General features: G+C 42.5%; 1 protein-coding gene across 2 annotated transcripts; it reads left to right on the forward strand.

Annotated features, from left to right (window-relative positions):
* The first annotated feature begins 67,546 nt into the window (after window positions 1-67,546).
* tusc3 (tumor suppressor candidate 3) lies at window positions 67,547-204,300 on the forward strand. Of its 2 annotated transcripts, XM_034686903.1 has the most exons (11): window positions 67,547-67,708; window positions 119,240-119,409; window positions 130,316-130,433; window positions 140,340-140,480; window positions 145,582-145,722; window positions 146,646-146,735; window positions 176,523-176,586; window positions 182,093-182,167; window positions 197,774-197,864; window positions 204,020-204,042; window positions 204,092-204,300. In XM_034686903.1, the coding sequence occupies exons 1-10, from the start codon at window positions 67,604-67,606 to the stop codon at window positions 204,033-204,035; spliced, it is 1,011 nt and encodes a 336-aa protein (XP_034542794.1). In that variant the 5' UTR covers window positions 67,547-67,603; the 3' UTR covers window positions 204,036-204,042; window positions 204,092-204,300. The 2 variants fall into 2 exon arrangements, with proteins under 2 accessions (XP_034542794.1, XP_034542793.1); XM_034686902.1 differs by having other exon boundaries at window positions 204,020-204,300.
* Window positions 204,301-288,358: the final 84,058 nt, after the last annotated feature.

Below are 288,358 nucleotides of genomic sequence, written 5' to 3' on the forward strand. Positions count from 1 at the left end.
AGGTGAATGCTGTGAGAAAAAACAGAAGATCTGCCGATTAAATAAAAGCATCTACTCTTCTCCAAAACACAATCAGTGTTTTGATGGAGTTTAGAGAGCGATTTGATGAGCTTAGTCTGCCACTCTTGCTCTAGAAAAGTTAGGCTTCACTTGGATGAAGACCGTCGCCTCACTGTCCCAGGGAGCAACTTTTGGGTGAACGTTTTTAATGCCTGATATCATCATCCAGCAACTGTCCCAAAGATTCACCAGCTTAAATGGAACTGGGAACATGTTTGAGTCAATTCGCCCCAACACACTGCTGCAAGCACGAGATGAGGAGTTACACAGAGCTGCCTGCCGCAGCTCAGTGAGCGCTCATTCTCCAAGTTAAAACTAACTAAGAACCCCTTGATGAGCACGATGGGACAGGAGAGACTGAGTGGACATGTCATGTTATTTATTGAGAGCGACAGATCAAAGAAAATGGACATACAGTGCATCGTGGACAAGTCCGCGGAGCTTAAGGCTCGTCCAAACAGTGGTGAGTAGGCCGAGTACTTCATATAGATTTTTTGTTTGTATGTGAAGATGTGGGCCGCTGTGCCAATTATACTAAACTGTATATCTGTTGATACAGTGGACTACTGTGGTCTCATTATATGAAAAAGTTAAAGTGGGTGTCAGAATGATGCGGTCGCTATCCGTGGTGCTGAACTGCTTTGAATTTGTGTTGTTTTATTATTATTATTTGTTATCTTGGTTTGATTGACTAAAACATGTAGTAATGCTTGTAAGCCCAGCTGTTGCGGGCATGTTGTAAAGCGATGTTATGATGAGCTTTACAGTGACCGCAGCCATGTGTGCGTAATGCTGTGCTAGTTTGCACCTTCCTTTCAAACGTGCTAAATATAGACGCAAATACAGCGTGCGCTATCTGCTTCAGGTTTGATAAATCACATTGCGTGTGCTAAATGTTTACATTTGCATCTCCTCCTCCCAGTATTTTGCGTGTTCTGATGATCTACATGTATTCTGCATATTCATGAAGGCAAACACGCTAAATGATTTGCGAGTGCTATTTTGCTCATTTGACAGACGCAATCCTCGGTGCTCCCGGTTAGTACGTCAGCTTTGCGCGCGCTATCAAGTTAGCACTTGTTTTTATACACGCAAACCTTTAGTAGATCGGGCCCTAAGAGGGACCACTCGGTTTTATTCTTTGCACAAACTTCTCCATCCATCCAAGGTATGTCCTTGATTCCACTCATGTTTATCATTGTCCAAGATAGAGAAGTTTTTAAGGACTTTTAAGACCATCCCCATAAATCCTACAAACTAAAGTGGATGAAACTGGATGTAACCCAAAGTCCCAACATTTTAGACAAATGAAACCAAAATTGGCTGCCAGAATGAATACTACCTTATTAGTATTTTGATGCAGAGCCTCCACTTCTAAGAGCTTCCATTATTACAACTCTGTTCCTAAAAGCAATCATTATTGTGTCTCCAATCAGGTCAGAAGGACATGCGGTCAAATTCTGTGGTTATCAGTGATTGTTCTGTGGTTTCACTGTGAGTGTTTGCCCCTTAAAAAAATACATCCTGCTACATTTAGAGACTCTATAAGTGCATTTCCAGACGACGCACAACCCTGTTATTTTTCCTCCCTCATTCTAAATCTCATTTTGGCATGTTTTCAGTGCAGTAATGCGCTTTGACTTCTGTGCTATTCACATTATGCAAGCTCCAAAAGTGACTCTAATGTCAAGCTTGTAAATAAAGACTTTGCTTCTGGCCTCGTTCTGTGCTGAGAGATCAACCCAGAAGCCTTACCACACAGCAAAAATATTCACAGTATTTACTTGGCGGTCATAAAATAAGCCGATTCAGTGTTGCCAAAAGCCCCGAAAACATCTGATCCTGCAGTTCCTCCAGTAATAAAAACCTGTGAAATTGCTACCCATTGCACCTCTGCATAAGGCAGCTGTCAGCAACCCAACTAACTCTAATCATCAGTATCAGGAATGCAATATTGTCATAGAGCTGCGTTAATAATTAAACATATTGGGAAGCATTAGATGGGATCAGCTCCTGTGATGCTGACGGAAGTGCAATAAGTAATCATGATGAGTTCTGACTGCTGAACCGTGCACTTAACCAAACAATGAGATGATCAGCAGAAAGGCTGAAGAGAAACAGGAGGGGACGTTGTTTCTTTCTTAACATTGTGCACAACAGCTGCTAACTGTTCATGAAGACGGTGTAATCTTTATTGACAAATGAAAGACAGAAAACGAGGAATCATGCACCTAAAGAGAAAAGGATGCCATCATTACTGAGCGTGATTTTAAAGTACCGTTTACATCAACCAGCTGAGTGTGATCCGGCTTTGTGAACCATGAGAATGAGTAATCACTTAAGGCAAAACAGAATCTGTATTGTTGACTCTGAAGCCTCTCCGGTCACATTAGGAAGACAGATGTGCTCATTGATGTGTCAAACAAGTGTTATTAGATCAGTAGGATCCCCATCAGGCATCATGAAAAATAAATACCAAGCAATTAAGAAGGGCTGAAAAAACAACGGCTCCGTGTCACTGCAACATATCTGCGGCTTCACAGCAGCTAGCAAGGCTTGTGTTCGTCTTAGAGAGACAGATAGTCACGCTCTGTGAACAATCAAATAAAATCAATGTGAGATAAAATAAATTACCCATTCTGTTTAAGAAGAACTACAGCAGCCAAACAGCAACGCTCCCTTTGCTGGAGAGCCTCCTTTGCATGTTTGAAACAAAAAAAAATGCTCATGCTTGTTCAACAATTGTGCACAATTATACAAAAAATGAAAAGCAATCAGCTTTTGTTTTTTGTAAATCATCATTTTTTCAAGCTGATGTATTAAGTGGTGTTGCAAATGTCTATTAGTCACACAAAGCAAGATTGCTATCCTGCTCAGTGAACAGTGAAGCTCAGCTAAGCAGAATCGCAGCAAAGGAAAGAGTCAGTTCTTTCATGTTATGGTCCTGCAGACTGATTAGCCTTTAGCTGAGATCCTGTCTTTTATCAAAGGCTGTTATGACTCATGAGAGAAACGTAGGGAGATGTTAGTGTGACGTCATCATCATCGGACAACTTTTCCAAGACTGAGGTGGTGAAAAAAGAGACACGGAACCGGCGTACGATTAACTTGTAGATCATGTTTGATCCATTTCTGCATGTGACTGTGGAGACTGAACATCCAGGTCCTATGTTCCAGGCTTTAGCACATCACTGTTAGGCTTGGCCACAGCAAACAGAGTCTGTATCATCATGCAAAGAAAAAGAAAGACAGAATTGATCAGGCCCCAAAAAAATCTTAAGGACTGTGTCGTCTGCATATGGAGGTAGTTTGGATGTACTGGAATCCTCACCTTAACATGCAGACTGAAACAAAGGAGAGTACTGTTTCTTCTGTTTCCAATGACTCAGCATGAGTCAGCACTGTTTGTATAAAGCATGACCGCAATTGTTTCTAAACCCTACCCTATTGATTTTTTCTCCTGTAACTATAGCAGCAACATTTTCAAGTCGGATCTAAGTACATCTTTTAATCCACAACACAAATGTTACTGAAACCCATCCATGACATTTATCAGCCTGGATTTTATCAAACCTGAAAGAGGGGTTTCATTTCCTACACATTAATATCTTAACTAACTAATTAATGTGTCTTACAGTGTGGTGTTTATGTATTTAAGCAAACCTATCAGAAGTCAGAAGGGCATTTATGTTAATCCTGAATGATCTTGTTTCATGCTTGCTTTATTTGAATTCAGTTTATTGTTCAAACTTTATTGAATACTGCTTCAATATGCATATGCAAACATCTGTTTACATTACGTAAGGGTGAACCATCACATCCTTCACATTACCAAGCTTGCATTAAACTCTAGGTAAGTCCCACGGTTAATTTAGCACCAATGAAGACTCACAGAAAAAGCATACTTTGGCGTTTAGAGTCCAAATCAGACGTCTCACAGACTTGAGGCTGCAACCGTTTAATTTGGAGGACGTGTGAACATGCATGCACGCTTACATTTCTTGTTCTCGTTTCAATCTGTCAAGGTGTAGCGAGTTATAAGCCACACAAGGATCCTTAATGTGGTCCAGATTTCCCCTCAGAGTGCTCAAGAGCCAAACAATCTTCCCCAACTTTTCATTCTCATAGATGAATCTGTGACTATTGGGAAAGATTGCACCACGATGTTGATTTCAAACCTGCAAATGGGCAATCATGGCTGCAGCTGGAGGTTTTTTTTAAGTATTTTGCTCTTAACATGATGTCCTGTTAGTGAACACACAGGAGGGGGGTTTAGTCATGGCGCTGACAAGAGTGTGCGTCATTTCTAAAAAAAATAGGAAGTGGCAAACGGATCAGTTTATCACTCATCCCTAATGTAGCATGTTAAGACTGTCTTCACAATGGCCTCATTTGTTTGTAGTAATTACACCAAGGTATCATAGTTAATCAGATGATGTGATGTTCATGAATGCTTTGGAAAATCTGGTGAATGCTCCCCGCGGAGCTTCGTTTCTGGCATCCTCAATACATTACGGATAATTCGCTTTGCTCTCCCAGGGTGCCGAGGCATTCTGCAGACATGGGCTCCAAAGCTGGCTGTGCATTAGTACATGTGATTCCCTGTATTGACGAATACAGAGAAAAATGACGTGCATGCATCCTTGACAACATCATTACAGGATTATTTCTGTCACTGCTCATAATGTCGTTACAAAGGTAAGTGAGTAAACAATTAGTATCATATACTCTGCACTTTATATGTCAACAGAAAGCACATGACGAGTGGAAATAGGTTGGCAACCTCTGCTTTTCCAGCAACCTCTTCAGAGAGAGAAGAAGCACCAAGAGGACCAGAAAATGGACAGGTGGACTAAGAAACCAGACACAGACTGAAGGACCCTCAACTCAATGCAACTTTATATATAGAGCACCTTTCATACGGACAAGCATGCAGCCAATGGTGCTTCATAACAGAACACAGAGAGAGATATGATAACAGCAGCAAGGTAAAACGGCAAAGGATGGTGGTATAAGAGAATACTGAAGAACTATCTTTACTGAGATGTTTTCAAGTTTGTTTCTTACTTGCATTCAGGGGAAACATTTTAAGAGCAAAAATAATTTGGAGTACCTTTTAAGAATATTGTTATTAAAGAAAAATATGCAGCACTTTAGCAATTATTTCAGATATCAGAGAAAGGTTGACCGCCATCTCTCTGTTCTTATTTATAAATGTGCATGGTACGCCTTCATTTGAGTATTTAATCATTGATGGATTGAGTCTTTCTTCCATTTCCATGCCTTATCTATTTGCTCTACCGGGCTGTTAGCTGTAACATGGGGCCACAAACATTGACGTAGCTTCTTGACGTCACCTGGAGGCATTTTGAAACCTGATGATGGTGGTCGCCATATTGGAAATGCTGACTCAACCTAACTATTGAGCAATCTAGAAACAGGCAAAGAGATGGAACTGAGGCAGGACCTGAGCCTCCTGGCAAAACTACACAGCTGTGCCCTGAATTCTGCAAACTTAAGTGTAACATTTGACTTTTATATCATCTTAAAGGATGGATATAACCCCATGTAATGTGTGCAAATACTTTAATTAGCAACACTGACCAAAACACATTTCTAACCAGGATGTAGATATGTTTAATTCTTCTGTAAAGTTGGGGAATTTAACATGGAACCTAATGGAGATTCTTGGCTTTGCAGCCAGCCTCAGGTGGACACTCAAGGTACTGCAGTTTTCACACTTCTGCATTGACATTATTATTATTAAATCCCAGATTTCTGTTTGCTTGTCTCATGTAGTGTTACCATATTCTTCTTTGCATGTAGGAATGTATGCATGTATGCACCTTAAAAAAGGAGTGCAGACTTTACTTGGTGCACACATCGCTTCTTTGACTGAATCATTCGGATAGAAACATCAGATAACTCTCAGGCCAGTTCTGGGGTCACATGCAGCCCCCCTCCTTCTAATCTCATCTCCTCCTCCTCCCATCTCCTGTCTTCGCCCTTCATCACCTCCCTCCTCATTTACTTTAATGAAAGGACAGCGGAAAAGGCAGAAATCTTGGATGGCCTTTGATGTACTTGGCCGGGTCTGGCATCCTCCTCTCAGAGTAAAAACGAAAGAGGAGGAGAGGGGGGGGTTGGAAACAGGAGGGAGGGGACCAATCTGTCTCTGGACTCTTTCTTCAGAGTGGTCAAGCTTTAAGATTCAGTCCATCCCCCTGACTCTCTCTGTCTCTCTTTCTCTGTGTCTCGTCTCCCTCTGTTTTTGCTCTTGTTCAGCTACACTCTCATCCAGGCGCTGTAATCAATAGAAGAGTTCTTACTGGAGATCTTATTGATCTTCTGAGACTCACTCTGCTCATCAATAGAAACAATGATCACGAGGAGAGAGGGAGAAGGAGAAGGAGAGTGTGAGGCAGAAAAGAGGCATCCTTAACTCCTCATGTTTCTATCGGAAAATCTGTCCTTGGTTTTGTAAATTAGCTTAAGAACAACTTAATGCCTGCGCTGCCCGATGTGACATTTAAAAGCTCTTATGACTGACAACGATACTCCACAAAGGAGAGGAGGGAACTTTCTAATTGGTGAGGACAGTCAGAAGCAAATATAGCTCACACACTGAGAGTCCCTGACACTGGACTAACAGAGAGGCGTAGAAGACCACCAAAGATCCCCGTGACACTGAGGCAGGGAAGGAAACCAAGAGAAGAGAACTGTCATGCTATCCCAAATCATCAGCAAACATATGATGAATTAAATGCTCGTCATGTTTATTGTTCAGATCAGTGTATCAGGATGACAGAGGCAATAAAGACGAGACACACAAGGGACCCTACACAATGGTGACAGTTTTTACATCTGTCTCAGTGCTACATGTAAACGGACGGATGTGCAGACATCTTCGCTGATCAGATGGTTTTTGTATTGCTCCGTATACATGTCTCTCTTTGGTATGATACTAAAATCATGGCCCCAACTTCTGGCTTGAAAACATATAGATAAAATCCGGATGATAGCTTTCAAACGTGCAGCTCACCCTGAAAAATATCTGGAAGCTTTCAGGATTTATGTGCTTATTCAACCCAGCTTTTCTTTGCCAACAAAGGTTCTAAAATTAAAACAGCTGCAATAATCCCACGCCTTCAAAACTGTTCCTTTTGACTATATAACGTATACTTTGTGACTTCTTAATGTGCTTTAAGCTAAAAGCACTTCCACCGTATCTTTACCAGGACAAGCAGACCTGTGGATCTGTTCTGTAAGCAGCGTGTTTGAGATTAAATTCACTGCACACTATTTCCTTAACATATTGAGACGTCATTGGCTTGTAGACATCCTTCAATCCATCATCTTTACCGCTTGTCCTGTTCAGGGTCACAGGGAGGCTGGAGCCTATCCCAGCTGTCATTGGGCGAGAGGCGGGGTACACATACGGGAAACTTAGAGTGACCAATCAACCTGACGAGCATGTCTTTGGACTTTGGGAGGAAGCTGGGAGAGCCTACGTGTGCAGGGAGAGAACATGCAGGAAGACACGTAGTCAGTGGTCACTGCACCACAAGCAGCCTGGTTGTTGAAACCATAAATCCTAGCCCTCATCAACCACCCTAAAGTAGACTTATTATGTTGCAACATCTTCTTGTTTTTTAACCAGAAAAGGAAAGAAATCAGCAAATGTATCATCCTGCTCAAATATTCAACACCAATAGCTCTTTAAGCTCTGCAGACATTTTTAGCAGGAATCATAAACAAAGCTCTGATTTTATTTTTGACAGCCTGGAAGCATTACGTAACAAACAATCCACAATAATGGTTTATAATTGGCAGTTGTGTGGAACATGGTATGCCCTCTTCTAGGGCTACAACTGCTGCATTGCCCTGAATAAGTCAGCAGCACTGATCATCCCTAGCGGAGCTGCTATAGACGGGTGTGTTATACATCTACTACTAGCTTTAGTTTGATCCACCAAGGAGCAGTGAGAAAAGAGGGCTTCAAAGAAGATGAAATGAAAACATTTAAATTTTTATTAGAGGCTCTTAAAAAGAAGTATCATTAAAAAGTAAAGGAAAGCAGCACTGGATGAAAACGGATGAAATCCAAACAGAGCAGACCTCGAGCAGAGATAGGTTTGGGCAGCGTGTTTACTCTAGTGCTGCTTCAGAACCAGGAGAGGTGTGCTCAAACTGTGCTTGCTCCTCCAACCCGCCACTCACTTTGCATCTGTCTACTGCTCAGTCCCTCCTGGACAACAAAAAAAAACACACACACACACACACACAGGAATACACACTAACACACACGTATGCACAGAAGAACACGCTTATAAGGGAGAGTTTAACCATGAGTACTTTTTCTACTCTCTGGTGGAGACAGAGATAGAAAGCACACATCAATACTCAGAGTCAAGGTGATGAGTGCCACATCACACACAAACATCCACACAAGCTTGTGCGCACACACACACACACACACACGCACACACACAGCGGATCTGTTGACAGTGTAGCAAGCTGTCACCAGCAGACTGTAAATAATAGGCTGGAGATGAAACTGTTTGCGAACAAAAAAAAACACACATCTTTGAGTGTATGTGTGTGTGTGCGTGTGCTCCTGTGTGTGTGTGTGTTTGTGTGCAGTGCGTTTGAATACCCTGTAGAGGCTGAGGCATTTGCCCAGTCCAGTGCTCTTTCTTCCAGTCTGGCAGGCAGACAAGGGGCAGTGAAAGAGATAAGTTGAAAGCAGAAGTTCCTGCAGTCAGCGCGCGGGCAGGATATGGTCTGATTGAGATAGACACTGACTGATTGCTGCGTGGACTCAGCTCACATCATCAGCTCTGTTTCTGCCTCCACCAGGTCTGGGGTCAACTCCATCAATTTAAAATGGAAATCGATTTAAAGTGCAACCAGGAACCGATTACACTTGTTAATACACGGCGTGATTCTGTGTATGACTGTTGCGAGACATCAGGTGTTTGAGTTTGTACTGTCACTTTAAATTGATTCTGCTGCTGTGATAGGTGTTGCTGTCTGATGCACAATAAATATCATAGTAACAGTTCGGCGGTGAGATAATTCATGTTAGTTAAACTGCACAGTGTGCAGGCTGTGGTTGTAGGAGGGGACCCTGACAGCGTGGGAGCATGACAGCGTGATGCACATCTGGCTTCACACCATCGAATTCGTACTTCCTTATTATTTACAATACATTTTCAAAAGAACTAGTTCTTCTTCTGTTGCGTAAAGACTGACTGAAACATGTCTAGCCTTTAGTAAACATGGCTCATGATGTTGTTTTATAATGCTGGGTCAATAATTCCCCTGGTAAAGAAGTCAGCACAATAAAAATCTGGAGAAAGAGTACAAACCAGCAACAGTTTGGGTGTTTCCAACAATGCATCCATTGCACTCAAAGCACTTTTACATCACATGTCACATTCACCCATTCACACACTGACCGCACAGCCACCAAGGGCAGTTAGGGGGTCAAGTGTCTGGCCTAAGGACACTTTGGCATGTGGTCAGCGGGATCTGGGATCTAACCCCAGATCTTGGGGGCGGCAGTAGCTCAGTACATACGGCCCTGGCTTGGGTTGCTGCTTCGAGTCCCAGCATGGACAAAGTTTGGCAAGTGGACTGGTGGCTGCAGAGGTGCTGGTTCACTTGCCTGGGCACTGCCGAAGTGCACTTGAGCAAGGCACCGAACCCCCAACTGCTCGGGGTGCACTGGTTGACGGCAGTATCCTCACTCTGACATCTCTCCCAAGTGCATGTCCACTGCATGTTGCATGTCCACTGCATGTTTGTGTGCATGATTGTATGTATATATACACCAAAAAACTGTGCCTGTAGCATGACGAAAAAAACAACACGAGTGAAAAAATTGAATTTCACTAATAAAGTCCGTTTCTTTCTTCTCTCTTCTTTGGGATTGAGAGCAACTCTACCAAAGAGCCACAGCCGCGCCATGATGATGTAATCTGATGCACAAAGCTGATGTGATTGGTCATGGAGGTTGTGTTCCTCCATTAGAAGAAATGATTTTGCATGTTGCGTCCTCCTTTTCTTTTTCTTTCTCTTCACTATCATCACATGAAACTATCTCTGTGTTGATAAAAACCTGTTGGCTGAGAATTCAATTTTCTTTCACGCACATTCGACTACTGATGTGTCTTTGTTCACCTGTGATTTGTTTACCTTTACTCGAGTTATATCACAACCCCCACAAGACTCTAAGGCAGGATGGTTAAGCTCAATGTTAGTGATGTTTTCTAGGTTTCGGATTATGCAGATCCAGGCCATGGTTTGATCCAGATCCATACTTGTTCCACAGCTCTTTGAATATGAAATGCATTGTTTAAATTCAGGATTTTAGTTGTTTGATGAATCTAGGGTTACACCTCACTCTGCTTTTTACTCTGGAGCCTTATTAGAATCACCTTCCCAAACTTGTAGAACTCACATTGATTCACACTTTTTTACTGATATGAAATAAGACCACACAAAACAACCCTGATGATTTCTGATTTCTCCCTCAACACATTGAGTGAGGTGAGTTGCCATTTTCTATTCATCGTCTCTAAACACTGCTGCATTTAATGGAGCGCCGCCTGCAAGCTAGTTCAGGCAGACAACTCGAGCTGCGCTCAGTCATACTGACACGTCATCATCCTCCCTATCAGCTGATCTCAACATCCTCATTTGGCGGTCTATTTAAGCTGCATGTCTCCCTGTCTCTGCCTCTGCTTTGCAAGTGCTCCTGCTGTCCTGCTCAGTGCTGTGTGCAAACTTTGTACCCACCTCCTCCCCGGCATCCACCTGCGGGCTCCGAGGGGGGTTAGTCCTATCTCATTGCTCCTAAATGTATGCATTTAACTAATATATGCTGAGTAATGAGGTTCGGAGCCCATACGCCAAACACAATACTGTATTCTGCAATAAACTTTATCTTAAGTGAACGTGAGTTGTCGTACTGAACTGAGGTTTACTTCATGCTTCCTTTTAGGTTGTCAATTTCAATGTAGCCAACATCTTTGAGGGTGTCTAATTTGCTTTTCCCACACATTTCCTTGTTTTTATTATCTTCAAAGCCCCACCTACATGCAGGTATCTGTTACATGCAAACAGCCACTATAATGCAGTGAGTGACACTTCCAGACGACCACAGAAACCACACCAGAATCTGATCCTGCACTTCCAGAATCTACATCTTTATGATGCATCTATGAAGCAAGGTTAGACCTCCAGAGGTTGGAGCGTTGTTTCTAGTGGTCTGTTCTTTACAGCAGCAGTCTGCTATCATGAAATAACAGACATCAGTATGCTGTAACCGACCAATAAGAATAGCACATTCAACACACCGGTGTAATAAATAATGAAAGAGGATGAAGAATGCACTCTCTTCCTGGGTTTCTCTACTACAGTAGCCACCGAGAATTTAAAAATAGATAAATAACATAAAAATACATTGCAGCACTGAAAACGGGGTTTGATTGACAGCTGATGGCAAAAATGTACCAACCCGAGCAGACCTGCAACACTGTCTTCATTTCTTATTTCTCTCTTCCTTCTCCTCCACCTCTCCTCCTTATCCCAAAAAAAAAAACATATGTGAGCGTGAGTGTGTGGGAGGAGGGCCCTGCTTCTATTTTTCACAGGGATGTGGCACAGGGAGTGTAAACCAGGCCAGAGAGTGGGAGAGATAGAGAAAGATGGAAGATGGAGAGAGATAGCAATGAGGGACCCAAGGAGCTTAGCAAGAAGTTGGGAGCAGAGAAACTTTAGCCAAGCTTTGTAGCATGCTTCCACTGATCCCCGAGTCCTGTGAAGTGTTCCCTCTGTAGAGCAACGACTTCCTTCTGTACAGAGAGACATCATTTTAACGAGAGGAGGATCCACTTCATTATCATTCAGAGCCATTTCCCTCCTTATTGCCCCTGAAATAGCACCGCCCTGACAGCGTCGAGTCAATTTTCACAAACAAATTGATCCTTTCTGTCATCAAATGCTTGAAATTAGCTTGACAACAGGGAGGAGAAGGAGACAGGGTTATTGCTTGGTGACTGTTTTCTGTGTCAGAGCAGGACAAGAGGCAGAGCAGGATAAACCACAGCAGCTGGAGACAAAGCCATGCTGACAAGCAGTTTTACAGCTAATTAAAAAGAAAGCATTTGATTATAAATGGACTCACCTCAGCTGAAGGAGTCTGAATTAATGTGTCATCTCAAACAGCTTTTTCTAACCAAAGTCCTGAGTCAGCAGCAGCCGAGTTACACACTTTCCCTTGTGCCCTTTTTTTTGTTCCGTCACACCCCAAACTCCGCCGTCTTATTCAGGTGAGGGCCGGAGAGGATGCAGCGCTGCCACGTCGGCTCTCGCTCCCTAATGAACGTCAAGTTGGGACACTTTTTTCGGTGTCAGTGCAAAGTAGTTCAGCACATCAAAATGAATAATATCTTTCTAAGCATTTGTTTTAAACATGCATGTCCTACTTCCAAATTAGCAGCAGAGAGGCAGATTTCTCAGTATGAGGTCCAGGATGTTCCAGAAAGGGTCCAATCACATCTGCCTCTCATCGTACCTGCTTCACAGACAACTTTTTTAACTGCCTGCATGTCACTGATAAGATTCGTCTGACATGTGTTACACACAGTTTCACAAATAACTACAGGTCCATCGTTTGAAATGAAATCTGCTTCTGCGTTTGAAAGATTTTGTCGACAGGAGTTAAAACTTTTTAAATGATGTGATACTGTTGTGTTGTGTTCTGTGATGTTCAATAAACATAAACCCTAATAAGCCCTCTGCGTGTGTCAGGTGTCGTGTAAACAACAAATGAAAGAGTGACTGGCACGTGAGACTGAGGTCATTTTAAGTGTACCGTGCAAAGTGAATCACGGCATGTCGCTCTACATTTCATATTGGACCTGGGCTCCCTGCAACCTTACTTGAAACCGCCAGTAACCAATCTTGGTGTCATAATGGACGGTGATTTTAAATTAGATAAACTGATCGATTCTGTCGTCTGATCTTGTTTTTACCATTTGAGGCTTTGATCTATTATTAATGATTTTGAGAAAGTGGTACCTGCTTTTATTTCAACTGGACTACAGTAACACACTTTATGATGCCGTTAACGAGGCCTCCCTGTCACGCCTACAGCTAGTTCAAAATGCTGCTGCTCGGCTTTTAACTGGCACCTGTAGACGAGAGCACATCACCCCCATCCTGCCTCCCTCCACTGGTTCCCTGTTTGTTTTAAGATTCATTTTAAAGGTGACATATCACGCTTTTTTCATCAATACATATTGGTCTAAGAGGTCCCCAAAACATGTCTTTAAAGTTTATGCTCAAAAAAACACTTTGAAATCAGATTTTGGTCTGCCTGAAAAACCCTCTTCTTCAGTCCTCCTCAGAACACTCTGTTTTCTCTCTGACCACGCCCCCTCGGGAAGTGGATGTGCCTCGGCTCTCCAGCACGTTGATCTAATGTTTACATGTTGGCTGAATATACACGGCTGCTCAGAGATCGCGTTACTTCAACCCTCTGAATCTGATCCTGAATCTGATCCTGACGGAGAGGCGCCTGCAGCAGGACCTTTCTGAAGGATTGGTCACAGATTCAGTGTTTCTTGTTGTTTTATTTATCAGTATGTAGACGTGTGTCTTGGTACACAGCTACGAACATGTAGCTATGTGGCTATGCTAACTAGCGCTAGCACTTATCCATGATAAATAAAAATCATCCACTAGATCTTCAAATCTGCAGACGTGGGGAGTAAAACCAACCTTTGTGTTTATTAAGACAGCCTACAACTAGCATGCCTCCCTCCTAAGCTCCTTGTTAGCACACATTTGTGCAGGTAATGAAAAACGGAGGGGGGATTCAGTATTATTTTATACAGTCTATGGGCTGAACAAGCTCCGAGCTCTGACTCCGTGACAGACCGGATATTGTTGTTACGTAACAAAAACACTGAAGTCTGAAACGGCTCGTTTCACACACATTTACAGAAAGGTGGAGAAATCAGAACAGGGGCAGAATGGATTTTTTTCATTCTCGGGGGGTTTGTAGACATGCCAGGGAAACATATTTCAGGTAAAGAACCATTAAAAAGTCCATTTTGCATGATATGTCACCTTTAAGATTTGATTGTTTGTTTTTAAATCTTTAAATGGTGTACATCACCAACCTCCTGCAAAGCTACACTCCTGCATGGTCTTTAAGATCCACAGGACAGAAGCTTCTAAGAGCAGGCTGAAAACCAGGGGTGGCCGTGACTTCTCGGTAGTGGCCCCCAAACTGAGGAACGAGCTGCCCCTGATGTTAGACTGTCCCCAACATTACAGACTTTTAAATCCTGTCTTAAAACATATCTTTACTCCTTGGCTTATAACCCAGCGTGAAGGTGTGTGGTCTCTGTCTCTGTCTGTTCTTTTATTGGATTTTTTGATTTGCTCTTACAGTGTTTTTAATGTATTTATTATTTGCTTTTTTAAAGTGTTTTATTATGATTCTTTTATTTTATTCTATTTTATTTTCTGACAGCGTTTCGTGTTCTGTGTGTCTCACTGTACAGCACTTTGTTATACTTGATTGTTTTTTTAAAATGTGTTATATAAATAAAGTGGATTGGATTGGACATATTGCAAGTCGGGCGGTGCGCAATCTGGGCGTAACATGAATCAAAGCCAATCAGTGTGTCTGCTCTCATTCGCTTTAAGAGCCAGGTGCGCCTGCAGGCAGGAACATTATTATTTACAGAGCTCAACCTTTCCCACTTAAATAGATCAGACTGAGCCAGCACACCTCACCTCTCTCCTTCTACCGTGCCCCTAAAGATGCAGAAGACTCAAACAGGTCATCGCATGGGTTATAGGAAAGGATGAATTGATGTTATATCTACTAAAATAATTCCAGTGCCAACAGATACAACAAGCGACTTAATGAATATGGAATAAATAAATAAATAAAACACATTTCAAAAAAATGAATAATAATAATAATAATAATAATAATAATAATCCAAACATGTCAAAATGAACCAAAATCCCATGTATTCCCTAAAATGTGATTATTTCAAAATCCCAATAACTTGAAAGAAGTCCATTTGGGTAGACTCGTAAAATTGTGGTATGTCCATTCATGGTCCACAGGTCCTCACAGGTGTAAGAGTAATATAATATATAAACATAAACTTTACACAGTGTGTACACTACCAGTTAAAAGTTTGGAAACACCTTCTCATTCAAGGGTTTGTATTTATTGTAATGATTGTAAACACTGTAGATTAATACTGAAGACATCCAAACTATGAAAGAACATATATGGAATTATTGAATGAACAAAAAAGTGTTAAAAAAATGCAGAATCTGTTTTATATTTTAGATTCTGTAAAGTAGCCCCCTTTTTCCTTCATGACAGCTTTGCACACTCTTGGTATTCTCTCAGTCTGCTTCATGAAGTGGTCTCCTGGAATGGTTTCTAATGAACATGAGCCTTGTCAAGAGTTCATTTGTAGAATGACTTGCCTTGTTAATGTGTTTGAAACCATCAGTTGTGTTGTTCAGAGGTAGTGTTAGCACACAATGGATAGCCCTATTTGACTACTGTTGTAATCCAGATTATGGCAAAACCAGATTATTTCATAGTTTTGATGTCTTCAGTATTAATCTACAATGTTGAAAATAATTAAGATAAATAAAAACCATTGAATGAGAAGATGTGTCCAAACTTTTGACTGGTAGTGTATATAATGTATGTGTGGGAAAAGAGACTGCAGTTTTCTCAGGGCTTGCCGCCAGTGTCTGCTGATTCAGCACCATGGACAGAGCCAGCAGTTACAGCTGGAGAGAGAGTATATTTTCAGAGCTGTGAGGCTTCATTTTATTTCAATCTTTCTCAGTTTCAAAGCAATCTCCATTTACAGATCTGTATAAAAATACAGTGTAGTGATTTTTTACTGCCAGAAGGGTTTGGGTAGTTGGAAAAATACAGTGGAGTAGCACTTCAGTGGAGTTTGGCTGTATGTAAAGAGACCATGTGGATTCATCTTTACACACAGTTACCTCAAACTAAGAGTAAAGGCAGCTTCTCATTAGTGCTCATCTCAACTTAGCCTGGCTTCTTGGCTTGTGAGGCAGACTGTATGGAAAAAGGAAGTATTTGCCATGCATTTTTCATGGCTCCACTGTTTACACTGAAAACCTCTACATGTTGCCCTCACAGGCTGAGTTGTTGACACCAACTGCTGAGGTTCTAAGATACATATTTTGCTGCTTGTTGCAGTCAACAAGGTTTCATCTTGTAACAACATTTGATGCAACTCATTCGTTCAAAAGCACACTCACAAAAAGCATTTACGCCTCGAGCTGCAGAAGCTAGTAGCTTATTAGCTGGCCCAGAGACATCACACACTATATGTTGTCAACACTAACTCTCTAAAAAGAAAGATAAAGGGCTCCTCCTGAAACTTTGAGTCTGACTTGAGCATTTTATGTACCAACTATTAGCTTACCAGCAGTCAGAGAAGCAGAGAAGTAGTAATGCAGCTTTTGGCAGGGTGTATGATGTGCAGCCAGCGAGCGAGGCTTAGAAAATCTTTAATGTACTCAATGAAGCAGTTTGTGGTCCAACACAGAAATACAAATATGTCAAAAACACATCAGACAAGCAAAGAAAGCATTCAAAATAATCCAGAGCCTCTCAGTATGTGCAGCATTTCAAAAGCAAGCCAATATTTGGATACTAACAACTACACTGGGCGAACTGTGCTTCCTTGTATACCCCTATAATCCACATCCCTCAGTCCACATAACTCTCCTAAATCCTTGTTTTTCTTGGTTTGTTCTGGTCCTGGGTTATCTTTACCTGACACCAGAAAAAGAGTGGCTGAAACTCCCCTGAAAGTCAGTTGGATGTATGCCCTCAAATATAAAATACTTAAAATAATATGATGCCACCACCCCATGCGCACAAACACATAAATGCGCACACACGCACAATCCCACACAGACTGGTGCATAAACACATGTCACGTGACATTTTTCAAGTCTTCTATTTAACACAGATGGTGGAAGTTTCAGCTGAGGGTGAAAAAACAAGCCTGCCATCAAACACAATCATGGATCTAGAATTACGCGCTGCGCAACTGAGCCAGTGACAGGGCCTGCATACACGCATCAAGCTGTACATCTCATTTTTGCTCAGGTAGGTTCATCTTCATTTTTATCATGATATTAATGAGCAACACACAGGAATAAGTCGGCCTCCAGGAATTCAAACATGTGCTTCAACCACTAAATGCATTGAATTTACACACCGCAGCCAGAAAAACACACCAGCAAATGTCTTTATAAAACAATCTGACTGTTGTTATGGTTGACTGGGGAGGCATGGGTGTTCTTGAAGAACTTGGACACACACGGGGATGATCACGAGTGTCCTTGGCAAAGCCCGATTCCTCAACAGACATCCCGGACAGGTCCCCTTCCTGGTGTTCCTCAGGCTTTTCTTAATCCAGGTCTGTGAAAATCACCTTCAGCTCCATAAGACAGCACCTGTATGAGCCTTACTTGGATCACCATCTCTCTCTTTTGCTGTTCTCACTGAGAGTCAACACGTGGATGTTTATTGTGATACACACTGTTGCCAAAGTAGGGAAAGTGGCGTTCAAACTAGGAAGTGAGTGTACATGAGGTCAAAGGTGTCATGCGTGCAGCGCATTTGGCTGAAAATGATCACCTGATTCAGCTTTTTTTTCAGAAAAACAAAAAGGTATTTAATTGCTGTCGACTCAAATGTAAATATAAAGGACTTACATGTAAAGATATTAAAATTGTAGTTAAGCCACGCATTTATTGAGGGTGCTATGTTGAAAACAGTTCCAGCTTGGGCACACCTACGCCCCTCCCTGGCTCCACCCATGTGCAGCTGGTACAGGTCAGTTGCTTCTCCTTGCATTCCACTTCTTCACTATATTTCCCAATTCTGCTAACAAGATAAGAGGCTTGCAGATACACAAGACGACAGGTACTCCTGCATTCTTTGTTTCAATGTTTCTGCTTGATTTGTGACTCTTGTCAAGAAACGCTTCAATCCCTGGACCCCAAAGGCAAAGAAAGGCGTGTGAGACCTGGAGCTGTTTGCATACAGGGTTGAAATATACTGGATTTTAAAAACAGACAAAGAAAAGGATGCAGCTCTCTCACTTCAGCTCTCTGGATAACTTATAGCAAAAGATGTCCCTATAGAAATTAAATCATTTTTCAATTAATCAAATATGTATTGAACAACTTGTCACTTTAAGAGGCAGTTTTCCTCCTGTTGCATGCTGGGTAAAGTCATTAATTCGCAAACATCGCTTGGGGCTTATTGGAATTAAAAGGCAAAAGCAGGTCCGTCCCCGAGGAGCGAAACGAGGCAGAAGAGAAGGAGAAGAGGAGCGAGATGAAAGGGTAGAGAGCTTGTGTGCATGTGCTTGTGATCATGCATGTGTTGAAGATGTGAGTCAGATTGTCAGTGTTGAGTTAAACAATCATTTTCATGGTCTCGTGAAGAGAGGGATAGGAAGGGAAAAGATGGAGGAGAGCAGAAGGTGGGGGCTGCTGGAGGAGAGAAAGTGCCTCCGGCTAATCTTTGAATCTCCTTCTGACAAAAACAAAAAGAGTGACATGCAAGTGTGTGAGTGCACGGGATGTGTTTGTGTGTACGTGCAGAGGACGTGTTTGTGAGAGTCATCTGTGATTTGGGTTGTCATGTTTTATCAGGACATTTCGTCTGATCAAACATCAGTTTTTTCACTTTTTGCTCAAAAGTTTTTTGACTGGAGGACGGCAGCAGAGGGAACGAGCCCAGGGGAGGAGGAGAGGAAACAACAGGAAGAGAACAGAGGGGATGAAACAAGTGAACAACAAAGAGGGGGATCCAAAAACACAAACCTGTTTACATAAACTTTATGGTAGCATCAATATTTATCAAACATGAGTGTCTGTATCTTTCATTCTGACTGTTCCTCTCTATTAAATACTTCATTCTGATTGGTCAAAGCAACGCCAGGGACAATCTGATCACATGAAAAGTCTTCACCTGTTGACCATGTGGCAAAACTTCAGGTATCCATAGTTAAAAAAACATAGAGGCTGTCTTTAATATTACTCTCACTTTATTTGGAGAACACCAACTTTAGATTCATGGAGGAAAACAGCACAGACCTTTGTAAGGGATGTTAAAAAAAAACAGAAGGAAATCAGATAAACCTTCATTCAACAGTTGGATTGAGGGAATTGAGGCCATCATGAGGTCCTCACTTTTCTTTTTTTGTAATCTGAAAATTCATGTTTTTTGTTATGTCTATCAATGTAAAGGAGAATTAGTTATTCTATTCATGTATTTATGTATTAGTGGGTAGCGCTGTTGCCTCACAGCTAGAAGGTTCCTGGTTTGAATCCCCGGCCGGGCGGGTGCCTTTCTATGTGGAGTTTGCATGTTCCCCCCGTGCGTGCATGGGTTGTCTCCGGGTTCTCCGGCTTCCTCCCACAGTCCAAAAACATGCCCAGGTTGATTGATCATTCTAAATTGCCCCGTAGGTGTGAGTGTGTGCATGAATGGTTGTCTGTCTCTCTGTGTTAGCCCTGTGATAGGTTGGCGACCTGTCCAGGGTGTACCCTGCCTTCCGCCCGAAGCCAGCTGGGATAGGCTCCAGCCCCCCGTGACCCCTAACGGGATAAGCGGTCAAGATAATGGATGTATTTATGTATTTATTTCTTGCATTATTTTTATTTTTGATTTCAGCTATTATGTTTCCTGCTTTGACTTGTATTATTATTAGTAGTAGTAGTAGCAGTAGTAGTAGTACTATTTATTCATGTATTATTTTATTTATCTATTTATTTATTTTTATTATTTAATTATTTATTTATCTATTTATTTATTCTATTATTTCATTATTTATATTTTTATTTTATTTTTATTTTTTTAAAGGTGACATATTACACTTTTTCATCAATATATATTGGTCTTAGAGGTCCCCAAAACGTCTTTAAAGTTTTGCTCAAAAAAACACTTTGAAATCAGATTCTGGTCTGCCTGAAAAGCCCTCTTCTTCAGTCCTCCTCAGAACAGTCTGTTTTCTCTCTGACCACGCCCCCTCAGGAGGTGGCTGTTGCCTCGGCTCTCCAGCACGTTGATCGAATGTTCACATGTTGGCTGAATATACACGGCTGCTCAGAGATCGCGTTACTTCAACCCTCTGAATCTGATCCAGAATCTGATCCTGACGGAGAGGCGCCTGCAGCAGGACCTTTCTGAACGATTGGTCACAGATTTAGTGTTTCTTGTTGTTTAATTTGTCAGTATGTAGACGTGTGTCAGCTACGACATGTAGCTATGTGGCTATGCTAACTTGCGCTAGCACTTATCCATGATAAATAGAAATCATCCACTAGATCTTCAAATCTGCAGACGTGGGGAGTAAAACCGACCTTTGTGTTTATTAAGACAGCCTACAACTAGCATGCCTCCCTCCTAAGCTCCTTGTTAGCACACATGTGTGCAGGTAATGAAAAACGGAGGAGGGGTTGAGTTGTATTTTATACAGTCTATGGGCTGAACAAGCTCCAAGCTCTGACTCCGTGACAGACCGGATGTCGTTGTGACGTAACAAAAACACTGAAGTCTGAAACGGCTCGTTTCACACACATTTACAGAAAGGTGGAGAAATCAGAACAGGGGCAGAATGGATTCTTTTCATTTTCAGGGGGGTTTGTAGACATGCCAGGGACACATATTTCAGGTAGAGAACCATTAAAAAGTCCATTTTGCATGATATGTCACCTTTAATATCTTTTTTCATTCTTGTCAATAAGATTGTGGTTGGTGGGTTAAATGAGTGGTTTGGTGGATGAAGGGAATAAATGTTGTTGTTTGTCAAATAAAAAACTACAAATAAAGAATTTCTAAAAACAGAAGGAGCAGAGTGAAAGAGACAACAGCCAAATTGAAGAAATCACCAACAGAAGAAGCCTTTATGCAGACGATGCTGTTATCTCTGTATCAATTGAGAATGCCAACAGGTCACCACAGCCCTTTTGGTTTTATTGTCTGGCCTCTGACTGAGTTTATAATCACAAGGACACACATCAGGGGCCCCTGGACTCGGCCCTGAGAAGAAGTCAACCTTGGCTGTTAATCTCACACAGAAATCAGACCCTGTCACCTCGATCAGAGTCTCATCCATCGCCTCCTGATCATCACTTCTCTTCATACTGCGTCAACTAACTTCAAGAAAACAATGAGCTGAAAGTGTCAGAGGTGACACTTGAGTGTTACCTGTCAGGGTACTTTGTCCGATGATGATTAGGCGTTAAGACAGACTGCCGAACATGTTACTCATGAGAGCATTTTTATTTTTCCAAGCCTCAGTCCAGAGTCTGAAAAGAGAGACACATTCTGAGGGGTTAATAGAAAAATGTGAAACAGTAGCTCGTGTCGAGGCAGCAGGCTTTTATTCTTGATTTCATTATCGACCTCTACCTTGCCCGGCTTTAGAGCCGTATAACATCATTATCTGTACACAGACCAATAACCTATTTTCCTTCTTGTGGGAGCATTCTTGACGTATTTGAAGGACAAAAGAAATGCCATAATGATCCTGCTCGACACAAACACACCTTCGAGAGCTTCAGACGGATAAAAAGCCCCGTCACAAATAGTCTGCTGCAAGAATTCAGTGGTCAGACTGCTCAGCCATTTAATGAAGAACAGACAGAGATGAGAAGAGGGACATCTTTTTTCACTTTCCAACATTTCTTACAAAATTCTTCCTCTGCTTGACAGCCGTCCGATGAAGCTATAGAACCCAACTGAGGAGGCAGAAAAGTAGAAAATGTCTTTTTGTCGGTGGGCAGCCATGACAGATTGGTAATGCACAGAAATAGACTCCCGCCTTCGAAAGAGAGAAGGAGAGAGAGAGAGAAATGGAGGACAAGCTTCTGAGAAGGGAAGGAGAGAGAGATGGAAGATGGCGAGGGGCGATGAAGACAGTGATTTAGAGGGAGGAAAATAGATTTACAGAATGGCAAGTGGCCATGAGAGGAGCGAGTGGGGATGGAAGAGAGATAAGTAAAGGAGGGATAGAAGAATTGTGGAATGAGGGAGGGGAGTGATTTACAGATGGAGTGCAGGTTTGAGAGGAGAAAAAGTGAAAGGTGAGAGAGAGAGATTCAAATGTGGGAGGAAAAGCAAAATAAAGGAAGGATGGCGGAAAGATGGAGAACAACCATGCACTGCTGACATATTGATCCGTGTAGTGACCACCCGCCCACGCTTGCCTAAAGCCCCCAGCATGGATTACTGCTACAGACCTCAAACCACATAGGTCAGCGCTCACACTGCACACACACACACACACACACACATACAATGACACATACACGAACGCACATCTAGACTTATAGACACTGAGTCAAAAAACCACAACAGCACTTCTAACCACCGCAGCGTTGACAGGAAATATGTTAGATATACTTGTTTGGGTAGTTCAATCCAAGCAAGAGCCACACACATACACACACACATACACACACACACACACACACACAGAGATTCCTGGGGGCAGTGTGGGACACCATTCTTTGTGTTCATTGATCCAGAGCAAGAAAAGTCAGACCACTCAAGCTGTGACAGAATCTTGGCTCACACACACTTTTACCTTCACATACACACCCACACTTTTTGTCACATCTGTGTGTATACGTGTGTGTGTGTGTGTGTGTAGGGAGAGGGGGTTGGGCGGTGGTGGGAAGATAAATGGACAGCAGGGAGGCAGTAAGGTGTTGGAAGGGAGGAATGAGGACGAGATTAGTTGGAAAAGGAGGCAATAGAAGAGAGAGAGAGAGAGAGAGAGAGGGAGGGAAAAGTCACAGGGTCGAGCCAGACGGGAGGCAGGCACAGAAAAAAACAACAAGCTAAGGATGGAGGGAGTGATGGATGTGAGGTGGAGAGCAGGAAAGGAAGGACAAGTAAATGAGAGAAAAGAAAGAGGGAGAAGCTTGCTGACATATTTACAGGAGGAGACAAAATCGTCTGTCTCATCTAAACGCGTGCTTGATTAAAGTGGGACCTTCTGCGTGTGCCCATGTGTGTGTGTGTGTGTGCGATCTAAGCAGACAGCAATCCCTGCTCAAGGCCAAACCTATATAGATCATATCCCAATCATCATATTATTGCCTTCGAGGGAAGAGCGAGGGATATACGAACACAACAGTTTAACAGCCTCTCTCGCTCTGTTCTTCGAGCACACACACTCTTTCTTCTCTCCTCCACAAATCCTCCAATTTACTTCCCAAATACTTTCCATCCATTCCCAAATCTGCCTCTCACTTCTCCTCACTTTGCATCTTTGCTTTTATATCGCTGACGTTCCCTCTCCTTTTATCGCCCACTTTGAATCTTCACTTTTTTTAAAACAATCCCCTCAAACATTTGAACTCGAATTCAACTCGTTCTCCCAGACATTTGCAAGAACTACAATAACAACAACCGGTGACTGTGGGTGGTGCTGCAGAAAGGAGCCTCAGCTGGTGGAGACATGATCCTCGGAGGGTGGGTGGCGAACGGGCGAGAAAAACAAGGGAATTGGTCCCACGTTTGATTCTGACAGGAGTGTTAAATGAAATATTCAAAACGACTTCAAAGCGAGAGAGGGGGGATGCAGAGGGCACTCAGAGTTTCAATGGAATACTTTTCCAACATTTGTTTACAATTTCTAACACTTTATCGTACTATTCTAATCTATTTTATCAAACTTTTTTCAGTGGGCTGGTGGTTAGAAATGCATTCCCCCTCATCGTCAGGGAACATGTTGTGTGGTTGTGGTGGTGAAAATGGGAAAAGAGGACACTTGAGGTCTGGTAGTCCACAAAAAATATATTGTGCTCATTTCACTTTTCCCAATTTCACTCTCTACTTTATCCCTAGTAACTTTGCAAGATTTACAATTTTAAAAGAACTCCTCATTCTTGGCTTGGGGACCGAAGGGTCGCCGGTTCGAGTCCCAGTATGGACGAAGTTTGGCAAGTGGACTGGTGGCTGGAGAGGTGCTGGTTCACTGCCGAGGTGCCCTTGAGCAAGGCTCTGGTTGACGGCAGTATCCTCACTCTGACATCTCTCCCTAAGCATGTTCACTGCATGTGTGTGCATTTGTATGTATATACCAAAAAAACTGTATGTGTAGCATGTCCAAAAATAGCATGAGTGAAAAAATTGAATTTCCCCCCTGGGGATCAATAAAGTACCTTTCTTTCTTTATTTTTCATAAAACAATGCAACTTCTTCATTTGATGTGTTGTCGTAAGTAAATGATGTTCAATCCATCAAAGAGTCAAACATAGTGAGGTCCAACTTATGAGATATGACCTACTTAGTTTACTGGTGGACTCTGCCCAGAAGCCTGCAAAGGGACGACCGTGGTGTTAAAGCAACACGAATAACAAGCTGACTTAGTGATGTCACAAAACCTCCAGGGTAGAAAAAACTGTGTGAAACCTGACGTTTAGAGCGACCTGCAGACCGAGCCCTGACGTCTGAGGGATCACTCAGACGTACGCTAACATACCGATTTGAAACTTTGCACCTGTTTGTTATCGTGTATCCGAACACATGTCCTTGGGATAGACACAAGCTCGGTGAACAAGTGGAGCCAATTGTTCAGGCTTTTGTTGGAGAAAAGCACAATACACAGATAGCAGCTTCCATTTCTTCAGCACTAGTGACAAATTAATGTGGCTGATTCTCTGCTCCCGTCCTCCTGACCTTTGGCTCTTTAACATTTCGCTCCTCTCCTGCGATGTAATGTCATCCTATTGGATTCTGTATATTTAATTATCTGCCTCTTCTCCCTCTCGTCCTGCTCTTCTGCACAGTTCTAATTTGGGCTTTATTCTAAATCCAGTTCTTAAGAATGTTATTGGTTTTGTATGAATGAGGAAACATACCGTCCAAGAGAATAATGCCGGGGTTAGAGCTATGAAGCAGACTGTTGAATTTCATTTTTTTAATTTATTTAACCTTTATTGTGGTGACGTTCCATGTTTCACAGCTCAGGCTTCACTCAGCAGCAGAAGTGTCCCTGCTCTTTCTTTGTGTCTCTTTGTGTCCAGTGGATTATAGTCCCATACAAACACTGAGCAGATGCATCGAATAAATCAATGACCGGACGAGCAAGAATTTTCTTCAGTTAAACAAAGAAAAAACTGAAATGATTGTTTTTGGAGCCAAGGAGGAAAGGTTAAAGGTCACTGCTCAGCTCCAATCTGCAACGATGAAATGTACAAACTAAGACAGAAACCTTGGTGTAGTCTTAGACTCAGACCTTAATTTCAGCTGCCACATTAAGACAATTACAAAGTCAGCCTACTATCACCTTAAGAATATATCAAGGATTAAAGGACTTATGTCTCAGCAGGATGCAGAAAAACTCCTCCATGCATTTATCTTTAGCAGACTAGACTACTGTAACGGGGTCTTTACAGGACTCCCCCAGCTCATACAGAATGCTGCTGCTCGAGTCCTAACAAGGACCAGAAAAGTAGACCACATCACTCCAGTTCTTAGATCTCTACACTGGCTTCCTGTCTGTCAGAGAATAGACTTTAAAATCCTGCTGATGGTTTATAAAGCACTGAATGGTTTAGGCCCAAAATACATTGCTGATCTGCTGCTACTGTATGAACCATCTCGACCTCTGAGGTCATCAGGTACTGGTCTGCTTTCAGTCCCTAGAGTCAGAAGGAAACATGGTGAAGCAGCGTTTAGTCATTATGCACCACATATCTGGAACACACTCCCTGAAAGCTGCAGGTCTGCTCCAACTCTCACCTCTTTAAATCAAATATTAAGACCTTTTTATTTGCCAGTGCCTTCCTATCTTAGTTTATTTTAACTCACTTTAAATGCAAATTATAATTTTATTTTTAACATATTTCTAATTATACTTTTCTTTTCTGGTTTATCATATTTGTCATTTTAATTGTGTTCTTTTTTGCTTGTCTGAATGTTTCCAATGCTTTTAATGTTTTAATGTAAAGCACATTGAGTTCAGCCCTTGTGTATGAAATGTGCTCTTTGTACACAAACACAATGCTTTAAAAGCAGTCGGTTAGCTCTATATAAAAGTTGGCCTCTGAGGAAAATCATCCTCAGTCTAAAAGTGCACTGGCCCTTACAAAACTCCCTCCCTCTCTCCCTGCTATTCTCTCTCTCGCTCTCGCCCCCTCTGGTGAGACCGGCTGTCTCATAGCAACAGGATGACACTGTTCCTGACTGCCTGACCACCTCCACACACACACACACACACACACACACACACACACACACACACACAAACTGTTAAACGCATATATACATACATTGGCACATCCATATACTTAATGTCAATCCCACAGGAATTCAAACCACGACACAGTTTGCAGGCAGCGTTCCCATGGTGCATGCACTGCTTCTCTGCTTCACCTACACCTTCCTCTTCTCTGTCTTCATCCTCGCTTCTACAAACCAAGTGTCTTTACAGGTGCATGAGTAGTGTTTGGTCACATTCATACTAAAAGGAAGAACAACGTACTGCATCTGAGTCAATCACCATTATAATGACCTCTGCTTGTGTTAGAGGAGTATGTTTCCATGTGTCAGTTTACAGTCTTTGTATCGTCTGTAGTTGTTTTATAGCCGAGACATACCGTCTGGACCAGTAGCTATTTCATTAGCATCCAAATGTGCTAGTTAACCACTATACTGGAGCCAATCAAGGAACTGCAGCTTCTGACACATTCCTCATTGGTTTAATTTCTCAGCATATTGAAAGTTATGTAATCAGGATAAAATATTTCATATCAGCCGATATCGATAATTATCATGATAGATATCAAATCATTATTCCATTTAAATTTAAAGTCAGATTTTTTCTCCTGAGTGAAAGTTGAAGAAACCAGACAGTTTGTTAGTTTGTATCTGGATGTAGTTTTCTGATGAACTTCTTGAATCCATCAAATCTGACGGTGCTAACAGGAAGCAGGTCTTTAATGGAAGATGAGATTTTTGTGAAGTTTTAGTTTGTAGATTATTGTTTTTCTCACATTAAAGTTATATTAATTTGATTTACATTTACAACAAATATATGTCAAATTGTGTTCTGTGTATCAGTTTAGTTAGGTATTGTTTGAGTTGTGCTCTCCCCTTTAAGATTACTAAGTGTTACAGGCAGAGTGATGTTGTTTCCCACAGTGCAGTGAATGCATCACTGTTATTCAGTGTTCAGTTGTCCTACGGTCGCAGTGGACATTAAACGTGTCAGAAATAAACAGCAGAAGTTGGCTGTTTCCGAAACGGCTTGCTACATACTACTTACTATTGTAGTAGGCAGTAGGTATTGCCTACTACATACTGCGTTTGAATTTAGTATGTAGTATGACTGTTCTGTTCGATCTGTCATGCAGCATGCTGAGCCAGACGTCGCTGGATTTCTAGAATGCTTATTTAGAATCTATTTATGATTTAAAAAGTTAGGAAGTGGTTTATATGTAATTTGATAACTTTCACAGCACCCAAAAATGGATTCCCCCCGTCAAAAAATAAGGAAAAAGAAAAAGCAGAACGAGCGCTGTGCATTATGGGAAACAGTACGTGAGGCAGACTGGTCCTGATGCATGCTGAGATATTTTCCCGAATCAGTAGACATCCGGGGAGTTTTGGTTTACTGCAGATTTTGCTCTTGTTCACATACTACTTACTACATACTGAATTTTGGACAAATCAGTACGTACTGCTAGTATAGTAGGTGGTTTCGGAAACAGCCGTTGTCTCTGTGCTCTTCCTTTACCCACATCCTGAAATAAGTAAAGTGGCAACTAGCGTTTAAGGCTCATTAGTGCCCCCTCCATTTAAAGGTGCTGTGAGGAACTTTTGTTTTGTATCAATTCTGGCGCCCCCCCTGTGGACAAAGTGATACCTCTTATCTCTTGTCCTATACATGCAAAAGTAGTGTTTTCAACAAAAGCCTCATCCTGTTGTGTTCAAACGTCAACTTTATCAGGCAATGTGATTATTTTCCATGAAAACAGTCAAAGAAAGGCTGTTTCTGAAGCAAGATATCCATCATCTGGTCTGACACCTACCCCCCCAGGGCGGTTTCAGGCATTAAAAATTACAACAGAGAAGGTGTCAGTGTTGCTGCTGATGGACTTGTTTGCTAATGAAGGTCATAAAGAGGCATCAGTATCATTTTCAGTCTGTTTCTCAACCAGTTCAAAACTCCTCACAGGGCCTTTAAGTGGCCGGGGGGTTTACTTATATCAAATTTTTATCAAACATTTTTTATATCTATATGGAGAAATATTATATCATGATAATTACCGTTAGCAAATTATCGCCCAGCACTATCTCAGCATACTTAGAAACAGTGTGTATGTCTCTTAATTTACAATGTGTGTCATGTAGGGATGTAACGGTATTGTAAATATCGCGGTATTTCGGTATCAAAACTCTCACAATAATACTGTGGCGTGTGACTGTATCAAACAGGAACTCGGAGTACTCCCGCTAATGTAGTTTTTTTCTGGCGCCATTGAGTGGGCCGGTCTGAGAAGCAAACATCATCTCCCATGATCCCCTGCGCAGTTCAGGAAGAGATGGCGGAAAGCACAGAGGGGGACGCATTTTGGTTTTGCAGGAAACAAAAACGATCGAGGAGAAAACATGACGGACATGCAAAAAAAAAAAAAATGTTTGCAGACACTGCCAGACCGCGATTGTCTACAAGTCAGGGAATACAAGTAATATGAGAACACACCTGATGAATCATCACCCTGCAGCCGTTTTCACTGGTGGACAATGAGGGATTTAAAAGAGATTGTTTTTTTATTTGCTTGTTACTTGAAACACTGGATGTGCCTGCACTGCTCATTGCACTTGAAAAGACCTGTTGGTAGTAGGGCTGTCAACGAATAGTCTAAATTCGAATATAAAAAAAAAAACGGAGATTCAATTGTGAAAATTAATATTCGACTGTGGAAAAAAAACACATCAGCGGCTGCTTTGCGAGTGGGCGCACTGCATGACGGGTCAGGGACAGATCACAGGAGTCACACATGCACAGCATGAAGCAGACTGCAGAGAGAAATCTTTCCATCCCTGGATCCTCAGAGCGCTCTGAACACATCTTTTCCACCGTTGGGAGTATAGTGAATAAAAAGAGATCGGGCCTCTTCACATGTGGACTGTCTGATCGGCACTGGCCTCTTCACATGTGGACTGTCTGATCGGCACTGGCCTCTTCACATGTGGACTGTCTGATCGGCACTGGCCTCTTCACATGTGGACTGTCTGATCGGCACTGTCTTCTTCACATGTGGACTGTCTTGTGTTTTTGACAAATAACCTGTCCGGCCTAAGACCCTACATTGACAGTGGACTAAAAGAGCCCAACAATCAGTGACACTGGGATAAAATGCAGTTTTTCCTCTTTTTTTTATACAAGCGCCAAGAATGTAAGTGGACTACTATTTCGTTTTTAACTTCAATTAATGTTAATAATATTTGCTTGAATCACTGAATGAAGCCTGCCTATATTAGGGACAAGAGTCAGGACCTTTAAGTGCTCGCACAAGTCTTGTTCAGCACTCACTGAGAGGGGAGGGGGGCGAGCGAGTGAGAGGTCTACAGTCTTAAAGGTGTTACGGTACAGACCATTAGGTCATTTACTTGTTTTGTAATGTGAAGGTATGTTTTAGGCATGTTATATCTTAAATAAAAATACATATACAAGTAGTCATGTCTCCTTGTATTAGTTTGTCCACCTGTTATTAACATAATGCACAAATATGGATATTCAAATGGTTCGAACCTCTGGGTTTTTTAGAGCGAATATTCAAACGTCATTTTGGAGCAATTTTGACAGCCCTAGTTGGTAGTAATAAATCTTGTTGTAGTAAGACATAAAGTGACACAACCAGAATCACAAGTTCCCCTTCAGCCCATACGAAGAGGGCAGAGCTGCAGCGTCCTGCTTTTACTTTGTATTGAGAGACAGCCCCCCCCTCCTCTATTGTCCCAGACACATCCAGTCTCGGCCTCTACAGGACGAGTAAAGCATACCAAAGCGATGAATGCCCCTGAGAAGTTAAAAAAAAAAAAAAAAGAAGAAGAAGAAGAAGAAGAGAGAAACCTCTTTGGGCTTTTTCAAAGAAGCCACTTCTTTCTTCTGGCATCACTTTCAAATGGAAGGAAGACGGTAAAGACATTGTCTACTCGTTCAAATTACAAAGGTTGTATGCATACTGTCCTTGAAAGGGATCTGGCTCAAGTGTAGGCGTGCAAACACACACACACACACACACACACACAAACACACATACACACTTAGAGGCACACAAACATCAAACCCATCCAACGCAGACGCTCTCTGCACTCTTTTTCATGTCTGAGGAAAAATCGATAGAGACAAAAAGTGTATGCAAGAGGAGAAAAGGATAGGAGGAACGAAAGGAGGTAAGAAAGGAGGAATGAAAAAGGCACCCTTCCACAAAGAGAATAGCAGAGTATCTATTACACATCAAAGCCATTTCACCCTCCTGTTTTTTCAAACTTCACCCTGTTTACTTCCAATGAAGAGAAAGTGGCAATGAAAGGAATGAAAGAGGGGGATAATGTGGCGGAGAGGTCACGGTGGGAAGGGAGAGACAACATGGTGGCACTTTCAACTCAAATTGATTATGTCGCTTGCATTGAAAGATATAGACTCAAACACGTGGTGGGAAGCTATAAGGGCACGCACACATAACACACATAACACACATAACACACATAACACAACCTCAATGAGAGGAAAGGTTGGCTTTTTAAAAATGTTGGATTTTGTTGTGAGAATTAAAACTCAAACTCAGACCAGCTGAGCAAACACTGAGTGATGGACTCTGGACTGAAGCTTTACCTCCTGCCAAAGTGTTCTTTCTTGGTTCAGTCCTTTTGCAATCATTAGCCCTCTGGAGTACATTATAATGAGGAGAATATGGAGAATGAAAGAGACACCAAAGGCACAAAGCCATGCTTGTTTTGGAGAGATATTAGTCAAATTTCCTGAGAGCTTTTCTGCAAAGGTATTTTTCCATACCGCACACGCTTTCTATGCACACCTGCCCCTCGGCTTGTCAGCACAATCACTTTTCTTTCCATCTCAACCTGCAACAAAAAGTATTGTTCAGCTGTTGACGGTTGGCTTGTTATTCCAAGTGGCTGTCATCTGCCACTGAGAGGGGAAAAACCGCCTCGTTACAGTGCTTTCGTTGTAAAGAAGTCAGGGTGACTTTGGGACAGAAAGGTAGGCTGCCGTGCCGTGCCGAACGCTCGAGGATGATGGTGGAGATTTGATTTGAGAACGCCCGAGGTCTTTACAAGTTCAACGTTGTTTGCAGTGTGCAGGGGGAGGATGGAATGTGTAGGAGGGATGGGAAAAGCTCAAACAGAACAAACAACTAACATCAAACCGTAGATGCAGGCGTATGCCCCACAAATCCACAGACGCACTCTAACTCACGTACACACTCTGCACCGGCAAATACAAGCAGAGCATCAAACGCAGGTATAAGGGCGAGATCAAGAGAATCTGCACGCGAAAAATCAACAACTCAATTTCAAAACAAATTTCTTTCATGTCAGGAAGAAAAGGGAATTTATTTTCCCACAATGCACTAGTTTCAATCCCAAGAATGAAAGGCCCTCGAGATATCCATCTTCTTTTGTGGTACGAACAATATGCAGCGCCGTTTCAGAGCGGACAAGTGCAAAAGCAACGAGCTGGAGCAACAGCACACGGATCAAACTCTGGAGCTGTGAGCTTCTGTGTTGGTTTTTAAAAAACTGCGCCGTACCCTCGGGCTCTCTTTAGGAGAGATTAATCCTCCACCTTCCTCTAACACTTCACACACACTTACTCTGCACACAATGACACAATGGGAGCAGTGATTGCATCCCCACAGCAGACATGGACGCTGCTGCTTTGGGTCGTGGTGGGTCCAGAGTATGAAGCATTCATTGGGGATGATTTTAATCATCTGTCATTGGACCAAAAGGGTGGAATTGTGTTTCTGATAAATTGTAAGTGCATACATTTTACCTTTACTGTCCTCTAAAGACTCATGACACTATCACTCTGTTAAGCCCTATGCAGCAGCAATTCCAAACCTTGATTCCTTTGGTGTGTGCCACCCTGTATCTCTCTCCTTTTCTCCTCTCTTACAGTCCAATTCAAGCAAAAAGGGCCAAAAATAATCATCTTAAATAGAAGGAAAAAAGCTGCTGCAAAGCTGTTGTAGCAAAAGATAACAAGTTGTTGGATTCGCCTTAGTTTGACACAGAATTATTTGTTGTTTGCATGAGCAGAGAGGCGATATGAAACTCAAACCAAAGACATGTTAATCCTTGTTAAGTCAAAGTGGAGCCACCCAAACCTTGTTTCCTTTGAAGCTCCGGAGAGGGACTTTAAGGTTGCATCAAGAGCAATTCCAAACATTATTATCATTTCATTGTCTAACATGCAACTTCCAACAAATGCTTGCAAAGACGAATGTAAATAAAAGCAGTTTGATGCTACTTACCCCAATAAATATTTACAGAAATTAAAATAACTGCATGGCAAGAATCAATCCTCCCCATAGGAAAATAAATTTAGAGAGGAGATCTCGAAAGTGTTTCATGTATGTCTCCTAGACAACAATGAGATCTGTTTGAAAGCAAAATGAGACTATAGCTTATGTCTCCTGTTTCTCATTCTTGCCTCCAGAAAAAAAGTTTCAAAAAGTCTCAGCTTAGTCTCCCTTTCAGTTCAAAAGGAGATCTGGTCCAAATCTGAAATGATTCTCAGGTATTTCTCAAGTGTTGTGACTCCTTTTGAGCTCAGGTGGGGAAATCAGGGAGCTCTCTCAATCTAACCTCATCCCTTTGTTTTTGTCAGACTCAGTTTTTGTGTCTCAAGTTGAGCTCAGATGGAGCAAAGAAAGAGCCTGAGCTCATCTTTTCATGAACATTTATAGTGCCCTGCAAAATTAAGACTTCAATCTAATTGTCCACAAACTTACAATTCTCATTAAAACATTTGAACCACTGCAAGATCAGCTATTTAGATGTGAAGTGATCTCTTCTTTGACTTCACAATATGGTCCTTCCTTTACAAGTCTGTTTGGAACAAAACAACTTCACAAAGATTTAGTGGATTTGAGAGAAACTGCAAAAGATAGAGATTTCATCCCAGGTATGACAGACCATTTATTTAAAATATGGGCTGACCAGATTTAGCCAGATTATTACAACTAAAGGGGTGGATTATATTGGGCGCTGGTGGCCTAGCGGTCTAAGCGCCCCACATACAGAGGCTACAGTCCTCGTCGCAGGGATCGCCTGTTCGATTCCCAGCCGGTTGACCATTTCCTGCATGTCTTCCCCCGCTCACTACTCCCCACATATCCTGTCTCTCTTCAGCTGCCTGTCAAATAAAGGCAAAAAGGCCAAAAATGTATTTTAAAAAAGAGAATAAAATTAGCCATTAATGAGATCTCTCATTTAAGTCTGAAATAAGACTCATGGTCATGAGTCATGGTCTCAACTATTTCTCCTTGTGAATTTTAATGAGAAACCAATGAGAACAATTTGAAACTTGAATGAGGCTGAAGTGGGAATCTCAATTTTGTCTCCGGAGACTTAGAAGAGAAATCCTTGAGCAGTAAAAATTTTCCTCTGGGTCTCTCTGGTGGTCCGGTTTGCTTTTGTAGCTCATAAACCTGCATTAGCATCAACATTAGCACCAGTCTGTTTCATTACAAGCTGCACTCTCTTCACAGGAGCTTCACTATCATAAATGTTGACCAAACCATAACTACAGCAGTGTCCACATTCAAGAGGTGCTTACACAACCTTTACCTGATGGTCTTTGACTCATTGGATCTGAGTGCAGTTTTAATTTGGTCGGACTAGAAATGGGCGTGAAATTTAACCAGCAAAAATAGCTTTCAGTAATAGGGATAGGGAGCCAATCAAGGGCTTTAATTTGGGGGGAACCCATGTGGAAACTGAGGAAAAAAGCCACAGCTCTGTATCCCATTCTGGCCTCCCATAAATGTGCAAGCTGGGCAAACCTTGAAAGTAATTGAACTCTACTGGAGTATCACCATCTCATTTAATTCTATACCTCAATTCTACCACACTTCAGATCCAAATACTATATTTGACTCTTCTTTATCAGCTGACAGACATTGTTTTGGGGCTGTAAGGGCTGTCGCAATACACCCATATTGAGGAGAAATACGTCTCAGTTTGGTCTGTAGTGTGGTTCTTTTTCCAGGTTTTCCATGAATATCAGGGTAATATTTTTAGCCTTTGGGCCACAACAATCACAAGGTGAAAATCTGACATCCTGACACCTCTATTTATGCTCATAGCTGGAAATACCTCAACCAACATGCACGGTAAAATGTTTCTTACACATTAAAGGAACTAAAACCAATAGTAAATGTCGGAGGATGTGTTTCAAATATAATTTCCATGTTTGTGCATTTTTATGTTGTCGGACGTTTCAATCCATCCCCAACATGCCTTGATGTAATAAGCAGATAATCTCTCTGGACACATTTTGGAACAAATGTTGAACACGGTGTGAGCACAGCCACTCAGTGTGCTCTCAAACTGCGAAGAGATGTGATGCCTGACCACCTCTGTGGGTGGTCACATCCCAGCCAGGAGTGCGTGCACTCGGCACTCTGTGTTCTCATTTGTGAGAATCCTGCCTTGTGGGTAGCAACCTCGCTCTGAAGTCCTCCAGCCTCTAACTGAAGAATTGCGGCATGATCTGTTCCCATCAGTCATCACTTCTTTCCCTCATCCTCAGTGAGCAAAGTGTGGCGGTGCTCATTATTTCTGTTGCCTCCTTCAGTATAGAGCAATAAAACTTGACTCTGCCCATTTCAAATCAGGATGTAATCCAGGCATCCATCTCCCACTTCTCTGCCACACACCTGCCGCGTTTGTTACAGCTCATTCCTGCAAGAAGCAACCAAAGTATGAAGTCTGATTGCAGTGCAGAAACACAGAAAGGGGCTAATAAATACCAGCTGCTAATGCAAAGGTAATGATCAGAGCGTGGTATCAAAATAAGACATGTGGAAGCAGAAAAAGAGGGCATGAAACAAGACACAACACATGTTTTTGTTCTATGTGGAATCAAGTCTAAATCCTGCAACCAGCCCTGCAAGACTTCTGAAAGGATTGGCTCCAATTTTAACAGATTTGTAGTTCAAAAAACTTCAGACTTTTATTTTGTAACTCTCAAACTCTGTCTTCTCATCTGCATTATCTAACCTCTCTCCACGCCACGATTACCTCCTTCTCTCCCTCCTTTTCACCCCTCTCTCCTCCCCTCTCTGTCCTCTGTCTCTTGCTGCATTATCATCACTCTCCATCTGTGGCTCTCTGAGGCGAGACACAGCACCTCTGTCCTCCTCTCCATCACTCCATCTCTCTCTATCCTTCACTCTCTCGCTCCGAAATTACAGGGACAGGCAGCAACAAGGACCTTGCCAGTTCTGTCTTATTTCTATTACACCTTCTTTCCTCCTCTTCCTCTTCCTCATGGCTTTCTGTCTCTGCGCTCACATTTTTTTTTATTCTTTGAGTTTAAAGGTGACATATTATGCTCTTTTTCATCAAAATATATTGGTCTAAGAGGTCCCCAAAACATGTCTTTAAAGTTTATGCTCAAAAAAACACTTTGAAATCAGATTTTGGCATGCCTGTAAACCCCTCCTTTTCAGCCCTGCTCAGAACACTCTGTTTTCTCTCTGACCACGCCCCCTCAGGAAGTGGATGTGGCCTTGGCTCTCCAGCACGTTGATCTAATGTTTACATGTTGACTGAATATACACGGCTGCTCACAGACCCGCGTTACTTCAACCCTCTGAATCTGATCCAGAATCTGATCCTGACGGAGAGGCGCCTGCAGCAGGACCTTTCTGAAGGATTGGTCACAGATTTAGTGTTTCTTGTTGTTTTATTTGTCAGTATGTTGACGTGTGTCTTGGTACACAGCTACGAACATGTAGCTATGTAGCTATGCTAACTAGCGCTAGCACTTTTCCATGAAAAATAAAAATCATCCACTAGATCTTCAATTCTGCAGACGTGTGGAGTAAAACCAACCTTTGTGTTTATTAAGACAGCCTACAACTAGCATGCCTCCCTCCTAAGCTCCTTGTTAGCACACATGTGTGCAGGTAATGAAAAACGGAGGAGGGGTTGAGTTGTATTTTATACAGTCTATGGGCTGAACAAGCTCCGAGCTCTGACTCCGTTACAGACCGGATGTCGTTGTGACGTAACAAAAACACTGAAGTCTGAAACGGCTGGTTTCAGCACACATTTACAGAAAGGTGTAGAAATCAGAACAGGGGCAGAATGGATTCTTTTCATTTTTGGGGGGTTTGTAGACATGCCAGGGACACATATTTCAGGTAGAGAACCATTAAAAAGTCAATTTTGCATGATATGTCACCTTTAATAATCCCTCACCTGCGTCTCATTTATGACTCAAAAGGATCATTATTCGTCATGAATGCAAACAGAAATGCTTTGAGATCAACCTTCTCTCTTTTAACCAAATCACCAGTGCATCTGAGACAAGCATCAAGCTGCACACTTATCAGAATGGCCTGACCGGATATGAGTTAATGCTGAGGCAGGATATGATGTGTTCAAAGTCATTTTTGCAGGACAGGAAAATTGGACGGAAAGTGACATCTGTGTTCCAGCGAAGGAAAGAGAAATCTAATATTATAGTCTACACAGGAGGCAAATTCCTCTGTCAGGTGTGAATGTAATCCCGCTGAATTTAAGGAGCGGGGCGATGTGGAGAGCATCTTAATGGGAGCTCAAATGTTTTTCAATCCTCTCTAAGTCTGTTTTAAGTCTCTGCTCTAAATTCAAACAGTGAAATACCAAGAATCATTTCAAGAGTAAGAAAACAAACAAATATTTGTTGACTTAACCATCACATAAATCTTTTAAACATGGAAAAACACACACATTAGTATGCCTCACATTCGTCTTTCAAAGTAAAGATTCTGAGCTTTGCTGCTCTTGCAACAGTTGGATTATCTAGCAAAAATGTTTGCTCTATGTGTTCAAAGAGAGGTTTTCTAATGGCCTGTAATTTAGAATCTGCAAAGACAAGTTTTCCACTTTCCCCTCGTCACACACATCTCTCCTCTCCTCCCTCCGTCTGGCCCCCCTCCACGTTCACCAGAGCCTATTTCATGCCCCTGAAATCCGCCGCCTGGCGCCGGTCGCCTCTCTGGCATATAGCTCCACTCATCCCTCTCCATATTGCTCCATCGTTCCGCTCCATCCATCCCTCCATCTCTCCTCTCTTCCTCCTCCTCCTCCTCTCCTTGCCACTCTTGCTTCATTTGGCTCATGATGAGGTGTCACCGCTCTGCCCTTGAGTGGGCGAGGATCCCCTCTGACAAAAAGTGTTTGTGTGTGTGTGTCAGCGTGTGGATGTTGGGATGTGTGTAATGAGATTGCCTGTCCCTGTGTGTGTGTGCGCTCGTTGTGTATGTGTGTGGCCCCTGCTTGGTCGGTAGAAGTGACAGACATCAGGATTGTGCTGTCACAGCAGGAGAAGAGATGATTTACTTGTCAGTGGAGGCAGATGGAGCGCACAGATAAATGCACTGTGCTGCTGCTGCTGCTGCGAGGATATCGTAAAGATGCCTGGCCGTCCTGCTGGGACATATACCGCACTGTGCAGGTAAAAGAGCCATTGATGTAGGCGGGGTAAGGGCACATGTTGTCTACCTGTGGAGTCCATGTTTGTTACAAATCATGACTCACTGCATGTCATCCTCCTGTCTCTGTGGTATTACTCACTGTTTCTCACTCTTCATCCCAGAGAAGAGGACCGTCTATGGACCCTGCGCAGCGATGCATGGCTGAAAGGACTTATTGCTTGATGTCAAATAAAGCTGCAGTATCCGTAGGAAGAAACAGAGCATAGGCACCCATGGTAACATCAGCATGAGTGTTTGCAGGTGAATGTTGCTCCAGGTGGGATAAGAAAAGATAAACACACTGCAAAAAACTCAGATCTTACTGAGTGTGTTTGCATCCATAGGGCCTGATCTACTAAGATCCCAAATAAGGGATGTGCAAACAAAAAAATTGCACATGCTATTAATGGGAGTGTTGCAGGTGATCTGCTATGACTGCGTGAGGAGATATGGCATGGCTCCTTTTTGTGACTGGCTCCAAATCAGCCCTTTGGTCATCCAGCAGCTCAAAAATTGCATTGCTGGATATATGATATGTCTCTACTATTTTTATTTCTGACAGTCCAAATATGTTGACCAGTGCACGGAGGATTCTTCTTCTCACCACAGTGACCACAGCCATGTGTGCATAATGCTATGCCAGTTTGCACCTGCCTTTCAAACATGCTAAATATAGACACAAAAACACCGCTCGCTATCTGCTTCAGGTTTGATAGATCACATTGCGTGTGCTAAATGATTACATTTGCATCTCCTCCTCCCAGTATTTTGCGCGTTCCGATAATGCATGTATTCTGCATAAATGCTAAATGGATTGCGCGTGCTATTTTGCTCATTTGACAGACGCAATCCTCAGTGCACCCGGTTAGCACAGCAGCTTTGCGCACGTTATCAAGTTTGCACGTGTTTTTATACATGCAAACCTTTAGTAGATCAGGTCCTTAGGCCTCAAACTATCTCTGCTCTTAATATGAGCCACTCTGACTGGACGACTCCAGATATAAATCTTGTTTCAAGACATTACTCAACAAAATTGGGGATTGAGTCGACTGCAATAAGTTAAAAATGCCCATTTATGCAACAAACTCAAGTTTCTTCGTGAAACAAATATTGTATCTTGTTATCAAGTCAATTCAAGAAGATTTTACCTGCTACATTGGCAGACATTTTTACTCATTACAATCAATGAAGCCCTTATTTTTTACCTGAGCTACAAAGGAAGGTTCAATATTAATAGCCGAACAGGTCATGTACTCCTCAAAGCCATGGGTGGAGGGTGGAGTCACATGTTACTTCATAAACTGTACAAATAAACACGACACATTCCCAAAAACTGACTCAACAATTCCTTACAAAGCCAATACAGCAACAGTTTCTACAAGCATTTCCTTTCCTGTATTGCTGCATTTACTAATAAGAGATACCCAAAATGCATTTGTATAATATAGACATCTGCTGTGGATTTTCAAAATAAAATACAAGTTGAAAAAGAACCATGGTCTGCAGTCCTACAGACAACACAGATGTGCTTCTCTACAATCTTGGTAGGACAATTTAAGTGTTTAATTTCTGTTTCTGTCCTTGGTACTGCCACGGTTCTTTCACCATTTGTAGTTTATTTGTATTTACACTGTTACTTCCTGTAAAGCTAAAACCTCAAGTAAACTTTGTATAAGACAACTTGTAGACATAAGTGTCATTTCTAAGTGTTAGAGGGTTATGACCTGGGAATTGTGATCTAGGAAGGAGCATGAAAAACGTAGAGTACAGCCGAATGAGAATATGAAACAGCTCCAATGTGAGGACCCCTCCTTCTTTTATTATCTTCTGCTTCTGCCTTTCTTTAGAGGCCTCTACGTGAGGAAGTACAAGTTCTTTAACACAGCTCGGTTGCTTTTTTTAAATCAATGCAGAGTGAAAAGGAGATTCATTGACATGCATGATTTTACGTCATGCATCAAAAGTCTCTAAGGGAATGAAACGGGAGTTCAGTGAATCTTCTGCAGAGTTAAGTCAGATTCTAGATGCTGTTTCCAGGCGTTTCTTCCTTCCTGGTCTCCAGCTGAGAGAAGGAAGACACTGTTAAAGACAGAACGTCAGCACATGTCTTTAAACCTAAACCCGACTGGAGCACTGAAGTGACATTAAACAGTGCAGCCTGAGAGTGCAGAGCACGCTCCTTCAAATATCCAGCTCCTGATGAATTATCCTAAACCTTATATTTCTGTTACACCTATCAGAGGCTGCGGAGTGTGTCCAACTCTTTCTGTCTGCTTTTCCGGACACGTCCAGCTGTGATGAAAATTCTAGTTATTACAATGAGGTAATTTCAACATGAGAGTGCAGCTGAGGAAAATAATATAATTATCTGTGTGTCAAATTAAATCACGACGGATTCATTCTGCCCTTAAAATGAAAGCTGCACGTTTGGTCTGACCTGGACTCAACTGGAATAAAGCGTGTTAAGTGACTGGATGTAGCAGGCGATGCAGAGTCAGAGCATAACTCAAACTTGTCCAGAGAAGGCTACATCCCATTTCTCCTTCTGTGCTGCAGAATGAAGAGAACTGCACTGACCCGGACTTCTCTAGACCAGACTGTCTCGTCCTGCTTGGTGACAAGGTTAATTATCACGAGTCCAAACACTCCTCCCACATAGTATTTCCATCTGACTGTGATCTTGAGTTCATGGGATGAGAGGCAGCAGCGAGCGGCGGCGGTTTAGGAGGTGACAAACAGAACAAGATGGCGCCTCGACAGACGAATATTAGCCTGTCATTCTTGTTTTCCTTCCTCGGTCTTAGTAAATGATTGGACCACGTGTTAGCTGGTCTGCTGCAGGTGTAATGGATGTTATCATGAGGTTTTACAAGTTACGGCACATGTGCAAGTAGTAGAAAGAGGACTGAAGACGCTGAAGTCTGTGCAGATCGATGCACATCTTTATCCAAGGTTTTCAGGAGAATATTTGGGGGCTATTTTGGAGTTTAAAGGTGATGCAACATTATTATATCTTCAGTTTGAGTTATTAGACAGTGATAAATAAGACAGCAGAAATGCCCCTGCAGCTGAAAACATTGATTTCCATACATACCAGCGCTAAAACCGCTAAATCAGCCGAACTAGCCAAAATAAAGAGGCCTTGATTTGTTTAACCGTCATAAACAAAAGTAGTCATTAGCCTGTCAAAGCAGCGTCAGGTAATAATTACCAGGTCATGATTACCTTGTCTTAGCAGCCTAATTTCATTTCATATTATAATGCTGTTGACAAATGGAGGCACGTTGCAATAATCTCCATATGATCACGGCAATTTAGGGGGAATCAAACGACCAAGATTAATAATAGATGTGAGTCCCTGTTTAGCGCAGCGCTGCACATCAGTCTATTAACTTGTCATTGCTGGACAGGGGGGGACATCGCCTGTGGCAAGTGCTCGTAATGACAAATGTAAATGTGCCTTCATGGTGGAATACACCTCTTATTAAAGTCTAATGCGCCATGTGTCGTGATCAGGCCGGTGGCGGGGATTTAGGATGCAGATCAAATAGAGCTGGATCATTTCAATCTCATGGTCAGGGATAAAGTGATCACACTGGAGGAAAGGAAGGAAGACATGTGATAATGAATACCAAAGTGTCACATTTCAATCTCTGGTCAGCAGAAATGTTTGATAACGTCAGAGATTAAAAGTAAATATAGATTAGTTGATGTATGAGTGATTCATGCTGCATGTCAGTGTGAGTGCAGCTGATATGAGCTTTACTAGATTGTCAATGCCAGTTTCAGAGCGCAAGATCACACCAGGGCCGAGCCATCAACCAGTTTGACATATCAAGGGTGACTGCTGCTATGAGCCTTGATTACAAGAGCACTAACATTGAAATCTCACTGTCCCAGTTTCCCAGAGGAGACCGCCTGAAACAGCACGGAAATACTCTGGGCAATTAATCAAGTTTCAGTTACAACTTCAGCTTCCCCTGATCATGAAAACAAGATCATCAAGATTACATGATCACGGTGCCGTCTGCTGCATGATGTCCTCACCAGGAGCTTGGATCTACAGGATTTGGGAGTGCAAAGAAGATGCCAGAAACTACTGTTGCACAAAGTAATTAGTGATGGTTGGATGAAAACAGTGGTCCGTTGATAGACAGCTGCTCCCCCTGTTCACTGCACACCTGCCCAAATGTCAAAGGGGAAGGAAAGCAAGCTGAAGCACAAGTGATCCAGACTGATGTGGCATCTCTGGCCAGTGAATCCTGTATGCAATCATGTGAAAAACATTTGCTTTGGTCATAAAAGGTCAGTGTAAAAACTATTTTTTAAATATGTGCGGGGTAGGACCGTCAGACTTGCAGGGATTTCATATTTTATGCACTAGTCTCCTTCGCAAAGATTAAGGCCTTTACAGTATCAAGAGAGTGAGGGCCTTGAGAAGATGCAAGAATATATACATAATAAAACTTTTCTTTTCAGCTAAAGAAGTAGCATGACTTATCTCTGAAGCTACAGCTCAGTCGAACATCAACTTCCCTGCAAGTTGCTGAATAATGAAGCTTAGGGGATCGAGAATCATCACCAAAGAACAGCAGGTATTTATCAGAATATACACTTGAGGTCAAAATTATTAGCCCCCAGGAATTCTGGAACATTTTCCTTAAATCCTGCCCAATGTTTGAATCATTGATAAAACTTGATATAAGCAAACATTCACCAGTGTTCTTTAGTAGCTTTGGTACATTTTGGAATGTAAAATACATTTTTAGGATAGCTTTATATCAAATATGGTGAAAAATGGGGTGGTCAAAATTATTAGCCCACATGTGAATTTTTGCTTTTAAAACACACCTGAGCAGTCAGTTTGTTTCCTAACAACACCTGTCGGTCAATTAACTCCCTTACAACACCTGAGCATCCAATCAGCATTGAGATTTACTTAAGGGACTCCAAACAGGGCACCAGAACACGTTATTGAGAGAGACTACTCATACTAACCATGCCAAAGACAATGGAAATCAGTCTTCAGCTCAGAAAGAAGATAATGGAGGCTCATAATAAGCGGGAGGCTATACTGTAATTTCCAGGTGTTTTACAGTGTCTAGAATAGCTGTATGTTGCATCATTGCAAAGTACAAGGAGACAAACTCTGTTGGAAACAAACCTAGGCGTGGTAGAAAACACAAGATTTCATGAACTTTGGAGAGGAAAGTAGTCGAAGATGTCAGCAAGAAGCCCCGGACATCTGCCAAGATGATTGTTGTTGACCTGACCTCCTCTGGAGTTGATGTTTGAAGGAGCACAGTTGTGAGGGATCTTCATCGTAGTGGGCTTCAGGACCATCGTCCCAGAAGAACCCCTTTACTTAAAGAGTGGTACATCAGAGTCAAGCTGAGGTTTGCCCGTGAACATTTGAAAGGCAAAGATGAGTTTTGGAAGTCCATCCTTTGGTCTGATGGAACTTTTTGGGCATATGGATGTTGTTCATGTTTGGCCAAGAAAGGGAGAGTCCTTCAACCCTTAGAACAGGGTCCTCAGAATTAAACATGGTGGAGGGAGCATCGTACTGTGGGGCTGTTTTGCAGCCTCAGGCACAGGAAATCTTGTTCTGGTGCATGGCATCATGAAAAAACAAAGTTATGTTGACATTTTGAGGGATAATATGAAGAACTCTGCTCTTAGTCTAGGCTTTGGTCGGCGCTTGGTCTTCCAACAAGACAATGATCCAAAGCTTACGTCAAAATTGGTCAAACAGTTCTTAAAGGACACCAAAACCAAGGTCCTGGAGTGGCCTGCACAGAGCCCAGATCTAAATCCTGTGGAGAATCTGTGGCGGGTGCTCAAAGTGAATGTCCATGCTCAGAACCATGTATTTTGGACCAGCTGGAACAATTTGCATTGGAAAAATGGGCCAAAATCCCTCCAGAGACATGTGCCAACCTTGTAAAGAACTATTTGAAGAGGTTGTTGTCAGGTGTGACTCAGAACGGGCGCACTATTGACTACTTAGGGCCAGGGGGCTAATCATTTTGGACATGCCATTTTTACCTTTTCTTGTTTTAATTCATTGCATCAATAAAATATCCAAGTCCAACATAGTGAACATTTGTCTTTGTTATTTTGGAAACACATAAACTATAAACACTTAATTTTAATGGTCATTTTCATGGAGAAATCAAGGGTTTTATCTGATTTCACAAGGGGGGCTAATAATTTTGACCTCAAGTGTATAGATTTAATCGCATCGCCCTGAGACATCATGATGGCATGGATTCTTCTTTGAGGTCATAAGCCTCGTGAGTTTCATCTCAATAAGGTGTCTTGTAAAGTATCAAAAGCTTGCACATCTTGTAAGTGAGCAGTAAGTAACAGCATCATCTGCATAAAAATGAACATTAGCAATGAGGAGATTAAAGCTGCTGCAGGATGAACTTTAAATATCAGCCGTGCAAAGACTGAACCCCGAGGTACGCCATGTAATAGTTCACCTCATCAAGAGGTGATGCCTTCAGCTTGCACACGCACACTGGGATCTGTTTGTTAAGTAATACTCATTGTTCTTTCAATAAAACACAATGTAGTTTCATAATCGTATAGTCATCAGAGACCTTTCTACATAGGTCTCTATAAAATTGCACCACCAGTTGGACTAATCTATCACCCCTCCACTGAAACAGTTTGATATGATGTTGAAACGTGTGTGATAGAATATATTATCCAAACAGCTTTTGGATTAATTGCTGCTGAAACTTGGTACAGACTTTTATAGCACCTTCAGGATCACTCTGGAGATTCCCTGACTACCACTGCCCTAAATTCAGGTCATAAATCTGAGAGTTTAGTGCTTGCTCTATGACAAAATACCTGCTAACCTGATGTAATTCACACACTGGTATGCTACATTAGCATTTAGCCCAGAGCCCAGCTGGGCCTCATGCAGCTGAGGACGGCTGCAGACTCTCAGTCTTGCAGGAGATTTCTTGAGGAGGAATATTGACAGCTAACTATGTAGAAAGATGTCTTAACAAGCAGCCATGTGCAGCACTTCCTCTCATGATCAAATAAACCAACATGTGGGAATATTAACAAGACTAATAATACCATGTACACTCCGGCTGGATTTAATCAGAATAACTTATTTGTTGGACGGTCTAAATGGCAGCACTGTGCTGTATTTGAACTTACCGGGGGGTACTGTGTGATCTCAGTAATGGGCACCCAGCCCTGAATACCACAGAATAAAGGAGAGAGATCTGGTGTTGCTGAGCCGTGCTTTCTCCGAGCACACTGAGAGCTTGTAGTTTATACTTTCAGATTTGTATTCATTCAGTTATTCTCTGCTGCACCATGCTGTGCAGGAGGACTGTAAATGGACTATAGAAACTTGCCGACCACAGCGAAAATCATATAGCTGGAGTCCAGATTCATGCACAAATGACGTGTTGCAATGATAGAGTTGGTTAGCTGGTTAATAGTAATAAGAATACGAAGGCTGAGTTCAATCCAGCATGCATCAGACATTGTATTGGTGTAAAAACATCTTAATGGAGTTGTACTTATTTCTCACTCACTGGAACATGGGTGTCACAAAATGTTAAATAGCTGCCTGTGCTCACAGATTCAAATACAGCCTGAACTGGAAATGCTTGCTTGCAGAATGCAACTCAATCCAACAGCAGAAACAGTCTGAGCTAATTCAGATAACTGGGAAAACCATCAAGTGAAAATAAAGCAAATGAACGAGTAACATGCTCTGCAGCACTGGGTGTAATGTACAGACTCCACTTTGCTGCAGAGAGAGTATAGTGCTGTTTGATTTGCATTTGAATGACTGTACATATGCAAACACACGCAGACGTCAGCTCTAGGGAAACATATATTTGTTCCCGATCACACGTACACTGAGCTTCAAACTACACTGCAGTGAGGCTGCAACAGTGTGTCCAAACATGGAGCAGACCACAGGCTTCCTCATGTCACGGTCCAGCAAACATGGGAAATCATCAACAGTCACACATGCACACTAAGTCGCCCTGAGGCGCACAGGGGGGAGGCAGAATGGCAGGTGCTGAGGTGAAGCATCACTCACTGTTAAGACTGGAAAAATGTGCGTGTTAGTGTGTGTGTGTGTGCGTCCTGCCATGAGTGGTGGTCTGGGACCAGGGTGCAGTAAATACCCCCAAGGCAAACATGTGTTATTGGTTGTTCTTGTATATGTGTGGATGCAGAGCATTATATGTTAATGTTTCAACACACGTCTCTCCCCATAAGCTATTCTTAGCGGTAAGTGATGGTTTTCGCGGCAGTGTGAGTGTGCCTGTGTGTGCTTTGGTGTGTAATTTTTACAGCTGTACAGTCATTTGGACCCTGGAGCCTCCCAAGGGCCAAGTTCAACACCATCATGTTTTCTCTCGGCTTACAAAAAAAGATCCCCACTCTGCAGTTCACTCTGCCTTCACCTCCCCAGGTACACATCTACTGCGGGCCAAAGCATCCTCGCACACACCTTGCCTGTCTATAATTTCTTCCCTGAGGTTTTGAGAAGGATGCTATGTCAGTAATTGTGGCTCAGAGGAGGCTGCATGTGTCCCTGAAACACCTTGAATGCTTAAATAAATTCTACTCTCCTTGTACTCATTCCTCACCGTGTAATTCCATTCAGTGTGTTTAGCTTTACAACACCGCTTACTTACAGCAGCCTCACTGGCAGCATTCACTGGGTTCTGTGAAACACTGGCCTGGCACTGCCAGTCATTCTTGGACATAATTACATTTGCCCTGCTCAGCCTGCAGCTTATTAACCTCTCAGTTTGACCCCAAAAAATCTTTTGGATGTTGTTTTTCAAATTGCATTTTGGTCTGTTTTTCAACATTCAAACTGCTCCAATGGGACATTTAACAGCACCCACCTGGTCCATAATCCGTCCTACTAAGACTTGTGGTAGAGCTAAGATGCTACCCCTTAATAGATTCCGACTGTCATAAATTGAAAACCCCTGAGTGGGATTCTATCAGATTAATATGCATGCTGTTTCAGTGTTTTGAGGCTTAACCAAGCAGCACATTCTTGTGTTGAAAAAACAAAGTGGAAGCACAAAAAATGGCAGTCTTAAGTGCCCACTTTGGTCTCTTAAAGCCAAGAAAGCCATAATTGAGCCAATATTTAAATCCCCATTTATACAGCAGAATGAAACATCTTTGAATCATGCCTCTTTGCCAGCTTCTTGGTTAGCCTGAAGTTAGTAAAGTCAGACATATGTTTGCCATCCTCAGGCTCAATGTGTCAGAAAGACTCCATCCATGCTCTACAGCCTACAGGCTCTACCAGCTGATGCAAGATAAGGTGTATGTGCTGCATGTGTGGAGCTTTGATGCACAATCTATGGATTATTCAGACCTCAAGGACAACACCCAACTTGAGCCTCAGGTGCTGACAGAAAAATACAGTCTAGGTGTTTGAAAATGCAAACCAATGCATGCATGGAAACACAGCTCTCTCTCTCTCTCTCTCTCTCTCTCTCTCTCTCTCTCTCTCTCTCTCTCTCTCTCTCTCTCTCACTATGCAAACACACCTAGGGGGGCATTTTTTTCTGGAGTAAATAGTGGCTAAACTAATTAAACATGTGCACACTCAGTTGTGGGGGAAACAACGCAAAATGTAGATAGCACAAATAAAAGATTCAGAACACTCCCAAACGCACGCACTCACAGACTCACATTCAATATGTGGCCCAAGGCAAGATCCAAGAAATGAATTCCATGGATTCACACGGCCGGGAAAAACAAAGGAATAATGAAAGGGCTCGCTGTGAGACTGCATTAATTGTTACTCTTGTATTGACTGACAAGTGGATGGAAGTTAATTAACTCTGCTTTTTATCCAGCCTTTGAATATAATTGACAAAAAGCAGGCGGAAACGTTGTGTGTGTGCTTTTTATGTAGGCTCGTGCACTAGAGACCATCACAAGCCTTTACATGCTGTCTGGAACATTTTGTGACATACCTACCTCACCAGCCAGGGACTGACTCTGCTGCCAGGGTCAGGCATTGTCCCTTTATATTGTAGACATATGTAGTGCATGATGCACGAGTAAAAATGATGCACGAGAAAATGTAGATGAAATACACGGGCGATGAGTGGGGATCTCAGAAGTGCTGTAAATGCAAGAACTACAATGCTGCCGAGCGGACCAATCACAGGGCTTTGATTCTACGGGTAGTTACATAGACCTCTGCGTAGGTACAGGAGCTGCGCGGACCTCCAGCGTAGGCTATGCCGTCTATTCGATGCAGAAGTATAAATCAGTCTTTAAGACGCTGCATCAACACGTGTCTTCATATATGTTTTGATACCTTTGTTGTAATTCTTATTGGAGGGATCTGGCTTCTTCCCCGCTTTCAGTCTTAGAGCCAAGCCAAGAAAAACACTACCCCACAGTCGTTTCTGCAGAGAACACAGAGAAGAAATTGATCTCAAAGTTTTCATCTCACTCCCACTGAGGAAGCAAATAAGAGTGTTTCCCAAAATGTGGGTATATGTTTCTAACATGGGGAGCTGCACAGCTGGCTCAGTTTACCTTCTTTCACTTCATTACAGGTAGTGGTGGGGAGCTCACAGTGACATGGAGGCACACACAAACACACACACACACACACAACACATGCACACAACACACAACACACACACTGACTAAATACTGAGTTAACCTTCAGAAGGCCAACAGGAGCCCGCTAGCTATTAGACCTTTAAACAAAGCTAGATGACATGCACATACACACACACACACACACACACACACACACACACACACACACACACACACACACACAGGAAGTGTTAAAAGAAGGAAATTTAAACTTTGTTGCTCTCATCAAATGAAAGCACACTCCCACCTGCCTGCACGCACACGCACACACACTCACTCACACTCTCACACACACACACACACACACACACACAGACACTTCAGGTAATGAAAGTAGCCTTTCTGCAAGGAACACCTAATCACCTGTAAAATTGCCTGATGTGGACAAAACAGGTGACTGACTACTGGACTTGGCAACTTATCTTGCGCGCTGAGTGTGTGTGAATGTGTGTGTGTGGGGGGAGGGGGGTTGGGGGTGGTAAAATGGTTGAGAAAGTAAGGTAAAATATGAGAAAGCTGGAAGGAAAGTTGAAGGCTCCCCAGCCGGCCTTGCTTTCCCTGTAAGAACATCGAGTCCGTCCAGCTCATGTGAAAGTTTAAAAAATATTTCAGGACTGCACAGAAAGTCCTTAGCTTCTATAAAATCAAAGTCCAGGCTGTTCTGCAGCTGTCCAGGAGGTATGATCAACATGATTAAATATTCTAAGTGTTTCCTCGCACTACTCCCTCAGCATAATAAACACCGAATGTTTTATTTGCATATGTTCACTCAGCTCTCTTTGAATCGTCTCATTGCAAGGTTGAACCGTGCAGGAATCTGGACAGGGATGCACTTGTGCATAACAAATATTCGTCTTTCAGGGTTTCACATTCCTCCCACAAGTCGTATCAACACTTGGAGTAGAAGAAATGTGAAGTTTTTGAAGTTTTACTTTGTAGAAGAGAAGTCTGACGTATTTAAGTTGCATTAAATAATATAAATGGAGAGGTACGTTAGCTGAGAGCTGAGGGCTGTGTGTAGCTTAGGAATAATGTTATTCCATGCAAATGAGATGAGTTTTACTGTTTGACATCTTTATAGAGAAAGCCTACGATCGTGTACCACGGGGGCTCTTGTGGGGGGTACTGCGGGAGTATGGGGTTCAGGGGCCGCTACTGCGAGCTATCCGATCCCTGTACGACCAAAGTGAGAGTTGTGTCCGCATACTTGGCACAAAGTCGGACGCGTTCTCGGTGCGTGTTGGACTCCGCCAGGGTTGCCCTTTGTCACCGGTCCTGTTTGTAATCTTTATGGACAGGATCTCAAGGCGCAGCCGGGGGGAGGAGGGTCTCCAGTTCGGGGAGCTTGGAATCTCATCTCTGCTTTTTGCAGACGATGTGGTTCTGTTGGCTTCCTCCAGCGGGGACCTCCAGAGGGCATTGGGGCGGTTTGCAGCTGAGTGCGAAGCGGCCGGGATGAGAGTTAGCACCTCCAAGTCTGAGGCCATGGTTCTCTGCCGGAAAACGGTGGATTGCTCTCTCTCGGTGGGGAGTGAGACTTTGCGCCAAGTGGGGGAGTTTAAGTATCTCGGGGTCTTGTTCGCGAGTGGGGGTAAAATGGAGCGTGAGATCCACAGGCGGATTGGTGCGGCGTCAGCAGTGATGCGGACGTTGTATCGGACCATTGTGGTGAAGAGGGAGCTGAGCCGGAAGGTAAAGCTTTCGATTTACCAGTCGGTCTACGTTCCAACCCTCACCTATGGTCATGAGCTGTGGGTCATGACCGAAAGGATAGGATCGCGGATACAAGCGGCTGAAATGAGTTTCCTGCGAAGGGTGTCTGGGCTCGGCCTTAGAGATAGGGTCAGGAGCTCGGACATCCGGAGGGAGCTCGGAGTAGAGCCGCTGCTCCTCCGCGTCGAAAGGAGTCAGCTGAGGTGGTTCGGGCATCTGATAAGGATGCCTCCCGGACGCCTCCCTTTAGAGGTGTTCCGGGCACGTCCAACTGGGAGAAGGTAGACCCAGAACGCGGTGGAGGGATTATATCTCCCGCCTGGTCTGGGAACACCTCGGGATTCCCCAGGAGGAGCTGGAAAGTGTCGCCGGGGAGAGGGATGTCTGGGTCAATTTGCTTGGACTGCTACCCCCGCGACCCGACCCGGGATAAGCGGAAGAAAATGGATGGATGGATGGATGGATGGATGGATGGACATCTTTATATTGCAGACATCAGCTAACAGTGCAGGTTAGCTATGAACAACTCATGTCAGAATAAAATGTAGGCCACCACAAGGGCTAAAAATAAAACTGTAATTACAATACAAGTTTTTCAAAATGTATTTGCATGATAGTGATACTATTAAGATGTTACATCCAAGGTTTGTGCCTATGGTTAAGCTCACAGTTGCTTGCATTCACGGTATGTTAATATGAAAACGGTGCTTCCATCTCTCATCGTGAGAAGTGAAGACAAAACACTGCCTCGATGAGCACTGACGTTTTATGTTGGTGGAGAAAAGGCGTGTGCAGAAACGATCCAGCCTGTGGAGGAGTGGAACTGATGTCACGCCACGACCGCCAATGGAAACACCAATTTAGGTAACGCTCAAATGTTAAAAAAAAACCCTGGTTATGGAAAGTTCAGTGACTCTTCTTCTGCAGTTCTTCCTCTACTCTGCTATTTTGGTAAAAAAAAAAGATGAGCCTGTCAGTCACATCATCACATCTCTTCTTTTACCATCAAATACCTAAACTTCTCTGCAAAATACACACCTGCACAGAATCGGCATGATAAAAACTTTGAGATAATGCTTATTTTTGCTTATTTTTGATGTTCTAGTTTGACGAGGAAGCACGCTTTAAGACCTTCACTGCAGCCAGACACCAGGGGGCGCTCTAAAAATGTTGCCTCCACTCAGTTTTGCTGTTGTGCTGTCCATGATTTTATTCAGTCTATGGTTGCAACCTGTGAACACATAGCTGTAGAAGCCCCCCCCCCCTCTTAGGGCCTTGTTATTCCCTCAGTATACCTCATTCATCACAGCCTATCTGCCATGTTTTTATAAATAGGGTGAGCATGCATGCAGATGTTTCAGAGGGCTCCAGTGTACCAAGAATAAGCTCTTTTTTGGCGCCCGCTCTTCAATTTGTGCAGCTGTTACTCTGGCAGCCTCAACAAACTTCGCTGTCACCAAAATATAATGTATTTCCCCCTACAGCCCATTAAGTCATCAGTTCACGCATGGTTTATACTTGTGCTCATAATATAATTTCACTGAAGTGCTGCCTGCAAATACGCAGATGAGGGATCGTGCGCTCCTGAAGGTTAGAGAGGCAGGCCTGGGGTGGGCTGGGGTGAGGTGGGGGGCTGGCTGGCTGGCTTAAATGAATGAGTAATGGTCTCCCGTCCCTCAGCAGCTACTGTTGAAGTGCCCTTGGAAGAGGCACTGAACCCCCCAATTGCTCCAATTGAGCTGCTCAGTGGCCAGAAATGCAAAACTGTGGCTGCTACTGGGTGGTTACCAAATGGGGTTGTGTGAATGAGTGCAACCAAGGTGGGAGAGCAGCCACCATGCAAATGCTGGTTCGCTCTGGCCCAAGCTTGTACCATAAGTTGGTTTACTTTGCCAGCCACTTTGGCAGGTAACTAACCATCATTTGGAGGCTAACTTGATTCTGAAAATCCAGTTGGCTCGTGAATCACTGACAGAATCTGATTAATATGTTTGAGAAGCAGCCACATGATCAGCCAGACATCCATAAAAAAGGGTCTTATTCTGAATTTGGACCTTTAATTTCAGCTGGCTGGAAAATAATAGAAGACACTGACAGGTTGAACACAACTCTTTGTATTCTTCTGTCATGGGATTATAATGCCATTCAATGTGTTCTCACCTGTTTATATTGGAGTTAGATTATATTTTCATCAAGCATTATTTGTATTTTCCAATACCTGTTCCTGTTACAAGTCAAGAGCCTTCTGATCTGGAGGGTCAAACTCAATCTGACTGCCTTTATTGTACTGCATATAATTTATTGTGCAGCTATTACTAAAGATCAATAGCACTTAAACTGCTCCATTGATATTGAAACCTGCACTGATTTACAAGCAGATAGGTCTTTGGTCAAATCCAGACTCACACACACACTGACACACACACACACACGCCACTTGTACATTTGATATAATGCTGCGACTTCCCAGTGTCCCTATGTTGTCCTTGATCGTTGTTCATTTCTTGCAATTGCTCTTTGAAGTACACACTCACATACACACACACCACTGAAAAAGCAGGCTTTTATTAGATTAGATTTTTGTGTCTGTGTGTGTGTGTTTGTCTCCAGTTTACTTTTAAAGTTTTAAAGGCCAGCTGGCTTGAAAAACCCATACACACTTAAAAGCAAACATAGCTATGCTCGAAAGGACACTGTATTGATTTACATTCATTCAAAAATACATATAAAGATGTGTTGTTAGGAAGGATTTATGCATACAAGTCAAATAAAACATGCACATGCATACACACAAACACACATATGAGCACACGCTTTGTGACCTTCACTACAAATAATGCCAATAGCAGGAGATTGAGAATGTGTGTGTGTGTGTGTGTGTGTGTGTGTGTGTGTGTAGGTTTGTGTGCCAACTACCACTGCACTAGGACTCAGGGACTGTCAGCACTGCCAAGGATATGACACAAGCTCTGAAAAAAACAACTAGCAGATGGATGGATAGATAGACCGGGGGGGGCGGATAGAAATCCTTTAAACCCAATGGGCAGAGCAGACTACGAACACTACCAGGACTCAGGCTTGATTGGTGACCACCTGATGCCATCACCCTGCAGGGGGTGATGTGGAAGACCTGGGGTGCACAGATGGAGATGTCGCAGTCATGCTAATAACTTAATTATTAACATGTAGACATTTAGGGCCTGTTTCCACTGCCAGGGTTTTTTTTCAAGCACAAAATATCCAGTGAAGCCTTTTCAGAGCTCAAAGTGCAAAACCACAGGCTTCATAAATCATGGATGTAATCTCAGTGATGTCACCCAAACATTTGAAGCCCAACAATAGCGCTCACTCTATTGGAAACCTAATGTTTGGTTAACCTAGCAATGAGGCAGAGTTAGCCTCCTAACTAACACCCCTTATTTTCACTAAATATGCCAAACTCATCACCTTAGTATCTTCAAATTGAATAAGTTATACAAGAATTCAACCCCTGTATATTAGTAGATGGAAGGTGACATGCTATCAGACCAAAACCATTTAAATAACAGGCTGTAGACATTTTAATTCAACTCTGAAGATGGATATTAAACATAACGTGTTCCTGTGGATTTTTGGAGCTTTGCAGTTTTTGGCATTCCCACATTGGTTTCAATTTTCAACATTTGAGGTTGTCGCTTGGGGAAAACGCTCTCAGCATTGCCTGTTTTGGCTCTCACATGAAACTAGTTTAACTGTTGGAACACAGCTGCATGTGTCGTTGTCACTTCTCCCTCAATGACCACCCAAAACCAACCAGAGGAGGCTAGACTTCTGATACCAGCTTTGTCAGCAACAGTAGCGGTGTGGAAACCAACCACAGTGTTTTTTGAGAGGTGCAATATCCGGGTCTGAGCTGCTGCTAATGCTAGTACTCATTTCCTTTTCAATGTGTTTAACCAAATGCAAATATTACGCATACAGAGCTGTGTAAAAACAAGCTTAATGTTCATGCACAAAGGACCATATAGCAATAGTAAGCACTGGTGAGGAGCGCTCAGAAATCAGGGTGCAAAAAAAGCCCTTCATGGACAACAGGACATTAATGTTCAGTCAATCTTCAGACTATTACTTTGTGTTAAAGACCATATGCACAGGATGTCAGAGAATAATATTACTGTTGTTTATTTGCCTTGAGAGCATCATGGGTTTTCACTTGTTACCTCACCTGTAAAGATTCCCTCTGCTCAGGAGGTTTATTCCTGTGTTCACTTGGTCAAAGTAAATTAAGAAAACATATTCATATTCGTGTTCAGGCACCTTTATTTACTCTTAAAACCTTCATTTAAAAGGTCTGAGGAGGTTTATTCTGTATGCATTGAACATTGCCAGAGCTCAGTCTCTGAATCTCTGCAACAGAGCCTGCACCTGCAAAGTCAATCTTGTCCACAGTCAGAGAGGCTGTGACAAGAGAGAGCAGGGTTGAAAATTCTGCCTACTTCATGTGTCCATGGCTTTATTTGAAAGAGGAGTTCTGGAAACATCAGAGATATAACATCCTAGCGAGCAAAATTACCATGAACGCTGCATTGTTAAATAGAACATCAGTTTTAGCTCACTATGTATTATTCAGGCAGTGTTGTACTAAGTGTTAGATCTTCCCTCTCTATACATTGCCTTTAAGCTGTGCATATTACACTCTGTATGCAACAAATACATCTTAATTCACCTTGAGGGAATGGACTTTCTGCCAAAAGCACATTGTACCAAACAGAACGTCAGAAAGGAGCAGACCGTTCCTTCAGCGCCGCTCACACACACCACAGCTCTGCAGGTCAAGTTCCCTGGCCAACAGTTAAGGTCATTTTTAAACCAGAATGTCAATTTCCATCTTGATGACGACCAGCCAGCTGAGTCAAAGTCAATTTGGAGCACTGCGTCAGGGCAGTATCGAAGTCCCGTTCTCAGAAATGTGATCACATAAAATGCTACTTGAAATGTCAAACCCTCGGGGGATCTCATCGATTTGCTGATTTATCCAATCACTGGTTATCAGTAACAGCCGCAGCATGCAGAAAGTGGACATTTCCACTCGTGATTCCTTTCTGCTTTACTGTCACTGATGAAGACTCAGAAAGTATTACATTAGACTTTCAGTAGATGAGCGTTTTGGCATTTCTTTGCTCATGATATCATCCAAATATCCACATCACCTGTTGTATTCCTAAACAAGGGGCGTATCTTCCTGTAGATGATCTGTCACTTCAAATTCCAGTCATAATAACAATAATATTCATACAGGTAATATTCACAACTCCAACCCTGCAACACAAATGTTTCTTTGACTTTTAAACTTTTGGGGATCTTTCCAGCTGCTTCTTGTATTTGAAATACAGATTATTTCGTCCCATTAGCATGACACACACACACACAATTTCATATATTAGATTTGACCTGAATATACAGTTGCTTGTCTCACTAGTATTACTGGTGATATGGGAGCTTGCAGGACACCACAATATGTTCCTTGGACTTCCTCATTTCAGCAAACACAAAACATCAACATAATTCAGGCCACATGGACATACACATTAACAGACTGTATGTAGGTTGTGGCGGTGCTGATGGGAGGGATGCAGAGCTGCACAGGAGCGACCTATACCCACCACCGTCCACACACACCACGCACACGATGGCACGTAGCCGCCAACGCGCACGGGTCGACGGGCACAAGCGCACAGGTAGAATATTCATTTTGAATTCCTTCAGGTTGGATTCGTGCAGATTTCACCTGTATGCAAATCAGCAGACACACATTAGCCCCACTGGAACCGGGGAGTGATTGTGAAGTGAGAATAATTTGAGAGGAGGGGGAGACGGAGTGAAGCGTGATAACCGGACAGCGTCGCCATCTCCTCCTCCTCCTCCTCCTCCTCCTCCCTGCTCACAGACCCTCTGCACAGAGATGCCGCCCCGTCGGGCCAATCCGTCCCGTCTATCGAGCATCCCACAGGCAGGCACCCACAACAGCTCACTGCAACAACTCTCTGTGCAAGGAAAGCATATTGAAATTCACCCCACGCACCAAACTGAAACACACACACACACACACCTCCTCTCTCTCTCTCTCTCTCTCTCTCTCTCTCTCTCTCTCTTGCTCTTTTTATCCCCAAACCAGCAGAGGAAGAGTGTGGAGGACCTGAGCAAGTGAGAAACAGAGAGAAATAAGAAGAGGTGTTGGGTGGTTTCGTAACAACCAAAAGCTGGATCCCAAAAATAACAGGTCGTTTACTGCAGCATCCAGATGTCACTCCAAAGCCATAAGGTCACCCATCTATCCAAGACAGCCACCCGGTCCCCCCATCAAGCCACCAAGCATAGCGGCTCTTTACCCCTCACCATCAGTCACCCTGCAGCGGATTAATCCAACCAGCCACCCCGTGATAACAGTCATCCGACCTGCCACCCATCATACTCAGTCACCCTACAGGCCACCCAGTCATCTATTCATCAATCCACCCACCCAGGCCATCGGAGCATCACAACTCTCTTCCCCGGGAGCGAGAGCGCGCCACCGGGCTTGCGAGCGTCTTACCTTGAGCGCTTCAATATCCAAAGACGTCGACCGGTCCATGATAGAGGAGTGAAGTGCTGCAAATCTGTCACGAAATAGAATAGAAGTCCCACCGGCGAAAAATGATGAGAGGGGTTAAAAACCGGAGACCAGAAAAAGTTGGAATGCTCTCTAGAGTCCCAAACTCTGCTGCAACATCCCCTGGATTACCGCTGGGATTAGGTGCTCACTATTCCACCGCGACAGGTTCTCTCAGTTTCATTCCACCCGGTGGGTCGCTTGGTAAAACCGGGACTCCATGCCGTGAAGCTCCCCCCCACCACCTCCTCCGGTCCCCGGTTAGTCAGTGCAGAGGATGGATGATAACACACAGAGACAGAGAGAAGAAGCCGTGCGTAATGTCTCAGGCTGCGGCTTTTGCGCACTTGACGATCCGGTGTATCTTTTTAAAATTTGGGTGTTACATCTGAACAAGAATATTACCCCACACTGCAAGAATGAAGCCGGAATTCAGGACTCCCCTGTCAGTCTGTCAGCCGTTATATCCCGTTGAATCCCGTTAAATGTGAGAGTGATGTTGTGTCTGCTCGCGCAGCAACTGGAGGAGAAGGAGTCCGGAACAGACGGATGATATTCTGCCTTGCCTGGGCGACTTCCATGCGGCAAACCGCCAGAGATATCAGCTCTCCCTGGAAGAAATGCGAAAGCGAGAGAGAGAGAGAGAGGGGAGAGAGATAGGGAGGGAGAGAAAGAGGGAGAGAGAGAGAGAGAGAGAGAGTCCTGGTGGGAGAAATGCTGAAGAGAGAAGATCAGGAGAGCTGCGGGAGTTGGGACGAGAGGGAGAGAAGGATGCAAGGTTTATGCTGTATATTATTCCAATCACTGACGCACCGCGCGGGTGTATGCGTGCGTGCGTGCGTGTGCGTGTGTGTGTGTGTGTGTGTGTGTGTGTGTGTGTGTTTGTGACAGACAGAGTGGAGAGACAGAGAGGAGAGGGAAAGGCTCTCTCTAATCAAGTAGATGAATCGAAAATGCTGCTTTGCCACTGCAGACAAGAGAGAGATTTAAATGCAGAGACTATAAGAGGCTGTTGCAGAAAGTCTGGGGTGGCTGCCTGTGTGTGTGTGTGTGTGTGTGTGTGTGTGTGTGTGTGTGTGTGTGTGTGTGTGTGTGTGTCTGGGAGTGTTTGTCTACACCAACAGAAGGTGGAAGCACTAAACCGTATGTCTCTATGTAAATATTGTGGACATACTGTGACTCAGGGGAAAGAACAATAGGCAGAGAGATGATATCATTTACATTATGTTTCCCTTCTTTCTTTCTTTCTTTCTTTCTTTCTTTCTTTCTTTCTTTCTTTCTTTCTTTCTCTCTTTCTAGTGGTGCAAATTGTCCTCATCCCTCTCCTGCATAATAAGGTGTCGCCGCCTGCCGACCACCAGAGCTTTTTATTATCTGTCACACACCTTTTAAATAAGGAGAGGAACAGTGGAGTGGAGAGGAGAGGAAAGGAGGAGGGATAGAGGAGAGGGAGGGGAGAGTTATCCATCTGTATCCAGTCTTTCTCTATTGGTGCAACATTTACAGCAAATTCCTCTCCTTTAACCTTTTTTTTTTTAAGATCAAATGTTGCAGAATTTAGAATATTTTGAATCACGAATGAAAGTCAGGACGACTTTTGGTAAAAACATGCCAATTAAAATGTGTCCAAATGTAAACATCTCCTGTTTTCAGCTGTTGCACTTCACTAAATCAAATCTATACGACAGTGCTCCTCACCTGTTGGATGCAACGTCTGCAGCCAGGACAGATCTGCTGAATAATAATGATCAGTTTTATGTAAACCTGCATAAAAACCGTTGAATGTTTCCAATATTCAAACAAAAGAGTAGCACTAAAAATGTGTTCCAGACGTCCTCAGAGATGACTCCACGCCTGGTTGCAAGTTAAATTCAGCTGTGACTCAAAGCTTCTATTGATCATGTTATTGTGATGTCCTCCAGTCCTCACATTAAGTCTGCCTCTGTTTCATTTGATGGATTTGCCTTTGTAAGTGGGAGCCATACACAGTATAGAAAAGTGGAAGTATAGCGGCTGTGACTGAAACCCATCCTGTGAGCATCTCCATGGTGAACATTTTGCCCGTGGCTCTCTTGTGCTTTCCTAGCAACAAGTGATCATATCAGGGTAAGAGAGAGAAGAACTCAGGAGTTATGTGCAATGTCTTTGGCGATTAAACTCCATTGTGATGTCTTTGCATGTGAAATAGGAATGAGGCTCAAAGCAGGACAGGCTACCCCTCGATGGAGGTGGATGCAAAAAGAGGATGCAGGATGAGCTGTGGAGCCAGAAGGGGAATGGAAGTGACCAGAGTGGAGGAGTGTCACAGAAGTCCAATTGAAACAACTGAAAGCAGAAGAGAGAGGGAACAGATTTTAGGAGCAGATAGACAGGGTGCAACAGGAACGAATGACGACTGAGAGAACAAAGGAATGCATGAGTATGAAACAATCATCCTGCTTGAGCTGTAGATCATGCCCGTCCAACTTTAAATCAGCATTGTAGTTGCACCTCTCTCCTCACCATTGATGGACAGAGTACACATCTTCATCCAACGAGTCAGAGTGTAAATACTCCTGCTCAAATATTACTCCAACACAAGTTTCTCAGTCAAAAAATGACCTGAAATAAAGTACTGGAGTGCTTGCTTTTAAAAAATACTTCAGCATTTTAATGACTTTTTGAAAATGCATGCAAAAATTCATTGGTGCACATTCTGCTTTGTTTATTTATAAATCATTATTTACACTTTTTACACTCTATTTCTGCACATTAACAGATTTACAGCTCCAGAATTATCAGAAAAGTAGCTATAGCAGTTTTCTTTATTTTATGAAGCACATCTCATGACAGGTAAGCTCAGTGTGTCATGTTTTGTTCTGTTCTTTGTTTCTTTTAGTGAGTTTTGGTTATTCTTGTCCCTGTTCAGATGTTTTTAGTTTCTGTGTCTTTGTTTCATGTGTTGATTTCCCCTTGTGTTATATGCTCTTCTTTTATTGTATACTCTCATGTCTGTGTATTCCTTGTCTGTGTTTTTGTCTAGTGCTCCCTGTTTTATTTTGTAGAATCTCTGTGTGTTAAGTCTAGTTTTACTTCCTGTGATTTCCCTCCTTTCAGAATCAGAATCAGCTTTATTGACTAGGTATGCTTGAACACACTAGGAATTTGACTTAGGTAAACTGTGCTCTCTTTGTATGAGGCATAAGAATAAGACAAACAAATAAAAATAAACTACAAATAATAACATTAACATTAGCTATAAATACAAAAGAACAACAAATAGGCTTGACTAATATGTACAGGCTAAAATAATATGATAAAGTGCAGCGGTGAGTAGCAGAGGTAGTTTTACATTATAAAATAGTAGTTAAATAATACAAAAAATAGAAATATGGAATTCTGCTTGGAGAATTGTTGCATTGTATATCTACATGTATATTTACAGAGAGTATTTATCTGACAGGTCTGACACTGTTATGGTTTAGTGTTCATCAGAGTGACAGCCTGGGGGAAGAAACTGTTCTTATGGCGGGTTGTTTTGGCGCACAGTGATCTGTAGCGCCTGCCGGAGGGGAGGAGTTTGAAGAATTTGTGTCCACGGTGTGAGGGGTCAGCGGTGATGCTACCTGCCCGTTTCCTGGACCAGGACCGTTACAAGTCCTGGATGGGGTACAGGTCGACACCGATGATTTTTTCTGCAGTCCTTATAGTCCGTTGCAGTCTGTGTTTGTCTAGTTTGGTTGCAGATCCAAACCAGACAGTGATGGAGGTGCACAGAACAGACTGGATGATGGAGGTGTAGAACATGATCAGCAGCTCCTGGGGCAGGTTGAACTTCCTGAGCTGACGCAGGAAGGTCATCCTCTGCTGGGCCTTTTTTCTGATTGTGTCTATGTGGGAGGTCCACCTCAGGTCCTGGGAGATAGTGGATCCCAGGAACCTGAAAGAGTCCACAGTAGACACAGTTCTGTTCAGGATGGTGAGGAGGGGGAGTGGAGGGGGGCTTCTCCTGAAGTCCACTGTCATCTCCACAGTCTTGAGCGGGTTCAGCTCCAGATGGTTCTGACTACACCAGAGAGCCAGCTGTTCCACCTCCTGTCTGTAAGCAGACTCGTCTCCGTCCTGGATGAGACCGATGACGGTGGTGTCGTCTGCGAACTTCAGGAGTTTCACCGAGGGGTCCCCTGAGGTGCAGTCATTGGTGTAGAGGGAGAAGAGCAGTGGGGAGAGAACACATCCCTGTGGGGCGCCAGTGCTGATGGTCCGGGTGCTGGATTTGGTGCTCCCCAGCCTCACCTGCTGTCTCCTGTCAGTCAGGAAGTTGGTGATCCACTGACAGATGGAGGCCGGCACTGTGAGCTGGGTGAGTTTCAGGTGCAGGATGTCCTTGTGATTGTCCTCACCTGTGTCTGGTTACACGTTATCCAGCGTGTGTGTGTGGTCTCTGTGTTTCCTCCCTTCTGTGTCGGTTCATTGTGATGTGTCATGTCAAGTCTTACCCTGTGTTCCTGTGCTTTTTGTTGGAAGTAAGTTTTGTTTTATCTCTGTTTTAGTTTATTAAATCCTTTTTATTTTTTTGAATCTGCATTTCTGGTCCCGCACCTTTTGTTTTCGTCTCCGAATGGTGACAGAAAACATAGAAAAACTATAAATAACAGTTGCTTACAGTTTCCAGATCAAAAAAGCATGCACACAATGAACATGTTTGAGACACAGCATACAAAAATAAAACATATAATGCATGAGGAAAATAAAAAACAAAAGCATTGCCGCACATGCAAATCACTCTAACATGATCATAGAGTAACTAAAGACCCCATCATCGGACTTTGATCTGACTCTGGGTACGGTCAAAAGACTTCCACCTGACAACCTCAGGGGCCGGGTGTGTAAGCAGGTCAGAAACAAACTGAGGAGCTTAACTGGTGAGCGCTTTGTGGGCTAATTATAGGATTTAAAGTGATTCTGTATTGAGGAAATCAAATGTTTTGAGAACCAGGGTGCTATGTTCAGATTTTCTCCCCTGGCTGCTGCGCTCTGAACTACAGCTCCAGCTGTCCTGCAGGTCGTTTGTATAGTCCTGCGTACAGGGCGTTGGTTAAACCTGGTTGAAATGAATGCATGGACTAATTCGATGTTTTTTTAAATGGTAAAATGCTGCCATTGTTAGACTGTTGGTCTGATTTTTAAAGTAAGGACAACCAGCAATACAAAGATATTATTTTACACCACGATGATGAATTTTGCATCAATCAGTGATCCATATATGTGCAGAATTTTGCAGTGTGATCTGTATGGATCAACCGTTGCATTGCACCAAAGATGCACCTGATGGTGAGCTGTCAGTCACAGGAACCGTACATTACATAGTAAGAAACATTCTGACTCAGGTACTCAGGTGATAAATCATGCGAACAGTCAGAGCTTTTTCTCTGCGATTCAGGCACTTCAGCATCTGCTTCACTTTTCACAGAGCATACATCTACGGCTCATGTAGCACGGTATATAGGCTCACAAATGCATTCAAACACTTGTGTTGTACAGAGCTCACATTCCTCATGATCATTACATATCTATAAGGGAACACACATACACATGCGCGCGCACACACACACACATGCGTACACACACACACATGCGTACGTACACACACACACGCGCGTCTATTGAATAGCTCAGTAGAGAGCACAGAGGAACATTTGTTGAGGGAGTCGGTCAGAGATAACGAACATCATATTAATGAATCCTCACTCTTTCTCTTGTGCTCCTTCTCCTCTGTACGTCTCATTCTCTTCTTCACTGCTTCCCTCACTCTTTCAAGAACATCTCTCTCTTCCTCCCTCCTCTCTCACTTCCTTTGTGAAATCCCTCTTTACCCAAACATCTTCCTCCTTTTTCCCCCCTTTGATGTTTCACCTCTCTCTCTCTCTCTCTCTCTCTCTCTCTCTCTATTGCTCTCTTTGGCTATTTTCTGCTCCCCTGTAACTCAGGGACCTCCTCCTCCTCCTCCTCCTCCTCCCCAAACCCCTCTCTCTTTCTTTTCCATAAACTTTGCGCTGTCGGGCAATTAATCATTTTTTCCCCAGGACTCGTTATTTTTTTTTTTACAAAGGAGCAGCTGATATCGGGTATGGACAGCCAGTCCTGTGCCAGCTGGAAATGACATCACCCACCTCTCCCCTCCTCTCCTCTCCTCTCCTCCCTGCCTCTCTCTGTTTTTCAGAACACCATAAACAGTTTTTCTGTCCTTTCATGCTGCCTCACATTTCCTTGACTCTGCTTGCAAAGAAAAGTAAATGCACTAAATCCCTTTCAGTTAGCACTCTGTGTTTGTAGCCGTTACTGTTTCCCAAAAACAAAGAACAGCTAAAAGCCTGAACTTAATGGCATTTCCTTTACAAAAACCCACTTCAGTTTATCACATTTAAAAACCACTTCCAATGGGTATTATTCAGAAAGGCAAATCTTAACATTTAACAATTCCTCTCTTAACTCGGAGCTGCTTCCTTACTAAGATTTTGTGCTGTACTTATTTTTATCCTCTGGTTCCCTGCTTTAGTGTGTATTTTTACCTGCCCCATTACTCCAAAGAGCCATGCAGCTGTGCACTGCGCAGCAACTGACTTAACAAGCTTCTTTGTCTCTCTGCTCGCTCGCCCTCTTACAAACCTCCTCTCGACTGTGATCAGATAGGAGCTTTATTCCTCTGCTCCGATGCAAAGTGCAGCTGTTTGCTTCCCGAGATGCAGAAAGGGAGCAAAAGGACAGACGGCTATTGCTGTGCAGCACTTGATACGACATGAAAGTTTAATACCAAACATTGTGACTGTGGTCAGTTGAGGGATACTCTACAAATCTTTATGTAAGTTTGGGTGCTGGTCTAGCTCAGCAGTTGAAGCGTGCGCCTAGTATACAGAGGCTGCAGTCCAATCACACACAGCACTGTGGCTGTGGTTGTGATCTCGACCTCGGTCCCCGACTCTCTCCTCCTCACATTTCCTGTCTCTCTCCAGCTGTCCGTCCTACCTAATTAAAGCAAAGATGGACCCAAAAATAACAAAAGAAAATCTTTATTTGACTCAGGATTTTGTTTTGAAATGCTCTCTACATCTCAGCTTAGAGGGGAAAATATTTTGTGAATTTATTTTAGAAGAATAGAAACACAGCAACAAATGTAAAGCAGCAGCAGAGCCTGTATGGAGGCTGGACTGGGTGCTTGAAAGGTGCCTTGAGCAAGGTTTCGAACCACCCTTCACTGTTATTCCTCTATTCATGCATGTTTATAGGAGCCTGATTGTGCATGCGTGTGTGTATTGCATGATCAATAACAGCATGAAAAGAAAGCAAGTTCCCCTCAGGATTAATGTACTTCTTCTTCTTCTTCTTCTTCTTCTTCTTCTTCTTCTTCTTCTTCTTCTTCTTCTTCTTCTTCTATGCCCCTCAAAGTAATTTGAGTTAAACACAGGGTACTTGTGCTCAATGAAGAAACCCACCCTACTACGCCCTCTACTGATGAGTTTAGTAGCCTTCCACATGGCTCCTGATGTCCCCCAAAGCCTGAGATAGAAAGGACAGATAGAGTGGGCAGAGAGAGCCAGCACATCACTGGGTTTATCACGTGCGCTCCTCCCTTCACTGATGTTTCCTTTAGTTATGCCCACAACACCTCAGAGAGATTAAACAGTTAGCTCCAACTCCCTGGAGCCACACCCTTCCAGCAGATCACCAACTTAATTACACAACCCATAGAGCATCGCCACACTCAGCGGACCCAGGCTTCGTACATGCAATCTCCAGGCAGTGACAACACTGATACTACCTACCCTCACACGTGACCTCTAGTGACCCCCCCCCCCCCCCCCCCACCAACCAAAACAAAGCAAAAAGAAGAGTCTGAAGCAAGATGTTAGAAGACAGAGGAGGTAGAGCTGGGACAAGGAGCTAAAGCCAGGAATCAGCTCCGCCGTTAAGGCTGCATGCTCTACCTCCCTCTACTCACTTCTTATTTTTTCTGAGCGATGAAAGGAGAGAAGACAGAGAAGGAAACAAAAAAGGCTATATTTTATTTTTGGCTCCCAGCTTATATTATTCATCCAGATACACTTACTTGTTTGGAATTAATCTGCATCACTTTCAAAATGTTGAAAGAAACACTGTGGTTCCTGCTACTTCATGGCATTTTGTTTCTGGTTTGTGAGTCTTTTGTGATAGTAAACTGATCAAGTCTGGATTTTATAGAAAAAACATGCATTTTAATTAACTAATTCCTTTTTCATATGCATATTTAGTGCATTGATCAAATAATCTGCATGTTTCCCAGTAAATTATTTTCTCTTATGGATAGGTCTCCACTAAGCAGCTGTCCCTTTGATAAAATGTTCACCAGATGCAATCTTCGGTACAGTTGATTAACTTTGTGACCTTTACATTCAGTTCTCAAAAAGTTCAGAAACTTCATTCCTGAGTAATGACCGTGCTTTGACAATTTTCAACACATCAGTTCAATTGAAATTCTGCAACAATCCCAGCGAGTCTGGGAACGTTTCCATGATTGAGCTGCTCTAGACAATGAACCATGGTTTAACAAGGCTGCAACACGTGGTGATTGTTTCACGCTGCATTGGCTTTAATATTCCAACATGCTTTCATTTCGGAAGTGTGTCTGTGTGCACGCATATGTGTGTGAGTGTGTGAGAGACAAACACAAAGAGAGGGAGAGAAAGAGGATTTCAGTTAAATCCTCTTCCTTTTTCAAACACAAATAATCACTTCGTTTATCACTCCCTAATTTATGATTTTTGAGTTCATTTCGGTATTTATTAATTTGTCATCAAGTTTCGCTCCAAGAGTATCGCTCTCATTACCGTTAAGCACACGATTTTAGAGTATTGGTTTCTTCCTGCAGGTCATTAGACCTTGCACAAGCCACTTATGCATCTATTTCTACCTCCCCTTCTCCTCCTCTCACTGCCTGCTTTCCATAACATATCAGCATGCATATTACACATTTCCCCTGATATCTACCGCAGTGTTCAATTCGATTGATTTCAAAGCTAGTGTTTGTTTTCATACCAGCTGCTTAGGTAATAAAATTAATGTTCCTGCACTTGGGGGATTGCTCTGCACTTCAGTCTTCTTGCTTTCTTGTATTTTACTTCAACAAAAATGATATCCAAAGCTTGTTCATCCAGAGTCAGACTTTCTGAGAGGTGTGGCTCACTTATTTAATTAAAAAATTCAATGTTTGATGCTTTTTAAATGTAATATGTACAGATCCATCAGTGCACTTGAAACACTTTTTTATCCCCTGAAAGCAAAATAACGTGACTAAGAGCTGAATCCTCCATAAAGGGTGTTCTCCCTTGCCAACAATCCAGCAAACAGACAGAAAGCTCTTTGAACCACAGTGAGTGAATGCAATGTAGCAAACTAGATTAGGCGCCACTTCCTCGCTGCTGCCTTCAGGTCAGATCCGGAGAAATTACACCAAATAACTGCAAAAGTCGAGAACCATGTCCAATGAAATGCAATTCAGTGCAATTTCTTATGTATTATAGATGATATTCGCAGCTCTAAAGGACATTTCTGCTGAGAATGTGTAAAAGATATAAGTAATAAGTGGTGATGCATTGTACTGCAGTAAGTTTTAGCCATGAATCTTGTAGAAAGTATTTTATTTTTTAATATGATCGCATGGTACGGGCACTTGGATGTCAAATGTAGAGGTACATTGACTAGAGTGGTTAATACAGCCAGCAAGATTAGATTATAGGGCAACAACTGGTTCCACACAGTGATAGAGATGCACAGATTAGTAGGAAGAAGGCCCTGAACATCACAGGTGACCCGTCCCATCCTTTGCGCTACCATGTTGAACTGCTCCCATCAGGTCGGCGTTTTAGACTGCCCCGAGCCACAAAGAATGTTTACAAGAACTCTTTTGTTCCAAGAGCAATTCAATTATTCAATTCTTAGATTGCAAAATCAAACCTAACTTTTTAATTTTAGCAAGCTCTTAAAATAACAAACTGTAGCATCCCCCCTCATTTACAGGGGCTTTCCTAATTTTTATGACCTCAATTGTAGGATGTATATATGTATGTATGTATATATACATATATATGTTTTATATTTTATATTGGCTCCTTTAAGGAATTCTGCAGGCCATCAGCGTTTAGGAAGAACCCCAAGCGCTCTCTCTGTTCTTGTCTACAAATGTTGTATTGTCTGTTTGTCTGTGTGAAGCTGAGGGCAATTTTCCACATTGTGGACAAATAAAGTTATAATCTAATTTCAGGTGCAATATCAGGAGAAACAATAGTCTGCACGGCTCTGACTGTGAGACCTTTTTTTTTTTTTTACAGAAGATAAAAGGAAGTGTGGAGACTGCACAATCAGAATTATATAGTAGTAAGAATGATCTCTCTCTCAATACACCGTTCAGACCAATCAGTATGCCACGTTGGAGTATTAAGCAGTATTTTATGATTTAATAGCTTAATGGTGACGGCCAGGCCATAACTGGGACGTCTTTAGTAGCTTTAATGAACAGCATTACGTCTCCATGTGATAAAACAGCACGTACGTACATTTCCTTCCAAAAACTACAAAACCCACAGGCGTCCGCGCGTGAAAGCTCTCGTCGCTGATTGGTCGACACAGAATCCAATCCCCTGCCGGAGACGTGTCTCACAGCCGAAGCATCCTTCCGTCATGGCGTCTGTTTGGGCTAAATCCATCGCTAACCTGCCGGTCCTGTCTGTTCTCTGCCTCCTGCTGCTATGTCTGCCGCCGGGTGGAGGACAAAAGAAGAAGGAGGTAATGCTTGTTTCCTCTAAATCTGTTGTTTGGTGGTGTGTGTTTGTGTCGCCTCAACGGGAGAGTGCAAAATGAACCTGCAGCCGGTGTTAAGCTAGCGACTGTTGGTGAAAGGAGACAGGAAGTGGGTCTGGAAGACTAACTGTTTTGGGGGTCTACAAGCTCCAGGAAATTAACTATCATTCTGAGAATTATTGTGAACTCTTACCTGCTTTAGGGGTTTCCTTTTTGGTAAAGAGCTTTGAGAGTTATCGCTTTCTGTTAGCGTTACGTCGCCTGACTTCCTAGCTTACCTTCACCAAGCTTGTGTTGCTTTAATGCAGCCCGAACTGCTTTATTCAGAGAGTTTGTGTGACCGCGGAGTATTATCAAAATGATCTCCCTTAAAACACACCTATATCTTCTTACGTTTACTGTTCACAATGAGAAAATATCCGTGCGTTCTCTGCGAAGAGGTTTTATTTTGGTAGTACTGAGCACCAGAAGTGGTAGTATTTCCGGTAGCTTTACAGACGATGCTACAGACAATAACTGTAATATACATTTTTATGCTAGCTGCGGTTCCTGGTTGTAGTTTATAACACCACCCCTGAGTTTCTATCTGTGCAGTGTAGGAGATTGTACTGTGGTTATTTCATTCAGATGAAATCAGGCCAGTTTCGGATGAGACGGAAGTGACAGGAAGCTGCGGTGTGTGTCTGCTCCATCTGTCAGTGAGCAGAAATGACTGTTTGCATCCGCCTCGAGCTGACCGAGGTGACTTTAAAGCTCATAAATATAGATTACTGTTTGTGCAAGTTGTTTCATTTTTCGTTTTACACATCGCACCTCTTTAATCCACTGATGTGAAACAGGGTTAAATTTAGTAAGTGCAATTTGCTGTTTTTTAAAGTCTCACAAAGGACCATTATCTCATTTAACCCATCTGCAGTTTTTTACTCTGTATTATTCATGTTACATATTTTATAACATCAGTCTAGCTCATTGTAGAACAGATATATTTGCACAATTATCTTCATGATCTGTCTTTTTCTACCTCCACTGGCATCTATGAACATCATCCCAAATCTACTACTACAATCAGGCAGTTAGAATAACAATGGGAGGTGTGTTTTTGGCATCATTTAGTCACAGTCTTTAACACAGTGTTGAGAGCATCACCTGAATTAATAATGATCCAATTAAATAATCCATAAATCAAGTGAGAATAAGATATTTTTAAAAATACTATGCAAAACAAGAACACTGCACTTTGTAAAATCAGACTGGATGACAATCATCACTAGATGATTAGGTTTTTGGGTTAGGGTTGTCTTGATTTTCCAAAGGTGTAAATATTAATATCATATAACCTGGTTCCAGACATCTTGATAAGGCCTCATGCTTGCTTCTGGATTTTCTTCCTGGAGTCCTCTGATAGAAACCAGGACCCTGTGTGGTGTTTGATGGCATGAGATGGTGAGGAATTAAGACACAAACAACTGCACATGGATGATTAGACACCTGGATGCTGTAGAGATTATTTAGAGGATGCAGGTTTCTCATGTTCTGTCTTTTAACATGTTTGAAATCACATCAAACCTTGTAATACAAACCTGGTTAGGGCTCCAAACTGAGATACAAATGAGTATGTAAATATAACCAACCTGTTTGACTGGGTAAAGCACCTTCTGACCAATGGTTTTATCACACAGTCCTGCTTGTTTGAGGTGAAGCCAGCTGGTGCTGACATACTGAGCATGTGCAGAAGCTACCTGGCTGCAGGATTGACTAACCAAAACACACATTTAACTTTGTTGGGTCCAGTTCAGCGCAGATCAAATTCTTGTGTTGGTTTGAAGCTGACACGTACCACCACGGAGCGTTCAATGACTCTTGTTCCTCTTCTTCTTTTGATTTTAAACGTATATTTTCTGAGCATTTTCGCCTTTAATGGACAGGTCAGCTGAAGAGAGACAGGAAACATGGGGAGCAGACAGAGGGAGAGGAGATGCAGAGGTTGAAATCGAACCAGCGACCTATGCGACTTGAGCGGTAGCCTCTGAATATGGGGCATGCTTAGATCCCTAGACCAAGAGCTCCCCACTAATCTTCTTTGCTAATCCGGTAGATAACACTGCAGGAGCCTACATCATCTTTTTTAAATGAGTAATTCAAACTAAACTTCTCAGACAAATGAGCCCTTGGACATAATTTAACATTATAAGAAGTACAATGACAGATATCATGCTTGAGAATAATATATCTGACATGTATTTTAATCATAGACTGTATAAAATATGGACGTAGTATCTGTGACGTCACCCGTCTGTTCCTGAGCGCTGTTTGGAAGCCAATCGACGGCGGCAGCCATATTGGAACCAGGCAAAGTGTGACGTAAAGGGGCGGAGTTTGAGCCTCCTAGCCAACAGCTATGTGTTCCCGTCCTGGAGTCCAGTCAGTCATGTCCTTATTTGGGCAAAAACTTGTAATCTTAATATTTTCTGAACTGTTGCATTAGAAAAAAATTCACCTCCCGTACAGTGTGTGCCATCAGAGAGATTAGCTTCGTAGAGCCAAGCCGTTTTTTGAACCAGGCTGTAAACATGTTTATTAATGCTGCAAAGATCGTCTTTTTCCCATTCATGTCTATGTGGTTCCCGGTGTTTCTGCAGCCAGCCTCAAGCGGATTCTCCATGTATTGCAGTTTATAACACTTCTGCATGGGCTTCATAGTTTGAGACCGAAGGTTGCTGCTTGATTTTAATCTTATAGTTTGACCCACATTCCATCTGTTAACAGGAGTGAGGTGGAGTTTATGGCTTATTCTGCAACCAGTCAGTAGAGGGAGCTCTGAATCTTTTGGCTTCACAGTCAGTGAAATCTCATGCCGTCCATTTCTACACACAGTCTGTGGTTGGCACAGTCCAAGAAGAAGGTTGGCCTCTTTTTGCCTTCACTTTTGATGAGCTGTCATGCCATCCATCTTTTTACTCGATGTCTTTTTTTTACTCAAACATTCATTTTTACAGTCACTTATCCTCCCTTACATAACTGCTGTTCAACCTTTCCACTAAGGGACAGTCTGCTGACATCGGTGCTTATTTTCAGAAACACCTTGTTTCACTTTCACTAAATGACACCAGGGAGTTATCCGTTATAGCCACAGTCTGCTGTTTGGCTTTTACCGGCTCAAGGACACTTCCACATTATCTAATGAGTGACAGAAGGAGCACTTCTCCATCACATACTCGGCTGCAGAGTATCCAGCTGTTGAGCTACTTCTCTGGCACCAACACTTCCTCTCAACTTTCCGGCTCTGTATTCTGTCCGTGGGTTTATCACTTTGGTCCGTTCTGCCTGAAAGACTGTGGCTCTGTAGCGAGCAGCGCACACACTTACAGATACTTAAGCCACAGGAGAGATATTGAGGGGTTATAATGTGAGAAATGCATCCTCCCAGTTGCCCGCCTGGGGCTACCCAGAAGAGGCGGAGGAAGATCTTATTTGGGCTGAAAATGGACAAAACGGTGAAGCAGCATTTGGCATTCATCTCACCAACTTTCACTCACTGCCCTTCATAGCACCTCAAACTTTGGCTCCTTTGTAAACTTTGCAACATTCAAATCTGTCTTAAATTCATTTGCAAATCATAAGTCGGGAGGATTAATTGTGCAGTAGTTTTTTTTCTCTTGTCACGTTTGGTTATTTTGATGTTGTTTCCTGTTTTGATTTTCTTCTCTAGCTTCTTTTTTAGAATGCTACTTCTCATTTTATAAACTGTAGCCTATCTGACTTTTATAAACTCTGACTTTGCTTTCTATTTTGGTTCATAATTTAACACCAACTTACTCTCATGCAAGAAGATAGTGGTTCATTTAACAGTGTCTGCATGTGCGTTTAAAGCCTTCCATTAGCTTTGAGGTTATATATCTTTTTTTGAGGCTGTTTTAATTTAATACAAAACCACTTTTTCATGTTTATCCTCAATTCTATGTAATAAATGAAACTGAAATGAGAGAAAAACACTGTAGGGAATGTAATGAAAACTTTAAAAGAGTGGACAGACTTAAACTTAAGTCTTACCCGGGACTTCCACCAGATCTGCTGTGGTCCGGCTCCGTGCTCTCTCTTCCGTCAACACCCACTGGTTGTGTTTTCAGAACGCAGCACGGAGCAGGACCTCCAGACAGCTGGAGTCATGTGACCAAGGTTTTCCCTCTATAAGACAAGATAAGTTAAGATAATCCTTTATACGTCCCATCCATCCATCCATCCATCCATCCATCCATCCATCCATCCATCCATCCATCCATCCATCCATCCATCCATTATATTGACCGCTTATCCCATTAGGGGTCACGGGAGGCTGGAGCCTATCCCAGCTGGCTTCTGGCAGAAGGCAGGGTACACCCTGGACAGGTCGCCAACCCATCACAGGGCGAACACAGAGAGACAGACAAACATTCATGCACACACTCAAACCTACAGGCACCTACGAGTGATCAATCAACCTGAGCATGTTTTTGGATTGTGGGAGGAAGCCGGAGTACCTGGAGAGAACCCATGCATGCACGGGGAGAACATGCAAACTCCACACAGAAAGGCACCCACCCGGCCAGGGATTCGAACCAGGAACCTTCTAGCTGTGAGGCAACAGCGCTACCCACTGCATCACCGTGCAGCCCACAACAGGGAAATTGATGGAGTTACAGCAGCAAACTGTCCATCAGAGACGACAGCTTGGCCATAATTCTCCTGTCAGCCACCACCTCCACAGGGTCCAGGACTGAGCTGGCCTTTACCTGTTAGTTCAGTCTTGCTCTCCCGTATCCTGTCCGCCCACAGCAGGTGAAATCCTTCCAATGTGGCGTTCGTGTCCGGTGTTAGCTCTGTTAGCATGATGCTACCGGAATGCTACCTGGAAGGACAGGTCCATGTTGTCTTTTCTTAGCTTGCACCTCAGCACCATCAAGGTCCTAGCCTCCTTCTCCTCAGCTCACAGGGAACATCGGGCCTAGCATGGTTTAGCATCGACATGCTACGGGCAGCTAACAGCTGATCTCGTATGTATATAATGTTTCCATGGATACACGCAGGATCTCAGGACACACACAGGAACAAAAATAGTAAAAACACCACTGCAAATGTAGCCAGTTTGGTGTCTATGGCCAACATATGAGTCATTAAAAGTCATGACAGGCTCCAAATACAAAGAGAACTAAACAGACATGTTAGCTTGTGTGTTTGGCTGTCCCATCAGTGTTTGTGTTTCATTTTGCGTGTTTGCAGTGGCTGGTCACTGATGAACCGGATAATTTACCCAAAAGCAGGTGATTTTTCGTGAGCAGATGCATGCTGGTATCTGATTGGTGCATTAATTTGCATTTTACCCTTTACTGGAGGTACCATTATCAACATGGGCTTCGACTTAAGTCTGTGCATGTGCATTTATTAGTTCGTCAACGGCTAAAGTCAGAGTCTGAACCTTTACTCATCACTCTCCTTTACCTCCTTGTATTAAGAGAAAATCTGTCTTTGAGTTATTCAAACTCTAGAAAGTAAAATATTGTGTTAAAAAGCAAAGCTAATTTCCCTTTTCTAAAGTTCCCTGTCCTTGTAAGGCTTATCAAGATGGAGAGAGGGGTGGGTGGAGCATTAAGATAAAAATAGAGTCTGATAGGGAATAGGAGAAGTTAAGGAGAAAGTTAAGCAGAGAGATTGTCACAGACAGAGGGGGGGAGAAAGAAAGAAATTAAGAGGGAATAAAAAAAGAAGTTAGGGCAGCTGTGGTGGACCCCTGCCTTTTTAAATCAGGCTATATGCCCCTCAGGGAGGGTAAGAAATAGTCATGGAGAGAGAAAGAATATTTATATCCCTTCAATACTGCCTCGTTCATCACCCCAGCTCTGCTAGATATTATATCCAGCTTGTGTTGTGTTTCTGTCTTAAGGCTGACTACAGCACAAAGAAAGAACCAATGTAAGCACTTCCTGCACCGAGGCACACGGAGTCCGGGGAGGGAAAGACGGGGAAAAAGTCCAGGGCAGCGAGTCTGTGGCATGGAGAATTATATATCAAGAGAGTTATATATCTACAGAGAGAGGGAGATTGCAAAGTATCGGGCCTGCTACCACACCCAGGGACCGGTCTAATAAGTGGATCGGAATAATAAGAGCTTGCTACCTCTGCACACAGAGGTGCAATAAACTACTGGGCAGAGCCTTCAGGGCATAACCTGAGCCACTTGCTGAGTTTAGACCGGGGCTTATGAAGCTAAACACTGTGTAAGCACTATTGACTCTGGGTTTTCTGTCTGACCTGCTCATTGGAGAATAAAGCATAGCTCAAGGTTTACACATTCTGCACAAGGTCCTTAGGTTTTATGGTACAGATAGGGGTGTGCATAAAAGGTTTGTAAGTTTGATGTGGTCGTTTCATCTGATTCCTAAGGAGAAACAAAAAAAAGAGTTGGGGACAAAAACAACAACTGTACTCTACACTCCAACTGGTCAACACCTATGACTTTCACAGGTTTGTTGTTCTCTATCAAACTGCTATTTACTATCATACGAGACTCGTTATAGGCTTGGGTTTTCCACAGACAGATGGACAGCTGTGTTATTTTCCAACATGGCTGAATTTCATGTAGATTATTGATTCTTGCAACATGCTTCCTCTTTAAAACAAGTGCTTGGTTTGTGCTCCCAGTGGGACTGACACATGAGATGTTGCCCTTGGGTAAGTGCGGAATAATATATTGTTGGACCGTTGCATCTGCACATCTGTAATGGTCACATTCAAGGATGTGCAGGGTCCTGTTAGCAATGTTAACATAGAGTCCCACAGTGCACATAAAGTGTAGTGTTTAAACTTAAGTCTTACACCAGGTCCATGTTCGATCCGCTGCGGTCCGGCTCCGTGCTCTCTAGTCCATCAACACCCATCAGTTACATTTTCAGAAAGCAGCACAGAGCAGGACCGCCAGACAGCCGGAGTCATGTGACCGAGGTTTTCTAGCGGTAATCACTGATTGAAGGATTCTCCTCCTCCTCTCCTCATCCATGTTGTCTTTCTGGTCCTCTGAAAACCTCTGACCTGTTGACTCCAGGCCTGGCTCCGCTCATCATGACTTTGGTTTGTTGTTGTAGTTAAGTGAAATACGATCTGGTGATAACACAGAGTGTTTTATTCTGAAAATTAACTGGATGTTTTCATTTTGTTTTGGTGAAACCTGACTTCCTGTCCCGCTCCATCTGCTCTGTTGAGATTGATGCGTTGTGCTCCAGCATCCGGCAAAAATAGAAGTCTTGTGTATCTGATCCAGAGGACTCCAACCTGCCGGATCAGAGACGCAGCCGGAACGCAACGGAGTGGATCCAGTGGAAGTTAACACATTGACTAGAATAAAAATAGATAAATAAGATTCACTAGAATCGAAACCGGTGCTGTGACGGATCTGAGACGGACTGGACATGGAATTTGACCATAAGCAAACAAACACATTCACAGATGCTTACATTCTTATGATGACGATATTTGGTTTGAATTTGCTCAAAAAGGTGTAGGGAAAGCTTTGACTTTAACTTGATATTTCTAAACAAATCTTAAAATTAATCATCCAACTACCATTTAGTTAGCTTTAATATCATGATTATCATTATTTCCAAAGAATAACAAACCTTCTTTAATTTGTGATTGCACAATAACAAAAGCATGCAGCTTGTGCTTATTTTTTAAACTTGAAAATCCTGAATGCATCGCTGCATACCGAGCAAAACGCAACCCGCCAGCCTTCATGTTACCTTTTAACAAAAAGCAGCTGTCTTGACGTTCATGGAGTCCAATCTAAACACAGATACGTCTACATGTTTTCTTCAACATACAAATGAAAATATACATATTTCTTGTGATATAATGGAAGATCAACACCTTTTAAAGTGCTAAAACAAAACGTGTGACCAGCCTTGCAGCTTCTCCTTGCTGTAGTCTGTTGGGGTTAGCGTCAGTACACGGTTTTAAGTGACTTTACAAGTTTAAAGCCGATGAGACAGAAGAGGGGAGGTGAAAAAGAGTGAAAGAGAAGGGGAGAAATTGCAATGGGGGAAAAAAAGCAACCAGGTCTGACACGAAATGGCATTTAACATTTATCCTGACTGCAGCTTTATGCTAAACTGCTTCAGTTCATGATGTTATATTACCTTATTGCTCTGCCTGCGTGTGTGTGTGTGCACACATCTGTGTGTGTTAATATCTTACTTTGGGGCCATAAATAACCTGTCAGTTAGACAGGCAAGCTTAGACCGAATTGTAATTCCTAATAAATCTCAAGGCAGCCCAGTGGAGGGGGGTGAGCTCTTTTCTAACTTTGTTTCTTTTAGTGCTTTCTACCTTATTAACCAACAAAGCCTAGAGGTTAGAGATGTAGGCCCCTCCACCTCCACCTCCACCACCTCAGCCATCTCCTGCTGCATCTATAATAACACTCACAGATTGAAAACATCAGTGTGTGATTGTATTTGACTGAGAAAATGAGAAAAAGAGGGAGAACCAGAGAGATGATTTGAGATTCCCTGGATGAATAAATGTTTTCAGAAAGCTGTATTAGCTCTGTTCGATTATTTCTAAGTGGGGATGTGATGTTACGTCATGAGACAGTTCTGAACCACACAAAGGATGATTCCACTCGTTGAGATGAAAAAGGAATCCTGATACCTTTCTCAAACAGCAGAGGGCGCCACCTGCTTTTGAATTCTCTTGTTTAAAGTCTTTCATATCAGAATAAGGCCGTACAGACATGGCGGTTACAGGTGAAGATTTAGCAGCAGGTGTCCCCCAATACTTTGAAGACTCCCATCCACTATCAATAAACAAGAGGACGGTCTCTCTCTCAAAATAAAAGCACCACAAATATGTTTCTATCAGTCAATCTCTACTCTAAACCTTCTAAACAAACTCCATTACTTCACTTTTAAAAAATACTAGCCCACCACATCGAATGTATCTCATCATATAAGATCACATCATACCATGATTCAGTGTACTGTTAAATCCCTGTTTCCAGGTGAAGCGTCACCTTGCAAGGATTCTCTCTGGCCACGAGAATATGGTCCTCAAATCCATCCAGACCTACGAGAGGAAGACACTTTCTCTGCTTCCATTACCCTTGTCTACAGTAAACGTTTCATGACAAGTGTTTTCAATAAGGCATGTCTTATGACAGCCTCTCTGTCATGGAGAGAAACACACAAACACACACACAAACATACACACGCACACACAAACTTTAAAAGGCTTTAGCTCTGTGCAGAGTGTTAACAGGCTTTCTGCCAGTGAAGCAGAAAGACTAAGAGTTTAATAAGAGAGAATCATCAGATATCTGTGACAGACAACACACACACACACACACACACACACACACACACACACACACACACACACACACACACACACACACAGTACACAGCATTAGGAAAAGCTCCACCATAAGGCTTTCAATCTAACAACCTGGTACATCGTCAGGAGTGTGTGTGCATATGTTAAAATCTGTGCTCGTCCACTTGTGTCTGTGTCTGTGTGTAGCAGTGTGTGCTTATCTGAGTTTGTGTGTGTGGCCTGTGAACCGTCACAGCAACACAGGTCTGTCTGGGAGGATAAGAGTGAGACGTCTTATCAGCCACGAGCCAGACAGACACACAAAACACACATCCTCAGACACATTCCTGCACACACACGGTGGGATTATATGCCACCTCATATTGGCTGTACGGTGAGGCCTGTCGTTGGAAGGATGGAGGGGGGGCGGGGGCAGAGGAGAGGAAAGAGGGGAAGGGAGGTGAGGCATGGGGGACAAGAGGGGAAAAGTTGAGAGATGAAGTGAAATTGGAAAAAGGGTTTAGGGAGAAGAGAAGAAAGAGGGGAGCAAAGGCGGCAGTAGTGACGCACACCAGACGCAAATGAAATTCTGGCGAGTGCATTACATTAAAGCGAATTGAGCGACGCGAATGACATTATTTCTTGACCAGTTCAACACGCTACTCCCTGCATTCGCTTATTCGCAAGAGTTGAAATATCTGATCTTCAGCGAATCATTCGCTCCTCGATGAGCCAATCAGCATGGAGATCCTCTGGTGACGTAGGATATGAAGAACGGACCGGCTAACATTCACTGATCTGGGAACTGAAGTAATAACTGATAGCGTCTGTGTTTGTTTTGAATCAAGAATAAACAGGAGCTTGCTTGGAGGACTGTGAGCGAGGAGGTCGGATTATCTTGTAAATTATGAAAACTAAATTCTGTCACACGATTCCAGCTATTGGTAGCATTAGCAAGCTAGCACTGCCCCAATTAGCATCACTAATTTGGTTTCAGCAGATGTGTGTCTAACATGAGTCTGGTCCTGCTGGAGGTTTCTGCCTGTTAAAGGAAGTTTGTCCTTGCCACTGTAACTTGCTAAATGCTGCAAAGTGCTCTGCTCATGGTGGATTAAGATGAGATCAGACTGAGTCCTGTCTGTACATGGGACTGGATCCTATCCGGTCTTGATGTTGGGTCCTTATTAATAATAGAACATGGAGTACAGTCTAGACCTGTTCTGTTTGGAAAGAGTCTGAGGAGAACATTTGTTCTGATTTGGTGCTGTACAAATAAAGATAGATTGATAGATTGATAGATTGGTTGATCACTAGCCTCTCGCGTACGGGCGAAAGGAGTGAGTTATTCGCACGAATCAAGCGAGTAAACAAAGAACATTCTTGCATTCAAATTTGCACAAATCAAGCAAAATAATTATTTCCTTCACGCCTGGCTTGAACACGACATAAGAGTGATGTAGAGGAAGAATGATCAGGAAGAAGTATGATAAAAAATTAGCAAGACTGGTGACCAAGGTCTCAGCATTCATAGTCTGGATACAACTTGGGATATCCGGATGTCCTCACGTCAACTATCAGATTGGAGCAGATCCGGGATTTTTTTTTAAAAGTGGTGTGGTGATCTGCATTTGAGCCAGTTATCTCAACCTTATCATTTAGCTCCAAAGAAATGTGGAAATTCAGTTAATTACTGGTGTTAGATCATGCTGCCCACACATGGTCTGATATACCTAAACAGGAGCCTATGGGTATGCACTAGTGGTGCAACGGATCATCATTGATCCGTGATCCGTACGGATGCCTCTCCACGGTTCGGCACGGACGTGGTCCGCGGATCGGTTGATGAAAAAAGTTGCGCGTGTTCACGTGATGACCGCATGTTCAATCCACACTCACTCGTCAAGCGCAGCGGTAGTCGTGGCAAGTGAAGGAGCAGAGGAACTTGAAAACCCTCCTGCATCTGTTCTGTCACATGTATTGGAGCATTTTGGTTTCCCTGTGAAATACAGTGAATGCTGAATGTGCTTGAGCCACGTTATGAAATTCAGTCGCGCACCCACTAGACCAGAGGCCGTCAATACGCGGCCCGCGGCCGCCTATTTGTGGCCCCCGAACTGTTATTCCTTCACTCTGTGTTTTGGTCGGGTCACCTCGTGTTTACCGGGACTTGTCTCCATGTCAACGATACGCAGACAGGCTGTTAATGGGTCACTTAGAATTCAATGCTGCGAGTGAAATCTTTAACTTTCACTTTGGTTTATGGAGCAGTTCACATATTGGCACTTTGCCAGCTGTAGGACCCTAGAATGCACGAAAACGGTGTGTTCCAAGTTTGCAGCTCAAAGAAAAGTGGACGGAGAAAATCAACGATTGAAAGAAGAATGGAGTTAACCTTTTGAAGTTCCTCTGCTCCTTCACTTGCCATGCCATAAAATGCAGTGAATGAGGTAGGACTGGGACCACAGATAGGGTGCTTTGCACAAGCTGTACATTTTGAGTTGAATCTTGTTTTTATTTTATTGGCAAAAGTTTAAAAGTGTTTTACAAAATAAATGGAGGGACAAAGTTGTGTTTGTCTTTTTTTTTTTTTTTTTTTTTTGATCCGAAAAATGATCCGATCCGTGACTCAAAACCGTGATCCGATCCGAACCGTGAGTTTTTTGATCCGTTGCACCCCTAGTATGCACTAATGGATGGATGTCCAAGTGAAGGGGCTGCCATCAGACGGGGGCCCCAAGCAGTTGGGGGTTTGGTGCTGTGCACATTGGGCACATCTGCAGTGCCCAGGAATTGAACAAGCAACTTTCTAGCAACCAGTCCAATTACCAAACTTGGTCCGCACCCGGCCTTGGATCGGCAACCCTCTGGTTCCAAAGCCAAGTCCCTACAGACAGAGCAACTTGTCATCCTGCAAATGGTTCATGAAATACTATGTCCTAATGTCCCTCCAGATTTTCACTCTTCATTCATGATCAATTCAAGAACTCAGGGAAAGGTAACAACTTCCTGAATGAAAACAGACTCATGGTGTGAGACAGTCATTGCTTGGTGATTAAGCAGATTTATTACCTGTTGATGAGTGAGCAGGAAGTTGTGTGCACAAAGTGACATGGAAAGGTAATACCCGAGTGAGTGACTGACAGGGTAATTGGCAGTTCGGTTCGGCGATGATTGAGTGAATGAGTGACGGCATTAATAACTGAATGGCATATTAAGTAAGTAACTGACTACATGATTGAGTAAACGCCTCCATGGCTAATTCAGCAAAAGAGAAGAAGACATTTTAGAAGGAGCAAAGTGCCCATACATCCGGAGAATGCCACAGAGAAATTAATGTTCACAACAACGGGGGAAATACACCCTTCAATCCTCTCAGATTGAAACAGGGCTGGCCCTAAAATTAGCCTCAGAAATGTCAGGGAAATGGCAAAAGAGCAAAGAGGGAAGGGAAGACGGAAGAAGAGAGAGCAAAGGAAGGACCTGATATAAGAAAAAAGGAGGGAACAACGTAAAAGAACAGAGAGAATTCCTTTTATGACACCACATAAATATAGAAATGTCGAAGGCGGGCGCGGAGAAGAGAAGCTGAAGTAAAGAGACACAGGGGAGGTGACATGGGAGGGGAAAGGGGATGGAGAGCGGGAGATGAAAATCCTTTTGCCACCCAGAAAATTTGTTACCGAGGTGTTGGAAAGGGGTGGAGGAAGAGGAGGGGGAGAAGGAGGAATAACAGTGGAGGAAAATGACTTGGGAACGCAGGCCATCAGTCATAAGGAAAGCAGGCCTGACACTGCCGCATCAATAATTCAGATGACTATGGCTAATGAGCGAGATCCAAACAAATCACCCCTGAATTCACGGAGAGAACATTGAAACATTTCACTGCACAAAATATGGCGGCATTATGGCTGCCTCTCAGCTGCAGTTTGGTCTGCGCTGGCAGTTCCAAAGGAGAAGGAAGTTGGATTTAATATTCATCTCCCTTGGACCCTTGAAACGGTCACATTTATTTTTATAGGCGGGAAAAGGGACGAGGAGAATCAACCGAGACGGAGCGATGGCACACATCCATAAAAGATGACAACCAAAGGAAAGTTTCATTTGACAAAAGACAAAATAAAGGCAGAAATAAACATAGGCTGGGTTAAGGGTGGCGGAAAGCAATGAAAAAGGAGGAAGATTGAAGGACATGCTCAGATTTTGAAGCCCAGGTCAAACAGTTTGCATTGCTTTGGACGGATGACTGTTACTCACACACTCACAGCAAACAACTTCCTTCTTTCCAACTACAACTGGCAACCAACAAAACCTTCTGCACATTCTCACAACTCAAAGACAGGAACTCACTGATACAGAGTGTGTGTTAGGATGTTTTTAAGCGCTTGTTTGTCTGGTGACCATGCTATCAGTACACCAACCAACGTGCAGACGGCTTGTATTATGCACCAAAGGCAAAAAGGCACTCAACATGTTATAAATGAAAAGAATCCGCCTAGAGTCTGGGTTGTTGTGTTGAAATATAAGAGCTATCAGTGTTAAGGTACTCACTTCTGATGAGAACTCATCCAGCAGACAGCATCCTGATGAAGTTGAGCATCTTTTAATGGGCCTCCCGGAGAACAAGACCGGGAAAAAGCTATTAAGTGAAGATCAGAGAGCTGCTGTTTGGGCTTTTCCTAAATTTTCATTAAACCAGCTTTAATCTGTTGAAAGTTGGAAGAGGTCAAAAGGAATTCAAAGTCTCTTGGACTTATTCTCACGCTTTCAGTGGTGGAAAAACTCATGGCAGAGTTTATCTGTCTTCTTGGACCCATAGGGCTGCAAGATACTGAAAAAACAAGATACAGCAATATTTTCCTTATACTAGATGAATTCAGGGTGTTTTTGTTTACTAGTGAACATCCATCCATCCATCCATCCATCCATTTTCTTCCGCTTATCCGGGGTCGGGTCGCAGGGGTAGCAGTCCAAGCAAATTGACCCAGACATCCCTCTCCCCGGCGACACTTTCCAGCTCCTCCTGGGGAATCCCGAGGCGTTCCCAGACCGCGTTCTGGGTCAGTACTAATGAACAACAAATCTTAAATCAAAAGTCTAGGCTCTGTCTTTCCACTGGATCCATATCCGGTCCGTCTCCAATCGCCACAGCACCGTATCTGATCAATCTCAACAGAGCAGATGGAGCGGGACAGGAAGTCAGGTTTCACCAAAACAAAATGAAAACATCCGGTTAATTTTCAGAATAAAACACTCTGTGTTATCACCAGATCGTATTTCACTTAACTACAACAACAAACCGTCATGATGAGCGGAGCCAGGCCTGGAGTCAACAGGTCAGAGGTTTTCAGAGGACCAGAAAGACAACATGGATGAGGAGAGGAGGAGGAGAATCCTTGATTCAGGGTTTACCGCGGGGAAACCTCGGTCACATGACTCCAGCTGCCCGGAGGTCCTGCGCCGTGCTGTGTTCGGAAAAACGCAACTGGTGGGTGTTGACCATAGACTGTAAATAAAAATGGACAGCGTTGCTCCGCCTCTTCCCGTTGTACAGTTCTGAAGCCAAAAAATCCCTCTCCTGGGCGCCGCCATTGTGCAGCCAGAGCCTGTGAAGCCTTTGTAATAAGCTCCGCCCTACAGCGTAACGTCACAAGACGCTGTGTGTCCTTTGAAGTTTCACTCTACGGCGGCTGTGAATCAAAGGAAACCAGGAAGTAAAACCCCGTTTTTTAAACTCTGATAACTAACGAAAAATAAACTTTTCAGAAAAAAGAGGCCTTGGACACAAAACAGTCAAATACTAACTACATATCACCACAGCATACGGATGTGAGAAACATTCGTACCACGTCAATCAATCAATCAATCTTTATTTGTATAGCGCCAAATCACAACAAACGTTATCTCAAGATGCTTTTACAAACATAGGAGGTCTAGACCACACTATGTCAAATTATGAACAGAGACCCAACACCAAGACAGGATAAGACTCAGTCTGACCCCACCTTAATCCATCATGAGCATTGCACATCGCAGTATTTAGCTAGTTACAGTGGAGAGGAAAAACTTCCTTTTAACAGACAGAAACCTCGAGCAGGACCAGACTCATGTTAGACAGCCATCATGCCTCGACTGAGTTGGGTCTGGAAAGACAGATAGAGGGGAGTAAGAGAGAGAGGTGATAGTGATTAGACGAGTAGTAGAAGCTGTTGGCGCTGGAGTCCAGCACGTCCGTATCAGCTTGAGTCCAGATCGTCCACAGCAGGAGGACGTCTACGGCAGCTCAGAGGAATCTACGAGACAATGGAGCTCAGGGACTCCAGAAAGGTCTATGGTTAGTAACTTTAATGGGACAGGCAGAGTTAAAGTAAGTGATGAAGGGGTTGGGGGGAAGAAGGTGAGCTAGGATCCCAGTGTCAGTGTGCCAGTTCCCCCGGCAGTCTAGGCCTATAGCAGCATGACAAAAGCTGGTCCAAGCCTGATCCAGCTTAACTATAAGCTTTATCAAAAAGGAAAGTTTTAAGTCTACTCTTAAAAGTGGAGAGGGTGTCTGCCTCCCGGACCCTGACTGGTAGATGATTCCAAAGGAGAGGGGCCTGATAACTGAAGGTTTTACCTCCCATACTACTTTTAGAGATTTTAGGTACAACTAGCAAGCCTGCATGTTGGGAGCGTAGAGTTCTAGAGGGGTAATAGGGCACTATGAGCTCTTTAAGATACGAGGGTGCCTGATTTTTAAGGGCTTTGTATTTATTTTTTAAAGTTTGACTGCTCCCCCATTCAAATGAATGACCTATACTGCAGCCAGCCACCAGGGGGCAGTCACACTGCTGAAAGCCTCACCACCAGGGCCGTATCTGGCACGCTTGGTGTTGACGGCAAGAGAGCACAGAGCCGGACCGCAGCGGATCGAACATGGATCTGGTGGAAGTCCCGGGTTAGACTATGGCACAGCTAGCTTCATGCCAAATGATAAATGAATGTGAGTCTTATACATCCTGTTTAAACAACCTTGCACTCCTCCAACATTGTCAAGAACGAGAAGCATGCATTAGCATAGATGTCTAAAGCTAATCTGTGAAGTCAGAGTGAGCCGGCGAGTATTTGCAGGAGGTAATAAGTTGCGTGCATGTTATTTTCTACAGTCGAGAAAGTACTGTGGTATGTTGCACTTACACAGAACAAATCCACTACAGTGTCGTGAAGAAGATTTACACGTTCATACTAAACGCTGCAATGGCGTAATAATGTCCAAGTGTGTGATTTCCCATTGTATTACAGCGCTGCAGTGCGATATACATGGCGTGTAGCGGGAGCTCTACATCCAGAAACTTAGACATGAAAACACACACACACACACACACAATGCTGTTCTGCCCTCACATCTATGACGATGCCTCTATTACTACCTCTAAAGGTGAATCAGAGGCAGAACGACTTACCCCTCCATTATGCTTCTGTTGGTATGTGCACATTGTGGACGAGCCATCCCAGGAGATTTCAGGGCCTACATGTTCTGCGACTGTCCTGAGTTACAGTGCAGACACAGTTGCCATGTTGTCTTTGAAACTCCTTCCACATAACCAGCAGTTTCAAACTGTTCCTTCAGTAAGGATAAGTATGAAGCTTTAGCTCCAGCATGTCTGTCAAACCTGCACTTCACTATAAACGGAAACAGACTTTCTGTCTTTGAGCAAGAGGACTCTATTTATCGTGGAATTACAGAAACAAGACTTGGATGTATGGTTTGATAAAAAGCAGAGCAAAGGCAGTTTAAATAGAAACACTTTGAATTCCTCGGGTTGACAACCTCCCCGCTGGAATTAGTTCTAATAAACACATTACCCAGGAGCATGAGAGGAGGCTCTCTGAACTAGGGCTGACAGTTCACGTCTTTAATGAGGAGCTTGATTTGTGATGATTGTTGCAACCCTTGTTTCAACCAAGCAACCGGTGGTCACTCCTCTTCCCAGCTGTTCACATTATTGACCAGCCAATTAGTCTCACCAGCCGAGCTCGGAGCACGGTGTGATTAGTGCAACTAGCTCATCAGCTCCCATGTGAGCCTGACACCACTTTGCAGTTGGCGGTGAGACAGCTGTAGCTTGCTGGGGCTAGGAGAAGTTACATTACTGCTATCACAGCCCATAAGGCTGCAGTCAGAGTAGTTGGATGGAGGTATGCACTTTTTCACGGCAATAAAACAAGAAGGGTTTGGATAGCAGCCTCTCTCGGGTGGCTTTATTACCAGCTCAGTGTGAAATGAGCTCTGTAGTTTGGTATGCCAGCTCGGTGAGATTCAGACCTGTGAAATGCCAGCGTCATTGTCTGTGGTCGTCGGTATGTTTGCATGTTGTACATAATATAAAGGTTAACACACATTTGACTAAATCCAGAGTCTTCACATCACACTCCATCTGAAGTTTACCTCTCATCGGAAATAACTTAATCTTTGTCAACCCTACTGTTCCCTCTAAACGGCACACCACTCACACTTGTTTGCCAGCATATTTGACGGAGATGAAATTCTATTTTAAGGCGACAGCGTGCGTAATCAGTGTGTTTTTTTTTAACCAGCAGTAATACTCTCTCTGTGGAGAAGAGAAAGCTCAGCTCTGTGAGTCACTGGACTAATGGAGCACTTTGTTTGAGTCAAAGCTTTAGACATGCTTTAGGTTCTAATAAAAAACACACTGTATAAGCAATGACGCTCAGTTCACTCATATATTTATTGCTTTGAAATAGAAACTGCAGAGTAAACAGACTAAATTATAAAAGACCAATCAATCAGTCTTTATTTATAAAGCGCCAAATCACAACAAATGTTCTCCTCAGACTCTTTCCAAACAGAGCAGGTCTAGACCGTCCTCTATGTTCTATTATTAACAACCCAAGATCCAACATCAAGACAGGATAAGACTCAGTCCCCTCTTACAGACAGGACTCAGTCTGATCTCATCTTAATCCACCATGAGCAGAGCACTTTGCAGCATTTAGCAAGTTACAGTGGCAAGGACAAACTTCCTTTAACAGGCAGAAACCTCCAGCAGGACCAGACTCATGTTAGACACACATCTGCTGAGACCGTGTTGGAGAGAGGAATAGAGGGAGATGAAGAGAGAGAGAGATGATAGTGAGGAGACGGATAGTAGTAGTTGTAGCAGCTGGAGTCTGGCACGTCCACAGCAGCAGAGATCCAGAGGAACCTACGAGACAAGGGAGCTCAGGGACTCCAGAAAGGTCTATGGTTTGTAACTTTAATGGGACAGGAAGAGCTAAAGTAAGAGACAGGTAGAGAGAGGAGAGAGAGAGGGAAAGACAGGTTTCCAGTGTGTCAGTCTAAGCCTATAGCAGCATAACTAAGAGCTGTTCCAAGCCTGATCCAGCTCTAACTATAAGCTTTATCAAAAAGGAAAGTTTGAAGCCTACTCTTAAAAGTAGAGAGGGTGTCTGCCTCCTGGACCCTGACTGGTAGATGATTCCAAAGGAGAGGGGTCTGATAACTGAAGGCTCTACCTCCCATACTACTTTAAGAGACTTTAGGTACGACGAGCAGGCCTGCATGTTGGGAGCGTAGTGTTCTAGAGGGGTAATAGGGAACTATGAGCTCTTTAAGATACGATGGTGCACTTTTGGGATCTACTGTGAACATCTGAAAAGAGTGCTGTGTCCTGTGACCAATATACTCTTCCCCAGAAGATGGAGCTCAAAGAGGCAAGCGTCTTTTTGGATACAAAGGGAGGCGAGCCAGTCCTCTTTCATCACATCACACATGAACTTGATGACATTATACAGAAGTTAAAATTGTTTCAGGCTTTGAAGTCACCTGGGATATAATTCTGTTTCAAAGGTAAGGGGGTGACTCGTGTTTGCTTCCTTTCAGAATAAAATCAGATATTTGTGATATTTTTTCGAGATATATTTGAATATCTAATCAGGAGAATCAAAAGCTGCTATCCTCTCCTGTCTAATAGGTCTAATGAGACCGAGCGCTCACCTAAGCAGACGTGAATAACAAATGTGAAGGGCTTATGAGGCTAATTAGGAGCGAATTAAGCTCCCCTGTTCTTAGGCACCAATACTTGTGTTAGCTTCCAAAGGCTAATGAGGTAGCATACTAGGCCAATTACAGCTGCATTTCTAATATCCTTTTATATGCATTGTGCGCTTGGCCTTGACGTTGACCATTAAAAAGGATCACTGTAGGCAGGTTGGCACGGTCTGCATGCAGGACAGGTGCATAAAGTTAAAAGATTAAGAGAGAGGGAGTGAGAGAGGGGGTAAATTGAGAGCTAAAGGTCACACACAGCACACCTGGGAAGTGGAAAAGAAGAAGGTAACAGACCTGGTGGACTGACTGACTCAGGACTCCAAGACCTTTAGCGAGTCCTAACCCCTCACTTCAACGTTTTCTGGACTGTGCTTTAAACATAAGCCAGCAGTTTCCACCTTTGTACTTCTCGGCCTCGTCGTCTCAGCTTAAAGTTTCTGTTTTTTAACACCAATTATTTTTGTAACAGCACTGTAGGCAGCAGAGTGAACCCAGGTCAATCCATGCACTGGAACAAGGCGCAGCTTTGGACGGTATAGACTCTGTTGAGCTTTCACTTTGATTGGATAACCCAGCTCAGCAGTTGGGGCGGAAATCTATTGAGGCCAAAAAGGCAGAGGATTGGAAAGTGTTTGCTTTTTGTGAAATGTATATTTTTAATAAAGCAGAGCTCCCGTATATGAAATGTGCCTTTGGTTAGAGACCTGTGAAATAGCGTCACGTTAGCAGCTGTGTGCAGAGTGTATGAAGAGGGCAGGGTGTGTCGCTTTCTCATAAAACTGGTAGATATTGTTCCGCCTGATATCTCTCCAGCCGCTTTTCAAATCACTATATCTGATTTTTGAAAGTTTAAAGTTGTATTTGAACCCCTCTCCCCTTCACATTAACACCCTTTGGTGATCAGGCTTGTGAGAAGCTTGTGAAGCATGACTAGAATTTAAAGGTGACATATCACGCTTTTTTCATCAATATATATTGGTCTAAGAGGTCCCCAAAACATGTCTTTAAAGTTTATGCTCAAAAAAACACTTTGAAATCAGATTTTGGTCTGCCTGAAAAACCCTCTTCTTCAGTCCTCCTCAGAACAGTCTGTTTTCCCTCTGACCACGCCCCCTCAGGAAGTGGATGTGGTCTCGGCTCTCCGGCACGTTGATCTAATGTTTACATGTTGGCTGAATATACACGGCTGCTCAGAGATCACGTTACTTCAACCCTCTGAATCTGATCCAGAATCTGATCCTGACAGAGAGGCGCCTGCAGCAGGACCTTTCTGAAGGATTGGTCACAGATTTAGTGTTTCTTGTTGTTTTATTTATCAGTATGTCGACGTGTGTCTTGGGACACAGCTACGAACATGTAGCTATGTGGCTATGCTAACTAGCGCTAGCACTTATCCATGATAAATAAAAATCATCCACTAGATCTTCAAATCTGCAGACGTGGGGAGTAAAACCGACCTCTACCAGGAAGGCAGCAGGACCTTTCTGAACCATTGGTCACAGATTCTGTGTTTCTTGTTGTTTAATTTGTCAGTATGTCGACGTCTGTCTTGGCACACAGCTACAGCTATGAAGAAGTAGCTATGTGGCTATGCTAATTAGCGCTAGCACTTATTCATGACAAATAAAAATCATCCACTAGATCTTCAAATCTGCAGACGTGGGGAGTCAAACCGACCTTTGTGTTTATTAAGACAGCCTACAACTAGCATGCCTCCCTCCTAAGCTCCTTGTTAGCACACGTGTGTGCAGGTAATGAAAAACAGAGGAGGGGTTGAGTTGTATTTTATACAGTCTATGGGCTGAACAAGCTCCGAGCTCTGACTCCGTGACAGACCGGATATTGTTGTTACTTAACAAAAACACTGAAGTCTGAAACGGCTGGTTTCACACACATTTACAGAAAGGTGGAGAAATCAGAACAGGGGCAGAATGGATTTTTTTCATTTTCGGGGGGTTTGTAGACATGCCAGGGAAACATATTTCAGGTAGAGAACCATTAAAAAGTCCATTTTGCATGATATGTCACCTTTAAATCAATGTAATAACAAAAGCCTATCTTTAGCTCTGAGGGTAAACTTACCTTGTTACGTGGCTGTTGCTGGAGATTAGTTACTGAACAGACAAAGTATTTAAGTGTAATAAGATCAGATATTCAGTGTGTGTTACATTGCTTCAAAACTCATTTCAGTCATCCCTCCAGAGAGAAATAACAAATTTTCAGTCATCTCTCAAATTTCAGCTCTGCAGAATCAAATGTCTTTATTGAGTTATATCTTATTGGGAAATGGAAATGGAAAGTGTATTACCAGGGAAACTGCTGCAAGATTTCTTCTAATTTTTAGAAGAAACTGTGCTTTCTGAAATATTGGATTTGGAGAAAAGGTGAAGGCTAGCTAGGCGGCTTTTCCCTCTTTCATATTTCACTCACATTCTTCCGTCAGTGTCTCCATTCAAAGCTCTTAGTGTGAAGGTTTTGAATGCTATGTTTCTTTAAAGTTGAGGCTTGCTTCTTCAACCCATGACTATTTTACAGGGATGCACCATACATTGATCTGGTTAATTATTGGCTGACCATTAATGTTAACATGTGTCCATTACAGAGAAGAGGGTAAAAAATGGGGTCATCCAAAGCTATAAGGATTTTTCAAAAGAGGATAACACAATTGAGACTTTTAATGTGCCGCAAGTGTTGCAAGAACAGAACAGAAGTCTTGCACAATGAACCTTATTAGTCGCCTGTTGAAGACATACAATCAGCAGTAGCCTCAGCTAGCATGCACTCAAAAATCTTGAGTGCTGTAGAGCTGATTCGACAAGCATAGAGAACTGCAAAAAGTTTACCAAAGACGTCCTAAAAGCTGAATTTACAGCACTGGATCCATCCATCCATCCATCTTCCTCCGCTTATCCTGATCTGGGTAGGGAGGGCAGCAGTCTCAGCATGGAAGCCCAGACACTCCTCTCCCTGTCCACTTCCACCAGCTCTTCTGGGAGGATACCGAGGCGTTCCCAGGTGAGCTGAGAGATATAATCTCGCCAGCGTGTCCTGGGTCTTCTCCCTGGCCTCCTCCCAGACGGACATCCCAGAAACACCTCCCCAGGGAGACGTAAGGGAGGCATCCTGACCAGATGCCCGAACCACCTCATCTGGCTCCTCTCGATGCGGAGGAGCAGCAGCTCGACTTTGAGTCTGAACTCCTGACCCTATCTCTAAGGCTGAGCCCAGACACCCTGCGGAGAAAGCTCATTTCGGCCGCTTGTATTCGCCATCTTGTTCTTTCCATCACTACCCACAGCTCGTGACCATGGGTGAGGGTTGGAACGTAGATTGACCGGTAAATTGAGAGCTTTGCCTTCACGCTCACCACGACAGACCGGTACAGCATCCGCATCACTACAGACGCTGCCCCAATCCGTCTATCAATCTCACGCTCCCTCTTCCCCTCACTCGTGAACAAGACCCCAAGATACTTAAACTCCTCCACTTTGGACAAAGCCTCACCTCCAACCTGAAGTGGGCGAGCCACCCTTCTCTGACTGAGCCCCATGGCCTCAGACTTGGAGGTGCTGATCCTCATCCCTGCTGCTTCACACTCTTGACACCTTTTTCTGAGCTATTGGCGTGTTTCAAACGCCGTGGTAATATCCTGATTCAGCTTTACTTTGCAGACGTATTTCCTCGATGATGTGATATCCGCTCACATTCATAGTGTGAGCCACAACAACAAAGTTTGACGATAGACAAACGGACCTCTAATGACCAGGGGATGAAGACTTTACCATGAAAAGGGCATCATTGCATGCACATGAGGACACTATATGTTACACTATCAAGCTACACACTACATCCAAGCCTCCTTCGTCTCATTCCCAACCTTCAAACACACACCCACACAAGCAAACACTCAGCTCGTCCTCTGATATCCTTTGACTGCAGTCCTTGAATGCTTTTTCTTTTTAATGAGACTTCCGACGGATTAAGAATGAAATGACTGGACTGAAGACTGTATCTCTCTCTCCTTTCTCTCTGCAGTGTTTGATTATCAAACCTTGAGACTACCCACAGCTGACCCACGCTACCAAAAATCTCTTAGTGAGATGAATGAAGAATCAGCCTCCTTCTGAATCATTGGATCACATGGATGTTTGAAGCTGAGTGGGTACACACACATCTGCTGTGAGATTGTGACCCGAAACACGTCTAATCTTTGGTGTGATTTTCTTAACTCTCAGAGAAACTTCTGCCCGGGAGCGGCGACTTGATAAAAGTTTATTTGTAATTTTAGCTCACCTCCAGTGAAAGAGGAAGAGTGAGCTGAAGTAAAGATAATAAGGCGCAGGGAGACTTGATGGTACCATGTCCCCTACATCGGAACAGATTAGCCATGTGTCGGGAAGATGAAGGGGCCCTCGTATCCACTTTGTGTTCCTTTCAAATTCAAGTGAATGGCTCTTCACTGCAACCGACACATCTGTAGGGCTCCATTTGTGTCCCTTTCCTTTCTTTCTTTTTTTTAAGTTTTCCCCTGCTCAGTTTATCCTTCTTTGTGAAGGTGGTTGAGATTGCTTTGTTCCTTCCTCTAACTTCGGGCAGAAAAGGATATCATTCGCGATGCCGTGAGTGCTTTTCCAAGTAGTTCTTAACTATGATGGAAACCATGCTCTTTAGAGTTAACTAACAACCTCAAAGAGAGTTTCATCGCTCAGTCTGGTTCTGCTCCAGGCTGAGGTTGGTTTAAAGGACGTTTGTACAACCGACGACTATTTTATAATCGACTGATCACCGATTATTGAAACCATCAATTCACTAATTGAATACTGGTTTTCCTGGAGGAAGAAAGAGAAATGAGAGGAAGAGAAACAGGAAGTGTTTTAGGGTAAAGATGATAAGATGAGGGACTGGAATGTAAAACTCACTGTGACTCTAACTTTGAACGGTCAAGTTGAATGTCACAGTGGATGTTTCAAAGAAACGTTGAACAAGTTCCAGTTTTCAGATCTTGTCGGCAGCTCTTTTCTTTGCAGCAATGCTGGTGAAACGCTCCCAGATTTTAGTGGTTCTACGACGCGATGGTGTTGCATCAGCTGCTGCTGGTTGCTGTTTTGCACAAGCCTCACTCAGTAGAGACAGAAAGCATGCGAGAAGTCTCATCCCAGACTTCCATCAGATCCGTGTCCGCTCCGTGATCCACTGCTGTCCTGCCGGACAGCTGGAGTGATGTGACCGAGGTTTTCCTGTGGTAATCACTGAATCAAGGATTCTCCTCCTCCTCTCCTCATCCATGTTGTCTTTCTGGTCCTCTGAAAACCTCTGACCTGTTGACTCCAGGCCTGGCTCCGCTCATCATGACGGTTTGTTGTTGTAGTTAAAGGTGACATATCACACTTTTTTCATCAATATATATTGGTCTAAGAGGTCCCCAAAACATGTCTTTAAAGTTTATGCTCAAAAAAACACTTTGAAATCAGATTTTGGCATGCCTGAAAAACTCTCTTCTTCAGTCCTCCTCAGAACACTCTGTTTTCTCTCTGACCACGCCCCCTCAGGAAGTGGATGTGCCTCGGCTCTCCGGCACGTCGATCTAATGTTTACATGTTGGCTGAATATACACGGCTGCTCAGAGATCACGTTACTTCAACCCTCTGAATCTGATCCAGAATCTGATCCTGACGGAGAGGCGCCTGTAGCAGGACCTTTCTGAAGGATTGGTCATAGATTTAGTGTTTCTTGTTGTTTTATTTATCAGTATGTCGACGTGTGTCTTGGTACACAGCTACGAACATATAGCCATGTGGCTATGCTAACTAGCGCTAGCACTTATCCATGACAAATAAAAATAATCCACTAGATCTTCAAATCTGCAGACGTGGGGAGTAAAACCGACCTCTGCCAGAAAGGCAGCGGGACCTTTTCTGAAGGATTGGTCACAGATTTAGTGTTTCTTGTTGTTTTATTTGTCAGTATGTCGACGTGTGTCTTGGTACACAGCTACAGCTACAACATGTAGCTATGTAGCTATGCTAACTAGCGCTAGCACTTATCCATGATAAATAAAAATCATCCACTAGATCTTCAAATCTGCAGACGTGGGGAGTAAAACCGACCTTTGTGTTTATTAAGACAGCCTACAACTAGCATGCCTCCCTCCTAAGCTCCTTGTTAGCACACATTTGTGCAGGTAATGAAAAACGGGGGAGGGATTCAGTATTATTTTATACAGTCTATGGGCTGAACAAGCTCCGAGCTCTGACTCCGTGACAGACCGGATATTGTTGTGACGTAACAAAAACACGAAAGTCTGAAACGGCTCGTTTCACACACATTTACAGAAAGGTGGAGAAATCAGAACAGGGGCAGAATGGATTTTTTTCATTCTCGGGGGGTTTGTAGACATGCCAGGGAAACATATTTCAGGTAGAGAACCATTAAAAAGTCAATTTTGCGCAATATGTCACCCTTAAGTGAAATACGATCTGGTGATAACACAGAGTGTTTTATTCTGAAAATTAACAGGATGTTTTCATTTTGTTTTGGTGAAACCTGACTTCCTGTCCTGCTCCATCTACTCTGTTGAGATTGATGCGTCGTGCTCCGGCATCCGGAAAAAATAGAAGTCTTGTGTATCTGATCCGGAGGACTCCGACCTGCCGGATCAGAGACGCAGCCGGAATGCATCGGAGTGGATCCAGTGGAAGCTAACACATTGACTAGAATAGAAACCTATCAGATCCGGTGCTGTGACGAATCAGAGACGGACTGGACATGCATGAAAACAGGAGCGATGAATTCAACGACTAATCCTGATTGATACATTTTGTCTGCAACTAATTTTATCATTGTTTTTTGTGGACTTAATCTAGAAAGTTGTTGCACCCATGTTCAGGGGATAATAATAAACATACAGGGACCAGGAACTCTCTTCTGCTCTCAGTCTGTTTGCAGACTTTGAGTGACACGTTACTTTTCTGTCTTTTGCTGAAGTGACCTTTTCTGTACCAGCACAATGTGGACTTAAGAAATCAAAAACACCAAAATTAACCACTTTGGGTGCCTCAGAGTTCATTTTTGTTGCTATCAAAACACACACTTTTATTGGTATTGTATCAAAGTTCAAAGTGTTTGTATCATGACATCTCTACCATCAGTACACTTTCCTTTTAGCCCCCTGACAGAACTTTGAAGCATCAAAGTTGTGGCTCTATAACTCCTGTCTTTGCCCTACCGTGCACAGATTCTGTGTGAAGCCCCCCGGAGGAATTTGAATAACTTTTTCAAATCCTTTGCTGCACCTTTTCTATTAAATTTTTACCTGATGTTTCCTGCCCTAAGCTGACACCCCCTCCCCCCAAAGGCACGTAAATCCTACAGGAAACTAATTTACACACAGATTTGTTTTGCCTTGCATTCTGACAGATAATCATGCGCCTTCTTTATAACATGCTTTCGGCTACTAAAAAGAAAAAATTGCAGAATGATTTGGTTTGTTTATTTGTTTGGGGATCATTGCAGAAATGTGATTGTGATGCTGGTCTGTTTTTTGTTGCCAAGAAAAACACTATGCAACATAACTGAGGCGTCAGACACACTGGGTGGTGTTTTATGTTGATCAGTCCTCTCTTTTCAAGGAATCAGGACATTCATGCATTCATAAACACATTTAAAATCAGTGCTTTCAATGGGCTGAGATCCTCTGAGTGCCATCCTTCTGATTGTTGCTTTGCACCTTCCGGGGCCTAGAGTGTAAACAAAACACGAATCCAAGGTAAATATGATGCTCATCATAAATCAAGTACAAGGCATGAACAGAAACCCCCAATTTACGCAGGATGCGCCGCGGTGCGTTACGGCTGGGCAGTTGAGTATGCTGCATAAGTATAAAGTTTAGTTTTTGCAGGTTTAGATGAGTTTAATATGAATAATTCTACTCTATTTTGTTGTCCTGTTACCTTCTGACACAGTGATCATCTGAAAGTCCTGTTGTAGTCGACCTGGATCACAGATATGTGGCTGTTTGTAGCTTACATCCATACTATACATCATAGTGCATGCCCTGCTCGAGTGGCTGCTTGTTGCAGCAGCTCTCTCTTTGTTGTTCTTTGTTCATATCTGTTTAGTTCTCTTTGTATTTGGAGCCTGTCATGTTTTTTAACGACTCATTTGTTAGCCATAGACACCAAACTGTCTACGTTTGCAGTGGTGTTTTTGCTATTTTTGTTCCTGTCTGTGTTCGGAGATCCTGCGTGTATCCATGGTAACATTGTTTGCATACGAGATCAGCTGTTAGCAGCCCGTAGCATGTTGATGCTAAAGGATGCTAGGCCCGATGTTCCCTGCGAGCTGAGGAGAAGGAGGCAAGGACGACGTACTGGTACTGAGGTGCAAGCTAAGAAAAGACGACATGGACCTGTCCTTCCACCCACCGTTATGGGGAATGTAAGATCTATCTACGATAAGGTGGACGAGCTAACCCAGCACCAGAGTAGCATCATGCTAACAGAGCTAACACCAGACACGAATGCCACATTGGAAGGATTTCACCTGCTGTGGGCGGACAGCATACAGGAGAGCAAGACTGAACACACTGGTGAAGAAGGCCAGCTCAGTCCTGGACCCTGTGGAGGTGGTGGCTGACAGGACGATTATGGTCAATCTGTCGTCTCTGATGAACATTTCTTTTTTAGATATATATTCTGATAGATTAGATATATATTGACATACAGTGGTCTAGACCTCCTATGTTTGTAAAAGCGTCTTGAGATAACGTTTGTTGTGATTTGGCGCTATACAAATAAAGATTGATTGATTGATTGATTGATTGATTGATAATCGATGAATATCTCTGATCTATACGATCCTTTAAACCAGCCATTCTCAACCCTGGGGTCCCGACCCCAATGGGGGTCGCGAGATGATTTCTGGGGGTCGCCAAATAATTTTCGAAAAATATATCTAATATTATATTACAGAATTTCAGTCAGGGAGCCAAATTAAATTTAAATTGGAATTTAAATTATTAAATTGGAGCCATAGTTTTATTTACAACTAATTAAGGGAGTGCAATAAGAACTCAAAGTATATTTTTCAGTTGTTTTTTCAGTATACCTGCACCGTTTTTCTGTTTCAGCACCGCGGACAGCGCTCATTATCCATTCTCACTGGCAATGCATGCGTGATTGGGTGGGGGGGGGGTCGCGGACACCAGTGCATGTTAAATTGGGGGTCGCGACTCAAAAAGGTTGAGAACCGCTGCAAACAATCAGGAGTCCGTATATGATGTGTTATTTTGAAATTGGCGGATATTGCATGCGATCACCCTGCCTGACTTCCTGTCCAGGTCGTTCTTTTCTGTGCAGATTGACGCGTGCTTGGCGCAGGCTCTGTCCAAATAGACTCGAAGCTTATCTCTGGCTAGGGATGGGTACCTTTCACATTTGAACCGATACAGTACCGCTACCTGGTACCTGGGAATCTGTACCGGTACTCAACGGTACTAATTTTCTGTACTTTTGTGTGTTTATGTGGTAATAAATATCAATTTGTTTAACAATAAAATCTCAACATTTTAAAATTTAACATAATTATTTCATTCAACATGAAATGAACAGAAACAGGATTATATAGGTGATTAGATATATAAGCTGACACGTGTTCGTGGCGTCCCATTGCTCTTTCAGGAGTTTATCAATGAACACATGTGAGCGCCTGCAGACGGGGAAAAGTCAGTTCTCCGTCTCTTTATATAACAGGACACATGTCTTACTTGTTGGGCATTCACACACACAGGAGCGGTTATAAACAGGGCAGGTAGTCGGAGCGAAATAAACTTTTTGAAGTGGTTTGATTGAAAAGGCTCCTGAATTAAAGACAACAGGGGTTCAGCAGTAAGTGGATTGGTCACAGGCAGTGTGTCCGCACCTCACAGATATCAAAGTTATTGCAGGCTTAGCCGTGAATGTCATACAATCACTGAGGGTACCAGTGTTATTTCTGCCTTTTAGTTCATTCCCAACCTCCGTCTATATCATAAACTGTGACCGCTGTTCCTTCTTCTGTCCATCTCTCCTGTTTTTTCATTCTTTTTTCCTTTGTCTATTTATTTTTTCTTGCCCCGGTGATTTTTCCTCATCCCTTCATATCTCCTCATCCCATCTTTTTCATTTACTTTCCCCTCCTTCTTCCATCCCTCCATCTCTGGGCTTTATTGCAGGGAGCGGTACAGTGACCATGTGCTCCCGAGTGCCTGGATAGGCTCCCTATTGTTCCACAGTGGGGCTGGCCCCTTGCCCTGTGTGTCCATACCCAAGTTTTATTGGGATGCCTTTATAACGAAATCAAAAAGGCGCAGATGCCCCATAAACCCAGTTGGAGCTTCCTGCTTCCCTGGAGAAATTATATCTGCTCGGACAGGAGGAAGAAAAATACAGGAGGAAGAAGGGGTGAGAGAGGTCAAGCTGAGTGAATAAACACAGTTAGCCTCTGCGTTCTCCTCCGTTCTGTGACTGATAAAATATGAAGAGTGAGAATAAACTGAGCTCACTCATTTGTTGATGCTTCAGATGACTTTCTTTTCATCATAGAATGTTGGCAACAGATTTCTTTATTAATAAACTGTGTTGAGCAATTATTGTGTCACTGGTGGAACAATTAGAAACCTGGTGGAGGTGGAGCCAGGTCGTTCCTTTTCACCGTTCTTCTGTCATCACTGAGAAAGCTTTTTTCTCCTTTTGTGGATCAGCCAATCACAGATTTTGAAAAAAATTGTCATACCTGGCAACTCCACACTAGAGGTGCTTATCTACCACAGGAACTTTCCCCAGGAACTAGGGACCTTTTGAGGGACTGTGCACTTTTCGACAGCAGGAACCAGTGTCTAAATCTCCCCTTTAGAAGTTCTTGCTTAGGGGGTAGCACTTTTGGGGGCGGGGCCTGCGATGCTGAACGTTTCTGATTGGTAGAGTCCCCTCAGTGTTTTTATTTCCCCCTCCGTCCACTAATAACATCACACACACATGTGATTCACTTGGTTTAATACCTCCTGAACAGCGGTCTTCTCTGAGCCTGATAGTGTGAATGCGTCTCTGTCAGCTCCCGGTGTTCCAGTCTGAAGAGTGACCCTGTAAACTGGAGACCTTCAGCTGAACGTGCCAGTGTTTGTGGAGTTTACACAGCTGTTGAAACACAGAAGGAGTCCTTGCGGTTGTCTCCTACCGAGTGTTGATTCAATGAATCCATTTGCAGTGCCACCAAACATCGATCAGAAACAGCACAAGAGTAATCTCCTCCATGCTAACAGGCTAACTGTATTGTCACTCATGTGGATGCCGTCCTGTCTCTCTCCTTCTATGGTTTCATTTTTGTGTTGTATGGCCTTCATCTTTGTCTTACTGCCCTCTACTGGTCTATCAGTGTAGTGTGATCGCTTATATTTTTCCGGATGTCACTGGCCTGATTTGCAAAATCTCCACAGGACAAGCCACAGTTGAAATGCAGCCAGCAATGGGACACAAGAACCATTTAGTTCCTGGAACTTCTGTTCCAAAAGCACTTTATATTTAGTTATAGCACAGCTCCTCGCATTTTGGACGAGGTTTAGCCCTGGTTTCAGCTCAGGTTTCTAAAACAAATAATTCAGATAAGAACAATGATGCATTACTCACTAAAGGTTACAGTTCAGACACTGTGAAGGAGTTAAGGCACCATGTCATGTGATCTCACAGAAGAAAATGCAAAAAAAAGCTCAAGTCTCTTTGTAAGAGGACGATGGATCATGCAGAACTTCCAGGCAGCTTAAAGCTGGGGTTGGTAGTCTTGGAAAACTAGCATGAATTTGAATGTAGCATGTCTTCAGGACTCCGTCTAACCCCTCCCCTCCTCCATCGGAGCTCCTCCAAAACGACGCCCCCCCCCCCCCGCTCACATGCACGAGCGCCGCTGACTTGCGACCATATGATGGAGACTGATTCAAAACTGGTCCTCACCAAAACATTCTCATAGTGAAAGTTAAAAACACAAACAAACATGGCTGCTGTTAGCACTCACAACTGTCATGCTAGCATTATCCAGTTGTACTGGTGACACGATATCAGGAGAAAAGTTATAACACATATATAATACTGTAACAGCTCTACTGTTTGTTAAACGTGTTCAGTGTAGATGCTCTTAATTCCTACAGTGTTGACAGTCAGTGAAGGCATCAGGAGAGGTGTAGAGTGTGTGAGCTGGAGAGAGGAGAGACAAGGGGAGAAGTTCTTCATTCATTCAAACATTGATTGTTGTTTTGTTGGTTGGCGTGATCACGGCCGACAGTGACCGGTTATTAAAGGTCAACATGTTCATGAATCGGCTCGTCATCCCTACAGCGTCCGGACGGACGCTACAGTACATCTACATTTTCTGTAGGACTTACTGAATGTCATTAATTCTTCTGCTTGTCAAAGCCCCGTGGTGAGAGCTTTTTAGACTCTGATCCGGACTACAGTCCTGAGCAAAGCACCTCATCGGGTCAGAGGGAACAGGCCCTAATTAGAGTCAGGGGAAGGAGAGGCAGGGGACGGGGACTCAGAGTGCAGGCTGGGGAAATGTACGCACAGGAGGCGGGCAGAACGTCAAGACGGGATTTGAATGGTTTAAAATTTTGGGACCCAAAAAAGTCTGATTGGTTGGTGTTTTTCCAGGTTTACTCCGGCTGTAGATAGCAGCTTTTCTTACCTCTTTTTTAAGAACACATTATGTATTGATTACCATCAGGACATAAAGATCATTTTAACCAGTGTAACAAAAAGTGGATCTAAATCTGACTACCAACCCCAGCTTTAAGTCCAGGTTGATTCATTAAAACCTTTTAGCATCCTGCAGCCAGAGGACAACATTTAAGACCACGACTACATGCTACTGTAGTGAGTCTCTGCAATGAGGAAAAACAGAAGCAGAAGGCTGTGAGGTGAAGGGAACAGGTACAGTCTCTCTAAAGTCTTGTGGAAGAAGAGAAACTGTAACTCGACCTCGTTCCCCAGACATTTCCTCACTAGTGTAGAGCACTCGCCGCGCTTCAGCTGCTAGAACACTGACCTTTTATTCAACCCCATCTCTGTTAAGTTCCCTTCAGTGCCGGCAATTTAAAGTCTCAATTCAGTCCAGGTCTGGATTGATTAACTGTTAACCTGTGATGTTATCCCGGAGAGAATCCAATACAGCCATCTGCACCTGAGGCGTGTTGTGATTTCTCATTTTAACATACTAGCTTTAAAAAAAAAAAGCATTCTTAAATCTCCACCTCGCTGACATTTAAACCATCTGTACGAGTTTAAAAGTTAACTTGATTAAACCCGCAGACACCCGAATCCAACACAGACAGAAGCCTCAGACAGGCGCCTTAAGGAGACAGAAGATTTAAAATGTCACAGCCTGCAAGGTTTAGAGAGACGCTGTAATCTGTACGCTAAAAAAAAACAACAGAGGCAGACGTATCTTTAGATATTCTGTAAGCATCAGAGACGCAGCAGCTCGTGCTAATGGAAGATACATCTGAAGTCAAATCACTGGAGGATGATGGAGAGGGAGAAGTGTGTACAAAGGAAGTGGATAATGCTTTTATTTCAAATAATTGTTATTGGGCTGATAAGCTGACAAATCCCCGAACGCTGACAAGTCACAGTATTTCTGTAAATCGTAGATTACGGGCTGACAAACACGGAGCTGGGACTCTAAAAAGCAGCAGCAGTGACAGGATGACTGACTCACACACACTATCAGAGTGTGACGGCGTACGTGTTTACATCACGCACATGTTCACGTCTTCCCTTTCTTCACCAGACTTCACTTATCTCCTCCGACGGTCCGCTGGCAGGCGAGGGAATCGAAGGAGAAGTCGTGTTTGTGTTTCAAATCTCGCTCACTCGTCAATCTTCATCACTGCTGTCCGTCATCATCTCTCTCCCCTCTCTCTGCAGAGTCTGTTTGCTGCTTTCAGTCCTTTCTCTGCTCACCACATACTGTACTTTCTTTATTTACTTTCCCTTCAGGTTCTTCACTCCAAAAATCCAAATTCTGACCAAGGTTACTATAGTTTGGCATTTTTAGTTCCTTTTGACTTTTTGTTTTCAATTTCAGTTTAGTTTTAATTAGTTTTTTAAGAGGGTTGCTATTTTAGTTTTTAGTTTTTGAAAATGATTAGTTGAGTTTTTATTAGTTTCAGTTCTAGTTTGAGTCTTTTTTGTTATATGGTTGTAATAGGGGCCAGATTCAAAAATGTCAGAAAAGGCATCGTGTAAGCTTCCTGCCGCTTGTGATGTTCCTGCAAATGTACTGACGGTACGCTGTAGGGTGGAGCTTGTTACTGTGGAAACAAATAAGTTCCCTTCTGCGCAGACTCTGGCTGCAGAAAATTTACAAGATGTCAGCATTCTGGAATGGGATATTTTGGCTTCAAAACCGTACAATGGGAACTATATACAGTCTATGGTGTTGACCAGCAGCTATCGGGTCGCCAAGGGAAGCGATGCATCAGGAGGGTTGTCTCAGGCTCCGTCATGCTGCCTGGCCGGGGGTTAGCTTCTGTTTCAGGGGAAGGGGGCTGGGCGCTCTCCCTTGCCTTGACAAGGTAAGCTAGGTTAGCCGTCCTGTGTGAGCTTTTCAAACAGACTTTAAGATCGGTGGGATTTTCCCCCTTGAGAAATGTTCTGCATATTTTATCACCTTCCACTACAAGGCACTTCCTCCTATCAGAGACACAGTCATATTCAAAGGAATCCCAAATGGGGCACTGCCGCTTTCTCCCGACTTTCGCTGCCATTAACGCTCTGCTAGCAGGTAAAGTGTGGATTCTCTGCTAGGAGGTAAAGCGTGGACGCTCTGCTAGCAGGTAAAGTGAGGACGCTCTGCTAGCAGGTAAAGCGTGGATGCTCTGCTAGCAGGTAAAGTGAGGACGGTCTGTTAGCAAGTACAATGTGGACCCTCTGCTAGCAGGTACAATGTGGACGCTCTGCTAGCAGGTAAACTGTGGACGCTCTGCTAGCAGGTAAAGCGAGGACGCTCTGCTAGCAGGTAAAGTGAGGATGCTCTGCTAGCAGGTTAAGTGAGGACGCTCTGCTAGCAGGTAAAGTGAGGACGCTCTGCTAGGAAGTAAAGTGAGGATGCTCTGCTAGCAGGTAAAGTGAGGACGCTCTGCTAGCAGGTAAAGTGAGGACGCTCTGCTAGCAGGTAAAGTGAGGACGCTCTGTTAGCAGGTAAAGCGTGGATGCTCTGCTAGCAGGTTAAGTGAGAACGCTCTGCTAGCAGGTTAAAAGAGGACGCTCTGCTAGCAGATAAAGTGAGGACGCTCTGCTAGCAGATAAAGTGAGGATGCTCTGCTAGCAGATAAAGTGAGGACGCTCTGCTAGCAGGTAAAGTGAGGAAGGAGGCTCTGCTCGCAGGTTAAGTGAGGACGCTCTGCTAGCAGATAAAGTGAGGATGCTCTGCTAGCAGATAAAGTGAGGACGCTCTGCTAGCAGATAAAGTGAGGAAGGAGGCTCTGCTCGCAGGTTAAGTGAGGACGCTCTGCTAGCACGTTAAGTGAGGACGCTCTGCTAGCAGGTAAAGTGTGGACGCTCTGCTAGCAGGTTAAGTGAGGACGCTCTGCTAGCAGGTAAAGTGTGGACGCTCTGCTAGCAGGTTAAGTGAGGACGCTCTGCTAGCAGGTTAAGTGTGGACGCTCTGCTAGCAGGTTAAGTGTGGACGCTCTGCTAGCAGGTTAAGTGTGGACGCGTGCTTGCTTGTGTGACTGCGCCAACTGAAGTGAAACTGGCAGAAAACAAACAAATTAAATGATATCCACTTAAAATACTGAGTTTATGTATGAGATAGATTGGCAAAGACAAAACTTAAGACATTTTCTCTTTAATTTTAGTTTACTTTTGTTATTTTTTTAAACTCAATACAGTTGCAGTTAGTTATCGTTTTTCGTAAAGCCTCGTTTTTATTTTTATTTCAGTTAACCAAAATGTTTTTTCACCTTGTTTTCATTATTTCGTTAGTTTGTGGTAATGATAATAACCTTGTTTCTGACTGAAGCTGCTCATCCCTCTGCTTCTCAGTTGTTCTACCTCCATGGGTCACGCATGTGTGTTCATATAATTTATGCTTCAGCTGAACCCAGAAGTCCCCAAGTCATCACAAGGACACTACAATTACCAGAAATTGACTTGCAAGATTTTGTTGCTTTCAACAAAAGACCGGGAACTCCTTTGTGTGTGCGTTTGAGTGTGTGTGTCCAAGAGAGAGGGACAGAGCAGGAGAGGGATGAGTCTTTGTTCCTTGCGATTCGAAGCCAATTTCCAGTAATCCCCCTTTCAATGGGAGTGTTGGTAGAAAGTGTATAGGAGCCTGATGATGAAAGCTGAAGCCCATTCACTGACGATAGATTTGTGTTTAGGGTGCTCAGAGAGGGGGATTGTGGTCTGAACAAAACGCTGTCAGCTTTTCATGAGGGCTGATCGCTGATCAAATCCCCCGGCTCTCCTCGTCCTGTGACTACAAGGCCCCTAAAGACACCACAGTTACAGTAATTTCACCACACAGCAGAGCTCCAGTCTCAGGTCTGCATGTATGAAGCAGACGGGGACTTCTTTGCACGATGTGTCACCTCTGTTTTTTTTTCTACAATCCCCCCTGTGGTTTGTGGAGGCTTGAAATAATGTTTTAATTTCCAGTGCAGTGTAAAACATAATCACCACTTAGTCCAGAAACAATCTCCTCAGCACTTCTCGTGTCAAACTCCTCGGTCGGCTGTTAAAGAAAATGACTCAAAGACAGGTCAAAGGATTTCCTCCATTAAATATTTTTAATACAGGCAGAGAAATTATTTTATGCAACACCTCCAGCCAACCTTGCAGACCGCATGGTTTAAACCAGGAGGTCAAGAACAACCTGGAATTTAAGAGCTGATTGACCACCTTAGTCTAGATATCTTCATGCAGCAGACATCTCTTACCATTCGAAGATACTAGGGATGCACCGAAATGGCTAACACCCATGAGTCCTCCTCTTCCCCTACCTTACCTTGTTTGTGTTCTCCCTCTTTACACTGAGTGTTTTCAGGGAAGAGGATCACCTAAGTAAGAAGGAGTCACATGGATCTGTGTGTGTGAGGTTGTACATTTCAGAGTGAGTAACAAACTCAGGTGTGTAAAGCAAGATACACTATATTACCAAAAGTGTTCGCTCACCTGCCTTGACTCACATATGAACTTAAGTGCCATCCCATTCCTAACCCATAGGGTTCAATATGATGTCGGTCCACCTTTTGCAGCTATTACAGCTTCAACTCTTCTGGGAAGGCTGTCCACAAGGTTGAGGAGTGTGGTTATAGGAATTTTTGACCATTCTTCCAAAAGCGCATTGGTGAGGTCACACACTGATGTTGGTCGAGAAGGCCTGGCTCTCAGTCTCCGCTCTAATTCATCCCAAAGGTGTTCTAGCGGGTTCAGGTCAGGACTCTGTGCAGGCCAGTCAAGTTCATCCACACCAGACTCTGTCATCCATGTCTTTATGGACCTTGCTGTGTGCACTGGTGCACAGTCATATTGGAAGAGGAAGGGGCCCGCTCCAAACTGTTCCCACAAGGTTGGGAGAATGGAATTGTCCAAAATGGTTTGGTATCCTGAGGCATTCAAAGTTTCTTTCACTGGAACTAAGGGGCCAAGCCCAGCTCCTGAAAAACAACCCCACACCATAATTCCTCCTCCACCAAATCTCACACTTGGCACAATGCGGTCCGAAATGTACCGTTCTCCTGGCAACCTCCAAACCCAGACTAGTCCATCAGATTGCCAGATGGAAAAGCGTGATTCATCACTCCAGAGAACGCGTCTCCACTGCTCTATGGTCCAGTGGCGGCGTGCTTTACACCACTACATCCGATGCTTTGCATTGCACTTGGTGATGTGTGGCTTGGATGCAGCTGCTCGGCCATGGAAACCCATTCCATGAAGCTCTCTGCGTACTGTACTTGGGCTAATCTGAAGGCCACATGAAGTTTGGAGCTCTGTAGCAATTGACTGTGCAGAAAGTCGGCGACCTCTTTGCACTATGCGCCTCAGCATCCGCTGACCCCTCTCCGTCAGTTTACATGGCCTACCACTTCGTGGCTGAGTTGCTGTTGTTCCCAAACTCTTCCATTTTCTTATAATAAAGCTGACAGTTGACTGTGGAATATTTAGGAGCGAGGAAATTTCACGACTGGATTTGTTGCACAGGTGGCATCCTATGACAGTTCCACGCTGGAATTCACTGAGCTCCTGAGAGCGACCCATTCTTTCACAAATGTTTGTAAAAACAGTCTGCATGCCTAGGTGCTTGATTTTATACACCTGTGGCCAGGCCAAGTGATTAGGACACCTGATTCTGATCATTTGGATGGGTGAGCGAATACTTTTGGTATAGTGTATATGCACACTGTTTGTGTGTGTTACACAAACATGCACACACACAAACACTCACACACACATGGGCGACCTAGCTGTGATTCATTTTATGGCCCTCTGAGCTCAGCGGGGTTGAAAGTAAATGTTTTAATGGTCCTGGCTGTTAGAGGTGCTTATGTTGGGTGCATGTTTGTGTGTGTGGGTCAGGTAAAGTAGGTAGTCATCACACTGATGTTTGGGAGTCACTTGAAGGTCTAACATAAGGTATTTAAAGAGCTCTGCACATCAACTGCCCCTCAGACGAGTTTTTAACTGCTTTGTGTTTTACAGGCATCATTTTGTGTAAATGCAGTCATCAACGACAGACAGCAAACGATGGGTTTCCCTCCGCTGACAGAGACTTTCATTTCAGGAAATCTATCATCGACAGTGGGGAAACTTTTATTCCTAATTATCTCTGTCGTACAAGGTCAGGGTTCTTCTTCAGTCTTGCTTTCATCTGTGGTCGTGTTTGTCATCCTTCTGCTGGTAACAGAAGCTCAACACTTTTACAGACGACACAGTTACCTATTTACGTTAATGTCCACCGTTTCACAGCATCCACAACACAGCCGCACATTAAAACCCAATAAATATTTATTGTTCACATTGTGTCCAAATTAATATGCTTTACAGGACATTTAGGATAATACTCAAACAGCTGCATTACACAGTCCCTCCAGGAAGTTGCGATTTCGCAATCGCAACTATCAACGCAAATCGCGGCCATGCAATTTTTTACAATCACCGCAACTTTCCCGCAAATTTGACCAATTACCTCAATCTCAGTCCCTGCACGTCATCAGTTTTGTCATCAATTTGACTTCCTTGGAACATAAACATAAGTCCTCACTTGATCGTCACTTTTCAACAACAAAACACGCACAGAGAACGGTTGAAAAGAGGGGACAGCAGGCAGGACAAGTGACCATGACAACGTTATTATTTATAGATTGAGGGGCTCAGTGTTAGCTTGGTCTCTACCTGCAGCAGGTGTGCTTTATGAACCAGCTCTCCTCACCTCCATGCATCTGTCTCATCTTCATTGAGGATTTTTACCCCCGGTGTGCGTTAGTGACAAAGACACAACCGGGGGACGTCTGTTTACTATTTGATGTTTGACGTTGTTGCCGTGGTTACCGTAAAAAGCTCTGCATCTACAGCTTGATTTAATCCAGTTTGGTGATACATCAGACACATTCAGTAAGTTTTGATCAACTCCTTGTCATCAAAGATGCAGATTCATTTCAGAGTGGTGTGAACTGACTTTGCATCTGTCGCTGCGAGGTGCATTCAGGGACCGTCGTAAATGTGCAATACAGTCCTTTCATGGCATTTTTCTGTGAATCAAGAGAATCAAAATACAGTCAGCGGCCACATCAAGAATGTTTTCTAAAAACAACTGTAATTTAGCGTTTTTACTTGCCCCTGAGATGTTATTGGGGGAAAAAAGCAAAAAAAAATAATCGCAACTTTCACCGCAATTTTTTCAAAAAGCTGTCGCAAATTCAGGCTTTTTGGGACGCAACAATCACAAAAAAATCCTGCGAAATCCTGGAGGGACTGATTACAAAGTTTGTCAGCAGTATGTGAACTTCTCAAACTTTTTAGTCCCTGACCTCCAAATTTACAGTTAGACTGTAGACCCCATTATCCTGGGGTGGTTAAATGTTGTAAAAAAGTGTACAGTACAAAAATTTAACAAGAATATATATAGGAAAGAAATGTTCATTAAAGACGACAGATTGGCCATAATTCTCCTGTCAGCCACCACCTCCACAGGGATTATTTCTATTATTCTACTTTTATGTTTTTTTGGAAGGCATTTGTTGACCCCCCTGGGAGTCCCCATCCCAACTATGGGAACCACTGCTCTAGAGTACGCATCACTTTCCGCAGCACATGTAGTATAACCCGGGACTTCCACCAGATCCGTGTCCGATCCGTCTCCTATCAACACGCACCGGTTGTGTTTTCAGAATTCAGAACGGAGCAGGAACTCAGGACCTCTGGAGTCACGTGACCGAGGTTTTCTCGTGGTAATCACTGAATCAAGGATTCTCCTCCTCCTCTCCTCATCCATGTTGTCTTTCTGGTCCTCTGAAAACCTCTGACCTGTTGACTCCAGGCCTGGCTCCGCTCATCATGACGGTTTGTTGTTGTAGTTAAGTGAAATACAATCTGGTGATAACACAGAGTGTTTGATTCTGAAAATTAACCGGATGTTTTCATTTTGTTTTGGTGAAACCTGACTTCCTGTCCCGCTCCATCTGCTCTGTTGAGATTGATGAGTCGTGCTCCGGCATCCGGCAGAAATAGAAGTCTTGTGTATCTGATCCGGAGGACTCCGACCTGCCGGATCAGAGACGCACCCGGAAGGCAACAGAGTGGATCCAGTGGAAGTTAACACATTGACTAGAATAGAAACCTATTGGCTGTAACAGTCTGTCTCTATAACAGGTCTGCATTAGCGTTGCAGCCATTATATACTTAAGCCACATGTTCCTGGATTGTGTGCCTCTTTTTCATTTTTCTAACAATGAACAATCACAAAAACAAAAAAATAACCTTTATATTCTGGTATTTCAACAAATGTATTCAGAGCTGTTGAATTGCGATTGATGTGAGTCAGATCAGAAATCCAAATCCTGGAGCAGTTTAAAGGTTCAGTGTGTAGTAAGTATTTAGTGATATTTAGGAGATAGAGTCTGGATTGAAATGCTCCCTTACTCACCCCTCCTGTGGGTGAAGCTACGGTGGCCTTTGAGGACAAGAAGCTCCAGTGATGCATGATAAGTATAATCCCCCTTTAGTCAAGTATTTACCATCAAAAACATCAATCAATACAAATTATGTTGTGCACAACAAGAGCCTCTTTCTTCTTCTTCTTCGTCTTCCACTAAAAATGAAAATGAGTTTCTAGTTTGCCTGTAGCTTATTGCTGCACACTGTACCTTTTAAGTCTTTGTTTTTCCAAAGCTTCTTCAAACAAATCAGTATATTTGTTCTAGTTTGTGATTTGTTCTTGATTGAAGTGAACATTTCCTGGATTGCTTTCACTTATAAAACCTGAGTGCATGAAAGAAAAGAAGAGTAATGATCGGGCTTCTTGAAGCGCCCCTTCGTTTGGTTTAAAAGCATATTATAATCACATTTATATTCCCGTTTGAACTGACTTGATCTCTGCTCTGTGTTGTTTTCCTTCACCTTTATTAACCTTCATGCCTCCCCTCACCTGTAGTTCCTCCGTGTTTGTTCAGCTCTGTGTTCTGTCTGTGTTTGTGAGGACACGAGGAAGTTCAGTGCATCATTACTGCCGGTGTGATTGGCATCCAGGACTGACAGATCTCCTTTTGGGGCCGAATGCACACGGGCAAACTCTCGGTAGATAAATTAAAGACACAAAAGAAACTTCCTCAGGTGGACGTGCGCACTCGTGTGTTTGTGCTGTTTCTAAGAAAACCTCCTCTTTCATTATACATGGCCCATTACAGAAGAGAGAGAGCATCGTCTGTAGTTAACAAGCGATACAGCATAAACACATCATACTACTCTCTTCCTTTCATACTTCCTGTCTGGATCTCTTTTTTATCTTCTGTTCTTTGTTGTTTGTCTCTGTTGATCTGGTCTCTGGGCAGTTTTCCGGAGAGTCCACATCTCTGCGGTGTATCTGCAGCCAATGAGTGGGATAGAAAGTGAGATTTTGTGCCTGATTAGCAGCAGCAGCAGCAGCAGCAGTGAGGTGTTGTGCTTTAGTATTTACAGGATTTGTACGGGTGCTTGAAATCTTTGAAAATGCTTGCATTTTAATGTTGTGTTTTCAAGGTTTGAAAAATGCTTGAATTTTGGGTCTAAGTGTTTGTAAATGCTGGAAATTTGAATCATATATACAGTTGAAACCAGAAGTTAGAAATTCACTGTATAAAAAGAGACATAACGTTTTTTTTCTCACTGTCTGACATCAAATCAGACTAATCTTTTTTTGTTTTAGGTCAGTTAGAGTTGCCAAAATTATTTGTTTTTGCTAAATCTCAGAATAATAAGAGATAGAATTTATTAGAGGTTTTAGTATTACTTTTTTTCAAAGTCTAAAGTTTACATACACTAAGATTACTATGCCTTTAAACAATTTGGGAAAGCCCAGATGATGATGTCATGGCTTTGGAAGCATTTGATAGGTTTATTGACAACAAGTGAGTTAATTAGAGGCACACCTGTGGATGTATTTTAACGGCACAACTCAAACACACTGCATCCTTGTGAGACATCATGGGAATATCAAAAGAAATCAGCCAAGATATCAAGAAGAGAATTGTCGACCTCCACAACTCTGGTTCATCCTTGGGTACAATTTCCAGACACCTGAAGGTTCCACGTTCATCTTTACAAACAATCATATGCATGGGAATGTCCAGGCATCATATCGCTCAGGAAGGAGACTGCTTCTTTGTCCCAGAGATGAACATTTATTGGTGTGAAATGTGTGTATCAACCCCAGAACAAAAGCAGAAGACCTTGTGAAGATGCTGGCTGAAGCTGGTGAGAAAGTGTCATTGTCCACAGTCAAACGAGTCCTGCACCGACATGGGCTGAACGGCCACTCAGCAAGGAAGAAGCCATTACTCAAAAAGCAACATAAAAAGGCCAGATTACAGTTTGAAAACGCACACAGGGACATACCTTAATTTTTAGAGACATGTCCTGTGGTCTGATGAAATGAAAATTTAACTGTTCGGCCGTAATGACCATCGTTACATTTGGAGGAAAAAGGGGGAAGATGGCAAGCCTGAGAACACCATCCCAACTGTGAAGTATGGCGGTGGCAGCATCATGTTGTGGGGGTGTTTTGCTGCAGGAGGGACTGGTGCACTTCACAAAATAGATGGCATCATGAAGAAAGAACATTATGTGGATATATTGAAGCAACATCTCAAGACATCAGCCAGGAAGTTAAAGCTTGGGTACAAATAGGTCTTCCAAATGGACAATGACACTAACTATACTGCCAAAAATTCCAGCAAACTACTGTAAGAGGCTTGTGGAAGGTTACCCAAAATGTTTGACCCATGTCATACAGTTTAAAAGCAATGAAACCAAAATACTAGGGAAATGGATGGAAACTTTTGACTTTGAAGAAAGTAAGACTGAAATCTCTAATAAATTATCTCTCTCTCATTATTCTGACATTTAGCAAAAAGAAATAATTTTGGCAATCCTAACTGACCTAAAACAAAAAAAGTTTAGTCTGATTTGATGTCAGATAGTGAGAAAAAAAAGGTTATTTCTCTTTTTATACAGTGTATGTAAACTTCTGGTTTCAACGGTATTTCACAATTAACAGCAATCTGACTCAACAGATCGATTCAATGGAGGTAAATAAAATAGTCAAATATAAGAATAAGCACTCTCCCTGATGGGCTCTTGTGTGTGACATGCTGGTCTGTCGTCATGTGTGATGTGAAGTCGCCCCCAAGAGGACAGTGTGTAGACCAACATGCTTGAAAACGATAAATATAAACTATGGATAAGACGTGGAGCAAACCTACGCATTGCCTGCTGCAAAGTCTGCAAAAAAGAGATCAGACTTTTCACTATGGGAGGGTCGGCACTCTCCTGTCATATGATGCTAACCAACTGTTTATGCTACATGCTAGGCATGTGTGATGTAGAAGCGCTGTGCCATATAACGTGTAGGTGGTGTGATGATTCCCAGCAGCTGTACCGCTGTCACCCTCAGTGTGTGAACTCATAGACTGTAAATAAAAATGGACAGCGTTGCTCCGCCTCTTCCCATTGTACGGTTCTGAAGCCAAAAAATCCCTCTCCTGGGCGCCGCCATTCTGCAGCCAGAGCCTGTGAAGCCACTGTAATAAGCTCCGCCCTACAGCGTAACGTCACAAGACGCTGTGTGTCCTTTGAAGTTTCACTCTACGGCGGCTGTGAATCAAAGGAAACCAGGAAGTAAAACCCCGTTTTTTAAACTCTAATAACTAATGAAAAAGAAACTTTTCAGGAAAAAGAGGTAACAACGTAACAACAATATCCGGTCTGTCACGGAGTCAGAGCTCGGAGCTTGTTCAGCCCATAGACTGTATAAAATACAACTCAACCCCTCCTCTGTTTTTCATTACCTGCACAAATGTGTGCTAACAAGGAGCTTAGGAGGGAGGCATGCTAGTTGTAGGCTGTCTTAATAAACACAAAGGTCAGTTTTACTCCCCACGTCTGCAGATTTGAAGATATAGTGGATGATTTTTATTTGTCATGGATAAGTGCTAGCGCTAATTAGCATAGCCACATAGCTATATGTTCATAGCTGTAGCTGTAACTGTGTACCAAGACACACGTCGACATACTGACAAATAAAACAACAAGAAACACTAAATCTGTGACCAATCCTTCATAAAAGGTCCTGCTGCCTTTCTGGCAGAGGTCGGTTTTACACCCCACGTCTGCAGATTTGAAGATCTAGTGGATGATTTTTATTTATCATGGATAAGTGCTAGCGCTAGTTAGCATAGCCACATAGCTACATGTTCGTAGCTGTGTACCAAGACACACGTCTACATATTGATAAATAAAACAACAAGAAACACTAAATCTGTGACCAATCCTTCAGAAAGGTCCTGCTACAGGCGCCTCTCCGTCAGGATCAGATTCAGAGGGTTGAAGTAACGTGATCTCTGAGCAGCCGTGTATATTCAGCCAACATGTAAACATTAGATCAACGTGCTGGAGAGCCGAGGCACATCCACTTCCGGAGGGGGCGTGGTCAGAGAGAAAACAGAGTGTTCTGAGGAGGGCTGAAGAAGAGGGTTTTTCAGGCAGACCAAAATCTGATTTCAAAGAGTTTTTTTGAGCATAAACTTTAAAGACATGTTTTGGGGACCTCTTAGACCAATATATATATATTGATGAAAAAAGCGTGATATGTCCCCTTTAAAGTTTGGGGGAGACAGATTTTTTGACCTATACTGCAGCCAGCCACCAGGGGGCAGACACACTGCTGAAAGCTTCACCACCAGGGTCACATCCTGCTCGCTCGGGTGTGCATAGCTCGGGGCAGGTTATGGCATGGCCGCGGTTGGTCGGCGTCAGGTCTTGTCTAAAAATACAATGTCCTGCCTGAGCCAGCGGCCCCGGAGTTGGAGGCTCTCCCGCTGGATACAAAGGCACAACACGGTGTTTCTCATCGAGACTTGATTCAATCACCTTAAATGCAATTTACAACTGCTTACAGTACATGAAAAAGTTTGAAAATTGACCTTAAAGGTCCTTGAAAAGTACTTGAATTTGACCATGAAAAAAAGTGTACAAACCCTGTTTTTAGCTACTGTCTTGAGCCAGTGTTAACCAGCTCCTGCACAGAAAGAGTGACGCAGATGAAGAGGCAGAGACGAAGAGTCACTGTGCATAGAGTGAAAAGAACGCTGCCACTGTTTTGCATTACGTTTGTAACTCAAGTGAATCTTCTGCAGACTGAGCAGACATTTTTGAACTACAGCTCCTCTTTGTTACACCGCAGCATAAAAGGCCCCTCAGCCCAGACGACACCGGCAGAAATATGCATGCTTGCAGCCGAAACCTGGAGGTATGAAGCATGTTGTACCCTAGATGAGAAAGTTAGGGCTAAGCTGGCTCAGTGGATGAAGATTTTAATAATACATATGGAAGTAAACAGGCAAATTGGCAGAGCTAAGTTAGGATAGAGCAAGCTCAGCATGGAGCCTTTTTAAAGTGTGGAAGTTTATTGTCATTAAAGAGGAAGTTTAAGGAAAGTCATACATTTTTTCTTCACTGACCCAAAGTCTGCATTATGGTGACCGTATGACGATAACACACATAACCATTTACAATGAAGAAGATCATAGCTTACAGTGACAGAGACACTAGATATGAAACGTTTCTTTTTTTTTATCTATTGCACGCAAAAACAAAGAGGTGATGATTATAAAATAAGTTTGTATAAATAGACATAATGAGCTCAGAGCACTGCACATGATTTATCTGAACAATGTTTCAGTGTCTGCAAATCAAATTAATAACCACTGAAATTACAGCAGTCGTAACACCTGCACATCATAATGTTTAAATTCTATTCATCCATGAAAATAAACAAAAACACATCATTATATTAGTCAGGAAAAAAAGTCCTCACTTTAGATCAGCTCACAAAACAATGAACAAGCAGCTTATAAGTCCTTTGTGACTACCTTAATTAATCATAATTTGCTATGTAATAAGGTGTTCACTAACCCTTACTAAATGTTAGAATCACAACCTGTAAATGTGTTTATAACTGCTTTATAATGACCATAATAGCTCATTTGTATTTGGTGAATCCACCATTTATAAAGTATGAACAAAGAGTTAGTTAACACATTATAGAGAGTCATATTCATGAATAATAAAACATTTATAACTGTGTTTGTACATGATATATAAATGAGTATTAATGTATGAAGAATGCTTTACAGATGATGAGTTAATTATAAATTAATGCTTAATTAATGCTTAACTAATGCTTAAAAGTGTGTAGTTAATATAAAGTGTTACCAAAATAGGATATATGGGTAACACTTTACAATAAGGGTCCCTTAATAAGCGTTTAATATGCATTATTAAGCATTAATTAACAGTTTAATAATAGTTTAATAATCGTTATAATGTATTACCTAACATTAACTAACACATTATTAATGCATTAATAAGCAGTTAATTAATGTCCACTGCTCAGAGTTAATTAATACATTATTAAGCATTAATAAAAGTTACAAAACTTAATTAGTTAACTATTAGTGAATGCTTTCTGGACCCTTATTGTAAAGTGTAACACATGCATCACTTGAGTAACACATTATAAATGCTAAACTGCCTCATAAGCATTACTTAACCATAATTAAGCATTAGTGAATGCTTTTTGGACCCTTATTGTAAAGTGTAACACATGTATCCCTTAGGTAACACATACGCTGAAGCAAAATGAGTTGAAATGTAGTTGAAGCAACACATATAAAGAATTCAACACATTTTATTTAGAATAAAACAGATAATCACAGATAACATCTCAACTGGCACAGAGAAGTACGGTGGCCCTGAGAGCTCACAGCACTGCAACTTAAGAAAACACATGCAAAAAGACAAAACACAAGAAAATTAAGAAAACATCTTCACATCTTCAAAACATCAATTTGACAACACATGCGCAGCATTTAGAAAACGCGATGCAAAGACCACAACACAATACATTAGAAAAACGCGCTGCAAATAGACAGCAACACAACAGAAGTGTTTCCAGAGGACACTTAAAAGTGATGCACACGCTTATGCTTATGCTTATGCTGATGCTAATGAGGCAGTTTAGCATTTATAATGTGTTACCTAAGTGATGCATGTGTTACACTTTACAATAAGCGTCCAGAAAGCATTCACTAATGGTTAACTAATTAAGTTTTGTAACTTTTATTAATGCTTAATAATGTATTAATTAACTCTGAGCAGTGGACATTAATTCACTGCTTATTAATGCATTAACTAATGTGTTAGTTAATGTTAGGTAATACATTATAACGATTATTAAACTATTATTAAACTGTTAATTAATGCTTAATAATGCATTAACTAATGCTAATTAAGGGACCCTTATTGTAAAGTGTTACCGAATCGTAACCTGTAAATGTGTTTATAACTGGTTTATAATGACCATAATAGCTTATTTGTAATTGGTGAATCCATCATTTATAAAGTATGAACAAAGAGTTAGTTAACACATTATAGAGAGTCATATTCATGAATAATAAAACATTTATAACTGTGTTTGTACATGATATATAAATGAGTATTAATGTATGAAGAATGCTTTACAGATGATGAGTTAAGTATTAATTAATGCTTAATTAATGCTTAACTAATGCTTAAAAGTGTGTAGTTAATATAAAGTGTTACCAAAATAGGATATATGAGACATGGTTTATACTGAAAACAGGAAATGATATAAAATTAGACATTGAGTGCCCCCATAGTTTGAATGGAATGATCCTCGTTTCATATGCTGATGTTCAACTATGAGTTTGGCAGTCGACTAAGGCTCTTCAGACCGAATCGTCGAATATTCAAATATTTGGGGTCACCCCTAGTGTTCACTGACTGCACGCTCCATTCATCCTGTTTCCATCCTACAGTTAGTTCTTTGTGTTCTTATTGTACAGGTTGTTGCAGGAATAAGCTGAGACAAGAGACGATGTTAAATATGCAGAGATGGTTGACACCTCTTTAATGAAAAATGCATGACCCTCAGTGCAGATTTAGCTCTGTGTGAAAAAAAGAAATGGTATTAATGGCACTGTGCTCCCCTCGCAGAGCGCTCTCTGCACATTCTGATCAGCAGAGTTTGGAAAACAACAAGCGTTTCATCAGCAGGCTCAGTATTTCATCACTCATCAGTTCAGAGCTCAAGTTCGGCAAATATGATGTTAGAAACCAGGCCGCGTCCTGCTGAGGGCTTCACCCTGAAACAGTCCTACTGTAGGTGGACACGCACACACACACACACACACATGTATTCATACACTCTATCATTACCATTCCCCGCTGTATGATTTTGCCTTTATAAGCAGTTCAGCTTTAGAAAGCTTGCAGAATCACTAGTTGGTGTGTTTGTGTACACATGCTCACAGAGCGATGTTTGCCTTTGGAGTTGTGTTCCTACGCTGACTCTGTTGTGACCTTTACGCTAAGCCGTGCTGGATTTAATCAACAGCGGCCTCCCTACAATTCACACACTAACACCGCTAAGAAGTCAGGCTTCCCTGTGCGCACACACACACACCCAGACTGCCAAGTCAGGCCTTCTCCTCGGTAAATAATGGCTCGGTTTGCTGTATTCCAGATTCTTTGTTTGCACTCCATTATTCAAAAAAGGCCAGGAGTCAGACCCATTAAAATTTAGATTTAGTAACTGGCATACAACAACACCTTGGTGTGTATCAGCCTTGGACTTTTAAAGCAGCCCCAGTGTTCAGTGAGTCTCGGAGCAGGTGAGCGAGAAGCTGAGATCTGGAATTTAAAGGAACATTGATTTTCAGGCAGGAAAAGTCAGAGGTTTGATTTATTCAGAGGGGACGCCGGGTGATATCAGGGGACTGAACAAAGGAGTGTGCCAGGATGTCACTGCAGCTTCTTTGTGCTGTCACTTTACCACAGGTGGCTCAACTCCCAGTACAGGTGCTGTGGTGTGTGAGGAATTGTATATACAGACTCTATGAGAAGTTGTGTTTTCAAAACTACATTTGAAAGCAACAAAATCACCCATTATCATCCTGCTTGTGTTTTATCTGTCATTTATTCTTTATCTTGGATTACTGATGCAACCTGTTACAATATTTTAAGTAGATCAAAATTTTAACTATCTTACACAGCGCTAAATACTGCAACAAACCTGCTAAATCATTGACAGGTGAAGTGAGTGTCTTTGATTATTGCTCTACAGTGACACCTGTCAGTGGGTCGGATATGTGAGGCAGCAGATTGAATTTGACGTGTTAAGAGCAGGAAAAATGGACACATGTAAGGATGAGTGGGATTTTATCAGGGGCCATATTAAGTTATTTTGCAGTCTGGTGCCAGAGAAACCACCTCCAGCTCAACCAAAGAGCTCCTCCCACACCAGTGAACATCCAGGGAACCGACATTGTGATTGTGAAATCTTACAAGTACCTGGATGTTCACCTGAACAATAAACTGGACTGCAATGCACTCTACAAGAAGGGACAAAGCAGACTCTTTCTGCTCAGGAGACTCAGGTCTTTTGGTGTGGAGGGGGCTCTTCTGAAGTCCTTCTTTGACTCTGTGGTGGCATCAACCATCTTCTTTGGAGTGGTCTGCTGGGGAAGCAGCATCTCTGCTGCTGACAGGAAGAAGCTGAACAGACTGGTTAAGAAGGCCAGCTCTGTCCTGGGCTGCCCACTGGACCCTGTGGAGGTGGTGGCTGACAGGAGGATGATAGCAAAGCTATCTTCTCTGATGGACAACATGTCACCCCCCCTCCAGGAGACCATAACAACACTAAGGAGCTCGTTCAGAGACAGACTTCTTCACTCGCTGTGTCTCACGGAGAGATACCACAGGTCTTTTCTTCCTGCAGTGGTCAGACTCTAACAAATATTATATATATATATAAAAAATATATATATATATGTGAGTGTGTATGTAAGATATGCTTATTTTTTACCTCTTTCATTTTAATTTTAATTGTAATTGCTAATAACTTTTTAATAATTAACTATAAAGTTACTTTATAGGCTCTTGTTTGCTTTATATATTTCTTTTGCACTGTCTACTTTGCTACTGTGACACTTGAATTTCCCCGTTGTGGGACGAGTAAAGGACTATCTTATCTTAAGTCCACTGGGTCGGTACTTCCTTGAAACTGGTTCCAGAAAGGCAGGGTCATCATGGACTGCCAAGGTTCAGTGATGTTAATGGGAAGGAAAGACTGGCTTGTGTGGTGTGATCCAACAGAAGAGCTCTAGGGCTCACATTGGGATGCTTAATGGTAGCTGCAGACCGGTCAGGGTGAAACATCCAATACCACTTATGGTGCTCATAACGCAACAGTAATGCATGCAAATGTCAGATCTCCAAATTCCCCAGATCTTAATACATCCAATCATGTATGGGATGTGTCGGGAAAATTAAGTCTGATCCATGGAGGTCCCACCTTGCAACTTCCAGGACTTGGTATTAGGGTTGCCACAAACCATTATTTTGATAATCGACTAGTCACCGATTATTTATGTGATTAGTCGACTAATCAGATCATACTTAAATTGCAGCTTATCGCAGCAGCATGCAGCTGCTCTTATATAACAATCATTGGTTTCCATCTTGAAGTGTTTAAGGTATGTGCTAACTACAAATAAAGACAATTAAGATGATAGTTCATTCAACTTTTAATGAACTTTGCAGCTTGTAGCAACATTTCTGACATTTTTTATGTGATACTGCAAAATAAAATGAAGGCACAATGGTAACAAAGTTGTCCATTGAAGAGGAACGTATTTTTTTAGCACTGTAACGTAGCGTTATAGAATATTAGCGTCATCACATTTCCTATTCAAACATGACGTCACTGTTAAGTAAATAGCTCACTGTTGACGTTAATGTTAGCAGCTAACTAGCCAATTAGCTTACCGAGACGACTGTCCCTCTTCGTCTGAAATTGAATCAGCCACGACGTGCTTCCTTTTCAGATGCTCGTGCATCGCCATCGTACTACCATGGAGGGCAAGTTCTTTGCATTGCAGATTCTTCTCTTTTATTTTGGAAAAATGCTCCCAAACTTTCAAGCTCCTTAGCCGGCTAGCCATGATACTGCTTGGGCATAGCTTTTCAGGTGACATCACGGCTGACCCTGATTACCACTACTGTGGTGTGCATGTGCGTCAAGGACAGAAAGGCAGACAAGACGGTGGAAGGTACAGCGTATGTAATCTTGGAAATATGGAGTCAGAGCTTAAAGTTGTTTCAAATGGTACGCTCACAGGAATCATGCTTGTGTTTGAATCTGAAAATCCTAACAAGCCTTGTTGCCCTCTCTCTCTCTGTCTCTCTGTCTCTCTCTCTCTCTCTCTCTCTCTCTCTCTCTCTCTCTCTCTCTCTCTCTCTCTCTCTCTCTGTCTGTGTGTTCAGAACGTGCTGTCAGAGAAGGTTGACCAGATGATGGAGTGGTCTTCTCGCCGTTCGGTCGTCCGGATGAACGGGGACAAGTTCCGTCGCTTTGTCAAGGCTCCACCCAGGAACTACTCTGTCATCGTCATGTTCACCGCTCTGCAGCCTCAGAGGCAGTGCTCTGTTTGCAGGTACACGCACGCACACACACACACACACACACACACACACACACACACACACACATGAAACTATAGCTTACAGTGTACAGCGTCACTTAACCTGACCTTAACAGACATTGCTCTGTCCTGTTCTCTGCTCTCCTGTGAGTATGCTCGTTGCGCTGAAGTTCACCTACATCGGAGAGAAGTGTGTGTACTCATGAACAAACACAGGATCAAAGAAGCCACACACACACACACACACACACACACATATGGCCTCGTACACGAAAATAGCATTATGTAACAGGAACCAGTGAGTCACCTTGACATTTGGATCAAAAGAACCCCAGCCAAATAAATCACATATAACAAGGCCAATGAGTTGCATGCATGTGAACTCAAAAGGAGATCTTAAAAATCCCTGAAAGTGAGATTTATATTTGATATTTACAAACTCATCCTGTTGTGTAAAACCAAGAGCAACGCAGCAAGGTCACATCAGGCATCTGAGTGCTGAAGAAGTTTGAGTTTAACGTCTAATTTCCTGTGTGAATCAATCATCTCTGAAGTCTGTTATTTCAGCACCATGGACAGCTCTCAGTCCACGCTGCTGAGCCTCTTCAGCCATCACTAGAGCAAGTTTGTGGTGTTTTATCATGCCTTAAACACCAGATTAGCATATTTTCTGCAGTGTTTTCCCTTCAAACTGAATGAAACCTTTATAACAGCGACCAGTTCAATGTTAGGGACTTTGAATAACAACGTAAAAAACTAAATCCTTACGATAAAGAGCAAGAGGCAGATTTTTTAAGGTCATGTCCTTTGCAGTCAGTGCTGTCCTTTGTGGCTTCATCTTTTAGTTACCAATATGCATTCACATTCATGATTCAGTAAAGAACTTTATGACTACTACTTCTCTATCAGAAAGAAGTCTCTCATGGTTTGGATGTCACTCCTGTCTAATCCAGATCATGATGTTTTCATGGCTGGTATACTTGATTCAGATTTCCTGACTGCGTGTCTGCATACTGTGAGTCAGGTAGTTGACTTCTGTCCCCGAGTCTCTGAGGACATTTTACTAGTAGATGGAATAAACACAGACCTTCTCCATCCTGACCCCGGGACTCTTATTCTCTAATTATCCTCTCCTCTCCTTCAGCAGTCTCTTCACCAGATAACTTATTTATCACTCATAGCAGCACCATCAACATCATCTCTCTCTCTTCCTTTCTCCCTCTTTTTCTCTTTCTCACATCATCTCTCCCTCTTTCCAATTTCCTCTCTTTCTTTCTCACTTCCTCTCTCTTCCTCTTTCTCATTTCCTCTCACTTCCTCCTCCTCATTTCCCATCTCTTCCTTTTTCTCATTTCCTCTCGCTTCCTACTCCTCTTTTCCCCTCCTTTGGTATGTCTTCTTTTTTCTTCTCTCATCTCCTTTCCCTCTTTCTTATTTTCTCTTATTTCCTCTTTCTCTCTTCTTCCTTGTCACTTCCTCTCATTCTGTCGCTCTCATTTCCTCTCTCTTCCACTTTCTTACTTACACTCTTCCTCTTTCCTACTTCCTTTTTCCTCCTTCCCCTCTCTTGCATTTTTGCACTTCCTGTCTTCCTCTCTCTCACTTCCTATCTCTCTAACTCCCTATCTCTTCTTCTGTCTCATTTCCTCTCTCTTCCTCTTTTTCACTTCCTCTCACTCCCTCCATCTCACTTCCTCTCCCTCTCTCCTTCTGTCTCACTTCCTCTTTCTTACTTCCTCTCTAACTTTTTTCTAGTTTCCTCTCGCTTCCACTTTCCCACTTCCTCCTGTTCCCTCTGTCTCCTTTTCTCTCCCCTCTCTCTCATTTCCTATATCTACCTCCTTCTCATTTCCCCTCCTTTCCTTTTTCTCATTTCCTATCTCTTCTCCTCTCATCCCCTTTCCTTATTTCTCACTTCCGCTTTCTTATTTGCTCTTTCTCCCTCTTTCTGTCTTCTTTGTCACTTGCTCTCACTCTCTCCCTCTGTCTTTTTTCCTCTCTCTTCCTCATTCGGGCGGCTGTGGCTCAGTCTGTAGAGTCGGTTGTCTATCAAGTGGAAGGTTGGCGGTTCGATCCCAGCTCCGGCAGTCACATGCCAAAGTGTCCTTGAGCAAGACACTGAACCCCAAATTGCTCCCTCTGTTGTTCAGAGGTGTGTGAATGTGAATGATTGAGATTAGCTAATAAGCTAATACTAATGGTCCCTCACTAAATAGCAGCCTCTACGATCAGTGAGTGAATGAATGGGTATGAATGAGTGAATGTGACGAGTAGTGTAAAAGCGCTTTGAGAAAAAGTCCATTTACCATTTACCATTCCTACTTCCTCTCCTTCCTCACTCTCACTTCCTCTGTCTTCCTATCTGTCACGTCCTTTCTCTAACCCCCCTCCCCTTCTCTCTCTCTCCTCCTCTCCATGTATTTCATGCTCAGTGGAATCATGTTATTACAGAAGTAGTAAAAAACCTTAAAGTCATATCTCAGTCTCATCATTAGTAAAACTCCAGTTTTGTGCAGATTAACCAAAATAGATGATACCAGATTGACAAATGCGCACGCACGCACGCACGCACGCACGCACGCACGCACGCACGCACGCACGCACGCACGCACGCACGCACGCACGCACGCACGCACGCACGCACGCACGCACGCACGCACGCACGCACGCACGCACGCCAGAGCTAATATGCAACAAGTGACTTATTTCTATGAGACTGTCAGATTCATTCTTTAATATCTGCATCTAATTTATTTACATCTGTTCCTTTCTTTTTATTGTCTTTCTCTCCGTCTGCCTCATATTATTCTGTTTACTTCTTTTCCCTCGTCTCTCTCTCTCTGTCCGCCTCTCAGCATCTCTTCATTTCCCCTGACATTCTCTTCATTACCATAAGCGATAGCATCACATCATTAGAGAGCGACACAGAGTTTAAGTGAGAGATGGATGTTAGATGGTGACCTCGGTGTCTGCGATGAGAGAAGTATCAGGCAGGGAAAAAGATGGCTGATAACGGGAGGTCCGTCCAAGTCACTCTGAAGCTCTGTCACTGCTGCACATCTACATCTCTTCTCTGCGCTCCTTCAACTTGTGCATCTTTAGGAGACGCCAAGAGGACGTGTCAGTAACTGCTTCACTGTGAATGACACCAGTTAGAGATGCCCTGTCTTAATAAGAGCTGCAGGTGTGATGGAGAGCAGAGAAGAGAGACTGGAGGAGCACAGTATGAAGCACAGCTGCAGTCAAACAGAATCCAGCTGCTTCCTGTACGTTAGTGCTGAGGTGTGAACGTGTTTATCAGTTCTCTAGACGCTAAACGCTGTGAAACACTGAGGAGGTGTTACTTTATTTCTTGTCTTTTCATTCAGGCGACAGCAAAGCTGCTGTAACTCTGCATCGAACTATCAAACTTAAAAACGACAGACGTTGTTTTGTTTAAAACTTCTGGTGTCAAATCATCCATCCAATCAGATTAATATTATGAGAGAAGTTTCAGAGAGCTGTGCAGTTTTTATGGATGCTGCCAGATGTGCCGATCCTTCTTTTGTGACTCTCTTTATCTAACTTTTGTCCCATAAAATATATATGACTGTGCAGTCAAATATAGTGACGACAAACCGTTAGCGATGCTGCTGTTTTTTTCCTTTTATTGTAAAAAATAAATTGAGTTTACTTCATGCTCAAATATATAACACTCAAATTGCAGTGAATCACAGACAGTTAAGCAGGCGATTATCATTAACAGGGGCACATGCATAAACATGAACACACAGATGACGACATATATCACACAAATGTTTAGGCCTCATTCACCGACATGTCCTTCATATTTTTCTTACATTTATTCCTAAGAAGAGAAGTCAGAACATGAACAGTACTGAAATGTTCTCACCTCTGTTAATAAGGTGCATTTCGACCAAGAGTTCCATGGGCTGAAGTCCCGGGTAGATTGTGCAAATCAGGCCAGTGACATATGGAGGGAAAAAAAAGTAAATGCACTACACCACCAGACCAGTAGAGGGCAGTAAAACAAAGACGAATGCCATTCATCACAGATGACACCATAGAAGCAGACGGACATTCAGGTACCATTATGAGCAACACAACAGTTAGCCTGTTAGCATGAAGAGACTCAGCTGGCGCTGTTTTAGATGGTGCTATATTTCATCACAGATGGATTCACTGAATCAACACGTCAGAGGAGATAAGCGCGAGTAGCAAAGACGTTTCAACACGGCTTTAAAATCCTTTTGAACTCAAAAAGCCGTGGCAGAGATCCGCCGGTGTTTTGGTTTAAACAGCGACCCTGTTAACTGGAGACTTTCAGCCGGATGCATCCCTCATAAACGTCTTTAGACGATCATTAAATATCTGATGAGGATATTTTGAAATCTTAATAAAAACTAAACTAGTTTGCATTCCCAGGAACTCCCTCTGTGTTTCAACAGCTGTGTAAACTCCACAAACACTGACATGTTCAGCTGAAGGTCTCTTTACAGGGTCACTTTTAAAACCGTAACACCGGGAGAGACGCATTCACGCTGGGTTGAGAGAAGACTACTGTTACAAGCTGCTAAATAAAGAGAATCCCAGCTTCTTCTTTTGAAAAGTACACACACATACAAAAAAGATAGAACAAATAAAAACTAATGAAAGAAAGAGAAATCAAGAGAATCACAGATGGAAAAAACAAAAAAAAAGACAAAAAAAGACAAAAAAAAAGACAAAAAAAACAAACAAAAAAATTGACAAAAGAAAATTTGAAAAAAAATTAATTTCTATTTTTTTGAAAAATTTAAATTTTGAAGAAAAAAATTCTTCTATTTTTTATTTCTATTTATTTTATTTCTATTTTTTTGAAAAAAACAATTGACAAACATTTTTTATTTATTTATTTATTTATTTATTTTTTAATTAAAATTTTGATACATTTTTTTTGAAAAAAATCTTTTGAAAATTTTTTGGCAAAAACAAAATGAAAAAAATAATTTGGCAAAAAAATCAAGTGAATCACAGATGTGTGTGATGTTATTGTGGACGTAGGGCGGAATAAAAACACTGCGGTTAATCTACCAATCAGACACGTTCAGCATGTTTAGTCAGAGACTTAGGCCAAAACTTGGCTGGGGTGAAAAACATCATGGCAACAACAGGAATCTAGGACTGTCCTGTATCAAGGTATTTATGTCACAGTCACACTGGTTGAATTTTTGGCTAAAAAGTTACTAAATCGATTTCAAGTCACTGAATCGTTTGGAATCGTATCGTTCTAAATGAATCTATCGTCCTTTAAACATATCAGCAACCACAAATCGTGATACATATTGAATCGTTGTTAAAAGTAATCGTTACACCCCGACTAAAAAGGGACTCATACAAGTGCTGACCATACACACGTCTTCCTTAATTCACACTCCGCCCCATCAGACGTCCTCATTGTAATACCAGGAGGAAGAAAAGAGTTGAGATGTAAATAAATGAAGACGAGAAACATGGCAGCTAACAATGCATCTCCAACAACACATACTTAAAATCTTTTATTAATGTGAGAACATGGTTCATACAAGACTTCACAGCAGTCTGTAGCATTCTCATTACCAGACTTAAACAAATGTATAATTAAAACTAGATTTGTAACTCTTTAATATTTAATGTCCTGAGCTTGTTGTGCTGGTTTATTTATCCCAGACGAATATGAGCACTGTTGTTAAACGACATTCGCTGGTTGTCATGCTCGTGTGCATGATGTGGGAAATTACTTCAAATATTTTTATATAGTATGCTTCCCATTTCATCCACAATTAATGAATGTTTAAAGGTGACGTATTACGCTCTTTTTCATCAATATATATTGGTCTAAGAGGTCCCCAAAACATGTCTTTAAAGTTTACGCTCAAAAAAACACTTCGAAATCAGATTTTGGTCTGCCTGAAAAACCCTCTTCTTCAGTCCTCCTCAGAACAGGCTGTTTTCTCTCTGACCACGCCCCCTCAGGAAGTGGGTGTGGCCTCGGCTCTCCAGCACGTTGATCTAATGTTTACATGTTGGCTGAATATACACGGCTGCTCAAAGATCACGTTACTTCAACCCTCTGAATCTGATCCAGAATCTGATCCTGATGGAGAGGCGCCTGCAGCAGGACCTTTCTAACATGTAGCTATGTGGCTATGCTAACTAGCGCTAGCACTTATCCATGACAAATAAAAGTCATCCACTAGATCTTCAAATCTGCAGACGTGGGGAGCAAAACTGACCTTTGTGTTTATTAAGACAGCCTACAACTAGCATGCCTCCCTCCTAAGCTCCTTGTTAGCACATGTGTGCAGGGAATGAAAAACAGAGGAGGGGTTGAGTTGTATTTTATACAGTCTATGGACTTGTACTTATAAAGCGCTTTTCTAGTCTTTCTGACCACTCGAAGCGCTTTTCCACTACTCGTCACATTCACCCATTCATACCCATTCACTCACTGATGGTAGAGGCTGCTACAGTAAGGGACCATCAGGGTTAGCTAATCTCATTCGTACACATTCACACACCTCTGAACAACAGAGGGAGCAATTCCGGGGTTCAGTGTCTTGCTCAAGGACACTTCGGCATGTGACTGCTGGAGCTGGGATCGAACCGCCAACCTTCCGATTGATAGACGACCGACTCTACCCACTGAGCCACAGCCACAGTCTATGGGCTGAACAAGCTCCGACCTCTGACTTCCTGTTACAGACCGGATATTGTTGTGAAGTATGAAAAACACTGAAAACTGAAACGGCTGGTTTCACACACATTTACAGAAAGGTGGAGAAATCAGAACAGGGGCAGAATGGATTCTTTTCATTATGGGGGGGGTTTGTAGACATGCTAGGGAAACATATTTCAGGTAGAGAACAATTAAAAAGTCGATTTTGCATGATATGCCACCTTTAAGGACACATATTTGAGCTTTCAGAAAACAAAATAAAATCACCCAGTATGATCAGTTCATTCAGTTTCAGCTCTTGAGCAGCAAATTTAAATACCTTATCAGCCCATCTCAGGTCTGGCTTTTGGATCCTTTGGTTTTGTCTGTTAGGTTGAGAACACAGTCCTTGTTCGTTCTTCTGAATGAGGTCTCATAAAAGGCGCGTGTCTTCACAGAGTTCCCCAACATGATTTGTATTTAGGGAAAACCAAAGATGGTTCCTTTACCATGAATCAGACATCCTGTGATTTCAAATGTTAGACTGAAATGGGGGCGGCAGTAGCTCAATCCATAGGGACTTGGCTTGGGAACCGCAGGGTCGCCAGTCCCAGCATGGACGAAGCTTGGCAAGTGGACTGGTGGCTGGAGAGGTGCTGGTTCACCTGCCTGGGCACTGCCGAGGTGCCCTTGAGCAAGGCACCGAACCCCCAACTGCTCGGGGTGCGCTGGTTGACGGCAGTATCCCCACTCTGACATCTCTCCCTAAGCATGTTCACTGCATGTGTGTGCATTTGTATATACCAAAAAAAAAACTGTATGTGTAGCATGTCCAAAATAGCATGAGGGAAAAAATTGAATTTCCCCCCTTGGGATCAATAAAGTACCTTTCTTCTTCTTCTTGAAAGTATTAGAGAATAGAAGTTTTGTCAGGTAACTGCTAAAGAGTTAGCATGTGTTGGAGGCCTTGAGTAAAATAAAGGAATCATTATTCAGCCATCGAGAGTAACCCTGCTTTTTAGGAGTGTAAAAACACAATTTAGTGACACCTACACGACTCAGGCGTACCGTGGTGCTCGGAGACGCTGATGAGCACAGCTGTAATCCCTGACAGTCTGCTGGCCCCAGTTTCAACTTCATCTCCGCTGACTTTGAAATCGGTAGACACTTCAAAGGGAACACCCGAACATCAGCCGCACGGATAACAATGTAACGTCACCGCACATAACACATCCTGACGGACAATTTCTCACTAATTAAAGCCAACACAAGAGGCAGCTGACATGATGTCAAAGTGAAGTTTTACAGCCGGGAAGAGACGCAGACGGCTACAGCCAGAGACGAGGAGGAGAGGGAGGGGATCCAAAAGAAGCCATTGTCTCTTTAGTGTTTGTCCTGTCATGTAGGAGGAGGAGGAGGAGGAGAGAGACTGCTCACCGTGACTGTGAAAGTCTTATAAAGAAAAAGAGACACTCCCAAAGATCCAGGATACAGTTTCTTATCCATCTCTCCTCCGCACTTTCTGATCACTTCGTCTGAGTCTGTGTTTTCTCTTGTTGCTGCTTTCTCGTTCACCTTCACGTTTTGCCCGAGGCGGTTTGTTTGCGGTCTTCAGCACACGTTTCATCCTCGATGTAGAAAATAAATCAGTGGCTCTGCAATTAAAAGAACGCCTTCAGGAAAATAAAAAGCAGGTAATTAATCAGAACAAACTTGAAACTTTAAGTTTTAGTAAAAATAAAAGCTATTTAAAGCTGGACTGTGTCAGCAAGACATCTTGAGCTCACATTTTCCTTTTTGTTAGCCACATTTTTAATTCCTTGGTTTGTGGATAATCTAAGCCTTACAAATTTCTGCTGATAAAAGTAAAACAGCAGCCTCTGAAATTATGTTTAATTATGTTTTTTTTAACGCAGGTGTTATGTTAAAAACTTCAGCAGCATCCACTTTTAGAGATGTTTGCTTCTGCTTCTGTAACAAATTCATTTAAATTATATTTCTGAATGGATAACTGATAATTGGAGTGGTGATTAAGTCTGTTTTTTTAAGTCCAAAGTGTTGTATATATGTATTTGCCAGATGTCTTCCAGATATATATATAAGACTATAAGTAGTCTCAATTTGCGTCTTTTACCCAATATTGTAAACATATAGACACAAATAGTTACATTTGACATAAAACCCTGCAAATAAGTTCATTTCATTAGTTTTCTGCCTTTCTTTGTTACCAGATGACTCCTGAAGTTAGGGTTAGGGTTAGCTTACAGTTTACAAAAGGATCAGTAGCAGCAGGTTAATTCACAGCAGCACTGGAAACACAGCCACGTGTGCATGTAGGTAAACTCATTTAGAAGTATGACGTAAGTGTGTGTGTGTGTGTATATATATATATATATATATATATATATATATATATGTATATATAAAATAAACAGAAAAAAAAAAAAAAAAAAAAGTGAGCTTGGGGAATTGGAGGGACTTCCGGGTGAGGGGAAAGGGCTGAGATGATGATGGTTAAGGTCAATGTGTAAATGATACTAAGAATTATGATAAGTTCTATGGATAATATTACCTTTAGTATTATCATGGCTATGTATATTTACTATTTAGTTATAAGATCTTTTTTTTTTTTCTTATTGGTTTATTTATTTATTCTTAATTTTTATCAAATCAAACTAATTACTTTTATTATTATTATTATTATTATTATTATTATTATTATTATTATTATTATTTTTTTTTTTTTTTATTATTATTATTATTTTTTGTTATTATTATTACTATTAATAATAATATTATTAATACTATTACTATAAATACTATTATTATTATTATTATTATTATTATTATTATTATTATTACTTTTAATATTATTATTATTATTGTTGGTATTAGTGGTGGTGGTTGTGGAATTGTAGCCCTTTGTTATGGTTGACTGGGCTTCTTGCTTGCCCACTGAACTAGTTCACCCCCCCTTTATTTTATTTTATTTTATTTTATTTTATTTTTATTTTATTTTATTTATTTGTTTTTATTTTTATTGTGTTTATCTATTATTCTAATGATTTGGTTTTGGATGTCCCCCCCCTCTCCCCTCCCCTCCCGAATTGCCTTCGCTGCCTTCTCCCGCCCAGCTTGTCCCAAACTACAGTCCTATTTTGATGCAGTCGTACATACGGGGAGACGAATTCCCACAAATACACACATACAGACTCACACAAATGAACACACACACACACACACACACACACACACACACACACACACACACACAAGCACACACGCACACACACACACACACGTGCACGCACACGCACATTTGCGCACTAATTTCTGTAATGTTCACTTGTTGTCTTGTCTTTCACTTTTTGTATATTGTGTATGGTATTGTCATGTCTCTCACCTGTCTTGTATCGTTAAGCATCACTTTAATAAAAAAAAAAAAAAAGAAAAAAAAGAAAGAAGTATGACGTAAATGAAGTATGAAGCAACATTTAACCACTTCGAGGTACAGTGGGGGTCACAAGTCTGTGGCACCTACATTTTTGGGGTCGCGGGCTGAAAAGTTTGGGAACCCCTGATCTAAACTCTGTTACAACAGTGATCTGTTTCTGGATCATCCCACACGTCAAATCAAATCCACACATGAAAAGCAGTCCAATACATTTCACCTCTGCCTGTTGACCCTGTGGAAAACATGTTTTCCTTAGCATAAAATGCTAATACTAATTGGTTAAAACATGGAGGATCACCATTTATTCATTTGGAGAGCACAAAACTTAAGATTCATGGTTCATGGCTGAGCAGTCAACAGCAGAGAAATGAACGCAGAAACAAAGATGGAGGTTAAAAGATGCAAGAAACTGAGTGAAAGAGAAGTCGATCATGTTCAAGCAAACACACACAAAGCAAACACTAAACTGGTTTCTGAGTGAAAAGAAAATCAAACTACCATGCAGAAGATCTGGATCAGATCTTGTGGTTATTTTATGTTCTGACTTACAGCGAGGATAAAAATGCTAATTTGGCCTGCAAGTCAACTAATCACCATATACTATTGCTACCTACTGTGTTATTTATTTTTTTCTACATTAATAGATCATCTTAAATCAATAAAGTTATATTTAAATCATCATACTTTGTGTTTATTATTTTAGTTGTTATAAGTAATAAGAGGGATACTAGACAGTGAGCAAGTTGCTGCAGCTGATTCAAACCCCTCTCTCTCCTTCCTGTCTTCAGGCAGGCGAACGAGGAGTACCAGGTCCTGGCGAACTCCTGGCGTTACTCATCCGCATTTTCCAACAAGCTCTTCTTCACCGTGGTGGACTACGATGAAGGGGCAGATGTATTCCAACAGGTAAGGAGACTTTAAGTGTTTAATCAATACTTAATGTACTCACCCAAACCTGCTGCAGCTTCCTCCTGAGTTATGCAGATCCTGCATCTTCAGAAATACAGGAGTACTGTGATCGTGCAGAAAACGGTGCGTCCTCTGGCTGTACAGTCATGGCCAAAAGTTTTGAGAATGATACAAATATTACATTTTCACAAAGTCTGCTGCTTCAGGGTTTTTAGGTGTTTTTGTCAGATGTTCCTATGGTATAATGAAATACAATTAGAAGCATTTCATAAGTATCAAAAGCTTTTATTGAGAATTACACAGAATTCCTGCAATAAGTCAATATTTGCAGTGTTGACCCTTCTTTTTCAAGACCTCTGCAATTCTCCCTGGCATGCTGTCAATCAACTTCTGGACCAAATCCTGACTGATGGCAGTCCATTCTTGCATAATCAATGCTTGGAGTTTGACAGAATTTGTGGGTTTTTGATTGTCCACCCGCCTCTTGAGGATTGACCACAAGTTCTCAATGGGATTAAGATCTGGAGAGTTTCCTGGCCAAGGGCCCAAAATCGTAATGTTTTGTTCCCCGAGCCATTTTGTTCTGACTTTTGCTTTATGGCAAGGTGCTCCATCATGCTGGAAAAGGCATTCTTCATCACCAAACTGCCCTTGGATGGTTGGGAGAAGTTGCTCTCGGAGGACGTTCTGGTACCATTCTTTATTCATGGCTGTGTTTTTAGGCAAGATTGTGAGAGAGCCCACTCCCTTGACCGAAAAGCAACCCCACACATGAATGGTCTCAGGATGCTTCACTGTTGGCAAGAGACAGGACTGATGGTAGCGCTCACCTCGTCTTCTCCGAACAAGCCTTCCTCCAGATGCCCCAAACAATCGGAAAGGGGATTCATCAGAGAAAATGACTTTACCCCAGTCCTCAGCAGTCCAGTCCCTGTACCTTCTGCAGAATATCAGTCTGTCCCTGATGTTTTTACTGGAGAGAAGTGGCTTCTTTGCTGCCCTCCTTGACACCAGGCCTTCCTCCAAAAGTCTTCGCCTCATTGTGCGTGCAGATGCACTCACACCTGCCTGCTGCCATTCCTGAGCAAGCTCTGCACTGGTGGTGGCCCGATCCCGCAGCTGTAACACCTTCAGGAGACGGTCCTGGCGCTTGCTGGACTTTCTTGGGCGCCCTGGAGCCTGTTTGGCAACAATTGAACCTCTCTCCTTGAAGTTCTTGATAATTCGATAGACGGTTGACTGAGGTGCAATCTTACTCGCTGCTATAAACTTCCCTGTTAGGCCCTTTTTGTGCAATGCAATGATGGCTGCACGTGTTTCCTTGCAGGTAACCATGGCTAACAGATGAGGAACAATGGTGTCATGCACCATCTTCCTTTTAAAGTGTCCAGTCACTCAATCATGACAGATTGATCGCCAGCCTTGTCCTCATCAACACCCACACCTGTGTTAATGTGTGTGACACCTGTGTGTCATTGAAATGATGTTAGCTGGTCCTTTTGTGGCAGGGCTGAAATGCAGTGGAAATGTGTTTTTGGTGATAAAGTTCATTTTCAAGGCAAAGAGGGACTTTGCAATTAATTGCAGTTGAGCTGATCACTCCTCATAACATTCTGGAGTATATGCAAATTGCCATTATAAAAACTGAAACAGCAGTATTTGTGATAATTAATAGTTGTGTCATTCTCAAAACTTTTGGCCATGACTGTAGCTCGGGTTTGAATGTAGCAGCTTCTAAGTTAGCTGAACATTAAGGGGTTTCCTTCTTTGACCAAAAGCTAGAGACCTTAAAAACATTACCTCTACCTCATTAAATCAGCCCCTCCTCTTCTTCAGTGTGCTGAACCAGTCTTTGAAAAAACTGTGCTGCCTCCACATGTGACCTGCAGTCATCACAGCCTCCTCTCCCTCCTCACCTCCCTGATCTTGCCTCCCTTTATATCACACTCACCTTCAACCTTTTTTTTTTTCTCATCCTGTCAAATGTTTCTCCTCCTTCTCCTTCCATTCAGTCTTTATTCCCTTCCTTCGCTCTATTTTCCCTACCAGCTGATTTCCATTAGAAAGGGGTTGCCTCAAAACTTCTGCAGCCGATTAGCAAATGACCTTCCAGAGCGGCTGAGCGAAGAGGGTAAAAAGTACACTTACAATAAGTCAGACACAAAGTAGGCAGACAAGGACAAGTTTACAGAGGAGAGGGACAAGCATCTCTCTGAATACATGCACACTGTGATTCATGGACGGACACAAACACACGGAGAAGCATGTTCAGACTGACAATTTAGCAAGCATAAAGCAAAGCACATTGAACGCAACTCATGAAAACAACACAACAACTTTGAAACGGAGGCTCTGATGCATTCATGCGCTCACACACACAAAGTGAAACCACATCAGGGTCAGTTCTGTCTATCTATTCTTTCATTGTAAGCCCAGGGCAGAAAGAAGTCCTTAAAGCATCTTCTGTTGGTGCAAGTTTTTTTTTTCCATCTGACAGAAAAGAAAAAAAAATCAGATCAAAAGTGAACGGCTGTTTCAGGTCCTGACTCTGCCCTCAGAACGTCAATGGATGAATTGAATCATTACTGACGTGTACCTGCACGCAAGCTGCCCATGCATTCACTGTGCATCATCAAAGGTTGGCACAAGCTGAAGCTCACTTTGCTGAGTGTACAAGAACGTCAGAGCGGATGTTGATAGTGATGGCGATGATGCACCGCTCGCATTGTATCATAAGAGAGGAGACACTTCAGGGCTGCTAGGATATGGCGTAGATGTTTCCTTACCGCTGAGTGAGACATGAATTGGCGTAGTGCAAAACACAAAAGATGTGCTGAGGCCTACGCACGTAGCTGCCGTTCACCTCGTCCAAAATGTAGCTACCCGTAGAATCAACGCAGACAGCAAGCCCTGTGATTGGGCCGCTCGGTGGCATTGTGTTTCCCGCATTTACAGCATGTCCGGGATCCCACATCGGCCGTGTATTTCATCTCCTCCTCTCTATTCTTCATGTAATCATGTCTGTATGATAAACAGCAACATGTATCAGCTGTAGAGAGTAAGAGAAAAGAAACAGCAACATATAAAATGTATTTTCTATTATCTATTTGAAATTTAAACAACTTCTGCACATTGTCTAAATTGCAGCCTCAGCAGTTCATGCTTGTAGTCCTGCTCAGGCTTCTTTTTTTAACATAATTTAAATGAAAAAATAGAAATAATGAGTTTTGAAGAAATGATAAAACATGAAATCATGCAGGATCTGAAATAAACCCCCTCTAAGTGCTAAATGTGAGCATGTTTCCATTTGGTGAGTACATAAGCCACATAACGTGTAAAAATCTGCACCTAAAAAGTCATGTTATTAATAAATAACGTCACTGACTTTTTATTGTGTTCTTGGAGTCGCTGCTGTCTCTCTCTCTCTCCTGCTGCTGTGCTTCTCTGCAGGGCTCTTCGAGGTCAGACTGACACACTCTGTGAACTCCATGAAAAACCTTCATGTACTTTTTCCAGCGAGGTGATGGGAGCTGCACTGAGTGCACTCTCTGCTCCGTACAGCCCCTGCCTCTCCTCCCCGACACACACACACTCACATACACATGCACACACGCACACACACACACACCAATGATCACAGGTAACCACTGTTTGAGTTCACAGCACTAAAGTGGTCACAGGTGGAAAGGATTCAAACTCAGGAAGTTTTTTTAGGTGATTTGTTGAAAAAGTCACTGAAACCAGTGTTTCTGTCGTGTACATGAATGATGGCTACGACCTGTTTAGGGTCCAAGTGGGGTCCTTTTATTTGCATTGCCTTTAACATTGCACTGAACTGTTTGGGTGCACATCTGGTGCAACATGTAGTCATGATTTCACAACAATACACCACACACAACCAAGCGGCAACCTTGTGCTAAAAACTGCAGTTCCTCAAGCGCCCACTAGAGGCTGGCTGCAGAAACACCAGAACCACATACACACCCATTCAAAGAGACGATCTTTACAGCAGAAATAAACATGTCTACAGCCTGGTTCAAAAAAACAGTTTAGGTCTGAATAGCTCATTTCTCTATCAGCACACACTGTACAGGGTGAATGTTTTCATTACTTGTTATTTTTGAAGATATTAAACTTTGTTTTGCCCAAATAAGGGCATGGCTGACTTGATTGACAGGCAGGAACACTGTAGCTGTTAGCGAGGCTAAATGCCCGCCTCTTTACCTCACACTAACTCAACAGAAGTAAAGCCTGAATTATACTTCTGCGTCGAATCAACAGCGTATCCTACGCCGGAGGACTACGTAGCTCCCGTACCTACGCAGAGGCCTACAAACGTAGCTGACGTGCACCTCCTCCAAAATTTAACTACCCGTAGAATTGACGCAGTCTAAACACGCATTTCCAATATGGCACCCGTCGACGATCGTCTTCAAAACAGCGCTCAGAAACAGACGGGTGACATCACGGAGACTACGTCCATTTATTGTTCAGTCTATGCTCACAACACAACACAAGATCCACACCTGTCACTGTAGATCCATGTTTTTACAGGGTTGGTTAAAACGCAAACAGCTGTTTGAATAAAAGACAGTCTGGGAAGACTGAACTTTCATTCTGATGGAAGCATCTGAAACTGAGACTGCCAAACCAGCAAACCATAGAAGAAGTAGAGACTCCATAAAAGCAGAATGGAACATTTTCATCAGACCTAACTGAACTAACTAAAACACTGCACTTTGCTTAAAATGACCAACTGCTGGTTTGCCTTTTCACAAACAGCATCTGTGTTTGCATTAAAATTAAGCTTTAGTTGTATTTTATTTGACACATGGCCTTGGCTAACTATCCGAGCGGGGGCTGCAGCTAATGCTTATTTTACTCATCAATTGAACTGCTGATTATTTCCTTACTCGTTTAATGAGTCAACAAACTCTCGCTAATTGTAAAGAACAATGCATCACACGAGTCTCCAGAGCCCCGATGATCGTCGTGTTTGTCTGACCATCTGTTCCCAGCACAAACATGTTCAGGCTACAAATACAGGACGAGGACAACGGACACTTATCTGTTTCTGCTTGTTAATGAAACTGTTACCAGTCTTTGTAGGTTCACTCTCACAAAGGTTGTAAGTTTTAGAGGCGATACTCTGCACAAAGTCAGCAGAAACATAGACGTGGACCAGAATAGATGTGTACTCAAAACCACAGGAGGTTCCACCCTCCAAGGGCTTCACTGTAACCCTCTGTGTGACATTACTCTGTGGACTGGAGGTTTCCTTGTGCTTGTGCAGGTGGGCAGGCAGACACAAATTGGGGCTCTGCAGTAGTGATATGATCTAAGGACGCAGTGTTCATCACTGAGGACGAACATGTGTTGGCTCTCAAACCAAACCAAAAATAAGCGTGTGACATGATCATGAAGATATGCATTGTATTATATTTTGGGTTCATATTTTTGTAACTCAAACACTCGCCTTTTCCCCCGTTGTCCCTGGGGCTGCAAAGGGGTGGAACATTTTCGGAGTTGACTGTGAATCGAGGGTAATTTAATGGAAAGGTATCATATCAAAGTATAAATATTTGTTTTGTTATAAGCAGACATCCATCCAAAATAATACAATTAAAACAGATTTATTTGTAAGCAGAACTTTATCAAGTGTTAAATATTTTATTGAACAATCAATTCTTTCATTGAAGAACAAAAACATGAAGGTTGAGTTAAATATTACTCATCCCCCGACCCAACCCATTCAAGAATTAACAATAAATGCAATCCCAACAAAGTCCCATTCAAAATGTTAAATGAAAAGAGCCCCTCTCCCTCCAACAAAGTCCCATTCAACATGCAAATAAAAAAGCATCTTCCCTAAAGTTTCCTCAGGCTTAGCCTCTGCAGGGTTCTAGAAATCATGTGTGCATGTGATGGAGGAATGCACAGTGCATGTAGGGGGCGTGGTCTCAATAGCCCTGCAGTAAGCAGTGTGCTATATGTACATGTGATTTAGGAATAGCCAAGCGGCAAACTCCGGTCTCAAACGATGAAGCCAATGCAGAAGTGATATAAACTGCAATACATCGAGAATCCGCTTGAGGCTGGCTGCAGAAACACCGGAAACCACATAGACATGAATGGGAAAAAGACGATCTTTGCAGCATTAATAAACATGTTTACAGCCTGGTTCAAAAAACGGCTTGGCCCTACAACGCTAATCTCTCTAATGGCAAACAAATTTTTTTCTTATGTGATGGTTAAGAAGATATTAAGATTATGAGTTTTGCCCATATTTGGACATGACTGACGTGACTCCCGGTCGGGAACACACAGCCATTGTCTAAGAGACTCACACTACGTAATTTAATGGAAAGGTATCATATCAAAGTATAAATTTTTTTTTGTTATAAGCAGACTCCATCCTAAATAATACAATTAAAACAGATTTATTTGTAAGTAGAACTTTATCAAGTGTTAAATATTTTATTGAACAATCAATTCTTTCATTGAAGAACAAAAACATGAAGGTTGAGTTAAATATTACTCATCCCCCGACCCAACCCATTCAAGAATTAACAATAAATGCAATCCCAACAAAGTCCCATTCAAAATGTTAAATGAAAAGAGCCGCTCTCCCTCCAACAAAGTCCCATTCAACATGCAAGTAAAAAAGCATCTTCCCTAAAGTTTCCTCAAGCCTAGCCTCTGCAGGGTTCTAGAAATCATGTGTGCATGTGATGGAGGAATGCACAGTGCATGTAGGGGGCGTGGTCTCAATAGCCCTGCAGTAAGCAGTGTGCTATATGTGCATGTGATTTAGGAATAGCCAAGTGGCAAACTCCGGTCTCAAACGATGAAGCCAATGCGGAAGTTATATAAACTGCAATACATCGAAAAACCGCTTGAGGCTGGCTGCAGAAACACCGGAAACCACATAGACATGAATGGGAAAAAGAGGATCTTTGCAGCATTAATAAACATGTTTACAGCCTGGTTCAAAAAACGGCTTGGCCCTACAACGCTAATCTCTCTAATGGCACACACTCTACGGGGGGTGAATTTTTTTCTAACGTGATGGTTAAGAAGATATTAAGATTACGAGTTTTGCCCAAATAAGGACATGACTGACGTGACTCCCGGTCGGGAACACACAGCCATTGGCTAAGAGGCTCACACTACGTCACACTCTGCCTAGTTGAGTTCCGCATTACCAATATGGCTCTCAGGAACGGATGGGTGACGTCACGGATACTACGTCCATATTTTATACAGTCTATGGGAATAGCAGAGATATTCAACTGTACTTGCATGAAATCTGGTTGTTTTAGTCAGGATTATGCTAAAATATATTTTCCTCAACTATATTTAAGTTCCCTATTAAGAGCCAACCTTCCATTTAGTAAACTCCTGCTTATTCCCATGGAAAGTTTCCAACTTTGAGAAATCACAGAATTTTGCAACTCTAGTTGTCCCTGATACGACGTCTGTTGAAAACTCCTCAGCTCACAGGAGAAGAGCTTTGTCTGCAGCGGCCTTACATTAATGCAGAAAGATAGAAACTCCAGATCTTAATTCCCTCTTGTCCTCTTTTATTCTACACTTTATGCTCTCAGAACTTTAAATAGCCGCCCTCAGATAGAAATAGCTCTTTTTCTTCTTCTGTTCTTGTATCTTGATTTATTTTAGAAGCATTAATTCAGTGAGGATAGCATGAAAACATGCGTCTGATGTCTTTAATATCCTGTCTGTGTTCATCATCAGTTGTACGAGCTGCTGTTGCTGGGTGATGTTTCTCTTTTCTTTATGTATTGAACAGATTCTTCTTTCCTTCTGGCTCCAGACTTCTGCTTTTTGATAAATCTATCTCTCTGCTCATGTCAGGGGAAAAACACACGTTAAAAGAAATAATCAAATGCAAATCTATCTCCCCCTTGAGTGTGTCCATGTAGTTTCATGAATGTTGTCATGGGAAAGCAGACGTGAATGTGTATGTCCTTTCGTAAGATTCACCTAACGACGAATGATATGCAGAACAAGTCCGCTCTCCTTTATCTGCCCTCTTCCTTATCTCTGCTCATTTCCTTCCCTCCTCTTGGTTTTCCTCCGGTGTCTCGGGGAAACAGTGGACGTTGTTGTTGTGGATGACTTTAGGGAGTTCTGGGATTTAGAGTTAAATAAGTGTGAAAGAGAAGAGAAAGTTCTCCCAGTCGTGTGTTTGTGTGTGTTTAAGCAGTGACAGGGAACATCTATTTTTACATCTAAGAATAACTTTTATTTATAACACCTTTAGAAACAAAGTGCTTTAACACATCAGCAAAATAATATAATACACATCTAACGAACATTATGATCTTTGGAGTGGTACTTTTCAAAGGTCCTGGGACTTTCAGGGGGCGGGGCCTGCAATGCTGAACATGTCTGATTGGTAGATTAACTGCAGTGTTTTTATCCCGCCCGCCGTCCACAATAACATCACACACATCTGTGATTCACTTGATTTCTCTTTCTTTCATTAGTTTTTATTTGTTCTATCTTTTTTGTATGTGTGTGTACTTTTCAAAAGAAGAAGCTGTGATTCTCTTGATTTAGTAGCTTGTAACAGTAGTCTTCTCTCAGCCCACCGTGAATGAGTCTCTCCCGGTGTTCCGGTTTTAAAAGTGACCCTGTAAACTGGAGACCTTGAGCTGAACGTGTCAGTGTTTGTGGAGTTTACACAGCTGTTGAAACACAGAGGGAGTTCCTGGGAATGCAAACTAGTTTAATTTTTATTAAGATTTCAAAATATCCTCATCAGATATTTAATGATCGTCTAAAGACGTTTATGAGGGATGCATCCGGCTGAAAGTCTCCAGTTAACAGGGTCGCTGTTTAAACCAAAACACCGGTCGGTCTCTGCCACGGCTTTTTGAGTTCAAAAGGATTTTAAAGCTGTGTTGAAACGGCTTTGCTACTCGCACTTATCTCCTCTCACGTGTTGACTCAGCGGAGTCTCTTCATGCTAACAGGCTAACTGTTGTGTTGCTCATAATGATACCTGCCTGTCCGTCTGCTTCAATGGTGTCATCTGTAATGGATGACATTCCTCTTTGTTTTACTGCCCTCTACTGGTCTGGTGGTGTAGTGCATTTACTTTTATTTCCTCCATACGTCACTGGCCTGATTTGTACAATCTACCCAGGACTTCAGCCCGCGGTCGAAACGCAGACAACAATGGGGGCACAGGAACCTTTTAGTTCAGGGTAAAGTAGTTCTGGGGGCTAAAATGAGGGATGCATCCAGCTGAAAGTCTCCAGTTAACAGGGTCGCTGTTTAAACCAAAACACCGGTCGATCGCTGCCACGGCTTTTTGAGTTCAAAAGGATTTTAAAGGCGTGTTGAAACGTCTTTGCTACTCGCGCTTATCTCCTCTCACGTGTTGATTCAGTGCTACTCGCGCTTATCTCCTCTCACGTGTTGATTCAGTGAATCCATCTGTGATGAAATATAGCACCATCTAAAACATCGCCATCGCCAAACGAATGCAGCTGTTGTTGCTCATAATGATACCTGCCTGTCCGTCTGCTTCTATGGTGTCATCTGTGATGAATGGCCTTCCTCTTTGTGTTACTGCCCTCTACTGGTCTGGTGGTGTAGTGCATTAACTTTTTTTTTCTCCATACGTCACTGACCTGCGGTCGAAACGCAGACAACAATGGGGACACAGGAACTTTTTAGTTCAGATTTAAGTAGTTCTGGGGGCTAAAGGGCCCCAGGACTCTCGGTCGAAATGCACCTCGGATTCATTAATCATTGAGTATTTGAGGATCTGTGTCTTTATCAAAGAATGAAATGAAATTTGATCTGACTGATAAGTCACTGATGACTTAAGCTTAACATCGCTCTCTCCTGTTTTCTCCTCTCTCTCTCCAGCTGAACATGAACAGCGCCCCGACCTTCATGCATTTCCCAGCGAAGGGGAAGCCGAAGAGGGCGGACACCTTTGACCTGCAGAGGATTGGTTTCGCCTCGGAGCAGCTGGCCAAGTGGATCGCTGACCGCACAGATGTTCAGGTGCTACATACATCATGAGTCACACATGAGCATTTAGACAGCTGGTGTAGAAATATACAGTTCATTTATATTTGCATGGTGGATTGAGGTTGTTTAGATTACAAACTGTACTTAAAATTAACTTAATATTAAATCAGCAGGTCTGTGGGAGCTGCAGGAAACCATTAGGGGCTCAAAAAGGAGCTGCACATAATCCAACAAAAAAAAAAAAAGTAACTCGAAATCTAAAGTAAGAAAGAAGTAAACACACCAGACTTCTGAAGTGAGCTCTTCATATTTGCGTATAGCTTCAAGCTTGAAGCTGCAGAAGCTGCCAGGCTGCAGTCAAGCTGCATTGTGGGTAATGAGGGTGCATCCAACAATGTTACGACTGATGGAAAGATCCAATCTGTGTGTCCCTTTACCGAGCAGGTCAGGCCTAAATACACTCTTATTCCTTTTGAAGGGCAGCGTGGAGCAGGTAGGTCTTTCAACGTAGGTCCTACAGCCTCACATTCACAACACAGAGACCATGATACGACACGCAGCAGACACTGATTTGAGATAATGATCGTGTCTTACACAGAAGAAACTACAACAGCTGTTCTTTTATTGTTGTGATTAACAGCAAAGGCAAAGACCTCTGCAGCTGCCTGAACCCTTCATTGTAAGCAACGCTGCAAGTCTTCACAAATACAGCCTAAAATGTGTTAGTGATCTTCTGAACAGCTTCAGTCAGTGTTTGTTTAGTCATCACACTCTGGTCCTGTGCAGCAGCCCTACCTGTTGCTGTTAGAAGCTGATCAGGATGTCGTCTTGTCATGCTTAGACGCAGGTTTGTCATGTTGCTGCAGCAACATGCATGCACTTATGTTCAACTCCTGACTTCCTGGAGTTTGCAAGAATCCAAAACGCTCTCGTATCTTCTTCAGGTACTGTTCCTCCATGCATGTTGGTTTGGAGACATGTGCTGCATCATGTGGTTTGGCTTTATCTTCAGTCCCTCCAGAAAGTTGCGATACTGTGATCGCAACTATCAACGCAAATTCAACCAATCAGCGCGATTTCTGTTCGACCTTGCAATTTTATACAATCACCGCAACTTTCCTGCAAATTTGACCAATCACCTTCACCTCAGCCCCTGTATGTCATCGGTTTCCTCATCAATTTCACTTCCTTGTTAGCGGTTGACAAGATGAAGACTTGTCCGACGTGAAAAAAGCACATTTACCAACTAATATTTCCGCCAAAGTTCGTGCAGGTCAGTTTTGGGATGTTTTATATGAAAGCTGAGGTAAACTGTTTTGCACGGCGTGCAATATCATGGTGGAACATAAACGCAAGTCCTCACTTGATCGGCACTTCTCAACAGCAAAACACGAACAGAGAGTGGGTGAAGAGCGAGGACAGCAGGCAAGACAAGTAGTGATGACAACATTATTTATAGATACTCAAATACCCTTTTAGTATTAAAAGCTATAGTTGTATTTATTTACTTAGTGTATTTTTTTCTAGTACAACATTGTTTATTAAAGCTGCTGTGAGGAACTTTTGTTTTGTATCGATTCTGCTGCCCCCTTGTGGACAAAGTGATACCTCTGATCTCTTGTCCTATACATGCAAAAGTAGTGTTTTCAACAAAAATCTCATCCTGATGTCCTTTAACAGTCAACTTTATCAGGCAATGGGATTATGTTCCATGAAAACAGTCAAATAAAGGCTGTTTCTGAAGCGAGATATCCATCAGCTGGTCTGACACCTACCCCCTCAGGGCGGTTTCAGGCATTAAAAATTACAACAGAGAAGTTGTCAGTGTTGTTGCTGATGGTCTTGTTTGCTATTGAAGGTCATAAAGAGGCATCAGTATCATTTTCAGTCTGTTTCTCAGTCAGTTCAAAACTCCTCACAGGGCCTTTAAGTAGGGGGGAAATATGAATACAAACACTAAACAAACATGTCATCTGAAAATATCACATATACAACACAACATCTGTTGAAAACACAATCTTCTGTTTGTTTTAGGAAAATTATTTGGCCAATTTGACTTTATATGCCAGTGCAGTATTTCACAAAGTCTGGAAGATTAAAGCTGGGGTTGGTAATCAGATTTAGATCCACTTTTTGTTATACTGGTTAAAATTATCTTTATGTCCTGATGGTAATCAATACATAATGTGTTCTTAAAAAAGAGCGAAGAAAAGCTGCTATTTACAGCCGGAGTAAACCTGGGAAAACACCAACCAATCACCTTTTTTGGGTGCCAAAATTTTAAACCATTCAAATCCCGTCTTGCCGTTCTGCCCGCCTCCTGCGCGTACATTTCCCCGGCGTGCACTCCTCCGAGTCCCCGTCTCCTGCCTCTACTTCCCCTGACTCTATTTACTGCCCCTCTCGCTCGACCTCGGGCCTGTCCCCTCTGACCTGATGAGGTGCTTTGCTCAGGACTGTAGTCCAGATCAGAGTCTAAAAAGCTCTCACCACGGGGCTCTGACAAGCAGAAGAATGAATGACATTTAGTAAGTCCTACAGAAAATGTAGATGTACTGTACTGCAGTGATGACGAGCCGATTCGTGAACACGTTAAGTTTTACTAACCGGTCACTGTTGGCTGTGATCACACCAACCAACAAAGCAACAATCAATGTTTGAATGAATGAAGAACTTCTCCTCTTGTCTCTCCTCTCTCCAGCTCACACACTCTACACCTCTCCTGATGCCTTCACTAACTGTCAACACTGTAGGAATTAAGAGCATCTACACTGAACACGTTTAACAAACAGTAGAGCTGTTACAGTATTATATATGTGTTATAACTTTTCTCCTAATATCGTGTCACTGGTACAACTGGATAATGCTAGCATGACAGTTGTGAGTACTAACAGCAGCCATGTTTGTTTGTGTTTGTAACTTTCACTATGATAACGTTTTGGTGAGGACCAGTTTTGAATCAGTCACCATCATATGGTCGCAAGTCAGCAGCGCTCGCGCATGTGAGCGGGGGGGCGTCGTTTTCGAGGAGCTCTGAGGGAGGAGGGGAGGGTTAGACAGAGTCCTGAGGAAATGCTACATTCAAATTCATGCTAGTTTTCCGAGACTGCCAACCCTAGCTTTAAGATGGAGACTCTCTGTGATGTTACCTGTGCGCAAATAAAGTTTTGGTTTTTTTTAATAGTTGAAATCTCAAGCATTTTTTAGTAAGGTCACCAACAATACTAAAAAACAACTGCCAGTAATTTAGCATATTTACGTGTACCTGAGATGTTATTGGGGGAAAAAAGCCTTACAGAAAAAAAACACAAGTTTCACTGCAATTTTTTCAAAAAGCTGTCGCAAAATCTGGCTTTTTGGTCCGCACCAATCACACAAAAACACCTGCGAAATCCTGGAGGGACTGTATTTTGCACCCTGTTGTATCCTCGTGTTTGCTGCTGCATTGATTCTTTAACGCTGCATCGATGCGCTCATTAGAAAGGAGTGCACAACAATAGTTTTAGTGAACAGGGTGTTACACATTGAGGTGGTGTCACATATCCCTGCACTTGAGTTGTCAACACTCCAGAGTTCAAACCTTCAAACTCCGCTCTACATTTTCTTCCTCCCCGAGCAACACGTGAGCCAAGCCGTGGCCGACGGCATCCTGCTGACATCCTGCTGATGGGTCGGATTCAAAAGGCGTCCTTTCAGTGAATGTGGGGGGAGCACTCACACTAAGTGCTGGCTTTCACACACTTCAGTGGGACTTTACAGCGTGAATAAAGACCAGAGCAGGAAAGGAAAAATGAAGGGACATATGTGAGATCCAAAAATAGTGAGATTGATGAAAAAAAAGCTTGCAGAGTTTTGCAAACACGTCAGCGATTAAATGTCGCCTGTCTGTCACCGAACACTTTGTTTTGTCTTTTTAATCTGTTCCTCAATTTATATCAAACTTTAAACGAGTGAACGTTGAAAGTTTGTCTCTTCTTATAAACTCAGCTCAGAAATATCCCACAGATACAATCAGCAGCTGCAGACACGTTTTAAATGTTGGTCTAATCAGAGCTGGTGACACATTTCTGTTTTCTTCTACCACCACAGCATCTGCTAATGACACACACTGTGTGTTTTCAGTTCTGGTTTATTGACACACACACACACACACACACACACAGAAACACACACACATATTTGCAGAAGGAGAGAGGAGATGGTTAGAGACACATGGAGGAAACACCAGGCTGTTTTTTTAGGCAGCAAGTGTGGTAGCAAAATGTTCCTGCACATCAGAGATGAGCTCTTTTTATTTATTGTTTATTTCTTCCAAAAAATTGTGTTTTAAACCCCTTTCAAATTTAATTTTCGGACTTCAGACTTCAGACCGTGCACATGCCAGCCCTGAAACATTTCACGAATCACTTGTTTTGAAATAAGAAAAACACCTCGATAGATACAGCTAATTAAAAAGGCTGCAGACTTGCTTTTTGATCACACACATAGTCACACACTCACGCACAGACATGCTATAGACATGCACTAATGTAATAACACAACAAACCCTGACTGAGCGAGTAACAGAAAATTCAGACGATATTTGTAGCTGTACTTATTTCTGCTCAGAGAATTAAAATTTGCAAGCTGTTGTCGTGTTTTATTCTTCAGATTACATAAAATAAATCACAGGATTGAATTAAGACAGCTTGTTGTGACAGCTGATTCTGTGTGATGGAGATTTCACACCAGTTAGTTGACTTTCTTTGAACAAATACATTTTATCCTGTTGTTAACTTCACTTTCTCTCTCTGTGATTTTTTTCTCTGTTGGTTTTGAGTTTCTCATTTGAAGAAAAATGTCTCCTCTTGAAAGCTCAATCAACCCACAGATTAGATCACTCACATGCACATTACAACTTTCAGATATGTTTCATCCTCCTGCAAAATTAAAAGCATTAACAGGTTGGATTCAGGTGTTTTTTTACTTCATGTTATTTTGCTCTCTCTCGCTCTCTTTTAATTGGATTTTATCCTGGTGGATTAATTGACAGAATCAAGGCTGTTAACGTGATAAACACAAAATGCCAACACAAACAATAAACATGAACACTGTATTAAATAGTGTTCCTCTCTTACTTTCTCTCTCCTCTCAGATCCGAGTCTTCCGCCCTCCAAATTACTCGGGAACCATCGCTTTGGCTCTGCTGGTCTCACTGGTTGGAGGTCTGCTGTATCTGAGGAGGAACAACTTGGAGTTCATTTACAACAAGACTGGATGGGCCATGGCTGCACTGGTATGACACACACACATTCACTGAAACATACTCAGAAAAACAAGCAGGTTGAGTTTTTTTTTCGTCCTGACAGCACTAAACACTATCAATCTATCAATCAATCAATCAATCAATCAATCAATCAATCAATCAATCAATCAATCAATCAATCAATCAATCAATCAATCAATCAATCAATCAATCTTTATTTGTATAGCGCCAAATCACAACAAACGTTATCTCAGGACGCTTTTACAAACATAGGAGGTCTAGACCACTCTATGTCAATATATATCTAATCTATCAGAATATATATCTAAAAAAGAAATGTTCATCAAAGACAACAGATTGGCCAAAATCCTCCTGTCAGCCACCACCTCCACAGGGTCCAGGACTGAGCTGGCCTTCTTCACAAGTTAGTTCAGTCTGGCTCTCCTGTATCCTGTCCGCCGACAGCAGGTGAAATCCTTCCAATGTGGCTACCCACATACACTACCAGTCAAAAGTTGGGACACACCTTCTCATTCAATGGTTTTTATTTATTATAAAACAGATTCTGCTTTGTTTGAAACTTTTTTGTTCATTCAATAATTCCATATATGTTCTTTCATAGTTTTAATGTCTTTGATATTAATCTACAGTGTTTACAATCATTACAATAAATACAAACCCTTGAATGAGAAGGTGTGTCCAAACTTTTGACTGGTAGTGTACATGATGAGCTGGATGGAGAGGGGAAGTCTTACATGTATACTGGCACACAGAGACGCTGTTTCCTCTGCAGCTCAGTTTGTGGAGCATTTAACCCTTTCACATGCTCATTCACACACATCTAGCGGGTGCAGAAGCTGCATAATTCTTTAGTGAAGCAGTCCCTGAGTGTGTTCTTTCTGTCTTTGTCTCTCTCTCTCTTATTCTCTTCCCCTTCTTTCTTTTCCGTACAGTGCGTAGTTTTCGCGATGACATCCGGTCAGATGTGGAATCACATCAGAGGTCCTCCCTACGCCCACAAGAACCCCCAGAATGGACAAGTGGTAAGACACACCTTTTGTTCAAATTGGTCTTTTGGACTCTCCAAGTCTTTGTTATATCCCTCATTTATTCATTTCTTCCTGTCTTTCTTAGTCCATGCTTTGGTTGCTTTATTCCTCTTTCTTTTGATATGTGCCGGTATCATCCACTGACAGGTCACTGTAGGTCAGCGGTGTGTGTGTGTGTGTGTGTGTGTGTGTGTGTGTGTGTGTGTGTGTGTGTGTGTGTGTGTGTGCGTGTGCGTGTGTGTGTGTGTCTGAAAAGCAAGAACCGGATGTTTTCATTTTGTTTTGGCGCCTCACTTCCTGTCCCGCTCCATCTGCTCTGTTGAGATTGATGCGTTGTGCTCCGGCATCCGGAAAAAATAGAAGTGTATGTGATCCGGAGGACTCGGACCTGCCGGATCGCAACGGAGCGGATCCAGTGGAAGTTAACACATTGATTAGAATAGAAACCTATCAGATCCAGTGCTCAGATGGATTGAAGACAGATCCGGTGGAATTTGGCCGTTAGTGTGCATCAGTTCATCTGTCCTCCTTCTTCATATCCTCCTCCTCTCCCTCCTTTCCTCTTATTCTTCCACCTCTCTGTCCATCCTCTCTGTCCATCCTCCACATCTGTTGACCACAAGGTAGATGCACTAACGTGTGCCGGTATCATCCACTGACAGGTCACTGTAGGTCAGCGGTGTGTGTGTGTGTGTGTGTGTGTGCGTGCGTGCCTGCGTGCGTGCGTGTGTGTGTGTGTGTTTGCGTGTGTGTGTGTGTGTATGTGTCTGAAAAGCAAGGAGCAGTCAGTGCGTTGAAATTCACTTTCTTCTTCTTATTGTTTTTATCTCTCTCATCTCTTTTGGTTCAAACAGTTTCTCTGTATTTGGGTGGTTGCCTTTATTACTTATATGTGTGCAAGCCTCTGTGTCTCACTCAGACACACACACACACACACACTCACACACACACACACAGACAATAAGGCACGAAGTATTTACAGATATAGCTTTGCTGGTCATCGTTTAACTTTGGTCACTGAGGTGTGAAATTAGAATAAAAATATGAGCAAAACTGAGAAAATGAGGGAGGAGGGAGAGAGGGAGATAAAGAGAGAGAGAGAGAGAAATTGTGTCATTATTATATGTTTGTATGTAGTCTGGTATTGGCCATGTGTGTTTGCACTCATGCACGCGCCTGTACACAAACCCGTCTGCAGCGATCAACACGTGGCGTCCCCGACGAGAAGGTCGACTGAGTGTTGTTGTTGTTGCAGGAAAAGTCAATCCAGCTCTCGCAGAGACTGAAAGGGATCTGTATTCCCCATAGCCAGCACTCCTGGAGAGATTACACAAAACACACAACAGAGGCGGAGAGTTGAAACACACTCGTATAACGTCAAAAGAAAATAACTTCCACCCTCGTCTCGCACCTCTCCATCTTCCGTCCCGTACGGCACGGTCGCTCTCTCCTGCGCAGTGTTAAAGCCACTCTATTTGTCAGGCTCTGTTGGCTCTCTGTCATTTTTCAGTCGCTTTGACAACAAACAGGTTTAACCCTTGTTCTTTGTGGCTCTCATCCTTCCTTTCACTTCCCCTGTTATTTCCCAGAACTCTCCACCCCCTCGCTTTACAAGTCGCTCACTTCAAGAGCGCTTTTATTCCTTCGGGGTGAGCGTCGACGAGCGTTACAGATTAAAGCGGCGGCTTCTTTGAGTCCTGTGATGATGCAATATTAAGGAATTTACTGCTCAGCCAATAAGTGACTCAATTAAGTTTTTTAGTAGACTCAAAGTAAGAGCTGGACGGTAGAAAATAATCAAATAAATATGTAGAATATTTCATCATTTAAATGTACCTCTTGCAGTCACATGTCTACTTTGACGTTGCTCACGTAGCGGTGTTGACATTCGGCTTCAATGCATTTTGGTTGCTAAATACTTTCAAGGTGAATTTTGGAGCCATAAAAGTAACATAAAATAACATATTAGAGTTAGCCCACTTAAAACAAATGTCAGTGACTCTGTCCAATGAGGTGAGTCAGCTCCACAACTGGATGCAGGTAGAGGAACTTGCATAGACTGGTGTTATCGCCGCTCTCATACGGCCCTACTCGTTCCAACGCCAGCCAGCCAGTTTCAGAAATCCAGCGGTTGTTGTGTTTAGCTAACGGCATGCCTCGTCATCTGCTTCAGTCACAAGATTTGTTCGCAAGGCATGAGATGAGAACTGAGAATCTATGTTAAAGGTGACATATCATGCAAAAGATGACTTTTTAATGGTTCTCTCCCTGAAATATGTTTCCCTGGCATGTCTACAAACCCCCCGAGAATGAAAAAAATCCATTCTGCCCCTGTTTTGATTTCTCCACCTTTCTGTAAATGTGTGCTGAAACCAGCTGTTTCAGTTTTCAGTGTTTTTGTTACGTCACAACAATATCCGGTCTGTCACGGAGTCAGAGCTCGGAGCTTGTTCAGCCCATAGACTGTATAAAATAATACTGAATCCCTCCCCAGTTTTTCATTACCTGCACAAATGTGTGCTAACAAGGAGCTTAGGAGGGAGGCATGCTAGTTGTAGGCTGTCTTAATAAACACAAAGGTCGGTTTTACTCCCCACGTCTGCAGATTTGAAGATCTAGTGGATGATTTTTATTTATCATGGATAAGTGCTAGCGCTAGTTAGCATAGCTACATAGCTGCATGTCTTAGCTGTAGCTCTGTACCAAGACACACGTCGACATACTGACAAATAAAACAACAAGAAACACTAAATCTGTGACCAATCCTTCAGAAAAGGTCCCGCTGCCTTTCTGGCAGAGGTCGGTTTTACTCCCTATGTCTGCAGATTTGAAGATCTAGTGGATGATTTTTATTTATCATGGATAAGTGCTAGCACTAATTAGCATAGCCACATAGCTACATGTTCATAGCTGTAGCTGTAGCTCTGTACCAAGACACACGTCGACATACTGACAAATAAAACAATAAGAAACACTAAATCTGTGACCAATCCTTCAGAAAGGTCCTGCTGCCTTTCTGGTAGAGGTCGGTTTTACTCCCCACGTATGCAGATTTGAAGATCTAGTGGATGATTTTTATTTGTCATGGATAAGTGCTAGCGCTAGTTAGCATAGCCACATAGCTACATGTTCATAGCTGTAGCTGTGTACCAAGACACACGTCGACATACTGACAAATAAAACAACAAGAAACACTAAATCTGTGACCAATCCTTCAGAATGGTCCTGCTGCAGGCGCCTCTCCGTCAGGATCAGATTCTGGATCAGATTCAGAGGGTTGAAGTAACGCGGGTCTGTGAGCAGCCGTGTATATTCAGCCAACATGTAAACATTAGATCAACGTGCTGCACACATCCACTTCCTGAGGGGGCGTGGTCAGAGAGAAAACAGCCTGTTCTGAGGAGGGCTGAAGAAGAGAGTTTTTCAGGCATGCCAAAATCTGATTTCAAAGTGTTTTTTTTAGCATAAACTTTAAAGACATGTTTTGGGGACCTCTTACACCAATATATATTGATGAAAAAAGCGTGATATGTCACCTTTAATACGTTTGTGACTTTGTGAGGAATCCTGGGAGTGAAACAGATGACATCCCATACCAAAACTGGTTAGCGTAGGAGCTAATACAGCGATAATGACTGCTGCTAATTCTTCCGTTGTGTGGCTGTGATCCACTTCTGCCTCCTTTCCATTCTTGTCAGCGTACAGTAGAAGGCTATATCAGCCTTGTCTTGCTTATGCGTACAACCCACTTCCAGTTGGAGATATAGGCAGGCTTCATTCAATGATTGAAGCAAATATTATTAACATTAATTGAAGTTAAAGTTAAAAACGCAAAAGTAGTCCACTTACATTCTTGGCGCTTGTAGAAAAAATAGAGAGGAAAAACTGCATTTTATCCCAGTGTCACTGATTGTCTGGCTCTTTTAGTCCACTGTCAATGTAGGGTCTTAGGCCTGACAGGTTATTCGCCAAAAACACGAGAAAGTCCACATGTGAAGAAGACAGTTCACATGTGAAGAGGCCAGTGTCGATCAGACAGTCCACATGTGAAGAGGCCAGTGCCGATCAGACAGTCCACATGTGAAGAGGCCAGTGCCGATCAGACAGTCCACATGTGAAGAGGCCAGTGTCGATCAGACAGTCCACATGTGAAGAGGCCAGTGTCGATCAGACAGTCCACATGTGAAGAGGCCAGTGCCGATCAGACAGTCCACATGTGAAGAGGCCAGTGCCGATCAGACAGTCCACATGTGAAGAGGCCAGTGCAGATCAGACAGTCCACATGTGAAGAGGCCAGTGCCGATCAGACAGTCCACATGTGAAGAGGCCAGTGTCGATCAGACAGTCCACATGTGAAGAGGCCAGATCTCTTTTTATTCACCATACTCCCAGCGGTGGAAAAGATGTGTTCAGAGCACACTGAGGATCCAGGGACGGAAAGATTTCACTCTGCCGTCTACTTCATGCTGTGCATGTGTGACTCCTGTGACCTGTCCCTGACCCATCATGCAGTGCGCCCACTCGCAAAGCAGCCGCCAGTGTGTTTTTTTTCCACAGTCGATTATTAATTTTCACAATTGAATCTCCGTTTTTTTATATTCGAATATATATTCCAATTTAGAATATTCATTTACAGCCCTAACATAGATTACAGTTTACCAGATTGTTCATTTCGCACCAACATCCAGGAAGTAGCATGTCCCTTTTGCCCTCTAGGCGAGGGCGGTCAGACAATGTGATGTCACACCCGTAATTAATCATCTAGTGTAAGTCTCCACTCATTCTGTTGTAACGAATCCAGGTTAGGAACCACAGTACAGACACAAATGGAGGCAAAGATGAAGTCTTGAAAACACGGTTTTAATGAGATGACTTGCAACAGGTAGAGTTCAGGTATCAGAGTGCTTTATGAATGGTGAGTGGATGGTTTTGGTCCTGGAGTTGCAGGGAGATCTGCGCTCAGCTAGAGACCAGGTTAGATTCTTTCAAGAAAAAGGATTTCAAAAAACACATTTAAAGAGGATCTGAGCTGAGTACCACGCTTGGTAAACAGATGATCTGACGATGAGTGGAGGACTGAGCCACGCACATCTCCAGGTGAGCGAAGACAACAAACAAGACAAACACACCGGGAGAGAGGAGCAGAGGAAGAAAAGGGAGGGAAGGAGACAAGGAACCTCACACCTTCTGTCCTTTTGGTTTCAAGAAGTGTTTTGAGGACTGGCACTGTTACTGTCACTCTTCCATTTGTGGTAACTGGTATATGTAGTTATCATCAGACTCTGCAAAAAGTAGGATGAGTTACCCGACAGCTGAGGCGAGGTTCTGATGCAGCAGAGACATTTAACTGCTGTTACCTGTCACTGCAGGTTACTTAACTTATCATGTGTTTAACACTGACACCATACGTGCTGATTACATTTCATTGCAACGACATCTGTCAGTTTAATTTTAAAAGCTACTGAAAACATGTTTTCATTTTAAAGGTGTTAAAAACAACCTGACTCGTTTATTTAATGAGATTGTTTTATCATCATTATGTTTTCTCACTTCTAAGTCTTGGAATGGTGACAGGTGGGAGGTGGGTGTGATACTTAGTATTCTCTTCTATTCAAGACAATACGGTATAGTTTGTTCAGCGTCACTTAGGTTTGGCGTAACACTGTCTTTAGCGTCACGCCTCTTCCGCACGTGACTTTCTCGCTGCTATGAGAACAAGATCGCAGGCAGATGAAAGTCAGAACATGAATTGTGCTTTAGAGAATCCACAGAGAGAGAGAGAGGGGGATGCAGGGGGAGAGAGAGAGAGAGAGATTCAGAAAGAGAGGATGTGCAGTCGGTTCCGTCAAGGCGAGTGATATTGATTCGTTGATGACGGGTTAAACGGAGGTCAGCCATGGGTCAATAAACAAATTGATCTGCATCATAAGCATCAACTATGAATGCATAAAAGCAGAAATGCAGAGCGTTCACAACTGGAGGCTGCTACCTTTACTCTCTTCACAATCCATCATCCCAGGTATCACAGGATACTCATGTGTCAAACCTGTAGGACATATAAAACTCTGCTGTTCCTCTTCAGGATGTTTACTCTGATAATTAGGAGTTTTAATGCTAATCAGATTTGGAATTCCTTCCTCTGTCTTATACGTCCTCTTATCTGGGACTTCCACCAAATCATGTCCAGTCCATCTCCAGTCCTCTGCGGTCCGGCTCCGTGCTCTCTCGTCAGTCAGGGTTTGCATTTTCAGAACGCAGCACGGAGCAGGACCGCCGGACAGCTGGAGTCATGTGACCGAGGTTTTCCCGCTGTAATCACTGAATCAAGGATTCTCCTCCTCCTCTCCTCATCAATGTTGTCTTTCTGGTCCTCTGAAAACCTCTGACCTGTTGACTCCAGGCCTGGCTCCACTCATCATGACGGTTTGTTGTTGCAGTTAAGCGGATCCAGTGGAAGTTAACGCATTGATTAGAATGGAAACCTATCAGATCCAGTGCTCAGATGGATTGGAGACAGATCCGGTGGAATTTGGCCGTTAGTGTGCATCAGTTCATCTGTCCTCCTTCATATCCTCCTCCTCTCCCTCCTTTCCTCTTATTCTTCCACCTCTCTGTCCATCCTCTCACCATGTAACAGTCCTCATAAGAAAACAGTGCGGTCAGCTAGTTTGTAGTTCCTTACACCGGACTGTCGCCTCTCTCCCGTCTTCCTCTCTTGTTCTTGGCTTTGTCGGAGCAGAGTGGAGCGATAAGGGCAGCATTTAAAATTTGTCTCGGTGAAATGTTGAAACGGCATTTTAGATAAAGAGAGAAATTAATTCTTGAACTTTCCGGAGCAATTGCTGAGGGCATTTAATTCAAATTGTAAAGGTGAGTGGGTCATTAAAGATTTATTACTGAGCATGCAGAAAACAAATTACAGCAGTTAGGAACAGAGGGGATGAAGAGGAGGCTCATCGTGGGCCCTGCTGGATAAACGGAGGTTTGGGATTTTTGGAAAGGAACTTTCAGACGGTCCAAAGTAAAACTAACATCAGTCTGATGAGTCGGGCTGTTCTTCTTTTAATCCCACACATGTTTGAGAGCTCTCTTACTTTAAAAGTTGTCACCTCGATGAAAATCTTTCTCCTCCAAGGCCAAGCATGCGTAGAAGAAGAGCCAGCCATAATATTTAGAGTGTTAACTTAATCGTGTCAAACTGCAGGAAGACAAGAACATTTATCTTTATTGCACAAATCACACAAATATATATCTCCCAGTTCTGCATTACACCCTTTCATTAGAGCCACTCGAGTGGGTGGACAGCGTTTCTATGTTTGGACTCTGACAAGATAAAGTGCTCGACTAATAAGAAGCTAATGCACTTAACATCAAAGTGAAGAAGTTGTCAGATTCTTTGTTTTTAATATGAGCATTCAGGAGTGTGACAAAGACAAGAGACTCATCGGTGAATGTTTACGTCAATAATGATTAAGTTCTTTGTTTTTATTCTTTTATTATCAACTTGTACGCTTCTACAATATGTGTGCATGTCAGAGCTTTTTTAATTACACTGACGCTGTTACAAAGGCTTGAGGGCTCTTCATATTCATTGAATGAATACAGTGTTATAATTAGGGGTGCAACGGATCAAAAAACTCACATCATGGTTTTGAGTCACGGAATGGATCATTTTTCGGATCAGCGAAAAAAAAGAAAGAAGACAAGACAAATAAAAGTTTGTCCTCCATTTATTTTGTAAAACACTTGTAAACTTTTGCCCATTAAAGGTGACATATCACGCTTTTTTCATCAATATATATTGGTCTAAGAGGTCCCCAAAACATGTCTTTTTAGTTTATGCTCAAAAAAACACTTTCAAATCAGATTTTGGTCTGCCTGAAAAACCCTCTTCTTCAGTCCTCCTCAGAACACTCTGTTTTCCCTCTGACCACGCCCCCTCAGGAAGTGGATGTGCCCTCGCCTCTCCAGCACGTTGATCTAATGTTTACATGTTGGCTGAATATACACGGCTGCTCAGAGATCACGTTACTTCAACCCTCTGAATCTGATCCTGACGGAGAGGCGCCTGTAGCAGGACCTTTCTGAAGGATTGGTCACAGATTTAGTGTTTCTTGTTGTTTTATTTATCAGTATGTCGACGTGTGTCTTGGTACACAGCTACGAACATGTAGCTATGTGACTATGCTAACTAGCGCTAGCACTTATCCATGATAAATAAAAATCATCCACTAGATCTTCAAATCTGCAGACGTGGGGAGTAAAACCGACCTCTACCAGAAAGGCAGCGGGACCTTTCTGAAGGATTGGTCACATATTTAGTGTTTCTTGTGTGTCTTGGTACACAGCTACAGCTATGAAGATGTAGCTATGTGGCTATGCTAACTAGCGCTAGCACTTATCCATGACAAATAAAAATCATCCACTAGATCTTCAAATCTGCAGACGTGGGGAGTAAAACCGACCTCTGCCAGAAAGGCAGCGGGACCTTTTCTGAAGGATTGGTCACAGATTCTGTGTTTCTTGTTGTTTTATTTGTCAGTATGTCGACGTGTGTCTTGGTACACAGCTACAGCTACGCTATGTAGCTATGCTAACTAGCGCTAGCACTTATCAATGATAAATACAAATCATCCACTAGATCTTCAAATCTGCAGACGTGGGGAGTAAAACCAACCTTTGTGTTTATTAAGACAGCCTACAACTAGCATGCCTCCCTCCTAAGCTCCTTGTTAGCACACATTTGTGCAGGTAATGAAAAACGGAGGAGGGATTCAGTATTATTTTATACAGTCTATGGGCTGAACAAGCTCCGAGCTCTGACTCCGTGACAGACCGGATATTGTTGTTACGTAACAAAAACACGGAAGTCTGAAACGGCTCGTTTCACACACATTTACAGAAAGGTGGAGAAATCAAAACAGGGGCAGAATGGATTTTTTTCATTCTCGGGGGGTTTGTAGACATGCCAGGGACACATATTTCAGGTAGAGAACCATTAAAAAGTCGATTTTGCATGATATGTCACCTTTAAATAAAAACAGCATTCAACTCAAAATGTCCAATTCAGGCATTTAAATTATATGAAAACAACTCAAAGTGCAACATAAGGCATATCTTCTTCCTTTAAGAAGAGAAGGCTTATCTGCAACACGGGGCTCCTTGTCTCCCACTCCGCTGTGATGAAATGAGCAGTTATAATAATGTAGCTTTCCGTCGCCCTGGAAGTCCACCCGTCTGTGGTGAGCGCAACAGACTATACCCAGGATAATTCCTCCACAATTTTTGTCTACTCCTGCTCATTCAGACTTGGCACAAGCGCAGTCAGCATTTGCTTAAACCCCTTGTTTTGCACAGCAGAGTATGGCCTCATGTCTGCAGCAATAAACACCCCAATAGATTCAGTAATAGCATTAGCCCGGTCAGATTCTGCAGCAAAGGGCTGCTTAAATGCTGCGGTGATGCCAAAATGCTCCCATACATGTGAGTTAGAAGATGCAGGAGGTTTTTCAGGTTCCTCTGCTCCTCCACTTAGTGACTACCTCTGCGCTTGACGAGCGAGTGTGGATTGAGCATGCGGTCATCATGTGAACACGCGCAACTTTTTTTTTTTCATCAACCAATCCGCGGACCACGTCCATGCCGAACCGTGGAGAGGCATCCGTAGGGATCACGGATCAACGATGATCCGTTGTACCACTAGTTATACTCTCACGGTGTAAAGAGAGAATGCAACAGACAGACAGACAGAGGGTTTGTGAGTATGGACCAAGCGGCAAACTCCGGTCTCAAACGATGAAGCCAATGCAGAAGTGATATAAACTGCAATACATCGAAAATCCACCTGAGGCTGGCTGCAGAAACACAGGAAACCACATAGACATGAATGGGAAAAAGACGATCTTTGCAGCATTAATAAACATGTTTACAGCCTGGTTCAAAAAACGGCTTGGCCCTACAAAGCTAATCTCTGTAATGGCACACACTGTACGGGGGTGAATTTTTTATACAGTCTATGGCAGGGGTGTCCAAAGTACGGCCCGGGGGCCAATCGCGGCCCAAGGTCCATTTATTTATGGCCCAAAGCTTCCATCTTAAAAGGTGTTATTTATAGCACAGAAATTAATCACATTCTGAATTATCTGTACATTTGCAGTTTATTTCAAGAGCACAAACAAAACTAAAGTCAATCCAGAAACGTCTCAAAATGCTTCATATGGACTACCTGTGTAAAGCCAAAGCTCTGTGAATTCTGCTAGATGGCATTAAAGAAGAAACACAAGAACTCTTAAAGCTGACAGGTTTTCAAATTAATGTTTTTATCATGATGTGGAAATGTTCTTGATGAACACTAAAAGTTCAAAAGACACAACAGAGGACACAAGACAAGATCCAAATTATGAAATTGTGCAGAAAAGGCAAAATTTGTGCTGAAAAATTGTTCAGAATGCAGGAAAATAACTGTTTAATTCTTAAAATGTTGTCTGCTGATCAGAAAAGTCTTAAAAACAACACAAAAAAGAAGTGTGATGAAATCCAGATCGTGATCCTGCCATAGAAAAATAATGATACAATATTTTTCCCACATTGCACGACCCTACTGAAAAACATTTTCCTCCTGAAGAAGATAACGTTTGCTAATGTTTACGTGGCTTGTGGAGAACTGAGGACTACCTAGTTACTGATTTATTGAGAAAAAAAAAAGTAAAATCATTGTTATTAAATAGAGATTTCATATATAACTTTTATGATTACTAAGTCTCAGTAGGAGCCACTGGCCCTGAGGTATTCTGACAACATCAAATGTGGCCCTCTTTGAAAAAAGTTTGGACACCACTGGTCTATGGTATGGACAGAAGTGCAAACATGAAATGAGAACATCACAGACTCAGGTGTTTCTCGGCTTTCTATGAAATAAACTCTGATTTAAAGTCTGAAGAAGAAACAAACGGTGACAGGTTGAATGTGCACTCGTAGTGTCACATTCAAATTTCCAGGATTGGAGCGCTCGCCTGTAGCATCAACAAAACACTCCACAGAAAACGTCTTCTTCTCTGGCAGTTTTGGCAGCACCTTTGTGGCTTCACTGGACTGGGTTTGATACGGAGCCGCCTCCTCCTCTTTGGTGTAGTTGCATGAAAACATCAGACTTGCATGAAGACGTCAGACTCTAACAAGGGCAGGGAAAGTAAGCTAATTAGACGAGGCGGCCGCTGCATAGTTCGACCTGCAGGAAAGTCCTCAACGAAAAAAGCATTATTACGAATAGAAAATGTTTGTTTTTTTCACTCTTGCTAATTCTAAATATTGATACGGCAATATATTTTCACCCTGACCTTTGTGATACAAGGATCGGTGTGAGGGGGCTGAATATCGATGCTTTAATTGGATAAATACAGCGCTACATTTCCCCGTCAATTTGATTGACCGCGTCACTGCTTCATGACTCTATACAGTGGCGCTAATGGCATGAATGAGGGGAAAGTGAACAGCTGTTTATTGACCGCAGAAGAAGTTGACAGCAGCTTAACACCAGAAGAAGACAGCGAGATGTCAGACAGCGGTCTTGTTTCATGTAAGTGAACAAATACATGAATCCTGCACTTTGCCTTTTAATGAGTAGTTTTCTCGCAGTATCAAGATATTATCATTATCATGCGCCAAGTATCCCATATCGTATCGTGAGTCCCACCCCTACTTCAAAGACACCCCTATGTGTTGGCTGTAATGGCAATTTCGGTTCCTTTTGTGTTTTAAATTGTGATGTCTAGACCCCCTAAACCTCCTACCTGAATATACAACACTGTCTTGGTGCAGATACCTGCAGCAGATAAAGGGTGTGAAGCATACCTTAGGTGGCGTTCCCCATGCTCGGGGTCTTTCTTCATTCTGGATTCATTCCAGGTGTTGATTGACCTTTTCTTTGCAAAGAAAATAAAGCCTTGTCGGCCGGCAGAAGTCTCTATTTCATTATTCACCAGTAACTGGAAAAACTTCCACAACATGGCGCAGCCGTACAGTAAATGATTTAACTTGTTTTGTTACGGCTTGAGCAAAGGACTAGGACCCAAATGCAGAGTACAGGGAAAAAGTATTTATTAAGCAAAAACCAAGGTTCAACAAAAAGCGCCTTGCGGGTAAAAACAACTGAGAAAAAGTACAAAACTAGGAGTAACACAAAATCACCCAAAAGGGGAAAAAGGTTCTATCAAAAACTCACAAACAAAAACTAGGAATCAATCCTCTGGAAACAACTCGAGATAAGTAAACAGAAAAGCGTGGCTTGAATCTCCTCAGGAGCAAGGCTACAACGGGACATGGAGCATGCGGCTAGAGGAATAATCTGGCACTGGAGGAGTGTTTGGTGGTGGCTTAAGAAGCCAGTGCTGATGAGAAAATCAGGGACAGGTGTGCCTGATGAGCCAACTGCAACCTGCAGGCAGAGAGAGAGAGGGTTAGGGCAAATCACACAACAAATCAGGACCATAACATGTTTGGCTTTAAGCTCACTCTTTTGATGTCTATAATGTTTGTTTTCTATTGGATTCACTTTTTCTTGTCTTGGTAAAACAGGGTGCGTCTTTGTTAGTATAGTTCATTTAGATAATTCTTGACTTGGTACTGGTTTTGTGCTGGACAGCATTACAAACCCTTGACGTGGATGGTCTTCCCTTTATGAATGTGCAAAAACATGCAGTTTTCCCCATGAAAAGAAGCAAAAAGTCAATAAAACACCACCTTTTATGAGGAAATACATGCATTTCAAAGAACTCCTCAAACGCTGACCTCTCAGCCGTACCAAGAAACAGCATTAGTTGCAGCTGGGCTGCTGCACCAGACAGAAATAGACTGTACTGAGGCAAAAAGAACACCAAGTCTATGTGGAGATAATTTATGCAATTAATGTGGATGAATTTAAGGTCAGCTCCATTATGCTCTGACTTCCTGTTATGACCACCAAAGGACATGCTGTGGTTCAATCCCCTCTCCCCCTTAGTGAAGTGTAACCTTAGAGGAACATTTTTAACTCCCTGTTCCTGAGGATCTGATCCAGATTGCTTCTTTCAGGTCAATCAACATACAGCAGATCCTTCGTAAATGAACCGTATCTCTTTCTTATTTCCTCTACTCCCTCAGCTCCCCTGCGCTCTCTTTAAGTCCCTCTTTTCCTTTGAACTGGACAGACAATATTAAAGACACTCATGTCTTATCTGTCCTATTCTGCCTTCTCCTTCTTTTCATGTCCCTTCTTCCCATCTTCCCCTCTAATCTCCCACTCTCCTCACCCTCCTTCTCTCCCGAGACAGTGTAATTCCTTTAAAATGATGAGCGAGCGAGACCAGGTAGACTATATTGAAAGGATTTGTCAACTGACGAATGGCACGACGGAGCAGATGAAATTGTCTCACAGAGCGTCTCACTGTGCAGCCAAGAAAATACTGCTAGCTCAGTTCTTCACACGCAGGAAAAAACAGACTCTCAAAGTGGGGCACAGACACAGTCGAGCTTTAACAAACCTATAAAAACACATTACAAGTGCACAAAATAAATAAGAAGAAATGATGGGAACAGTCGGCTTTAGAGTGCTTGTGGGGGCCTTTTTATGTTTAAAGTAAATGAAAAACATATACAACCCTGAATATCTGTCCAAGTATCCTGACTTCACTGACAGCAGCTCGGGTTAAAGATAGGTGAATCTGCTCTTCATAAAGAGCTGTATATAAAAATACAGATTCATAAATCAACACACAAACAATCCAAATAATGTCTTACTGTGATGTGTCTGAAAAAGACAGTGAGGCTCCATGTGAGCTGTACAAAGCAGCACCAAACCAACAACTGCAGATGTGCATTTTGAGGACGGACAGGACAGATATTCAGGAAAACACGTACTTACTAATGAGGAATAAACACCACAGTGGTGATCTATCTCAGGGTGTGGATTTAGGGGTTAAATTGTGAAATCTCTGCAACTCAGAATCTTTTATTGTAAGTACACAACTATAATGTGAATACTGCTTTCTGTCGTACACTTTTCAGCTACTAAAGCTGATGTACTCACTTTATTGACTCAACGAAGGTACAAGCCAACGCACGAATGAAAACAAAATACAGGGCTGTATTGCACTTTAACGAAGGTCCTTGAATGCACCTGCAGTGACAGGCAACCATAGACTGTAAATAAAAATGGATAGCGTTGCTCCGCCTCTTCACGGTGTACGGTTCTGAAGCCAAAAAATCCTACTCCTGGGCGCCGCCATTGTGCAGCCAGAGCCTGTGAAGCCACTGTAATAAGCTCCGCCCTACAGCGTGACGTCACAAGACGCTGTGTGTCTTTTGAAGTTTCGTTCTACGGCGGCTGTGAATCAAAGGAAACAGGAAGTAAAACCCCGTTTTTAAACTCTAATAACTAATGAAAAGGAAACTTTTCAGAAAAAAGAGGACTTGAACACAAAACAGTCAAATACTAACTACATACAACCACAGCAAACAGATGTGAGAAACGTTCGTACGACGTGTATTTATTTTTTAAAGTTTGACTGCTCCCCCATTCAAATGAATGGGGGAGACAGATTTTTTTACCTATACTGCAGCCAGCCACCAGGGGGCAGACACACTGCTGAAAGCCTCACCACCAGGGCCGTATCCGGCACGCTTGCAGGCAACCTGGACAGACAGTCAGTTCACGGCACTCTGAAATGCATCTGCATCTTTGATGAGGAGGAGTTGATCCAAACTTACTAAATGTGTCTGATGTATCACCAAACTGGACTAAATCAAACTGTAGACGAGGAGCTTTTTATGGTTATAGCGGCAAAAAAACATCAAATAGTAAACAGACATCCCCCAGTTGTGTCTTTGTCACTAACGCACACTAGGGCTGTCAAAATTGCTCCAAAATGACATTCGAATATTCGCTCTAAAAAAAAACCAGAGGTTCGAACCATTTGAATATCTATATTTGCGCATTATGTCAATAACAGGTGGACAAACTGATACAAGGAGTCATAACTACTTGTATATGTATTTTTATTTAAGATATAACATGCCTAAAACATACCTACACATTACAAAACAAGTATATGACCTAATGGTCTATACTGTAACACTTTGAAGACCGTAGACCTCTCGCTCGCCCCCCTCCCCTCTCTGCGCTGAGTAAGTGCTGAACAAGATTTCTGCGAGCAATTAAAGGTCCCGACTCTTGTCCCTAATATAGGCAGGCTTCATTCAGTGATTGAAGCAAATATTATTAACATTAATTGAAGTTAAAAACGAAAAAGTAGTCCACTTACATTCTTGGCGCTTGTATAAAAAAAGAGAGGAAAAACTGCATTTTATCCCAGTGTCACTGATTGTCTGGCTCTTTTAGTCCACTGTCAATGTAGGGTCTTAGGCCTGACAGGTTATTTGCCAAAAACACGAGAAAGTCCACATGTGAAGAAGACAGTCCACATGTGAAGAGGCCAGTGCCGATCAGACAGTCCACATGTGAAGAGGCCAGTGCCGATCAGACAGTCCACATGTGAAGAGGCCAGTGCCGATCAGACAGTCCACATGTGAAGAGGCCAGTGCCGATCTCTTTTATTCACTATGTTCCCAGCGGAGAAAAAGACACGTTCAGAGCGCACTGAGGATCCGGGGACGGAAGGATTTCTCTCTGCCGTCTACTTCACGCTGTGCATGTGTGACTCCTGTGACCTGTCCCTGACCTGTCATGCAGGGCGCCCACTCGCAAAGCAGCCGCTGATATGTTTTTTTTCCACAGTCGAATATTAATTTTCACAATCGAATCTCCGTTTTTTTTTAATATTCGAATATATATTCCAATTTAGAATATTCGTTGACAGCCCTAACGCACACCAGGGTGTAAAAATCCTCAATGAAACTGAGACAGATGCATGGAGGTGGGAGAGCTGGTTCATAAAGCACACCTGCTGCAGGTAGTGACCAAGCTAACACTGTGCCTCTCAAACTCAGCCTGTCACAGGAACACATCGCTTTTATTATGAAAAATTAGACGCATAGCTCAGGAAAACATGGATTTTGAAAGTCCGGCGGGTGGCCACTAATGTTTTCGTCACATAAAACATAAACAAAACCTATGTTTGTCAGACTTTTCATCATCCGTGCAGTATTTTGGCTCGTCTTCGTCATGAAAAATGGGTTGTTGATGAACTTTTTTCATCATAATTTTCGTTAATGAAAGGAACACTGGCTGAGATAAATGTACCTACTAATGTAGCTCAACATTATTGAGTTTCGCAGGTTCTTTGGTCATGGTGTCTTGCAGGGTGTTTAGTTTAAAGCTGGGGTTGGTAGTCTTGGAAAACTAGCAGGAATTTGAATGTAGCATGTCCTCAGAGCTCCTTCCAAAACGACCCCCCCCCTCACATGCACGAGCGCCGCTGACTTGCAACCATATGATGGTGACTGATTCAAAACCGGTCCTCACCAAAACATTATCATAGTGAAAGTTAAAAACACAAACAAACATATATAATATATATAACACATATAATACTGTAACAACTCTACTGTTTGTTAAACGTGTTCAGTGAAGTTGTTCTTAATTCCTACAGTGTTGACAGTCAGTGAAGGCATCAGGAGAGGTGTAGAGAGTGCGAGGCGAGCCAAAGAGAGGAGAGACAAGGGGAGAAGTTCTTCATCCATTCAAACATTGATTGTTGTTTTGTTGGTTGGCGTGATCACGGCCGACAGTGACCGGTTATTAAAACTCAACATGTTCACAAACGGCTCGTCATCACTACAGCGTGATAGAAACGGTGATTGGTTGGTGTTTTCCCAGGTGTACTCCGGCTGTAGATAGCAGCTTTTCTTCGCTCTTTTTTAAGAACACATTATGTATTGATTGCCATCAGAACATAAAGATCATTTTAACCAGTATAACAAAAAGTGGATCTAAATCTGACGACCAACCCCAGCTTTTATTCCATCGATGCAGACTCATTGAACACGGGATGTGACCTCATTTGTTTGCTGGGAAACCGATCCAGATAGCTATTTGCTACTTCCTAAAAACACATAGTTCTGGGAGCGGTGTGTTTTGTTTATTGTTCCCAGTCTACCTAATTTGTTAAAAGGTTATTCCAGATGTAGTTTGCATGACTGGCTCAGAAATGTCACTGTTAATTAAAGCTACTGAGGAAAAAATCTAATTTCTCAGATGAATGGAACCTGTTGTCAAACACGACTTGAGGGCATGAAGAAAAAGCATCAGAACTCTATATACCTGCTGAGTGTCATCACATAAAGGTGTTTATTTCAGCCAATGAAATGTAGTTCAGATGATGCACCTGTGTGTCGTATTTCATCCGTTCTTTTATAATGACAGCGGCTTGTTCTGATTCCCACGCTATCGGCGGATGACATTTCCGTGTTTCCAGCTGGTTTCACATGATTGGTTGATAGCTTTTGGCAGCAGCCCTCTCTTTATTACTGCTAACCTTTCAAATTTTAAAGACACCGCTGCCACGTTTATCGACTCTCTGACAATTGTTGTCTTTCAGTTTTGCAAAGGATGTGGAAGTGAGTAAGTGCTGCCAGCTGCACACCTCTGTGTGTTTCTACACTTCTGATTGAGAGGGGTGCAGGGGAATGGAAGCGGGGATGGTTCTCTGTAATCTGTGTTGTGAGCCGGTAGCTCTCCCTCTTACATATGCACCCTTAGAACATATTCAATACAGCCTGAGATGTCAGCCACTTGGAAAGGTCATTGGAGCGGTCGGGGGTTAAGTGCCTTGCCTTTATATGTATTTGGACAGTCCGTGAATGGAGCCGGCGGCCCTTTTTTGTCACTGTGTGTGCTCTTTCATCGTTTTACAGCTCCTTGCTTTCAAATGAGATTCAACGATTCAAGCAAAACAAAACTTAAGTCTATTGAGCAAATGAGAAGTCACCTCGATTTACTGATTGACGTGTTCTGGAAAAGGAAAACAGGTTTTTTAATGACTGTAATTGACTCTTGGGTAATTAAACTGAACTCTCTGTGGAGTGTGAAAACACTGAAAGCATAACTAGAGAGTGGAAGAAGAGATTGTGAAGCATCACCTGAATCCTGGAAATAGACTTTCATATTTGTTCAAGTGAAGGGTTCAGTAAACCTGCTCGAGTCCCTCTGCTGTCCTGGATAAATCCCCCTTCAAATCCCCTCAGATGGTTTGTAAATCATGGATGTGCTGCTGCCAGTTTCTCCTTAAACCGACAGTCTGGCTATCAATTAAGATGATTTATTGCATCAACCTTAAAATGATCACCTACTTAATTTATGCAGCAAGTTTGGTTCTAGTTGTGTGTGTTATGTGATAGTTTACAGGTTTATCAATCAATCAGTCTTTATTTATAAAGCACCAAATCCCAGTAAACGCCGTCCCTAACAGAGCAGGTCTAGACCGTACTCTATGTTCTATTATTAACAAAGACCCAACATCAAGACAGGATCAGATCCAGTCCCATCTTACAAACAGGACTCAGTCTGATCTCATCTTAATCCACCATGAGCAGAGCACTTTGCAGCATTTAGCAAGTTACAGTGGCAAGGACAAACATCCTTTAACAGGCAGAAACCTCCAGCAGGACCAGACTCATGTTAGACACACATCTGCTGAGACCGTGTTGGAGAGAGGGATAGAGGGAGATAGAGGGAGATAGAGGGAGAGAGAGAGATAATGTACTGTATGAATTTATGTGCTTTGGCAATAATATCTCGTTGTTCATGCCAATAAAGCAAATTTGAATTGAATTGAAAAATTGATAGAGGGAGATAGATAGATAGGTAGGTAGGTAGGTAGGTAGGTAGGTAGGTAGGTAGGTAGGTAGGTAGGTAGATAGATGGATAGATAGATAGATAGATAGATAGATAGATAGATAGATAGATAGATAGATAGATAGATAGATAGATAGATAGATAGATAGATAGATAGATAGATAGATAGATAGATAGATAGATAGATAGATAGATAGATAGATAGTAGTTGTTGCAGCTGGAGTCTGGCACGTCCACAGCAGCAGAGATCCAGAGAAACCTACGAGACAAGGGAGCTCAGGGACTCCAGAAAGGTCTATGGTTAGGAACTTTAATGGGACAGGGAGAGTTAAAGTAAGAGACAGGCAGCATAACTAAGAGCTGGTCCAAGCCTGATCCAGCTCTAACTATAAGCTTTATCAAAAAGGAAAGTTTGAAGCCTACTCTTAAAAGTAGAGAGGGTGTCTGCCTCCTGGACCCTGACTGGTAGATGATTCCAAAGGAGAGGGGCCTGATAACTGAAGGTTCTACCTCCCATACTACTTTTAGAGACTTCAGCAGGCCTGCATGTTGGGAGCGTAGTGTTCTAAAGGGGTAATAGGGCACTATGATTTCTTTAAGATATGAAGGCGTCAGAGCATTAAAAGCTTTGTAGGTCAGAAGAGGGGATTTTTTAATTGTGTTCTAGATTCAAAGGTTTAAACAATCACCCTCTCCCTCTTCCACTCTCTTCTTGCATTTTATCTTCACACTACATATCTGACAGGGATACAAGTATTTAAACGAAACATCCTCTCCTCTCCTCTCCTCTCCTCTCCTCTCCTCTCCTCTCCTCTCCTCTCCTCTCCTCTCCTCTCATCACCCTTCCTCTCATCTCCTCTCATCTCCTCTCCTCTCCTCTCCTCTCCTCTCCTCTCCTCTCCTCTCCTCTCCTCTCCTCTCCTCTCCTCTCCTCACCCTTCCTCTCATCTCCTCTCCTCTCCTCTCCTCTCCTCTCCTCTCCTCTCCTCTCCTCTCCTCTCCTCTCCTCTCCTCTCCTCTCCTCTCCTCTCCTCACCCTTCCTCTCATCTCATCTCATCTCCTCTCCTCTCCTCTCCTCTCCTCTCATCACCCTTCCTCTCATCTCCTCTCATCTCCTCTCCTCTCCTCTCCTCTCATCACCCTTCCTCTCATCTCCTCTCCTCTCCTCTCCTCTCCTCTCCTCTCCTCTCCTCTCCTCTCCTCTCCTCTCCTCTCCTCTCCTCTCCTCACCCTTCCTCTCATCTCCTCTCCTCTCCTCTCCTCTCCTCTCCTCTCCTCTCCTCTCCTCTCCTCTCCTCTCCTCACCCTTCCTCTCATCTCATCTCATCTCCTCTCCTCTCCTCTCCTCTCCTCTCTTCTCCTCTCCTCTCCTCTCCTCTCCTCTCCTCTCCTCTCCTCTCCTCTCCTCTCCTCTCCTCTCCTCTCCTCTCCTCTCCTCTCCTCTCCTCTCATCACCCTTCCTCTCCTCTCCTCTCCTCTCCTCTCCTCTCCTCTCCTCTCCTCTCCTCTCCTCTCCTCTCCTCTCCTCTCCTCTCCTCTCCTCTCCTCTCCTCTCATCACCCTTCCTCTCCTCTCCTCTCATCACCCTTCCTCTCATCTCCTCTCCTCTCCTCTCCCTTCCTCTCCTCTCCGTCTCCTCTCCTCTCCTCTCCTCTCCTCACATCACCCTTCCTCTCCTCTCCTCTCCTCTCCTCTCCTCTCCTCTCCTCTCCTCTCCCTTCCTCTCATCTCCTCTCCTCTCCTCTCCTCTCCTCTCCTCTCCTCTCCTCTCCTCTCCTCTCCTCTCCTCTCCTCTCCTCTCCTCTCCTCTCCTCTCATCACCCTTCCTCTCCTCTCCTCTCATCACCCTTCCTCTCCTCTCCTCTCCTCTCCTCTCCTCTCCCTTCCTCTCCTCTCCGTCTCCTCTCTGTTCTTTCTGCTTTGTTGACTTTTCATTTATCCCTCTTCCTGTCGAAGTGCCTCCTGACCTTTACCAAGCAAACACACACAAACACATATTAGCACAGGCTATACATGATACACTGTGTAGAAAGGATGGATATGGCTGTTTGTAAAGGTTATGTGGCCCGGTTTCAGTCAGTGAACAGCTGAGTTTAAAGAAGCAGTGATCACATGTTGTGTGAACTGTTTTGCATAATGCACGGCAGCTTTTCTGTTTCTACTGCTGCTTATGTTCTTGTAATGTATATTTCTGCGATATATAGAGCAGATTGTGAGACAGTAAGTCGATCAGTGACAGCTCTCATCAAAAGCTCATCTTAGCACACACGTGAGCTGCTTCCTGTGTCTGATGCTTTCACCTAATTTGCTTCAAAGTCAGACAAACGAGCAGCTTTTTTCGCAGCTCTTACACAAACAAGGCTTTTTAATGTCAATGTATTCAAATTAGACGCTCTGTGATGCTCGTCTTCATTCCTTTAGAACAAAGACTGTAAACATGCATCGTCTCCAGATATTTGTTCCTCAGAGTATTCTAATGAGGGAGAACTACAGTAAATGATCCCTGGAGGACGTGTTTGGTAAAGGTCTAGACATGTTTTAGCTCTCACGTTGATATTTAGGTTTTTAATTGAGCTAACCTTTTACCATCTCTCATCCCCTGAAGGGATAATAAAATATTATCACCAGGGTTTTATTTCTATTGTCTTTCCCTTGTGTCAAAGTTATTTAGTGCATTTCAATGAGCACCATACGCAGAGATGTGGTAAGAATAATTATGGACACCAGACTTTCATTTCCTGCTTTTACACCAAAATAGAACAATCTGAGTGTTTGTAACGTGTCAACACAATGCACGGGTTACCTGACTAAGACAATCGCATTTCCAATGACAAAAGAGTGGTGTCTCATTTTTTTTTTTAACCTCTGCATCACTCCATGCTATTTAGGAACAAACAGACTTGATGTTTGGACCTCATTTACAGACCAAAAACTAATCCATCAGATTAATTGGAGCAGTAGCAGATTAAAGTTGCAGCAGACAGCTCCACAGCGTGAACCTGCCTTGATTTATTGAGGTGAGCCATGATGAGGCTTCGTAACAGTGGAGAAAAAAGCGGTTTGTCAGCACGCTGTGTGGTAAAATAACATCTAAAGGAGTGATGTATAACGACTTTAAGTTCTGCTGCTGCACAAAATATGAAGCTTTGTTTTGAAGAAGTCAAAGTGCTTAGTTAGAAACTTTGTTTGCTGATGCTTTTTATTTTCTCTAATGAAAAACACACGTGTAGATTTATCTATTCATTTACCTGTTTCTCACACATCGTGTCTCATAATAAAAACTCACTATCGCACCAAAGAGGTATGAAAGCAAGCAAAGGCAGGAACTATGTTCTAATCAGAATCAGAATCAGCTTTATTGGCCAGGTATGCTTCAACACACAAGGAATTTGACTTTGGTAAACTGTGTTGAGATTTTGGGTGGAATTTTTCAGACTGAGATAAAAATCAATATGTCAGGCTCAAAAGATTGTCAAGCCGTTTTATTTTTTATTATTATTTTTTTGTTTACCAAATACAGTTTGTACGAGGCACTGTGTGGTGTGTAGCTCCAAAGTTTAAGATCCATACTTGCTATAATATTTTCATTTCTTTGCTTATTTTGTGCATTCTTTTTTATTCATCTTGCTCTTTGCTAAGGAACGATAAGAAGTATTTACAAAGATTAATCTTAGAGATCAGTAAGAAAGCTTAACACTTGTTCAAAACACTCTTAAGGCAGGGGTTCCCAAAGTGTGGGTCGGGACCATAGACTGTATAAAATATGGACGTAGTATCCGTGACGTCACCCATCTGTTTCTGAAGAGCTGTTTTGAGACCAATCGGCTGCGGCAGCCATATTGCTTCTGTCGAGCCAGTGTGACGTAAAGAGGCGGGCTTTGAGCCTCCTAGCCAACAGCTGCAGTGTTCCCACAGGCAGCTGTGCCTCTCATTGGAAGACTGGTAATCTCAATATCTTCGAAGTTGCCGAATTAGAAAAAAATTCACCCCCCTCACAGTGAGAGGACGTCGAGAAATTAGCTATTCAGACTACACTCATCTTTTGTACCAGGCTGTAAACATGTTTATTAATGCTGCAAAGATCGTCTTTTCCCCATTCATGTGCATGTGACTTCCGGTACTTCCGGAGCCAGCCTCAAGTGGATCCTCGATGAACTGCAGCTTTTAACACTTCCGCATTGACTCATATTTTTAGACCGGAGGTTGCCGCTTGGTCGGGACCATAGACTGTAATTAAAAATGGACAGCGTTGCTCCGCCTCTTCTGAAGCCAGAAAATCCCTCTCCTGGGCGCCGCCATTGTGCACCCAGAGCCTGTGAAGCCACTGTAACAAGCTCCGCCCTACAGCGTAACGTCATAAGACGCTGTGTGTCCTTTGAAGTTTCACTCTACGGCGGCTGTGAATCAAAGGAAACAGGAAGTAAAACCCCGTTTTTTAAACTCTAATAACTAACGAAAAAGAAACTTTTCAGAAAAAAGAGGACTTGAACACAAAACAGTGAAATACTAACTACATATCACCACAGCATACGGATGTGAGAAACATTCGTACCACGTGTATTTATTTTTTAAAGTCTGACTGGGGGAGACAGACTTTTTGAACTATACTGCAGCCAGCCACCAGGGGGCAGTCACACTGCCGAAAGCTTCACCACCAGGGGAGGATCCGGCACGCTTGGTCGGAGACTCAAACGAGGGGTCATGAAATGTCTTCCTGAATGTTTTTTTTTTTGTTAAGTTATGTAAAAATAGTACATTTTACCCATTATAGTAAAAAATATCAACAAAAAATAGAAGCTAAACTTGAAATAAAACCTTGAAAATAGAGAATAGAATGAGTTTTCTGCCTTTCTTTGTTCCCAGATGACTCCTAAGTTTAGGGTTAGTGAACTGTTAATTATCAAAAGCATCAGTAGCAGCAGGTTAATTCATAACAGCACAGGAAACACAGACACATGCTCATATAGGTAGGGTCACTTTCTGCAGACCAGCTGAATGAAGACACATTAAATCACTTTGAGGGACAGTGGGGGTCGCGAGTCTGAAACATTTGAGAACCCCTGCTCTAAGTTGACCAGTTTTCTTCTTAGAAAACACTCAGAAAACTCAAAATTTAACACAATTTTGAGCAACAGCTAAGCAGAGTGTGTGGGTAAACAATGTTGAGTGTGGCTAACACTAGTAGAGCCAGCACCACCAGCATTCAGCCCTCATTGCAGGTTAATATCCACATTCCTGTGATGTATTTAAATCGACACGGCCTACATGATATACATACTGAAGTCATAGTTATGAGATAATCATCTGAGCTTACAATGACAACAAAACATTAGTGATTAGTTTAACTGACTAACTTTGGTGTTGACAAACAAGGGTGACTAAGTTTAGTTGTTTTCATATGTTGCCAACATATATTTGGTTTTAAGCTAGTGGCAGAAGCTTTGTGGCTTAACGTATCTGTTATTCAGGCGTTTTGTCTCAGTGCATTACGGTTCAGATGTTTGAAAAACAAACCACACTCATCACCAAACCACAGTCCAAAGCCAACATTCAGACTTTTATCAGAAGTGTTTCAGTGAAACCGTGTAGGTGACCCGTTGTGTTCGTCTAAATAAGAGACAGGCAACAAGTCATGGAGTGTGACCATCAAGTTAGCTTTCCCATTCATCTCCCGAGTCATTGCTGCTTTTACTTTCAGGCCACCTTGATGCCAAACCTCCTCCTAATGAACACACACACACTCTTCTTATCACACAGATTAATTCTCTCTAAATGCTCTCATTGACAAACATGCATTTACTTAGCGGTCTCAGGCTATACAGATGCAGAGCTATATATACACACACACACACACACACACACACAGCTCTGCACACTAATGAATGGAACTCCTGCGTTCTAATCCATCAGATTAATTGGAAGTGCTGGGCTATGGATTGAGGAATTTTTCATCCACCAAACACGGCTCCAGCCCAAAGCCTCTTTATGCAGTTTTATTGTAATGTGCAGGAGGCAACATGCAGAGAGGTGTGTTGTTGTTTTTTAGATTTAAGTTTTTTTATTTATGTATTTATTTATACAAGGACAATTTTACTTTTGGATACTGATGCATAAATCTGTTGATAATCCAAGTTTTTTCTTGAGTTATTATGCCATCAAACACCTATTATATTACTTTTTATTATTTATTATGATGATGATGATGATGATGATGATGATGCTTAATGTTAGTATTGTTGTTATTGTTAGTATTGTTATTATTATAATTTGTATTATTCTTATTACATGATGATGATGATAATGATGATGAAGGTTATAATAATAATAATAATAATAATAATAATAATGTAATTATGATAATGATGCTTCTTAATATTATTTTAATTGTTATGATGTATTATTTAATAGTATTTGTTATTATTATTGGTCATCTCCTGTTGTTATTATTTTCTTTTTTATCATGAATTATTTGTTCCTTAGTTTTTGTTTTTTCTTATTATTTTTTTAAGGAAGGAGTGTTTATTGAAGTGCATCGTTGTCAAGTTGCTTAAATATTTCTTTTTAATGCTAAATGGAATTCACACTCCGTTATTATAAGCACTACAATTTGGCAACACGATGGCGGCAGCTTGAAGAACCTGTTTAAAACACTTTTCATCTTAAAACTGAGACACATCATGCTGCTAGAGTGCAGCTGGTTTTTATTTTAGTCCATACCCCTTTGTTGTATCTTTATTCTATTTCATTAAGAATAACAAAAGTAAGTACTTTTAAATTTACAATAAATCACAGCACTAAAGGAGCCTGTGTTCGTCAATAAGGAATCTTACTAATGATTCAAAAGTAGCAGCTAATGCAGAGCAGCCGGTTTGTGCTGAAGACAAAGGGATCTGTTTCAGCCCTGTGCCTTTGTCGTCTTTATGTCTGCATCCAAGTGCAAAAAATCTTCATTTCTCTCCACTCAAGCAAGAGAAAGCTGTCCACCCTTCACTCCTCCTCCTTTGTCACATTCTATTCATCTTTCCATCCTTATTCCTGTCTGATAGGGAAATAAATGAACACTGGGGCAGTGGAGTGGAAAAAGCAGACCCTAGATGTGCTGTAAACCTCATCGCAGATAATCCACCGGGACTCAGCGGTGTGAAGCCCACTGAAAGACTTCTTCCTCTCGCTGTTTGCCTCGTCTCCACAGGACTTACACTTTGTCTTCCTTTGTTTGCTTGTCTGAATCCCTCCCATCACACGCAGACAGATGCCAGTCAAAGCAGCAAGCTAGCTTCCTCCAAAGTCTCAGGCAATTAACTCTGTGGGCGATTTCATAAACGGGTGGCTTCATTGGGTTTCAACTATACCTACAGGGGATGTACAGTCATGGCCAAAAGTTTTGAGAATGACACAACTATTAATTTTCACAAAGTCTGCTGTTTCAGTTTTTATTATGGCAATTTGCATATACTCCAGAATGTTATGAGGAGTGATCAGCTCAACTGCAATTAATTGCAAAGTCCCTCTGTGCCTTGAAAATGAACTTTATCACCAAAAACACATTTCCACTGCATTTCAGCCCTGCCACAAAAGGACCAGCTAACATCATTTCAATGACACACAGGTGTCACACACATTAACACAGGTGTGGGTGTTGATGAGGACAAGGCTGGCGATCAATCTGTCATGATTGAGTGACTGGACACTTTAAAAGGAAGATGGTGCATGACACCATTGTTCCTCATCTGTTAGCCATGGTTACCTGCAAGGAAACACGTGCAGCCATCATTGCATTGCACAAAAAGGGCCTAACAGGGAAGTTTATAGCAGCGAGTAAGATTGCACCTCAGTCAACCGTCTATCAAATTATCAAGAACTTCAAGGAGAGAGGTTCAATTGTTGCCAAACAGGCTCCAGGGCGCCCAAGAAAGTCCAGCAAGCGCCAGGACCGTCTCCTGAAGGTGTTACAGCTGCGGGATCGGGCCACCACCAGTGCAGCGCTTGCTCAGGAATGGCAGCAGGCAGGTGTGAGTGCATCTGCACGCACAGTGAGGCGAAGACTTTTGGAGGAAGGCCTGGTGTCAAGGAGGGCAGCAAAGAAGCCACTTCTCTCCAGTAAAAACATCAGGGACAGACTGATATTCTGCAGAAGGTACAGGGACTGGACTGCTGAGGACTGGGGTAAAGTCATTTTCTCTGATGAATCCCCTTTCCGATTGTTTGGGGCATCTGGAGGAAGGCTTGTTCGGAGGAGACGAGGTGAGCGCTACCATCAGTCCTGTCTCTTGCCAACAGTGAAGCATCCTGAGACCATTCATGTGTGGGGTTGCTTTTCGGTCAAGGGAGTGGGCTCTCTCACAATCTTGCCTAAAAACACAGCCATGAATAAAGAATGGTACCAGAACGTCCTCCGAGAGCAACTTCTCCCAACCATCCAAGGGCAGTTTGGTGATGAAGAATGCCTTTTCCAGCATGATGGAGCACCTTGCCATAAAGCAAAAGTCATAACAAAATGGCTCGGGGAACAAAACATTAAGATTTTGGGCCCTTGGCCAGGAAACTCCCCAGATCTTAATCCCATTGAGAACTTGTGGTCAATCCTCAAGAGGCGGGTGGACAATCAAAAACCCACAAATTCTGACAAACTCCAAGCATTGATTATGCAAGAATGGACTGCCATCAGTCAGGATTTGGTCCAGAAGTTGATTGACAGCATGCCAGGGAGAATTGCAGAGGTCTTGAAAAAGAAGGGTCAACACTGCAAATATTGACTTATTGCATGAATTCTGTGTAATTCTCAATAAAAGCTTTTGATGCTTATGAAATGCTTCTAATTGTATTTCATTATACCATAGAAACATCTGACAAAAACACCTAAAAACCCTGAAGCAGCAGACTTTGTGAAAATGTAATATTTGTGTCATTCTCAAAACTTTTGGCATGACTGTATGCAGAGGAACGTTGCTCCAGTTAAAGACAGATACAGATAATATGTTTAAGAAACACTTGCATGGATTTATTCAACCTCTGAAAGAAGTGCAAAATGAAAATAATGATCTCACATCTCAAAAACGTTCACACTTGAGTCTAACACTCAGAGTGTTTGTGACAAACGTTTTGTTATTCAGGCAGAAAGAGATTTCACACAGTAAACTCTGGAATGATTGACCTCCACAGGGCTCCGTAATTACAGCTTTAACATTTACCTTAAAAGAGGAGCTCACGAAACTCCACTTTTAAGGATATGTGTTTATTTTATTGTTGATTTTCATTCTCACCTGAGCCTCAGGAGAGCACGCACTCTGCTGCACCAAATAAAACTTTCCCATTCACAGGGCCAAATGTAGGAGCATCGTGATATCCCAACCTTAACCTCCACCCATCCATTATCTTTACTGCTTATCCCATTCAGGGTTGCACGGGGACTGGAGCATATCCAAGCTGTAATTGGGCGCGAGGTGGGGTTCACAGTGGACGGTTCACCAGCCATCAAAGAGCTAAAATGCAGAGACAGAAAACCATTCACATACACTCACACCTATTGCAATTTAGAGATACTAATTTACCTGGTGAGCAAGTTTTTGGGATTGTGGGAGGGGAAGCGAGATCATGCAAACTCCACACAGAAAGGCACCTGCCCTGTCAAGCATTTGAACCAGGAACCTTCTCGCTGTTAGGCAACGACGCCAACCACCTTGCCCCCAAGTGCAGCCCCAGCCCTCACTTCTTCCTTTTTGTTATTTCACGTCATTATTTAAGTTTATTTTTGAGCTTTCATACCTCAATTTAGAAGATAGCACAGATGGTAGAGTAGGAAACTGGGAGAGGGTGTGGGGAATCACATCTGGTAAAGGGCCACAGGTCAGAGCCACACCTAGGCTGCCTGCATTGAGGACTACAGTCTCTGAATATGGGGATGCAAGACTTAATCACAAGGCCAAAACAGCGTCCATCCTTTATTATGTAGTGTGAGCTTTGCCAGTGATCCCATTTGAGTTAATAAACGCCATCAAGATAAGGATAAATGTTAGCTCTGCTTGTGGACAAGTTATATGTCCCTGAAGATTATAAAGACTTTCACATGGTGGAGCTTTATCTTCAGAAATATGCAGACAAAATATACAATAAAGCGATATCAAGTGATAGAATTTAAAACCCCAAATCTCAGCGGCTCTGAGTTTTGAGACTGTTGAGGTTACAACAGAAACACTGGACTCTCCTGCTTCAAGTGGACCAGCTCACCTTTGAGACTCAGCAGCCAAACCAAAACCACAAACATTATCATGTGAACGCTGCTCTATGGATTCAAAGTCAATGAATCTTTGTCTCTGAGTTTTTGGTAAAAGAATACCTCTGATAGCAGAATGGTTTAGGGGGTTAGACTTGTAGAGTCGTGGTAAGTTGAACAGCAGGAGTCTCCATGTACAGGTCGGGCTATGAATGTGAGAAACACATCTTCCTGTGTGTGTGTGTGTGTGTTCCTGAGAAGTCACACCGACCTCCCTGCCCACTCAGTGAGAAGGTGGCACCTCTCTCCTCCGACGCACTCCATGATAGAAGTCTTCATGACTCACCGGTACACGGTCTAATCTGCACACACAAATGACATGCTCCTGTTCATTCATTCGACAAAACCACGTGTGGTTACACCAATCACACACAAAGCACCCGGCTGTCGGAGGGATGAGTTCTGCAGGTGCTATTTTAGTTTAGCTGCATCCATCGTGACAGAGATCAAAGATCTGATGAAGCCAAGAACTGGACTTCATTTTGATCCATAAGCCACCAGACACAATCTCTACATGGTGCCAGACCTTTACACTTTCTGTCACTTTATGTCTGATGATGTTTCTTACATAAGTTTTTTCTTTTTTCCAACTTCAGCGACCACTGTCCATTCCTTTTCCCTCCATGCTTTACTTTATGTCATGTATTGTTTAATTATGAAAGAATCAAACTCAATGTTCCTTAATGTAACCCTTCTCTTTGTTTGTTTTTCTCTTCACAGAGTTACATCCACGGCAGCAGTCAGGCTCAGTTTGTGGCCGAGTCTCACATCATCCTTCTTCTGAGTATCCTTTAATCAACAACTTTCTGATTGTACTTTTTATGTGTTTACTTTGTGTAAAAATGCTGCCATGTGTTCAACCTTTACCGGTTGTGCCAAATAATCCCAAGTTCATTGTTCCCACAAATGATCACCAAAAAATGGGAATAATTTATTTGTATTATCGCAAGACGTTATCGATCTGGTTTGCTGTGAAAAGAAAGATGAAAAAGTTGAAGAATCAGAACTGTTTCTTGTTTTGTGGCGAGTTAAAGCTGGGGTTGGTAGTCTCGGAAAACTAGCATGAATTTGAATGTAGCTTTTCCTCATGACTCCGTCTAACCCTTCCCCTCCTCCCTCAGAGCTCCTCCAAAACGACGCCCCCCCCCCCCCCCCGCTCACATGCACGAGCGCCGCTGACTTGCGACCATATGATGGTGACTGATTCAAAACCGGTCCTTACCAAAACATTCTCATAGTGAAAGTTAAAAACACAAACAAACATGGCTGCTGTTAGTACTCACAACTGTCATGCTAGCATTATCCAGTTGTACCAGTGACACGATATCAGGAGAAAAGTTATAACACATATATAATACTGTAACAGCTCTACTGTTTGTTAAACATGTTCAGTGTAGATGTTCTTAATTCCTACAGTGTTGACAGTCAGTGAAGGCATCAGGAGAGGTGTAGAGTGTGTGAGCTGGAGAGAGGAGAGACAAGAGGAGAAGTTCTTCATTCATTCAAACATTGATTGTTGTTTTGTTGGTTGGCGTGATCACGACCGACAGTGACCGGTTATTAAAGATCAACATGTTCACGAATCGGCTCGTCATCCCTACAGCGTCCGGACGGGCGCTACAATACATATACATTTCTGTAGGACTTACTGAATGTCATTCATTCTTCTACTTGTCAGAGCCCCTGTGGTGAGAGCTTTTTAGACTCTGATCCGGACTACAGTCCTGAGCAAAGCACCTCATCGGGTCAGAGGGGACAGGCCCGAGGTCGAGCGAGAGGGGCAGCTAGTAGAGTCAGGGGAAGCAGAGGCAGGAGACGGGGACTCAGAGTACATGCCGGGGAAATGTACGCGCAGGAGGCGGGCAGAACAGCAGGACAGGATTTGAATGGTTTAAAATTTTGGCACCCAAAAAATGGTGATTGGTTGGTGTTTTCCCAGGTTTACTCCGGCTGTAGATAGCAGCTTTTCTTCGCTCTTTTTTAGGACCACATTATGTATTGATTGCCATCAGGACATAAAGATCATTTTAACCAGTATAACAAAAAGAGTTTCTAAATCTGATTACCAACCCCAGCTTTAACAAAAGTAATACCAGCTGGACTCCAGATCTGTATCAGGTCCCTCTCTGCTTCACTGCTGTACAGCTACGTGCTCTCTTCCGTTAACACCCTCCAGCAGCATTTTCAGACCCAGACAAAACCAATGAACCAACAATTATCCGCCTCCATGTTGAGAAAACTTCATATAATTAGATAATGTCAGGATGTAGTCACTTCAGACTTCCACCAGATCCATGTCCGGTCCGTCTCTGATCCACTGCGGTCTGGCTCTGTGCTCTCTCATCCGTCAACACCCACCGGTTGTGTTTTCAGAACACAGCACAGAGAAGGACCGCCGGACAGCTGGAGTCATGTGAATGAGGTTTTCCCACGTTGATTCTTGAATCAAGGATTCTCCTCCTCCTCTCCTCATCCATGTTGTCTTTCTGGTCCTCTGAAAACCTCTGACCTGTTGACTCCAGGCCTGGCTCAGCTCATCATGACGGTTTGTTGTTGTAGTTAAGTGAAATATGATCTGGTGATAACACAGAGTGTTTTATTCTGAAAATTAACCGGATGTTTTCATTTTGTTTTGGTGAAACCTGACTTCCTGTCCCGCTCCATCTGCTCTGTTGAGATTGATGCGTCGTGCTCCGGCCTCCTGCAGAAATAGAAGTCTTGCGTCTCTGCTGTGGATGGCCAGTGGATGTAAACACATTGACTAGAAGTGGAACCTTTCAGCTCCGTGTCGTGACAGGCTGAACATGGATCTGGTGGCATTTAGCAGTCAGCCTTTCTTACATTCAGGTGTACATAAATTACACATCTTGATCTTGAAGATTTAAAAAACAAAAGAGATAAATCCCAGTAATCTTATTGGTTTTGACCATCAGGAGGTTTTCATTGGTTATAGGTTTAAGCTCCAAAAACTTCCTTAAGCTCTTCATTTCCTCACACTAAAAAAAAAGAACCCAGGAAGGCATCTTTGTATGTCTGAAACAGCATCCAATTTCCTTTTCTGCTACATTTATTTTCCCAACACAAGAACTCTGTCATCTGAGTGCCTGCTCCATAGGGAGGCTGCATGCTGGACTGAACAAACACACAACACAAAGACAGGAGATTGTCCTCTTTAACTTCACCTCCTTGCCTGATTTGTTCCAAATTCAACCCCTGGCGTCGGGCTGTGTCTCGGCGTGTGCGTGTTTGTGTACTTTTTTAGCAGAATAGATGTTTGTGTTTGTGTTTGTCTTTTGCCCTGTCTGCTTGTGTACCTCTGTTGTCTTGCACTGATGCTTTTATTTGTGTGTGTAATGATACCGTTCGTTCCTTGCTGTTGTGTTCGAGCCCATGGGAAATAGCAGGTCCAAGGTCGCACCTGCTGCAGAGCAATATTTGTTTGTCCATGCTCACACGGCTTATTAATTTATTTTCTGCCAAGCTGATTACATCTAAATGAAACACACATTCACACCTACTGAAAGGCTAACACGGCTACTATTGCTGTCTGAGCAGGTGGAGTAAACATTGTTTATGACGCTCACAGATGCAGTTTCCCCGTGGATGTAACCTTATTTGATTCAAGAACACATACCTGCAACACCACTTCCAATTGCAATCCTTTTCCACTTTGGGAAACAGAAACTCATGTCCTCTCATTCCGATGGATAGATGCAGTCCTGTGGTGTGAAGTTTACTACCAGTGTTGATAATCAGTGGAGCTGTGAGTACATCGTGTTTTATTAGGCGTTCCTTCGACTCGCACGAAGCTGCCAAAAAAAAGCCTCTGAAGATTAATCTCTTGGATTTTAGTAAGAGAAAATGATGACATACCAGGTAACATGCAAACATGTTAATCAGTGTTTCTCACACCAAAGGATTGAAATGTGATGAGTTTTATGAAGGGGCTGGTTCTAGGTATTGAACATTCAGCTTTGAAACAGGTGTCAAAATCTAAATCTAACACAAGATCGAATGCTGAAGGAGGGGATGTTAAAGAGTCTCTTCAGATTATCCTGCAACAAAGAATATTTGTATTTAATTGACATTCCTTAAGCCTGGTTTGTACTTGTGCTTTGACTCTATGCTGTAGCTGCACGTATTGGCATATGCCTGGACTTTATGCCTAACTCTGACCATTAGTGGACTTTATGCCTAACTCTGACCATTAGTGGACTGTATGCCTAACCCTGACCATCAGTGGACTTTATGCCCAACCCTGACCATCAGTGGACTTTATGCCTAACCATTAGTGGACTTTATGCCCAACCCTAACCATCAGTGGACTATATTCCTAACCCTTACCATCAGTGGACTTTATGCCTAACTCTGACCATTAGTGGACTTTATGCCTAACCCTGACCATCAGTGGACTTTATGCCCAACCCTGACCATCAGTGGACTTTATGCCTAACCGTCAGTGGACTTTATGCCTAACCCTGACCATTAGTGGACTTTATGCCCAACCCTAACCATCAGTGGACTTTATGCCTAACCCTTACCATCAGTGGACTTTATGCCTAACCCTGACCATTAGTGGACTTTATGCCTAACCCTGACCATCAGTGGACTTTATGCCCAACCCTGACCATCGGTGGACTTAATGCCCAACCCTAACCATCAGTGGACTTTATGCCCAACCCTAACCATCAGTGGACTTTATGCCCAACCCTAACCATCAGTGGACTTTATGGCTAACCTTACAATACTGAAATAAACATTGCAGTATTTTGTATTTATATGGAATATTGAGTTGAGATGTTAAGCATTCTTAAATTCCCTGAAGGAGAAGGTAGCACCATGATTTCTCAGGATGAAAGAGTTAATGTGCGGCGTTCCTTTAAAACCCGGGGCACATACACAGTTTTTATGTGTTTGGATGTAAACACCTTCACTTCTTACCAATGGTTTTTGGATTAACACTTCAGTGCAAGTTGTATTCTTAGCAAGAAGTTCTTTACTTTTACACTAATGATTCTCAAATTGTGATCATGGCGTCTTCATCAAACTATAGTACAGCCTCCTGCTGTTCCTGGTTACACTTTGTTGCTGTTTGTGTAAAAGAACTGTATGTTCAGTGTTTGTGTCGCTGCAGCATGCCGTGTCAGAGAAAGCCTTTATTTCAGCTCTGAGTCTCCCCATGTGGCGGCCTTTGTGCGTGCACCCTTTCAGGCTTTCTTACATGATGTTGGTTTGATGTTATGCATGCTTTAAAGCAGAATCTATAATTTTGCGCCACCTAGGGCGGTGCTTTGCAATGTTTTTGACCAGATCAAGTGATGAATGGAGTACGCCTTCCTTCTTTGTGAACTCAAATGTCTTTATTTCAAGTTTTCTAACTTTAACATTGGCTACATATTACAGGAACACCAATGTAACCAAGCCAGGTGTGAAAATGACCAAATTATGTTTAGTCAGGTCAGAATCAATACTACATAAAGTCCAGATTGCCATGTCAGCCCTGACAGCAGTGGTCCTCTGCCCAGATCGAGCCACCTACCAGGACCAGCGAGTTACGTCTTTATGTGTATCAGAGGAATCTTTGATGTTTGACCAACCTCTCCCAGAGCTGCAGGATGTATGATATCTGCAGACAGAGAAAAATAATCATATAAATGTAAAATGTTCATGTAACAAATTAAGCAGATCACCACAGAGTGACTTTCACCAAACAGTGACTGATTTGAAGCGTGTCTTTAAATTATGCAGCTTTACTTTTTTATCTCCTTTTGAACAAGGTTCAGTTTAAGTTCAACAAAACAAAACATACCTTTCTTTATCTTTTTACTTCTGCTAAGTAGAGCAACTTTTTAGTTTCATGTTTGCATGCATTACCGGATCACAAACTTAAAAAGGCGGTGATCTAAAAACAGTCTTTCTTCTTTTCTATCAACTTTTAGGAAAAGGGAACACAACCTTTGAGCAAGAGTTGAATATAAATACTCTACTACAGCGTATAAAGGGAAACAATACGCCATTAGCTACGACTCTCCGTGTAGCAGGAGTACAACTTTCTCTCCGACAGTCTAAAAACATGAGGAGGACGTGCTGGTTTGTTGTGCATGTGTTATTATACACAACTAATGTTCTCTCTTAACTGCTTCAGTTCCTCCACACATGCACCCTATACCTAAGTGCATATCTGTCAGTGGACATTTGTGTCCCGCAGTTCTTCCCGGGGCACTTTTTACTTTCCATCGCTCTCTTCTCCTGTATGCAAGTGTGTTGTTTCCTTGACAACCTTGTCCCAGATGCTGCAATCACCATGGGGATGGTGCTGCTAAATGAGGCTGCCACCTCCAAGGGAGACGTTGGAAAGAGGAGAAGTAAGTGTTGAGGGTTGTTCCTCGCTTTGTTTTTTTCTAATTATCTTCTCTGTCTTAACTTTTTGGAGCTCCTGATTCTCAAGTCTTGGAGCAGTCGAACTGATGTGGCATCATTGTTAGAGTCATTGAGTAGGTGATGCATTTTAGAAAGTTTGCATGCATCCAAATCAATGTTTTCAGCTCCAGCGAAGAACTTTCTGTCGATGGACGAGGCAGTACCTCTCAACTTTTTGCTGATCTTCTTGTGTGCATAAAAAATTTTATATTTTCTGACAATATACAACAAAAAAACTCTTCCTGCTTTTTTTTCAAAGTCAAATACATCACTCATCTGACATCTCGTCCCTTGCAGTGGTTGCAGGCAATAAAAAGGACAGTGTAGGAATCGTCAGTCGTTGTGCTGATGGTCTAGTTTCATATGCGTAATAAAACATGGACGTAGTCTCCGTGACGTCACCCATTAGTTCCTGAAGCTGAAGTTTTGAACAAGCGGCAACTTCTAAAAATGTGAAGCCAATGTGGAAGTGTTAAAAACTTCAGTTCCACGAGCGTCCACTTGAGACTGGCTGCAGAAAAACACCAGAAACCACATACACACCCATTCAAAGAGAGAATCTTTACAGCAGAAATAAACATGTTTACAGCCTGGTTCAAAAAAGGGTTTAGGTCTGAATAGCTCATTTCTCTATCAGCACACACTTTACAGGGGTGACTTTTTTTATAGCTCATTATTTTTGAAGGTATTAAAGGTACGTGTTTTGCCCAAATAAGGGCGTAGCTTACTTGAATGACAGGCAGTGACACAGTAGCTATTAGCGAGGAGGCTAAAGCCTGCTTCTTTACCTCACACTAGCTCGGACAAAGTTTGGCTGAGTTAGCATTTCCAATATGGCACCCACCGATGATCGGCTTAAAAAACAGTTTCACATTTATTGTACAGGCTATGGTTTTGAAGCCTATCGTCGGTAGTTGCCATATTGGAAATTCTGACTAATTTTCGGTCGGCCTATAAGCAAAGAGGCAGAGCTGAGGTGGGTCTTTAGCCTCCTCGCTAACAGCTACAGTGTTCCCGCCTGTCAGTCAAGTCAGCTGTGCCCTTAAATTTGCAAACTCGTAGCCTAATATCTTTAAAAATAAGACATTATAAAACAGTTCATCAGGCTGTAAACATGATTATTTCGGCTCTTTGACTGGGTGTGTATGTGGTTTCTAGTGTTTCTGCAGCCCGCCTCGAGTGGACGCTCGAGGAACTGCAGTTTTTAACACTTCTGCATTGTCTTCATATTTTAAGACCAGAGGTTGTTGCTTGTCTAGTTTGCTTTTGCAGGTCATAAAGGAGCATCACTGACAGTTCCACAGGAGCTTAAAATAACAAATATAAATTCAGGAAGGTTCATTTTGTTAACGGTTAAAGTTGAAGGTTTTATTTTATAAGATGTTTTAGAATTAAAACAGAGAAAACCCAAAGAAATAAAGTTAAAGGTCAAACTTATTAATGAGTTACACATTCACAGAGAGAGACCTTCACACTTAGATGTGCAAAGTTTAAAAAGAACGTCTGGTCATTAAACACAGGAACAGAGTTCAGATATGAACACTGCTCTCTACCTTCTCTGTCCACATAATTGCCCTTTTTCCTCCTAAATCTCTCAGAAAGTGTCTGATTGCAACAGCAAGGGAATCCTTTTCTTACTCCCTGCTCTCATTGTCAGACTCACCCTGAGTGCTGAGAGGATTCTCCGTCGCGCAGAATGGAGTTACACTCACCAACTTCATAAGCAATTATTTGTAAGAGCTCTTGCTACCATTCTCTATCACCAGAAAATTACATTTCATGGCCGGGCTACATAACCACTGCAGGGTACACTGAATTGGAGAAATGTCTTAGAAGCTCTTTCTCCTGCTTTCTCCACTCTAACCTATGATTTGTAAGAATACACGTCCTCTTTCTTTAACACAGAGCAGCTCACACAGATATGTTTTGACATGAAGGTTATTGAGGAACAAATGATTACATTTAGAGGCTTTTAGTTCTCAATGCCAAGAAATCTGTTCATTTTTGACCTCACCTTGAACATTAAACCATACTTTATTCAGTCTAACAGTTACACCATCTACTTTCATGTTAAAGCCCCTATAAAGAAACCTGAGCTGATCATGAAACAGACCACAATCAATACTGATGCTTCTTTAGAAACCATTCACATAAAGGTTGAGTTATTTTCAATGTTTATAATCATCGCAGAACTCCTCAACTGTAGGATTCCAAAACTGCTTCAGCCCGCTTACACTTCCTGCTTCCTCTATAAACCCCTTTACCTCCGTCCTCCACCCCAGCTCCTTCTTTCTGCTCTGTCTGATTTTAGCAGTCATATGTATCGTCACTGAAGCTCGCTCTGTTCTGTACCTTGGAGTGTCTTTGCTACTGCTCTCCCTGCCTCAGCTTTTTAGTATGCAAAGAAAGGGGAGGTGTGCTCTCCCTGCCTCAGGCATTCCACTTATGCACATGGAAGGGCAGGGAGGCCAGAGACGGGGCAAAAACCACCACAATCCAAAGGTTTCTTAAAGGTGACATATCACACTTTTTTCATCAACATATATTGGTCTAAGAGGTCCCCAAAACATGTCTTTAAAGTTTATGCTCAAAAAAACACTTTGAAATCAGATTTTGGTCTGCCTGAAAAACCCTCTTCTTCAGTCCTCCTCAGAACACTCTGTTTTCCTTCTGACCACGCCCCCTCCGGAAGTGGATGTGCCTCGGCTCTCCAGCACGTTGATCTAATGTTTACATGTTGGCTGAATATACACGGCTGCTCAGAGATCACGTTACTTCAACCCTCTGAATCTGATCCAGAATCTGATCCTGACGGAGAGGCGCCTGTAGCAGGACCTTTCTGAAGGATTGGTCACAGATTTAGTGTTTCTTGTTGTTTTATTTATCAGTATGTAGACGTGTGTCTTGGTACACAGCTACGAACATGTAGCTATGTGGCTATGCTAACTAGCGCTTGCACTTATCCATGATAAATAAAAATCATCCACTAGATCTTCAAATCTGCAGACGTGGGGAGTAAAACCGACCTCTGCCAGAAAGGTCGGTTGTTTTATTTGTCAGTATGTCGACGTGTGTCTTGGTACACAGCTACAGCTACAGCTATGAACATGTAGCTATGTAGCTATGCTAACTAGCGCTAGCACTTATCCATGATAAATAAAAATCATCCACTAGATCTTCAAATCTGCAGACGTGGGGAGTAAAACCGACCTTTGTGTTTATTAAGACAGCCTACAACTAGCATGCCTCCCTCCTAAGCTCCTTGTTAGCACACATTTGTGCAGGTAATGAAAAACAGAGGAAGGGTTGAGTTGTATTTTATACAGTCTATGGGCTGAACAAGCTCCGAGCTCTGACTCCGTGACAGACCGGATACTGTTGTTACGTAACAAAAACACGGAAGTCTGAAACGGCTCGTTTCACACACATTTACAGAAAGGTGAAGAAATCAAAACAGGGGCAGAATGGATTCTTTTCATTCTCGGGGGGTTTGTAGACATGCCAGGGACACATATTTCAGGTAAAGAACCATTAAAAAGTCAATTTTGCATGATATCTCGACTTTAACAAACCTTTAACTTTAGAATCAGTCCTCTGCACCCCCAGGACATTATTGCTGTTCTTTTCATTTTTCACCATATTTTAAGGCGATATGACGTCACATTTTCTAATGCCCTGCGGGATATTTATTTTAGATTTGTTTCATGAACATGCTTTGATTCTCACGAGAGAGTAAGACGACCAAAAAGGGACCAAGTATAAAAAAAAAGGGGGAAACACTGGAGGAAACTCTACCAGCTGCCACTTTCCCATTTTTTTTAATTTTATCTTTTAAATGTGAAAAATGTAATTCCACATCTTCTATCCCCCTGAAGTTTTAGTCAAGAAGCAGTTGTTTCACAAGTGTTAAAATCCTCTGATGTTTCAGTTTCAGAAGATTTCTCTAATCCACAAAGAGCTCAAAGTGAAACCCAGCCTCCTGATTTTAGTGTGCTGACCCATTTTTCACATTCAAATCAAACTGAGACCTGCAGCTCTGCGTGAGACTCGAGCGGCGTCGCTCTCTTGAACCACACGGTGCTCTGCGTGGTGAGGAAGATGATTGTTTGGATTAATCTGTATCTACAGACTCATTTAACATCGATCTATGTTTATAATTGTTTAGAAATTGTTTGACCGTTTAATTGCCGTTTGGACTGAGACTAATCACGAAGACAAAAACACAAAGAGCTGTACGTCACGGGTGAGATGGAGGCTCCTCTACAAACAGACGCCATGAATAAATAAACCTCTCTGGCTGTACTGTCATTAGTGTGACACGTATTTGCATAACTGTCAATTAGCTGGAGAAGCTTGGAAAATGGAAAGCATTTGTTTTGCTTTCCAGTTAATCAGCAAGATGACCCCTCACCTGCCAATAACTGCCTCTGAATACACAATTACTGAACCTAAATAAATCCAGGGAAGGCTTGATTAACTCTGACGTTCAGGAGCTTTTCTTTCGTTTCTCTGAGATGTTTCCTCGTGTCAGTTTACTTCAGCTATGATTGATGAACTTTGACTGCACGTTCATATTTAAGACCAGACTTGGACTGACGAGTGAGTTGCGCCTGTGTTGTGTTCCTCTCTTCACGTTCTTCCTCTCCGTAAATAGAACGAGTGGAGAAACTGCAGATGGAGTACAGCTGGCTCTGTCCATCACCTGTCAAATAAAGAGCAAAAGCAGCACAGCTAGTTAGTGCGTATTACTCTTTGTTCTTGCAATCTGCTTGAAATTAACATCTGCGTTACTCTTGCATGAAGTAATTATGCTATCACCAAGTTGTAACAAGTGAAGACGGGTGCACAGTGGAGGCTGCCAGGCCCAGGAAATCAGAAATCAAGGATGTATAAGTAGGCTGCTTAATAATGAAGGGAAGGATTATGAAACATTTAGCAGGGCGGCTGAACCGTGACAAATAATGAGTGAGTGTGTTAATGGTTAAATGATAGATGACCAACTTTTAATAAATGATTGGCGTGCACACGACCTGCAGCCAAATACACATTTTTAAACATGTCATCAAACATACAGATGTGCTTCAGAAACATGAAGCTTCCCATCATGCATCTCTGCTTATTTGTGTGTCATGAAATTATTTATACGCAAGGATTCTCTCTTCAGTAGCCTTTTCTGTATTCAAGTGTCACTCCCTGATCGAGTCTTCTTTCATCAATCAATACAGCACCGCATGTTTCCTCCCTCTCTGGAGAACAGAACCTTTTAGTACCTCTTGAGGACCTTTGTTAGTCCAATAAAGGCCAAGCTCTGATAACGAAGTAATCTCAAATCCAGTTTGTTCCTGGGTGCGTTTCTTAACGTGTTTGGAGCCCAAGGCCACGCTTTTCAGTTCTTGTAGGAGAAGAATGTGAAGTTCAATGATGTGAATCAAGTATGAGAGAACCGCCACGCTGCACAGAAGTAGTTTAGCCAGATATGTAGGGCTTCTACGATACTATTTGTGCTATTATTTGCTGTTTTGTGCCGCAGTAGTGAAAGAAAACACTCAGGGGTGGAGGAAAGAATTCAAGATCTTTGACAATGATTCCAGAAGAACTGCAGAAAGATTTTTGAAGCTTTAAGAAGTTCTTTATTTTATTATAGCGTCAGACATATAATCATATGCCCAGCTCAATTTTGAAACTTCAGTTTGGTATGTTTTCGTTATGTAAGGGGGGAATAAAAGCAACACATAAAATGTATTTTCCTCTATCAGGAACTTGAAGAATTTGTACACGCTGTGTAAAGTGCAGCACTGTCAGTTCAAGAGCGTGCCTATGTTCCCACATTCTGCTGCTGATCGAAATGAAATTACTCACCCATTCATTCATTAAATAGAAAGTCCTTCCAAAAAATCTTGTGGGAGGATAGGGCGTTAAATTGAAGGGGAAATGTAGGAACACACCTAATTTTGAAAATGTCCTAGAAATGTGTGAACATAGGGATGACCCTGTCAGTTCAGGCTTGCAGACATGCTCAGATTTATTTTCTTTTTTACATGTTAAATGAAATATAATTTGAAAAAGAATTATTAAAGAAATATAGACTAAAACATAGAACCCCCTCCAAGCACCGCATGCCAAATGTCAGAGGTCTATTCCAGTGGCGGCTGGTGGAGTTTTCTCCAGGGGGGGCTATAACTCAAAAATAGTACATGTTTGCTTGCTTTTTGGTAAACGTCTGGGGTATCACACCAGTGTATTTACATACACGAAAACAGCAAAAGCAACATTATAATGTCATGTACTGTTCTATTTTTTGTACATACATTTTGCTCTTCTTTCCTTGAGAGAAGCAAATTTCTCAATGACTCTATGGTTAAAGTCAGGGATGCTTTTGACAAGTTTCTTCTCCATAGAGAGCATGGCCAATTCATTGAGACGATCCTGTGACATTGTGTTCCTGAGGAAGGTCTTGATTCTCTTCAGTGTTGAGAAGCACCTCTCAGATTCAGCAAGATTCATTGGATTGTCTTGCTGCATCACCTGTAATAGATAAGTGACCATGGTGATGGTGTCTCGTGACTGTAGTATTCATGCTGCCACTGGTGCAGTAGGCTAAATAGCTACAGTAGATCATTGATTAATAAGATTTGTGTTTACCATGTGTATAAGCTGTGTAAGCTAATCATTGTCTCAGTACTTATTTAAAGAGGTGTAGATATTATTCATGTATCACCAATTAATGTGTGTGTAGTAATGATATTACATGCTCGCCAGCAGAGGGCACTGTTACATTATGTATAATGCTTGTTAACAAATAATCTGTCAAATAATAGCATTACTATTCCTGCCAGTTTAACTTTTCTGAAAAGTGCTTTAAATCAGTGATACCTGTCTTTATCCATGCTGGGTCAGATCCTGATGTTTGGAAAAGGAGGCAGGGAAAGCAGACTAACGCATTAGCATCACTGCATGTAGTTAGCCTTGTTGCTAAACCAGGTCCTGGAAACAGACCGGGTGTATTGTCTCCCTCTGTCTTTGGACTGCTGATTAATGTTGATGTTCGGCTGATCAGGTCCACGCTCTTTCACGTGGAGCTTCTCCTGGTACATTCTCCTCTCAAAAGGTGATGTTTTCAGTCTCTGTCCGATCGTCTCCGGCCCGAGCTGTCAATCAGCCGCGCTGTATGACAGACAGCTGTGACGTCAGCCCCATGACAGGAGGGTGGTGGTATGTAAATCAAGCTGTATTCAGCTCTGGGCGCAGGGAAGGTGCGCCCGGACATGGCCCTATCTCTTGTATTGAAGAGGAGCTACTGCGCATGTACAACTTTTAACGAGAGTCTATGGCCAAAGATTTCTGCGCCCCGGAGGAAAACCGGGGAAAACCAGTCTATGGGGAAAACCCATGGGGAACATACGTCACCAATCAGACAACACAGATGAACGAAACAGCTTTGCTAATAATTATTTAACTATATAATATTTATCTTGCTCATCAAAAAATATATATACATACACTTCAGAATATTATTTTATTATTATTATTATTTTTTTATTAATTTTTTTTTTTTTTAAAGTGACATATCATGCAAAATTGACTCTTTAATGGTTCTTTACCTGAAATATGTGTCCCTGGCATGTCTACAAACCCCCGGAGAATGAAAAAAATCCATTCTGCCCCTGTTCTGATTTCTACACCTTTCTGTAAATGTATGTGAAACCAGCCGTTTCAGACTTCAGTGTTTTTGTTACGTAACAACAATATCCGGTCTGTCACGGAGTCAGAGCTCGGAGCTTGTTCATCCCATAGACTGTATAAAATAATACTGAATCCCTCCTCTGTTTTTCATTACCTGCATATGTGTGCTAACAAGGAGCTTAGGAGGGAGGCATGCTAGTTGTAGGCTGTCTTAATAAACACAAAGGTCGGTTTTACTCCCCACGTCTGCAGATTTGAAGATCTAGTGGATGATTTTTATTTATCATGGATAAGTGCTAGCGCTAATTAGCATAGCCACATAGCTACATCTTCATAGGTGTAGCTGTAGCTGTGTACCAAGACACACGTCGACATACTGACAAATAAAACAACAAGAAACACAGAATCTGTGACCAATCCTTCAGAAAGGTCCTGCTGCCTTTCTGGCAGAGGTCGGTTTTACTCCTCACGTCTGCAGATTTGAAGATCTAGTGGATGATTTTTATTTGTCATGGATAAGTGCTAGCGCTAGTTAGCATAGCCACATAGCTACATGTTCGTAGCTGTGTACCAAGACACACGTCTACATACTGATAAATAAAACAACAAGAAACACTAAATCTGTGACCAATGGTTCAGAAAGGTCCTGCTACAGGCACCTCTCCGTCAGGATCAGATTCTGGATCAGATTCAGAGGGTTGAAGTAAAGTGATCTCTGAGCAGCCGTGTATATTCAGCCAACATGTAAACATTAGATCAACGTGCTGGACAGCCAAGGCACATCCACTTCCTGAGGGGGCGTGGTCAGAGAGAAAACAGACTGTTCTGAGGAGGACTGAAGAAGAGGACTTTTCAGGCATGCCAAAATCTGATTTCAAAGTGTTTTTTTGAGCATAAACTTTAAAGACATGTTTTGGGGACCTCTTAGACCAATATATATTGATGAAAAAAGCGTGATGTGTCACCTTTAAGACCTTTTATCCCCAGCACTGGTTGTCTTTGCTTGAATTAGCCACAAGGTTTTTTGTCGTAGCTCCCATACACTCTGATCTAGGGGCTTAAAGCAAAAAGAGGGGCTGTTAATCCTAGTTGAAGCTATCATGTGGAGTTTCTGACATATCGTTGTTTGCTAAATGGACAGATATAAAAATGTAAAATACATGTACAGATTTTAAACACAGCCTGTGCAGCCTTTGATATCTGCTGTTACGACACGTCACAGATGTTTTCCTCTCCAATAAGACTCACAGATGAAAATGTCTCACGTGCCTCCTGATTGGACGGCAGACGGTCACTAACACCTGCTGATGAGTCCTGCCTGGAGGTGTTGAAAGTGCGGCTCGGTTCATCTTTTCAAACGGGCCGCAGTCACTTGACCACGCTAATGACTTCCCTGCTTTCAACCTTTCTCTGAGTCCTCCGTGTAATCCCCAGATTACGAGAAGGGGAGTGAGATATCAGACGGCCGGAGCTGCTAATTACCTCACACAGAGACGCAGCTACACACACGTGGGTTTTAATTAGAGTCTGTGTGATGAAGGAAGCATTGTGAGCGCACCTTCATGTGTCACTTAAAGAATGTAAAGGCAACATCCGTTACCTGCGAGTTCACCATGGGAAGTCAAAGCTGGACATTTAATGATATGACGGCTTTAAAAGGACCTCGAGAAGAAGAACAGACATTCCTACACACCTCCATGTGTGTTCACATTATCCTTACCTGTGTGTGCTGACATCTCACATGTAGAGCAAGGATGACTCATTCATCAAGTCTCAGGTGACTTCTTACTGTCCATTCTTTCATTCTCATCTCACACCTTCCCCTTCATCCACTTTAATTCCATCTGTCTCTGGAAAAATTTCGGCGTGCATGTTTCAATAGAAGCAAACACATGCATTCGTGTTTAGTGCAGCACAATGATAATATCCCATGTTTATTTCTGCTGTAAAGATCAGCTTTTTATGAATGGGTGTGTATGTGGTTTCCTTTACTTCTGCAGCCACCCTCTAGTGGACACTCGAAGAACTGCAGTTTTTAACACTTCAGCATCATTTCTCACGGTCTGTGGTTGCCGCTTCATAAATACACACATGCACAAATGAACACACAGAAGAGAGAGGATGAGATTTGAATGATAGTGTAATCACTCTACGATGGATGTTACATCTTCCATAGATTCCATGGAAGTTGTTAGTCGCCTCCGAAGGCATCTTTGCCAGAACTCACAGAGAAGTCTTTTGGTTCTAGCGAAGAAGGTGGAAGTGTGAAGAACAATCGCACATAAGGATAGCGGGCGAGAGCGTGGGAATCAGAAACAGGGAGGGTTTATGAGAGAAAGGAAAATATCAATAACAACTTCAAGCAAGGCTGCAACCCAAGATTGACCAAAGACTATCTACCTGCCTGGTGCATGGCCAGCATGCTTACATTTTTATAGATTAATATTGAATTTCAGTAAAGTATATGTCCTGGATAGAAATGAAACATATTTTTGTGTGAAAATGCAGAATACCATTTTACTTTGCAGACCCATGGAGGACCAAAATACTTGATTTCCAGCCCATGCAGGGGTTTCTACTCTAGGCTAGACCTTTTCAATATTTTGTCGTCCCTCTCCCAGCTTTTTTTAAATGTATTGCAGGCATTAAATATAGTATGAGTAGAAATGTTGTTTGAGACGCAGTTTGGACACATACTGCATGTAAAAGGACTGTGGTCCTCATTTCAGTGGTCGCTGTTTCAGCGCCCTGCCGTGAACGTTTGCTGAATGTCTTCACACACACTGCTCCGCACATATCCCGTCTCTCTTCACCTGTCCAATCAAGTGGAGGCAAAAAATAACTTGAAATAAAAAAAAACACTTGATGCTTTGTCTCTGCACTATTTTAAGTTAAGTATGCATAAATATAGAGTTTAAATGACTAAAAAAACTCTATTTTTAATATATATTTTTATCTGAATGTTACATCTCGTCTTTTTGGAATTGGGGTTGTACATTTGTAAACTGTGAATACAGCTGTGCTTAACAGCATTTGAGATCCAGACCCTTAAGGACCTCAGCCGAGTGGAAGTGTACCATGGTGTCAATTTATCATAGATATAAATACACTCACAGAATCTATAGACGCCTTGTGTGGAGGCGAGAGATGCACAGATGTTGACGTTGCACGTGTCTGTTTGACAAATTTGATTGTAGCTAAATAGTTTTTAATGGTCCCTCCTCTTGGAGTGTCACAGGGACATGTCCTCTAACTTGCACGTCACTGATCTGTCTCAGATTCCGTGAAATACTTCCATTCTGACCATAATTTATTTTTATTTAACCATGAAAATAAACTGGGTTTGTCCAACAGGTGACCTCTTCTACCTAATGAAACCCTCATCAGCTAGCAGCCAGGCTCACTAGCTCACCTACATTGGCAGATGTCTGTCAAAAAGGCAAATATTGGCTGATAGTGGTGTTTAACCAGTTCATCAATGCATCCCTAATGGAGGCAGCATGTTTGTTAAAGCAGGATATTAGCAACTTAAGTCCATCAAACATTTAATCACAGGTCCTTGTTCTCGTGTAAGCGCACATGTAACAAACCACACACACACACAGAGGCGTCCCTGCTGCAAAGTAAAGATGTTGAGGTTGTTTACACCCAGAGGTGGAGTCAGTCAGCGTCTCTGGAAGCCCGTTAGCAGATAAAGAAGAAACAGAAAAGAACCATTAAGCGTCACAATATCCACCCGTATTTGTGCTAATGAGGTAGGCTTAATGTAATATGTTTATTGGCTTCCTCGAGCTGAGGGAAATGTAAATGTATTTCTCCCATGGTGATATATCATGATTTGAATTGAGCCAAGTCTCAGAGTCAAAAGAGGGATTACCACCTTTGTCATTGAGGGAAATCATTCAGCTTAAACAACTTGTCATTTCGCCAAGGTCATAAATCACTTTGCATATTTGTGTGTGTGTCTGTGTGTGTGTGTGTGTGTGTGTGTGTGTGTGTGTGTGTGTGTGTGTGTGTGTGTGTGTGTGTGTGTGTGTGTGTGTGTGTGTGTGTGGGTAGCCGTCATTATCCAAGGAAAGCATACTAAAACACCACTCAGTCATAATTGATGAGCTATGGGAAAAAGATCCTCCAGATACTTAATGAAGACACACAGACGTTCTGCTGCTCACGCTCATACGTGGATCAGGCAACGCAGGGCCGTGAGAGCTCTCCCCGGAGACGCACTTTCAAATCCGCAGTGCACTCAATCAAGTCACTCACTCAGTGTGTGTGTGTGGATGATGCATAAGGATTTGAATGTCATATAAATTGCTCTCCCTCGCTCCCACACAGCGTTAAAGACAGCCCCTGAGGTTTGAGAGCATGCGTGTGTGTGTGTGTGAGTCCACAGTCAGTCGTCTCTGTGTGACATGCATGTCAAGTGAAAAAACAGTAAGCTGTCAACAGTGGTAGTCACATGTCTACAGGCATTACAGGTCTCACACACACACACACACTCAGACTAACACGGGACTTCCACCACATCCATGTCCATCTGTCTCAGATCAGCTGTGGTCCGGCTCCGTGCTCTCGTCCATCAACACACACAGGTTGCATTTTCAGAACTTAGCATGGAGCAGGACCACCGGACAGCTGGAGTCAATGTGACTGAGGTTGTCCTGCGGTAATCACTGAATCAAGGATTCTCCTCTAGAGATAGACCAATATGTTTTCTCAGGGCAGATATGGATACTAATTATTAGTAGTCAAGGAGGCCGATAACAGATATTTGGAGACGGTATTCATTTGCAGTAAAAGGGGAAATATTGGCGTCAAAATTTTGAATAATACAAACTCCAGCACTTAACTTTGTTTAAATGCCTTTAAGCATATGTTAATTAAACAGCTTTTCAGATTTGCAACATGTTAAAGGTTTTTTAATTCTAACCAAAAGTGCAGGGAGCGCCCAAGCTCAGCAGCATGTCTTATAAAGTTAAGTCAAAACTCAAACAAATAAATAGCTCCCTAGTGTGTTTTCTACAGTAAATAAAGTTTTCCAAAATGTCCATATAACTGAAATGTTAATCTTTCACTAATCTTTGTTTTATGGGGGTATTTCAGTGTTTAGGAAGTGGGGTTGTATGAGTTTTTTTTTTTGTATATATATTTTTAGTAATTTTCAAAGTGGACATCAACAACAACAACAACAAAAAAAAACAGAAACTAGAAAGACATAAAAACAACAACAAAAAAACAACAACAACAACAACACACATCAGTACAAGACAAAGAAGATAAAAGACGAAAAAGACAGAACACCAAAACAATCCACAAGATACAAACAAAACAAGACAAGAAGACAATAACCCGACAGCCCCCAGATCAAGACTCACAACCAGACAGCAACACCCTATAGCACATGCCGCTCAAGTAGCAAAACACACACTGGCAAAGAGGTGAACATATACAAGGCATCGTGCCACCAGCCCTTCCCAAAGAGGGCTAACGGCAACCCGCCAAAACAGCAAAAGGGGATGGGAAAATGCAATTCTTATTTATAAAATAGGGTTCAGATTGAGAGGTACTCCGCCTTTTTGTAACAAATCTGTAATTTCATTGGGTAGATAAACTAAGACTGGTTGCCAAATTTCAAAAAAATATCTGTTGTTCCCTTTTAACTTTGAGGAGAGGCTCTCCATTGGTATAACCTTGTATACTTCTCTGTACCACTGTGTCACTGTTGGTGGTTTTTCCTTGATCCACTGAAACAAATACACCTTCTTGCTAGCAGAAGCAATTTCATTAAAAGGGTGTATTGTGATTGATTAAGATCTGGGGTTGTATGAGTTTTAAATCACTAGTCATTGTAGGGGTCACAACGGATGCTGCTCAGCTCGTCTCCTGTCATGAAAAGCTGCAGGAGAAATGGAACACAAGCTAGACTACGGTCTCTGCAGACGGTGTCATTTCTGCCACGTGATTTAGCGAATTTTGAAAGAGCACGAGCACTCATTTCTGTTTAGGTGTATGCTCTACTTGGTGTTACCTGGTGGTGCGGCTGCATCAGAGCCAAAATAACCCAGTTTTAAATTGATCTCTTATCGGCCGTCAGATTTTTAAAAAAGGCCAATGCCGATATGCGTCAAAATGCCGAATATCGGCGCAGATAATCGGTCCATCCCTAGTCTCCTCCTCCTCTCCTCATCCATGTTGTCTTTCTGGTCCTCTGAAAACCTCTGACCTGTTGACTCCAGGCCTGGCTCCGCTCATCATGACTTTGGTTTGTTGTTGTAGTTAAGTGAAATACGATCTGGTGATAACACAGAGTGTTTTATTCTGAAAATTAACCGGATGTTTTCATTTTGTTTTGGTGAAACCTGACTTCCTGTCCCGCTCCATCTGCTCTGTTGAGATTGATGCGTCGTGCTCCGGCATCCGGCAAAAATAGAAGTGTATCTGATCCGTGTGATGGAATTCAGCAACAAACTGGACACTGGACACAGAAGACTCAGGAGACTCGGATGGCTTACGTTAAAATAGTTTATGTAGAACTTGATCAAGGAGAACTAACATAACAGTACACAGGCAGGAGAGTGCAGTGCAATGCCAAGTCAGTTCTGACAGACAAATCCCCAGGCACGGTATTTATTCCCTCCGAAGATGACGCTAAAGTTAGATAACTTCTGGAGACAGTAAGTCGGCCATGAAACATAGATAAAGACGGGAGCAGGGGGAGAGACCTTGACTACTACCCTGACACTATCTCTAGGAATCAAGTTATTCTACTTGACATTGAGACTGAAAGAATAGAATAGTTAAACATTCTTACATACGCATATATAAGATTATGAAAATTCCACGACAATCTGGAGGACTCGGACCCACCGGATCATTTAACACATTGACTAGAATAGAAACCTATCAGATCTGGAGCTGTGACGGATCGGTGACAGACCGACACGTACAGTATGTCTTGGAACTTGGCCGTGATGCTTACAATTTGAGTTCCATATTCCAAGCTTTCGGTTCCAACATGACGTCCTCCGTCTCCTTCTTCCTCATCTTCCTCACACATAAAGCTCATAATTATGACGCACAAATACACCAAAGGAGAATAAATGCATATCTGACTATTTAGTCTCCAGGAGAGGTTCTCATCCTAATCCCTGATTAACAATATCAGCCGGTGGTGACAGTTTAATTTAACACAGTGCTTCTCAAGGATTAGCGTGCACACACACTCATATATCCACGCACACACACACAGTTTCCCTGCAGATTAAAGATCATGCTCATGTATATTTTTGCTTCAGAATAGCCACTAAGGAAATAAAATGATAAGAGCTGCAAGCAGAATTTTCTGCAGGACAGCAGGTGGATGATGAGGATGAGGATGAGGATGAGGCAGCCTGTTGAGGGATCACCTGAATAAAGGTAAACATAGTTAATAAGGTGTTTCTGCGTGATGAAGAGGACCATGTAACCATCTTTATTAGCGTTATTTACTGTTTTTAATTCTTCAGCTGTGCCTGTGAAAGCCTGTGTAGCTGCTTGCTTGTGTGTTTTTGTATCTGTGTGTGTGTGCAGCAGAAATAGAGGATGCTCTCAGAGTGTACCATGTCTAAACCCTGCAAGCACATTCAATTTGCACAGAGATCAAACAGAGAGTTGCATCAGCACTAATAATGTGCGTGGAATGATTTAAGCGGCTGCCTTTGGCCGGGAATCAAACACGCTCACGGGTCGCTGTGTTATCATTATTATGCATAAACCCGCGAGTCTGCAGGTCCCAAGTAAAGTTTCAAAATACGTATGAAAAAGTGTCGTGATAGTTCTTCTGTTGCAGCGACAACGATCATGTTTACCTCTCTCTGTTTGTGTTTCAGTCATCTGCCTCGTTGGACTTGGCCTGGTGGTGTTTTTCTTCAGCTTCCTGCTCTCCATCTTCAGGTCCAAATACCACGGATATCCCTACAGGTAAGGATGGCAACCCCACAGATACTCACACAGGTTTCACCCAACTTCTTTGACTCAATAAACAAGTAAACAATGCATCTTAAAATCACTGACGCTGACATAAAATCACTGCTAAGTTATTGGAGACGCGACGCAGGAATCCAGGCCAACGCAGGATCCATCCATCCCCATTATTTCATCGACTTACAACAGATGTTTGTTTGGGAACAAAATGTACAAGAGCCTCTCTCCTCTGACAGAACTTCAACAGAGATTTATAATCTGACTCTTGATGCAGATTATTCTCTGATGTCTTTCAGCACGCTCACTAAACAGCGCAGTCGCTCGTATTCTCCCTGATTATTAGAAAGCATGGATGCATCAGGGATGACTCTCTGCGTGTCACCATTAGGTGCATTTCGACAAAGAGTCCCAGGGTCTATTAGCCACCAGAACTATTTTACCTGGAACTAAAAGGTTCCTGTGCCCCCATTGTTGTCTGCGTTTTGACCGTGGGCTGAAGTCCCGGGTAGATTGTGTAAATCAGGCCAGTGACACATGGAGAAAAAAAATGTAAGTGCACTACACCACCAGACCAGTAGAGGGCAGTAAAACAAAGACGCATGCCATTCATCACAGATGACACCATAGAAGCAGACGGACAGGCAGGTATCATTATGAGCAACACAACAGTTAGCCTGTTAGCATGAAGAGAAGACGTTTCAACACGGCTTTAAAATCCTTTTGAACTCAAAAAGCCGTGGCAGAGATCGACCGGTGTTTTGGTTTAAACAGCGACCCTGTTAACTGGAGACTTTCAGCCGGATACATCCCTCATAAACATCTTTAGACGATCATTTAATATCTGATGAGGATATTTTGAAATCTTAATAAAAACTAAACTAGTTTGCATTCCCAGGAACTCCCTCTGTGTTTCAACAGCTGTGTAAACTCCACAAACACTGACACGTTCAGCTGAAGGTCTCCAGTTTACAGGGTCACTTTTAAAACCGGAACACCGGGAGAGACGCATTCACGGTGGGCTGAGAGAAGACTACTGTTATATCACGTGTTGATTCAGTGAATCCATCTGTGATGAAATATAGCAAGATGTAAAAGACCCCGGAACTCTTGGTGGAAATGCACCTTTATAATCTGAGATGCATCAGGGATGACTCTCTGCGTGTCATCATAAGGTGCATTTCGACCAAGAGTCCCAGGGTCTTTTAGCCACCAGAACTACTTTACCTGGAACTAAAAGGTTCCTGTGCCCCCATTGTTGTCTGCGTTTTGACCGCAAGCTGAAGTCCCGGGTAGATTGTGTAAATCAGGCCAGTGACGTATGGAGGAAATAAAAGTAAATGCACTACACCACCAGACCAGTAGAGGGCAGTAAAACAAAGAGGAAGGCCATTCATCACAGATGACACCATAGAAGCAGACGGACAGGCAGGTTTCATTATGAGCAACACAACAGTTAGCCTGTTAGCATGAAGAGACTCAGCTGGTGCTGTTTTAGATGGTGCTATATTTCATCACAGATGGATTCACTGAATCAACACGTGAGAGGAGATAAGCACAAGTAGCAAAGACGTTTCAACACGGTTTTAAAATCCTTTTGAACTCAAAAAGCCGTGGCAGAGATCAGCCGGTGTTTTGGTTTAAACAGCGACCCTGTTAACTGGAGACTCTCAGCCGGATGCATCCCTCATAAACGTCTTTAGACGATCATTAAATATCTGATGAGGATATTTAGAAATCTTAAGAAAAACTAAACTAGTTTGCATTCCCAGGAACTCCCTCTGTGTTTCAACAGCTGTGTAAACTCCACAAACACTGACACGTTCAGCTGAAGGTCTCCAGTTTACAGGGTCACTTTTAAAACCGTAACACCGGGAGAGACACATTCACGGTGGGCTGAGAGAAGACTACTGTTATATCACGTGTTGATTCAGTGAATCCATCTGTGATGAAATATAGCAAGATGTAAAAGACCCCGGAACTCTTGGTGGAAATGCACCTTTATAATCTGAGATGCATCAGGGATGACTCTCTGCATGTCATCATTAGGTGCATTTCGACCAAGAGTTCCGGGTCTTTTAGCCACTAGAACTACTTTACCAGGAACTAAAAGGTTCCTGTGCCCCCATTGTTGTCTGCGTTTTGACCGCGAGCTGAAGTCCCGGGTAGATTGTGTAAATCAGGCCAGTGACATATGAAGAGAAAAAAAGTAAATGCACTACACCACCAGACCAGTAGAGGGCAGTAAAACAAATACTAAGGCCATTCATCACAGATGACACCATAGAAGCAGACGGACAGGCAGGTATCATTATGAGCAACACAACAGTTAGCCTGTTAGCATGAAGAGACTCAGCTGGTCTGTTTTAGATGGTGCTATATTTCATCACAGATGGATTCACTGAATCAACACGTGAGAGGAGATAAGCGCGAGTAGCAAAGACGTTTCAACACGGCTTTAAAATCCTTTTGAACTCAAAAAGCCGTGACAGAGATCGGCCGGTGTTTTGGTTTAAACAGCGACCCTGTTAACTGGAGACTCTCAGGCGGATGCATCCCTCATAAACGTCTTTAGACCATCATTAAATATCTGATGAGGATATTTTGAAATCTTAATAAAAACTAAACTAGTTTGCATTCCCAGGAACTCCCTCTGTGTTTCAACAGCTGTGTAAACTCCACAAACACTGACACGTTCAGCTGAAGGTCTCCAGTTTACAGGGTCACTTTTAAAACCGTAACACCGGGAGAGACACATTCACGGTGGGCTGAGAGAAGACTACTGTTATATCACGTGTTGATTCAGTGAATCCCTCTGTGATGAAATATAGCAAGATGTAAAAGACCCCGGAACTCTTGGTGGAAATGCACCTTTATAATCTGAGATGCATCAGGGATGACTCTCTGCGTGTCATCATTAGGTGCATTTCGACCAAGAGTTCCAGGGTCTTTTAGCCACCAGAACTACTTTACCTGGAACTAAAAGGTTCCTGTGCCCCCATTGTTGTCTGCGTTTTGACCGCAAGCTGAAGTCCCGGGTAGATTGTGAAAATCAGGCCAGTGACATATGGAGAGAAAAAAAGTTAATGCACTACACCACCAGACCAGTAGAGGGCTGTAAAACAAAGAGGAAGGCCATTCATCACAGATGACCCCATAGAAGCAGATGGACAGGCAGGTATCATTCTGAGCAACACAACAGTTAGCCTGTTAGCATGAAGAGACTCAGCTGGTGCTGTTTTAGATGGTGCTATATTTCATCACAGATGGATTCACTGAATCAACACGTGAGAGGAGATAAGCGCGAGTAGCAAAGACGTTTCAACACGGCTTTAAAATCCTTTTGAACCCAAAAAGCCGTGGCAGAGATCGACCGGTGTTTTGGTTTAAACAGCGACCCTGTTAACTGGAGACTCTCAGCCGGATGCATCCCTCATAAATTTCTTTAGACCATCATTAAATATCTGATGAGGATATTTTGAAATCTTAATAAAAACTAAACTAGTTTGCATTCCCAGGAACTCCCTCTGTGTTTCAACAGCTGTGTAAACTCCACAAACACTGACACGTTCAGCTGAAGGTCTCCAGTTTACAGGGTCACTTTTAAAACCGGAACACCGGGAGAGACGCTTTCACGGTGGGCTGAGAGAAGACTACTGTTATATCACGTGTTGATTCAGTGAATCCATCTGTGATGAAATATAGCAAGATGTAAAAGACCCCGGAACTCTTGGTGGAAATGCACCTTTATAATCTGAGTCTTGATGCAGATTATTCTCTGATGTCTTACAGCACGCTCACTAAACAGTGCAGTCACTCGTATTCTCCCTGATTATTAGAAAGCACGGATCCGTCAGGGATGACTCTCTGCGTGTCGTCATATAGAGAGCACGGTCAGACATCCAAGCCCTTCAGTCCACCGAGCCAGAGCAGCAGCAATTTGGTCGCACTCTCAGGGAAAGGTCGCCACTCCATAAAAAAGATTTAATGTGTGACAGAAAACCCTCTGCAGGTCCACGCTGTGTGGCTGCAGCTCATTGCCACCTGGAGCAGGTGTGAGATATTAAAACAAATCACAAGAACACCCCCAGCTGCAGGAACTTATCTCTGAGGACCGGAGGAACCAGAGACGCTTCGCAGGGACTCATAACTTACTTTAATGGAGGCTTGAAACAGGATCTGAATGTCTGTGTCAGCTGGAGGAGGAGAAGCAAAGTGTCCGAGTGATTGTTGTCGAGTGGTTTTAATGCTCTCAGAGTGACAAAGGGAACGCTTTATTTCAGGGGTTCAATATTTTCCTATTTCTAAAAGTTTCCTGGAGAGAACTCTGTCATTTGGCACCAATTTTGGGTAAAACTGGAATTAACAATAGGGTCAATATAAAGTTTACTGCAGTATTTATCAATCAATCAATCAATCAATCAATCAATCTTTATTTGTATAGCGCCAAATCACAACAAACTCTATCTCAGGACGCTTTTACAAACAGAGCAGGTCTAGACCACTCTATGTCAAATTATGAACAGAGACCCAACACCAAGACAGGGAAGACTCAGTCTGACCCCACCTTAATCCACCATGAGCATTGCACATCGCAGTATTTAGCTAGTTACAGTGGTGAGGAAAAACTTCCTTTAACAGGCAGAAACCTCGAGCAGAACCAGACTCATGTTAGACACACATCTGCCTCGACCGAGTTGGGTCTGGAAAGAGGGATAGAGGGGAGTAAGAGGGAGAAGTGATAGTGATGAGATGAGTAGTAGAAGCTGTTGCCGCTGGAGTCCAGCACGTCCGCATCAGCTTGAGTCCAGAACGTCTGCAGGAGGAGGACGTCTATGGCAGCTCAGAGGAATCTACGAGACAATGGAGCTCAGGGACTCCAGAAAGGTCTATGGTTAGTAACTTTAATGGGACAGGCAGAGTTAAAGTAAGTGATGAAGGAGTTGGGGGGAAGGGGGTGAGCTAGGATCCCAGTGCGTTAGTGCGCCAGTTCCCCCTGTAGTCTAAGCCTATAGCAGCAAAACAAAAGCTGGTCCAAGCCTGATCCAGCTCTAACTATAAGCTTTATCAAAAAGGAAAGTTTTAAGCCTACTCTTAAAAGTAGAGAGGGTGTCTGCCTCCCGGACCCTGACTGGTAGATGATTCCAAAGGAGAGGGGCCTGATAACTGAAGGTTCTACCTCCCATACTACCTTTAGAGATTTTAGGTATAACTAGCCTGCATGTTGGGAGCGTAGAGTTCTAGAGGGGTAATAGGGCACTATGAGCTCTTTAAGATACGGGCTAGTCTGGTTTTTAAGGGCTTTGTAGGTTAAAAGAAGGATTTTTAATTCTATTCTACATTTTATTGGGAGTCAGTGTAGAGAAGCTAGCACTGGAGAAATGTGCTTCCTCTTCCTAGTTCTAGTCAATACTCAAGCTGTGGCGTTTTGAACTAGCTGAAGAGTCTTTAGAGACTTATTGGGGCAGCCTGATAAGAGGGAGCTACAGTAATCTAACCTGGAGGTAACAAATGCATTGACTATTTTTTCTGCGTCGCTCTGAGACAGGAAGTGTCTAATTTTAGAAATATTGCGCAAGTGAAAATAGGCTGACTTTGAGATTTGTTGAATTTGAGAGTTGAAGGATAAATCTTGATCAAATAGGACTCCTAGATTCCTAGCAGAGGTGCTGGATGCCAGACTAATGCCGTCATTTATGTCCAATGAGATGTCTGTGTAATAAGAAACAGTGTAAACATGTTATCAGTTAACAGAACATGTCAGGAGTCTTTGTGTTTTCACTTTGATCAAATCATTACACAAACAGCTGCATATGTCGAGCTGTTTGAAGCGGCGTTTAAAAGCGCTGTGACATTGGATTTTTAATGTGACTACTTATTCATTATTGATATGAAAGTTATGAATCTTTAATGGAATATATAGACGTAAAGTGGGGAGTTTCCCACCACTCCTTTTCCCTCCCGCTTAATGAAGACGGATGCATCTTCAGAAAGCTTTTATGAGCACGATTACGAGCTGATTGAAGCGTTTCACAAACGAGATCATCTTCACATCCACAGGTTTCTCCTTTCATGTGTTCTCACTCTGCAAAAACAACACAACAAAAATAACTATTTATATAATCTCCTCTTTTGTTCCTCTCCTCTCTTTTTAGCTTCCTGATTAAGTAAAAGAAAGAAAGAAAGAAAGAGAGAGGAGGTCAGCGGAGGGAGAAGAGGCTGGAGGCAAAGAGAAGATTGGCCTTGATCGTACTTGAAGAAGACAAAGAAGAAGAAGAAGAAGAAGAAGAAGAAGAAGAGGCCGTGTCACACCATGGCGGGATCCTGTTTGTGTGTTTTTGTTTTTGTGTACATGGCTATTTTAAACTCTTAAACATGATTTACACATAAGTTATTCCTTCTAACACTGGAAATAAAGGTTTTAGGCATGCCCGTATGTTTGTGTCATGTGTTCCTGCTTTCTTGGATTGCGGCCGCTGATAGCAGCAAGAAATGGGCATCATCTCTCCCTGCTATCTGCTCCGTCTCGAGGTCTGATTCACAAAGCAAACTGCTCTGATGATGTTCAAGCACAAAAAGCCCACAGAGCTCTGAAGCTCTGTGCAGTTTGCTCCACTTTAGCTCCTGATTGTGACTGAGATGAGCTGACATCTCCACTCTGTGCAGAGTTGAGCTGTGTGCTCTCATCCAGCCACCGCTAAATTCTATCCAATAACACCACTTCTCGTTTGGCTCGTTTGCAAAGGTTTAACAGGCGTAAAAGTCGCTCAGTCCTTTGGTTGATAGAGTGTTTTTATTGGATCTTTATGTGGACCGTGAAGTTAAATCAGTTTCTTGATAATTTTTTGGTGAAGAAAACACTCCAATGCAACATCTCAGTGATTTCAATCTTCAGTTAGTTTACCATCTTTGTCTCTCCGGTGTGACAACAGACCCACAACACATCCAACCAGATCGCTTATGCTCCTGCCTTGCCTCCAACAGCCCAAATATCGGCACCATATCCTGTATAATAAATGGACGTAGTCTACGGGATGTCACCCATCTCAGAATCAGAATCAGCTTTATTAGCCAAGTATGCTTGAACACACAAGGAATTTGACTTTAGTAAACTGTGCTCTCTTTGTACAAGGCATAAGAATAAGACCTACAAAAAAAAATAAAATAACAATAACCTTAGCTATAAATAGAAAAGAACAACAAATAGGCATGACTAATATGTACAGGCTAAAATAATATGATAAAGTGCAGTGGTGAGTAGCAGAGGTAGTTTTTACATTATAAAAATAGAAGTTAAATAATACAAAAAATAGAAATATGGAATTCTGCTTGAGAATTGTTGCATTGTGTATCTACATGTATATTTACAGAGAGTATTGATCCAACAGGTATGACACTGTTATGGTTTAGTGTTCATCAGAGTGACAGCCTGGGGGAAGAAACTGTTCTTATGGCGGGTTGTTTTGGCGCACAGTGATCTGTAGTGGGGGGGGGGGGGGCGTCTCCTGAAGTCCACTGTCATCTCTACCGTCTTGAGCGGGTTCAGCTCCAGATGGTTCTGACTACACCAGAGTGTCAGCTGTTCCACCTCCTGTCTGTAAGCAGACTTGTCTCCGTCCTGGATGAGACCGATGACGGTGGTGTCGTCTGCAAACTTAAGGAGTTTCACTGAGGGGTCCCCTGAGGTGCAGTCATTTGTGTAGAGGGAGAAGAGCAGTGGGGAGAGAACACATCCCTGTGGGGCGCCAGTGCTGATGGTCCGGGTGCTGGATTTGGTGCTCCCCAGCCTCACCTGCTGTCTCCTGTCCGTCAGGAAGTTGGTGATCCACTGACAGATGGAAGTCGGGACTGTGAGCTGGGTGAGTTTCAGATGCAGGATGTCTGGTATGATGGTGTTGAACGCTGAGCTGAAGTCCACAAACAGGATCCTAGCGTAGGCCCTTGGGGAGTCCAGGTGATGCAGGATGTAGTTCAGACCCATGTTGACTGCTTCCTCCACCGACCTGTTTGCCAAACTGCAGGGGGTCCAGCAGGGGGCCTGTGATGTCCTTCAGGTGGCTCAACACTAGTCTCTCGAAGGACTTCATGACCACAGACGTCAGGGCGACGGGCCTGTAGTCATTGAGTCCTGTGATGGTGGGTTTCTTTGGGACTGGGATGATGGTGGAGCTTTTGAAGCATGAGGGCACTTCACACAGCTCCAGCGATGTGTTGAAGATCTTTGTGAAGATGGGGGCCAGCTGCTCAGCACAGACTCTCAGGCAGGAGGGGGACACGCCGTCTGGTCCTGGAGCCTTCTTGGTCTTTTGTCTGTTCCTGAAGCGCTGTTTTGAGGCCAATCGGCGGCAGCAGCCATATTGGAAATGTGGAACTCAACTAAACTTCATCTGAGCTAGTGTGAGGTCAAGAGGCGTGCCTTTAGCCTCCTCGCTAACAGCTACAGTGTTCCGGCGTGTCAATAAAGTCAGCTGTGCCCAAATTTGGACAAAACTCGGGAGTTTAATATCTTCAAAAAGTTAGAAAAAAATTCACAGAGAGAGAAATGAGCTCTTCAGACCTAAACTGTTCTTTGAACCAGGCTGTAAACATGTTTATTTCTTCTGTAAAGATCATCTCTTTGAATTGGTGTGTATGCAGTTTCCTGTGTTTCTGCAGCCAGCCTCTAGTGGACACTCGAGGAACTGCAGTTTTCAGCACTTCTGCGTTTGCCTCATATTTTAAGACTGAGGTTGCTGCTTGGTCGGCACCCGTGGAGATCTTACTGCCGTAGTCTTTTAAATATGTATAATTTGAGTATTTCTGACGTTCACAGCTCATTTTGTGTCTAAATCTTTGCTGTGTGGATTCATTTTGGGCAGATTTTAAAAGTTAGGAGGGAGCATTGATTAATTTGAGACCAGTGAACCCCGAACAGTCGGAGTTGCACAGAAAGAAAAAGTTCTCCTCAGCCTCCACACTTTGACTTTCCACTGCTCTTAAAAACTCTCAGCTGCAGCGCTGAATCACTGATGCCAACTAAGACATGATCAAAGTCAGAAAAACAGACTGCCTTCTAGTGTTTAACTCTTTGTGCTCAGTGTGAGAAGCAGAGGTCACAGAGAGAGTACATGTTTCTAATTCTCTCACTGGTGGACTGCCCACTGACACTCTGAGTGGGCGGGAGCAGTGGAACCATTTATGTAACCCGCTGTGTGTGGGCGGCCCGCGCTGCACAAAGACCGCTGCAGACAAATGTTTTTAAATATTCCCTCTCAGACTTCCCTGCTCTATTTTTATTTGTGTGTGTGTGTGTGCATGCAGATATTTCCAAAACACACATGCATGTTAAAGATTGTTTTAAAGAGCGAGCTGTTGATCCCTGAATAGCTGAATCTGCGAGCATGTGAAGCCTTGATTTCTCCAAGGTTGACAGATCCCTTACATACTACCTCTTCTTTAAAAGTACTACAGTACCCACTCTTAACAAGATCACACACGTCTTTGACTCTTCAGAGATGAATGAGCGTTATAAAGTTAATTAACAACTTTTATTTACAGACTATGATTAACACTGACTCGTGCCTTCTTTATGCCACACAGTGATGAGAACATCCACAGTTACTGTGGGAACAGGAGCAATTTTCTTGAACCTTGTTGAAAACTTTCTGATTAGACGCCAAATAAAGTGAATCAATTAAGACTTGCGGGTTCATGTGTCACAATTTAATCAAAATGAACCACTCTGACATGCATGTTCAGATGGTCGTACAAAGAGGTGGTTGTTCATCCATCTGTTTGTTCCGTCGGCTGACGTCACATATTCTATCCACTCAGGAAAACTTCCTCTTCTGCTGTTGGCCTTCACATGCTCGAGGGAGGACGCAGAACAAACATCACCCTCAGCAGTTAAAAGTGTTAGCAAATCAAGCTACATCTACATGGATCTACATGGCTGTTGGGCAGTTGAAGAACAAACGACTTGATGACACTTTGCAGGAGTTGATTAAAGGTGACATATCACGCTTTTTTCATCAATATATATTGGTCTAAGAGGTCCCCAAAACATGTCTTTAAAGTTTATGCTCAAAAAAACACTTTGAAATCAGATTTTGGTCTGCCTGAAAAACCCTCTTCTTCAGCCCTCCTCAGAACACTCTGTTTTCTCTCTGACCACGCCCCCTCAGGAAGTGGATGTGGCCTCAGCTGTCCAGCATGTTGATCTAATGTTTACATGTTGGCTGAATATACACGGCTGCTCAGAGGTCACGTTACTTCAACCCTCTGAATCTGATCCTGACAGAGAGGCGCCTGTAGCAGGACCTTTCTGAAGGATTGGTCACAGATTTAGTGTTTCTTGTTGTTTTATTTATCAGTATGTAGACGTGTGTCTTGGTACACAGCTACGAACATGTAGCTATGTGGCTATGCTAACTAGCGCTAGCACTTATCCATGATAAATAAAAATCATCCACTAGTGAACACCATGACTTTTGGTATTCCAAGTCATGTTCCCAGAGGCTTTAATCCTATCATTGTTGGGTGTTCCTCAGACACTGTATGTGTTTAAATGATCCTAATCTCTGTATTTTAGGAATGCAAAGGTTGTTTTTCTTTCTTTTATTTTCGTTCTTGATTGTGAGTCTCTGATTCCGAGCTGAAAGAAGTGTGACCTTTTCACTGTGAGCTCTGTGGGAGTTTAAAACGACTTGGTCAAAACATAAGATAAAATCATTGAGTGTCAAACTGATAAATGTTGTTTTATGAGTAGTAAAGAGGGCACAGAGTCTCCAGGACCTCGAACACAACGTTCAATTTTCAGTCCATGAGATAAAGAAGTTTACTGTTATCACCAGTGATCAATTAAACAGGCTCACGACAGACAGTATTATTTGAATAATAGTCGAATAGATACCAATGATTATCCAATAGTATTTTGGCTTGAAATGCCCATCCCTACTTCATTCATCAACAGGATTAATGATTTAGATGCAATAAGTTCTATTTGGTGATATGGCTCTGCTCTGGATGCTCCCTGCCCTTCCATAAGCCTACGTGGAAGGGAAGGAAGAAAAGCCAAGGCAGGAAGAGCAGCAGCAAAGACCCCCCAGGGTACAGAACAGAGCAGGCATCAGTGAGAATGTTCTGCCTGAACCAACGCTATACTATTATCGTTCTCTTGCACCCATTAAAGCTAGGGTTGGTAGTCAGATTTAGATACACTCTTTGTTATACTGGTTAAAATGATCTTTCTGTCCCGATGACAATCAATACATAATGAGCCCGATCTACTAAGGGTTTGCGTGTATAAAAACACGTGCAAACTTGATAGCGCGCGCAAAGCAGATGTACTAACCGGGAGCACCGAGGATTGCGTCTTTCAAATGAGCAAAATAGCACTCGCTATCCATTTAGCGTTTGCCTTCATGAATATGCAGAATACATGTAGATCATCAGAACGCGCAAAATACTGGGAGGAGGAGATGCAAATGTAATCATTTAGCACACGCAATGTGATTTATCAAACCTGAAGCAGATAGCGAGCGGTATTTTTGCGTCTATATTTAGCACGTTTGAAAGGCAGGTGCAAACTGGCACAGCGTTACGCACACATGGCTGCGGTCACTGTAAAGCTCATCATAACTTTACAACATGCCCACAACAGCGGGGCTTACAAGCATTACTACAGTTTTTACACACAGTTTATGTCATTTTTAAGTCAATCAAACAGACATGAAGTCTAACAAACCAAGAGAACAACACAAATAAATAAATAAAACAACACAAATTCAAAGCAGTTCAGCACCACGGATAGCGACCGCATCATTCTGACACCCACTTTAACTTTTTCAACTAATGAGAGCACAGTAGGTCACTGTATCAACAGATATAAAGTTTAGTCAAATTTGCACAGCGGCCCACATCTTCACATACAAACAAAAAATCAACATGAAGTACTCGGCCTACTCACCACTGTTTGAAGGAGCCTTAAGCTCCGCGGACTTGTCCACGATGCACTGTATGTCCATTTTCTTTGCTCTGTCATTCTCAATAGATAACATGATATGTCCACTCTGTCCCACCGTGCTCATCAAGGGTTAGTTTTTTAGTTAGTTTTAACTTGGAGAATGAGCGCTCAGAAGGTGCAACGTTGACGGGAAGAGTAAAAAATAAAAGCAGGGACAGGCCTCATCAAATCGCTCTCTAAACTCCATCAAAACGCTGATTGCGTTTTGGAGTAGAGTAGATGCGTTTATTTCATCGGCAGATCTTCTGTTTTTTCTCACAGCATTCACCTTTGCTGGAGTTCACCGATGTGTTTATTTCCCTCCTCCACAAAGACCTCCAACTCCATGACTTCAAACTTCATTTATCGCTTAAGACCACTCTGCTCTCTCAAACTCTCCATGGTGACAGCCGATAGCACACGCAAAATCCTCATTAAAGGGCGGTCCGCATCACTTTTGCACTTGTTATCATTTGCGCACGCAGTCATAAATAACAAGTGCAAAATTATTATTTGCACACGCAAATTAGCGCTCGTTATTTGGGATCTTAGTAGATCAGGCCCAATGTGTTCTTAAAAAAGAGGTTAAAAAAAAGCTGCTATCTACAGCCGGAGTAAACCTGGGAAAACACCAACCAATCCCTGCCATCAGGAGCCAAATGATGAAACCAATCAAATCCAGTCCTGTTGTTCTGCCCGCCTCCTGCAGAGCGTACATTTCATGTTTGTTTGTGTTTTTAACTTTCACTAGGAGAATGTTTTGGTGTTTTCTTACCGCTGAGTGAGACATGAGTTGACATAGTGCAAAACACAAACCATGTGCTAGTGTTAATTTTGGCAGCCGTTTTAGTCTTAGTCTTAGTCTTTAGACGATGATGTCTGTTAGTTTTAGTCACATTTTAGTCTTTTCAGCCCTTTATAGTCTTAGTCTAGTTTTAGTCGACAAAAACTCAAAACATTTTATTCTAGTTTTAGTCAGATTTTAGTGTTTGATTTTTGCCAAATCATTTTCTCTCTTTAAATTAATTCATGTAGTCGATCAGATATCGGTATCAGGGTTACCAAGTGTTCAAATAGTCAATATTTCACTCTTTTAAGACTTTTGTGTAGTATCTTAAGTTTAATGATTTAGCCTCTAACTGCTAAAAAGTAAAAAGTAAAACATTCTTGATGTGACCACTATGAAGATATTTTGATTCTCATGATTCAAATAAAAATGCCATAAAAACAATATAAGGGCTGTATTGCACTTTTACGACGGTCCCTGAATGCACCTGCACTGGACAGTCAGTCAGTTCACAGCACTCTGAAATGCATCTGCATTTTTGATGACAAGTTGATCCAAACTTACTAAATGTCAGTCCCTCCAGGAAGTTGCGATTTCGCGATCGCAGCTATCAACGCAAATTCAACCAATCAGCGCGATTTTTTCGCGGCCCTGCAATTTTTTACAATCAGCGCAACATTCCCGCAAATTTGACCAATTACCTCAATCTCAGCTCCTGCACGTCATCGGTTTTGTCATCAATTTGACTTCATTGGAACATAAACATAAGTCCTCACTTGATCGGCACTTTTCAACAACAAAACACGCACAGAGAACGGGTGAAAGAGGGGACAGCAGGCAGGACAAGTGACCATGACAACGTTATTATTTATAGATTGAGGGGCTCAGTGTTCGCTTGGTCTCTACCTGCAGCAGGTGAGCTTTATGAACCAGCTCTCCTCACCTCCATGCATCTGTCTCATCTTCATTGATGATTTTCACCCCCGGTGTGTGTTAGTGACAAAGACACAACCGGGGGACATCTGTTTACTATTTGATGTTTGACGTTGTTGCCGTGGTTACCGTAAAAAGCTCTGCGTCGACAGCTTGATTTAATCCAGTTTGGTGAAACATCAGACACATTTAGTAAGTTTTGATCAACTCCTTGTCATCAAAGATGCAGATTCATTTCAGAGTGCCGTGAACTGACTGCATCAGTCGCTGCGAGGTACATTCAGGGACCGTCGTAAATGTGCAATACAGTCGTTTCATGGCATTTTTTTCTGTGAATCAAGAGAATCAAAATACAGTCAGTGGCCACATCAAGAATGTTTTCTAAAAACAACTGTAATTTAGAGTGTTTACTTGCCCCTGAGATGTTATTGGGGGACAAAAGCAAAAATAAAATAATCGCAACTTTCACCGCAATTTTTTCAAAAAGCTGTCGCAAATTCAGGCTTTTTGGGCCGCAACAATCACAAAAAAATCCCGCGAAATCCTGGAGGGACTGAAATGTGTGATGTATCAACACACTGGAACAAATCAAGCTGTAGACGCGGAGCTTTTTACGGTTATAGCGGCAAAAACGGCAAATATTAAACAGACGTCCCCCGGTTGTGTCTTTGTCACCAACGCACACCGGGAGGTAAAAATCATCAATGAAGAGACACGCATGGAGACGGGAGAGCTGGATCACACAGCTGCAGTTTGAGACTCAGCTGTGTCCCCTCAGCCTGCCACAGGAAGGCATCACTTTTATCTTTAAAGACGCACAGTGGGAGGAACATGGATTCTTAATGTCCGGCGGTCGGCCACTAATGTTTTCGTCTCGTCATCGTCTCGTCAACGAAATCTAAAGACACCTTCGTCAGAGTTTTTATTATCAGTGAGGCAGTTTACCGCATCTTAGTCTTGATTTTGTCATGAAAAAATGGTCTTTGACGAACATATTTTGTCAGAATTTTGTCCTCAGCACACCGTAGTGTTAATTTTGTTAACGAAATTAACACTATGGTGTGCTGAGGACCGGTTTTGAATCGGTCACCATCATATGTTCACCAATCAGCGGCGCTCGTGCATGTGAGCGGGGGCATCGTTTTGGAGGAGCTCTGAGGGGAGGGGGCGAGGGGTTAGACGGAGTCCTGAGGAAATGCTACATTCAAATTCATGCTAGTTTTCCATGACTACCAACCCTAGCTTTAATGTTTACGTCCACGCAGGTGAAACAAACTCTATTTCCTGTTATTATCCTCTTACAAGAGGTTATAGTCATTCTTCTTTTATTGTAAATGAATCTAGGCTCTGATCTTGGCTCTAACCTCTCTCAGGGCCTTCTCAATAATACGTACCGTCCTTATTGTTTGTTTTCTTGACCTTTATTATTCTGAAGAATTGTCCACTCGTCTTCGTCGAGCATAACTTAAAAAAACAAAAACATTTCCTTCAGCTTCTTCAGTTGATAAAAGTTGTGTAATAATGAAGGCAGCTTCTGCTCCAATTTTTACAGCAGAGGAGCTGTAACCTGATTTCACTGGAGCGTGCACGTGTGTATGTGTGTGTGTGTGTGTGTGTGTGTGTGTGTGTGTGTGCGTGTAATCCTCCTGTGTTCTTTAATCCATGTTTTGGCGTCCTGCTGTCACAAAACAAACTTTGAAGATGCTCGTTCGGTGTCTATCTGATCGGGGGCATGATGCCATGTCACTGTGGACCAGCTCCTCCTCTCATCTCCAGTCCACAAACACTTTCTCCCCGCATCCACGCCACAGACACGGCAATCATCATCAGAGTGCTGCTTCAGTCGTTGCTGTTTCGTTGCATCAGCGTCTGTGTTTGTGTGTCGTCATCGGTGCTCCAATCTCTGTGCCTGAATGCGTACCGACATGCAAAGCGCGTGCAATTATCTTTGAGCACATGCATGACACTGTAATGGGGTGTGTGTGTGTTTTAAGAGGACACAGTAACGTGTTAGAAGAGAAGAGGAACAGATAGAAGAAAGACCCGACACGATTCTTTTAACAGATTTCTGCAGAATGTAGTTGGAGTTGCACTTTTCTCTCTTTCCTCTGTCTTTACGCTGCTTCTGTTGAGCACGTCTTGTTTCAACATGTGTGAAGGTCACTTAAGCTCATGAAAGCACATACACGTGTAATGAGTCATGTTTCTGTGTTGTTCTTTCATATGTCAGGTACACACTCTCTCTATTAACAGATTGAGCGTTCCCATGAAATCAAAGGGCAAGGTTCTCATTTGTTTAGTTTTGTAGTCTGTGTTATATTGTTTGATACCGTTTCAACAAACGTGACATACTCAGGAAAACTGTCAGTGTTTTGAGCAAAGGGGACTGAACACATCCATTGGCTCTCACCTGATGAACTTTCAGGCTTCTAAATGATAACCAACTTTGGAAAACGGGAGTCATGGCCTCTTTCCTCGTTGCTTTTGCAGCCACTCCAGCAATTTGTTGTTGCTGTCAGAGGTTACATGCCTGTCTTATGCAATGATTAGGGGAACAAAGAAGGCGTGGTGTTTAAAAGCACAGTATGACCTTTGCCCTCTTGATGCCGGTTCAACAGTGACAGGATCAAATGTAGTCGCACACAGAGGCAAGGTGTGATACAGATACAACTCTCCTGCCTTGTACAGGAGCTTACATTGCTGAAATGACAGACTAACAATGATTCCAGGATTGGAGAAGACATCATCTCTATTTACAGAATCACAGTAAAATCCTCATCTCTACACTCTCCTCACTTGGTATCTCAGGGTCTGCCCTCCAGTGGTTCAAGTCCTACCTCACAGGGAGATCTTTTAGAGTATCATGGAGAGGAGAAGTGTCCAATATGCATGGCTTATCAACAGGGGTACCTCAAGGGTCAGTGCTTGGTCCCCTCCTGTTCTCAATTTACACCACATCACTTGGTGCAGTGATCCGCTCCCATGGCTTCTCCTCTCACTGCTATGCAGATGATACACAGCTTTTCCTGTCTTTCCCACCTGACGACACAACTGTCTCAGCCTGGATCTCATCCTGCCTCGCTGACATTTCTAAATGGATGAGGGAACATCACCTACAGCTCAACCTGTCCAAGACTGAGCTTATTATCATTCCAGCCAGTCCCACTATGGACCCACAGATCAATATCCAGTTTGGATCACAAAACCTCATGCCCACTAAGTCTGCCCGAAATCTGGGTGTCATGATCGATGACCAGCTAACCTTCAAGGTTCATGTTGCCTCGATTGCTCGGTCCTGCCGTTTTTCCCTCTATAACATCAAGAGGATCAGACCCTACCTGACAGAACACGCAACACAGCTCCTGGTTCAAGCTCTTGTAATGTCACGCATTGACTACTGCAACTCTCTACTGGCAGGCCTCCCTGCATTCACAGTTAAACCTCTGCAAATGATCCAGAACGCAGCAGCACGTCTGGTCTTCAACCAGCCTAAGACAGCTCATGTCACTCCCCTGCTCATTTCCCTACACTGGCTTCCAGTTGCAGCTCGCATCAGATACAAAACTCTAACCATGACTTACAAAGCAGTCACCAAAACTGCTCCAGTTTACCTGGAACCCCTCATCCAGGTCTACTGCCCTTCTCGCCCGCTACGCTCAGCCTCTGAAAAGCGCCTAGTGCTTCCAGCACACAAGGCCTCAAAATCACCAGCTGGACTCTTCTCTTCTGTTGCCCCTAAATAGTGGAATGAATTGACCAACTCCATACGATCTGCAGAGTCCCTCTCTACTTTCAAAAGACAGCTAAAGACCCAGCTCTTTAGGAAGCACTATGCACTTAGCTAGACTGTTCTCCACTGTTGTCCCCAGTGGCAGATCATGTCTTCCAGCTACAGTTGACTCACACTGTCCTGCTCTACTCTGGGAATCTGTGTTCAGCTCTTGAGTGACCCAGCACTTGGTACTTTGGTCATTATTGTGGTGATGTTAATTGTTGATGAAGATAATGGAAGGTCTTAAATTGGTTGGTTGCTTCATTTCGGGGAAAAAAATAAATAAAAATCCTTACTTATTTTTGTGCATTGCCTTTACACTGCTTGTAAGTACCTGCACCCAAATGGACTTGAAGCACTTTGTTACTCTTACTGATCTTGTTTCCTCTTGTCTAGATCTTTGCTTGTGTTGTTCTTGTTCTTGTATGTACGTCGCTTTGGATAAAAGCGTCTGCTAAATGACATTGTAACATTGTAAATTACAGGAACTGAAGGACTTTGACGGATGTTCTGATTTCTGTTTGTTGTATGAGCAATATCGCCCCCTTGTGTTTCAGCAGGTACTGGCTCTATGAAGGAAAAACATCATTGTGGAAAGTGTTTCTTTAATAACAAGTAGAGACAAAGTAAAGACGCTGTGGCGGTTAGAACAACCAGGTGTTTCAGTGTGGACCCAAAAGCACAACCTGAGGCAGATGAAGCAGTTAAGGGAATTTATTGAAGGGAAAAAAGGGTGGAGGGACGGGATCCAGGGTCTAAGGCGTGAGGAGGGAATCCGAGGAGAGGTGAAGGCTGGAGACGTGAGGGCTTGAGGAGGAAGCTGGTGAGTGAATCCACTGATACCCCTTTTCGACTGAGGCAGCTTCAGGGCCAGTTTGGAGCCAGTGCTCAATTGAGAACCGTTTTTTCGTGTTTCAACTGCGAGTGAACCGGCTCCTGGCCGGGAAAACCAGTTCCAGAGCAGCTCCAACTCTTTGCTGGTCTAGAAACGTGAACCGCTTACATCAGGGGCGAGGAGCGGGGTCGCCATGATCAAAAACACAAACCAAACGTGTTTCCTCCATTGTCCTGAATCCAAAAAATAAAAGAGACTAATGGATTCCAAGGCAAAGCAGTGGTTGGCCGAGGAGACAAGCTGTCCTCCATCATCGTTGTTGTGAGGGAAAGTTCGTGCTAGCGCGGCTGGGAGAAGCGGTCACATAAATCTGACGTCATGACGTGCCTCTTCCACGGGCTCCAGTGGGCGCAAAAACAAATGGGTGCCGCGTTGGTTGTCGAGTTCAACCAGCTCCAAACCAGCGCGAGCACCAGCCCGGAAATACAACCTGGTTCATGTTAGTCGAAACAAGGTAACAGAGAGTGTGGTAGCGGGGCAGAGATTGAGCGGTGGCACTGGGGGCTGGTGGAGGCACTGGAAGAATGGAGGACAGCATGTTACGGCTTGAGCAAAGGACTAGGACCCAAATGCAGAGTACAGGGAAAAAGTATTTATTAAGCAAAACCCAAGGTTCAACAAAAAGCGCCTTGCGGGTAAAAACAACTGAGAAAAAGTACAAAACTAGGAGTAACACAAAATCACCCAAAAGGGGAAAAAGGTTCTATCAAAAACTCACAAACAAAAACTAGGAATCAATCCTCTGGAAACAACTCGAGATAAGTAAACAGAAAAGCAGGGCTTGAATCTCCTCAGGAGCAAGGCTACAACGGGACATGGAGCATGCGGCTAGAGGAATAATCTGGCACTGGAGGAGTGTTTGGTGGTGGCTTAAGAAGCCAGTGCTGATGAGCAGATCAGGGACAGGTGTGCCTGATGAGCTTCACTGCTGAGGAGACCGGCCCCGCCTCTACCCATGCAACCTGCAGGCAGAGAGAGAGAGGGTTAGGGCAAATCACACAACAAATCAGGACCATAACACAGCAGAGCTAGTCTCTGGTGAAAACACTCAAAGCTGGGAAGCTCGAACAATTGAAAATTCACGAGAGAACTCTAGACGATGGGCTGAAATACCACTTCACACTGGAAAAAATGTCCCTCCAAAAACAAAAAAAAATTACTTATTTCAAAGTACTTTTACCTTGAAATAAGAAAAAAAATCTGCCAATAGAACAAGTGAAAATTTTCTTGGTAAGATTTCTTAAAATAAGACAGAATATTTAGAAAACTGTGATCTTAAAATTAGCAGGAAAAACTTATTTTAAGCATTAACCAGTATTTTAAAGCTTAGTGTCTCAGAATAAGACAGGAATGATAACAATTAATATTTCTACACTCAAAAAAAGATTTCTGCACGAATACATTTCATTACAACTTCTTCATTTGAGTTGTATTATAGCAGCACTTCTCTGGGTTTAAGACCATCTTGTACTTTAAATAAGATGACAAAGTTTAATTTGAGCATTTTGAGATATAATGTCTTCTCATAGTGAGCAGGATATACTAATATTCAGTCATGTTGTTTTTTAGGATAAGCCAGCTCTGCTCTAAAGTAGGTGTTTCATTGTGTGCATGTAGTTTGAGAATGTATATTTTGATCTGATTTAGAAGAAACTGCCTGAAAACTGTAACCCACCCTTAAAAACAACAACTCTTCTTTCTTTCTTTCTTTTATCAATGGAGCTGTTTTCTGATAGTCTCCAATAAAATGCATTTACTTCAATCAAATAAAGGGTTTGTCTTAAATCAAGATGATTCGTCTTCTACAAATCAGATCTCAGCTTGAAAAATGTCTGAAATGTAAAATAAACCTTGTTTCTTCTAAATTAAAACTCAAAACAAGATCATTTCAAGATTGTTTGACTGAACAAGATATTTAAGATGTCTTTTAAACAAGTCCCTCTATCTTGCTCAAATATACTTGTTAAGTAAATTTATCTTAAATCAAGTGGGAGAAGACATTTGGGTCAAGAAAACAACTTCCAAAAATAACAACTTAAAAGCCAAAAACATGCAACCACCACAGACGCAAGTAGGCACAAGTTCTTGTCAGGCAGCTCGAATGAAGCAAATGAGCTTATTCAAAAGAGTTGACAAATCTGAACTCCAGCAAATCATTAGCACCACAATAGCCAATCAGCGTGCAGATCGTCCGGTGACGTGTGACGTGACGTACGGACCGGTGGAGGTTCCTTCATCTGGAATATATGGGACACATTGATTCTCTCTCTGAGCAGCTTCCCTGAACTCTGTGACTCTACCTGTTTTTATGGGATCAGGAATAAACAGGAGCTCACTGTGAGGACAGAGAGGGAGGAGGAGTATCTGCTGAGTCGTGGAAACCTTTGTCTGTCACTTGATTCCAGCTATCGGTTGTACCAGGAAGTTAGCTCCGCCCCCTTTAGCATCCCCGGCTTCACCATTCATTGTAGTCGAGCTGAACCTTGTTTGATGACAACAGACTGGAGCGAGGTTTGAAGGGAACCCATCCCACGTTTTGGGCTCTCACATACAGAAGATTTTGACGCACGAATAGAGCAATCAAACATGAAACATTCATGCTGAGGCCTCTGATGCTGGAGGAGGAGTTAGAAAGTATTAGTGTTAGCAGAAAGAAACCAGCAGTGATTGCACTTCTTGTGCAATATTTCTCTTGACTTTACTCATCATTTTTAAAGGTGACATATCATGCAAAATTGACTTTTTAATGGTTCTTTACCTGAAATATGTGTCCCTGGCATGTCTACAAACCCCCTGAAAATGAAAAAAATCCATTCTGCCCCTGTTTTGATTTCTCCACCTTTCTGTAAATGTGTGTGAAACCAGCCGTTTCAGACTTCAGTGTTTTTGTTACGTAACAACAATATCCGGTCTGTCACGGAGTCAGAGCTCGGAGCTTGCTCAGCCCATAGACTGTATAAAATAATACTGAACCCCTCCTCTGTTTTTCATTACCTGCACAAATGTGTGCTAACAAGGAGCTTAGGAGGGAGGCATGCTAGTTGTAGGCTGTCTTAATAAACACAAAGGTCGGTTTTACTCCCCACGTCTGCAGATTTGAAGATCTAGTGGATGATTTTTATGTGTCATGGATAAGTGCTAGCGCTAATTAGCATAGCCACATAGCTATATGTTCATAGCTGTAGCTGTAGCTGTAGCTGTGTACCAAGACACACGTCGACATACTGACAAATAAAACAACAAGAAACACAGAATCTGTGACCAATCCTTCAGAAAAGGTCCTGCTGCCTTTCTGGCAGAGGTCGGTTTTACTCCCCACGTCTGCAGATTTGAAGATCTAGTGGATGATTTTTATTTATCATGGATAAGTGCTAGCGCTAGTTAGCATAGCCACATAGCTACATGTTCGTAGCTGTGTACCAAGACACACGTCTACATACTGATAAATAAAACAACAAGAAACACTAAATCTGTGACCAATCCTTCAGAAAGGTCCTGCTACAGGCACCTCTCCGTCAGGATCAGATTCAGAGGGTTGAAGTAACGCGATCTCTGAGCAGCCGTGTATATTCAGCCAACATGTAAACATTAGATCAACGTGCTGGAGAGCCGAGGCACATCCACTTCCTGAGGGGGCGTGGTCAGAGGGAAAACAGAGTGTTCTGATGAGGAATGAAGAAGAGGGTTTTTCAGGCATGCCAAAATCTGATTTCAAAGTGTTTTTTTGAGCATAAACTTTAAAGACATGTTTTGGGGACCTCTTAGACCAATATATATTGATGAAAAAAGCGTGATATGTCCCCTTTAAGTTGGAGTTGTGTGCACTTCAATAAAATGAAATAACATAATTCAAATATTTGTTTTTTCTCATAGCAAAACGAATATTTGTTGAGAAGTCCTTGCACCCTTTGAGTAAATGAACAGCTGCTTTAGTTTCCAGGCATGCAAAGCCTTGAGCCTCGCAGGAATCATCTGCATGCATCATATAAAACATCAGGTCTTGATGTGTTTTTAAAACACATTCTGTGCAGAGCCCTCTGTATCTTCTGTTAGCAATCACACCACTGATGAGAAGATATACCTCAGGAAAGACATCGCACCAAGGCCAATTCTGAAAAGTATTTCCTTGATTACGGCTCCAACCCTTCACCCGCCACAATCACCTGTCATACCAGATCTCGCCCGCAGATAAGCAGGAATCTGCCCTCGAACATATTCTCAAAGATTTGCAGCAATCACTGAAGAATTACCCGAGAGAGCGACGGAGAGAAGGAAGGGGGAAGCATGTCGAGTCTGTAGAGGGTAAGAAGTGAAATCATAAATAAAATGATATGTTTTCAGATAATACAGGATAGTGCTGTGGCGGCGGCGTGACAGCTTGTCAGGTGCAAGATTCAAAAGTACCATCTGCCACGGATTATATTACCACTTCTGTTTGCAGGGGAAGTCATTCTGAGGAGAGATTTCAGCTCAGATCTAGTTTTCTGATGAAAAATTGATAATCACAAACAGTAAGAAAAAAATCTGCAAGCAGATGGAAAATGTAGAAAAGAGGAGATGTAATGTTATCTGTGAAACTTTCATTACCTTTATTCATCTCGCTGCAAAACATCCACGCGGGGAAGTGATACTTATTAAAACTTTCTACTTCTCCTAAGTTTTTCCAACTCGTGTTCCACTTTCATGGGGGAGCAGGAACAATCATTCCTTTTATGATTAAATGTGCGATAAGTCATGACAATAACAACGCTGTTTGTCTTTGTGGAAACCAAACACACCGCCCAATGGGAGCCTTTTTGTCAGCATCAAAACATCCCAGAATAACACCAACGTTAATCCACGACTGATCATACAAGAACATACTTAAGATCTTTGAACACTTCTATAACTCTTTGTCACAGATTACTGTCATTTTAATATTTACAGTATCAAGTTACTCTTCTAATTCAATAAGGCTGGTAAAGATACTGACACTTTAAAGGATCTGTAGAAAGAACATTACACACTGTAACTCACACAATGTCTACTGATCATTCAGGTGTGAGCTTCCTGTCACTGAAGCACCAACCTTGATTTTCCCTCCATGTCCGGTATGCCTCTGATCCATCACAGCATCAGATCTGATAGGTTTCTATTCTAGTCAATGTGTTAACTTCCACTGGATCCACTCTGTTGCGTTCCCGCTGGGTCGGAGCCCTCCAGATCAGATACACAAGACTTCTATTTTTGCCGGATGCTGGGGCACGATGCATCAGATCACATGGAGCGGGACAGGAAGTCAGGCACCAAAACAAAATGAAAACATCCGGTTAATTTCAGAATAAAACACTCTGTGTTATCACCAGATCGTATTTCACTTAACTACAACAACAAACCGTCATGATGAGTGGAGCCAGGCCTGGAGTCAACAGGTCAGAGGTTTTCAGAGGACCAGAAAGACAACATGGATGAGGAGAGGAGGAGGAGAATCCTTGATTCAGTGATTATCGCGGGAAAACCTCAGTCACATGACTCCAGCTTCAAACGTGAAATGTACGCTTTGCAGGAGGCGGGCAGAACGGCAGGACAGGATTTGATTGGTTTCATCATTTGGCTCCTGATGGCAGGGATTGGTTGATGTTTTCCCAGGTTTACTCCGGCTGTAGATAGCAGCTTTTTTTTTTACCTCTTTTTTAAGAACACATTATGTATTGATCGGGACATAAAAATCATTTAACCAGTATAACAAAAAGTGGATCTAATTCTGACTACCAACTCCAGCTTTAACTACAACAACAAACCGTCATGATGAGTGGAGCCAGGCCTGGACTCAACAGGTCAGAGGTTTTCAGAGGACCAGAAAGACAACATGGATGTGGAGAGGAGGAGGAGGAGAATCCTTGATTCAGTAATTACAGCAGGAAAACCTCGGTCACATGACTCCAGCTGTCCGGTGGTCCTGCGTTCTGAAAACACAACTGGTGGATGTTGATGGACACAGCTTTTCAAAAACGGACCAGACACAGATCTGGTGGTAGTCCTACGTAAACGCTGATAAGACAGGTAATTACTATATACAGTTAGTAAGCGATTATTTCTTGTAGACCTGCAAGAAGTTGGTGCTACTCCTCCAGTACTTTGGCGGTCAAAACTCAAAGACCTTGTTCAGATTAGGCTCTGGATGTCAGTTAATCAAAGTGTTGAAAGTGTTCTGCTCCGTGCTGTGTTCTGAAAATGCAACCGATGTCAGAACAGAGTCGGACCGGACACAGATCTGGTGGAAGTCCCTGGTTACTACCAGGCAAGCTGGCAGAGAACCCAGCGCTGCACCCAGGTGCAGCTCATGTAAGGTGGAGGAGCCGCTCCATCCAAACAGCCAAGTCTTGATTTGAAATCCTCGCCAGCTCCACAATCTGTGAGCCAGGAAGGACTAAATGGACCGCTGCAATTCCACCATTTCATGTAGCAGACACTTCTGCCCTAAGTGACGTGTACACAAAAGTAAATACAACACAAGCGAGGATCTAGACAGGAAGGAAGACCGGTAAGTGCCACTTACTGCTTTAAGGCTGACTGCAAGGTATGCTGTTAAAGACATGCTGCCCACGGTCGCTGTTGAGTCTGCTGCTGTCAGAGTATTTAGCAGAGACGAGAGGAGAGGCGCTCTTTTCATAGTAGTAACTAGTTATTGTGACTAATTTTCAGTAACTTGTAAGCTTCTCTCAGCCAGCCAGACGTGTCCTCCTCAGGACTTTGGATAACAGCTTATTTACCAGTCCAGTCCTGCTCTGAACCCCTTTAAAAACAGTATTTAACTTCCCTTAGAAATTTGAAAGTCCCTCTCACAGTAACCTCGATAGCTGTTATAAACCGAGGCTCTCCATCCTATAAAACAACAACACAGTCTCTGTGACCACCGGTGCCGTCAGACCCTCATGAAGTGCACTTCATGGTCACATACTATAAGAGGTCGTGTATTAAGTACATGACACACTCGGGGAGAGAGTTAGAAGAAAACAAGGTAGTTACACAAGTTTTCTGACCACAACACAATTAGCATCTTCTTCTCATGTTGGCTAAATTTAACTTTCACAGATTTTAATTACATCAAGTTAGAATCAGGATTCTCTACATGCTCGTTTTTTCTTGAGCTGATTTCTTTTTCTCTGATGTTAAAACTTCTAATTGCACTTTCTAACACACACACACACACACACACTGAGACACCTACGCAGTTCTACTCTCACACACACACACACACACTGTACCAACCAGGCTGTAATTATATGCTGTTACAGTGACGGCCTTGGGACCTGTCAGGCTGCCGTTTGTTTCAAAACCTCAGAAACACTTACTCTTGAAGTTTTGAATTCAGTTTCACTCACACACACGCACACGCACACACACACACACACTCACACACACACATTGACATCAAGCTGGTGCAGGAAAGCTAGCTTTTATCTTGTAAGCCAGGGAGATTCAACTCTAACAGGTGTCTGTTGCCTGTGCAACAACAAAAGGAAGCAGACCTTACCTGTAGCAGCTTCTCTTCTCCGGCCACCATTCTCCCTTTGACCAGCTCGTGCTGCTTTGCTCCCATGTCCTCTTCTGGTCTTCAGACGGCGGTTCCCTTTTGTCACAAAGAGGACACACGAACCTCCTCGCAAGACGGCCTCGAAGGACAGCGTCTCTTTCTCTTCCTTCACTTCCTTTCTTGCACAAATGTCTGCCTTAGCTCGTCAGGTCTGCAGCTTCCACGTCTCTTAAACCATTGGACCAGGAAGCCTTGCATTCATACTTGTATCTGTACTTGATGCAGCTGGCAAAGATGGTAGTTCTTATAGAGAATATTTAATGAGAGTATTCCATGATTCACAGACTACATTATGTTTTCCTCTGACAACTTTAATCTGATAATTCTGCTTTTAAAAAACATCTGGAAATGTAGGTCTTTTTTTTTTTACTGTGAACTCAGACAGAGAATCAGGAAGTTTAGGGTTTTTTTCTGTTAGAAAGTTGTACTTCGGTGTTTTAGACTTCCAAATGAATTTGTGTCACTATCAAACCTTTACTAAGCAAGTTCCAGCCATTTACTCTATTTTCTTCAGGTGTTTTTCGACCGGAGGAACTTTACCCCTGAACTATGTGCATTTCAACCGGTGGACCCAGGGTCTAAATTTAGTTCAGGGGTAGATAATCTCCCCCCTTAAAAGCCCCTGCTAGGGGGGTAGTACTTTTCAAAGGTCCCAGGACTTTCGGGGGGCAGGGCCTGCAATGCTGAACATGTCTGATTGGTAGATTAACCTGCAGTGTTTTTATTCCACCCTCCGTCCACAATAACATCACACACATCTGTGATTCACTTGATTTCTCTTTCTTTCATTAGTTTTTATTTGTTCTATCTTTTTTGTATGTGTGTGTACTTTTCAAAAGAAGAAGCTGTGATTCTCTTGATTTAGCAGCTTGTAACAGTAGTCTTCTCTCAGCCCACCGTGAATGCGTCTCTCCTCCCGGTGTTATGGTTTTAAAAGTGACCTTGTAAACTCGAGACCTTCAGCTGAACGTGTCAGTGTTTGTGGAGTTTACACAGCTGTTGAAACACAGAGGGAGTTCCTGGGAATGCAAACTAGTTTAGTTTTTATTAAGATTTCAAAATATCCTCATCAGATATTTATTGATCGTCTAAAGACGTTTATGAGGGATGCATCCGGCTGAAAGTCTCCAGTTAACAGGGTCGCTGTTTAAACCAAAACACCGGCCGATCTCTGCCACGGCTTTTTGAGTTCAAAAGGATTTTAAAGGCGTGTTGAAACGTCTTTGCTACTCGCGCTTATCTCCTCTCACGTCTTGATTCAGTGAATCCATCTGTGATGAAATATAGCACCATCTAAAACAGACCAGCTGAGTCTCTTCATGCTAACAGGCTAACTGTTGTGATACCTGCTGGTCCGTCTTCTTCTGTGGTGTCATCTGTGATGAATGGCCTTCATCTTTGACTTACTGCCCTCTAATGGTCTGGTGGTGTAGGGCACTTACTTTTTATTTCCTCCATATGTCACTGGCCTGATTTTCACGATCTACCCGGTGCTTCGGCCCCGCTGTCGAAACGCAGACAACAATGGGGGCACAGGAACCTTTTAGTTCTGGGAAAGTAGTTCTGGGGGCTAAAAGACCCCTAAACTCTTGGTCCAAATGCACCTTTAGGCGTTGTTTAGTGGAAAAAACAGGTGTATTCTTATGTATCATTTACTGGCCCTGTAGATCTGTGTAAAAAAGGTCTGCGAGTAAGTAGAGATGTTATTATATCATACATCTTTAGTTCTTACTCCCTTCTCTTTCTCTAAAGAGGTACTGTTGGTATGCTCCAAGGTGACCTGGTGTGTCCAGAAAGGCGCTTATAAATACAATGTATTATTATTATTATTATTATTATAATTATTATTATTATTATTATTATTATTATTATTATTATATCTGGACCCTGAAGGCCACTCGTTGAATAAGCCCTGCAGCAGCATGTCACACACAGTAACTACTGTTTTTTGCTCTTCCATGTATCACACTCGTTATCCCATTTCCTCTAAATCAACCCACTCGCCCACTCACCCATCCCCCCCCCCCCCCCCCCCGTCCTCTGCGGATGCAGAATAAAAACACAACACTCTCTTCTGCTCAAATTATCATCAGCTGTTCATAAGTGTTATAATTAAGACTAATTAATAACCTGATTAAAATGCCGGGCCAGGAGCCAAACAGGCCCCGCCTTCTGATTCCCTGATGGTGGTGGGACTCCTCCCCCGCCGCCACCGCCAGCACAAACAGACGCCTCGCTCCGTCACTTCAAAGAGAGGAATTAGAGAAGTCATTGGTCGAGCGGCGAGAAAGCAACAGGCTAATTTTCTTTCACAAACAAACTGTCAAAACACACGTTTCATGCAACGACCGGAGGGGTCTGAGATCGTCATCATCAGCGCTGGGACTTTAAAGAGAAGTGCTTTTTTTTTCTCTCTGGGTGTAGAGAAAAAGCCCTTCAAAGGGAGCCTTCAAAGGGGGTTTAATTATAACATGGAGACTTTCAGGCTCTGTTGTCCTCTCTCCCTCCTTCTCTCTCTCTCTCTCTCTCTCTCTCTCTCTCTCTCTCTCTCTCTCTTTATATATATAAATATATTTCCTGTCGCTCGTTCAGAAACAAGCTGCCAGGTTGAGATGAAATCAGGTGAAAAGTAATAACCCTAAAAATTGCCTTTTAATTATATCAACACTCTGTATCTCTCGTCACCCACCGCAGCCGCCTCCTCCTCCCACACTCGCCAGATTCACTAACAAGGTGGAAAAAAAAGTGACACCCAGTTAGACATGCAGTGACTTACAATACACACACACACACACACTTACAAAAACACACACATCCCTCTTGTTCAATCGCCTTGAGGGGAAACTACCCAAACTAAATGAGACACTCAGCTGATTCTGAGTGCTGATTAATGCATAATGTATTCATGGGATATATTTGCCAACTTTAATTTGACAAATATGTAAAAAAAATATATATTTTAGAAACAATTCTGTCCACCAAACAATAAACAGGACATTGTAAAGCGTTCATTTTCTGGTTTGATACTTCCACTTCAATATTTTGACACTAAGAGACAGATCATGTTTTAAAAAGCCTGCGAGCCATCCATCACATCAATTTATTAATCCAATTATTCTCACTTTGCATGCAATCTCAGGATCCATCAGCTTTCATACGAGGATGATTTAGCTTTTGGAGCCTCCGGTGTCGTCAGCAGCTAGCGATACAGACGTCCTTTCCATGTGTTGTCTTTGTTAAGATGGAGTTGGAGACTGAACTTAATGTGCGTCTACTAAAATAAAAACGTAAGCTGATCCAAGAAACAGTTAAAGCAAAACATTAAAATGATGAGATACAGATAAATGAGACTCTTAAAACTGGAAGTCAGGGATGTGACTGAGTGGCACGTAGGGTGTTGTAGTAATAAGGAAATCAGAAAATGAGGAGTGCAGTGGGGGGGCAAGCCACCCGTCTGACTCACGGCAGGTGAATCCTCATGGTCTGCTCTTCTGGATTGAGGACATCAGGCCCAGGTGTTCTCAATCCCTGAATAGTCACACCCACTGACACCTGGAACACAGAGAAAACCACAAGCAAACACGTACACTCAACCTGTGTGTGAGTCTCTCTCCATCCACAGCATCGGATCCTGCTTGTGCTCACTGCACATGGAATAAAGAGGTCGACACAACAAATTGAGCCTATCACACAGGGGCATGTGACAGCAGGTCTGCTACAGCATTCTGTGACCCTTTAATATGGCGGTTGTCTAAACAGGAGGATTGCAATATTGATGACCGTCGTATACGGATGTTTTGTGTTTACTCGCTCATTTCGCCCAAGATGTAAATTTTCACAAGAATGACATGAGAGGGATAAACGCGTCACTGATTCCCGTCATTCACTCGTGTAACTCGCTTCATTCGGGGCTACTCGCACCTTAACATTGGCTTTACACGTATTTGTATTTGGTGTGAACGCCTCATGAGCAGTTCAAGAACCACAACTGACCAGCCAGAGTTTCCTTTTCAATAACTGGATAACTAAACTGGTGTTTTTTTTAACTTCTTAGGTGAGAAACTTTAGGTGCATTTCAAGAGTTCCGGGGTCTTTTAGCCCCCAGAACTACTTTACCCGGAACTAAAAGGTTCTGTGCCCGCATTGTTGTCTGCGTTTCGACCGTGGGCTGAAGTCCCGGGTAGATTGTGTAAATCAGGCCAGTGACGTATGTAGAAAACAAAGGAAATGCACTACACCACCAGACCAGTAGAGTGCAGTAAAACAAAGAGGAATGCCATTCATCACAGATGACACCATAGAAGCAGACGGACAGGCAGGTATCATTATGAGCAACACAACTGTTAGCCTGTTAGCATGAAAAGACTCAGCTGGTGTTATATTTCATCACAGATGGATTCACTGAATCAACACGTGAGAGGAGATAAGCGCGAGTAGCAAAGACGTTTCAACACGGCTTTAAAATCCTTTTGAACTCAAAAAGCCGTGGCAGAGATCGGCCGGTGTTTTGGTTTAAACAGCGACCCTGTTAACTGGAGACTTTCAGCCAGATGCATCCCTCATAAACGTCTTTAGACGATCATTAAATATCTGATGAGGATATTTTGAAATCTTAAGAAAAACTAAACTATTTTGCATTCCCAGGAACTCCCTCTGTGTTTCAACAGCTGTGTAAACTCCACAAACACTGACACGTTCAGCTGAAGGTCTCCAGTTTAAAGGGTCACTTTTAAAACCGTGACACCGGGAGAGACGCATTCACGGTGGGCTGAGAGAAGACTACTGTTACAAACTGCTAAATCAAGAGAATCACAGCTTCTTCTTTTGAAAAGTACACACACATACAAAAAAAAAATAGAACAAATAAAAACTAATGAAAGAAAGAGAAATCAAGAGAATCACAGATGTGTGTGATGTTATTGTGGACGGAGGGAGGAATAAAAACACTGCGGTTAATCTACCAATCAGAAACGTTCAGCATTGCAGGCCCTGCCCCCCGAAAGTCCCGGGACCTTTGAAAAGTACTACCCCCCTAGCAGGGGCTTTTAAGGAGGGAGATTATCTACCCCTGAACTAAATTTAGACCCTGGGTCCACTGCCCGTCCACCCTCCTAACTATTAGATTCAACAGAACTGCACTGTCCCCTACCTGACTGGCGTCGACCTGCAGCTTGAACAGCTTCTTAGCGCAGGAAGCAGCCAGCTCCATGAACATGACATAACATGTTTCCTGTTATATATATCTTATTTGGGCTCCTCCTGGTTATGAAAACCAACAAACACTGTCTCTCCTCAGCCCTCCTGAGTGTCTCTCCTCCTCAACTTTAAAGAAAGAAACGTCCCCGAGCCGTCAGGAACTCTACCCTCCATCCTGCCTGCTTCCTCTTTCCAGTTTCCCTGGAGACGCTTTTGAACAACCCCCTGAGGCCGCCGGCGACGGAGACAGCTGTGGTAGACAAGACAGTGCAGGGACAGTTGACGTGCACCCACAAAGAGGAGGCAAAAATAGATGGTGAGGCGAGGAAGTTAAATTTAGTTTGGGTCAGTCATGCAAACACACACAGAAATCTCCTGGTGACCAGCTCTGAGACTGTAAAGGTGTCTCACAGGTTACAGCGGGTACAGGAAGTCCCGGGTTACACATGGGCCTCATTAGCATGTTAGGGATTAGCATACCACCTTTGTCAGTTGTTTTTGATGCTGATGGGAGTGAAAGAGTCTGCAGGGCCTTTCTGCTGCGTGACACACTCTCACATGGAGCGTAATTAAGGCACTCTGAGCTGTGAGGTGCTTAACTTAAAACTTCTCAGTGTAGAGGATTCTGCGTGGGTTCTGGTCTAAGACCTGCCTTTAATGATGCATTTGTCTTTAATGTGTGTATGTGTGTGCAGCTTCAGTGTATGCATGCTCGTTTAAAGCTGATTGCATACACACCTTGTTACCTGCTCTATATGGTAAGAAGCAATTATACTCAAGTGAAATACCGCCGCTTACAAAGAATCACTTTAAAGAGGAACAAAGATCAGACATTTTATTGGATCCTCTTTTTTGTGTTTGTGTGACTCATGATGACTTTAATTGAGAGGGTGTGAAAAGCAATGTGTGCCATTAAAAGCAACTGGATGTGCAGTACGATGTCGGGCGCCGTGGATAAAAACCGACCAGGCTGAATGCTGCGTCCAATAAAAGCTGTGAATGAAAGAAACCTGCAGCTGAAAGTGATACATGGAAACAAAGATAACATAAAGAGACAACGGGCATGCTGTTTCAATGCTACTCTGCATTAGTGTCCATCCACCCACACCAACACACACACAGTCACACACACACACACACACACCATCACACACGGAGTCCTGCTGGAACTAGAGACATGAATTAAATAAAGGAATATACTGACACACCGGAGATATGAGTCCTGAAGAAAGCTCACACCTCACATCCATCCCACTGTCTGTCTCTCACACACACACACACACACACACACACACACACACACACACACACACACACACACACGCTAATATGCAAAGTGATTTATGACCTTGGCGAAATGACAAGTTGTTTAAGCTGAATGATTTCCCTCAATGACAAAGGTGGTAATCCCTCTTTTGACTCTGAGACTTGGCTCAATTCAAATCATGATATATCACCATGGGAGAAATACATTTACATTTCCCTCAGCTCGAGGAAGCCAATAAACATATTACATTAAGCCTACCTCATTAGCACAAATACGGGTGGATATTGTGACGCTTAATGGTTCTTTTCTGTTTCTTCTTTATCTGCTAACGGGCTTCCAGAGACGCTGACTGACTCCACCTCTGGGTGTAAACAACCTCAACATCTTTACTTTACAGCGGGGACGCCTCTGTGTGTGTGTGTGTGTGTGTGTGGTTTGTTACATGTGCGCTTACATGAGAACAAGGACCTGTGATTAAATGTTTGATGGACTTAAGTTGCTAATATCCTGCTTTAACAAACATGCTGCCTCCATTAGGGACGCATTGATGAACTGGTTAAACACCACTATCAGCCAATATTTGCCTTTTTGACAGACATCTGCCAATGTAGGCGAGCTAGTGAGCCTGGCTGCTAGCTGATGAGGGTTTTATTAGGTAGAAGAGGTCACCTGTTGGACAAACCCAGTTTGTTTTCATGGTTAAATAAAAATAAATTATGGTCAGAATGGAAGTATTTCACGGAATCTGAGACAGATCAGTGACGTGCAAGTTAGAGGACATGTCCCTGTGACACTCCAAGAGGAGGGACCATTAAAAACTATTTAGCTACAATCAAATTTAAAAGCTCAAACAGACACGTGCAACGGCAACATCTGTGCAGCTCTCGCCTCCACACAAGGCGTCTATAGATTCTGTGAGTGTATTTATATCTATGATAAATTGACACCATGGTACACTTCCACTCCGCTGAGGTCCTTAAGGGTCTGGATCTCAAATGCTGTTAAGCACAGCTGTATTCACAGTTTACAAATGTGCAACCCCAATTCCAAAAAGACGAGATGTAAGGTTCAGATAAAAATATATATTGAAAATAGATGGGGTTTTTTTGTCATTTAAACTCTATATTTATGCATATTTAACTTAAAATAGTGCAGAGACAAAGCATCAAGTGTTTTTTAATTTTAAGTTATTTTTTGCCTCCACTTGATTGGACAGCTGAAGAGAGACGGGATATGTGCGGAGCAGTGTGTGTGAAGACATTCAGCAAACGTTCACGGCAGGGAAACAGCGACCACTGAAATGAGGACCACAGTCCTTTTACATGCAGTATGTGTCCAAACTGCGTCTCAAACAACATTTCTACTCATTTTATATTTAATGCCTGTAATACATTTTAAAAAAGCTGGGACAGGGGCGACAAAATATAGAACACACACACACCGCTGTCTATAGATGCAGACTCATTAGAGAGTGAATTCTGCCTCATCTCCTGACTTTATACTGTTCTCATTAGTTCAAATATCAGTGGAGTGAACAGAATGGTAATGGAGGACGGAGCGAGGAGATGAATGTCGGATGAAAAGGTGGAGAAAGTGAAGGTAGAGGAAGTGCAGGGGGAGGAAACGGCTGGAAGGTGATTTAACATCTGTCTGCAGCTTTATTTCTGGACAGAGAAAACACAGCTGAGGGACACAGGCTTTGGAGATGTTCTCAGATAGTTAACACAGACACAAGTTAGTTTGTGTGCTGTCTGTCTATAGCATCATGGCTAACGAGGAATCTGATTTGCAGACGTTTCAGATTTTAACGCCGACCTGCTAACGTTCAGGTGTTTTCTTAAATAAATAGAAAACCACCTTGTTGTTTCTTTCTATAACCCACGGGCAGAGCAGAAACGAAGCCCCAGAGATGCACTGATATCATAGGCTGTAATGCTACATGTCACAAACTGATGGCTGCGCCTAGTTGGTCTAATTTGGGGTATCGCCTGAGGACACTGACACTCTGACTGCTAAACGATCAAACTGCCAACCTCCAGGTCGGGCTCTTCTGGTCATTCTTAAGTTGTCATATAGAAACGTGATTGTGCTTTTCCATCAGAGGAGATCAGGCGTGCAGAGTCGGTGACATCTTTTAAATTAAACTCTCTTTTAAATATTAGTATTACCTTATTTCAGATATTTAACCTTTTAATTTGATTCAATTTTGACACTTTTCAGGTGTGAATGAAGAGTGGAGGTTTATGTATGTATTTTCCTGTGGAGCTGCACATTGTCCAAATATTATGATGTTCTATTTTCCTTTTATGTATTTATGTATTTATTTATCTATTTATTTATTTATTTAATTCACTTGTTTTTTTTACATTTTTATTCAAGTAAAATTTAACTGAAGCTAATTCTTTATATTTATTCTTTATTCACTTGCTTCTTCGTTGAGCATTGCATTTTTTCATAAATAATTCACTTTAGTATTACTTCCTTTAATATTACTTCAAAAAGAAAAGTCAACTTTGTAACCTTGACGTGCTCCAAATATATTTCTTTTTTTTTCTGACTAAAATTTAAATTAAAAAATTTAATATAAGAAACTTACAGACTTTCAACTTTATGTAGCATTTTAATGTAATTTAATTAAATTTACATTTTTTTAATTAAAGCTATTTGTTATTTTTACACTCTTAATCCACTTCTTCTGTTCCCCATTGTAATGACCTGTATTGGTCTTTCTTATGTATTTGTTTATTTAATTATTCTTTCATTTATTCATCTTCTTATGTATTTACTCTAATCTCAATGCTTGAAATCCTTTTTTCTGTTTCTTCTTTCTCTTCTGTAACGTTGTCTTCTTCTTGAAACCGTTTGTATTGTCCTTTAATAATTATTTACTTCTATATAAGCAAAGATTTATTCCTCTACTGCTGTTAAAAATCCTTCTGTTTCATCACTTTTATTCAGTTTATTTGCATTTTTATTGTTAGACTTTCTGGTGTATTCTGCATTGTTTGAATTTTCTAGACTTCAATATTGAATCTGTTGTCCTCCTAAATACCACAGTTCTGTTTTCCCCTCAGCTACTGCACAGTTTCTTAAATCTGAAGAGTCCCCTCTTGTAATTATCTGAAACAATGTTTACTGCATTTCCAGAAACTGTCTAATTACTGCCACAACATTTTCCTAAACATGTCCCATTTCACTTTTAATGGAGTGTGGCCCGAATAAGATCTCAGAAGCTGTGGTGAATTTCTTTGAAATCTTCTCTGAAGCCTCCAGCGAGCCGCTCTGTTTGGTATTTGAATGAGTAAAAGGATGTCATGGTGTAATAGGGTTTAGCAGGTATTCTCTCTGGTGTCTCTGGTATAACTCTGTTAATTTGGGACTAAGATTAAGAGTTTTTACATAATCTGCTGCTGTGGCACCACCACAGTGGGAGTCTCACCTGCTGCTTATTTAAGTGTCCTCTGGCATTAAAGGATTCCTTCGTTCCTCAGAAGAGAAGACGCCTGAGGGAGTAAACATCCGGCCTCCGTGATGATGTGATCGAAGAGAGAAGACGACATGAAGGTAAACATGTTCATAATTATAAAGCACTGCAGCTAAGTGCAGAGCGCTATGGGGCGCCATTTGTAACACTGTGCACACTGAAAATAACAACATTTCTCCACATTTAGCTCCAAAACATCATAAAAATGTAGAGTGCATTTTAAAAAGTCACTTTTTTTTATCACATTTAGAGGAATATTTGTGATCTTTAGTTGTGAAAAATATATTAGGTTAAAGGTGACATATCATGCAAAATGGACTTTTTAATGGTTCTCTACCTGAAATATGTTTCCCTGGCATGTCTACAAACCCCCCGAGAATGAAAAGAATCCATTCTGCCCCTGTTCTGATTTCTCCACCTTTCTGTAAATGTGTGTGAAACGAGCCGTTTCAGACTTCAGTGTTTTTGTTACGTAACAACAATATCCGGTCTGTAACAGAGTCAGAGCTCGGAGCTTGTTCAGCCCATAGACTGTATAAAATACAACTCAACCCCTCCTCCGTTTTTCATTCCCTGCACACGTGTGCTAACAAGGTGCTTAGGAGGGAGGCATGCTAGTTGTAGGCTGTCTTAATAAACACAAAGGTCGGTTTTACTCCCCACGTCTGCAGATTTGAAGATCTAGTGGATGATTTTTATTTATCATGGAAAAGTGCTAGCGCTAGTTAGCATAGCCACATAGCTACATGTTCATAGCTGTGTACAAAGACAGACGTCGACATACTGACAAATAAAACAACAAGAAACACTAAATCTGTGACCAATCCTTCAGGAAAGGTCCCGCTGCCTTTCTGGCAGAGGTCAGTTTTAGTCCCCACGTCTGCAGATTTGAAGATCTAGTGGATGATTTTTATTTGTCATGGAAAAGTGCTAGCGCTAGTTAGCATAGCTACATAGCTACATGTTCATAGCTGTAGCTGTAGCTGTGTACCAAGACACACGTCTACATACTGACAAATAAAACAACAAGAAACACTAAATCTGTGACCAATCCTTCAAAAAGGTCCCGCTGCCTTTCTGGTAGAGGTCAGTTTTACTCCCCACGTCTGCAGATTTGAAGATCTAGTGGATGATTTTTATTTATCATGGATAAGTGCTAGCGCTAGTTAGCATAGCCACATAGCTACATGTTCGTAGCTGTGTACCAAGACACACATCGACATACTGATAATTAAAACAACAAGAAACACTAAATCTGTGACCAATCCTTCAGAAAGGTCCTGCTACAGGCGCCTCTCCGTCAGGATCAGATTCTGGATCAGATTCAGAGGGTTGAAGTAACGTGATCTCTGAGCAGCCGTGTATATTCAGCCAACATGTAAACATTAGATCAACGTGCTGGACAGCCGAGGCACACCCACTTCCTGAGGGGGCGTGGTCAGAGAGAAAACAGCCTGTTCTGAGGAGGACTGAAGAAGAGGGTTTTTCAGGCAGACCAAAATCTGATTTCAAAGTGTTTTTTTGAGCATAAACTTTAAAGACATGTTTTGGGGACCTCTTAGACCAATATATGTTGATGAAAAAAGCGTGATATGTCACCTTTAAAATAACTGTTAAATCCAAATGCTAAATCTAAATGTTAAATCTAAATCTAAATGTTAAATGTAAATCTAAATATTAAATCTAAACCAAGATGTTAAATATAAATCTAAATGTTAAATGTAAATCTAAATGTTAAATATAAATCTAAATGTTAAATATAAATCTAAATGTTAAATATAAATCTAAATGTTAAATGTAAATCTAAATGTTAAATATAAATCTAAATGTTAAATATAAATATAAATGTTAAATGTAAATCTAAATGTTAAATGTAAATCTAAATGTTAAATATAAATCTGATGCATGATCAGGATCTTCTGAAGTTAATTTTAGGCAGTGTCTTTGTGCAATGCTTTTATCACATCCTTGTGATGTTATTGGAACATGCATTCAAACTACAGTATGTGCAGTGCTCTGTGCTGTTGTTTAATTGTGCAAAAGTTATTTTTGAACGTACTTCCATTAGAGCATTTAGCTGAATCAGAGTAGATGGAAGTTGACAGACTAATGTCCACAGATCAAGATGAACATGAGCTGACCAGTCTGTACTCTTTGCTCCCATAGCAGTTAAACTTCCTGACATGTGAACGAAGTTTATCCACAAAGATCCTCATCAGGCATCACCTCAGGATCAGAGCGTCGTAGGACAATCAAGAAGCCTGCGTGCTCACGATGACAGAGGATGACTGAAAAATGACTGAGTAAATGCCAACTCCTTCACAGCTTCACTACATTAAGGTAAGACACATTTATGAATTATAATTGTGCATTAAAGTGAAGCACTAACAGAGGAGGAATATAGTTTCTGACAGTAGTTCCAACTTAAAGCTCCTAGAGTGCTTAAGTTGAATTCACGTACAAAGAGGACTCGTTTCAAACTCGCCATCTACAGCAAAGCCATGCGTACTTCCCTGACCACACAAAGAAAGGGGCATCAACAGATAAGCCATCAGTCCTTTCTTACAACATGTTCCCTGAAGGTCAAATGGAAGTTGAGAGCATCACTGTCCATGCACCTATGGAGTCTCAAGGCTCTTTCCAATGAGAGTTGGTCTCAGACATAAAGGAGCTGCGCTTCCTCTCTGAATCTTAAGGCGTTTCTCTAAGATAGATAAGATAAGATAAGATATACTTTATTGGTCCCCCATTGGGGGAAATTCTATTGTTACAGCAGTTATAACACGGGACAGGGGAAAGCAACAATGTACTAACATAGTTAAAAAATATAATAACAATAATAATAGCAATGACAAGGTAAAATAGAATAGAATAAAATAGAATAAAATAAAATAGAATAAAATAGAATCAAATAAAATAAAATAGAATAGAATAAAATAGAATAAAATAAAATAGAATAAAATAGAATCAAATAAAATAAAATACAATAGAATAAAATAGAATAAAATAAAATAGAATAAAAAAGAATAAAATAGAATAAAATAGAATAAAATAAAATAACATAGAATAGAATAAAATAAAATAACATAGAATAGAATAAAATAGAATACAATAGAATAAAATAAAATAAAATAAAATAAAATATGGCAACTATTACAGATGCACACTATGTACACCGGAGGAACTTTACCCCTGAACTACGTGCGTTTCGACCGGTGGACCCAGGGTCTAAATTTAGTTCAGGGGTAGATAATCTCCCCCCTTAAAAGCCCCTGCTAGGGGGGTAGTACTTTTCAAAGGTCCCGGGACTTTCGGGGGACAGGGCCTGTAATGCTGAACGTGTCTGATTGGTAGATTAACTGCAGTGTTTTATTCCTCCCTCCGTCCACAATAACATCACACACATCTGTGATTCACTTGATTTCTCTTTCTTTCATTAGTTTTTATTTGTTCTATCTTTTTTGTATGTGTGTGTACTTTTCAAAAGAAGAAGCTGTGATTCTCTTGATTTAGCAGCTTGTAACAGTAGTCTTCTCTCAGCCCACCGTGAATGCGTCTCTCCCAGTGTTACGGTTTTAAAAGTGACCCTGTAAACTGGAGACCTTCAGCTGAACGTGTCAGTGTTTGTGGAGTTTACACAGCTGTTGAAACACAGAGGGAGTTCCTGGGAATGCAAACTAGTTTAGTTTTTATTAAGATTTCAAAATATCCTCATCAGATATTTAATGAGAGATGCATCTGGCTGAAAGTCTGCAGTTAACAGGGTCGCTGTTTAAACCATAACACTGGTCGATCTCTGCCACGGCTTTTTGAGTTTTAAAGCCGTGTTGAACAACTTTGCTACTGCAACGTTGATTATTGGCATACTTCTGACATGCCTATCCCTTGCCTATCCCTATCCCTGTCATTGGGTGAGAGGCGGGGCACACCCTGGACACGGCGCTAGTCCATCACAAGGCTAACATGTAGGAACTGACAACCATTAACACACACACGCTCACACCTGCAGGCAATTTAGAGTCACCAATTAACCTAACGAGCATGTTTTTGGACCACGGTAGGAAGCTGGAGTACCTGGAGAGAACCCATGCAGGCACATAATGAGAACTTGCAAACTCCACACAGAATACAACCTGTCCAGCCGGGGATTTGAACCAGAAACGTTCCTGCTGTGAGGCAACAGCGCTAACCACTGCAGAACCGTACACTCTCGTTTTGAAATGGCTTCAAAATAAATGGTTAAGAAATTTCTGGCATAAGAAGTTTTCCATTTGAAGGAAGAAGACTTCTTGTTTATGTATTTCAAAGTTCATAAACCAGAGATTCATTTAAAGAATTAATTTTATTTATTTTTTCTTAGATTTATTTTGTCTTTATCTTCCTCTTCAACACTGTCGCCAAGTCTGCTCTCCTTCCTTCTCCGTCTTCTTGGTTATAATGGACCTCCTGTTTTTAACCAGCTTATTCCCTCTTCCATTACTCCCTCAAACATTCACTTCTCTTCCGTTCAGCTTCCTCCCCTCTCTCCCTCCTCATCGCCTCTTCTTCCTTCTTTATTAATAATTTGAAGATCATCAAGTTTGACCTCAGAGCTCGAGCCTTTGTAGAGATCTCATGCCGGCTGATAAAGATGTTCGGACGAACGGTGATAAACTCTGGCACGCAACATCCAGCACAAACAGGCGTGTTTACTGCATGTGCACATCCATATTCACATATCAGACCTTGAACCGCAGAGCCTTGGCGTGTGAGCGAATCTGGTAAATCTCTAACATCGAAGGCAGTTAACTGAGCTCTTTACAGTCAACGCAGCGCAAGGCTGCTGGCTTCTGACCAGTTTATGAACAACAAAGCTGGGATGACTGCAGCACATCATTTTAAATAAAGCTGGACTGTTATCTGTGAGCGTTTACTGCTGTCTTAGTTTGGCCTGCAAGAAGAACTTCAAACAGGGTCGAGATTTCCTTCACGCTCTCTCTGAAGAAGTTTCTATACTTAAAAAAGTATTTGTTCGGCCTTGAGGAATGAAATAATAAAATCTGAAGTATTTCAGAGATAGGTTCAGTCAATTAGTGTGCGTGTGTGTGTGTGTGTGTGTGTCAGTGGTTACACAGAAAGCATGTGGGCGGATGGTGTTTAGGGATGATACAAGAAATTACCGGGCTGGAGTTCACTGTACGAGCTGAAGCCCTGAGAGGATGTGGTGTTGCCAGGTTACTCAGACTGACATTTTATTGAGCAGGCATCATGATTCCTGAGCTAAATGGAAAAAAAGGAACTCTTACTTACCAATCTTTAAGATAATATGCTTGTATTTGCTTTTAATGTACTTAACTCACACGACACATGCTGCTCTTTGAGTTGGTTTAGACCTTATTTCTCAATACGGACGTTGATCTGAGCTTTAATATCTGAGAGGTTAATGATAGCGGTGCACATGATTTAAAATTAAATGATGACAGGTAAATGTTAATAAAGATGTAAAGAATTGAATGCATGTTTAATTTATCTTTGAACTTCCAGCAAAAGATGGACAAATGAGAAGATGCAGCAAGCAGTGGAAGGCGGGGTTAACAAGTCCGAAATAAACATTAAGGGTTAACAGACCCGGTTTAAAAGATCTAACACCATGCAGTGTTTAAATAATACTTTATTAAACCAGTTTACAGTACACTGAGATGCCAAATTCAATATTTACAGATGTTATGAATCGATTGTATTTTGGCTGTGCTGCAACAGTCTGCACGTAGCCTTACTTTTTGTAATCCAGTGTGTCAAAGTTTCTTTAACTGTTACTTTAAGTTACAATATTACATTGTCATTTAGCAGACGCTTTTATCCAAAGCGACGTACATACGAGAACAAGAACAACACAAGCAAAGATCTAGACAAGAGGAAACAAGATCAGTATGGGTAACAAAGTGCTTCAAGTCCATTTGGGAGCAGGTACTGCCAAGCAGTGTAAAGGCAATGCACAAAAGTAAGTAAGGATACTTTTTTTTTTTTTTCAAAATAAGGAACATCTACAATAAAGTAACCAAACCATTTAAGACCTTCCATTATCATCATCAACAATTAACATCCCCACAATAATGACCAAAGTACCAAGTGCTGGGTCACTCAAGAGCTGAACACAGATTCTCAGAGTAGAGCAGGACAGTGAGAGTCAACTGTAGCTGGAAGACGTGATCTGCCACTGGGGACAACAGTGGAGAACAGTCTAGCTAAGTGCATAGTGCTTCCTAAAGAGCTGGGTCTTTAGCTGTCTTTTGAAAGTAGAGAGGGACTCTGCAGATCGAATGGAGTTGGACAATTCATTCCACCGTTTAGGGGCAACAGAAGAGAAGAGTCCAGCTAGTGATTTTGAGGCCTTGTGTGCTGGAAGCACTAGGCGCTTTTCAGAGGCTGAGCGTAGCAGGCGAGAAGGGCAGTAGACCTGGATGAGGGGTCCCAGGTAAACTGGAGCGGTTTTGGTGACTGCTTTGTAAGTCATGATTAGAGTTTTGTATCTGATGCGAGCTGCAACTGGAAGCCAGTGTAGTGAGATGAGCAGGGGAGTGACATGAGCTGTCTTAGGCTGGTTGAAGACCAGACGTGCTGCTGCGTTCTGGATCATTTGCAGAGGTTTAACTGTGAATGCAGGGAGGCCTGCCAGTAGAGAGTTGCAGTTGTCAATGCGTGACATTACAAGAGCCTGAACCAGAAGCTGTGTTACGTGTTCTGTCAGGTAGGGTCTGATCCTCTTGATGTTATAGAGGGAAAAACGGCAGGACCGAGCAATCGAGGCAACATGAACCTTGAAGGTTAGCTGGTCATCGATCATGACACCCAGATTTTGGGCAGACTTAGTGGGCATGAGGTTTTGTGATCCAAACTGGATATTGATCTGTGGGTCCATAGTGGGACCGGCTGGAATGATGATAAGCTCAGTCTTGGACAGGTTGAGCTGTAGGTGACGTTCCCTCATCCATTTAGAAATGTCAGCAAGGCAGGATGAGATCCGAGCTGAGACAGTTGTGTCGTCAGGTGGGAAAGACAGGAAAAGCTGTGTATCATCTGCATAGCAGTGATAGGAGAAGCCATGGGAGCGGATCACTGCACCAAGTGATGTGGTGTAAATTGAGAACAGGAAGGGACCAAGCACTGACCCTTGAGGTACCCCTGTTGATAAGCCATGCATATTGGACACTTCTCCTCTCCATGATACTCTAAAAGATCTCCCTGTGAGGTAGGACTTGAACCACTGGAGGGCAGACCCTGAGATACCAAGTAAGGAGAGTGTAGAGATGAGGATTTTACTGTGATTCTGTAAATAGAGATGATGTCTTCTCCAATCCCGGAATCATTGTTAGTCTGTCATTTCAGCAACGTACTGCTGCGTTCTGGATCATTTGCAGAGGTTTAACTGTGCATGCAGGGAGGCCTGCCAGTACAGAGTTGCAGTAGTCAATACGTGACATTACAAGAGCTTGAACCAGGAGCTGTGTTGCGTGTTCTGTCAGGTAGGGTCTGATCCTCTTGATGTTATAGAGGGAAAAACGGCAGGACCGAGCAATCGAGGCAACATGAACCTTGAAGGTTAGCTAGTCATCGATCATGACACCCAGACCAAGTTGTTGGTTTGTAAAGATTTCGTCTTTCTGAGAATTTAAAGATGTGAGTTCTGAAGATTTATGTGTGAGTAAATAAAAACTTGTCTGTGTTTGGATGCTCACACTTCAAGCCAGCTCTGTATCAGGCCACCCAAGTCAAAAAGTCTGGACATAGATCTGTTTGTGGTACGAGATCAGAGAGTAAATATGGTCTTAATTTGGATCAGCTGCAAACAGGAGCGGATGTTGTGTTCACACCAAACATTAATTAAATAAACAAACATGCCTTATTCACACCAGAAGGTTTTGTGTTGACGTTTAAATTGCTTTAATAACTCGCTAAATTTGCATGTACGTGAGAACCCAAAGACAGGCCAGGGATGCTAATTGGTGCAGTGCTAACTTCCTAGCAGTGCTAACTTCCTAGCAGTGCTAACTTCCTAGCAGTGCTAACTTCCTAGCAGTGCTAACTTCTAGCGCAACCAATAGCATGAAATCGAGAAAATTGAAGTGGAAATTATTATTCCATATAAACCAATTCTTAACATTTTAAATCATAAGTGATGCTACAGAAGCAGTTTATGCTTCAGCTTGGCCGTTGTTTACTTCCGCTTTCTGAAACCAGAATCGGTCAACGCCTGACCCAGCATCCTGCAGACCAGATCCAACATACTACAGATTCAATTCAAACACAGTATGTAGTATGTAAAAGGCTGCTTCGTGTACAGCCAGTCTCTATTCATAGGATATATCTGTTTCCTGCCACCTGTTGGGTGGTGGTGTGTGATGCATTTCGGGCGCATTTTTCCTCTCCCTCATGAAGAAGTGCTTATCTCTTGAGTTAGAGAAGAATGGCCACACATGCAGAAGAAGAAATCTCACATCCCAGAAGCTCTGAGGGCGTTTTTCATCATGTTCTTTATTTTCTTGCAATGAGAAAAGTGTCCTTGAAAGAAACTTTTACCCTTCCATTTTTTCCAAACATGTCAACACCACACTGTTTTTCTTCTTTCAGTGCACGTCATGCTGAATTATGAAAACATGTTGAAAAGAAGAGAAAACACAGCTCAAGTTGTTGCTTCAAGGATGTTGTCATTAAGTCAGCAGTGCAACCAAGACGCAGTGGGGAAAAAAAATGTGTGTGTGTGTGTGTGTGGGCTTTGAGATGGGCATCACTGTAGGCCATGAAGGCTTGGGCCGTTTATTTAAAGAGCCACTATAAATGTTGAGGCAGTGATAATGGCTGCAGGGCCGAGGGATGACATTTTGACAAACACAGCTTATTATAGAAATGGTTTTATCAATGTGTTTATAGTGCAATCCAAGTGGCAAACTGTGTGTGTGTGAGTGTGTGTGTAGATGTATCTGAAGCCCGGTGTGTGTGCTGAAATGCATGAGCTGAATGAGACAGAGTTTCTTTGTTTGGGAGTGTGCATATCTCGCCAGTAGCCTCTAGAATTCGAGGAACTGGGTAGAAGGAAAGACAATAAAGCGTAATGTGCTTTTTTTCTCTCGTTTATTCTCTGATGTGGGAAGGTACAGGGAGCGGATATTGAGAGAATCATCTAACAACAACAAACAAAGGAATAAATGGAGGAGGGATGGAGGATCGGAGGAGGAGGAGGGACGGCAAAGTGAGGCAAAATAACTTTTTGCTTCTTGTTTTTCTTTCCTCTCTTGGAGTCTGAAACTAGGAGGCATTGATTGTTCAGACAGTCAAACACACACACACACACACACACACACACTTGTGAAAAAGCAACACTAGATGGATCTTCTAATAACTGCCATGGCGACTTAACCACAGAGCCGTGACTCTCTTCATTTGAAAGTTGTGTGTGTTTATCGGAGGTGAGGCAGCATTAGTAATATAACCGTCACATTACAGGAGCGTCATGGCCAATTACAACACCTTCATGTCAGGGCTTTGCAGTGTGTGTGTGTGTGTGTGTGTGTGTGTGTGTGTGTGTGTGTGCACGCACATGAATTAGTCTCATCTCAGTGGAATAGCTGATCACTGCTCATCACTCTCATTTGTGTTGTGACTGTCATGATGCTCCCCGCTGGGCTGTCACCTGATGTCACACACACTCAGTCACGGGCGTTCGGGTTCCTCTTGCTCTCGTTGCTTTGCCTTCAGCTTCTCCGTGGGCCATTAGTTCATCCGTCTTTCTCTTCTCTACCTGTCCCACTGCCACACTTCCAGGTCAACGGTAGCAGACAGCGACTTAGAGGAGACCGTTCTGCTTCGTCTGGTGTTTAATGAAAATAACTTCAATGTTTCTTTAGACAAAGAGTCGAGACGGCACATCGTCTGCAGGTATCAGAGGAGGATGGTGCCGACTGGTGTCAGTGGGAAGGTGGCCTGCAAGGACAGAGAAGTACAACAATGATGTAAGGCCAAGATAACCTTGGCGCCCCCTGTTTTTTCATACTGTGGTAGTGTTTCAACACTTTGATTAACTGACATCCAGAGCCTAATCTGAACAAGGTCTTTGAGTTTTGACCGCCAAGGTACTGGAGGAGTAGCACCAACTTCTTGCAGGTCTACAAGAAATAATCGCGTACTAACTGTATATAGTAATTACCTGTCTTATCAGCGTTTACGTTGGACTTCCACCAGATCTCTTGTCTGGTCCGTTTTTGAACAGCTGTGTCCATCAACACCCACCGGCTGTGTTTTCAGAACGCAGGACCACCGGACAGCTGGAGTCATGTGACCGAGGTTTTCTTGCTGTAATTACTGAATCAAGGATTCTCCTCCTCCTCTCCTCATTCATGTTGTCTTTCTGGTCCTCTGAAAACCTCTGACCTGTTGACTCCAGGCCTGGCTCCGCTCATCATGACGGTTTGTTGTTGTAGTTAAAGCTAGAGTTGGTAGTCAGATTTAGATCCACTTTTTGTTATACTGGTTAAATGATTTTTATGTCCTGATCAATACATAATGTGTTCTTAAAAAAGAGGTAAAAAAAGCTGCTATCTACAGCCAGAGTAAACCTGGGAAAACATCAACCAATCCCGGCCATCAGGAGCCAAATGGTGAAACCAATCAAATCCCGTCCTGCCGTTCTGCCCACCTCCTGCAAAGCGTACATTTCACGTTTGAAGCTGGAGTCATGTGACCGAGGTTTTCCCTGAATCAAGGATTCTCCTCCTCCTCTCCTCATTCATGTTGTCTTTCTGGTCCTCTGAAAACCTCTGACCTGTTGACTCCAGGCCTGGCTCCGCTCATCATGACTGTTTGTTGTTGTAGTTAAAGCTGGGGTTGGTAGTCAGAATTAGATCCACTTTTTGTTATACTGGTTAAATTATCTTTATGTCCCAATCAATACATAATGTGTTCAAAAAAAGCTGCTATCTACAGCCGGAGTAAACCTGGGAAAACATCAACCAATCCCTGCCATCAGGAGCCAAATGATGAAACCAATCAAATCCTGTCCTGCCGTTCTGCCCGCCTCCTGCAAAGCATACATTTCACGTTTGAAGCTGGAGTCATGTGACCGACGTTTTCCCTCTCCTCATCCATGTTGTCTTTCTGGTCCTCTGAAAACCTCTGACCTGTTGACTCCAGGCCTGGCTCCGCTCATCATGACTTTGGTTTGTTGTTGTAGTTAAGTGAAATACGATCTGGTGATAACACAGAGTGTTTTATTCTGAAAATTAACCGGATGTTTTCATTTTGTTTTGGTGTCTGACTTCCTGTCCCGCTCCATCTGCTCTGTTGAGATTGATGCGTCGTGCTCCGGCATCCGGCAAAAATAGAAGTCTTGTGTATCTGATCCTGAGGACTCCGACCTGCTGGATCAGAGACGCAGCAGGAACACAACGGAGCAGATCCAGTGGAAGTTAACACATTGACTAGAATAGAAACCTTCAGATTTGGGCACAGATCCAATGGAATTTGGCAGCTAGAGTCATTATTAGATGGTTTCAACACATTACTCTAATATCTATTTCTATAGCACACCTCTGTGCTGTAACTTTAAAGCTGATATTTAAAATCTGTCATTCTAAAATTGAACCTTCTCTTTGTGCTTTTTTTATTTTCTCCTTGCCTGGACTTTAATGTATTTTTTAAAGAAAATGTCTTCATTTAATCTTTGTTTCAAGTGTCTTCATATCGAATGAGCCCACATGTTCTGAGTTATCAAGCTAAGGACCTTACTGTCAGTCACATGCAATAAAGGGATAACACAGATGTAGCCCTCCAGCTAGCATGCCAAAAACAGATAAAAGCATCTTGAACAGTATGTCAGTGCTTTCTTTTTAAAAAGTTTCAGATCTGCCACAAGAAGAACTCAGGTTTGCGGATGAGTTTTCAGGTAACCGTTTAAAAGAGATATAAAGGTTTAAAGAGACAGAAATGAAAACGGGGCAAGACCTCTAAGAAAGGATTCAAACACTTTTCTGACTCCTCCAGAATAGCTGTTTGTTGGGTCACCAGTGCATGGTCATAAGTGTGCAGAAGCGTGTGCTGAGTGTATTTCTGTTTACTCCCTCACATAAACACATAGGGCCTGATCTACTAAGATCCCAAATAACGAGCCCTAATTTGCGTGTGCAAATAATAATTTTGCACGTGTTATTTCTGGGCGTGTTGCGGGTGATCTACTAAGACTGCGTGCGCAAATGTGGAGTGTAACGAGTGCAAAAGTGTGCGGACCGCCCTATTTTACGAGGATTTTGCGAGTGCTATCGGCTGTCACCATGGAGAGTTTGAGAGAGCAGAGTGGCCTTAAGTGCTAAATGAAGTTTGAAGTCATGGAATTGGAGATCTTTGTGGAGGAGGGAAATAAACACATCTGTGAACTCCAGCAGAGACATCTCAGTGTTAGAAACGCGATTTGGGAGGCCATCTGTGAAAAGGTGAATGATGTGAGAAAAAACAGAAGATCTGCCGATGAAATAAACGCATCTACTCTACTCCAAAACTCAATCAGTGTTTTGATGGAGTTTAGAGAGCGATTTGATGTGGCTTAGTCTGCCAACTTTCGGGTGAACGTTTTCAATGCCTCATCATCATCCAGCAACTGTCCCAAAGATTCACCAGCTTAAACGGAACTGGGAACATGTTTGAGTCAATTCACCCCAACACACTGCTGCAAGCACGAGATGAGGAGTTACGCAGAGCTGCCTGGCGCAGCTCAGTGAGCGCTCATTCTCCAAGTTAAAACTAACTAAAAAGCCCTTGATGATCATGATGGGACAGGAGAGACTGAGTGGACATGTCATGTTATCTATTGAGAGTGACAGATCAAAGAAAATGGACATACAGTGCATCGTGGGCAAGTCCACGGAGCATAAGGCTCGTCCAAACAGTGGTGAGTAGGCCGAGTACTTCATAATGATGTTTTGTTTGTATGTGAACATGTGGGCCGCTGTGCCAATTTGACTAAACTGTATATCTATTGATACAGTGACCTACTGTGCTCTTGTTATATGAAAAAGTTAAAGTGGGTGTGAGAATGATGCGGTCGCTATCCGTGGTGCTGAACTGCTTTGAATTTGTGTTTTATTATTATTATTTTTGTGTTCTCTTGGTTTGATTGACTAAAACATTTAGTAATGATTGTAAGCCCAGCTGTTGCGGGCATGTTGTAAAGCAATGTTATGATGAGCTTTACAGTGACCGCAGCCAAACTGTGCGTAACGCTGTGCCAGTTTGCACCTGCCTTTCAAACGTGCTAAATATAGACGCAAAAAATCTGTTTCAGGTTTGATAAATCACATTGCGTGTGCTAAATGATTACATTTGCATCTCCTCCTCCCAGTATTTTGCGCGTCCTGATGATCTACATGTATTCTGCATATTCATTAAGGCAAACACGCCAAATGGATAGCGAGTGCTATTTTGCTCATTTGAAAGACGCAATCCTCGGTGCTCCCGGTTAGTACGTCAGCTTTGCGTGCGCTATCAAGTTTGCACTTGTTTTTATACACGCAAACCTTTAGTAGATCAGGCCCATAGCACACTTAAGCTTTGACACACGTTTCTTCAAATCACTAAAATCTAATTTGGGATTGCTCTGCATCCCTCCCACACTTTCTCTTTTTTACTCTCTTTTTTAAATGCATACAGGAAAGCACCATCGACGCTGCAGTTATAACGTCAACAGTCAATCCTTCTGATCCCTGTAGATCATCAAAAATGAATGAGCTCCTCCTCAAACTGCTTCCTGTCATATAGTTCCTCTACAGCTGAGACCAGGTTTGATTTAAATAGATGGGATCCTATTTATCTCTTTCAGTGACATCACAGCTTCCTGCTTTTCTTCTATGTGTTTTTTATTTTATAGCCGGGTCTCAACTCATCAACACTCCGGCGTCTTTGTCAGGTGCTGCAGATGAAGATATTCCCAAAGCAGCAAAATCCCAGCTCCATAATTTGTCACTCCTCGAGGCAAACATGTTGTTTAACTAGCGAGACAAAGGATGTCACTTCAGGGGGAATAATTCAGCTATAAGGGAGTCAATGCAAAATAAATCACAGCCGCTTTTCTCACAAACAGATATTCGTACAGTAGAGATTGCCGCCATTAAACAGAGGCTCTAAATAACTCAGAGAGAAGTCTGACTGTGTGCTGCTACATCTAACTTTAGGATAAATAACTCTGAGAACAGGAACATGCTCACAAGCAAAACCATGCTAATGGACAGGTGTATGCCTTTAGCATGTTCATCCTAATGAACGTGTGCTCGCTAAGGACGCCTAAGTAGTCTCATTTTAAAGTGCACGTTGGGATGTTCTGTTCTTCAGCAGAAGAGAAAACATCATTTTCACCGTTCACTTAAATTAGCTGACTATTTGTGTTTTGTAACATCCATAAAGACTGAGTCATTAAATGTTTGAGTATGTTTGCCACAACAACTGAAAACTCATGGACCTTAGAAAGTTGATGATTTAATGCGGTGAAAATAAGCTTGAGGATCGATTGGAAGCTGAAAGCTTTTGCATGTCTGTTCTTTCATCAGTGATTGAAATGTTTCCCTGTAGATTTAACTGCAAATACAAACAAAGAACACCTGGCTCAGTTGTGGGTCTCTGTATTTGTAACATTAAAGTGAACACCAACAGCATCAAGATGATCAATCAAAGCTTGAAGGTTTAGAAACATTGATTGCTACTTTAAGTGAAAGTAACAGAAGGAGTTTTAGAAAGAGTTCCTCAGGGTGGGATGTTATAACTGAGAATACTCTCCATACATTTAAAAGTTTGGGATTAAATAAAGAAAACAAAATGATCTTGTTTGCTTTGATGATGTGCTTTTAGATTATTACCTGGCAGCAGACTAATGCAACACCAAAATATCAACAGTATAACGTATATGATGAGGAGCAGAAACCTGTTAAAGACCTACAACATAACTAAACACATATACATGCCGGGCTAACAGCTGATGCTCCTGACATCACTAGCTGACAGCTGATGTTCCTGATGTGCAGAGTTAACAGCTAGTGCTACAGATCGAGCTCACAGCTGATGCTCCTAATGTGCCGATCTCACAGCTGATGCTCCTGATCGAGCTCACAGCTGATGCTCCTGATCGAGCTCACAGCTGATGCTCCTTACGTGCGAAGCTCACAGCTGATGCTCCTAACGTGCCGAATTCACAGGTGATGCTCCTAACCTGCCGAGCTCACATCTGATGCTCCTCACGTGCCGAGCTCACAGGTGATGCTCCTGATCGAACTCACAGCTGATGCTCCTGATGTGCCGAGCTCACAGCTGATGCTCCTAACGTGCCGAGCTCACAGCTGATGCTCCTTACGTGCCGAGCTCACAGCTGATGCTCCTTACGTGCCGAGCTCACAGCTGATGCTCCTTACGTGCCGAGCTCACAGCTGATGCTCCTGATGTGCCGAGCTCACAGCTGATGCTCCTAACGTGCTGAGCTCACAGCTGATGCTCCTAACGTGCCGAGCTCACAGCTGATGCTCCTTACGTGCCGAGCTCACAGCTGATGCTCCTTACGTGCCGAGCTCACAGCTGATGCTCCTGATGTGCCGAGCTCACAGCTGATGCTCCTAACGTGCCGAGCTCACAGCTGATGCTCCTAACGTGCCGAGCTCACAGCTGATGCTTCTTACGTGCCGAGCTCACAGCTGATGCTCCTGATCAAACTCACAGCTGATGCTTCTTACGTGCCGAGCTCACAGCTGATGCTCCTGATCAAACTCACAGCTGATGCTCCTTACTTGCCGAGCTCACAGCTGATGCTCCTTACGTGCCGAGTTCACAGCTGATGCTACTGATGTGCCGAGCTCACAGCTGATGCTCCTGATCGAACTCACAGCTGATGCTCCTTACTTGCTGAGCTCACAGCTGATGCTCCTTACGTGCCGAGCTCACAGCTGATGCTACTGATGTGCCGAGCTCACAGCTGATGCTCCTGATGTGCCGAGTTAACAGCTGGTGCTCCTGATCGAGCTCAGAGCTGATGCTCCTGATCGAACTCACAGCTGATGCTCCTAACGTGCCTAGCTCACAGCTGATGCTCCTTACTTGCTGAGCTCACAGCTGATGCTCCTTACGTGCCGAGTTCACAGCTGATGCTACTGATGTGCCGAGCTCACAGCTGATGCTCCTGATGTGCCGAGTTAACAGCTGGTGCTCCTGATCGAGCTCAGAGCTGATGCTCCTGATCGAACTCACAGCTGATGCTCCTAACGTGCGTAGCTCACAGCTGATGCTCCTTACTTGCTGAGCTCACAGCTGATGCTCCTTACGTGCCGAGCTCACAGCTGATGCTACTGATGTGCCGAGCTCACAGCTGATGCTCTTGATGTGCCGAGTTAATAGCTGGTGCTCCTGATCGAGCTCACAGCTGATGCTCCTGATCAAACTCACAGCTGATGCTTCTAACGTGTCAAGCTTACAGCTGATGCTCCTTACGTGCCGAGTTAACAGCTGATGCTCCTGATGTGCCAAGTTAACAGCTGGTGCTCCTGATCAAACTCACAGCTGATGCTCCTGATGTGCCGAGCTAACTGATTAATCATAAGTGATTAATCATGAGTTGATTATGAACAGTCATGTGATTATGAACAGTCATGTGATTAATCACGATTAAAACAATATATTGTTTGAAATCCTTGAATATATATTCAGAATCACTCCTGTGAAGCTGCGTATGAAAAGAATCCACAAGTTGCAGAAGAAATAGCAGCATAAAAAAACATCTTTTTGTAGCCAAACAATTCAGCATTTGTTGGTTTGACTGGGGGATAAATTTACATTTTTTAAACCTGTTCACTCCCGTCTCAGACGAGGCCATGGATCACTGTCTCTCCCAGGTAGCAGCAAGGTGAGGAAACCGAGCGAGAGAGGGAGAAAGTATCTGTTTTGTTTCACGGGTGACTGCAATTCCCCTTTCTGTTTCCTGTTTAAAGTCTGCTGGATTGGAAACACATTTTTTTCCCGAAGTCTTCGCCTCATCCCTGAAGGCTCACACACACACACACACACACACACACACACACACACACACACACACACACACACACACACACACAGCACTCATAGAATACAAACGCACACACACACACAAACCAAAACACTCTTGACTCTCTTCTTCATCCACACACACACACACTTGTCATACCTCCGTTTCATAAAAATAGCCAAAGGCCAGTGGTAAACAGCCATTTGCCTTACCCTGCAGTCCTGATAATCAACCTCCAATCAAGGGCTTATACGCTCGTTAGGGCTCGTTGAGGCTCGTTAAGGCTCGTTAGGTGCTGATTTATACACCGATTCCAATCCATTGCCGCATATATACACGGGGACATTAATAGATGGACATTGGCATTTGCAATAATACATTGCTTTGCATCCTATAATAGACTTTGATTGTATATGAGTGTGTGTGTGTGTGTGTGTGTGTGTGTGTGAAGTCTTTCCATAGTGTGTAAGGAACAGTATTCTTGATCTTATCATGTAATTTGCTGATTACCATAATCAGGCATGACATGGTGAGGGTAATCACACTCTCACAATGAGACACACACTTTTACTCACTCACACACACACACAGACACACACATACACACACACACACACAGAAACATATAATGAGCATTACTGAGATGTAATTTCCTCTAACTTGTTGAAAGACTCATCTCACCTTGATTACCTTTTGTGTGAGATCATGCAGTCTTGATGTTTTCCTGTGGATCACGATGAGTATATAATTCACTTTATTTCAGGGTGTCTGGAGAAACAAGGTCCTGAGGGCTTTAGATTGATGACAGGTGAAAACAAAAGCTGTGTAGATGTCAGTGTTGGCACTTTGACTTAGTTATTAAACATATATGGTTCTTCAGCTTCATCACTTTTAGAATGGAGGTTGTATAAAGTACCTGTGAATAATACCTTTAGCAGGGAACACAAGATCATATTTCACTTAAAGCTAGGGTTGGTAGTCATGGAAAACTAGCATGAATTTGAATGTAGCATTTGTAGCACCAAAACATTCTCATAGTGAAAGTTAAAAACACAAACAAACATGAAATGTACGCTTTGCAGGAGGCGGGCAGGACGGCAGGACGGGATTTGATTGGTTTCATCATTTGGCTCCTGATGGCAGGGATTGGTTGGTGTTTTCCCAGGTTTACTCCGGCTGTAGATAGCAGCTTTTTTTACCTCTTTTTTTAAGAACACATTATGTATTGATTACCATCAGGACATAAAGATCATTTTAACCATCCATCCATCCATTATCTTGACCGCTTATCCCGTTAGGGGTCACGGGGGGCTGGAGCCTATCCCAGCTGGCTATGGGCGGAAGGCAGGGTACACCCTGGACAGGTCGCCAACCTATCACAGGGCTAACACAGAGAGACAGAGAACCATTCATGCACACACTCACACCTACGGGCAATTTAGAGTGATCAATCAACCTGGTGAGCATGCTTTTGGACTGTGGGAGGAAGCCGGAGAGAGTAACCGGAGAGAACCCACGCATGCACGGGGGGAACATGCAAACTCCACACAGAAAGGCACCTGCCCAGCCGGGGATTTGAACCAAGAACCTTCTAGCTGTGAGGCAACAGCGCTACCAACTGCACCACTGTGCAGCCCTCATTTTAACCAATATAACAAAAAGTGGATCTAAATGTGACTACCAACACCAGCTTTAACTACAACAACAAACCATCATGATGAGTGGAGCCAGTCCTGGAGTCAACAGGTCAGAGGTTTTCAGAGGACCAGAAAGACAACATGGATGAGGAGAATCCTTGATTCAGTAATTAAACCTCAGTCACGTGACTCCAGCTGTCCGGCGGTCCTGCTCCGGACCGTAGCAGATCGGTCCCGGCTTTGTTGTCTGGAATGAAACGCCTTAAGATTTCAAGCAAACTAATGAGCTGCACAGAAACAGTCCTCAGATTCCTCTCAGAACCTCAATTGTAAAATATCCTGCTATAAATAACCCGACTCATTTACCTGCTCTTGAAAACCACTGATTCTAAAGATGGATTATTAGATTACCCTTTCGAGACAGTTAAATAACACTTTATGATTATTAGTCCGACCCTAACATGAAGCCAGCAGTCTTTGTTAACTTTATGAAACCCTCTTTTACAAAAAGTAAGCTCCCTGAACTTAATGCTAACTGATGTGTGTACATTGAACGCTGGCCAGTGCACTCAGGGATGCTCTTCTAATGGCCTTTTAAACCTAATGATCTAAGCCGAGCATTACCCAATGTTTATAAACTTCTCATTTATCAGCAGAGTCCAGTCAGCCGACTCTAATGGATGCCTTCCAAAAGCAGCTAAAGGAGCTGCTTCTTCTTTCGTGAAGCGGTTCTCACATCTTCCGTTAAATGCAAATCGAGGGAGGATTTGTTTTACTCATTTCCTCTGTTCTTTCTCCCGTTAGGTTATCAGCAAGAACTTTCTCAGAGTAATGCGGTTGTAGAGGCAGGTGAGGAGTGCAGGGCGTTTAAAGAGAGGGTTTATAATACTTTTATGAGTTCACAATCCTAAATCAAGAAGAAAAATAAACTCTAACAGGAGTAAGAGAACCCCACCTGAGAGAGCGAGCAAAAAGAATGGTGGAGTGGGCGTCACAAGGCTCCCAGGGTCATCAATCGTGCTGGGCCCAAACTGCATAACCTTTTAATTCAGGAGGAAAAAAACAGCTTTTACAGACGGGATGAAAAAGATGTGTGTACAAACCCACAGAGAGGAACACCTTCCTCAGTCCAGAGCTTCATGGTGAGAGACTAAACAGGATTGCATTGCTTTTAAGCCTCACTCTGCCAAGCGCAGTCATGGCAATGAGTTATTGGAACAAGCTATTTTCTAACCTTTCTTTTTAATGGAGTTTCTGAGGGTACACGGGCAAATCAAAGGGGAGAAAACGCTGCGAAAAAAGAGAAAAAGTTCAGGAATAAATAAAGCATTAGGAGGAAAATAGCAAGCTTAATTGGCTGCATGATTCATTGTTGTTGTCTGCACTTTTTGGAACAAGATATTTCACTTTTTGTTTCTCTCTGTTTCTGTCTGTCTCCCAAACAAGATACACATAAACAGAGCAAGAGAAAACATGGGCAAGGAGTTACATAAGAAACTCCACGACTCCGATCTGTAATGAGCTGTAAAGGCTCCCTGGCTGTGTCGACTCGGGCTCCATCTCTGCCTCTGTTGGAGCGTTCCGCTGAATCAGTCGCTGGTTGTGTTTTGCTCTGTTTTCTGTGAGGTAGGGGTCAAACGAAGAGGACGAGACCGAATCAAACAAAAGTGAAATTTGATTCTGCTGCCGAGGAAAGATGGAGTATATTCTGTTATAAAAACATGCTTTTCATTGTACTACATTCATAAAATAAGTTAGTGGGTCAGAAGAGATTCTATTTCAGATAACAGCCAGCTCACTATACATCACCCAGCCTCCAACTTAAGATTCAAACGAGGTGACACAAAATAGATGTTGTTGCAGCTAAAAAAGCCTCCCAGTTTGTTTCACTTTGAGTTCAAATTATCATTAAAACTTGGGGCGCTGGTGTCCTAGCGGTCTAAGCACCCCAGGTATGTAGGCTACGGTCCTCATCGCAGAGGTCCCGCGGCCGCTCGACCATTTGCTGGGCGTCTCTCCACTCCCCACATTTCCTGTCTCTCTTCAGCTGTCCTATACAATAAAGGCAAAGAAGCCCCAAAACATAACTTAGAAAAGTATATATATCATTAAAACTTAACGTTTTCATTCATGCCTGCTATATTATCATAAGTTACATTAAATATAACATTTGATTAAATTGTCTGATGAGACCTGGCGGCTAGCTGTTGAGAAAATACATAAATCCTCCCTGTGTGTGAGACACGGTGTGCTTCAGTTTAAGGTGTTCCACAGATTACATCTCTGCAGAAGTAGGCTTGCAAAGCTATTCCCTGGTACTGATCCCACCTGTCAGAGGTGTCATAATGCCCCTGCCACCCTTTCTCACATGTTTTTTTCTTGTCGATCTATTGCCCCATTTTGGACCTCCGTTTTTGAGACTCTCTCTCTTATGTACTCATGCAACTTAACACCTAACCCTGTAACTATTATATTTGGCGTGGCTCCAGAGGGGATGTCCCTTTCAGGTTGTCAATCAAGCTCTCTTGCCTTCGCCTCTCTTCTGGCCCGCCGACTTATTCTCCTTAAGTGGAAGGACAGGGCTCCACCTTCACGCGCTCGGTGGGTCAGAGATGTGGCGACACATTTAAAGTTAGAAGAATTACGGTACCGTAGCCAGGGTTCTGCTAGGAGGTACTCTGAAACATGGAAGCCCTTCTTGGACTATTTTAACAACTTACCAGGTGCAAAAGTAGCAGACTGAGGCCCTTGTGAAGCGTGATTTATTTTTTTATTTTTTTATTTTTTTTTAGTATTATTTTTACAAGGGATGTTTGTACTGTTTGTATTATGTATTATTATGTTAAGGGTGAGTCGTTCCCCCCCTTACTTCATTTCATTCTACACCAGATTTTGTAAGCTGATGTGCTGATATTGCCGCATAAGAATGTCATGTGAGATTTGTAATTAATGCAAAAAAAAACAAACAATAAAAGATAAATATAACATTTGAATCCACCGTAAAGTCAAAACATGAGCGTGTTTTCAGGCATTTGGAACAGATGCAGAAAAGAGGAGCAGCACACGTATGAAGTCCACTTTCTAGTTGGCACCATTTGTGTTTGCTTCGTGTCTGTTTCCTTTAATTTAAGACCAGGGGTCTCAAACTCCCGGCTCCCGGGCCAGACACGGCCCGAAAGACCATTTCATACGGCCCGCCACTTAATATGAATTTATAGTGAAATCCGGCCCGCTGCGTTCAAGGCTCAGTCGTGGCTGGGAAATAGAGAGTTGACCATGAATGCAGCATGAGCAACACGTGAGCGAGCGGATGAAAAACAAACATTTAGCACGCTGCCAGAAGAAAGGTTGATTATACACAGAGTGTTTCAGGAGAAGTGGGAGAATGATTATTTGCTTTGTGGAGTTTAAGAGGAACGCCACCTGTCTCATCTGCAAAGAGAAAACTGCTGTGCTTAAGGATTTTTACCTCAAGCAGCTTTATTTGATAGTTTAATAATGTAATTTACATGTGCCTTTTTTGGAAGCACATATCTCTGTGAAAAACTTTTCTACATCATGAACTTTAATAAATCAAATAATAGGTCCAGATTTAGTCAATCAATCAATCAAGCTTTATTTATATAGCACCTTTCATACAAATAAAATGCAACCCAAAGTGCTTTACAGCGATTGAAAACAAGAAAGAAGCAGAAATGAAACAATGGCAAGACATATTAGGGAAGATAATAATAATGATAATAATAAAAATAATAAGAATACAAATTAAAATAAAATAAAATAGAGACTAATGCACACCAAAATAAAATATGTGTAATTAAAATAAGTTAAAGCATCAAAATTAAGAATAAAAATAGTTCAAATAAATAGATTTAAAAGGTAAGGATAAGAGTTGAAAAATAAAACTAAGGCTAAAAATATCAATAAAACTGAGTAGATAAATAAAAATCAAATAAATGAATGAATAAATACATAAAAATAGAATAGGATAACAGTTCAAATTATTAAAATAATAAAGCAACATTTAAATCAATAGTACAGTAAAAGGTAAGTAATAAAATTGTTAAACTCTACATAAAAGCCAGACTGAATAAATACGTTTTTAGTTTACGTTTAAAAGTCTCAATATCTCTATCAGTGCCACTCAGATCCTCCGGCAGGCTGTTCCATAGTTTGGGAGCGTAGTGGCTGAAAGCAGCATCACCGAATGTTTTAGTTCTGCTCTTAGGAACAGCTAAAAGAGAGGTCCAGATTTAGTGATGACCATCTTCAAGCCATACTGAGGGTTTCACCTGCCACCTCCCTCAGAGCACGTGTCCCAGCTGTCTGAGAAGAAGCGCTCTCAGGTGTTCTCAAGAAGAGCTTAAATGACTGCAAAATAGTTCATGTTGAAAAATACAGTTGTCTAAATAGTTAAGGTTTTTATTTTTATTCTTTGTGGAATACTTGTGGCCCCCTTGTGACATGGCTGGATGCTCAGCAGCCCTCAGGTAATTTGAGTTTGAGACCCCTGCTTTAGACCGAGGTGGACAAACTCAAACCAGCTGAGGTCACAGACAGGTGGAGGCAACAATGATCTTCACATCTCCTGTTGGATGCAAAATTAGGGAGAATTCCTCTTCTTCATCACCTCTCTTTTTTCTCTCACGGCTTCTCTTTGTCTGTGTCTTTGGTAACCCAAAAGTAAGGCTGAGCAAACATTTCCAACATGCCTACTGCTGAAATTTTGGCATTGAACATGCGTAGCAAAACCAGAGACAAACACAGCCATGAGTGAGCTCCCTGTTCTATCTCACAACTCCAGAGTACAGTTTTTAAAGTTGGTCCTAACTTTGCAGGAACAGGTCTGAGTGAGAGTCTTTAGACCTTTTAAGTGCGTCATGACTCAAGGTGCTCAGTTGTTTCATACTCTATTAGGCACATAAATGAATCCATCTTACTTCCTTTGTGCAGGCTTACACCTTCACCACACTGCCTGCATCCACCTGTGTGTTACCGAACCCAGCTGCAGCTCTCATAAAAAAACCATCTCAAGCAGAAGTGTGACTTTTCTTACATAGCATGATGATTCTCATGCAGTGAGACGTCACTCTGAGGTCTTTTTTTGTTTCATAGGTGAGACCCCTTTCCTCTAGATGACGCATGTGTCTCATGCAGGCTGTGTGGAAGCTCTGAACAGATGTAATGAGCACCAAAATAAAATGCAGGGTGTTGCATCATGTATATGTGCTGCTTAGGTGTGAGACTTGAAAGTATAATAGATAACTCCAGGCTCAGTTACTTCTACGGAGCTTTTAAATCAACATGCACACGGAAAACTTTAATTTGTGTGATGTCATGGTCGATGAGTTGCTCAATATGTCCCTATAGTTTTTTGTCCCCGCTCTGTTGCCCCGTGTCCTCGTACCATGATAAAGAGTCAGGAATAAATGTATCAAGGGTGTCTTATCTGTCCCTTGTGACAAAGTTTATGTCTTTTAATAGCACAGTTATTAATGGGATTACTGCTAATGACTGCAGGAAACATGGCTGAGGCAGGGAGTCTGTCACCCCGAGGAGCAGAGGACACGCCTCATCCCCGACTGTAACCCTAAGGGGTAAAGTGTGCCGACTGTCAGAGACGGGGGGCAAGGCTTATGAACACATCCATAAAACATTTTTTGTTCACCTCAGATGGCCTGTCTTTCCTGCACACTGACTCTCTGCCCCTCTTTTATCCCAACCTGACAAAAAACTATTAAATCAGGAGCTATAACACCCCAGTACTCAGGATAATGCTGCAAAAAAAGATCTCCACGGCTTACCATTACTCCAGGTATCAGCCACGGACCAGCTCTGAAATATCTATTCGCAGCGTGGGGCTGGAGGCAGACAATGAGCAGAATTGTCATTCTTTGAGGGGGATTTGTCATCCTGCATCGGTTTGACAGACTGGAATCTCAGCTCTGTGAAATCAATGCATGAGTGAGAATGCAAAATGAGACATCATGCATTCCCGCGGAGAAGATTCTTGCAAACACTTGCACAGGTTTGTAAAACAGACCCAAACTTGAAATTACCATTTGAGGTGAGCGTGTCTCTTTGAGGCTTTGAAACGTGGTAGCATCTGTAGTAAACTCTGCAGTACAGTGCAGCATCACTGAGCCTGCATTTTTTAGTAGCACGCACAGACACTCATGAGATATTCATTCACACACACACACACACACAGCCAAGTTAACTCATCACTCAAACTGTAAGGCTGGAAAGAGGCAGCATGGTGCAACATTATCTGAAAGGCTCCAGGGCCAGTGGTCAAGCTTTCACAGTGAGCTCAGTCTATTATTAAAGTATTGTCTTCCCAAGCACATGATACTGGACACAAACACTGTCTTCTGATTCTGTATTTACTTTAAGATGAAGTTGATTTTTCAATATGCAGGTTAAACTAACCGCTGTAGTTCTATAGACAGCATCGTTTTTGGCTCAGCGTCAGAGCCCAAATATGAAAATGGACTTCATTTGTGAGCGAGCCAAACACACAAATCCAAATGTCTGCTTATGTTGATCTATCTGCTGGATGAGGGTCAGTGTTTGCCACAACAGCTCAATATGCTGATGATGTATGAATGTTTTGATTTTATTTGCTTAGCTTGGGTCGACTCATACCTCTCATGTGTTCCACAATAATTCAAACCAGGGGCTGGGCTTTGCAAACATCGTATCAGAGGTGGAAATATCTGGAAGCTGGAACTGTGTGGTTTGTTGATTTGATCTAATTGAAGTTAAAAAAGCTCATCAATAGCTCAGCTGCCCTGACACACTAACATCTGCCATGCATAGGTATAAGCGCACATGCCAGGAAGCAAACATTCAAAGATGATGAATCCATTAAGATCTTCAATAAACGAGACATCGATGTCACTTCAGACTAATGAAATTCTATACGTAGGTTAATAATACAGTGAACTCCATCTATCGAACTCGCCATCTACAACCCGTCAATGGTGTGATAAATTGTGTCTTTTTCTCCGCACATTGAGGCTAAATCCAATCCTGGTATTAATTATGTGACCGGGGCGGCTGCGGCTCCAAAAGTGAACGCAGAATATGAGGTATGGAGCTGCGAGCGAGAACAATTAGACGTCTTTTCCCCCGGTGAGGCTGTCAGGAATAAATCTCAAATCAAGGTTGCTCTGAAACACCCCCAGCAGAATGTATCTAATGTTAGCAGTGAGAAAATTGGTGGTGTGATGCTGATGTCACTGAGGATGTGAATGAGGATTTAATATAATGGCAACCCCAATGGAATATGGAGGATACAGTGACTGCAAAGTGAGGCAGATAGTTGTTAAAAAACGCTGCATAAATGTCCATTTAGATGCCTTTGTAGATGAAACATCAAAACATACTCTCTGTGGTGATTGCAGTGGAAATCATGTAAAAAATGCCATCACAGGTGCTCTTACAGTGTGTAAAATTTAAATAAAGTGCCCCCTACATGCTCTTGTTGTGGTTAAAACATCAGAAAGAGCCCAATTCTTAAATTAACCAAAGAGATGTGTTTGGATGTTATCACATAATTCGATTTCTCTCCAAATTGTTGCATTAATATTACTTGAAATGCAGTTAATAGAGTATTAAGTGGTCTACATTTCCTGGGGGAGGAACTCCTGCACCTTACTGATCGTGCTTCAATAAGTTAAAAGCCAGCAGCAACCTCCAGTCTTAAAATATGAATATGTTAAAAACTGCAGTTCCTCGAGTGTCCACTTGAGGCTGGCTGCAAAAGCACTAGAAGCCACATACAATGTTACAATGTTACAATGTCATTTAGCAGATGTTTTTATCCAAAGCGACGTACATACGAGAACAAGAACAACACAAGCAAAGATCTAGACAAGAGGAAACAAGATCAGTACGGGTAACAAAGTGCTTCAAGTCAATTTGGGTGCAGGTACTGCCAAGCAGTGTAAAGGCAATGCACAAAAATAAGTTAGGATTTTTTTTTTTTTTGTAAAATAAGGAACATCTACAATGAAGCAAACAAACCATTTAAGACTTTCCGTTATCATCATCAACAATTAACATCACCACAATAATGACCAAAGTACCAAGTGCTGGGTCACTCCAGAGCTGAACACAGATTCCCAGAGTAGAGCGGGACAGTGTGAGTCAACTGTAGCTGGAAGACATGATCTGCCACTGGGGACAACAGTGGAGAACAGTCTAGCTAAGTGCATAGTGCTTCTTAAAGAGCTGGGTCTTTAGCTGTCTTTTGAAAGTAGAGAGGGACTCTACAGATCGAATGGAGTTGGACAATTCATTCCACCATTTAGGGGCAACAGAAGAGAAGAGTCCAGCTAGTGATTTTGAGGCCTTGTGTGCTGGCGGGCGAGCGGGCGAGAGGGGCAGTAGACCTGGATGAGGGGTTCCAGGTAAACTGGAGCGGTTTTGGTGACTGCTTTGTAAGTCATGATTAGAGTTTTGTATCTGATGCGAGCTGCAACTGGAAGCCAGTGTAGCAAAATGAACAGGGGAGTGACATGAGCTGTCTTAGGCTGGTTGAAGACCAGACGTGCTGCGTTCTGGATCATTTGCAGAGGTTTAACTGTGAATGCAGGGAGGCCTGCCAGTAGAGAGTTGCAGTAGTCTATGCGTGACATTACAAGAGCTTGAACCAGGATGTCAGGTAGGGTCTGATCCTCTTGATGTTATAGAGGGAAAAACGGCAGGACCGAGCAATCGAGGCAACATGAACCTTGAAGGTTAGCTGGTCATCGATCATGACACCCAGATTTTGGGCAGACTTAGTGGGCATGAGGTTTTGTGATCCAAACTGGATATTGATCTGTGGGTCCATAGTGGGACTGGCTGGAATGATAATAAGCTCAGTCTTGGACAGGTTGAGCTGTAGGTGACATACACACCCATTCAAATTACACAATGTTTATATCAGAAATAAACATGTTTACAGCCTGGTTCAAAAAATTATTTTAGTCTGAATAGCTCATTTTTCTACCGGCACACACTGTATGGGGGGTTATTTTTTATAACTCATTATTCTAGAAGATATCAAACTTACAAGTTTTGCAAAATTAAGGACACAGCTGACTTGATTGACATGGGGGAACACTGTATCTGTTAGCGAGGAGGCTAAGAAAGAAAGAGCCTGAGTGCAAAACTGCTTGGATGATAGAGGTTTGGAGGGTTAGCTCAAAGGGTATTGCATGAAGATTCTTTAATATAGTAGCTTAGTCAAGTCAAAGACAGAACACACAGGATTTCTACATGCACGGAAAAGCCTCAAGGAACCCTACACAACTGATAAATACCCTCACTTTCAACACACACACTCCACAGTAACACACTCACTGCAAAATGCATCAACACCCTACAGTAGACCTCTCTGCGCTGAAGCTGAGAGCGTCTATTTGAAGTCGTACATCAAATAAAGATGATTCATTGTGAAGCCATGCAAATGTAAAGACATGTATTCATGCACAACACTACACACCATACAAATATACATTCCCATTGTGATCAATCAACATATATTGGCATGCCAGTCTCTAAACCAATAATGGATTATCACACAGCCTTAAATGGTGGGCACTGATTGATTAAGAGTGTTCTTTCTTTAGTTGCCATCTATATCCTGCTGTAGGCTGTGGCGGTATTTGTTTTTTTGCAGTCATTTATTTTCTCTCCTGGTGGAGAAGGACAGAAGAGAAATAAAGATATTACTATTTTTAGAAGTATAGAGCATCAGCAGGGTAGAAGAGATTACATTTGACCTTTAATTCAAGCATCCACCGTCCATGGTAACTTTGAATTTTGGATAAAAACAACATTTCAGCTGCTTCATTTCAACAAATTGCTTTCTGTGTTTGAGTAAAAAAGGCACGAAGCTAACAGTGAGAATATTTAAGGCCTCATTGAGCCCTCAGCAGGGTTGTTAGTTTTCAAATATACAAGCCTACAACCTGACCTTAATGAGTTATCCAACAGCCACTCTGTAATCCTCTTTGATTCTGCCAAATCTCTGTCACAGATGGTTGGTGTGACATCAAATTACTGTAAATCGATAGAGTAGATTGGGGTAAGAGGTGCGTGATATTTCCAGAATCCTTCACCTCCCCCTGTGGACATTGACAGGCCAAAGACCGGGACCAGCTCACTGATGAAAGATGCAGAGGCGAGCTGGCACGAAATTTTGCCAAGCAATAGATGTCAGCTGGCTGACCAACACAACATCGGTTATAAAATAGCCATGAAGGAGTCTGCAGCCTATCCTGCCCTGACAGGAACGTGGTATGCAGCCAGGACGCCAGCAGATATTCCACTGAACTCAGCAAAACATAGGAATAAGCTCAGCAAGGGTTCAATATCCAGAAAGTGAGATTTTTTGTGATAGAGTCATTTTGAGGTTTCACTGCATTTGATTATAAGAGGGTTGGTGTGTGGTGCTTTGGAGCCCCTGTGGTTGCATGCTGGGGGGGTTATAATTGTATAAATCGTGTATAGATGGATATATCTCAGAAAAATAGTGCTATATAATATGCTATAACAGTGGCAGTTCTTCAAAAAGTGAGTCATTATTTACAAATTTTACAAATGTTCTCCTCAGACTCTTTCCAAACAGAGCAGGTCTAGACCGTACTTTATGTCCTATTATTAACAAAGATCCATCATCAAGACCGGATCAGATCCAGTCCCATCTTACAGACAGGACTCAGTCTGATCCCATCTTAATCCACCATGAGCAGAGCACTTTGCAGCATTTAGCAAGTTACAGTGGCAAGGACAAACTTCCTTTAACAGGCAGAAACCTCCAGCAGGACCAGACTCATGTTAGACACACATCTGCTGAGACCGTGTTGGAGAGAGGGATAGAGGGAGATGAAGAAGAGGAGAGATGATAGTGGTGAGACGGATAGTAGTAGTTGTAGCAGCTGGAGTCTGGCACGTCCACAGCAGCAGAGATCCAGAGGAACCTACGAGACAAGGGAGCTCAGGGACTCCAGAAAGGTCTATGGTTAGTGACTTAAGTCCTGCAGGTTGTTATAAGACATCTCAGAAGTTTCCTGTGGACTTTAGTGAGGGGGGCGGCTGTGGCTCAGTGGGTAGAGTTGGCGGTTCTATCCCAGCTCTGGCAGTCACATGTTGAAGTGTCCTTGACAAAACACTGAATCCCAAATTTCTCCCTCTGATGTTCAGGTGTGTGAATGTTGAGTGAATGGGTGAATGTGACAGGGTCAGAAAGACTGGAAAAGCGCTATATAATTACAAGACCATTTACCATTGAGATGTTTTGTAATGGGCCGGGTATTCATCCACAGTACTTTATCTTATAGACATTGTTTTGCTCTCCCTGCATTGCCTATTTAAAATGTTATATTACTGCTGCAAAATTGATCTGCTAAAGGTGCTTTAGTGCATAACTGGGTCCGTGTGTCCATGTGTCTGGCTTGTATGTGGTGCACATACGGTGCGCTGATTACTGCAAGACAATACATTATTAGCCTTCCCCTCAGCTTCTGTACAGGGGCAGAGGGAATTAATCAAATGGTGTCATCAGCAGTGGCATCTTGGCTCGGTGTTTACTCCTGTGTTTGTGTGTGATTCAAACATGTTTACTTTCCCCCAGGCAGATGGAGCAGAACCCCTGCAGACCCATATGGCCTGGCATATGGCACATGGCTCACCCTCAGCCCTACCCTCTACTTGCAACACACACACACACACATGCACGCACACACACACATGCACGCGCACACACACAAACAAACATGCTGCAGAGAATATGTAACACAGTCACACAGGATCCTCTGGCATGATGCAAACAGGTAGACAGAACAAGCCGTCCTACCCTGAATCCTTTGGCGCTCTCTGGACTTAGTGGGTGTTCAGAGCAGAATCAGACATGAGTTCATTCCCTCTCTTTCTCTCTCTTATTTTGCTTTCAGTGGAGATGAAACGTTTCATTTCATCTCTCATTGATTCAGGTAGATCTATCACTAGGTTTGGATCTCTCTCTCTAGTTTGATCTCTGCAGCTGTCGCTCCTCACTAGTTCTGCATAACCAGTGAGTCTGCTGGACTTTGATGAATCTTTGGCAGCCTATAGGCATAAAAGCTGCTGCTAAGAACATTTTCTGAAGAAAGAATTCAAAATGAGGATTAATACTAACATGTACTCACAGAAAGTGATGAATAAACACACAAAGATTCATACACATGCACACGCAAATATGCAAACACAATTTCCCTCTGCAATCCATCACTCTGCAGGGTGTAAATGCTCTCTCTGATTCACATGTGTAGCAAACTCCCTGCTGTTTGCGTGTGTGTGAGTGTGAGTGTGGGCGGGTGTGTGTGTGTGTGCCGCAGTAGATCTTAACAGCAAACATACACATAATCACACATTTTTGGTTATCAGCTTTCCTTCCTGTGTATATGAACCTTCAAATTCAGAGACAATTCTGCAGTGATTTACATAAATATCATGCAAACACAAAAACACATTCTCTTACTCACTTAGGTTCTTGTTTTACCAACAGTAGGCTGTAGCAAGCAAGTGTGTGAATTCTTAATGTCTTTAAAGGGATATTTCAGTTTTTTTGAAGTGGTTTCTGACGGCAAACTGAATAGCTCCATTTTTTTTTACTGGTTCATGCATTTGCACTGCGTTGAGTTCCTGGACCATATTTTCTCAACTTTAGCGAAATTACGCAAAAGAGGCGGCCCCGTCTGCAGAGAATTGTAGCCTAGCTTGCCTGCTGGTCCTCTAGGAATTTTCACATTAAAGGGGAAGAGCTCACTGGCACGCATTGTTGCTAGCAGGAGCAATAGTGTACTGTAACTCATACGACCCCACTTAAAAAAAAAACTGAAATATCCCTTTAACTATATCACTACTGTGATAGAGGGGACTTGATTCTTAAAAGCCTGGTTTACACATCTACACCAAATCAACGCAAAAGCCAACGCCACAGGTACTCAATCGTATGACACAGGGTGCAAGCCCTGTGATTGGTCTGCTGGGCAGCCTTGCATTTCTTGCATTTACAACAAATCCAAAAATTGCTGTGCATACATTAAATCTCCGTCAACATCTCCTCTCTTTTCTTCTTTGTAATACTTGCTGTATGATCAATGGCAAAATTTATCAGCTCCAATTTAACAGAGTTGCCATAGTTCACTGTGGACAGGCAAGAAGTAAACAAAGTGGAAACAAGCGATCTGATGAGCATAGAAATCAGACTGCCTGCAAACGTTTAGGCTGAGTATTGCAGAGATTTGGCCACTAAAGGGTCAACACAGAAGTCTAATGGCCAAATTCCACCAGATCTGTGTCCGGTCCATCTGTGATCCGTCACGGCACCAGATCTGATAGGTTTCTATTCTAGTCAATGTGTTAACTTCCACTGGATCCGCTCCGTTGCGTTCTGGCTGCATCTCTGATCCAGCAGGTCGGAGCCCTCCGGATCAGATACACAAGACTTCTATTTCTGCCGGATGTCTGAGCACGACGCATCAATCTCAACAGAGCAGATGGAGCGGGACAGGAAGTCAGGCACCAAAACAAAATGAAAACATCCGGTTCATTTTCAGAATAAAACACTCTGTGTTATCACCAGATCATATTTCACTTAACTACAACAACAAACCAAAGTCATGATGAGCGGAGCCAGGCCTGGAGTCAACAGGTCAAAGGTTTTGAGAGGACCAGAAAGACAACATGGATGAGGAGAGGAGGAGGAGAATCCTTGATTCAGTAATTACTGCGGAAAAACCTCGGTCACATGACTCCAGCTGTCCGGCGGTCCTGCTCCAGACTGCAGCAGTTTGGAGACGGTGGGGAAATGAATCTGGTGGAAGTCCCAGGTAAAACAGGCTAAAATCATGTCTTCATATTTGGTCTGTTCCAGTCTTTAGCCCAATGAGGGGTTATCACCTCCTTACACTTTGTTTCACATATTATTCACAGTTGAGGTGGTTCGGGCATTTGATGAGGACGCCTTCCTTTGGAGGTGTTTCGGGCACGTCCAACTAGTGAATGCCTTGGGGTAGACCTAGAGCTCGCTGGAGAGATTATATATTCCACCTGGTCTGGAAACACCTCAGGATTCCCCTGGAGGAGCTGGTCAATCTGCTTAGACTGCTGCCTCCCCAGATAAGAGGAAGGAAATGAATGGATGGATATTATTTACAGTGGGCTGGGCAATACGGTCTAAATATCAGCAATTATTTTCAACTCATGATTTAAATAAATTCTTCTCTTCCTTCTTAAAGGAAAAATGCAATGACAAAGAAATGACAAGTTTTTAGCTCCTGTGTGATGAGTTCGTTGGTGATGAAATGCGCCATCACACTCATGTAAGGCTGCATGGTTTCTCTGTCACGCTTTGCAGAAAACAAAAGAGGAAGACACACATTGCACACTAAAAGAGAGGTTTAACTAACATAAGCCAAGAGATTCGTTCCCACTGGGGGTTGGACTCCGCCAGGGCTGCCCTTTGTCACCGGTTCTGTTCATAACTTTTATGGACAGAATTTCTAGGCGCAGCCAAGTGGCGGGGGTTTTCCGGTTCGGTGGCCTTGGGATTCCATCTCTGCTCTTTGCAGATGATGTTGTCCTATTGGCTCCATCGAGCGGTGACCTCCAGCTCGCGCTGGGACGGTTTGCAGCTGAGTGTGAAGCAGCGGGGATGGGGATCAGCACCTCCAAGTCTGAGGCCATGGTGCTCAGTCGGAAAAGGGTGGCCTGCCCTCTCCGGGTCGGAGGGGAGTCTTTGCCCCAGGCGGAGGAGTTCAAGTATCTCGGGGTCTTGTTCACGAGTGAGGGGAAAAGGGAGCTGGAGATTGACAGACGGATCGGGGCGGCGTCTGCAGTGATGCGGGCGCTGTACCGGTCTGTCGTGGTGAAGAGAGAGCTGAGCCAGAAGGCAAAGCTCTCAATTTACCGGTCAATCTACGTTCCGACCCTCACCTATGGTCACGAGCTGTGGGTAGTGACCGAAGGAACGAGATCGCGAATACAAGCGGCCGAAATGAGCTTTCTCAGCAGGGTGGCTGGGCTCAGCCTTAGAGATAGGGTCAGGAGCTCAGACATCCGGGAGAGGCTCAAAGTAGAGCCGCTGCTCCTCCGGATCGAGAGGAGCCAGATGAGGTGGTTCGGGCATCTGGTTAGGATGCCTCCCGGGCGTCCGACTGGGAGGAGGCCACGGGGAAGGCCCAGGACACGCTGGCGAGACTATGTCTCTCAGCTGGCCTGGGAGCGCCTCGGTATCCTCCCAGAAGAGCTGGTGGAAGTGGCCGGGGAGAGGAGTGTCTGGGCTTCCCTGCTGAGACTGCTGCCCCCGCAACCCGGACCCGGATAAGCGGAAGAAGATGGATGGATGGATGGAAGCCAAGAGATAAAACAAAGCTTACTTAAGAAATCTAAATCCACGAGAAACACAAAAAAGGGGAAACAGTGGAACTAAATGCACACAGGGTAATGAACACAGGTGTGACAGGACACAGGTGAAACTAATGAGCGCAATCAAAACTGGAGGGCAACACGAGGGCAGGAAGTAAAACTAAACCAGACAGAGAAGGAGCAAATACTCCAAATTAAAACAGGAAACACGGAGACCGAAAGAAGAAGTATAAGAGGAAATCCAACACAAGGAATAAAGAACACGAGAGAATGTGTGACGATTATTTTGAACCTCTCAAGAATGCACAGAGCTCAACCTCTGCTCTGAACCTTTACGTATCCCTCGCTGCTCTTAATGATCACGGCTCACACTTCTACTACCTGGCCTATATTTTTTATAAGGTGTGCCACATCTCCTTCAAATAATTAATCTCACTCCTGGAAGTAGGAGAGAGGGAGTGTGAGGATGAGTGAAGGAGAGGAAAGAGGTAATTGGTGAGAAATTGAGTTGTTCATGAAAGTGAGGGACTGTCATGCACGTCATCATTTAGAGAGAAATGTTCCCCGTGCATCCAACTTGTGAGAAAATGAAAATGAGTGAGTTATAAGAGACGTGTGTGTGTGTGTGTGTGTGTGTGTGTGTCATTGAAAAGTCAAATTATCTCTGAGTGTGCTGCAGACTGAAGAGCTCATGTATCTTTGAATTTCACATCCAGAACCACTCAGGCTCACTAAAACGTATCATTGTTTACATCCATATTCTCTTAATGGTCATTCCTTGAATGTGGAAGAGTATATATTTTTTCATGATATGTCCTTTTTAACCATCTTCATCTTGTTGCAAATAAAGGGGAAGACCTAAAAGCATATTAAAACCATATCTGTGGTTCTGTGAACTGAATGGCTCAATCTTCAACTCATGAATGGGATCGTAGTTCATGAAAGCAGGAAACAAGCGCTCACATTCAGGGAGGATCAGAGAGTTACCGAGTGCTGTGTTTATCGTAGCTGACGTCAGGTTTACGGCGTAGCCTATGCGTCCAGTAATCCAGATGTAGTGAGTGTCACCTGTAAGGCCAGCTGTTTGAACATTTGAAGGAGTTTAATGAACGAATCAGGAGAGATCCCAACGGACTTAAAACTGCTCCGGTTTTAGAGAGGTGGAGCTTTTAGAGAATGAGGAAAGCTCACTATAGTGTTTGTTCAGTGTTCCCTGTCTATTTATTAATGTGCAATTATTAATCTTCATCTCACCCCTAACATGTGCTATACGTTTTTTTTATCAAGCATCTGAGTTCTATACTTTTCTTAAAGGCACTATGAGGAGTTTTTAACTGGCTGAGAAACAGACTGAAACTGATACTGATGCCTCTTTATGACCCAGAAAAGCAAACAAGACCATCTCCAACAACACTGATACCTTCTCTGTTGTCATTTTTAATGTCTAAAACCACTCTGAGGGGGTAGGTGTCAGAACAGATGATTGACATCTCGCTTTAGAAACACCGTTTTATGGCTGTTTTCATGGCAAATAATCACATTGTAAGGTAAGTCTAAATGTTAAAAGACAACAAGATGAGGTTATTGTCTGAAGACAAGTATTTTGCATGTACAGGACAAGAGATAAGAGGTATCACTTTGTCCACAAGGGGGCACCAGAATCGATACAAGCTAAAAGTTCCTCACAGCAGCTTTAAGATATGCTAATTTACTTTTTAAATATTTTTTTAATAAGAACTATTTTATATGCTCTTGTTTACTCTATACTGTTTTGCACTGTCTACGTTGCTGCTGTAACACTTTAAAGGTGACATATCATGCAAAATGGACTTTTTAATGGTTCTCTACCTGAAATATGTGTCCCTGGCATGTCTACAATTCTCCATTCTGCCCCTGTTCTGATTTCTCCACCTTTCTGTAAATGTGTGCTGAAACCAGCCGTTTCAGTTTTCAGTGTTTTTGTTACGTCACAACAATATCCGGTCTGTCACAAGCTCGGAGCTTGTACAGCCCATAGACTGTATAAAATACAACTCAACCCCTCCTCCGTTTTTCATTCCCTGCACACGTGTGCTAACAAGGAGCTTAGGAGGGAGGCATGCTAGTTGTAGGCTGTCTTAATAAACACAAAGGTTGGTTTTACTAGATCTAGTGGGTGATTTTTATTTTTCATGGATAAGTGCTAGCGCTAGTTAGCTACATGTTCATAGCTGTAGCTGAGTACCAAGACACACGTCAACATACTGACAAATAAAACAACAAGAAACACTAAATCTGTGACCAATGGTTCAGAAAAGGTCCCGCTGCCTTTCTGGCAGAGGTCGGTTTCACTCCCCACGTCTGCAGATTTGAAGATCTAGTGCATGGTTTTTATTTGTCATGGAATATGTGCTAGTGCTAATTAGCATAGCCACATAGCTACATGTTCATAGCTGTAGCTGTAGCTGTGTACCAAGACACACGTCTACATACTGACAAATAAAACAACCAGAAACACTAAATCTGTGACCAATCCTTCAGAAAGGTCCTGCTGCCTTTCTGGCAGAGGTCGGTTTTACTCCCCACGTCTGCAGATTTGAAGATCTAGTGGATGATTTTTATTTATCATGGATAAGTGCTAGCGCTAGTTAGCATAGCCACATAGCTACATGTTCGTAGCTGTGTACCAAGACACATGTCTACATACTGATAAATAAAACAACAAGAAACACTAAATCTGTGACCAATGGTTCAGAAAGGTCCTGTTACAGGCGCCTCTCCGTCAGGATCAGATTCTGGATCAGATTCAGAGGGTTGAAGTAATGTGATCTCTGAGCAGCCGTGTATATTCAGCCAACATGTAAACATTAGATCAACGTGCTGGACAGCCGAGGCACATCCACTTCCTGAGGGGGCGTGGTCAGAGAGAAAACAGAGTGTTCTGAGGAGGACTGAAGAAGAGGGTTTTTCAGGCATGCCAAAATCTGATTTCAAAGTGTTTTTTTGAGCATAAACCTTAAAGACATGTTTTGGGGACCTCTTAGACCAATATATATTGATGAAAAAAGCGTGATATGTCACCTTTAAATTTCCCCGTTGTGGGACGAATAAAGGAATGTCTTATCTTATCATTCCCCTTCACCATTTTATTTTTAGGGGATTGTAAAAGTTACATTTCAGAGTCGGATATGTGTGTCTACGTTTTCAAAGCTGCAGGTTATCTTGGCTTTAACACTCTAACAATCTTTCATGTAGTTTAGAAAATGGAAATGATTGAGGGCGAGGGAATGACTAACAGGAGGCTCTATAGGTGAAGCGGGGGAGAAATACGATTGGAACTAGGTCATTTTAGTTCATGTGAACTGAACTTTTAACTAGCCCAGTGTGAACTGGCACAACACTGGTTGGCAGGTGTGCAAATATGGTCTGTGGAACCTCTGGTTAAAATACAGAACTTCCTCCAAAGTCACTTACTGCTGACAAAAAGATCATTTTGTTAATATTCTCCCTTACAATTCTGAAAACAGAACATATACAAGGAGATGACCTCATGGCTTCAGAAGATGACAATCCAGGTACCAATCTAGCATCAGTCTGTGATGTGGAGGCCCTCGTGGTCAGGTTGGCATTAACTAATATGTAACTGATAAAACACAGACATTTTCCTGTAAGAAAATCCTCCTTAGTGGTAAACATCCAAAGTCTGATCGTGGTCACATCCAGCCTGTGTCGATGGCTCATCACCATCGTCACAGCTCATTGGCTGAAATTCTCTCAGATTGCAGTCGCCGCCCTCTGAATAACAATCACGCTTCATCAGGTTCTAAAATTACAACCGATTTGTCTTTGTTTTATTTCATCATCCATGTTGTAATTAAAACCTTCATACAGTTATTACAATCAGCCTTTGCAGGATGATGATCACTGTTGCGAGACTACAATTATCAGATTACCAGCCGCTGTCGACTGATCAACCAGACAGCGATTACAATTATTGCCTTTTTGGTTTTTGTGTATTCTTTAATATGCACAACAAAGAACTCAAACTGCTTCTGTGATGAGCTGCAAGGTTGTTAAATCAGTCATGTCATTGCAGAGCGGAGGGCCTTGAGGAGGCCTGTAATAGAGAGAGACCGTCACAGAGAGGAAACAAAGAGGACACCAGAGCAGGTGTGTGGGTTAGATTTAGGATTTTGAAGTGAGTGTTAAATGAGCAGCAGAGTAAATGGTAAATGGACTTGTACTTATATAGCGCTTTTCTAGTCTTTCTGACCATTCAAAGCGTTTCAACACTACTCGTCACATTCACCCATTCACTCACTGATGGTAGAGGCTGCTATGTAGTGAGGGACCATCAGTTTTAGCTAATCTCATTTGTTCACATTTCAACGCCTCTGAACAACAGAGGGAGCAATTCGGGGTTCAGTGTCTTGCTCAAGGACACTTCGGCATGTGACTGCTGGAGCTGGGATCAAACCACCAACCTTCCGATTGATAGACGACCGACTCTACCCACTGAGCCACAGCCGCCACAGAGTGTTTTCTTTGCTTCGAGCACAGAAACATCATGAGTCTGGTCCTGCTGGAGGTTTCTGCCTGTTAAAGGAAGTTTGTCCTTGCCACTGTAACTTGCTAAATGCTGCAAAGTGCTCTGCTCACGGTGGATTAAGATGAGATCAGACTGAGTCCTGTCTGTAAGATGGGACTGGATCTGATCCTGTCTTGATGTTGGGTCTTTGTTAATAATAGAACATAGAGTACGGTCTAGACCTGCTATGTTTGGAAAGAGTCTGAGGAGAACGTTTGTTGTGATCCAGCTTGTTTTCTATAGAGCAGTTGGATAGGATCGACTTTATCCAGATACAAAATTAACTTTGACAGAAAACCAAATCTGGCAACAAGACTACATGCTACATACCTTGTCCAGAGGGGTGCCAAAGTTTAGATCAAATATAAGATCTTGATGTTGTGTTTGGACCAAACGCAAATAAAATCATTCTCACAAGTGAATTATATGTAACGTCAAGTTAAAGATGCAAGTAGGCTCAAGTTCTTGTCTGGTGGTGCAAAGGATGCAGGAATTGTGAGAATTGAGGGAGTTATACGAAAATTTGCAGCGACTCTATGATGCGCTCTACTCGTTTCATTCCCTTATGTGCAAGAGATGAAAAATCTGATTTTCAGACTCATTTGCCCCCATTAGCAAAATGGGCTTTAACATTCAATGAAGCCGAGCTCAACCTTGTTTTATGACAACAGACTGGAGCGGTGTTTGAAGGGAACCCCCTCTGCTCTTGCATGATTTGCATCTTTTGGAACACTCAAATGGAGCGAGTGTTGTGGAAGTTTTTATTTTCTTTGCAAAGAAAAGGTCAGTCAACACCCGAGCGATCAGAATGAAGAAAGACCCCGAAACATGGGGAGACATTAACATTTATACCTGAGGAAACGCCCCCTAAGGTATGCTTCACACCCTTTGTCTGCTGCAGGTATCAGCAGCACCAGGACAGGGTGCTGTATTCGGAAAGGAGGTTTAGGAAGTCTAGACATCACAATTTAAAACACAAAAGGACCTGGTATCTTGGTGGAAAAAACAGGAATAGAATAGAATAGAATAGAATAGAATGCCTTTATTGTCATTGCGTGACTTGCATACAACGAAATTAGGAGCACAGCTCCGTTGGTGCATACATACATATATACATAAAACAACAATAGCAGTAAGAGCAACAGTGTTCTGATAATAAAACCTTTTTTAAAAAGAAATGACTGTAAAAATAAATAGTATTAAGTTATAAAGTATTTACAGTGAGTATTGCACGTCGGGTGGGGGGGGCAGAATATTGCACATTGATTTTATTGCACAGAAGGAAGAGTGTAGTCAGTGTGTTTTATGGTGAGTGTTGATGGCTCTAGGGAAAAAACTGTCTCTGAGTCTATTGGTCCTTGTTTTGTGAGACCTGCAGCGCAGTCCTGAGGGCAACAGGTTGATTATGTGGTGACCGGGGTGGGACGAGTCCTTAACAATGTTTGTAGCCCTGCTGAGGTAGCAAGAGCTGGCAATGTTGTCCAAGGAGAGCAGAGAGCAGTCAGTGATCTCCTTTGCCATGCTGATCACTCTCTGCAGAGCTCTCCTGTCTGCTGCTGTGCAGCCAGCGCACCACAATGTGATGCAGTACCCCTGAATGCTCTCCACGGTGGCTCTGTAGAAGGCCACCCTCATGTAGTGGAGTCGCCGCTCACCATCCACGGAGATCCTGGTGGCCTCGCAATGTCCTTAGGAATGTTGTGTGTGCGATGATACTCCTTGTTTATGACTAAATTGAACCTTAGACCATGGTCAATTAGGTCCTGTCAGCTGTAGTTAAACTTTGCCTTGCAAAAGTCTTTAGAAAACAATAAGGTATGGGACACCTGAAGCACTGGAGGTATCTGCACCAAGACAGGGTTGTGTATTTGGGGGGTAGGTTTAGGGGGTCTAGACATTGCATTGCAAAACCGAAATTTGCCATTACACGAGTTATTCGCACAAATTAAGCGAGTAAATAATTGTATTCCTGTCTGATGTGAACACGACATAAGAGTTGCTTCTCAATGGATATTCTGTGCTATTAGCAGCTTGAGAGAAAAACAAATATTTTTCTGGATCCAAGTTTTTTCAATCCTTAATAAAAGTTCTGAACAACACAAATTAAAAGTTAAATCGTAAGACTCTTAATCCTCTTTCTTCTGAACAACCCAAGTTTAAGATTTAACCCAGTCTGATGGCTTTGGTTGCTTTTGGCTGACTGTTCCTTGGGGTTCAGTAACACACGGTGTATGCATATTAGGCAAATCAGGAGGCTCACCTCACTCACTGTAAAAGTAAAGTGCTTAAAAGAGGAAACCCTCCTTCCAGTGGCCTGAACACTCAAAATGAGATGGGTTTCTACTCGGGTAACATCTATCAGTCTGCGGTAAAGAGGCATGGACCTTGTGAACTTTTCTTCTTTGATCACCTCTGCAGCAGTCACACTTGCTTTCACTAAAAAAGTCCCTGCTGGGAGAAAGAGAGAAAAAAAGGAGCTCACTCCTCGCAGGTGGAATTTCAGATGTGACATAAAGTCCTGCAGCATCCTAAGCACTGACTTGACCCTTTCACAGTTTGGACAGACCTCATCAGAGCCTGACACCTCCTCTCCTCTGTCCTCTGGCTGTGTTAATTCCCACTCTGTCAGGTGTTTCACTTTGAAACGCAACAATGCAAACACTGGCTCTGAAGAACTTTGTTTTTCACTGGAAATTCTGCAAAGATGTGAGAGTGCTTTAAGGCTATGTGACTCATAACTCAGATATCACTCCATTATGGGGGGCTTTAAGATGTTTTGCTCTCTTTCAACTAATTGAAACACTAGGTGAAGAATTCTGGTTTAATATATAAGATTGTGGATAAATGCCGCTGATGTCCTTCCTGCATACCAGTCTTGCATGTCAAAGGATTTGTTGAAGGTTGCAGAGAGATCGGCTTTAATACAATCTTTAAGGTGACTGCTTTTGAGAAATGAAAGGACGCCAGGAACTTTTTTTTAAATCAGGGGTAATAAAACCTGTCGCTGTACCAGTCAACAGCTGACGTACATGTTCTTTTTTGATTTGAAGTTATTACCCGTCATCAAAAGTTGTTGATGATCTTCGGTTGCTCCGTGCATGACGAGGAAACCTTTACTCCACTTTTCCTCCACCAGATCTAAAACTTTAGAAAAGTGAACACAAGGCCGGTGTCATCTCAAAGCCTTAACTGCATGAGGGAGCCTCAAAATTGGTATCAATGTGATGAATACTTGACAAAGAAAATGTAATGCATATGAAATGAATTGATCAAGGAGCGGAGAACATTCAAAGCTACATCACTGACTTTACCCGTCATAGAAAAAAGGATTTATTCAGGTCATATTTTATGCAGATTGCTTTATAATTTATATGAAAATTTCCACAAAATATTGAACTCACAGTTAATGGCACTTAAATGCCACAGGCCTTATTCCTTAATTTGTAATTTCAGAGATGTAAGAGTTATTTCTGTAATTAATGGAAAGCGTCTGAAGAGGCCGATGATGGGGAACTGTTTAGCTCGGCGTCAGGTGCTTCCTTAATTTTCCATCTCTGCTCTTCTCCCCTTTTACAGTATCCCTTCTTCCTTGCAGTTTTGGAAGCCATAAATGAATGCAGATCTTATAAGCAAGGTGATAAAAATGTATTATGAATCGTCTGCACTTTTGAACCGCGCGGCAGTTGAAAATGCATTAAAGTTAGCAGAAGAAGATGGACCAGAAGAAAGAGTGAGAGAGAATGACGGAGGAAACTTCATAACAGTGCGTCGTCAGCAGAAGGAGAAGTGCAGTATTTCACATTGATGCGTGTGTGTGTGTGTGTGTGTGTGTGTGTGTGTGTGTGTGTGTGTGTGTGTGTGTGTGTGTGTGTGTGAAACCTGTATATCAGGTGTGATACAGGGCTGACAAGTGGAGGAGAGGATGATGAGAGGAAACAAATACAGCAGGTAGCAACATTCATCAGGACAGATGAGCTGCGCTTTACATATCTGTGTGTGTGACTGTGTGAGCATGCATATTAGTGTGCAAAGAGAAAAGAACCATGCACACACACACACACACACACACACCACCTCTGATTCATATATATGCAGCCGTCACATGGATAGATATTGTAATATCGCACTTCTGGTTGGGCATACTTATCTGAAATGAACAGGCACAATAAACACATTTATATTACGCGATACACACTCTCTCTCTCTCTCTCTATCTCTCTCTCTCTCTCTCTCACACACACACACACACACACACACACACACACACACATACACAGCAAGACTATTAACAAGGCTCACAGTTGATGTCAGCCATCAGTTCAGTGCTGTCTCTATTGCACTTATCCCATGAATGGCTACTTCATACGCAGCTCTTTATCCCCCCCCCCCTTTCTCTCCCGTTTTGAATTTCACCCATTGATTCCTCGCTCATTTCATTTAGCCTCTCTTGCCAGAATGCTTAATCATGGTCTCACTGCTCCCCCTTACCTACCTTATCTAAATCTAGAGTGGTATTCATACTGACCCATGTTTCTTTCAGGTGCTGTGAGACTGTTCAGCTGTGTTCGGCCATGTTCAGACCGCGGTGAACATGATCCACAAAGCACAATCAGTGACTGAGTTCAAATATGGACAATGCTGCTCAATCTCCTTTCAGTGTAAAATGCGAAGCTGAAATACTCGGCTGCATGGTCACTGAAATGACTCTTTTGCTAGCTTCCATTACATTGTCTCTCGCTGTTCCTCCTCTGATCAATACTGCAACCAGTCACCAGGAGGAGCTCTCACAGTTATTGCTTCACTCTCTTTACACAGTCTATGCGCTCAGTTTATTCCATTGATTTCAGATCTGTTGTTACTGTGCACCCAAAGATGTAACATCTTTGAATAAATATGTGCACTTTAGGAAAGGGCCCATCCATCCGTTATCCAAACCACTATCCTGGGGCTGGGAGACGAGAGCCAAAATCCCAGCTGCCATTTGATGAATGGCATGGGCCAGTCGATCAAAGGGCTGATACAGAAATAGACAACCCTTTACACTCTCTAACACCTACGGGCAATTACGGGTCACCAATTTACTCAGGGCGTTTGTTTCAGGGTGTGGTTGAAGGGCAGGGTTCCTGCATGCACAAGGAGAACACGCCAGAGAGTAAATAGTATGCATTCGAACCAGGAACCTTCTCCGTATGCTGCAGTATAAGTGGTGTTTTCACCAGATCATATTTCACTTAACTACAACAACAAACCAAAGTCATGATGAGCGGAGCCAGGCCTGGAGTCAACAGGTCAGAGGTTTTCAGAGGACCAGAAAGACAACATGGATGAGGAGAGGAGGAGGAGAATCCTTGATTCAGTGATTACCACGGGAAAACCTCAGTCACATGACTCCAGCTGTCTGGAGGTCCTGCTCCGTGCTGCATTCTGAAAATGCAACCTTAGGGTGTTGGCAGATAAGAGAGCACGGTGCCGGACTGCAGAGGATCGGAGACTGCCAGACATGGATCTGGTGGAAGTCCAATGTTAGTGCTGATATTAATGCTGCCCATCAGTGTCCACTCAGTGGGACAAAGCAGATCTGGCTTTGCACCTGCAGCGTTATGGACTGGACAAACAGCCCCACATGCTCAACACGCACTCCAGTATCACAAGTGGGGCCTGACAGGCAGGGCCCAGAGGCATTCCTATTGGTCTATTTGGCTGGTGCAAAGGTGGGCACCATGCAGGCCATACTAGCTCTACATTAGTTAACAAGAAACTTAGTTAAATTATATTATAGTACTCAATGCAGACTTTTTAACACCGTGTGATTTAGCCATGACACTGGTTTGACACACAGGTCAGTCAGACAGTGATTTTTAATGGACTTATTCTTGTGTGGAATTAATGAAGTAGTCTGCATATTGTTTAGATTGTAATCATGATAAGTTGCTGGAGATAAATGCACTTCTTGTGTGTGGGTGTGTGAGCATGTGAGGAAGATGCCACCTCTTGCAGACTCCCTAAGGGGCCTGTTCACCTTTCTGCAGTACATAAATGGCTGTTTGACCTTACTACAGTGTGTTTAGTGTCCCTGTGAATTGATCTTTAGCACTCTCCTTTGGTGGAGCTGTGACATGGTGGGTTATGTTTAAGATCTTCATTATCTGTGTGACTTTAAACCGCATTAGTCAGCTTTGACCTCCTCTCTCACTTGCACACAGTTTATTTGTTGTGAAAGTATAGTTGAATGTATTATGGTGTGTGTCAGATGTTCTTGTGTGAATATTGTCTCACCAGATTTTCATGCACAAAACACCACTCACAAAAATAACAATCTCTACTGAAGCTGCTCTGGCTTCCCTTTCATATCCTTTTATCATTTAGTTATCATATATGACCACATATGTCGAAGGACGAAGGGACATGTTGCCCACCCTACGACCAGCTGAATTATTTCATTGGAAAAGATGTATTGAATTATGTTTGTTCCATGTTCTCCAAAAAGCCACTTGGTGCAATGTGATGTCAGTTTAAAAACATGTATCGGCATCCTCTCTCACCACAGAGCATCCATCCTCATCCTGTCCACCAAAGCCTGTAATGTTTGCGAGAGCAGGCTCGTGTGCTTCATGAGAGTATATTTGTGTGGGTGTGAGTGGGTGTGCAGAGGGCAATTGTGGGTGACATGCCGGTGAATGTGGTGTATGAATAAATGCACTCATGTGTGAGAGTTGCTTTTCAAAAGTGATGCTCTGCAACCACATAATCATCATCATCATCATCCGTCCTCCAGAGATCTGAGTGACAGAGGAAGAGTCATCTCAGGGACAGTTAGGAAGCAAGTGAGCCTGTGTTATGTCTGTGCATTAATGTCGGCTACTGAGTCTTAAGTATGTCGTGCATGTGTGTGTGTGTGTGTGTTTCAGTGTGTGTGTATGAGCGTGCACTTAATAGATGTTCAGCCATAAAGAAGACATGAGCAAGCAGATTGGAAGAGGCTTTGTAGTTTCTTATCATCCATCTCTAGCTTGAAAAAATGATCTCTCCTCCGTGAGAGCGAGTCATGCAACATGCTGCCACCCTCCTATGAAAATCAATGCCACTCCATTTTTTGTAATTCCAAGTGCTATTTCACACAAGCTTCACCTTCTAATAGGCTCTTGCCCACTCTTCATTGCAGATCAACTCCATGAATAATGCATGTGCGACATGTTCAGCCAACCAGCGCTGACCTGCCAGTCATGATGTTAATTGCATACAGAATAAGAGTTTGTACAAATATCACATTTCATCTGTGTTTCTGAGATCTGCACACACAGAATCAAAGTGTCACCGAGTCTGTAAAAGCACAACAAGAGTAATAATGTAAACAAAAAACATTTATAATCATAAAGAAGTTAAGAATCTTTACTGTGGAGCTTCCTGATACTGACATAGTTTGTGAATTTGGTGAATATCAGGTCCCAATATATAGTGTGGTTACTTTTTAATCAATTTTCCAGTCGTTTTCTGTTTATTTCAAAACATTCAGCCAATTAGTTTTGTTATCATAGGAGTCGCTTGCAATATCATCCTCACTGTTTTTCACCATGAGCTCTGTTATTTTGCATATTTAAGTTATTCACTGCTCTGGTGGTTTTCCAGACAGTCTCCAATTTCATGTTTTTACTGTTGCAGAAGTCTTGTTTCCGCAAAAACTTTCCAACCTGGTTTAAAGTCACCAAACTGTACCGATACAGACTTGTTCTTGAATTAAGCAATGCATGCAGCATGGTTGCACAGCACGCCTTTGCATTGCTTGTGGTAGTCTTAAAGAGTCCAGCCTGTTACCGTCAAACCTCTCCAACAAAATCTTTTCAATATCTTTGGGTAACACTTCTGCAGCTTGGTTTTGGTGTTCCTCAAGGCTTGGTTCTCTTCCCCCTTCAGTTTTCTTTAAATCTCAACCACTTTTTGATATAAAGGCTTTAGTCCTTGTTGCAGCGGTCGCTCTTTCTTCTCCCGGCCTCGACCATTTTGATGAATGTCTTCCCCCACTCTTTTCCCCCCACATTTCCTGTCACTCCTTCAGCTGTCTTATCCAATAAAGGCTTCACCGAGTTGTACTAAAGTAAGTTACTAAAGGAATCTTGGATGTTCCCAAATATCCTTAAATTCAACAATAAGCTGAAGTGGTTGTGATTTCTCCATATTTCACCAACTGTCTGTGCTAATCTTGATATTCTTTCAAATGACATCGGACAGGCTCTGTAGCAGTGGCGGCTGGTGGAGTTTTCTCCAGGGGGGGCTATAACTCAAAAATAGTACATGTTTGCTTGCTTTTTGGTAAATGTCTGGGGTATCACACCAGTGTATTTACATACACGAAAACAGCAAAAGCAACATTATAATGTCATGTACTGTTCTAACTTTTGTACATAAATTTTGCTCTTCTTTCCTTGAGAGAAATACATTTCTCAATGACTCTATGGTTAAAGTCAGGGATGCTTTTGACAAGTTTCTTCTCCATAGAGAGCATGGCCAATGCATTGAGACGATCCTGTGACATTGTGTTCCTGAGGAAGGTCTTGATTCTCTTCAGTGTTGAGAAGCACCTCGCAGATTCAGCAACATTCATTTGATTGTCTTGCTGCATCACCTGTAATAGATAAGTGACCATGGTGATGGTGTCTCGTGACTGTAGTATTCATGCTGCCACTGGTGCAGTAGGCTAAATAGCTACAGTAGATCATTGATTAATAAGATTTCTGTTTACCATGTGTATAAGCTGTGTAAGCTAATCATTGTCTCAGTACTTATTTAAAGAGGTGTAGATATTATTCATGCATCACCAATTAATGTGTGTGTAGTAATGATATTACATGCTCGCCAGCAGAGGGCGCTGTTACACTGTGTATAATGCTTGTTAACAAATAATCTGTCAAATAATAGCATTACTATTCCTGACAGTTTAACTTTTCTGAAAAGTGCTTTAAATCAGTAATACCTGTCTTTATCCATGCTGGGTCAGATCCTGATGTTTGGAAAAGGAGGCAGGGAAAGCAGACTAACGCATTAGCATCACTGCATGTAGTTAGCCTTGTTGCCCCGGAGGAAAACCGGAGAAAACCAGTCTATGGGGAAAACCCATAGGAACATACGTCACCAATCAGACAACACAGATGAACGAAACAGCTTTGCTAATAATTATTTAACTATACAATATTAATCTTGCTAATTTTAAAATATATATATATATACAGTTCAGAATATTATTTTATTATTTATTTATTTATTTTTTAATGTCTTGTGGTGGGTGGTGGGGCGGCGCCCTAGCGCCCCTATTGGCCAGCCGCCACTGCTCTGTAGCATTAGTCATTAGATGCTAACGTCTGTTTTAAGTCATTCAGTGAACCTGTATCCATGTGACTTCACCCTTGAGTCAGGAGAACTAGACCAAATTAACCACACCTCTTTCTATCCTCATACCTTTTATCTTTCGATCTTGCATTGTTGTGCATCCTCACAGTGGTTTGCTACGTGCTTGGCTGCCTTGCACAGGTACCTATAAGGCATGTGGTGAGGTAGTTTGTTTGCAGAGGACAGTGTGTTGTCGTGCACAATTGATCCAAGGTTTGGCTTACCTGTCTTCCTCGGCCGCGATAGATGCTGGGCGTTCAGCGTCCTGACTTGCACGCCATCGGCATCTATGCTTCAGGGATGTTACTGCAGCCAGAAGCCGAGGGTATTGATAGGTGTGTCTGTTTCCTTGAGCATGTTAAGATATTGTTCACTCAGCTTTCTTCCAGCCTTAAAAGCCTCACTGCGGATGAGATTTACTAGCTGTGTCTCAATTCAGGGTCTGCATTAGAAGGCTGATTACATCACAACGCTGCGCGAAGGCTGTCCCATTTGGAAGGCTCCTTCAAATGCAGCCGGATGCAGCCCACAAATGCGGCCTTCTTTTCCCTCTTCTTGAACATAGGCTGTAAATAAAAAAATAGCAGTGTTGCTCCGCCTCTTCCCATTGTACGGTTCTGAAGCCAGAAAATCCCGCTCTTGGGCGCCGCCATTGTGCAGCCAGAGCCTGTGAACCCACTGTAATAAGCTCCGCCCTACAGCGTAGCGTCATAAAACGCTGTGTGTGCTTTGAAGTTTCACTCTACAGCGGCTGTGAATCAAAGGAAACCAGGAAGTAAAACCCCGTTTTTTAAACTCTAATAACTAATGAAAAAGAAACCTTTCAGGAAAAAGAAACCTTGAACACAAAACAGTCAAATAATAACTACATATCACCACAGCATACGGATGTGAGAAACGTTCGTACAACGTGTATTTATTTTTTGGACCTATACTGCAGCCAGCCACCAGGGGGCAGACACACTGCTGAAAGCTTCACCACCAGGGCTGTATCCAGCACGCTTGTTCTTGAAGGACACACCGCTACTATCCTTCGCGGCCTCCTATATCCCAAGATCCTTTGCGTGCCGCTGCTCATTCACGAAAATTATTATTCAATATGGCTGCACCTAGCAGGGGAAGAGAGAAACGGAGTGGAATTCACTTTTAAATGTAAGTATTTGGGTTTTACTCTTTTGAACATCCAACGCCAGGTATGTGAAGCTTCAAGGGACCTTAAAACCTTAATGTTTCTGTTATAATACGTGACGTTAGTAATGCTAACATGTAGCCATGGGACTAAACTTATACTTCATATTACATATAAATGGACTAAGATGACCACATTCAGATGAGGTTGTGAGCCCTGCGTTATTTCCAGACTGTACAGCTGTAAAGCCTAGTTAAAGGTTTGCATTGAATACAGAGCTGACTTGAGGATTATTATAATTATTATTATTATCGTTATTTCGCCATATAAGAATCCTTGTGTCTGTCGACATGACAAAACGTGTTTTACATTTCTTTTGTTTGTTAGGGAGCAAGGATCAAACCGGATCAAACTGAGAGATTCATAAACCTGAGGGATCAGAACGATCATTACGGGTGTAAAACATTCAGCCACTGTTAGATCGAGGTTAGTCAATAATTATGGTAACACTTTATAATAATGGAACAGTTTTCTTAGTGAAATCATGCTTAAGTCATGTTGAAGTAATGCATGACTCATGAGGAATTTCTGTATGAATTAATAATGAATTCCTGTTGTTCACCATGAACTAATGATCCTGTCTGACTTCATGTAATGACAACGTGTTTAATATATCATTAGTTAAGGCATGGTAATTAACAGTTACTTCATACATCAGTCAATCAATCAATCAATCAAGCTTTATGTATATAGCACCTTTCATACAAATCAAATGCAACCCAAAGTGCTTTACAGCGATTGAAAACAAGAAAGAAGCAGAAATGAAACAATGGCAAGACATATTAGGGGAAGATGATAATAATGATAATAATAAAAATAAGAAGAATACAAATTAAAAATAAGAACAAAATAAAACAAAATAGAGACTAACGCACACCAAAATAAATCAGTTCAGATTTTACCAAAGTTGCTGGACATACAAGTTGTTTTTTTAGGATAATTGCATTTGAACAGCCTCTCAGGCTGAATTTTAAAAGGTCATATTTCTGAGAACAAACTGAATGGTGTGTATATATATTATATGTGTATGTATACATATGTATAATATGTATAATATGTATATTTACAGTATTTACACACATATGTGTGTTTATTTAACAACATGTGTCTCGGCCAGCAGGCCAAAAAAAATGGGGCAACCTGAAAAAAAATTAAAAGTATGTGCAGACATGGAGGATGATATTGAAACTAGATGATATTATTTTACATTAATATATTTAAGTGTTTCCCTCAATATATAGCGAGCCCGGGGGCCCACAGGACCTAAGTTGACCCCCCACCATGGCTAGGAATCGGGGAATTTTTTTTTCAAGATATTTTGTTTTTCAGAGCTGGCAAAGAGAAAATAAACAGAACACTTCTGAAAAGGTGTATGACAACATTCACATCACATAGTCATATTTTCAAATCTCCTGTCAGCTTTTAGCACTGACTTAATGCAGCATCTCTGTAAAAATGACAGTTGGCTGCCGCCCCCCATCAAAAAATTACCCAAAAACCTGTGCGATGTGTGTTCCCTGACCAGCTTGCAAACGGGCCTAACAACTTTTTTAGGGGAAACCCTGATATTTGTTTTACTGTATTTGTTTTTACCCATGCAAGTTAATAAACACTGCTGAAAATGACTGCTGTTGACATGATTTATTACATGATTGATTACCTCTGACTTAGGAATACAAAGATCCAGGGACAGGAGAGGGGGTCAGCGGGACGCCCAACGCTGCTACTTGGCCCTGGTTTGTTCTCATGGATGAGGTTTTAGAACAGAGGCCTTCCATTGCCCCCCCTGTCCTAATTGCCTCCATGCCTGAGGACACACCAGGGCCAAGTGCTGCAGTGGGTGAGCAGGAGGAGGAGGAGATCCTGTTGTGATTTTTCACTGTGTTGTTAAATTGTGAAGATTATTTATGAGTTCTATTTTTATATTCTTGATCTCATTTATTTTACAGACTGAATTGCACATTTTCATACTTTTTACACCAGATTGTTTATGTGTAAAAATTACAATATTGTTATGTTTCAGAGACAAAAAGGGACTGCATTTTTTCTTTTATTAAAGAAAAGTTTTCATTATTGTCTCCGCTCCTGGTGGAGGGGGTCCAGCAGCACTGCCAGAGACTCTCTGCTCAGCCTAAAGTCTGGCCTGGTGTCACCCTGGTCAAAACATGTGCCCAGTACAGGAACAGCCAGGTTGATCCTGCAGTACAGGTGTCTGGTCTGGATTAGGAAAAGAGGAGAAGAAAAATGGTTAATTAAACAATAGCTGCATAATTTAGGTTAATAAATTAATTCTAGTTCATTTTAAAGCTTTGATAGATAATGCTAAATCTGTCTATCTATCCACTTACAGTCAATCTAGTCTTCTCAATCTGATTTTGATGATTCATGACAAAACATTTTTATATTAAATTGAGGTCAGGGTTACTTAACTATGAATCAGTTGTCAAAGTTAAATGACATTAACCATATGCCAATCTATAGTTTTTATGCCTAGTTTTAATGTCACTTCACGGTAATTAACATAATGTATAGGTATGTTAATTACTCCTGATTGTTAACTAGCTAATGATAATATTACTGTGGGTTTAAAGAGCAGATTTACCTCTCTCAGCTGGAGATACACCAGTAGACAGAGGCGCTTCTCCTCTTCTTCCAGCATTAAATTAAAAATAAATTAATAAAAGTAACAGCTCTGTCTCCATAAATTATCTTCTCTTCTCTTCTTTCTTTCTCTCTCTCTCTCTCTCTCTCTCTCTCTCTCCTTTCGCGGGCCTAGACGGCAGAAATCTTGACGTAAAGGTGAGGGCGTGAACATTTGGTGACGCAACCCGGAAATCCTCCGAAGGCCAGATCGTCTCATTTCACAACGGTTAACACGGCCTTCGGAGGTGCCTCCAAAGGACTCACCTCCGCAGACCGCGTAGGCTGCATCCTCCGCAGGATGCAGACCCTGAATTGAAACACAGCCATTGTGTTCCCTGATGTCCCTTGACACGTTGGGGTGACGCAAAAGAATGATCGTAACTTCCCTATCCTGTTTTTTTATTTCAAATTCCTTCTTTCACTCAAAAAAGCTCTGATTTATCCAAGTGACTAATCCTCTTTGATTCACTTACCTGGTCTGCGCCCTGATGGAGCCACAGTCATACAGCAAGGCCACATTCTTTTAAATGTATTTTACAAACATTTCAGATATGTGGACCTTTGGAAATGGTTGACAATTTATAGAATTGGTATAACCTTGATGAGTTAAATCTGGTGTAACCTCTGCTGTGCACATATCTTTTTATTCAGACTTTGTATGAAATGTAATGTTTGATTTATTCTCAATGTAGTCCCACAAAGTCCTGCACATACACATTTTACAACGGGATGAAGGTTAAAAATGAATGTGAACCTTCGTCATTTTCTTCTTTGTCCTCCTCTTCCTTTTCCTGTCCTTCTTTATCTTGCTCTCATTCATACTTATTTTGCTCCTTTTCTTCTTCTCTTTCATTCTGATTTTCTTTGAATTTTAGTATAAGTAGGAGTAGTTGTGGTGTTATTTAGTTATCACTTAGCTTTCTAATAATGGCATATAATTGTCGTAAAAACATAAGCAGACATAGAAGCATGGGGGTATCCAATATACATATACATGTCCTCCGCTGCTGAAAAAACAACAACTTTATCATGCTGGAAATAATGCATCTCCTTCCTGCCAGTACCTCAAGCCTTTGATTGATAAAACAATAAGATAAGAGTCGTACTTGTAGACTACATAAACAAAAGCAATCTTCAGCAAACAACAGGAATCACAACTCCAAGGTTTCACATTGTGTTCAGCCTGAAGACTCCCACTGTGTCTGTTGTGAGTTTTCCATCTTATCGTTGACAAAGCACAGGTTCTAGTGATTGCATTATAACTGTACTGGGTCTCAAATGATCAGTTGCATTAATGGCTGTCCTGGCATGCAGATGGACCTTTGTACTCCATGGAGTCTGACTCTAGCTGCTTTTCAATTGCAGGAACTTTCCCCTGCAGGAATTAGGGACTTTTTAAGGAACCAGGGTCTTCATTTAGTTCTTGGGGGGGTTGTACTTTCCAATGGTCCGTGAACTTTTGCTGAACGTGTCTGATTGGTAGAGTCCCCTCAGTGTTTTTATTTCCCCCTCCGTCCACAATAACATCCCACACTCCTGTGATTCACTTGGTTTAATACCTCCTGAACATTGGTCTTCTCTGAGCCTGATAGTGTGAATGCGTCTCTGTCAGCTCCCAGTGCTCCAGTCTGAAGAGTGACCCTGTAAACTGGAGACCTTCAGCTGAACGTGTCAGTGTTTGTGGAGTTTACAACAGCTGTTGAAACACAGAAGGAGTCATTGGGAATGCATCCTAGTTTAGTTTTTATTCTCCAAATATCCTCATCAGATATTTAATGACCGTCTAAAGATGTTTGTGAGGGATGCATCTGGCTGAGAGTCTCCAGTTAAACAGGGTCACTCTTTAAACTGGAACACCGGTCCATCTCTGACACGGCTTTAAAAGGTGTGTTAAAACATCTTTGCTACTCACGCTCCTCTCCTTCCAAGAGTTGATTCAGTGAATCCATCTGTTATACAGCTTGATCAAAATCAGCACAAGAGGAATCTCCTTCATGCTAACAGGCTAACTAACTGTCTGGCTGTTTCCGAAACGGCCTGCTACATACTACTTACTAATGTAGTAGGCAGTAGGTATTGCCTACTACATACTGCGTTTGAATTTAGTATGTAGTATGACTGTTCTGTTTGATCTGTCATGCAGCATGCTGAGCCAGACTTCGCTGGATTTCCGGTTTCGGAAAGCGGAAGTAAACAACGGCGAAGCCGATAAATAAAATGCTTATGTAGCATCCATGTATGATTTAAAAAGTTAGGAAGTGGTTTATATGTAATTTGATAACTTTCACAGCACCCAAAAATGGATTTCCTCCCGTCAAAAAATGAGGAAAAAGAAAAAGCAGAATGAGCGCTGTGCATTATGGGAAACAGTACGCGAGGCAGACTGGTCCGATGCACACTGAGACATTTTCCCGAATCAGTAGACATCCGGGGAGTTTTGGCATACTGCAGATTTTGCTATTGTTCACATACTACTTACTACATACTGAATTTTGGACATATCAGTACGTACTGCTAGTATAGTAGGCGATTTCAGAAACAGCCTCTGTCTTCTTCTATGGTGTCATCTTTGTTTAATGGCCTTTGTTTTACTGCCCTCTACTGGTCTGACGGTGTAGTGCAAATACTTTATTTTTTCTGTTTGTGAGGGATGCATCCAACTGAGAGTCTCCAGTTATCAGGGTCACTCTTTAAACTGGAACACCGGTCCATCTTTACCATAGCTTTAAAATCTGTCTTCTTGC

This window comes from Notolabrus celidotus, chromosome 7, assembly GCF_009762535.1.
Source record: "Notolabrus celidotus isolate fNotCel1 chromosome 7, fNotCel1.pri, whole genome shotgun sequence".
NCBI lineage: Eukaryota > Metazoa > Chordata > Actinopteri > Labriformes > Labridae > Notolabrus > Notolabrus celidotus.

Excerpts from the sequence above, each read along its gene's own strand:
- tusc3 (XM_034686902.1), top strand. The coding sequence starts at position 67,604 with ATGGCGTCTGTTTGGGCTAAATCCATCGCTAACCTGCCGGTCCTGTCT. Across the intron at positions 140,481-145,581 it reads CTGACCGCACAGATGTTCAG|ATCCGAGTCTTCCGCCCTCC; the intron begins GTGCTACATACA and ends CTCTCCTCTCAG. Across the intron at positions 146,736-176,522 it reads ACCCCCAGAATGGACAAGTG|AGTTACATCCACGGCAGCAG; the intron begins GTAAGACACACC and ends TTCTCTTCACAG.